The sequence below is a fragment of the Mobula hypostoma genome, chromosome 11 (genome assembly GCF_963921235.1).
Source record: "Mobula hypostoma chromosome 11, sMobHyp1.1, whole genome shotgun sequence".
NCBI lineage: Eukaryota > Metazoa > Chordata > Chondrichthyes > Myliobatiformes > Myliobatidae > Mobula > Mobula hypostoma.
Window position 1 is genome coordinate 34,986,259 of NC_086107.1, and position 282,663 is coordinate 35,268,921.

Genomic DNA, 282,663 nt, shown 5'->3' on the forward strand with positions numbered 1-282,663 from the left:
ATCATTTCATTATAACATTATCATTTCATGGCCCAGTGCATCACGGATAAAGCCCACCCCACCACTGAGCACATCTACATGGAGCGTTGCAGCAGGAAAGTGGCATCCATCATCAGGAACCCCAGTACCCAGGACATACTCTCTTCTCACTGCTGTCATCAGGAACAAGATACAGGAGCCTCAGGACTAATACTACCTGGTTCAGGAACAGTTATTACCACTCAACCATCAGGCTCTTGAACCAAAGGGAATAACTTCACTCAATTTCACTTGCTCCAGCATTGAAATGTTCCCATAACCAATGGGCTCACTTTCAATGACTCTTCAACTCATGTTCTCAATATTAATTGCTAATTTACTTATTATTATTTCTTTCTTTCTGTATTTGCAGTTTGTTGTCTTCTGCACTCTGGTTGAATAAAGCTGAGGGAGGGGCGGTGTTTCATTGACTCTGTTATAGTTATCACTATAAGTTTATTGAGTATGCCCACAAAAAATGAATTTCAGGGTTGTATATGGTGACATACATGTATTTTGATAATAAATTTACTTGAACCTTGAACATGTGTGGACAGGGTGTGAAGGTGATATATGGCAAGTTTGCATCCATAATTTAGGGCATAGAGTAGAAGAGTTGGGATTTAGGTTTCAATTTTGCAAAATGCTGCACTTGGAATTTGTTGTGCCAATCTTACCACATTCTAGCATAGCTGAGATAGCACTGAAGAGGGTGCAGAGGAGATTCACCACGTATTGTCCAGATTGGAAATTATTTTATGGAGAAAGATTAGAGAAGCTAGATTTGCTTTCCTTGAATTGAAGGAGACTGATACCCGATAGATGTACATAAGAGATGAGATACATAAATGGAATAGATGGAGGGGAGGAGAAGATGGCAGCACGACGCAGTGCGCGCTGCCGCTCCAAAATGATACTGTATTTGTTAAGTAGGGGCTGTGCACAATCCTGATTTGATGGAGACAGACGTGAGAAGCACAGAGGAACATCTGGAGAAACTTCTGAAATGCCCGCTTCACTGCCGCTGCTATTGTGCGATCAAGAATCTCTGGGGGGAAGGCCCCAAATCCTCGGCTTTGCCTATTGCTGGGGCCGGGGTCGAAGCACTTGGCAGAGATGGTGCTCGGTGTCAGTGGGTTGGTCGGAGGCTCGAAGTTTTTGGATAGACTCAACAGTCGGCTGCTTCCAGGGTACTGCATTGGCAAGTTTGTGGCGCTGGAGGTTCATGGCAGGGAGAGTTTATTTTTCTTCCTTCTACCATCTGTGTGAGATGATGGGACTTTCGAGAGACTTTGAGACTTTTTCTTATTGTGCCCATGGTCTGTCCTTTATCAAGATACGGTATTGCTTTGCACTGTTGTAACTATATGTTATAATTATGTGATTTTTGTCAGTTTTTCAGGCTTGATTTGTCTTGTGTTTCTGTGATATCATTCTGGAGGAACATTGTATCATTTCTTAATGCATGAATTACTAAATGACAATAAAAGAGGACTGTGTGTCTTCATAATCTAAAATAATCTAATAATCTAATCTAATAACCTTACGTCTGTGGCGGGAAAGCTGTTGGAAAAGATTCTTAGAGATAGGATCTATGGGCATTTAGAGAATCATGGTCTGATCAGGGACAGTCAGCATGGCTTTGTGAAGGGTAGATCGTGTCTAACAAGCCTGATAGTTCTTTGAGGAGGTGACCAGGCATATAGATGAGGGTAGTGCAGTGGATGTGATCTAAATGGATTTTAGTAAGGCATTTGACAAGGATCCACATGGTAGGCTTATTCAGAAAGTCAGAAGGCATGGGATCCAGGGAAGTTTGGCCAGGTAGATTCAGAATTGGCTTGCCTGCAGAAGGCAGAGGGTCATGGTGGAGGGAGTACATTCAGATTGGAGGATTGTGACTAGTGGTGTCCCACAAGGATCTGTTCTGGGACCTCTACTTTTCGTGATTTTTATTAACAACCTGGATGTGGGGGTAGAAGGGTGGGTTGGCAAGTCTGCAGACGACACAAAGGTTGGTGGTGTTGTAGATAGTGTAGAGGATTGTCTTTCTTTTTCAATCTTTTTATTAATTTCATAGAATGAAAACATAACATAACAATATTACAAATAGTAGGAGATACATTGTTACAGTTAAAATAAATAATTATAAGACCAAATAGTATAAATTGACAAAACTCCCAATCGTGTAGAATAGGAGTGAATAATACAAAGCAAAAAAAACTGAAAAAAAACATGAAAAAGAAAAAAAAAGAAAAAAAAACCCTATCTCCCCAAAAAAACTAAACTAAACAGAATTAGTCGGCTAAACTAAAGACTTGGGCAGTACTAACAACTTAAAAATGGGAAAGAAGAAAACCTTAGTGTCGATGACTCCGCTCCTCTCAACCAGCAGTACAGAGAGATAAAACAAGTTTGGAAATGGTCAACTTACATCAAGTGAAAATGCTGAATAAATGGCCTCCAAGTTTTTTCAAATTTATTGGAAGGGTCATAAACCACACTTCTAATTTTTTCCAAATTTAAACACACCATAGTTTGTGAAAACCAATGGAATACAGTAGGAGGGTTAATCTCTTTCCAATTCAGCAAAATAGATCTTCTAGCCATTACAGTAAGAAATGCAATCATTCTACGTGCTGAAGAGGTTAGATAACTTGAATCTATCATTGGTAATCCAAAGATAGCAGTAATTGGGTGAGGTAATAAGTCTATATTCTTATTATCTCAACGGTTTTGAATATAGACTTATTACCTCACCCAATTACTGCTATCTTTGGATAGTGTAGAGGATTGTCGAAGATTGCAGAGAGACATTGATAGGATGCAGAAGTGGGCTGAGAAGTGGCAGATGGCGTTCAACCTGGAGAAGTGTGAGGTGATTAAACTTTGGAAAGACAAACTCCAAGGCAGAGTACAAAGTAAATGGCAGGATACTTGGTAGTGTGGAGGAGCAGAGGGATCTGGGGGTACATGTCCACAGATCCCTGAAAGTTGCCTCACAGGTGGATAGGGTAGTTAAGAAAGCTTATGGGGTATCAGCTTTCATAAGTCGAGGGACAGAGTTTAAGAGTCGCGATGTAATGATGCAGCTCTGTAAAACTCTGGTTAGACCACACTTGGAGTACTGTGTCCAGTTCTGGTCGCCTCACTATAGGAAGGATGTGGAAGCATTGGAAAGGGTACAGAGGAGATTTACCAGGATGCTGCCTGGTTTAGAGAGTATGCATTATGATCAGAGATTAAGGGAGCTAGGGCTTTACTCTTTGGAGAGGAGGAGGATGAGAGGAGACATGATAGAGGTGTACAAGATAATAAGAGGAATAGATAGAGTGGATAGCCAGCGCCTCTTCCCCAGGGCACCACTGTTCAATACAAGAGGACATGGCTTTAAGGTAAGGGGTGGGAAGTTCAAGGGGGATATTAGAGGAAGGTTTTTTACTCAGAGTGGTTGGTGCGTGGAATGCACTGCCTGAGTCAGTGGTGGAGGCAGATACACTCGTGAAATTTAAGAGGCTACTAGACAGGTATATGGAGGAATTTAAGGTTGGGGGGTTATATGCGAGGCAGGGTTTGAGGGTCAGCACAACATTGTGGGCAGAAGGGCCTGTAATGTGCTGTACTGTTCTATGTTCTAATAAATAGAAGGGTAGAGTTTAAAATAGAACAGTATAGTTTTAAGGAGGTAGGAGAATTAAAGGATCTCAGGGCTAAGATTTTCACATTGAGAATGGTTGATATCGGGAACATGCTACAAGAGGGGATGAATGAATCAGATACTTTAAAAGGCATTTAGATACATACTTCAATAGGCAAAGCATATCATCCAAATGAGGGCAAATAGGATTAGTCTAGTTGTGTAAGCAGCACATCATGATTGCTGTGGCTGAATGGCCTATCTCTGTGCTGGACAATTCTCTGTCTCTAACACAGAGGAGATGACATCTTGAGTACTGAAGATGGTATGCTAAATTGGAATTATATATTCATCTGGAAAGAACATTTAGGTCACAGGAAGGGAGGCAGAGCCTGAAGAGGAGGTAAGGGGTGTGCAGTATTGGTCTATCTATCAGATCAGAGACAGATGTGTAGATATTGGTTAGATATTGCTGTTACATACAAAGATTATCTGAGAAAGAAATTGTATATCAATGCACTTTGAAGAGTGAAGCAGAATAATCTGGAGGTTTCTATTCAACTTGAATATTTTAGATCTTCCTTAATAATGTATCTGAATCACAGAGAGTTAACCAGCAGGTACAGCAAACAATGGGGAAGACAAATACTCAATTAACTGCAATGGTGAGGTAATTGAGTTCAAGAGTAATGAAACTTTATTGCAATTACACAGGACTTCAATGAGATTATACCAAAACTATCTATAATTTTCATCTCCTTACCCAATAACAAATGCAATAGTTGCCTTTGAAAAGGCTGTAACAAATGTTCAGTTGATTGATTGCCAGGATGAGAGCTATTCTATAGTATTGATATACAAGTGCCAATGTTCTCTAATGTTTCAAAAGATGAGAGGCAATCTCATTGAAATAAATTTATTAGGGAAGTTATCAGGACAGATGCCGGGAAACATATTGCCCTGGCAGGAGAATCTGTAATTTAGAGTCTGTGCATTAGGATTAGATACAGTGTATTGATCATCTGAAATTAAGATTTAAAAAACTTTCATCAGCAGGAGTTTGTACTAAAATGGACTTTGTTTATTATTAATATTTCTTGTAAAATTGTGTATAATTTATTTTAAACTTATGTTTCTTTTGTGGGTACTGTTTATATGTGCTTATATGTACTTGTGATTCTGGTATAAGTAAGTTTATTGTTGCACCTCTGCATCCACATATTTGTGCATATGACAATGAACTTGATTTTTACAAGAAACTTTGAATTCTCTTCACAAGTAATAGTCATAGTCATAGTCATACTTTATTGATCCCGGGGGAAATTGGTTTTCGTTACAGTTGCACCATAAATAATTAAATAGTAATAAAACCATAAATAGTTAAATAGTAATATGTAAATTATGCCAGGAAATAAGTCCAGGACCAGCCTATTGGCTCAGGGTGTCTGACCCTCCAAGGGAGGAGTTGTAAAGTTTGATAGCCACAGGCAGGAATGACTTCCTATGACACTCAGTGTTGCATCTCGGTGGAATGAGTCTCCGGCTGAATGTACTCCTGTGCCCAACCAGTACATTATGTAGTGGATGGGAGACATTGTCCAAGATGGCATGCAACTTGGACAGCAGCCTCTTTTCAGACACCACCGTCAGAGAGTCCAGTTCCATCCCCACAACATCACTGGCCTTACGAATGAGTTTGTTGATTCTGTTGGTGTCTGCTACCCTCAGCCTGCTGCCCCAGCACGCAACAGCAAACATGATCGCACTGGCCACCACAGACTCGTAGAACATCCTCAGCATCGTCCGGCAGATGTTAAAGGACCTCAGTCTCCTCAGGAATTAGAGACGGCTCTGACCCTTCTTGTAGACAGCCTCAGTGTTCTTTGACCAGTCCAGTTTATTGTCAATTCGTATCCCCGGGTATTTGTAATCCTCCACCATGTCCACACTGACCCCCTGGATAGAAACAGGGGTCACCGGTACCTTAGCTCTCCTCAGATCTACCACCAGCTCCTTAGACTTTTTCACGTTAAGCTGCAGATAATTCTGCTCACACCATGTGACAAAGTTTCCTACCGTAGCCCGGTACTCAGCCTCATCTCTCTTGCTGATGCATCCAACTATGGCAGAGTCATCAGAAAACTTCTGAAAATGACAAGACTCTGTGCAGTAGTTGAAGTCCGAGGTGTAAGTGGTGAAGAGAAAGGGAGACAAGACAGTCCCCTGTGGAGCCCCAGTGCTGCTGATCACTCTGTCAGACACACAGTGTTGCAAGCACATGTACTGTGGTCTGCCAGTCAGGTAATCAAGAATCCATGACACCAGGGAAGCATCCACCTGCATCGCTGTCAGCTTCTCCCCCAGCAGAGCAGGGCGGATGGTGCTGAACGTACCGGAGAAGTCAAAAAACATGACCCTCACAGTGCTCACTGGCTTGTCCAGGTGGGCGTAGACACAGTTCAGCAGGTAGACGATGGCATCCTCAACTCCTAGTTGGGGCTGGTAGGCGAACTGGAGGGGATCTAAGTGTGGCCTGACCATAGGCCGGAGCAGCTCCAGAACAAGTCTCTCCAGGGTCTTCATGATGTGGGAGGTCAATGCCACCGGTCTGTAGTCATTGAGGCCGCTGGGGCGTGGCGTCTTCGGCACAGGGACGAGGCAGGACGTCTTCCACAGTACAGGAACCCTCCGGAGCCTCAGGCTCAGGTTGAAGACATGGCAAAGTACTCCACATAGCTGCGGGGCATAGGCTTTGAAAACCCTGGTACCCACACCATCCGGTCCTGCAGCCTTGCTTGGGATATTGAGATCATGAGTTGTAAAGAGTTGTTGCAAGGTTGTGGAATTAGTTCAGTGTTGTGGTGAGTAAAGTTATTCACTCTGGTTCAGGAACCTGATAGTTGAAGGGTAGTAACTGTTCCTAAACGTGGTGGTGTGGGACCTAAGGCTCCTGTACCTTTTTCCTAATGCAACAGTGAGAAGACAGCGTGGACCGGATGGTGCAGGGTCCTTGATGATGGAGGCTCCTATATATTTATTTAGAGACACAGCACAGAATAGGCCCTTCTGACCCAACGAGCCATACTGCTCAGCAACCCACCCATTTAAAACTAGCCTAATCACAGTACAATTTACAATGACCAATTAACCTACTAACCGATATATCTTTGGATGATGGGAGGAAACTTGAGCAGCCAGAGGAAACTGATGTTGTTCACAGGGAGAACATAGGAACTCCATACAGACAGCACCGGAACTGAACTCTGAACGTCCCGATCTCTAATAGCATTGCACTGCTTGTAGATCTACTCAGTGGCGGGGAGGGCTTTGCCTGTGGTAGAATACACTCCTGTTCTTGGGCATTGATGCTTCCATACCAGGCCATGATGCAACCAGTCAGGATATTCTCCACTGTGCATCAGTAGAAGTCTGTCAAAATTTTAGATGACACCCTGAATCTGCACAAACTTCTAAGAAAGTAGAAGCACTATTGTGCTTTCTTTGTGATGGCACTTACGTGCTGGTCCCAGAACAGATCCTCTGATATGATAATACCAGAGAATTTAAAGTTATTGATCTTCTCCACCTTCGATTTCCTGACGAGGACTGGTTCATGGACCTCTAATTTCTTCCTTCTGTAGTCAATAATTTAGCTCTTCGGTTTTCCTAATGTTGAATGAGGGTTTGTTTTGTGGTGTGATTCAACTAGATGCCAATTCGTCATTGCCTTTGATATGGCCAACAACAGTGGTGTCATCAGCAAACTTAAAATATTACATTGGAGCTGTATACAGCCACACAGTCATAGTTACAACATGAGAAGATCAGGGGGCTAAACATATGGCTTTGTGGTGCACCAGTGCTGATGGTGATTGTGGAAGAGATGTTGTTGACAATCTACACTGACTAGGTCTGCAAATGAAAAAAAAATCAAGGCACCAGTTCCACGAGGAGGTAGTGAGGCTTAGGTCTTGGAGCTTAGTGATTAATTTTGAGGGAATGATATTGTTGAACACAGAGCTATCATCAACGCTGACTATCCCGATGTGTGCTTCATTGTCCAGATCTTCCAGAGCCGAATGAAGAGCCAATGAAATGCCATCTGTCATTATCCAGTGTGACAGTGACATTCCAGCATATAACTGAACAAAAAAAAATCAGGACTGAGGATCCAGTGGTCACCTGAATAAATAACTCACAGAAAAAAGGATTTCTGGATAGAATTAGTATAATTTGTTTTGCTTCACCAGTCACCTCTGTGCAGTAATGTCCCGATAATTACATGTAATATCTTACTGGCAGTGAGAAAACTGTTTGGACCGGAATAAAATCCTTTGCAGTGAGGTGGCTTAGGTGCAGTCGATGGTCAGTACTGTCTCTGAAGATTTATAAAAAGGACCATGGAGGAGAAAGTAATGATCAATAATATTGATTACAGGTATTTCTAAAACTTCAGGTTGTTATAGCCAGGAGGGATACTGGGGTCAAGCTCCCACTACCTATTAAATGGTCCCAATGGCATGCATCCCAAATAGCCTCTGACAACCAAGTCCAACTCCTGGCCTTCATGTGTGGCTTAGCTAATAAGCACAGCGGAACCACTTCCACTGACAGGAGAAGGGGCAAAGGCAGGCTATGGCCCCTTAAAATCAGTCGCTTCAGGCGGACGGGGCTCGACAGCCGTGGTTGGCAGCACATCTCGAAGGAAAACTCTGATCTCAGACCTCCACTGCATTGTGGCTATACCCACTTACGGGGAAAATGTAGGGAGTAAACCCCAAGGGGAAATTCCTGAGCTGGGTCCCTAAGGCAGTCCTATGTTCAGTACAATGCTGACTGTCAATTTCTGTGGCACTGCTGGTGCCAAACTGTACCAGTCCCTCCCATTCCTTAGAGTTCCTCAGATGTGTGGAGAAGGGGGAGCTTACTAAATGGGCAAGAGCTTGCTTTCCATATGGTACTGCCCTGGCTTGCATATCTAGACAGCTAGCATGCAACATTCATGATCGACCCTGACTGACATAGGCCTCAAAACAGCGGAGCAAGACTTTAATATTTTAATAATTTTGAGTTGGACATAATAGAGGCAGCAAAAGATTAAAAAAAAAACAGAAAACTTACTAGATTTCAATCTTCAAAAGTGTCTGAATGCAAAATTGTTACTGGCAATAAGATCATGGAAGTTAATGAGTACAAAGTTCAAAATTTACTATCATTTATTATCAGAGTACATATACATTATACAACCTTGAAATTTGTCTTCTAACACACAGCCATGAAAAAAGAAACCCTAAAAACCCATAAAAAAACAAATTATGTAAACAATAAATGCAAGCAAATAGTGTTCTGAACTTATGTCCATAGAGTCCGCCCACAGACCCTTAGCTTAGCGCAGAGCGTTGACACCTTGACCTTTTCAATCTAGCCTGGCGCCTAATTGTCATCCAAACAGCAGGTTTAGTTCAGTTGCTTCGATATGCTCTGGAGCCTGGACCCTGCTGCCTCGATTTGGCAGTACATGATCTTTCCAATTTGGCTTGGCACCGAGAATGATCGAACTCGGGTCTTCCTCGCTCTTGACGATGCACCTGCTGCCTTGCCTCGCCTTGGTTCTGCTGCACTGAATTGCCTCCAAGTCCAAAGGGAAGTTACAGGCTATCATTTGTGATTATACTTTATCAGAAAAAAAAGTGATTAATAAAGTATTTAAATATTTCCTTGCTTCATCAGCTACCAGCTAGAGTTCACTGAGGTTCACCAGACAACCTTATATCAACTGACAACCTTAACATTGGAGTAAACAGTAGGCCAAGTGCATTTAACATATTTTTCATGATAATTTCAAATTGTCAATTTCAGAATTCACAGCATGATCATAATAACTTCAGAAAATGAGTTTGCATTATCTGATACATTATCATAGTACTGATGGAAAATACTTTTGAGCACATCTATCGGTGCCAGCACCTCTGTTTTCTTAGAAGCTCAAGGAGATCTGACAAGGTCACCAATTACTCAAACTTCTGCAGATACACTGTTGCAAGTATCCTCACTGGTTGCATCGTGCGCTGGGAAGGCAATTCCAATGCAAATGAACACAAGAGGCTGCAACATACATCAAAGTTGCTGGTGAACGCAGCAGGCCAAGCAGCATCTATAGGAAGAGGCGCAGTCGACGTTTCAGGCCGAGACCCTTTGTCAGGACAAGAGGCTGCAGAGGATTGTGGACACAGCCCAGTCCATTAAGGGCACCATTGACAGCATCTACAGGAAGCCTTCACAAAGGCAACATCTATCATCAAGGATTCCAACCATTTGGGTCATGCCCTCCTCTTGCTGCTACCATAAGGCAGGATACAGAAGTCTGAAGTTCACACCAGCTACTTTCTGAATCGCTCCGCACAACCTAATCCCAATTCAGAAATTAAATATTATAAGACCATAAGATAGAGGAGCAGAAATAGGCCATTCGGCCCATTGAGTCTATTCCGCCATTCAATCATTGGCTGATCCAATTCTTCCTGTCATTCCCCCCCCCCCACCTTCTCCCCATACCCTTTGATGCCCCGGCTAATCAAGAACCTATCTATCTCTGCCTTAAATGCACCCAATGACTTGGCCTCCACCGCTCGTGGCAACAAATTCCACAGATATACCACCCTCTAACTGAAGTAATTTCTCTGCATCTCTGTTCTAAATGGACATCCTTCAATCCTGAAGTCGTGCCCTCTTGTCCTAGACTCCCCTATCATGGGAAATAACTTTGCCATATCTAATCTGTTCAGACCTTTTAACATTTGGAATGTTTCTATGAGATTCCGCCCCCCCCGCCCCATTCTCCTGAACTCCAGGGAATACAGCCCAAGAGCTGCTAGACGTTCCCCCAAAACTGCACACAATACTACAACTGTGGTCTCATGAGTGCCTTATACAGCCTCTTCAACACACGCCTGCTCTGATATTCTATACCCCTAGGAATGAATGCCAACATTGCATTCGCCTTCTGCACCACCAACTCAACCTGAAAGTTAACCTTTAGGGTATCCTGCACAAGGACTCCCAAGTGCCTTTGCATCTCTGCATTTTGAATTCTCTCCCCATCTAAATGATAGTCTGCCCGTTTATTTCTTCCACAAAAGTGCATGACCATACACTTTCCAACGTTGTATTTCATTTGCCACTTCTTTGCACATTCCCTGAAGCTATCTAAATCTGTTTCCTTAACACTACCCACTACTCCACCTATCTTTGTACCATCACACTACCCACTACTCCACCTATCTTTGTACCATCACACTACCCACTACTCCACCTATCTTTGTATCATCACACTACCCACTCCTCCACCTATCATTGTATATCACACTACCCACTCCTCCACCTACCTTTGTATCATCACACTACCCACTCCTCCACCTATCTTTGTACCATCACACTACCCACTCCTCCACCTATCTTTGTATCATCACTACCCACTCCTCCACCTATCTTTGTATCATCACACTACCCACTCCTCCACCTATATTTGTATCATCACACTACCCACTCCTCCACCTATCCTTGTATCATCACACTACCCACTCCTCCACCTATCCTTGTATCATCACACTACCCACTCCTCAACCTATCTTTGTATATCACACTACCCACTCCTCCACCTATCTTTGTATATCACACTACCCACTCCTCCACCTATCCTTGTATCATCACACTACCCACTCCTCAACCTATCTTTGTATATCACACTACCCACTCCTCCACCTATCTTTGTATCATCACTACCCACTCCTCCACCTATATTTGTATCATCACACTACCCACTCCTCCACCTATCCTTGTATCATCACACGACCCACTCCTCAACCTATCTTTGTATATCACACTACCCACTCCTCCACCTACCTTTGTATCATCACTACCCACTCCTCCACCTATATTTGTATCATCACACTACCTACTCCTCCACCTATCCTTGTATCATCACACTACCCACTCCTCCACCTATCTTTTTATATCACACTACCCACTCCTCCACCTACCTTTGTACATCACACTACCCACTACTCCACCTATCTTTGTATCATCACACTACCCACTCCTCCACCTACCTTTGTATCATCACACTACCCACTCCTCCACCTATCTTTGTATCATCACACTACCCACTCCTCCACCTATCTTTGTACATCACACTACCCACTCCTCCACCTACCTTTGTACATCACACTACCCACTCCTCCACCTATCCTTGTATCATCACACTACCCACTCCTCCACCTATCTTTGTATCATCACACTACCCACTCCTCCACCTATCTTTGTACCATCACACTACCCACTCCTCCACCTACCTTTGTATCATCACACTACCCACTCCTCCACCTACCTTTGTATCATCACACTACCCACTCCTCCACCTACCTTTGTACATCACACTACCCACTCCTCCACCTACCTCTGTACATCACACTACCCACTCCTCCACCTATCCTTGTATCATCACACTACCCACACCTCCACCTATCTTTGTACCATCACACTACCCACTCCTCCACCTACCTTTGTATCATCACACTACCCTCTCCTCCACCTATCTATTTGTTCATCACACTACCCACTCCTCCACCTACCTTTCTATCATCACACTACCCACTCCTCCACCTACCTTTGTATCATCACACTACTTACTCCCCCACCTACCTTTGTATCATCACACTACCCACTCCTCCACCTACCTTTGTATCATCACACTACCCACTCCTCCACCTACCTTTGTATCATCACTACCCACTCCTCCACCTATATTTGTATCATCACACTACCTACTCCTCCACCTATCCTTGTATCATCACACTACCCACTCCTCCACCTATCTTTTTATATCACACTACCCACTCCTCCACCTATCTTTGTACATCACACTACCCACTCCTCCACCTACCTTTGTATCATCACACTACCTCCTCCTCCACCTACCTTTGTATCATCACACTACCCTCTCCTCCACCTATCTTTGTATCACACTACCCACTCCTCCACCTACCTTTGTATCATCACACTACTCACTCCCCCACCTACCTTTGTATCATCACACTACCCACTCCTCCACCTACCTTTGTATCATCACACTACCCACTCCTCCACCTATCTTTGTATCATCACACTACCCACTCCTCCACCTATCTTTGTATCATCACTACCCACTCCTCCACCTACCTTTGTATCATCACACTACCCCCTCCTCCACCTATCTTTGTACCATCACACTACCCACTCCTCCACCTATCTTTGTACATCACACTACCCACTCCTCCACCTCTCTTTGTATCATCACACTACCCACTCCTCCACCTATCTTTGTACCATCACACTACCCACTCCTCCACCTATCTTTGTATCATCACACTACCCTCTCCTCCACCTATCTTTGTACCATCACACTACCCACTCCTCCACCTATCTTTGTATCATCACACTACCCTCTCCTCCACCTACCTTTGTATAATCACACTACCCACTCCTCCACCTCTCTTTGTATCATCACACTACCCAGTCCTCCACCTATCTTTGTATCACACTACCCACTCCTCCACCTATCTTTGTATCATCACACTACCCACTCCTCCACCTATCTTTGTATCATCACACTACCCTCTCCTCCACCTATCTTTGTATCACACTACCCACTCCTCCACCTATCTTTGTATCATCACACTACCCACTCCTCCACCTATCTTTGTATCATCACACTACCCTCTCCTCCACCTATCTTTGTATCACACTACCCACTCCTCCACCTACCTTTGTATCATCACACTACTCATTCCCCCACCTACCTTTGTATCATCACACTACCCACTCCTCCACCTACCTTTGTATCATCACACTACCCACTCCTCCACCTATCTTTGTATCATCACACTACCCCCTCCTCCACCTACCTTTGTACATCACACTACCCACTCCTCCACCTATCTTTGTACATCACACTACCCCCTCCTCCACCTCTCTTTGTATCATCACACTACCCACACCTCCACCTATCTTTGTATCATCACACTACCCTCTCCTCCACCTATCTTTGTATCATCACACTACCCACTCCTTCACCTATCATTGTACATCACACTACCCACTCCTCAACCTATCTTTGTATCACACTACCCACTCCTCCACCTATCTTTGTATCATCACTACCCACTCTTCCACCTCTCTTTGTATCATCACACTACCCACTCCTCCACCTATCTTTGTATCATCACACTACCCACTCCTCCACCTATCTTTGTATCATCACACTACCCACTCCTCCACCTATCTTTGTATCATCACACTACCCACTCCTCCACCTATCTTTGTATCATCACACTACCCACTCCTCCACCTATCTTTGTATCATCACACTACCCACTCCTCCACCTATCTTTGTATCATCACACTACCCACTCCTCCACCTATCTTTGTATCACACTACCCACTCCTCCACCTATCTTTGTATCATCACTACCCACTCCTCCACCTCTCTTTGTATCATCACACTACCCACTCCTCCACCTATCTTTGTATCATCACACTACCCACTCCTTCACCTATCTTTGTATCATCACACTACCCACTCCTCCACCTATCTTTGTATCATCACACTACCCACTCCTCCACCTACCTTTGTATCATCACACTACCCACTCCTTCACCTATCTTTGTATCATCACACTACCCTCTCCTCCACCTATCTTTGTATCACACTACCCACTCCTCCACCTATCTTTGTATCATCACACTACCCACTCCTCCACCTATCTTTGTATCATCACACTACCCAGTCCTCCACCTATCTTTGTACATCACACTACCCACTCCTCCACCTATCTTTGTATCATCACACTACCCAGTCCTCCACCTATCTTTGTATCATCACACTACCCACTCCTCCACCTATCTTTGTATCATCACACTACCCACTCCTCCACCTATCTTTGTATCATCACACTACCCACTCCTCCACCTATCTTTGTATCACACTACCCACTCCTCCACCTATCTTTGTATCATCACTACCCACTCCTCCACCTATCTTTGTATCATCACACTACCCACTCCTCCACCTATCTTTGTATCATCACACTACCCACTCCTCCACCTATCTTTGTATCATCACACTACCCACTCCTTCACCTATCTTTGTATCATCACACTACCCACTCCTCCACCTACCTTTGTATCATCACACTACCCACTCCTTCACCTATCTTTGTATCATCACACTACCCTCTCCTCCACCTATCTTTGTATCACACTACCCACTCCTCCACCTATCTTTGTATCATCACACTACCCACTCCTCCACCTATCTTTGTATCATCACACTACCCACTCCTCCACCTATCTTTGTATCATCACACTACCCACTCCTCCACCTACCTTTGTATCATCACACTACCCACTCCTCCACCTCTCTTTGTATCATCACACTACCCAGTCCTCCACCTATCTTTGTATCATCACACTACCCACTCCTCCACCTATCTTTGTATCATCACACTACCCACTCCTCCACCTATCTTTGTATCATCACACTACCCACTCCTCCACCTACCTTTGTATCATCACACTACCCACTCCTCCACCTCTCTTTGTATCATCACACTACCCAGTCCTCCACCTATCTTTGTACATCACACTACCCACTCCTCCACCTATCTTTGTATCATCACACTACCCACTCCTCCACCTATCTTTGTATCATCACACTACCCTCTCCTCCACCTACCTTTGTATCATCACACTACCCACTCCTCCACCTATCTTTGTACATCACACTACCCACTCCTCCACCTATCTTTGTATCATCACACTACCCACTCCTCCACCTATCTTTGTATCATCACTACCCACTCCTCCACCTATATTTGTATCATCACACTACCCACTCCTCCACCTATCTTTGTATCATCACACTACCCACTCCTCCACCTACCTTTGTATCATCACACTACCCACTCCTCCACCTATCTTTTTATATCACATTACCCACACCTCCACCTATCTTTTTATATCACACTACCCACTCCTCCACCTATCTTTGTATATCACACTACCCACTCCTCCACCTATCTTTGTATCATCACACTACCCACTCCTCCACCTATCTTTGTATCATCACACTACCCACTCCTCCACCTATCTTTGTATCATCACACTACCCACTCCTCCACCTATCTTTGTATCATCACACTACCCACTCCTCCACCTATCTTTGTATCATCACACTACCCACTCCTCCACCTATCTTTGTATCATCACACTACCCACTCCTCCACCTATCTTTGTATCATCACACTACCCACTCCTCCATCTATCTTTGTACATCACACTACCCACTCCTCCACCTACCTTTGTATCATCACACTACCCACTCCTCCACCTACTGGACTACTTCTTGCACTACTATGGGCTTTCCCTTGATATTTTTTCCCATTAAGTTCTTATTTTTGCATTTTTCCCCAGAATATAGTATACTTTTACATATTCTGCGTGTTGACTGTGCATGTGAAGATGCTGCATTTTAACAGTATCTGAACATACTTGTGCACATGACAGTAACCCTGACTTGAGAATCCAATGCAGCACATTGAAATCAGAATTAGCCAAAGTCTGAAATTCTAAGAGTGGTAAGGAATCTAGCATTTTTATGTTGCATCAGTGGCTGGGTTTTATTATTCTTCGTAAAAGAATAATAAAACTCCCAGGAGGGGGGAGAAGATTGCAGCACGCGTGGCCACTTCAGTGATGATATCTGTTATCTGTCAAGTAGGGGACTATGCACAATTCTGATTTGATGGAGACAGATGTGAGAGCACGGAGGAACATCTGGAAAACTTCTGAAATGCCCGCTTCGCTGCCGCTGCTACTGTGTGGTAACCAGAATCTCCGGAGCTGAAGGCTCCGAAATCCTCGGCTTTGCATGTTTCAGCGGCCGGGGAGAGGTCAAAGGCACTCGGGAGGCTGTATTGGAGAGGCTGGTCAGAAGCTCGAAGTTTTCGGACGGATGGACTCCGTGTCAGCTGTGGTCAGCTGCTTCCAAGGTATCGGCAAGTTGACAGTGCCTGGAGGTTTAGAGCAGGAAGTTTCTCCTTTTTGCCGCCTGCTATCGGGGACTTGGGAGTTGATCAACTCGGGACTTTGAGACTTTTTTTTACTGTGCCCATGGTCTGTTCTTTATCAAATTATGGTATTGCTTTGTACTGCTGTAACTATATGTTATAATTATGTGGTTCTGTCAGTGTTATTCTTTGGTCTGTCCTGTTTTCTGTGACATCACTCTGGAGAAACACTGTATCATTTCTTAATGCATGTATGCATTTCTAAATGACAATAAAAGAGGACTGAGTGTTCTCATAATCTAAAAAAAAGTGAGCTATGCAAGACATTCAAACCCAATGCAAACAGCTACCCATGGAGAATCTTTATACTGTATATATTTTTTTCAGGATTATACATATGTTTAGATGAGAAATGGTAGGCTACAATGGGGCGTAAATATAAGAATGGACTTGTATAAATAGTTTTTGTGCAGTATTTCCCATGCTTAAACTGTTGTGAAATTGTAACTAAAAAGAAAATAAAAGCAATGAGAAAACATTATGAAAAGATGCCTGTTTAACTCATTTGCATCAAATGTAAAATCGCCAACTAACTTGTATGATCAGTTATGAAATAATTTGCTTGTATTCAGTGCTTTAACATTAATTTATACACAGGGTGTGTCAAACCCTTCTTAGTACACTTCACTTAGTTTTAAGTTTAGAATCATCTGGGCCTCAGAGGAGGTACATTGCAGATTCATCACCATTGCAACAAAGATTAAAGATTTAATTATAAGGTTACATTAAAGTTGCTTTATTTCATGTTTAGGATACAGAGGAGTGATCGAATCAAGATATGGAAAATGATAATAGAATTTCATGGTTAATGAAGCTAAATCTTTTTGTAGGAACACACTAGGAAAAGAGAGGCATCATTTAAAACTCAAAGGTTAGCCCTTTTAGAACAAATTCAGGACATGTTACTTTTATCGATGGTGCAAACTGAAATTCTTGTTTTCCTAAACACATGAATAGTTGTCTGACTCAAAGCTAAAGTTAAGATTTTATTCAGTATTTGAATTCCAGAGCACCCACACAAAACACTGGAGGAACACAGCAGGTCAGGCAGCATCTCTGGGAAAGAATAAACAGTTGATATTTCGGGCCGAGGTCCTTCTTCAGGACTGAGAAGGAATTCCAGAGATACAGAACAAATGTAATTAAATAAAGTTAATGATCAGGTATGATCTAAATGAAAGACAAAACAGGGAGAGCTGTTCAATGTTTTCCTTCAGTTCGATTTCATCTCCAGAGTCCCTCCTCTTTATTTCCAGACTGTTCCTCAGAAGTTTTATAGAACATAGAACATAGAATAGTACAGCACAGTACAGGCCTTTTCCGCCCACAATGTTGTGCCAACTCTCAAACCCCGCCTCCCATATAAGCCCCCACCTTAGATTCCTCCATATACCTGTCTAGTAGTCTCTTAAACTTCATTAGTGTATCTGCTTCCACCACTGACTCAGGCAGTGCATTCCACGCACCAACCACTCTCTGAGTAAAAAACTTTCCTCTAATATCCCCCTTGAACTTCCCACCCCTTACCTTAGAGCCATGTCCTCTTGTATTGAGCAGTAGTGCCCTGGGGAAGAGGCGCTGGCTATCCACTCTATCTATTCCTCTTATTATCTTGTACACCTCTATCATGTCTCCTCTCATCCTCCTTCTCTCCAAAGAGTAAAGCCCTAGCTCCCTTAATCTCTGATCATAATGCATACTCTCTAAACCAGGCAGCATCCTAGTAAATCTCCTCTGTACTCTTTCCAATGCTTCCACATCTTTCCTATAGTGAGGTGACCAGAACTGGACACAGTACTCCAAGTGTGGCCTAACCAGAGTTTTATAGAGCTGCATCATTACATCGCGACTCTTAAACTCTATCCCTCGACTTACGAAAGCTAACACCCCATAAGCTTTCTTAACTACCCTATCTACCTGTGAGGCAATTTTAAGGAATCTGTGGCCATGTACCCCCAGATCCCTCTGCTCCTCCACACTACCAAGTATCCTGCCATTTACTTTGTACTCTGCCTTGGAGTTTGTCCTTCCAAAGTGTACCACCTCACACTTCTCCGGGTTGAACTCCATCTGCCACTTCTCAGCCCACTTCTGCATCCCATCACTGTCTCTCTGCAATCTTTGACAATCCTCTACACTATTTACAACACCACCAACCTTTGTGTCATCTGCAAACTTGCCAACCCACCCTTCTACCCCCACATCCAGGTCGTTAATAAAAATCACGAAAAGTACAGGTCCCAGAACCAATCCTTGTGGGACACCACTAGTCACAACCCTTCAATCCGAATGTACTCCCTCCACCACGACCCTCTGCCTTCTGCAGGCAAGCCAATTCTGAAACCACCTGGCCAAACTTCCCTGTATCCCATACCTTCTGACTTTCTGAATAAGCCTACCGTGTGGAACCCTGTCAAATGCCTTATTAAAATCCATACAGATCACATCCACTGCACTACCCTCATCTATATGCCTGGTCACCTCCTCAAAGAACTCTATCAGGCTTGTTAGACACGATCTGCCCTTCACAAAGCCATGCTGACTGTCCCTGATCTGACCATGATTCTCTAAATGCCCAGAGATCCTATCTCTAAGAATCTTTTCTAACAGCTTTCCCACCACAGATGTAAGGCTCACTGGTCTATAATTAGCCGGACTATCCCTACTACCTTTTTTGAACAAGGGGACAACATTCGCCTCCCTCCAATCCTCCGGTACCATTCCCGTGGACAACAAGGACATAAAGATCCCAGCCAGAGGCTCAGCAATCTCTTCCCTTGCCTCGTGGAGCAGCCTGGGGAATATTCCACCAGGCCCCAGGGACTTATCTGTCCTAATGTATTTTAACGACTCCAACACCTCCTCTCCCTTAATATCAACATGCTCCAGAACATCAACCTCACTCATATTGTCCTCACCATCATCAAGTTCCCTCTCATTGGTGAATACGGAAGAGAAGTATTCATTGAGGACCTCGCTCACTTCCACAGCCTCCAGGCACATCTTCCGATCTTCACCTCTAATCGGTCCTACCTTCACTCCTGTCATCCTTTTTTTCTTCACATAATTGAAGAATGCCTTGGGATTTTTCTTTACCCTACTCGCCAAGGTCTTCTCATGCCCCCTTCTTGCTCTTCTCAGCCCCTTCTTAAGCTCCTTTCTTGCTTTCCTATATTCCTCAATAGACCCATCTGATCCTTGCTTCCTAAACCTCATGTATGCTGCCTTCTTCCACCTGACTAGATTTTCCACCTCACTTGTCACCCATGGTTCCTTCACCCTACCATTCTTTATCTTCCTCACCGGGACAAATTTATCCCTAACATCCTGCAAGAGATCTCTAAACATCGACCACATGTCCTTATCATAAAGGTGCAGATTTCATTTATATGCTAATGAAACATTGTTTTGTTTCTTCAGTTCTGGGGATCCTGAAAGGCCCTATGATGTCAACTTGATCATTTAGTAAATTACTGCTTCCACTAACTCAAATTCTGAAAGACCAAAGCAACCACTTCATTAAACCGATCTTGATCTTCCACATTTTTAAAGACTGTGAAACTAAGCTTTCAGCCCCAATATCCTACCAGCATTCTACCATCTTCTTCTCCCTATACTTCATCAGATAATGTGAAATTGAACCTCATTCTCAGTATGTTTTTAAAGGCTTCTTGTAGTTTTAACAATCATTGTCATCCATTCAACACACACAAAATGCTGCAGGAACTCAGCATGCCAGGCAGCATCTATGGAAATAAGTACAGTCGACTGCCAGAATAAGCTGGATCTCCCAGTGGCCACCCACTTTAATTCCACTTCCCCTTCCGATATGTCCATCCATGGGCTCCTCCACTGTTGTGATGAGGCTACACTAAGGTCGGAGGAACACCTTATCTTCCGTTTGGGTAGCCTCCAACCTGATGGCATAAACGTTGATTTCACAAAATTCCGGTAATGCTCCCAAACACCCCCCTCCATTTCCCCTCCCCTTTTCCCTTTCTCACATCTCCTTGCCCACTTATTGCCTCCCTCTGGTGCTCCTTCCCCCTTTTTCTGTCTCTTTCAACTTCCCAGCTCTTTACTTCATCCCTCCCCCTGCAGGGTTCACCTATCACCTGGTGGTTCTCTCTCTCCTCCCCCACCTTTTAAATCTACTCCTCAGCTTTTTTTCTCCAGTCCTGCTGAAGGGTTTTGGTCCAAAATATCAACTGTATCTTTTTCTATAGATGTTGCCTGCCCTGCTGAGTTCCTCCACTATTTTGTGTGTGTGTAACTCAGATTTTCAGCATCTGCAGATTTTCTCTGGATTGTAATCCATTGTAGGATCTTACAACTCCTGTAATTAATATTATATTTTTAATTGTTCAAGACTCAGGAATAGTAATTAAAATAAAGATCTCTTTAGAACTGCCGAATAAACCACGTGCTTTAGCAGCAAAATTCTCTTTAAAATGCAGACTGAATATACCCCTGCAGACCAAAATTCATCTGAATGGTATGATTCAACAGAATAGGTAATTGAACAACATACATTTTGAAATAATAAGTAATACACTACATAAAATCCAAGCGCCATACACTTTTAAAATCTAACTATGAAGTGAAACTTGTCGCAGATTTAATCTTCAGACCAGCACAAATTTAAACACTTGATGCCAACTACAAAAGGAGAAATTGGCTTCTTTTTGTGCAACGTGAAAATAAAATTTGCAAGTTATTCAGCAACGTAAGACATTATACGATTCTGCCTGTCACAATCCTCTTGACTAAGCAATACTGAACAAATGAGTACTCGTGAAAATTATAAAGAATCCGCAGAGCTGGTTCTACTAATTTAAAACATATTTTAAATAACTTACTCTGTACCTTGTTCAACTAACCGAATACAACCAATCTGCGTCTAAATTTGGTGGCTTTCCTTTAGGATTTTAACAGCTTACACGCAAAACATGTTAAGATAGTTTACAAACATGTTTACTCTAAGACCCTATTCCTTTCCTTTTGCAGTTACCCTCGGCCTTGAGTCTACCAGTGAGCTGTTAGTCGAGTAGTCTCTTTCCATCGACGCTGCCCCAGACTTGTTGGGTATCGCCAACATTTTCTGCCTTCGCTTCGGAGTTACAGTATATCTGACAGTTTGCTCCCAGACCACTTTTCAAAACTCCGCGGATTTTTGAAGTCGCCTGAGGACAGGTCCGGACAGCAGATAAACTACAACTCCCAGCAGGCGTCGATATCCGGCGGAAGCGAGCCGTGACCCTCGTGGGGGTGGGCATTTGAGTGTTGAGTGTTCCGGTCTGGCCGGGAGCCGCACAGCGCCGCTGATGTCTGAGTGTGCCTGGACAGGCGAAGGGTTCCGCCAGCTGGGCTCCGTCCCTCACACAGCCAACGGCTCTTGACAGACCCTGCCTGCGCGCCCTTTAAATGCCTCCCGACCCTCGCTTGGCACTGCTTCTAGTCTGATGGTGCTTGAGTGTTTGGTGGCGGGAGAAGGGTTGGAGGAAGCTTGAGGAGGTACTGGGAGCTCTTCATCGGATCAGCGATGGATTGGCTCATGGGGTAAGTGAAGGAACTTCAGGAGGGAGAAGCCCTGCACTGAGGTACTGGCTGGTTGTAAGACCAGCACTCCATCCATCAAACCTCTTTCTACAGCTCATAGTGGGCCGAAATGAAGGGGTTGGTGCCCTATCCTCCGCTCCCAGGTGTACTTTGTTTAATGACGGAGATAGTTTGTAGAAGTTTCATTTTTTTAAAGTCATGTAAATGCACCCGGCAAGTAGGAAGAGAGGTCGGTTTTATCTGCCCTTCCGAGATGGTTATTTGTTTTTTTTTGAATTGGTTTACGATACATATGGTTGGATAAATACTAAATCGAGAAAGGTGTAAAATTACAGTTTCCACGCTGAAATGATTGATTTTTAATCTAAAGAAAGACCTGGTTGTTATTAAAATGATCATTGATAGCATTTCGCTTAAAGAAAGTAAGAAAAGCAAAGGTCAGAGATAATCTATTTATGGAGACGTATAATAAACTGCGCGCGATACTTTTACTGAACAAGCTTGGGAGGGATAAAGCAAGTCGTACTGTTTGCATGTTTAGCAATTTGCTATGTCATGCTGGAATACAGTAGGTCATCTTAGTAAATTGTTTATAACAAGGATAGAAAGGGCATTTATTTGATTTGTAAGATGTGTTTATTAGTTGGGTTAAAACTTTACGTGCAGGATTTGGACTCTTGTTAGACTTCATGGGTATTGTTCTGTCATTTCTTCTATTAATATGTAACACCTGGAACGCGTTGAGAACAACTTCAGTGTTAAAATGCATCTTCAGTAAAGTAATTGGAAAATTATATTGTCCATTTTCCTAGCAGTTTAAGGAATTAAAAGAAACTATCAGTTTTATTGATGACAAGTAGGATTAAAATGCTGCAATGTAGTTAAGATCCTGAAGTTATAAATGAACATAGTAAGACTCTGTATTAGCACACACAAATATACGTTGATGCTATCTCTTCAGTAAGGAAGTTAATGGCCTTGAAGATTAAACATTATACTGCTACCATAACTTGCATGTCCTGCAAATATTATTGGAGTGGCACATTTTCTTTTATAGTTCATAGCTTATTTCTTTTTATTGTATAAAAGTACTACATTTTCAGTGATATTTTTGTTTGTTTGATTACTTATTTTTTTTCCCTTATAAGTGGGGAAATATCTAATTATTGTTTATTTTTATAATTTTACGAATGCAAGTCAAAATAGTCCATAATCTTGAAGAAATTTTAAAGTATTTTCAAATGTCAATACTGAGACACTATTTTAGTCAGAAAGTTAAGTTTTTAACTTTTAGGAAACATATTTATAGCTGAAATATTGGTAAATAATAAATTATAATCATGCTTATGACCATTAATATGCTTTTCTATGTTTATAGATTCTGAGCACCAGACAAAGGTTGCAATTAGCTTTATATTGATTTTTTTGCCCTTTTTTTGGAAGCATGAAGTATGTCAAATTAGAGTTAAATGATAGCTTAATGGATTTGAGGATAATTTTCAGAACAAAGGCTTTTATTTTAGATACTTTTAATATTGCCAGCTGTATATCATGTTTAAACTGAACAAGTTAGTTTTAAGAATTTTAGAAATAGAAGCAGAACATAGAAATCCTGTTATTCATTAATATCACGGTTGATCCTGTTACCTTTCATGCCTGATCTTATGTGCTCTGATTTCTTAATATCCAAAATTTATTGATTTTTAACCTTTTATCCACAAAATATTGGAGTTTCCTGATGTAGAGAATAATAAATTCTTACAGACATGACTGCATCTAATATTTCTCCATAGAGAGAATAACCACTCACTGTTTATCCTGTTTGGCCCTTTCAAAATACTGTATGCATCTTTGAGGTAATTTTTCCTTCTTTTAATTGCCATACACAATCTCTCCTTGTAAGACAGCTGCCTCAACCCAGGAATCAATTATATAAATCAATGTTGTACTGAATTCCAATAACAATTAGGAAGGCTGGATTATAATGAATATTTAAATTGTAGCTGATATTTGAAGCATCCGCTCTAGAAGAAGTACTGTATATCTCAATACATAGAACATGTGAATGTAAATCAGTGGTTACTTGGGCAATAGTGAGCAAACTTGATATGGTTACAGTGAGGGGCTGTGGCTTCTCATCTCTAATGCCCACAAAAAAGAGGTCCCGTTGGAATAGAACATTTTGTTAAGTTTGTTCTCGCTCTGAATCAGAATCACGTTTATTATCACTGTCTTGTATGATATGGATTGTGTTGTTCTATGGCTGAAGTACAATGCAAAAACATTAAATTACTATAAATTACAAAATAAACAAATGGGACAAAAAAAGGTCAAATGTGGTCTGTTCATCGGCTCATGCTCCATTCAGAAATCTGATGGCAGAAGGGAAGAAGCTGTTTCTTAATTGTTGATTGTGGGTCTTCAGGTTCCTGTGCTACTTCTCTGATGGTAGCAATGAGAAGAGGACATGCTGGATTGTGAGAGTCCTTGGTGATAGGTGTCACCTTCTTGAAGCAGCACTTCTTGAAGATGTCCTTGATGGTGAAGAGACCTGGCCGTGAGGGAACTGGCTGAGTCCACAATCCTCTGTAGCTTCTTCCAATCCTGGGCATCGAAGGCTGCGTACCAGGCAGTGTTACAAGCAGTCAGAATGCACTCCACTATACAATTGTAGAAATCCGTAAGATTCTTCATTGATATGCCAGATCTACTCAAACTCCTAACAAAGTAGAGCTGCTGATGTGCCCCTTTAGTGATTGCATCAGTATGGCAGCGCTCGATAGGTCCTCTGAGATGTTAATGCCCAGGAACTTGAAGCTGCTCACACATTCCAACACTGATCCCTCAATGAGGACAGGTATAAGTTCTCCCAACTTCCCCTTCCTGAAGTCCAAAATGGGTTAATTGGTCTTACTGGTTGAAAGTTATGTTCTTGCAACGTCACTCAACCAGCCAATCTACCTCATTCCTGTATGCCTCCTTATCTACATCTGAGATGTTACCAATTACAGCAGTGTCATTTGCAAGTTTATCGATGGCTCTTGAGCTGAGCTTAGCCACACAGTCATGAGTGTCGAGAGAGTAGAAGACTGGGCTAAGCATGCACCTGTGTTGACTGTCAGCAGGGAGGAGGTGTTTTTGATCCCTGCGGACTGGTTTCCTGACAAAAGTATGAATACAGCATTGTAAGACTCCTAATTTGGATATACAAATCAATTCTTGTACTTACAATACAGTATTGTAAATGCACGAATTAGTATATCCTATCATTAGATTTTTTTTCTCCCTCGTCTAACTCTTTTGACTCTCATTGCTTATTCTTAAAGGGTGATTTGATACAGTTAGTCCATCTAGACTAATTAAATGGTGATCACACCAATATAGCATGTGTTATTATCTTTCACAATGATACACATGCAATTCCAGTTAGCAAACAGAGCAAGAAATCATAAAAAAAAATTTATCAAGCTATTTGTAATACACAAATCAAAGATGAAGCATTTTATCTTTCTATTTAGTGAAGCTCACTGCTTTTGTTAGCTGTACTTTTAGGGAATTAACCATTTGGTTTGTAAGATAATACTGGAGATTCCATAGAAATTATTTCGATTTTTTTTTGGGACATTATTTCCCAAACTGAAAGGACTTAACTGAAATGATCTGTTTCTTAATGCTTTTCATCATGGATCATTGTACAGTTTAAAACATTTCATTTATTACACCAAACAAATATTACCTTTCCACTTGAAGCTAAGGTAGAGTCAAGCAAGTAGCTATAAATATTGTTACTCTTCTTAATTAATTGTCAGCATTCTATGCATATCAGTTACTGAGTTCTTAAAAATCCCAACTATTGGTTATCGAGCAGGTGTAATATGACAGCACGTGCAACAGATATGTTTTACTGTACTTAATAGGGCGCGACAGTATCGTAGTGGTTGGAACAATGCTATTACAGCATGGGGCGTCAGAGCTCAGAGTTGAATTCTGACATCATCTGTAAGGGGTCTGTATGTCCCCACAGTGAACGGTTGGGTTTCCTCTGGGTGCTCCAGTTTCCTTCCACTGTCCAAAGGCGTACCAGATAGTAGGTTGATTGATCATTGTAGATTGTCCTGTGATTAGGCTGGGGTTAAATCAGTGGGTTACTGGTGGCGCAGCTCAAAGAGCCGGCGGGGGTGGGGGGGGGGTGGCGTATTCCACACAGTACCTTGAAATAAATAAATAAATATTAAATTGCCACTTTTATTAAAATAAAGCAACTCATCTAGTTTGCCACAAAGTATCTTCATGTCAGATCATCATTGTAGAAATATTAAAAGCATGTCCTGAGGCCTTGATGCTGGTAGAATATTTGTGAAACTTATTATAGGGGTTAATCCTGATATAATATTTTGAGTAAAGGGAAAGATTTGGGAAAGGGATAAAAAAAATGAAAAAATTAAGTAAATAAGTACATAGGGATTGGATAATTATGTCTGCGGGCAGGAACAAGCACGAACAAATTGGGATATAAACACCTACAATGGTTGGTATATAGGCTTGTATGCAACATTTTGGACCAGTGGAAATGGTCCAGAAGGGTTGTATGGAAACTATTATTACCATTTTTCTTAACAACTAATTTCATTACTTAGCCTAATAGGTTAGATTTACCACAGTACATAATTATCTATTTAAATGTTTATTTTCCTTTTATATCATCTCAATGTGTACTTAAGAATGTATAAATAATTGTAGTTTTATACATATAAAAAAATGGAAAAGGTTATATGTATGAAAAAAGTACATGATAATTGTGAATTCCTTATCCAAATAAAAATAAAATTAAAAAAAAACATTTAACATGGGTATTCATGTGCATTAAATGTGCTGCATAAAGCAAGATCTTCATGAAAGGGTTAGTAGAATTTATGTCCTGGTTCTGCCTGTCGATTATCTCCTTTGCACTCTCTCCTCTGCAGTCGGTGTGGTGCCCAGAACCACATAATTAATTCAACTGTGGCTCTAATACTTGTTTTATATTGTTGTGCTATAATGTCCATGCTCCTATAGTCTATGATGACAAGTATTCCTTTTTCCTTCTTAAGCCTTTATCTATCTGTGCAGTTGCCTTCAGAAATCTTGGGCATGTTGCAGTAAGATCATTCTATTTCCAAATTAACATTAAGAGTTTGTTTTTCTTAGCATATGGGCTATCCAACCTCCTTTAGCTGAATGAGACTGGACAGCTTCAGTACTGGCATACTGTTTATTGATTCATGCAGTTAGAATTGGAATCTCTGCAGTGACATGTCTGTAAGATGACTAAACATACTCAATGTGGATACTGGGTTTGATTAATTGCTGAAAGATTGTAAATTCTTTACAGTTGTGACTTTCTTTCTGTCTTTAGTACAGGTTTCTTCTATGGTACCAGTAAAAGGAACTAACGTGAACTGAACATGTTTTGTGAGTAAGTGCAGTGGCAGATGAGTCACTGCTGTTCACCGTTTCAGGAACCATTTCTCTACCATCAGCTTTCTCAATAAACAATGAATCCATGAGCTACCTCAGTATTCTCCTTCTCCTTTTGCTCGACTTAGTATTGTACGTACATGAACATTGGTTGCATCCCCCTTGGCAAGAGAGGGGGAAACAATCCTGCCGGGTTCTGAAAGGTAACTGCTCTTTAGTGACTCCCTCTCAAACATAGATTTTGTTTGATACAGATCCTGCTCTTCTGGTTCTCTCTTCAACAAAAGAGCTGGTGTTTTCACATGATATATGGCTAGTTAGACTAACACTTGGAGCTCTGTCAAATACTGTGAACTAAACAACTGATGTATCATTCCATTTGGAAAACAGGAGCATGCAATCTTTGATAATTTGACAGTTTAATGTCTAATATCTATATTAATTTCTTCTTACATGCCATTACAAATTTGAAATATTGATCATAAGAAAATGGACCATTTGTTATTTTTACCTTTTCTTATTTCCTACCCCTTTCTCATGGAAGTAGAGTGTGTCATTATTTTATCGGTTGAACACGGGTGAAATTACTTAGATGCAGATAATAAAGTGAAGTACAACAGTTAATGTTATAATTATTAAGCTGCTGTTCAATGCATTTAATGTGAATAAAATTAAAAAATTTTACAGAGCATTCTTGTCAAATAGAATTGCATATTCTTAGTGTACTCTCAACTAATCACATTGTAGTTAACTAAAATATTTAGAGTTCAATATAGTGAATGCTGAAGGGTTTCTGTTCAAAAGTGGGAGTGAACAAGTAGTAAGCTTCATGGTTGTGATGGAAAAGGGCTGGTAGATTGTGATTCAGATTATAAAAGCTTATTAGGTAATCATCTGGGAGGAGAACTGGGCATCCACTCAGGGAATGAAAGTAAATGCGCCTTGAGCGGATGTACTTTAATCATTAATGCAACGTTATATTCTTCTGCTAGAGATTAATGTGTAATTTGGCAGCATTATTGTTTCTTCTTTGTCTGAGTATTATAAATGATACAGGTCCTTTGTTGTAGAGCATTCGCTTAGAATAATTATTTATCAGTATTAGGTACACTTTGACAACTTTAGCAATTGCAGAGCACTTAATCCATTCAAAGTCTAAAAGAAAGTTTTAAGATTCAGGATTTCCTGCCGCACCTTTTTTATTAAACCTGTGTAGCCTCATTGGTTTCCTGCTGTTTTAAGTCTACCTTTCAAAGCATCGTTTACTTTAACAAATGCTTTCAAATGATGCTCACATGTATGCACAGAAAACTGAAAGTAATGTGCTCTTTTTTTATTATTGGCTAGTTCCTAGATCAGGGGTTCCCAACCTGGGGTCCATGGACCTCTCGGTTAATGGTCAGGCTCATTGACATTAAAAAGGCTAAGAATTCCTGTCCAAGAATGTCAGCCTCAAAGTGTTTCAACGAACTTGGGGGCTGGAAGAAGATGTAGGGGGAGAGGACATTATTTCTGGGAAATTTACCTTTCGATGTATTTGTAAAGCTGCAATTAAAGCAGGTGCTGGAAATGAGTCGGACTGCATCTGTGGACAGAAAGAATGTTTCAACCTGATGCTCTTTTATCAGAAGGTTCAATGAGTAAAATTTGGTCACGTTCGGCAACTTTTGACTTGCCAATCCGTTTTGAGGTGGTAGTTGCAGCCGTGTGGTGGCAAAATTGCTGCTAAGTTACTAGGTTGTGGATTAAGTACCACTCCAGAAAACTTAGTGTAGTCAGTATAGGACTAAGAAAGTACTGCCATTAATGGGAATGAATGTACGTAAGTATGTCAGACTTGTGAATTTAAATAAAATGGGGGGCTCATTTGTAGGAATGTTCATAAGTCAGGCCGCTGTAACCTAGGGACAGCCTGTAAGTTCAAAAGCGCAGCATTTGTACAGTACTGTGCAAAAGTCTTGGGCACATATATGTATTGCTAGGGTACCTTAAGATTTTTACACAGCAGTGTGGTAATTTTATGTATTGCACTGTACAGCTGCTGCTGCTGCAAAAATCGAATTTTATCACATTTGTGAATAATGATACACCTGATTCTGATATGGGTCTCTATTGTGGACTGAGAGTGGGAAGGGGGCAGGGAGAGGGGAATCATGGATGGGAAAAGAGGGGAGGGAGTGGGAAGCATTTTGTAATGATTAATAAACCAATTGTTTGGAATCAAATGACCTTGCCTGCTGTCTTAGGGCTGGGTGTGTCTGCACCTGCACCAGCCTCACTCTTGGCACTCCTTCTCTGCCACATGTCCCACACCCCTCCCACAGTGCTCCACACTCACCATCCCCAACATCATTTGCTCCTATCAGATTTACAAACTCGCTTTCCACTCCACGGTGACAAACACAGTACTGTGCAAAATTCTTGGGCCTAAGACTTTTGCACAGTACTGTGCAGGTGTTCGCTCCTATGAATTGCAGAACTTGTTTCCCCTTTTTTCAATAGGTGCATTTAATGTCAGAGAAATGTGTACAATATACATACTGAAATTCTTTTTCTTCGCAGACATCCACAAAAACAGAGGAGTGCCCCAAAGAATGAATAACAGTTAAGACGTTAGAACCCCAAAGCACCCCCTAACAACTCCCCCTCCCATGCATAAACAGCAACAAGGCAATGAACTCCCCACCCCCACCAGCAAAAAGCATCAGCACCCTCCACTGAGCACTCAAGTGTGCAGCAAAGCATCAATAAAGACACAGTCTTGCAGTACCCCAAAAACTTGCACTCACCCGATAATTCGACATACAACAGGCTCTCTCTCTTCCTCCCTAATAAGAGAAAAGGAGATGTCCCCATTTCACAGCAAGAGGGGAGACAAAACAAACAACTTGCTGATTTACGATGTTAAACGTCTGTTGCGTCACTTTTTCTGAGCTGTGCGCCCGGAGAATCAGCACTAAAAAGGCGCAGCTCTCTGGGTACACAACCCCCGGCAGCTAACCTGCTGCTCCTGATGTTCTGTGTTCTCCCGCAAAGCTTCAGCCAGAGGCACTGGCCTAGAGTCAGCACATCCCGAGAGCCACGAAATCCAGGAACCCTGAAGGCATACTCGTCTTCCAGGCTTCATCCTTGGGATATCAAAAAGCTGCCGGTCATGAGGCCCTGAGAGTGGGTCCCATTCCCGCAAACAACCAAAGTCAGTGTAACTCCAGGTCAGGGTCTTCGAAAGAACTCCTCACACCCTGGAAAGGGAAAAAAGAGATTCTTTCTACTTGTAGCAATTGCTCTTTTTTTATCAGTCTTATTTGCTTTTGATGCCATTCATTAAAGTACTGTGGATCTACTGTTATCAATTTAATTGATATTAATCAATTGATAACAGAAAAGGTAGCACTAATAATGGTGACTCCTTGCGTGCAGCTCTGATGGGAATCATCAAATATTCCTGTTAGGACTACTACAGCTAAAATCCGCAGGTACTTTGTTTTAAGATGTTATTTTAAAAAATCTTTCGATACTCAAAGTCAATGGATCCCAGACTGCAGATTCAGGTCGCGAGTGCAGTTTTCCTTTACAATAAAGGAAGCAAGGGAAGTGGGCTGGGCTGAAAGTAAGGTTGAAGTGCAGAGGCTTTAGAACCCCCACTCCTGATTATCCTGCTGGGGAATGTACAGACTCTGGAAAGTAAGACTGAAGACTTCAGAGTAAGATTGCTGTACCAGAGGGACATCAAGGACTGCTGTGTACTTAGCTATGTTTTCGGTCCCTGCTATTTCAGATGCAGCGCTGCAGTTCCATTTCTTCACCGTTCTCTGCAAAGACAGGAAAGGTTTTTTTTACAAAGGTAGAGAAGGTGGAGTGTGATTTATAATTAACTCATCATGGTGCACAGATGTGGTGGTTCTGTCCCAGTCCTGCTCATCTGACCTAGAACATCTAGCGGTCAAATGTCATCCTTCATCTGCTGAGTTTTCCACCATCGTCCTGGTTGTGGTGTACATACCACCTCAGGCCAGTGTCAGGCAGGCACTTAAGGAGCTGACCTCTGTAGACAACAGGCACGAATCAGCGCACCCTGATGCCTTCTCTAGCATTGTGGGGGATTTCAACTAGATCAACATGAAGTCATCTCTGAGCAGCTGCAACCAACACTTTGCATAATGCTTTACAGTACCAGTGACCCAGGTTCAATTCCTACCACTGTCTGTAAGGTTTGTATGTTCTCCCTGTGACCACCTCAAATCTATAGACATTTGTCAACATTTTAGAAGGCTTGCTGAATCTTCGTAAACTTCGAAGAAAGTAAAAGCGCTGTCTTGCTTTCTTCATGATGGCACTTACATGCTAGAGCCAGAGCAGATCCTCTGAAATGATAACACCTTGTAATTTAAAGTTGCTGACCCTCTCCACCTCTGGTCCTGTATGCCTGTTTGTCATCACCTTTGATTCAGCCAACGACAGTGGTGTCATCAGCAAAGCTAAATGTGGCACTGCAGCTGTGTTTAACCTCACAGACATAATGATAAAGTGGGTAGTTCAGGGGGCTAAACACACAGTCTTGTGCTGCACCTGTGCTGATGGAGATTGTGGAGGAGATACTGTTGCCAATCCAAACTGATTAGAGTCTGCAGTTGAGGAAATTAAGGCTCGGGTTACACAAGGAGATATTGAGGCCTAGAGCTTGAAGCTTATTGATTAGTTTTGAGGGATGATAGTATTGAATGGCAAGCTGTAATCAATGAAGCACATCCTGATATATGTATCTTGCTGTCTAGATGTTCCAGGGTTGAGTGAAGAGCCAATGAAATAGCATCTGCTGTTGACTTGTTGGAGCAGGCCCAAGTCACTCTGCGGGCAGGAGTTGACATGTCTCATCATCAACCTCAAAGCACTTCATCACAGTGGATGTAAGTGCTACTGGGCAATAGTCACTGAGGCAGGTTACCATGTTCTTCTTGGGTACCGGGATAATTGAAGCCTGCTTGAAGCAGGTGTGAACCTCAGACTGCTGAAGCAAAAAGTTAAAGATATTGGTGAACACTCTAGCCAGTTAATCAGCCCAGGTCTTTAGTACTTGGCGAGATACCCTGTCTGGGCCGAATGCAAAAGGGTCTCTGACCGGAAATATTAACTCAGTTTCTCTTCTCACAGATGTTGCTTGATCTGCTGAGTATTTCCAGCATTTCCTGTTGTTTTTTTTTTGTAACCAAAATTTAATTTGGTATTTAAGAGATTGAATCTTCATTAGGCTCCTAATTTAAGAAATGAAGTTAATGATGTAGAAGGAGTTTCTTAAAAAAATAGACTAATATTTGGGATTGGTGTATTGCCTTGGATTCATGGAGCACTACAGCACAGAAGCAGACTCTTTGACCCATCTAGTCTGTGCAAGTTTGTTATTTTGCTGAGTCCCATCAACCTACATCTGGACAATACCCTTCCCATCCGTGTACTTACCCAAACTGCCCTTAAATGTTGCAAACGAGTCTGCATTCTCCACTTCCACTGTCTGCACGTTCCACACTCGCACCACTTTCTTAGTGAAGAAGCTCCCCTTCAGGTTCCTGTTAAATGTTTCACTTGTCATCATTAACCTATGACCTCTAGTTCTAGTCTCTCCCAATCTCTGTGGAAAAAGCTTGCTTACATTGACCCTATCTAATAGCACTGTAGACTTGTTCTGTTGTTAGATTTTCATCAGTGACAATCTTGGCAAACTCATCAATGAATTGCCCTACAGCTTTGTGATCAACAAATGCTTTATTTTTAAAATGTTTAAAATCTAAAACTTTAATGCCATGCCTTTTAAATTTCTGCAACCACCTGTTGAATATTCACACTTATCTTCAATTTTCAGTTTGTCTTGATAGATCTTTGCTAGTGTCATGATTAGCGTTCCATTAAGTCGCATATGTTCACTCTGATGCTGAAAAATCCACTCTTTCATTACACGATCAAGATCTTGATTTTTTGCTTTATGCAGTGTCTTTCTTTAACTTCTGTTCATTACATATGTAAGGTCACTTCACAGAACTGTCTGTGGTGTGCAGAGACCTACACAATGCCTGGGAACCTTCCCAGTGCTTTGTAGAACTTTCCGTTTGTGAGGTTATGTCAGCACTCAAAAGATTTTGGATTTTTGGATAAGGGATACTCAACCTGTTTAAATGATTTTCTACAAACTGGCATTAGACCAGTTGTTAAAAATGCTTATCAGAAGCTGCTGTGAACTTTGGGAGGATAGTTATATTTGTGAGCTGTTGGTTTATAAAATACTAATTTACAAATATAACTTTTAAATCTGTACCGTATTTTACATTATGATTAAAACATGGAAATTTTAAAAAATAGAATAATCAGGTGCCATTGTTACAGAGAACTTGAAAACTAAACTGATTATATTCAGCAGGAATGATCATTGTGTGACATGAAACATTTTCTTACACTAGTTCACAGCTTTTGAGTTTTTGAATAAATCTGATGGGGGTAAATGGCAATAATCCAATAGAAAACTAATTTAAAAAGCAGTCAGGGTACATATTTCAAATAAAATAGATTGTTACTATGATAACTTCAGAAAATTAAGCATTGATGAAATTATTTTCATTCTTGTTTGATTGACGAGTTGTGTTCGGAGTGTACCCTCATATTATGGCAGCTTGAGGAACAGAAATTCATCCAATGGAGTCCACAATTCACTTCCAAAAGTTTGAGATGCAGAATAAAGAAAATCTTTTATAGAATTCATGTGAGGGAAAATATGCAATAAAAAAACAACATTTGTAATTTTTTTAAATCAGAGTTTGTATCATGAAAAATCTTGATATGGACAGTTTTCTAGTAATCCAACCCCTTGATTATATGGGTGTGTGATTACTTCAACGTTTTCATATTGCATGACACTTGAATAATTTTCTCTTTTAATCAATTACTTGCATTAAGTGTGAAGATTGCAGGGTCCTTATTCCATGACCTGTTTGTAGAAACTTGTGCGTAAGTCTATTGTTCCTCTTGTTACAACAATGACTACATTTTAAAACTATTTCATCAGCTGTAAAGCTTTGGCCCACCCTTTATTGAAATGGAAGATGCAAGTTTTTATTTCATGGACCCAGTACCTGTAAAGTATCTTTTGGTTCCATTTGTATGCTTATAATGCATTGTAGCAGATGTTAATTTGATTTAGTGCATTTACCACATGAATACTGCCTCCATTATCACCTTTAATTATTTTCATTTCTCAAAATAATCTCTGCAGTTAATCTTCAATTTTAAAATTATGCACTCTTCTGAAAGAAATGAAGGAAAAAGGTATTTTGGTACCTGTAACAAACAAGTTTGTCAGGGCCTTAATTGTATAGAAATTTCTTTGGCAATTAGCAAACGCAATTTGTCACAATATGAGAGGCCATTTTAAATTGTGATGATTTTTGATTAACACTGAAAACACTGGAATGATTCAGTATTTCATTCTTTTTAAGCTAAGTGAGATCTCCATGATCATGCAGGCTTGCATGATTTAATTTGGAAAAATCTAGCAGTGGAATTACAGAGTATACACTAATAGATATCATCTGTTTGTACGGTGCAGCAAATTAACTTCCATTTTGCGATTCTGATGAAGTTTGCTATAAAATCTGGGTTTTCAATGCCAGCAAATGATATACTTCGTTAACAGTAAAAATCAAGGATGTAATGTTGAGGCTTTATAAAGCACTGGTGAGGCTTCACCTGGAGTATTATAAGCAGTTTTGTGCCCATCTAAGAAAGGGTGTGCTGACATTGGAGAAGTTTCAAAGGAGGATCACAAAAATGATTCTGAGATTGAAAAGCTTGCCATATGAGGAGTGATTGACGGCTCTGGGCCTCTACTCACTGGAATTCAGAAGAATGTGGCGGTGACCGTATTGAAACTTATCAGATATTGTAAGGCCTCAATAGAGTGGATATGGAGAAGATGTTCCTTATGCTGGGAGAGCCTAAGAGTAGAGGACACAGCCTCAGATTAGAGGTGTGTCCTTTTAGATTGGAGATGAGGAATTTATTTAGCCAGAGAGCGGTAAATCTGTGGAATTTATTGCCACAGGCGGCTGTGGAGGTCAAGTCATTGGGTATATTTAAGGTGGAGGTTGATAGATTCTTGATTAGTCAGGGCATGAAAGGATACAGGGAGAAGGCAGGAGTTTTGAGCTGAGAGGGAAAATGGATCAGTCATGATGAAATAGTGGAACAGACTTGATTGGCCAACTGGCCTAAATCTGCTCCCATATCTTATGGACTAACCTAATCCTGAAATTTCCTAATGGATAAAAGTAGAGACCAATATGCATATCAAACAAAAAATCCTATGTTGTTGTTGGTACGGTTTCCAGTTTAAAATAATGTGAACTCTCACTGTACTATTACAATATATATGTTTTTCAATGTGTTTTGTTTGGTGTGGGAAATACTGGCTTTGCATATGTCCTGAGAATTCACTATTTAGCAAAAGTTTTAATGACAGTACTTCGATAGTAAGAGTGCTACAATTTATCAATGGATCAGTTTAACACTGACTGCAATAATTAGTACTAATATTAAACCAGTAGTTTTTTTTCTTATTACTGCATTTTAAAGGTAAGATCAAAGATAAATTTCAAAGTTGCTGGTGAATGCAGTAGGCCGGGCAGCATCTCTAGGAAGAGGTACAGTCGACGTTTCAGGCTGAGACCCTTCGTCAGGACTAACTGAAGGAGGAGTTAGTAAGAGATTTTCTTACCAACTCCTACTAACTCTCTTATTAACTCTTCCTTCAGTTAGTCCTGACGAAGGGTCTCAGCCTGAAATGTCGACTGTAACTCTTCCTAGTGATGCTGCCTGGCCTGCTGCGTTCACCAGCAACTTTGATGTGTGTTGCTTGAATTTCCAGCATCTGCAGAATTCCTGTTGTTTGTGTTGTTTGTTGTTCAAAAATAAATTTACTTTGTTTCATGTCTATTGATGAAGTTGGCAGAGGTGTTCAAGGAAATGTTTGTTTTCTCTCTGCTGCAGTCAGAGGACCCACCTGCTTGAAAAGGGCGACAATCACACCAATGCCCAAGAAGAGCAGGATGAGCTGCCTCAATTACTTCTGCCCAGTAGCTCTCACATCTACTGTGCTGAAGTGCTTTGAAAGCCTGGTCATGGCTAATATCAACTCCTGCCTAAGCAAGGACCTGGACTCGTGGTAATTTGCCTATCGCCACAAGAGGATCACTTGGACAATAGTAATACATAAGGCAGGCTGCTGTTTGTTAACTATAGCTCAGCATTCAACACAATCATACCTTCAGTTCTAATCAACAGACTCCAGAACCTGGGCCTCTGTACCTCCCTCTGCAACTGGGTCCTTGATTTCCTCACTGGGAGACCGTAGTCAGTGCAGATTGGATGTAACATCGCCTCCGCACTGACAACACTGGTGGATCTAAAGGATGTGTGCTTAGCCCACTGTTGTACACTCTCTGTACCCATGACAGTGTGGCTAGGCACAACTCGAGCACCATCTATAAATTTGCCGACAACACAACTATTGTTGGCGCAATTTCAGATGGTGACGAGGAGTAAGATACACCAACTAGTAGAATGGTGTCACAGCAAGCAACCTCACACCCAAAGTCAGTTGTTTTTCTTCTCCACACCTTGTGGCGTATTGGATAGAAACCTTGCCATTTCTTTAGTATTTGTCTTCTTGTTTTAAACGAGGCTGAGTTGCTAACTCGACGCTCAACCCAGCATGGATGGAGAGCGTGCCAGATTGAACCCAAGACCACTCTCCTCGAAGTCTGGTGCAGATGCCACCACACCACCAGCCAACAACTCACCATCAGTGAGACCAAGGAATTGATTGTGGACTCCTGGAAGGGGAAGTCGAGGGAGCACACACTGGTCCTCATTGAGAGATCAGCAGTGGAAAGAGTCTCTACTACACAGCTGTAGAGGTTTGCAAGAGTATTTGGTGACATATGAAATCTCCGCCGTCTCCTAAGAAAGTAGAGCCACAGGCATGCTTTTTTCATTATGGCCCGGGATAGATCCTCCAAGATGTTGACACCCAGGAACTTGAAGCTGCTCACCTTTTCCACCACTGACCCCTCAATGAGGACTGTTGTGTGTTCTCCTGACATTGCCTTCTTGAAGTCCACAATCATTTCCTTGGTCTTGTTGACACTGAGCATAAGATATTGTTGTGACACCACTCAACTAAGCTGATCTACTCACTCCTGTATGCCTCCTTGTTGCCATTTGACATTCTGCCAACAACAGTGGTGTCAACAGCAAATTTATAGATGCCATTTGACTGTTCCTAGCCACACAATCATGAATATACAGAAAATAGAGTATGGGCTAGGCATGCATCCTTGAGGTGTGTCTGTGCCGATTGTCAACGAGGAGCAGTTGTTTCATTCTCAGCATATTTGAAATGTATGTGAAGAATTTCATATTTCTGTAGGCTTGACTCACAGATGGCTTGTTAATTTGTAAGAATACATCTCTTTACTATTCATTTGGAAATTGAATACTTGTAAATTGTTACCACAATGCAATTGCAGCCAATTTATGATTTGCACATGAAAATCTTTTGTTTGTTACAATGAATTTGGCATAGGCTCAAATGACTTTTAATTATTACTATTTACATTATTTTGTGTTTTTCCATTTTTAAGCTCTAGTGTAGAAATTCACTTAGTTTTTACTTTTGCAGTTTCATGTCCTGGCACTGTTTCCAGTCAAGTCGAAGCCAGCTGCTTTTCTTGACGAAGTTACCTTGCCCTCTATATTTCTGTTCCCACTATTTGGGAATGTTAGTGTCCAAAAATTTCCTATCTGGATGGAATGATCTATGGATTGGTAAGTTGCAAGGTAGTTGATAGAAGAGGATGGCCATCTGCTCACTTTCAATTAATCCATTCAAAATATCTTACACGCAAACACGAAGAATTTTGCAGATGCTGGAAATTCAAGCAACACCCATCAAAGCTGCTGGTGAACGCAGCAGGCCAGGCAGCATCTCTAGGAAGAGGTACAGTCGATGTTTCGGGCCGAGAACCTTTGTCAGGACTAACTGAGATATCTTACAGATAGCTCTCCCAAACTTTTTATATTTTGTTTAATAATTTGAGATTTTATTTTCAATCCCTCTATCTAGAATTCTTAGTGAACATTTCCTGTTATTATTCTTAAAGCTGTCTTTCACCTATCCTGTGAAAAATGAGATGCGATCAATCAATCTCTGAAGTCTGTTCCACTAGTTATCTCATCAGTTATCTCATCGGTGGTGCAACTGGTAGAACTACTGCCTCACAGTTCCAGTGACCTGGGTTCACTCCTGATCTCTGGTGATGAGAGTGTAGATTTCATACATTTTTCCCAGAACTCTTCGGGTTTCCTTGGGTACTCTAACTTCCTCCCTCCTGCATTCTAAAAATATTCAGGCTGATTGCTAAGTAGAAATTAACCCTAATGTGTAGATAAGTGGTGGAATCTTTAAATTGAAAATTAGTGGAAATGTGGGAAGAATAAAATTGGTTAGAGTAGGATGAGTGTAAATGGAAGCTTGCTGGTTGACACAGACTACCTAGGCTGAAGGGCCTGTACTGATCAGTTCATGACAATATGTCAACTGCCTTTGATTCATGTCCTTTGTTATCATTACCTAACACATGCATAAGTTTCAGTTTTAAACTTGAATTCACTCAATATTCACAGCTTTTTAGGGGAGTAAGTTCCAACTCTTCGTCAGTATGAGCTGCTTTTGATTGGTTGCCTTTCTCGTTGAAAGGCTTCACAGTAAGTTGTCTAGAAAATGGCGAGATTTGTCTCAGCCATCCATTCATGGTGTATTGCAAGGTGAGGGAATACAAGTCTTCCAAGTTTCAATCCGATCACATGAAAGTCCAGAAGAGAAAACTAATTCGTGTTTATCAGCAATTCCTTCTGGTTAGAAGGAACCATTAGGAAGTCATACTATTCGGAAGTCCATTAGGAAGTTCAGTCACAGCATGGTAGAGCTGACTGATTATAAATGAATTCCAATTATGAACAAACCAATAAAGGAAAAAGTTGAAATGGGGCGTGCAACTCTACTCTGAGATTTGGTCAATTAACGTCCTTATTTTGAGGAAAGAAGTAATACCAAGTTGAAATGGAACCATAATTCAATAATGTTTTCATTCCGTTTCCTTTGAGTTTAATTCCGCATGATGGATAATTCTGGAAAAGTGTGAGTCATGAAATTATTGCCTATGTATACTCCAGTTATTTAGTTTAAACTGACCACTCACAGTTTTTGTATTTGCTATCTGATAGCACTGCATTAAAATTAATTGCATAATATCTGAGTCCAGCTGATTCTTTCGCAGGACGCCAAAATTTAAAAAAAGCTTAATTGTAGACTTTGGGGTTATGAAATCCAACTTATTGCAGTTTAGCAGTTTGTCTTTATGAAGGCAGTGATTTGCTCATATTGGTTCTTATCTGTTCTTCCTTGTGCATGTTGCTCTTGTTCAAATTTCAATTTTTACATCTTACAGATTATTTGATGGCATTCTATTTGAAATTGTCTGGGCACAGAGTTATAACTGCTAGTGATTCATGCACCAAGTAAGATCACTATTAACACTCGTTTCCAGTATTTTCTAAATACACTTTGAGTCTATAGTTTCACGCTCTGTGTAATAAATCTTTGTCTGGGGAAGTCAGCTTTGACTTGGTAGGTGGCCCTGAGTGAAAAGTGAATGGCAGGACCTTGGGGTGTGTTATTGAACAGTGAGAATTGGGGTTGCATGTACAGCATTCCTTGAAAGTGGCAACACAGGTAGACAGAGTAGTGAAGCAGGCAGAGACATGAGAGACTGTAAATGATGAAATCCGGTCCGTAAAACAAGCTGCTGGAAGAACTCAGCGTGACAAGTAGTATCTTTGCTGAGGGGTGGGAGGGAAGAAGTTATTGGTGTTTTGGATCAATATGGCATTCTTACCACATTGAGCTGTGGAATTGATTACGGGAGTTAAGTCGTCATGTTGTAAAATGTGATGGTTCTGGCGAGGAAGTATGTGCGTAAGCTAAGGAAAGTGCAGAAAATATTCACAAGAATGCTGCCTGGATTGGAGGACTTGACTTCAAGGACTGACTGAATAGGCTGGGGCACTTTTTCCTGGAGAAAAGTATTCAGAGGGGGTAACATGACAGATGTGTAAAATTATAAGGTGCATAGGTAGGGAGGATCTATCTACTGCCCGTCACACCACTGGCGTTTAGGACAGCAATCAAGGTCCTCCATCTCTGGCATTCGTTCATCCTGTCAGTAGCTCAGATTTTCACTACTGTCAGTCATGCAATTTCAAAGTGGGGACTCGGGAATTCCATCCCACTCAGATATGGAAGGTTTCTTCATTGCTGTTTGTGTAACAATTTTATCTTGCCAGTCAGGGTTGCTAACCTTGAGCTGTACTCCCCAGCCTCAGGGACTCGTGGACCACTCTTAGTCTGGCCTCTGTCCCTTGACCTGTTTAGCATGGGTGACCCTACCAAGAGCGAAATCATAAAAAAAACCCTGACTTAGCTTGTGTAGATCTCCAGTCATTGAGGCACGCAAACCTTCAAACCACAACAAGGTTGTAGTCCTCTTGAAGGAGATAGGGAAGATGGTCATGGTTTTTGCCCTGGATTGGGGAGACTGGAGGGCTAAAGTGAGAGGGCGAATACTTAAGGTAGATCTGAAGGGCAAGTGTTTTTTTTTAGAATATGGCGTATATATGAAATAAGATGCCAAAGGAAGCGGTAAAGGTAGGTATAGTTCCAAAATTCAGTAAACCACTTGGACAGATATGGGGATAGGAAAGGTTTAAAGGGTTATGTTCCACTGCAGGCAAATAGGAATAGCTTAGATAGGCATCCTGTTCAGCAAGAACAAATTGGGTTGAAGGGCCTGTTTCTGTGTTGTATAAATTGATGAATCTTTACAAAAAGATTCAATCCATAAGACCACTGGAGCAGAATTAGACTATTTGGCCCGTCGAGTCTGCTCCACCACTTGATCATGACTGATCCATTTCCTTCTCAACACTATTCTCCTGCCTTTTTTCCATAACCTTTTGGCCCCTGAATTATCAAGAATCTTATCAACCTCCATCTGAAATACACTCAATGACCTGATCTCCACAGACACCTGTGGTAACGAATTCCACAGATTCATCACAAATTCCTCCTCATCTCTGTTCGAAATGAATATCCCTCCATTCCAAGGTTGTGCCATCTGGTCTTAGACTCCCCCCACTATAGGAAACATCCTCTTCACGTCCGCTCTATCTAGGCCTTTCAACATTTGATAGGTTTCAATGAGATCCCCCTTTATTCTAAATTCCAGCGAGTACAGGCCCAGGACCATCAAACGCTCCTCACATGATAAGCCTTTCAATCCCGGAATCATTTTTGTAAACAACAGGAATTCTGCAGATGCTGGAAATTCAAGCAACACACATCAAAGTTGCTGGTGAACGCAGCAGGCCAGGCAGCATCCTGACGAAGGGTCTCGGCCTGAAACGTCGACGGTACCTCTTCCTAGAGATGCTGCATTCACCAGCAACTCTGATGCGTGTTGCTCATTTTTGTAAACCTCCTTTGAACCATCTCCAACGTCCGTTTTAGAGAAGGGGCCCAAAACTGCTCACGATACTCCGTGAGGCCTCACCAGTCCCTTATAAAGCTTTAACATCACATTGTTGTTTTTTATATTCTAGTCTTCTTGAAACGAATGCTGACATCGCATTTGCCTTCCTTATCACTAACTCAACCTGTAAATTAACCTGTAGGGAATCCTGTATGCGGACTCCCAAGTCCCTTTTGCACCTCAGATTTTTGAATTTTCTCCCTGTTTTGAAAATAGTTTACGTTTTTATTCCTTCTACCAAAGTGCATGACAATACACTTCCTGACATTATATTCCATCTGCCATTTCTTTGCCCATTCTCCTAAACTGTCTGTCTCCTTCAGTTTCCCTACTTCCTCAACACTACCTGCCCCTTCACCTATCTTGGTATCATCTGCAAATCTGCTCCAAAGTCATCCAAATCATTGGCATACAACATAAAAAGAAGCCGTCCCAATACAGACTCCTGTAGAACTCCACTTGTCGCCAGCAGCCAATCAGAAAGGACCCCTTTATTCCTACTCTTTGCCTCTGCCAATCAACCACTGCTCTATTCATGCTAGTATCTTTCCTGTAATATCATGAGCTCTTATCTTTCTAAGCGGCCTCATGTATGGCCCTTTGTCAAAGACCTTTTGAAAATCCAAATTCACAACATCCGCTGATCTCCTTATTCTATCCTACTTGTTATTTCCTCAATTCTAACAGATTGATCAGACGAGATTTTCCCTTAAGGAAGCCATGCTGACTTTGGCCCATTTTATCATGTGCCTCCAAGTACCCCGAGACCTCTCCTTGATAATCAACTGCAACATTTTCCCAACCACTGAGGTCAGGCTTAGTAAACTATAATTTCCTTTCTTTTACCTCTTTCCCGTCTTGAAGAGTGGAGTGACATTTACAACAGCGGTCCCCAACCACCATGTGTTGCAAAGCATGTGTTACAGGGCCGTGAGGAAACGATATGAGTCAGCTGCACCTTTCCTCATTCCCTGTCACACACTGCTGAACTTGAACATAGGGTTGCCAACTGTCCCATATTAGCCGGGACATCCCATATATTGGGCTAAATTGGTTTGTCCCATATGGGATCGCCCTTGTCCCGTATTTCCCCCACTAAGGTAGAGTGTTCCTATGAAACCTTTCGTGTCGAAATGGCGTAAAGCGAAGAAACAATTACCATTAATTTATTTGGGAAAAAATTTTGAGTGTTCCCAGACCCAAAAAATAACCTACCAAGTCATACCAAATAACATATAACACCTAAAATAACACTAACATATAGTAAAAGCAGGAATGATATGATAAATACACAGCCTATATAAAGTAGAAATAATGTATGTACAGTGTAGTCGGGAAGATTAAGCCAAAACCGACATGTGGGGAAAAAAATCAGCACGTACGCGCATGCGCACTTCATGCATGCACACACAGGTGCCCGCGCAAGGCTTGATGGTCATGGTAGTCTTTCTCAGGGTAAACACAAGCGTCACGGTCAACACACACCAAAAAATGCTGGTGTATGCAGCAGGCCAGGCAGCATCTATAGGAAGAGGTACAGTCGACGTTTTGGGCCAGCACCCTTTGTCAGGATTTGACTGCTACTTCTGTCCCTTATTTGGGAGTAAGAAAGTTGGCAACCCGAACTGTAAAAGACATCATGTTGAGGTGAGTTTAACCCGACTTGAAATTCCAGCATCTGCAGATTCCCTTGTGTTTGCAAGATACTTACTCAGTTTGTCAACTTTTTCTCCCATTACTACCTTTCCAGCATCATTTTCCAGGGGTCCGATATCTGCTCTCACTTCTCTTTTCCTTTTTATATATCTTCAAAAAAAATTAGGTATCCTCTTTGCTATTATTACCTTCATCTTTCATCTTTTTGCTCCTTATGGCTTTTTTAGTAGCCTTCTGTTGGTTTTAAAAAGCTTCGCTATCCTCTAACTTCCCACTGATTTTTGCTCTATTATATTTACTCTCTTTTGCTTTTATGCTGTCTTTGATTTTCCTTGTCAGCTACGGTTGTGTCATCCTGCCTTTAGAATACTACTACTTCTTTGGGATTATTTATACTATGCTTTCCAAATTGCTCCCAGAAATTCCAGCCATTGCTGCTCTGCCATTATTCCTGCCAGTGTCCCCTTCTAATCAAATTGGGCCTGCTCCTCTCCTGTGCATCTTTAAATCCCTTTACTCCACTGTAATTCTGATACATCTGACTTTAGCTTCTCCCTCTCAAATTGCAGAGTGAATTCTATCATATTATGATCACTGCCTTCTAAGGGTTCCTTTACCTTAAGTTTCCTAATCAAACCTGGTTCATTACGCAACCCCCAATCCAGAATAGCTAACCCCCTAGTGGGCTCAATCACAACTGCTTTAAAAAAACATCTAGTAGGCATTCTACAAATTCTCTCTTGTGATCCAAAATCAGCACCAACTCGATTTTTTTTCCCCCCAGTCTATCTGCATATTGAAATCCCCCCTGACTATTATTACATTGCCCTTTTTATGTGCATTTTCTATCTCCAGTTTTAATTTGTAGCCCACACCCTGGCTGCTGTTCGGAGGCTTGTATATAACTCCCATCAGGGTCTTTTCACCATTGCAGTTCCTTAATTCTACCCACAACAATTCAATATCTTCCAATCCAATGTCATCTCTTTCTAAGGATTTGATTTCATTTTTTTTACCAACAGAACCATGCCTCTCCCTCTGCCTACGTGCCTTTCCTTTCAACAATGTATATCCTTGGATATTAAGCCCTGAAAAATAATCTTTCAGCCACTACTCAGTGATACCCACAATATCATACCTGCCAATCTCCAACTGTTCTACCAGATCCTCTACCTTATTTCGTATGCTGCATGCCTTCAAATATAACACCTTCAGTTCTGTATTCGTCACCCATTTTGATTTTGCCCCCATTACACTGCAACTCATCCCATTGACTGCAGTTTTGCCCTATCATCTGCCTGTCATTCCTGACAGTCTCACTACACAACGCCTCTACTTGTTTACCAACTGCCCCTTTCTCTGCCAATTTTACTCATTTTCCTGTCCCCCTGCCAAATTAGTTGAAACTTTCCCCATTAGGTCTGGTAAACCTGCCCACAGGATATTGGTCTCCCTTGGGTTCTTGTGTAACCCATCCATTTTGTACAGGTCATAACAGAAATATAAAGACAAAATCTTTGCTGACTATCTAGTGCTGCACTGTTGGATGTTCTGACTTTTGGATGAGACTTTATAAAGGTAAAAGATCTCTTGGCACACTGTTGAAGTAAAAGAAAGTTTTCTTTTTCTGTTGTTGTAAAAAGGATATTATCATGTGTAAGTATGTGGGAGTATGCTGTGCAGAAACTTATAATTGTGTTTGCAACATTGCAAAAATAACTACATTTCAAACTGACTTAAGTGGCTACAAAGTGTTATGGTACAAACAAAAAGGAACATGAAAGGGATTACATATCCAAGTTTTATGCAGATACTTTCATGTTAGTTTCTGTTCTGCTTCATTACAATTTGTAATCTAATCAGGTACTGTAATTGTGGAATTAATCTCTCGGCTTGCTGAAGGAGGGAAAAGTGCAATATTGTTTATGACACTTGTTTTCTTTGCTCATCCTTTGATCTTTCATCTTCCATTTTTGTGTTTGTTCAGTGGCAGACAAAAATCCAACTGTGACTTGCTTAAGAACAGTGGAGAAATTTAATTGCCAAGTTGGTAGTTGACTAAGCCTTAAAGAATGTAGTGTTATTTGTAAGTCATGGAACTCAATTAATTAAGAATCAGGAGCTGAATTTTCTCACTTTTTTTTGTTTTAAAACCTAAAACCTTCATAGTAAACAAAAGAATACTACCTTCAGCATTTGAAATGAAATAAATCTGTTCTCAATTGAATTATTTCTTCTTAATTTGGTTCTGCAGTGTTTCCTGCTTTAATGTTGTCTTTTTCAGTTTGACTTTTATTTTTATCAATATTTCATAAGTCTTTAAGGACCACTTAAATTTTTGAATGATCTTTAATCAAAATAAATGTACGGTCCAGGGATTAAGATAGTTGTAATTTATGTTCTGGTCAGTGTAGTTAGTGACCCCCCCCCCCAAATGTTTGGTTGGTTACGTTGCAAAAACCTGCTGAATGATGGAGCATATCTTCTAAAATAGCTATTCTTGTTGGCATGAGGTTAAATTATTAACATAATGAAACTTTGGTTTTGAAATCATATTGAGTTCATCCAGTGAATGTCTGAGACCTAAAGATCTTAAATGTTCTGCATTCTGACTTTGGCTTGTGCTGAATCTGCTATTTTCAGCTGGGAGGCCTGGAGGGAAACTGGACACGTACTTGACTTCCCTGAATCAGGAAGGGTGAAAATTGCCAGGAATTCTTCTGATAACTTGTGATTCCTGAGGTACAATTTTCAAGGTTGTCTCCGTGTCATTCATAGTCTTCAATATGAAGGCTGATATGAATAGTGGGTAGCAAGTAAGAACCTGGAGGATGGAAGCCAGTAGGACTAAGAGAGAAGTTACAGACTTTTGGGCATGGTTGATAAAATATGGGAGTGAATATTAACTATAATTAAAAGAACATGATAGATCAGCTAGAAGTATGCCTATCGTGCCTGGTGAAGAGTAAATTCAGTTAATCTGTGCCTTTTCTATAAAAAATGTAGTCTTTTTTATTATTTCCAGACTGATAGAATTTATCCAAATTAAGAGATGACTTTCATGTGAAAAGAACCTTCATGAGACAAGTCTGAGAGTAGTGGCTTTTAAGATATTTTATAATATAAATCTATAGAATTTGCAATCCTTTTAAAATCTATGCTACCTATAATAAGGAAACTTTAAGCATGTAGGAAGTTGGTCTGAGAAGTTTAGTCTGTGTTTCGTCTAGCATTTCTGTAAACCACAACTGGAACAGTGTGTTTTTGCATTAATGTACATGGCAGGTAGAGACTCAATGCTATTTCTGCTTTAATTGGGGGGAAGTGGTTTCATCTATGAATTTGTCCTCAACATTGAGACTTGTGTAAAAGACAGATGTTACAGTTGCTATCACCTAGGATTCTGCTGGAGTGCTATTGGCTTTGTGAGATTTTCCTTTATTTTTTTAATCCGTCATGTTGATCTACATTTTAAAAGTATTGTATGAAGTTAAAAAGTAAAACCTGCAAAAGTCTGTATTAAGTTTTAAACGTGAACATGTATTGATACGTTATTCTGCTTTCAGGCAGATGTGACTTGGAAAATAATTTTCACCATATTTTAATATTAGGGCAAGTGTACCATATGCTAAGCAAGACAAAGAGGAAGTAGCCTTATCGGCATAAGAGTACGTTGAGAAATTTGAGGATCTTGTATATTATACCACACTGAACAAAGTATTATCCTATTAGGATATCTATCAATATTCTGTTAATGTATTCCACCCTTGGAAACTGAACAAATAGAACCTTTGCAGTACGAGTCTGTGGAAGTAGATTATAGTTTAAACTATAGATGTCATCAGCTATAACTTCCGAGCTAAGGCCGGAAACGGGTCTCATGGCTCACTGGTTGATATGGATTGACTGTATAATTTATTATAAGACTAAGAAGGCCATCAGTTCCAGAAATAAATTTCAATACCAAAATGGTGGTTTCACCAATGGTTATTTGAAGAATATAGTGTGTCTTTTTCATTTTTGGGTTTTGACATATTTCCAGGATTTTTGTTTTCATTTGTGTAGCATTTATATTTTGTTAGTTCATCAATTAGCATTCCTTAGCCAAAATGATAGTTGAAGCACGGCAGTAAGTCTTGTTCACCCAATGCCAGTGCATCTCTGTAATAGGTATATATATTAAATGACAAAGATCTTTGATTTCCATTTCAGTTCAATCTTTTCTGTTTGATAATATTTGATGGCATTGTGGGAAAGCTATTATGGTGCTTGGGTACAATAATGGACAGGGAATATAACATCATTTAATGTTATCCTGTGGTTCTCTGCCCTCTGCCTTGGTCTTGGCTTAGTTTGTTTTTGGATAGAAACAAACCAGTAGTCCATATTTTTAGTGTACAAATGCCTTTTAGAGTTTAATATGTTTTGATCCAACCATCACACATAATTTTACCCTAATTGTTAGAAAATAAACCAGTTTAGGAATATTCAATAGGCTCGTAGAACACTAGAGCACAGAAACAGGCCTTTCAGCACTTCTAGTCCATGCCGATTATTAATCTGCCTAGTCCATTGACCTCCATCTGGACCATAGCCCTCTTTGTACCTATCCAAACTTCTCATAAATTTTGAAATCAACTCTACCCATAACTTCTGACAGATCATTCATTCTCACCGCCCTCTGAGTGAAGAAGTTCCCCTTCATCTTCCCCTTAAGCATTTCACATTTCATGTTTCACCCTTATCCCATGACCTCTAGATCTGATTTCACCCAACTTCAATGGAACATACCTGCTTACGTTTACCCTTCAGTAGACCTCATAATTTTGTGTACCTCTATCAAATCTACCTTTATTCTGCTACGCTTTACAGAATAAAGTGCTAACCTATTCAACCTTTCCTTATAACTCAGGTCATCAAGTTTTGACAACATCCTTGTAAATTTCTCTGCACTCCTTCAATCTTTGCTGACTGTCTAGTGCTGCACTGTTGGATGTTCTGACTTTTGGATGAGACTTTTAATTGAACTCTGTTCCCTCAGGTTGAGGTAAAAGATCTCTTGGCACATTGTTGAAGTAAAAGGAAGTTATTATTTTCTGTTGTTGTAAAAAGGATATTATCATATGTAAGTATGTGGGAGTATGCTGTGCAGAAACTTATTATTGTGTTAGCAACATTGTAAAATAACTACATTTCAAACTGACTTAAGTGGCTGCAAAGTGCTGTGGTACAAACAGAAAGGAACTTGAAAGGGATTACATATCCAAGTTTTACATTAGTTATTTTCACATTAGTTTCTGTTGTCTGCTTCATTACAATTTGTAATCTAATCAGGTACTGTAATGGTGGAATTAATCTAACTTTCAGTTTGCTGAAGGAGGAAAAAGTGCAATAATGTTTATGACACTTGCTTACTTTGCTCATCCTTTGATCTGTCATCTTTCCATTGTTCTGTTTTTTCAGTGGCAGACAAAAATCCAGTTGTGACTTGCTTAAGGACAGTGGAGAAATTTAATTGCCAAATTGGTAGTTGACTAAGCCTTAAAGAATGTAGTGTTATTTGTAAGACATGGAACTCAATTAATTGAGAATCAGGAGCTGAATTTTCTTTCTTTTTTTTTGTTTTAAAACCTTCATAGTAAACAAAAGAATACTACCTTCAGCATTTGAAATGAAATAAATCTGTTCTCAATTGAATTATTTTGTCTCAATTTGGTTCTGCAGTATTTCCTGCTTTAATGTTGTCTTTTTCAGTTTGACTTTTATTTTTAACAATGTTTCATAAGTCTTTAATGACCATGTTGACTATCCTTAATCAGTCCCTGTCTATCCAAATACCGGTACTGAGATATCTGATCCCTTAGAATACCTTCCAATTACTTGCCCATTATTGAAATCAGGCTCACCGGCCTATAATTTCCTGGCTTAATGTTAAGAGTTTTTCTGAAGCAATGGACAACATTAGCTATCTTCCAATCCTCTGGGACCTCACCTGTTGCTCTGGTGTGGCACTTAGAATTCTTGCATTAGCCTCACATGGGGCCTGAGGGAACACCTTGTCAGGCTCTGGGGATTTATCTCAAGACAGCAAACACCTCCTCTATAGTCTTGGTACGGCCCATGATCTCACTGCTGCTTTGTTTCATTTCTATAGACTGTGTCCATTTCCTGAGTAAATACTGATACAAAAAATGCATTTAAGGTCTTCCTCATCTCTTTTGGCTCCATGCATAGATGACCACTCTGATCTTCCAGAGGACCAATTTTGTCCCTTGCTATCCTTTTTCTCGAAATATATATCTGTAGAAGCCCTTGGGATTCTCCTTCACCTTGTCTGCTAGAAGAATATCATGCCTTCTTTTAGCTCTACTAATTTGCTTCTTAAGTGTTCTCTTGCATTTCTTGTACACTCCTTAAGTACCTCATTTGCTACTTGCTATATTTACCCTGCTACACACTTTCTCCTTTTTCTTAACCAGTGCATGACACCTCGCAAAAACCAAGGTTCCCTAAACCTGTTATCCTCAACTTTTTATTCTGACAGGAACATGCAAACTCTGTCCCCTCAAAATGTCACTCTTGAAGGCCCCTCACTTAGATAGAAACATAGAAAACCTACAGCACAATACAGGCCCTTCGGTCTACAAAGCTGTGCCGAACATGTCCTTATCTTAGAACTACCTAGGCTTTACCCATAGCCCTCTATTTTTCTAAGCTCCACGTAGCCATCCAGGAGTCTCTTATAAAGACCGTATCGTTGTACACTAAGTACACCTTTTGACAGAAAATAACCTGTCCCAATCCATTCTGCCAGATCCTTTTGGATACCATCAAAATTGGCCTTTTACCGGTTTACAATCTCAACTCAAGGACGAGACCTATCCTTCTCCTTAATTATCTTGTAGCTAATAGCATTATGATCACTAGATGCAAAATATTTGGAGTCCCTTACCTGCCCTATTTCATTCCTTAATAGGAGATCTAGTATCACACTCTCTGGTTGGGACCTTTATGTACTGATTAAGGAAACTTTCCTGAACACATTTGTCAAACTCTCACAACCAGCTCTTTTACAATATGGAAGCACCAGTCAATTTGCGGAAAGTTAAAATCACCTACTATCATAGCACTATGCTTCTTGGGACAGTCTGTGCGATTTCTCTCTACAAATTTGCCCCTCTAAATCCTGTGGACTTTTGAGTGGTCTATAATATAATCCCATTAATTTTGTCATCCCTTTGTTATTCCTCAGTAGATGAGCTGCCCTGTCTGAGCACTGTCATGACATTTTCCCTGACTGGTGATGCCACCCCTCCCCCTTCAATCTCTCACACTCTATCACATTTAAAACAATGAAACCATGGATCATTTAGCTGCTAGTCCTGCCACCCCCTCTCCCCTGCAAACAAGTCTCACTCGTGGTTACAATGTTATAATTCCACATGCTGATCCATGCTCTAAGCTCATCTGCCTTTCCGACAATACTCCTTTCATTGAAATATACACAACTCAAAACATTAGTCCCAACATGCTCAACCTTTTAATTCCTGGCTTGGTATGTAGGCTTAACAATGTTTTTCTCCTCAACAATTCCACTGTCTGCTGTGGCGCACTGATTCCTCTCCCCCTGAAATTCCAGTTTAAACCACCTTGTGCAGCACCAGCAAATCTTCCCACAAGGATATTAGTTCCCTTCCAGTTCCTTTTGTACGGGTCCTGCCTTCCCTGGAAGAGAGCCCAGTGATCCAAAAATCTGAAACTGTCCCTCCTTCCCAGTCTCCTCAGCCACATGTTAAACTCTATGATCTTCCCATTTCCGGCCTTGCTAGATATGGCACGGGTAGCAGTGCTGTTAAGATCACAATTCTGGAGGTCCTGCCATTTAACTTAGCACCTAACTTCCTGAACTCACTTTGCAGGACCTTGTCACCCTTCCTAGCCGAGTCATTGGTGCTGATGTGGACCATGACCTTCAGCTGCTCAGCCGCCCGTGTAAGAATGGTGTTGACTTGATTCGAGATGTCCCTGATCTTAGCATCTGGGAGGCAACGTACCATCTGGGAATCTTGTTCTCGTCCACAGAACCTTCTGTCTGTTCTGCTAACCAATGATTCCCTTATTACTTTTCTTCCCCCCATCCCACCTTCCCTTCTGAGCCACAGGCAGACAGTGCCGGAGACCTGTGGTCTGGCCTTTCTTGGCTAGGTCATTTCCACCCCCCCCCCCCACAACGGTATCCAAAGTGGTATACTTGTTACTGAAGGGAGTGGGTACAATGGTACTCTTCTCTGGCTGCTTATCTCTCCCCCTCCTGACAGATACCCAGTTACCCATGTCCTGCACCTTGGGTGCAACCACCTCCCTGTATGTCCTTTCTATCAACCCCTCAGCCTCCTGAGTGATCTGGAGTTGATCCAGCTCCAGCTCCAGTTCCTTCACACTAACTGAAAGAAGGTACAGCTGGATGCTCTTCCTGCAGATGTAGTTGTCAGAGACACTTTGGGTCTCCCTACTTCCCACATCCTGCAAAAGGAGCATTACACCATCCTGCCTGGAATCCCCATTGCTCTAACTGTGCAATAAAAAAGAAAAATTAAACCAAATAAATCTACCTACAGCCTTCACCTCCCTTAGCTGAAGCCTCTATGAGCCAACGCCTGAGCTCCCCACCTTAACACTGGCCCACTCACACAATGACTGCTCTGCTTCAACTTAATTTCTTGTTATGTATTGCCATATGCCTAATTATGCACAATCCAACATCTCCATAGGAATAATGGCATGCAGAATGTCTCTACTGCCTCCACTTGCTTCTTTTGAAATCTTTCTCCCGCTACGCAACCCAACATGTGTAAGGGAACTGTGTGCGCAGAATGTGTAGCAGATTAGTAATCTACTATCTAAAACAGTAAATTAATTGCTGTCTTTAGCAGTTTATGAAATAAGATGCAAAGCTTGCACAAACGCTGGGGATTTCCCCAACCATTTTGCTAACTGGGCTATACTTGTAGCACATCCTAATTAGAACAGCTGATCATCTCAGTCACATGATTCTTAGAAACCTTGTGAGAATGCTTTTGCTGTCCTATTGCTGTTTGCAAACTCTTAAAAGGTGTTTCATCCCTATTTCTCAAGACATGGTTGTTACTTTGTATTTCAGTTTTTCTTTCATGCAGAGTTCTTCATTATCTTTTTGCACCCAATGCATTGTTTAGAAGTCAACAAATAGTAATGAAAAATCAGCTTCCAAGAATGTACCTACCTATTTCTATTATTAATATACATAACAAACAATGATCAATAGCAATTTAATAGTTTCGGTTTACCTATTCAGGATATTATGGTTAGTCGTTTTTCTTTCATGTTTTTCATTTATTCTTCATTCCCATTGAAAACAATACTGTACTATGTATTGCAAGAAAGAAGTTTTATTGAAAGTCCAAGTGTTCATAATATATATGGTTAGGTGTGTTTCCAAAGGAAGTTTCAAATTAAAAGCTTGTGGGAGTTCAGTTTCTTCCACTAGAAGGTAAAGACATTGGCAGTATCTCTGTTCTGCCAGGTTTTCTGTAAAAGAACTGATCTTCAAGGACCACTGCGTGTACGCGATTCTACAATGTTTTCATTTAGATGGATGTGATGATATGGAATTACATAATAGAGGCAGAGTTGGTTCACATTTATCCGTGCTTTAATTTTTAGTAAAAATAAGTTTTCAAGACTATTTTTGCTTGTTGGTTCATGTTTCGTTGTCTAGAGAGACAGTGAATCCTTAAGTTTAATGTGCTGATTGATCTAATGTTATATTGCGAAATATTCATGCGCCAAAGTGGGTGCATAAAGAGGAAAAAGCAGATATGTACCAGGTGCCATTTATACTCCCAAAGGTACTCTTCACGCTTTTTCAATCTATTATCCCTTTTGTTGATTACATTGAATCTAGCAAAAGAACAAAGTTCTGTCAGTTGGTGTAGTAATTCCTAGTTGGTTAAAAATTAAGTTGCTTCTCAGATAGGACTTAAATATTTATTGCTGTAGTTGACACTAAAAGTCATAGAAGTATAAGAATATTGTTTTGATTGTTTTGTTGATGACCATTCCATCTGAATTAAAGAAAAATATCCCAAGATGAAACTTGTTTTCATATTTTATGTTACATGTTCTTGGAGTAGTAATTGGAAACTGAACTTGAGCTTGATTTCTTTACCTACCTATTTTCTCTGTCCCGTTCGCGTATCAAAATATTGTGAGTGTGCGTGCATCCAAGATATAAAGTTTCTAAGGAACTGACTAAGCAAAAACAATGACAAAAACATTATTTAGGAAGAAAGATTTTTTTTAGATTATGAAGACACGCATGCCTCTTTTATTGTCATTTAGCATGCAGTAAGAAATGATACAATATTTTGTGATATCACAAAACACAGGACAGACCAAGACTGAAAAACTGACAAAACCACATAGTTATAACATATAGTTACAATAGTGCAACAATACCATAACTTGATGAAGAAGTCCATGAGCACAGTAAAAGTTCAAAGTCTCTCAAATGTCCCACATCTCACGCAGACGGGAGAAGGAAGGAAAACTCTCCCTGCCATGCCCGACCACAATCCATCTCTGAGTCATCCGAAAACTTCAAGCCTCCGAATCAGATCTCCAACACCAGGTACTGAGCGCCATCTCTGTCCGAACGATTCGACCTCAATCTCGGTTGCCAACAGCAGGCAAAGCCGGGGATTTTGAGGCCTACCCTCCGGAAGATTTCGGACCATGCAGTAACGACAGCAGCAAATGAGCGTTTCAGAAATTTCTCCAGATGTTCCTCTGTGCTTTCACGTCCATCTCCATCAGATCAGAATTGTCCATGGCCCCTATTTAATGGATACGATATCATTTTCACCGGAGGGCTGCGCATGCACGGTGCGCTGCTCTCTCTCCTCCCGCCAAGATTTTCTAAATGACATAATAATAAGACAAACCTTAAGGCAATGAAGAAAATGTTTGGTGAGATGAAGACGACAGTTAAGAAGAGCCATGTGAGAAGAGCAGCAGTGAAAGAGGCTTTTGCTGGTGTAATTGCAATGCATCTAGTTGAGGTGTCAAGGGATTAGCTTCCAAATGCTGAGTTAAAATAGAAAGGTAAGGATGACATCTATACCATACCCTGTCTTTGACAAAATGTCCATGTAAGCACAAATTAATAGGTATTGCCTGATAATCCAACTGTAACATCAACTAAGTTGGCACGCCATGGAAGTCCGTCTATGGATGAATCCAGTCTGTGTGCTTTAACTGCTAAATGGACCAACTTGCTGGAAATCTAGTGGAAACACTTGAAAATTAGCAACATTCTTAGCCCACTAATATTTTTCCATTTAAATATGGAAATTGGAAGTATCTATTTTAGTCCAGTGACAATAACAAATGAGAACTGAAGTACTGGAGTGACATTGATGTGGCTTGGCTACTTGGAAGATACAAATTTGTATTCCATCTACTGCAGTACAGTGCAGGGGAGTCATCATTATCCCATGCTCTGGTTATTACATACTGCCCCTTGGCCATCTAGTTTAGAAACACCAGCACGGCTTCTTCATTATTCTGATCAGCAACAGAAAAGTTGTATGTTAAAGGTGCATATTGAGATTTGATACTAAGTTATTTACAATTGAGACCCTTAAGTGGATTATTTCAGTCCTTCAGTGATAGGCACGTTCAAGGCAGAAGTTGTGTGACTTATCAAAAATACCTCATCACATATGCATTTTTACAGAGTCCTTGATGCCCATTGGCTAAGTAGCTGGACTTTCTTTCCATGATCCTCATGAATGTGATTGAGCTGGGTCTAATATTCAAATTGCAGCAGGATTGTCTCTGTGTCCTGCTTAGTGGTGGATTGGCAGTGTGTTCATAAAGAAATTGTGGGAAACATGGTTTGTTTATACTAATCAAACATTTGATAATGAAACCCATTATAATGAAGTTTCATTTTCCTTAAAGCCTCTGCCACAATCACAGACCATATAATTGTTAGCAATGGTTGGATGAAACTAGACAAGCTCTAATTAAATTCCAGTGTAAGGTCAAGTTTGACAACTTTTCTCAGTTAGCCCTTGCTCTGGACTACAGTATTATATTTTCTACTTCCCATTTCAAGTTGCATGAGGAAATGCTAACTTTTATGTTGTGTATTACTTTGAGCTCATTTCCTTCCCTTTCCATAGCTGTTTGGTTACCAGAAATTAGTTTACTTCCATTTTCTGTCCACTCAGCTGCTGAAACCCAAAGCTAATGTTGTTTTCATCAGAATGGTGTTCAAGATTTCCAGCATCTACAGAATCTTGTAGTGCGATTTACTGCTTTCATGGTTTGCTAGCTGGCTTCCGTGTCTCAGTCCCGGCCAGGTGTTCCCAACTTTTTAACGCTGTGGACCCCTACCATTAACTGAGGAGTCCGTGGACCCCAGGTTGGGGATCCCTGGTCCAGGCAGGCTCTCATTCATTTAAAAAGTTGTAGCCTGCCTTCTTACCCAAAGCAAATCTTCTGTCCCATTCAAACCTTTCTAAGTCGATTTCCATTGATAATGTTATTCTAGTGCACCTATGTCAAAAATTTCATTCCTTATTGGTCTTTGTGGTCCATGCCTTGCTTTCCTTAAAATTATTCTCCCGAATATCTCTACATGTGCCACTGTTCCTTCTCTGAGGCACTTAGAAGCACAGGAATATGAGTAGGCCAGTCAGTCTCTTGAACCTATTTTCTGTTCAATTTTAATTCCCAAGGTAATCCACAGACCATCTCCTAGGTTGGTGTCTTTCTACTGTGAATAAATTATTCATATTGTAGCAACATTATTTTAAAGCTGCGACCATTTACTACCCTTAAAATTTAATCTTATTAAAAGTGCTGTTAGCCTGCTTCATGTTCTGTATAATCATCTGCATATGGGCCCAGTGAAATATAAAGAAATATAAAATAGTATTGTGTAACAAATTCTTTGCAATATCCAATTGAACAACTTGATTTTTTTCTCAATATTTTTACAAATACATCCTTTAAGACTGAATATCCCAGAAGACAATAACCAATAAAGCTTTACCTTTTTAAAGTTCAATGAATTTTTACCTGATTTCAATTTTAACTGGAATGTTATGTTTCCAGTAGGTTAGAAATTGTATTTTTGGTTAGTTTTAAAGAAGGCAGGAAGACAGTTTCTTTTTGAGAAATGTTTGCATTTGTAACAGTAGATAGCTATTAAAAATCTTACATATTCTTCAATCAGGTTCAGAAATAACTGACTTTATGGATTTTTTGAGGCTCGAACAGAAATGTCATATTATTTCATAACATTAGTCTATGCTCTCTTCTTGCTGCTGCCATCAGGAAGGAGATGTAGGTACCTCAGGACCCACACCACCAGTTTCAGGAACCCTCAACCATCAGCCTCTTGAACCAGAGGGGATAACTTCACTCGGTGTCACTCACCACATCTCTGAACTGTTCCCACAACCTATGTACTCACTTTCAAGGCTCTTCATCTCATGTTCTCAATGTCTATTGTTTATTTGTTTATTTTTCTATCTTTTTGTAACTGCAGTTTGTTGTCTTGTACCCATTGTTTGTTTGTCCACCCTGTTGGTTATAGCTTTTATTAATTCTATTGTGTTTCTTACATTTACCATGAATAACCTCAAGAAAATGAATCTCAGGGTTGTATATGGTGGCACATGTACTTTTGTAATAAATTTACTTTGAACTTTTTGAACTTGGCTGCTCAGATAAGGACGGTAATTGATTTGTTAGTCTTCACTTATGCATAGTTCAAAGTAAATTTATTATCAAAGTACATATGTCACCATACTTCCCGGAGATTTATTTTCTGCAGGCAAGTTATGATAAGATATTACTGATCTGAAATATTAGCTGTGTTTCCCTTTTCATAAATGCTGCCAGATATCCTGTTTTTGTACTAGTTTACATCCTTGACAAATAATGGCTTTAACAATGGCATGTTTAGTGTTTACTAAACTTCAAATTTGGGTTCTGTGGTGTTTAATTATTTTAATAAGGGCATCATTAATCATGGATCAAGTTTGTTTGGAAGTATTTTTATTGTTGCATGTTTTCTCTTTTAAAAGTATAATTTCTCATTCTATAACATTGTTCTTCATCCTTCAGAAAAATGCAGAAATGGCTATTAGATAGTTTTGTGCATTTGAGTTAAATAATTTTGATTTAAAATTGTTACTTAAATTGTATGGGGCAGCTTTTTGTAGGATTACCAATGAGTGTACCAAGTGTCTTGCTTTTAAAATGTCCCTATATTAATTCTAACAAACTTGACTTGGACTCAATTTATGGAATAGCATGTTCACATAATAAAGCTGAGCATTAGCACATCTAGTACATAGATTGTAGCTCCAAGTGGAATTTACCTTGTTTGTTTTTTGAAAGGCCAGATGTCTTCTTGCTATGAGAATATAAAATTAAAATTTTCCTGAGGAAAAGCAGAAAAGTGGATCTTAATTAATAATGACTCAAACATTAAATTATAACAACATGACGAAGGTCCAGCACCTGGCTGCGTGGTGTGCTGACATTAACCTGGCCCTTCACACGCAGAAGAGCAAGGAGATCATTGTGGACTTCAGGCATGCTTGGAGCCACACTCGCGTTCCCGTCTACATCAACAGAGCTATAGTGGAGTGTGTATCAAGCTCCTAATTCCTTGGTGTCTACATTTCCGAGGATCTCACCTGGTCCCCGAACTCTTCCATTCTGATCAAAAAGGTGCAACAGCGCCTTTATTTCCTGTAGACCATCAAGGAAGCTGACCTCTGTCCCAGGATACTGATGAACTTTTACCGCTGTACCATTGAGGGCATACTCACCAACTGCATCTCAGTGTGGTATAGCAATTGTCTCATTTTGGACCACAAAGCACTCCAGCGTGTGGTGAAAACTGCCCAGCGGATTATCGGCACCCAATTGCCCATCATTGAGAACATCTACTGTAAATGCTGCCTGGGCAGGGCGAAAAGCATTGTGAAGGGTGCATCTCACCCTAACCATGGACTTTTTTACTCTCCTCCCAACCGGTAGGCGCTACAGGAGCCTCTGCTCCTGCACTAGCAGGCACAGGAAGAGCTTCTTCCTTGAGGCTGTGACCCTGCTGAACCTCACATCACAGTGCTAAGCAGTATTGCACCCATATTGTACTGTCTCAGTACTTTTATATTTGTCTGCTGTAGCACTTACTTTTTATTCACAGTTATTTTGTAAATAACACTATTCTTTGCATTTTTGGTTAGATGTTAACTGCATTTCATTGGCTTTGTATCTGTACTCGTCATAATGACAATAAAGTTGAATCTAATCTAATCTAATAACTGGTGCAGAAGAAAAATTTGTTCAGATTCTGGTTCATCAGTTCCAATCATGTCTCAAATTGTTAACCCAAATATTGTTCCCAAAGTCATGTTTTATTTTATACTCTTCATCTTAAGCAACTTTTCAGCTTTGAGCTCTTTCCTTGTATTTCCAAAAATCAACAATGTTAAACTGATTTTTGTTTAAATGACTTGCACTCACTCACCAGTTATTCTAAAGTCTTGAATGCTTCCCTCTTAGCTGAAGTAAGACCTTAAGTCTATAGTTAATCTTTTTGTACCTATGGCCATCTCCAGATTTGACTCCTGTAAACGTTGACTGTTTTCTCTTTTCGACGAATGCTGCCTGGGCTGCTGTGTTCCTTCAGAATTTAGTGTGTATTACTTTGATTTCCAGCATCTGCTGATTTTCTCTGGTTAAACTTTGACTACCTGTGAGTACATTTTTTTCTGTACTATTGCATTCAAAGAATGACCTTCATTTTCTTTTCTACCTAATGAATGGTGACTTGCATTGGACCATTCTTGATCTCCTATTCCTAATCTTTGTGACTACTAAGCATCATCCAAAAATACAGTATACATCAGTTTTTGAATGTATATTAGAGACACTTATTTCTATCTTATCCTCAGTTTTGTTTTAATTAATTTCTTGGGACATGGGCTTTGTTGCAAAATCAATAATTCTCGCTATCCTTGCATTTCCTTGTCAGGATAATAGTGAGCTAGGTATTTAACCTGCTGTAGTTATTCTGATGAAGGTACTTCTGCAATTCTGGTGGGTCAGAAGTTCCAGAAGAAAAAAATGGTGATATATTTCCAGGCCAGGACAGTGTGTTTCTTGGCAAAAAACTTAAGTGAATAATGTTCTGGTACTTTGGCTCTGGTGGCAGAGATCATAGTTTGGGAAGTTCTGTCAGAGTAGCCTTGGTAGATAATTGCAGTGCATTTTCTGGATGGCACTCCTGAAGCCACAATATGCTGGAGGAGGAAGTGAGAGTTTAGTGTGGTGGACAGGTGATAACCGAGCCAGTTGTTTTCAACTAGATGCTCTTAAGCTATTGGAGTGCTGTTGAAATTGTATTTTTAATGTAGTTCATAGATACTCGGGGCATCACGAGGGGTTTGCATGCTGCAGAGTATGTATCAGCCTCTGATCTTGATTTTGCACTTGCATTGTTTACGTCAGCTGTCCCTAACCACCTAGCTGCGGACCGGTACCGGGCCGCAAAGCATGTGCTACCGGGCCGCGAGGAAACGATATGATTTGGCGATATGAGTCAGCTGCACCTTTCCTCATTCCCTGTCATGCCCACTGTTGAACTTGAACACACACGAGGTCATTACCCACGCGTCATCCATGTCAGGGCGGGAAGGAGATCAACTCCTTGAGCTTGCAAATGACGGCGGGCTGAAAAGCACGTTTGACATAATATCTCTGCCGGCATTCTGGATCAAAGTCAAGGCTAAATATCTTGAGATAGCCACGAAAGCACTGAAAATGTTGCTTCCATTTCCAACATATCTCTGCAATGAATGCAATGAAAACTAAATTGCGGAATAGACTGGACATAAGGAACCCCCTTCGAGTATCGCTGTCTCCCATCACCCCTCGACGGGACCGTTTTGTTGCAGGAAAACAAGCCCAGGGCTCCCACTGATTCAGCAATATTGGTGTGTTGCAATTATTTTATATGTTCATACGGGGAAAATATATGCTGTGTGTTTAATATCCAAACGTTACTTAAAATGTTATGATGCTATTGACTTATATAACCATATAACAATTACGGCACGGAAACAGGCGATCTCTGCCCTTCTAGTCCATGCTGAACGCTACTCTCACCAAGTCCCACCGACCTGCACTCGGCCCATAACCCTCCATTCCTCTCCTGTCCATATACCTATCCAGTATTTCTTTAAATGATAATACCGAACCTGCCTCTACCACTTCTACTGGAAGTTCGTTCAACACTTACTTCAAGCTCCGCTGATAATTGACATCGCTATATTCATGCGAGGAAAATATGTGCTGTGTGTTTAATATTAAATTCATTAGATAAACCGTTTTAGAAACAAAATTAAATGTAATAGCCACTTATCACCTATATTACGTTGGTGACTAACACCCCCCCCAAACAGAATTGCCAAAAACGATTTGTAGAAAAAAATTGGCACGTACATGCATGCGCACTGGTGCCCGTGCAAGGCTTCATGGTCATTGTAGTCTCCCCCCGCCGGGTCGGCCAGTCCGCAAGAATACAAGAATATTGTCAATATGAAACCGCTCCGCAGTGCGAAGAAGTTTGGGGACCCCTGGTTTACGTAGTTGGTTCACTTGACTGTCTGGTTAGTGTTGATCCCTTGGATATTGATAGTGGAGGACTGAGCAGTATAATGTCATGGAATCTCAAGTATATGTGGTTAGAAACTTGTTGGAGTTGGTTATTTCCTCAGAGTTTTGTGGCACAGAAGTTACTTGCCATTGATCAGTCCAGTGCTGAATGTAATCTCAGTCTTCTTGCATGCAAGGATGGACTGCCTAATTTGATCAGGTGTTTGTCCCTCTGCTCTATGATGTCCAGTGCTACATGACCAAGAAATTTCCTTTAACTAAGTATTGGGATGATCAAACCCCATCATCATTCCTCATCACACATTCCTTTTTCTAATCACTAATTTATCCTATCACCGCAACTGAGTTTGTATTTGACAAAGGCTGTTAAAGACCATAAGCCCATACCATATTGTAACAATTACCCTTTTTGCTAGTCCTTGGATCTATTTATTGCTTAAACTATCTTTTTTCTTTTGTCTCTAGACTTTACTATGTCAAGACTGCCCTGGCTGGGCTAGCATTTTACACTACCTAAATCTGAAGTCATGCGAAACTGCTGCTGACGCCTTGAATCCTCCACCAGATTTATTCATTCATTCATTCCCTAATTCTTGCCAGCCTACGCAGGTTTGCCGTTAAGCCATGTATTGATCTTAAAGTGTCTCTTATCACATGATTCTGGTTCCTAACCACATCCATCCAGAAAGCAACTTGTTATGATTTTGGTTGGATGAAATCTAGCAGACCTTGTTTGGGCTTTCTATGACCTCTTTTTCATCCAGTTTAGCTCTTATGCTCTTGACATTCATATTAACTTGTTTTTGTTCACACCCTGAATTCCTTGCAGTATTCAGATGTCAATTAGATTGATCTATATCATTCTGTCTGCTACCCGTTCAAACCTTTCTGTCCACTTTATCATTTGTGTTCTGTCTTCAGAATCTTAGATTTTTGAGATCAAAAAGTACAAGCTTTTGGGAAAATTCTTGCCTAAAAATTGGTTATAAGTTTTCTGTTACAGAATGTCCACCTTGTCTCTAATGTAAAAGCATCCTTTTACCGTTGAAGTTAAACAATGGCACAAAGTCAGGTGTTGGAACTTTTGCCAGGTGATTGTTATCACTGCAATTCTAAATAATGTTTTTGAAACAGTGAATAAATGGAATTGACAGCAGCAGGTGCAGCCGAACATCAGAAAGCAAGGTCACATTTAGTGTATGTTTTCTCCTAAATTGGTCAGAGTTGAGTACAAGAGTTGTGACCTCCTATTACAGCTCTACGTGATGTTGGTGAGACTACATGTGGACTACTGTGTGTAGCTCTGATAGTCAGGCTATTGAAAGAGTATTATTAAACTGGAAGGGTACAGAAAGGATTTACAAACATGTTACGAGGAATGGAGGGACCAGCACAAGTAGGCAACTTGGTCGGCATAAATGAGTTGAGCCAAAAGGCCTTTATCCATGCTGTTTAACTCTATGACTCTAAATTTGGGATCTTCAAGCAGACTATTTGTTAATTATTAGGGTGGACCTGCCCCTATCATTTGTGAGAGGTGGTTGGGTACAAAGAGAGAACACTTGAAGCATTCCAAATATGTAACTGTCACCTTTGGAATGTGTCATTTTAAAGTGACTAACTTGCATAGCTACATTTGGAGACAGGCTAATTTTAGAGTTTTGTTTCAGCTTTGAAATGCCGTATAACGTATTCCACTTGATGCAGAAATAGCAGTACTTCCACTGTGATACAGATTTAATGAATGCCCAAGGTATGCAAAATGTGAATCAGTGTCAATAAGGCCTGCATCTTTGCAAAATGAAAATGTCCTACAATTCACTCTTTTTCCTTTGACTTCTTCAAAAGATTAATAGGTCAGTTTTCCTGTGAAATATTTTCAGCAAATTGTGGTCTCCTTTAGGCAAGTGTTCAGCTAGTTAGTAGAACTAATGTCAGTTTTTCAAAGAAAGTGCCTCAATTTATGTCCAATCTGAATTCCTGAATTTGTGTAACCAGTCAACTGTGGTTTAGCACTTGCTAAAAAGGAAAATGCACCTCACATATTTCAAATGAACCTGTTTCTACCACTTTGAAAGACAGCTCATTCCCCACCTACCTCACGATCCGAGTGAACAATTTCCCTCGCAGGTCTCCCTTAAACACTTTGCCTTTCACACTTAACTTGTGACCTGTAGTTCTAGTATCACTTAACCTTAGTGGAAAAAGCCTGCTTGCATATATACCATATATGCTTTTCATAATTTTGTATACTTCTATCAAATCTCCCCTCATTCTCCTACACTCCAGGAAATAAAGTCCTATCCTTGTCAATGTTTCCCAAAAACTCAGATCCTTAAACCCTGACAATGTCTTGTAAATGTTCTCTGCACTTTTTTTAATTCATAGGACATAGGAGCAGAACTAGGCTATTCAGCCCATGGAGTTTGTTCCACTATTTCATCATGGCTGATCTGGGATCCCATTGAACCCTACACACATGCCTCCTCACCATATCCTTTGATGCTCTGACTGATCAGGAAACAATCAACTTCTGCTTTAAATATACACACGGACTTCGCATCTGCCACAGTCTGTTGCAGAGCATTCCACAGATTCACTACTCTGGCTAAAAAAAACTTCCTCCTTACTTCTGTTCTAAAAGGTTGCTCCTGAATTTTGAGGCTGTGCTCTCTAGTTCTGGATACCCACACCACAGGAAACATCCTCTCCACATCCACCCTATCTAGTCCTTTCAACATTTGGTACGTTTCAATGAGATTCTGTCTGTGCCCTCTTCTCCCCCCCCCCCACCCCACCTCCCGTAGTCTTCTAAATTCCAGTAAGTATAGGCCCAAAACTGCCAAACGCTCCTCACTGGTTAACCCCTTCATTCCCAGAATCATCCTCGTGACCCTCCTCTGGACTCTCTCCAATGACAACATATCCTTTCTGAGATATGGGGCCCAAAACTGTCGACAGTACTCAAAGTGTGGCCTGACTAGTGTCTTATAGGCCAGTGTGCCAAAAGCTCTGTTTACGACCCTATCTACCTATGATGCCACTTTCAAGGAATTATGGATCTGGATGATGGATAAGTATATGGATGAAAGGTGTATGAAGGGCTATAGACCAGGTGCAGGTCGATGGGACTCAGTAGATTAATAGTTCAGCAGAGACAAAATGGGCCAAGTGGCCTTTTTCTGTGCTGTCATGCTCTATAACTCTATGAACTATTTTCCGGGATGTTGCTGAGAATTGAAGGCTGTAGTTATAAGGAGAGATTGGATAGGCTGGAACATAGGAAGCCAAAAGGCATCCTTATAATTGTTACTGAATTCTGAGATGCATAGAGTGGATAGATCAGGGATGGGCAACCTATGGCGCGTGCGCCAAAAGTGGCACATTGGATGATTAGAAGTGGCGCATTGCACCCCAGTGATAATAATAAAAAAGTAAGCCTACTCATGCAAAAAGTATCAACCAAAAACCGATTTGTAGAAAAAAAAATCTATGACAGGAATTCAAGTAGCTTAGAGCTAGAAATGGGTTTTACTGAGAATAAATCTAAAACTTAGCAATTATTTTTAGTGATTTTATTATTTCATGCACACCTTTTGGCGAATGTTACCTTCTTTCACATTGAACATTTTTTTAAATTGAAAACAGATTAATGAGTCACACTAGGAAAGAAGGGCTTTTGTTCTGCAGTTGTTCCATAACTGTTCAATACACGTTTGTTACTTGTTTGATCCTGAGGTGCCAGGCGTCTGCACCAGTGGTGTGTCACAGGTTTTTGCCAGTCAGTGTACAATTGACACTCGTGCGCTATGCAGTTGTACTTTGTTCGTCCTTTGTGAACATTTGCAGTTTTGTACTTTTTTGAAAATTAAGCCTTGTTTTTACATTCAGTTACCCATCACAGTACAAAAGAAAATGAGCAAAAGCAAAGCAGAAAGTGATGGTAAGCGTGAATTCAATGAACAGTGGGAAAAGGAGCTCTTATTTATAGCCGGTCCATCAGGAAAACCATTGTGCATTGTTTGTGAAAACACTTTCTCACATAATAGAAGACATGATCTTAATAGACACTATAAAACACAACGTCAGACTGAAATAGAAGGAAAACTGAAGTTGGTGCTTGGGTCTGAGTTACGGAAAAATATGTGATTAAGAAAAAGGAAGAAATCAAAAAAAGACAAAATATATTTGTTAAAAGAAGTCTCATGAAGGTAAGTAATGTTTATCTTGTTTTATATTAAATCAATATATCATGTAAAAATGCTAAATATGTCTATATTAACATTTTTACAAGAATTGAATGGGGGTACAATCGTATGGCGTATCTGAACTCGTGCGTTAAAAAATTGACGCATGGAACGTAAGAGGTTGGTCACCCCTGGGATAGAGGGTTAGAATAACTTCATTCCCCAGGGCAAGGGAGTACAGAACTAAGGAGCACGTTTAAGGTGAGAAGTGAGACATTTAAAAGAGATATGAGGGTGGTGAATATTTAGAACAAGCCTCCAGAGGAGGTAGTGGAGGCAAATACTGTGACAACATTTAAAAGGCATTTATGCAAGTATTTGGTAGGAAAGGAGTGGAATGATATGGGCCTAACACAGGCAAATTGCTCTAAAAAACTATCCCTTGGGCATTCTACAAATTTCCTCCCTTGGGATCCAGCATCAACCTGATTTTCCCAATCTACCTGCATATTGAAATTCCCCATGACTTTCAATCTGATGTCACCTCTTTCTAAGGACTTGGATATCATTTTTTACCAACAGAGTTGCCCCATCCCCTCTGCCAATGTTGCAAGGTGTATCCTCGGATATTAAGCTCTCAACTATAACTTTCTTTCAGCATGACTCAATGATGCCCACAGCATCATACCTGCTAATCTATAACTGTGCCACAAGATAATCCATCTTATTCTATATATTGTATGCATTCAAATATAATACCTTTAGTCCTGTATTTGTCACCTTTTTCACTTTCGCCGTCATGTTACACATCAACTCATCCCACTGACTGCAAATTTGCCCTGTCATCTGCTTGTCCATCTTGACAGGCTCACGGACGAACACTGCAATCACTTGTATATCAATTGTTTCATACTCAGCCCTATCACTCCGGTTCCCATTCCCTCCCCAACTTAGTCTAAACCCTCCCCAACAGCTCTAGCAAACCTACCTATAAGGATGTTGATCACCCCCGGGTTCAGGTATAACCCATTCTGTTTTGTACAGGTCATCCTTCCCCAGAAGATCCAGAAATGATCTAAAACTCTGCCCTTTCCACTACTTCCTCAATTACTCATTCATCTGTATTACCATTGTATTCCTACCCTGACTAGCCCTTGCTACTGGGAGCATTCCAGAGATTACTACCTTGGTGATCCTTCTCTTCAGCTTCTTCCCTAACTCGGTATACCCATTGCAGAGGAATTCTTCCCCCTTTCTACCCATGTCATTGGTGCCAATGTACAGCACAACCTCTGGCTGCTCACCTTTCCTCTTGAGAATCTTCTGCAGCTGCTCTGAGATATCATACGCCCTAGCACCTGGGAGGCAACACACCATCCTGGTTTCTCTTTTGCAGCCACAGTATCTGCTGTTAGTTCCCCCACTTCCCCCAGCTATCGCCCTTCCGGAATTTTCCCTTTTTTGCTGAGCTTCAGAGCTGGACACAGTGCCACTGGCCTGGCTGCTGCTGAAAGGTCATACCACCACCAGTATGAGGAGAATAGCCACAGGGGACACCTGCACTGGCTGCCCATTCCCCTAATTCTGAATACTATCTGAAGCTTCTCAGATGGTCCCGAATGCATACATCATCAGCTCTAGTTCCCTGACTTTGTCAGTCAGGAGCTGAAGTTGGGTGCACTTCCTGCAGGTGTAGTCATCAGGGAGACTGTTGGGTATCATGAAATCCCACATCTCACAGGAAGAGCATTCCAGTGCCTTAACTACCAGCCTGGCTACACTTGCTGTGCCTCTAACTTCTTAAACTTAAGAAGCAACTTCTTGCAATTTGCAAATAAACCTACATCATCTCATTACTAAATAGTTGTTGGAGGAGTTTATGTTTGCATGCAGGAAATGCTTCTTGGAGGGGGGAAGTTCATTTCGAGGTCATTGAAACCAGACTCTGCCTTTAATCTATTTAATCTTTAATCAACACCTTTAATCTATTTTTGTAATTTTTCAGAAAGTAACAAACTATTTAAGTGGCTTATTGGTAAAAATATTTGATTTTACTTGTTGGCTTTAAGGGAAGGACAAATGACATATGTTATCACTAAGTACAGGAATAGGAAGAAGAAAGAAAGGAAGGTTTATTTCGACTTAAAAATTTAATGCTTGAAGAAATTTCTTAATGCATGAACTTTTAATCATTAGACAATTCCATAATATATTCAGATGAACTGAAACAAATTGTATCCATAAGATTCATTATTACAGTTAGTTATACTTGTAAATTTACTATTTCTTTCCCCAGCCCTTCGACTATATTTTGTGGTAATGGGACAAAGGTTTCCCATTCACTTCACTGGTCACTACCTACGTGGTTTTTGCAGACTATAGGAAGGAAACATGCTCTCATCATATTTTTTTTCAGCACAGTGTTGTCTATGACATGGGTTGTTAGCATTGGAAGAATTTGCAAAGCTCTTCATTCAAAAGTGCAGAAGAAAAAATACTAATAACTGTATTGTGCTTTTGTGCTCTGTTCAGGATGTATCAAAGTTTTTTTTTAAATTTTGAAGTGCAACTGATTTGCACTCTGCAAGTTCTACCCAATCAGCAAGTTGCCCATGACCAAATAATCCTGACTATTCAAAAAAAAAGTAATAGCAAATGAAAGATAAATATGGTCCAGAATTGTTGCAGTAATTCCTCTGCCCTTCAAAAAAGGAAGAGTGTTGGGTCTTTTACATGAGGAAGGAACTGAACGCCTTGATTTATTGTTTCATCTAAATGCCAGTACCTCTGACTGTGCAGCAACCCCTTGTTATTGTATTGGAGTACCACTTTACACTTCTATGTCTTTTAGTGTATACCTGCATGATGTTCCATTAGCAGCACATCTACTGGGCAGGTTGGATAACTGACGGTAGTTTCTGGATTCTGGCATTTTGTTGTGTACTCTAGAAGCTGTCAGGTTTTACGCATTATAAGACAGATGGTTTGTAATAAAGTTTCATCCAATAACTCGCCTTTAGGTGGAATGCATGAAGCCAGAAGTAATTGTCTTAACACTTGTAATCCTGGCTTAATTCCATAACTGCCTTTGATTACCTATATGGTATCAGAAATGGGTTATAAAAGAGATTGTAGTGGTGTTACACATCCTTTATCTGCAATATAATCTCTGCAATATGAACATTTATTTTAATGGTTGCTAGAAATGTTCATAGCAGTTTGTTATTTACATCAATTACCACAGAAAGGTAAAAATCTGCTCAAGATAAATAATTATCCAATGCCTCCTTAGTGAATGTCAGATATAAACACATCATTTCCAACAGGCCTGTTCTGCTTTCATCTTGCATAGCTTTTTCTAACCCTTTTGGCTCTTGATTGCTAATGGAATGAGAACATCGTTCTGGTACATAATGTGACTCATTTAACAGTGTAAAGTTTATCATAAGCAAAGGAAGAAAAACTTCTTGAGTTATGCTCAACAATTTTATTATTTTCTTATTTGGTCTAAGAATAAAAGTTCCTTTTATTCATTTTTAAGATTGTTTTATAATATTGGATTTATTTTTTTTATGACACATTAATGATAGGGTTGATTAATGATAGGCATTAATAGACACATCTATTCTGACTCTTCAGCCCATTAACTGCAATAGGACTGCCTCCTTGATACAGTCATTGATTTAGATCAGGGATGATCTGATCCATCACCTTTCACAGATGCTGGCTGCTTTGAGGGTTTCCAGCATTTTTTGTTTTTATTTCAGATTTCCAACATGTGTAGCTTTTTAAATTTTTCAACAATACTCTCCTGAGCATCATTCCACTGATCTACACCACATCTTGTAGCCTGATTCTCACTGCTGCATTTCAGAGTCAGAATCCGGTTTATCATCACTGGCGTGTTGTGAAGTTTGCAGCACAGTGAAGACATAAAAATTACCATAAGTTAATAAGGTAGTGTTCATGGGTCAATGACTTTTCAGAAATCTGATGGCAGAGGAGGAAGAATCTGTTATTAAAAATGTTGAATGTTACCCTTGCTCAATGGTAGGAATGCAAAAAGGGCATGTCCCAGATGATGAGCATGTTGAATGAGGGGTGAATCCTTCCTGAGGCAATGCCCCTTGAAGATCTCCTTGATAGCATGGAGAGTTCTTCCCATGATGGAAATGGCTAAGTCTACAACTCTACAATACTGTATATTATGGGCTCCATACAACCAGTCAAAATCTGCTCAAGGTAAATATTTGTCCAATGCCTGCTGAGTGACAGTCAGATATAAAAACATAATTTCCAACAGGCCTCTTCTGCTTTCATCTTGCATAGCTCCACTGGTGATTCAACCAGTCAGAATGTCCTCCACTGTACTCCTGTAGAAATTTAAAAGAATCTTTGGTGACAAACAAAATCTCCTCAAATTCCAAATGAAGTGAAACTACTGATTTGTCTTCTTCATGACTGCATTATTGTGTTGGGTCCAGGATGCTGATGCCCAGGAACTTGAAGCTCTCATCCTTTCCACTACCAAACTACCGATAAGAATTGGTGTGTATTCTCTCGACTTTCCCCTTCTGAAGTCCAGAGTTAATTTGCATGGAAGAGAAAATTTGCATAATGCTGGAAATCCAAGCAACAAACACAGCAGGCCAGGCAGCATCTATGGAAAAGAGTACAGTTGACATTTCGGGCTGAGACCCTTCACTGGGACTGGGAAAAAAGATGAGGAGCCAGACATTCATGAGAGAGAATAGAGCAATAGGCTAAGCACATATCCTTGAGGAGTACCTGTGTTGATTGAGGAGATATTATTACCAATCCACACAAACTGTTGTATCCCAGTAAGAAAGTTTAGGATTCAGTTGCAGTGTGAGGTACAGAGACACAAGGCTTTAAAGCTTGTTGATTAGTAGTGAGGGGATGATGATGTTGAACACCAAGTTGTAATTGATACACAGCAGCGTGGTGCCTAGGTGCTCCAAAGCCAAGTGGAGAGCTGGTCGTCCAACTTCAAGGAGTGAAGACTTGTGTACCTTTCGTTTTGCCTGAAGAATAAGATAGATTGGGTGATGGAGTTGTGAGCATTACAGGCAACTATAGACTATGCAGTTTTTTAACAGTTTTACTTTTAGCAGAGATATCCAGAGAAATCTTCAGTCAGTAATGCCTGGCTATAGCTTTGGAGGGTTTCCATTGTCCCATTTGCACACAATACATATTGTTAGCAGGTTATCTGTTCCAGCAGCCTATGTGACTGAATATTCAATTTTCATTGAATTTTGGAGCGTGCTGTCTCTACTTCAAGCACTTTACAATCATTCTCCACACAGCACTATTCTGTACAAATTGTGTGCCTGCTTAAGGGCTGGATCCCAAGGCCACAGCTTCATATTAAGTGTTTATAGCTATGTGGATTTGCAATTTGCCAATTCATTAGTTGGCGCTGAAGCAAGGAAATTGCATTTATACTGTTACTCACTAAACATGACAAAATTGCAATCGTTCGTTCTGCCTACTTTGGAAATGGCTGTTAGTGCACACCTTAAAAATAGAAAAACATTTCCTAGATCTCTGTAACATACATCAAAATTGCTGGTGAACGCAGCAGGCCAGGCAGCATCTCTAGGAAGAGGTACAGTCGACGTTTCAGGCCGAGACCCTTCGTCAGGACTAACTGAAGGAAGAGTTAGTAAGAGATTTGAAAGTGGGAGGGGGAGGGGGAGATCCAAAATGATAGGAGAAGACAGGAGAGGGAGGGATGGAGCCAAGAGCTGGACAGGTGATTGGCAAAGGGGATACGAGAGGATCATGGGACAGGAGGCCCGGGGAGAAAGACAAGCGGGGGGGACCCAGAGGATGGGCAAGGGGTATAGTCAGAGGGACAGAGGGAGAAAAGGAAGAGTGAGAGAAAGAATGTGTGTGTAAAAATAAATAACGGATGGGTACAAGGGGGAGGTGGGGCATTAGTGAAAGTTAGAGAAGTCGATGTTCATGCCATCAGGTTGGAGGCTACCCAGACGGAATATAAGGTGTTGTTCCTCCAACCTGAGTGTGGCTTCATTTTTACAGTAGAGGAGGCCATGGATAGACATGTCAGAATGGGAATGGGATGTGGAATTAAAATGTGTGGCCACTGGGAGATCCTGCTTTCTCTGGCGGACAGAGCGTAGGTGTTCAGCAAAGCGGTCTCCCAGTCTGCATCGGGTCTCGCCAATATATAGAAGGCCACATCGGGAGCACTGGACGCAGTATATCACCCCAGCTGACTCACAGGTGAAGTGTCGCCTCACCTGGAAGGACTGTCTGGGGCCCTGAATGGTGGTAAGGGAGGAAATGTAAGGGCATGTGTAGCACTTGTTCCGCTTACAAGGATAAGTGCCAGGAGGGAGATCAGTGGGGAGGGATGGGGTGGGATGAATGGACAAGGGAGTCGCGTAGGGAGCGATCCCTGCGGAAAGCAGAGGGGGCGGGGGAGGGAAAGATGTGCTTAGTGGTTGGATCCTGTTGGAGGTGGCGGAAGTTACGGAGAATAATATATTGGACCCGGAGGCTGGTGGGGTGGTAGGTGAAGACCAGGGGAACCCTATTCCTAGTGGGTTGGCGGGAAGATGGAGTGACAGCAGATGTGCATGAAATGGGGGAGATGCGTTTGAGAGCAGAGTTGATGGTGGAGGAAGGGAAGCCCCTTTCTTTAAAAATAGGAGGACATCTCCCTCGTCCTGGAATGAAAAGCCTCATCCTGAGAGCAGATGCGGTGGAGATGGAGGAATTGCGAGAAGGGGATGGCATTTTTGCAAGAGACAGGGTGAGAAGAGGAATAGTCCAGATAGCTGTGAGAGTCAGTAGACTTATAGTAGACATCAGTGGATAAGCTGTCTCCAGAGATAGAGACAGGAAGCTCTAGAAGGGGGAGGGAGGTGTGGGAAATGGACCAGGTAAATTTGAGGGCTGGGTGAAAGTTGAAGGCAAAGTTAATAAAGTCAACGAGCTCAGCATGTATGCAGGAAGCAGCGCCAATGCAGTCGTCGATGTAGCGAAGGAAAAGTGGGGGACAGATACCAGAAAAGGTACGGAACATAGATTGTTCCACAAAGCCAACAAAATGCCAGCAACTTTGATGTGTGTTGCTTGAATTTCCAACTTCTGCAGAATTCCTGTTGTTTCCTAGATTTCTGTGTTCTTCTCACAACTTGCTTTCCCAGCTTTTTTTTATTTTGTCGGCAAACTTCATTGAGCATGGTAAATAAGCATAGAACACTTATTTTATATGGTCTTTTTCCCCCCAGTGATAAGGAACCAAAAACTGAAAGGCATAGGTTTAAAGGAAGGGGGAAAAATTTAAATGAGACACTAGGAGTAACTTCTTCATGCAGAAGCTGGTGTGTGTAGAGAACAAGCTGCCAAGAGGAAATAATTTAGGCAGGTACAATAACAACATTTATCAGGGATGTGTGCTTAGCCTACTGCTCTGCTCTCACTAAACCCACAACTATGTGGCTCAGCACAGCTCAAATGGTATCTATAAATTTGCTGATGATGCAACCATTGTTGGCAGAATTTCAGGTGGTGGTGAAAGGGTGTACAGGACCGAGATATACCAGTGAATTGAGTGGTGTCACAGCAACAACCTTTTACTCAATGTCAGCAAGACCAAAGAGCTGATTGTGGACTTCAGAAAGGGGAAGGTGAGAGAACAAGAACCCATCTTCGTAGAGGGATCAGGAGCGAGCAATTTCAAGCTCCTAGGTGTCAGTATCTTTGAGGATCTACCTTGATCCCAACATGTCGATGCAGCTGTAAAGAAGGCAAGACGGCAGCGATACTTCACTTGAAGTTTGAGGAGGTTTGGTTTGTCACCTAAAACACTCAGACTTCTACAAGTATACCGAGAAGAGCATTCTGACTGGCTGCATCACCATCTGGTATTGGGGGCGGGGGAGGCACTGCACAAGATCGAAGTAAGTTGCAGAAAGTTGTAAAATTAGTCAGCTCTTTCATGGGTACCAGTCTTTGTAGTATCCAAGACATCTTCAAGGAGTGGTGCCTTAGGAAGGCGGCGTCTATCATTAAGGACTCCTACAACCCAGGACCTGCCCTCCTCTTGTTACCATTGGGAAGGAGGTACAGAAGCCTGAAGGCACATACTCAGTGATTCAGGAGCAACTTCTTCTCCTCTGCCATCCAACTTCTGAATGGACATTAAACCCATGAATACTACCTCACTACTTTTTTTTCCCCCTTTTTTTTATCCTCACTGCTAATTTTAACTTAACAATTTAATAGACATACATTTATTTACCATGTATTTCATTGTACAGCTGCCATAAAGTTAACACGTTTCACAACATAATGCCGGTGATATTAAATCTAATTCTGAATCTGATTTTTTAAAAAAAACATTTTAAACAAGTGCACGGATAGAGTGATACTAGCCAAGCACAGGCAAATGGGACTAACAGGTGGCACCTTGGTCTGCATGGATGAGTTGGGCCGAAGGGCCTGTTTCTGTGCTATATTGGTCCATGACTCAGTAGGCAACTGTGAAGTTTGGAATATCATGAATATAACAAGAATAGCTAAATAACTGAACATAAAGTAGAACATTACAATTTTCTAGCAAATTATATTTTATTTCTGTGGTCACGGTCAATCTTCAAACATTCTAACGATCAAATAAATGGCGGATTTAGATTTTTTTCTGATGTTCTTGCGCATTAGTGAAACCACAATTTCTCCTCAATATACAAAGTATATATTAATATTTGAATCCTAAATTCCGTCTGGGTAGCCTCCAACCTGATGGCATGAACATCGACTTCTCTAACTTTCGCTAATGCCCCACCTCCCCCTCGTACCCCATCTGTTACTTATTTTTATACACACATTCTTTCTCTCACTCTCCTTTTTCTCCCTCTGTCCCTCTGGATATACCCCTTGCCCATCCTCTGGGTCCCCCCTGCACCTCCTTGTCTTTCTTCCCGGACCTCCTGTCCCACTATCCTCTCGTATCCCTTTTGCCTATCACCTGTCCAGCTCTTGGCTCCATCCCTCCCCCTCCTGTCTTCTCCTATCATTTTGGCTCTCCCCCTCCCCCTCCAACTTTCAAATCCCTTACTCACTCTTCCTTCAGTTAGTCCTGACGAAGGGTCTCGGCCTGAAACGTCGACTGTAACTCTTCCTAGAGATGCTGCCTGGCCTGCTGTGTTCACCAGCAACTTTTATGTGTGTTTATTAATATTTGAGTGTGTTTATTAGGTCCGCGGCAAAAGTTCACTGAGTTTTTGACTTGTAGATGGTTTCAGTCAGATCTAATGATTAAAAAAAACTGCTGACTCAGATTGATAATGCAAGCAATAATCCTTAAGCATGTAATTTTTAGCTAATTTGAATAGGTGGCAAAAAGTATTAAGTCATGAGTGGGTCAGACAGTGCTGACAAATCTGGCACTTTATGGTTGTTGGCTGACTGCTGGATGTCCTGTGCTATTTGCACCCAGCTTTATGTCATATCTTTCATTGGATCTCGTCCTTCAGATCTCTGTCTAGCTGTTCTTTTTTTTCCCACCATTTTGAAATGTGGGTTTCTCCAGTCCAAGAATACCTTATGTTTGTAATTAATTACTCTCTGGATTTCCTGTATGTTCTCAACAAACAACTATCATTGTTTTCTGGTGAAGAAGCCAAGAATTTCTTCATTGGTGCATATTGAGCTTAATTCAGGGCATATTGAGTGCTATAATTCTCTATGGCTCATAGTGGTTGTCAGGTTCAATGTGGAGCTAACCAAGAAGAATCTTCTTTGTGGGTGGGGAGGGGTGTTGAGGGTTCTTTAAGTCTGTTAATGATAATACTGTATTTCTAAGGCAGCATCTCTTTTGCAATGAACATTTTCATGCCAGGTTACTGGTTAGCCCAGTCATTGTTGGCACCATGAGCTAAGCAGATATCCTTATTCTAGCAGTAGTCTTGCAGTTCCAGTGCTCAGATCAAGGATGTTGTACTTGTTTCTCCAATGAAATAGATTTTGGTTAAGACAAGATAATATTCTATGCATTTGGTGAAAAATAGGACTCCACTAGAGAGAGTCTTTCTTTCTCCTTCCTTGCCTTAGGGCCTTTTTGAATGATTATGATCTTTTTGACTGATGTTAAAATCACCAAGGAGGCATAGTTTGTCTCCTGTTGGTATTTGGACAGATTGCTTAAGGGTAGAGTAAAGATTCCCCCCCCCCTTTTTGTTTCATCTAAGGAAGGATGATGTGCTAGTTTCAGCATTAGGGTGAATGGAGGGTATTGAGGTATTCACTTACCTGAACCGAGTAATCTATTCTTGATGACAAAAACAATCCCATGAATCTAGGATTTTCCTTGCAGATTGAACTTCCAGAAGATGTGCTCACCACCTTGTTCCTTGACCTGGTCTTCCCATGTCTATTATGTCCAGCTCATTGTTGAGGTGCCTAAGGTTCCGGATTGTTATAGCAGAATAATATTCAGTTTCATTCACTGTTATGGTAAACTCCAACAGCATTTCAGGTTCCAGGTTTAATTCTGAAGGATCGAAGATGCATTTGCCTGATTTGCAGCAATTGCACCCCAGCTGCCACGCTGGTGAGACAGAGTAACTTGGTGAGCAAGGTGATGCTGAAGTGCAGGACGATTGGTGAAATAAGAACAGAAAAAGCTGATAAAGCAGGATGCAGTTGTGGAGAGGGAAGCATAGTCAAGGTTTCTGGCAATGATCTTTCATCAAATGTAGAAAAAAATTGGAAATTAGATATGCACTTTAAGTTGCTGGGGAGAGTTATCGGGGTGTGATGGAGGGAAGACTCAAAGGACTGACTGCCGCAACTGTTGGGGCTTCTGCCTGCGAGAGGATGCTGAAGGTTTGTTTGTTGTAGCTGACATCATCACCACTTTTATCAGTCAGTTTTTTGGTTCCCACCATGTCATTCCGTTCCTGCCCTGTAACTGCAGCCTTGAAGCTTCAACTATCTTATTCTTAATTTTTCCCTATTCTGGTAGAAGCTCATTGATATGAAACATTAACTCTATCTCGCTCTCCATAAATACTGTCTGGTCTTCAAGTCTTTCCAGGATTTTCTCTGGGTGTGTGCTTTTTACAGATTTTCAGCAGTTTGCTAGGATTAGGCAGAATAATTGTTTGGCACAGGCTAGATGGGCTGAAGGGCCTGCTTCTGTGCCGCAGTGTTTAATGACCCCATCTACAGTTATTACTTCTGCTTTTCAGTTGGATACCAGGTTGTATACTGACTTAATACTTGCACATCTCTGGTTATATGTACAGATGCCTATTCACAATCAAGCTACATGCTGGTGCACTTAACAGTGAACATATCATTCACAGATACATGGCACGCACTTGCACTCTTTCCCAGCATAACCTCTTCAATATCACTGTTCCACCTCCATCTTCTCACACAATTCTGCAGTCCCAGTTTCCTCCTCTTTCCCCCTCCACTCTCAACACCACTGCCCCTGTGCTTAAGCTTGACCTCTCCCTGCTCTAACTTCTGTCCATTGTATCCCCTCCTACTGCTTGGTCTCCCATTCCACTATGTCCCACCCCCCTCAACCCCGATGCTTCATCCACTGACCACACAGATGAAACTGTATCTCTTCCATCTTACCCCCTTCCTCTTCCTCCTTACTGACACCAGAACTGTGCCCTTCTTCCCATCTCAAGGTACAAATAGACATCCCATCCCATGCTTATGGCTTATTGGAGCACTCCAGAAAACGCTTGCAGGTTCTCTAACTGCCTATCGAATATTATCCGGTGCTGAGGGAAAACTGCAAGTGACAGGTGGACTCTGCAACAGAAGTGGATTTATCTTGTGGGATTGTATTGCTCAGCTGTTGTCTTGCCTAGCACACTTAATGCTGTGAGAAAACAGGTTAATGGCACACACTTCAGGCAATTCATTACAGAGCTCTGATGCAATAAATAGGTTAACAAAAACATTAGAGTGATTTGCAATGTTTTGGAAATGTACCCTTATAAAAAGGTAATTACTTCATAAATTACATTAAGTTGCACCTGTAACATCCACAGGGACAGTGTGATTATATGCAAATAGTCCTTGGAGATGTCAATAGCCTGAAGGTTTCCTCTGTTTAAATGGCCATTACTTTAAAAGCCATGAAAATAGAAATCAGCTTGTAAAAAATTACAATTGCTATTGCATGTCATATTTAAAAAAGAATAAATTATAATAATATTGCCTCAGATTTCTTATCTAGACCGATTGGTAGCCAAATGGAACAATTTGCAGCATGGGAGCTGTTCCGTCTCTGGAGGACGGAAAAATAAGAGACCTGTATGGTGATCACTCCTAACTACAAGGTGAAATGTTAAAACAGATTTTCAGATGATACCACTGTAGTGGGCTGCATCTCAGATAGTGATGAGTGGAGTATGGGAAGGAGATAGAGAGCCCAGTGACACCATGTCATGCCAACCTTTCCCTCATTGTCAACAAAACAAAAGAGTGGTTCATTGACTCCAGGAAGGGGAGGCAGTGCATATTCTCCTGTCTGTATCATCGGTGTTGAGGTTGAGAGCTTCAAGTTCCTAGGTGTGAACATCACCAATCATCTGGCCTGCTAAGTTCCATCAACATTTTGTATGTGTTGCTCATAGCCAAGTAAACTTGCCAAAACCTCTACTTCCTCAGGAGACTAAAGAAATTGGGCTTGTCCCTGTCAGCTCTTACCAATTTTTATTGATGCACCTTAGAAAGGATTCTGTCTGGATGCATAGCAGCTTGGTATGGCAACTGCTCTACACATGACTGTAAGAAACTGCCCATGTGGACAAGGCTCAGCATGTGACAGGAACCAGCCTCACCTCTATGGACTCGATTTATACTTGCTGTCTCAGTGAGGCCACCAGCACAATCAAACCCCACCACCCCCCACCCACCTCAGACATTCTCTCTTCCCTCTCCCATCGGGCAGAAGATACAGAAGCCTGAAAGCACGTACTGTACCACCAGGCTCAGGGACAATTTCTTATCCCACTGTTGAACGGACCTTGTGCTGTAAGATTGATTTCTGGCCTCATTCTACCCCGTTATGACAGCTTTTACACTTCATTCCACATTGTTACTGTTTTGCCTTATTCCAGCTCAATGCGCTGTGGAATGATTTGATCTGAATAGACAGTGTACAAGACAAGCTTTTCACTGTACCTTGGAACACGTGTCAACAATAAGCCGACAGCAATGCCAAATCCATTGAGATATGAACTATTTATTTCAAGTATTGAAATGATAAGTTTGTTTGCCTTACTGCTGACACTATTCAGCAATAATATTGCTTTTTGTAATTGCGTCTGTGAATTCTTAGCTCGAGCAATAAAATGTTGTTCTTCAATATAGACGCGGCTTCAGATTCTTAATGAATTTCATAGCCATTGTCTGTAATGCAATTGTAGCTTTCAAGAGGTCTTGTTTTGTTTTAAATAGACAAAAAACCCTTGTTTATGCCAAATACAAAAAACAATAGGAAGGCATTGAAGTGCTCATCTTATACATTGAGGTAAAATTTCAGCAATATACTGCAAACTTCTAGCATCTTTGATCTGTTTTTTTAAATTTTTGCTCAATTTATAAATATCAATAAATAACCAGAAAATGATCAATATCCCAAAGGAGAAATCCATTTTTCAACTTATGCTCTTCAGTTGTACGTTCACAAGTAGTCCAGCAGAGGGCGATGGTTGTCTGAAAATCTAACACAACAGGTACTCATTGTTATAAAAGCAAATGAATCTTCATAATTTATGACAACTTGTTTTTTTTTGTCTTTGTAGTTTCACCTTTTAAATTGTGTTGATTTTATGGGGGTTTAAGCAAGCAGCCTTTTTGTTCATGGTTACTGAGGACCATGAAAAATCTGAGTTATTTTTAATGCATATGTTTTGCTGATGAGCTTTTGCTTGTTTGTACTGAATTGTTCTAACTTCCTGTCAATGGGAAACTCTTTTGCACTTGTTAGATTATTTATGTATATTACAATAAATGATGAGATATTTTATTGTTTTCAATTTTAACTTCTCAGTGTTACTGAAGTAGTAAGATTGATTTCAGTCTTCAAGAGACAAAAAGGAAATTTAAGTTTTGCAAAGAATAATAATCAAAGGGTTTCTGACATTTTAATGAACCTAACCACAGACATAGTTTTTTTTAAAAAGGTAGGATTTTTGCACAGTTCTGGAAGTCGTAGAGGAAACTGCTTTGTCTTTGTTCATAGGTAGAGAAATTATATCCAATTGGCATGCTTATCAAGTCAAATTATGGTAACTTGTTTCAATGTTTAGAGTGGTATTTACTGGAAATTCACATGAACAGGAAACATACATATGGTTGGTTTATGTTTGAAGTTAACCTTCATGCAATTGTTATGCTCAATTGTTTCAACCACTCCCATTCTTCAAGCCAAGCAGATGTAGAGTTAAACTAGAATTAGTTTTCATCTACTCAACTAGAGGTCATTGTCCAGCCAGCAGAGTGGAACTGCCTCATGTACAGCTATCTGCCCATACATGGGCAACCAGCTTTCACAGGACTCTTGCATTCCTGACTCTGAAACGAAGCAGCAGTGCTGTCTGGGAAACAACTGGAATGCTTAGCTATAACCTCTTACTTGATTGTGGGTTATTTTTAAAGGAAATGTGATAATCAGCTCAGTCCCACAGGAAACTTGCTTGATTTTAATCACAGATAACTATAAAGAAGCAATTCATTTTGTAATTGGTAATGTGGTTACATTGTAAACCTTTGACAGACAAACAGCCTGTGCAGTTGTTAGTTTCTATATCATTTTATCACATTATAGGTAACATCTATGACCTACTTTAATTCTTATGGAGAATCTTATTTGCTGATTACTTTTAGTCCATGAATTGTTTTCTTTGCTATACAAACTGGGGACAGTATTTCAGCCAAGTGCAATTGGAATAATTTTATTCCTGCTTATTATATTCCCCTGCTCAAATATATGAACTTGGACCATATTTGATCAGAGTGCGCATCTGTAATTTACCATTTGTTAGAATTTATGATGCAGTTTTTTTCATTGTAACTTGCTGAAAGTGCAATCTGAAATATTGAGAAAGGAGCAAAGCATGTGTGGGAACGTAAGTGACTGTGGGAACGAATGAATATCCAATGAAAAGTAGGAATGTGAAAAAAAATAAAGTAAAAATAGCAAAAGAGCTTGGGTGTGAAATCAGATAATTTAAGGGATAAATGTAAGCCTAAAAGGAAAGATTAGAAAATAGTTTTTAAAATTAAAAGACTTGTGTTCAACCATATAGATGGTTATATTTTTTAGCCAGATTTTTAAAATTTAGTATTAAATTTGCAATCTTCACATCATTGAATAGACACTTAAGAAGGCAAGGTCAAGCTTGGATTTTTTTTCAAGTTTAAATTTAAGATCAAGCTCTTGAAGACGAGAGGTGAAGGTGAGTTGCCATTTGTGCAAGAAGAATGGAGAAAAAGAACAAATGTTCTGCAAGATCCAGAAATTTGCAACTTACTCATGAACCCATTGGTCAATTTGCAAGATGGATAACATCCTTTGCTGTGAACTTGCCTTTACTTTTCCAAGAAGAACCACACCTGTCCACCCCACTCCGGTCTAGCAGCTGATTTGATTTAAGTTGTGCAAGGTCAGCAACTTGTTGTCCCAATCAGTCATACTGAACAATTGTCAATTATCTAGTTTTATTTATCCAATCACGTTGATCTATAAACTAACAAAATTGCACTGTGTAATGAGGTATCCAAATAGAACTCCTAAATCTTTATTTGATCAAAACCTCATTGTTGCAAGCCGTTAGTTAAAAAGATTCAGGTTCACATTTAAGCACATCAAAAAATTCAGGGAAATGTGTTGTTCAAATACCTTGTGCTAAGTTTGTAAAACACTGAAGTAAAGAAGTTTCCAACTGGACCGCACTTGGCCTCAGTCCTGAAAGCTTACTACGGACAATCCCAGATGTTCCAAAGCATACTCTCCTCCGCCCCCAACCCCAACCCCAACCCATCGGGAGAACTCTGGCCTGATGTCTGATGTTGAATTTTGCCATGCACTTTCATCCTGCCATATCATCAACCATTTTAAAGTGGGGAGAAAAGGTATATCTGCGTAATACCCTCAGCTGTTGAGCTCAGGGTCTGATTCCATTCACAAGAAATCACATTGAATCATTGGCAGCAATTCACGTGAGAGCTCAATTTCCAGCCCCACTTTCAAAAGATGTATTGCTTGACATTGACAATAGCACTTTCTTGTTTGAATGGTCTTCATTACAGAAAGTTTATCTGTATTACCTATTTGTAATTTCAGTATCATTTGCATATAATTGATACACAAGGCTGATACTAACATCCTGCAAAGGGAATAGTTTGTGCATCCTTCCTAACCTTGTTCTCAAGCTCGGTTGGGTGGGGCATATTGTCTGCACAAAACTGGGTGCAGAAGAAGAAAGAATTGTTTGGACAGCCCATTTGTTTACTCTTGATAACTTTCTGATGGTGTCAAGGAATCCTCATTTCATTAGGGAAAAAGTTGTTGCTGTGGAATGATCTGGAGGATTTTAATAATGAAAGAGAAAATCACTAAAATTCAAAAATAAACAAGTTTTGTCCATCTTGTTTTTAACGCAGTGCATTACCACAAGGTGGTGCTTGAATCAATTTTTTTAATGTTCAAAATTCACCATCATATCATCAACTATATTAAAGTGGAAGAAAGGTATATCTGCATAATATGCTCAGTTGTTGAGCTCAGGGTCTGATTCTATTTGCAAGGATCATTTCTTTGAATCATTGGCACCAGGTCATTTGAGAGTTCAATTTACAACCATACTTTAAGAAGATGTTTTGCATGACATCAACAATAAATACATAACACTTCCTTGTTTGAATGACCTTGATGAAGAGTGTCGGCCCAAAACGTCAACTGTTTACTCTTTTCCATAGCTGCTGCCTGGCCTGCTGAGTTCCTCCAACATTTTGTGTTTGATTCAAGATTGTTTAGTGTAATTTCCAGCACACAAGTGTAAAGGAGAACAAAACAATTGACAGGAAATGATAAAGTAGTGGTGGGGTGGGGGTGTGTGCTGGGCTGGTACAGCAAGTTTACTTCTGTATCCATTTGCTAGCCTGGGTTTAAAAAGTCTGGAGAAGATGTTTGAGCATTATTTTATAAGTCATAGTTAATAATAAAATGGGCCACCACTTTTCTATACATTTTATATTTTTTTAATAAAACTCAAATCTTGTGTGCAACAGGAGGGTGATTTTTCCCACATGATTCTCATGAAGTGCTTCTATCTTTGGTTACAGTATCTGTTGCCAAGAATTTAGACCATAAGATATAGGAGCAGAAATAGGCTTGTTAGCTTGTTAATGGCTGATTATTATTCCTTCTCCACCCCATTCTTCTCCCTTCACTCTGTAACATTTGACACCCTCACTAATCAGGAGCCTATCTACCCCCTAATCATATGTTCCCAATGACTTGGCCTCCACAGCCGTCTGTCACAACGAATTCCACGACCATCCGGCTAAAGAAGTTGTTATTCTTCTCTGTTCAAAAGGGATGTCCTTTTATTTTGAAGCTGTGCCCTCTGGTACCACTACTGGAAACATTCTCTGTGCATCCACTCTATACATGCCTTTCAATCGGAAGGTATCAATGTGATTTCCCCACCCCACCCCCGGAAAAATTTGAAATACTTATCTTTTAATGCTGAATTCTGGTTTATTCGATATTATGTTTTGATACCACAAGTGCTAACAATTTTGAATATGACAGAATTGGGATTGCCAGGTTTGTGCATGCTTGTAGGTGTGGTTTTAGGATGTTTTAATGCTTTACATATAATTTATAAATACAATCTGTTTGTTGCAATTGAGGTGTGTTGTTCATGCAAATATCAAAATTTGTATTGCCGTCAGATTGTTGACTGTGGATGTTGCCTTATACTAAATTTGCTTATTTCTTGATGATCTGTATCCAGTCTCCTTGAATAATAAAAACTGTAACTTGAAACCAAAAGTCAGATGTAGATTCACAAGAGTTCTTAGTAAAGAGCAGGCATCCCACCTCTCCCGGCAGTTCCAGGAGTCTCCCACATATCGATATTGGCTCCTTGACACCCGGAAATTATATACAATATTCCAGAAATAAATTTTTTTGGGAGGGAGAGGGAGAGCGAGCATCCTGATTGGTCTCTCTTCATGCTAAGAGTGTTCCCCAACCACCGGGCCGTGAGGAAACAATATGATTCGGCAATATGAGTCAGCTGCACCTTTCCTCATTCCCTGTCACGCACTGTTGAATTTTAATGCACGTGAGGTCATCAGTGACCCAAGATGTGCAAAGGAATGGGTCCATGACCCATTTGCGGATAACCCCGGTGAATCATCCATGTCAGTGCGGGAAAAAGATCAACTCCGCGAGCTTGGAAATGATGGTGGGCTGAAAAGTATTTTTGACATAACATCTCTGTCGGCATTCTGGATCAAAGACAAGGTTGAATATCCTGAGATTGCCACGAAAGTACTGAAAACGTTGCTTCCATTTCCAACATATCTCTGTGAAGTGGAGTTTTCTGCAATGAATGCAACGAAAACTAAATTGCGGAATAGACTGAACATAAGGAACCCCCTTCGAGTATCGCTGTCTCCCGTCACCCCTCGATAGGACCGTGTTGTTGCAGGAAAACAAGCCCAGGGCTCCCACTGATTTAGCGATATTGGTGTGTTGCAATGATTTTATATGTTCATATGAGGAAAATATGCGCTGTATGTTTAATATCCAAACGTTACTTAAAATGTTATATAGGTTTCCCCCGCCATCCGAAGGTAGAGCGTTCCTATGAAATGGTTCGTAAGCCGAAATGTCGTAAACCGAAGAAGCAATTACCATTCATTTATATGGGAAAATTTTGTGAGTGTTCGCAGACCCAAAAATAACCTACCAAATCATGCCAAATAACACATAAAACCTAAAATAACAGTAACATATAGTAAAAGCAGGAATGATATGATAAATACACGGTCTATATAAAGCAGAAATACTTCTCTACAATGATTGCCTGCACAGATCTCTGTAGCGAAAATCTCACGCAAGCGCTGTTGGCATAAACGCGCTCTCCAGTAACCTTTAAACTATGAAGCTGCCAAATCTACCAAATAACATGTAAAAATACACAGCCTGTATAAAATAGAATGTATGTACAGTGTAGTATCACTTACTGGAATTGGGAAAACAGCACCGAGCACACTGATAGTGGTGTGTTAGACTGAGTTGTCGCAGGCTGGGTGGTGCAGTGGCCCCCACCCTCCAGGCCACCGACCTGGTACATTGCCGCGAAGAACGCAGAGGTAGCCAGGAGGCACACAGCACATCTTTAAGAAAAAGCCGGCTTTTTTCTTAAAGATGTGCTGTGTGCCTCCCAGCTACCGCTGCGTTCTTCCTGAATCGGTACAGTATCTGTCCGGGGCCTGGGTGTTGGGGTGGTGGGACACGAGGGTGTTATCTCAACGTCAATCAGAGCAGGCAGCTCATCTTCTCCTATGACTGCCCGCCTCGATGTTGAAGGTCAAGGTTCGTCGTCTGCTGTGGCTGATGTGGAAGGCTTGCTTGACTGCTGAGCCTCGCGCATTTTTCTATCATACAGTTGTTTGTAAGCACTCAAACCATCCTGCAAATATCCCCTAAACCTACGTACCCTTTCAAAATTAAAGTCGTACTTTATCATTGCAGCGAAAATCTCACGCAGTTGCTTCATTTTCTGCATTCGGTTTTGATTGTTATCCTTTCCTCTTCCGATTGCATCAGCTCTTCATCTATCAGTTCTTGGTCATGGGATGCGAAAACTTCTCCAACATCATCTTCATCAACTTCCACAAGCCAAACTCACTTTGTCCTTGCTTCGTTCACCACAATCAAAACGCTTAATTATGTCTAGTTTTACGCTAAGTGTAACACCCTTACGCTTTTCCGACACCTTAGAACTCATCTTGCTAACGGCTGCTCAATGCAACGTGTTTAAGCAATGCTGTTCCGAATCCGGGGGAGAGCGGCTGCTCGGGGCGCGCGCTGATTTTTTATCGCGCGCTGCCTTTCTTTGTACCAGTGAAAACACCTTCTGAAAGTGAAAACAGGGTACTAATGTAGGTCTTTCGTAACAGTGAGGTTTCGTAAAGCGAACGTTCGAAAAGTGGGGGACACCTGTAATGCTATTGACTTATAAGTAATTTATAATTCAGTGGTCCCCACCCTCCGGGCCGCGAAGAATACAGCGGTGGCTGGAATGCACCCAGCACATCTTTAAGAAAAAAGCCAAAATAAACAAGCTAATTGATTAGGTGCCGTCCGGCACGTAAACGTCAGCCCAGATCAGAGGCGATTACCGATTGCGTCTTCTCTGATCTGGGCCAACATTTACGTGCCAGGTGGCACCTAATCAATTAGCTTGTTTATTTTGGCTTTTTTCTTAAAGATGTGCTCGGTGCGTTCTGGCTACCACTGCTGCATTCTTCGCGGCCCGGAGATTTGGTACCACTGTTACAATTGACTTATCACTACATTCATGCGAGGAAAATATGCGCTGTGTGTTTAATATTAAATTCATTAGATAAACCCCTTTAGAAACAAAATTGAGTGTATTAGCCACTTACAAGTGGCTTATAGTTGACTTATCACCTATATTCCAGTCATGTTTAACACCCTCCCCCACCCCGGGTCGGACGGTCTGCAGTGCAAAAAAGGTTGGAGACCCCTGATTTAAACTAGCTGGCTAGCTGCTAAGGAGCTATGCTATTGATGTCCTACGTGATGAGACCAAACTCCCTGTACACTTAAAGTTGTAATAGAATAAACATGATAATATAATATAAGTACATATTTTAATGTCACATTTGCTGCATATACCCAACTTGGTTTACAGATTGGACAAAGCCACTAAACAAAGTATTACATACACCCTTGGAGGTTGACGGTGGGGGGGATATGGGGCTGCAGGGGTGGGGGTGCTACCTCTCTGAAATGAATTTTTGCAGGGTGGGATGTCTGAAAGAGCAACCAAACTATAGTGGTAACAAATTACTTGTGGCTTAGAAATAGGCTCCGCATTGTCCTTGGAGATGTCAATAGCCTATAAGTAAAGGTTTTATTCAGCTGTTTCTACAGAGTGATTTTTCAGGAAAAAAGGTAAACTGAAGCCGTTTAAGGTACAGGAGGTAACAGGCCTAACTTATTTTTTTTTTGAGGATGGAAGAAGTTTTGAAAATGATTCATTCAAAAAGCTATGAGACTTTAGTGATCTAACTGAATGGAGGAACAGGCTGTGAGGCTGAGGTTCCTGGGTGTATGCTAATAGATGAACACATTCTTTATACCAATGAGGTAACGTTTTAGTCTCAAGATTTATTTGAAAAGGAAGCATAGCATCCTATAATAGGCCTACTTCCAGTCATTGTTCAGGATGCGCTGTGGGGCAGCAATTTTTTCAAAAAAAAAGTCTCTGTTGGACAGAATTAGTAAACAGTCCAAGCATAAAATATCAGTGGTGGTTGTTGTGTAGCGTTTGCTGCAATATACGTGTGGAGTGACTTTGATTGATCTATTTAAAGAGAACATAATAAGTTATAACTCTATATTAAAACAGCATCAATTTGTCAAATATTGTTTATTGGTTTATTGTTGTCAAATGTACAGAAATGCATTGTGTATGCCATGCAGACAAATCATGTCATACTCAATTCCACTGAGGTAGTAAAAGGAAAATGGAATACAGAATGTAGTGTTGCAGTGAGTGAAAGTGCTGTGCAGGTAGACAAAGTGTAAGGGCCATGCTGAGGTAAATGGGAAGCTCTTGGATCACCAGGAATACCCCTTTCAGCGTCTGATAACAGTGGCATTAAAGCTTTCCTTTAAGTCTGGTGGTTTATGCTCTCAGACTTTTCCATCTTCGGCCCAGCAGGAGAGGGGAGAAGAAAAAATGCCTGGGTTAAAGAGCTGCTTCATTAGTTTAGCCGTTTTCCCAAGGGAGCAGGAAGTGAAGACACTAGCTGGATGGTGATGTTAAGATTGTAGAAAACTTACCATTTTCTGTCTCCATTTTTTTTGTTGGGAGCTCAGCTTTCTCTTAATCGAAATGTTTTGTAATTTGAATGCTGGTGACAAGTTTCTATGGATTATATCACAATTTAAAAGAAAATATACATTTTTTAAGCATTTGCTTGTGCCCTTTTATAATCTTAAGTAAAATGCTTGAAGCATCTCTTTGAAATAAAATATAAATAATTACTCATTCTAAATAATGTCCTGTGGTGACCCACTTTCTGGCACACACGAACCGGCTCACAACAGCGCGCGCAGGCAGAGGGCCGGCCCCAAAAAGGGCGCCAGGCCATCTTCACCAGCAGGGGGAAAATCCCGCGCGCAGAAAGGGTCTGGGAATATGCATTCCCCACAGCAATCCTGCCCAGGGAGGGCGGGAACGGGAAGGCTTTAAAGCGGGCCGCGAAGTTTGAATAAATCTCTTTCATCGCAACTCTAACTCACCGACTCCATGTGGTTATTCTAGCACTGTGTGTAGCACATCGCTACAATTGGTGACCCCAACGGCCCAAACGATATTTGGACCATAGATGACCGACGCTGCATCTGTTCACGCAGTTTCGTTAAAACTGCCAAGCTTCTGGACGCTGTGACTCCAATTATGGTTCGAACAAGCAGAAGCACAATTCCACATTCGGCAGATAACCTCGGAGTCCACTCGCTACTACTATGTGCTGAGCTCACTCGACCAGGAGACAGCTGCACAAGTTGAGGAGTTTATACAGTCGCCCCCGGAGGATGGCAAATACACAGCATTCAAAGCCCTGCTCATAAGGACTTTCGGACTCTCACGGCGCGAACGAGCACGCCGCTTAATGCACCTGGATGGTTTGGGAGACAGGCCGCCGTCAGCATTAACGAACGAGATGCTGGCCCTGGCTGAAGGACACAAACCCTGCCTCATGTTTGAGCAGGCGTTCCTAGAGCAACTGCCCGAGGACATATGCCTGCTGCTGTCCGACGCAGATTTCAGCAACCCCCGGGAGGTGGCGGCCCGAGCAGATGTGCTGTGGAATGCCAGGAAAGAGAGAGGGGCATCTGTCGCACAGATCACCAAGCCGCGTGCCCAACGACAGACCAGACCAGGCCAGGCAGCAGAGCCTACAAAACCCGGCGACGGGAGTGAGGAGCCCAACGAACAATGGTGTTTCTACCACCAGCGGTGGGGCACGGAGGCCCGCCGCTGCAGACCACCCTGCAAATTCCCGGGAAACGCCAGGTCCAGCTGCCGCTGATGGCTACGGCGACTGGCCATCAGGACAGCCTCCTGTATGTCTGGGACAAGCAGTCGGGACGCCGATTTTTGGTCGACACCGGAGCAGAGATCAGCGTCTTACCTCCAACGAGCTACGACACCCGCAACAGAGAACCGGGACCCACCCTGAGGGCTGCTAATGGCAGCACAATACGAACCTACGGCACCCGCACGGTGCGGCTACAGTTCAGCTCCAGCCGGTTCACGTGGGACTTCACACTGGCCGCCGTGGCCCAACCACTGCTGGGGGCAGATTTTCTACGAGCCCACAGCCTACTGGTCGACCGGCAAGGGAAGTGATTAGTCCACGCCAAGACTTTTCAAACGTTCTCCCTGGGTGAAGCACAGTTGCCAGCCCCACACCTGGACTCCATCACGCTGTCCGACGATGAATTCACCAGGGTCCTGGCGGATTTCCCATCAGTACTGACACCGCAGTTCACGGCAGCCATGCCCAGACACGGAGTACAGCACCACATCCCGACCCAGGGACCACCCCTCCACGCCCGTGCTCGAAGGCTTCCCCCGGACAAGCTCCGACTGGCGAAGGAGGAGTTCAAGAAGATGGAGGAATTAGGGATTATACGACGGTCCGACAGCCCATGGGCCTCCCCCCTTCACATGGTGCCCAAGGCAATGGGGGGCTGGAGACCATGCGGTGACTACCGCAGACTGAACGAGGCTACAACGCCAGACCGCTACCCTGTGCCGCACATTCAAGACTTCGCAGCAAACCTACACGGCGCAAGGATCTTTTCCGAGGTAGACCTCGTCCGGGGATACCATTAAATCCCTGTACATCTGGACGACATCCCTGAAACAGCACTTATCACCCCGTTCGGACTTTTCGAATTCCTCCGAATGCCGTTTGGTCTAAAGAATGCCGCACAGACTTTCCAGCGGCTAATGGACGCGGTGGGACGCGACCTGGACTTTGCATTCCTCTATTTGGACGACATCCTCATAGCCAGCAGTAGTCGGCAGGAGCATCTGTCCCACCTCTGCCAGCTCTACTCCCGCCTGAGCGAATTCGGCCTTACAATCAATCCAGCTAAATGCCAGTTTGGACTCGACACCATCGACTTCCTGGGCCACAGGATTACTAAAGATGGGGCAACCCCACTGCCTGCCAAGGTAGATGCGGTCTGCCACTTCCCCCGACCCAACACAATCAAAGGCTTGCAGGAATTCGTGGGTGTGGTGAATTTTTACCACTCACAGTCGAACGGACTAGTGGAGCGCTTCCACCGTCACCTGAAATCGGCTCTCATGGCCCGCCTGGAGGGGCCTAACTAGGTGGACGAACTTCCCTGGGTCCTGCTCGGAATCCACACGGCGCCCAAGGAGGATCTACACACCTCGTCGGCCGAGTTGGTGTACGGCGCGCCCCTGGTCGTCCCAGGAGAGTTCATACCAGCCCCAAGGGGGCAAGAGGAAGAACCCACAGCAGTCCTGGACAGACTGCGGGAGAGGCTCGGTAACCTGGCCCCCATCCCCACTTCACAGCACGGACAGAGCCCGACCTGCGTACCCAAAGACCTGCAAAACTGTAAGTTTCTTTTTGTACGACGGGGCGGACACCGGGCACCGCTACAGCGGCCCTACAAGGGACCATTTAAGGTGATCAGGAACAACGGGTCCATGTTTGTGCTGGACATTGGGGGGAGAGAGGAGGTTTTCACGGTGGACCGACTCAAACCGGCCCATGTGGACTTGGCGCAACCGGTCCAGGCTCGGGCACCGCGGTGCAGGGGCAGACCTCCCAAACAGAGGCCGATCCAGACTGTGGACATTGGGGGAGGTATCGCCGGTTCTGGGGGGGTTTATGTGGCGACCTACTTTCTGGCACACACGAATCGGCTTACAACAGCGCGCGCAGGCAGAGGGCCGGCAGCAAAAAGAGTGCCAGGCCATCTTCACCAGCAGGGGGAAAATCCCACGCGCAGAAAGGGTCTGGGAATATGCATTCCCCACAGCAATCCCACCCAGGGAGGGCGGGAACAGCAAGGCTTTAAAGCGGGCCACGAAGTTTGAATAAATCTCTTTCATCGCAACTCTAACTCACCGACTCCGTGTGGTTATTCTAGCGCTGTGTGTAGCACATCGCTACAGTCCCATTAATGAAATAAAAGCTATTGAATAGAAGCCTTGTTTTACCAAGAGGGTAAATCTGCATCAAATAATTGGAGTGCTTTCCATAATAGTGTCAAATGATTTATTAAATGGACAAGTGTATAACAGGCTGTATGTAAATAAATAAAACTGACTTCCAGAACTCATACAATTTATTCAGAGAAATGGTGCAATAGTCCAGAAACCAAGTACTTCACTTGCAATTGAAATGTTATTATACGTTTGTACATTTATTTGGCAATTGCTTAAAAAATCATGTTAAATAGATTGCAGTAGAGCCATACAATACAGAAATAAGCCCTTCAGCCCAACTGGTCAATGCCAACCAAGATGACAAACTGGTGAATTCCAACCAAGATGACCAATCCATAACTTATTCAACTGTCTTTGAAGTTACTATTGTACCTGCCTCATCCACCTGATTCCACATAGGTACCATCCTTTGTCTGTAAAATAAAAAATTCAAAGTACATTTATTTTCAAAGTATGTATACATTATGCAACCTTGAGATTTGTCTCCTTACAGACAGCCACAAAACAAAGAAACCCAAAAGAACCCATTTTTTTAAAAAGTTCCTCTTAAATCTTTCCCTTCTCACCTTAAACCTATGTCTTCTAGTTCTTATTAATCCAACTCTGGGGGTGTTGGGGGGGGGGAAGAGACTGAGAAAATTCACCCTATTTTTGCCTCTCATTATTTTATCCACCTCTGTAAAATCACCTCTCATTCTCCTAACCTCTAAGGAATGAAGTGTTCAACATCTCCCTATAACTCAGTCCCTCAGGTCCTGGCAGTTGGTCAGACCACACTTGGAATATTGTGTTCAGTTCAGGTCACCTTATTGTAAGAAGGATGTGGAACCTTTAAAGAGGGTGCAGAGGAGATTTACCAGGATGCTGCCTAGATTAGAGAGCGTGTTTATGAGGATAGGTGAGGGAATTAGGGCTTTTCTCTTTGGAGTAAAAGTGGATGAGAGGTGAATCGATAGAAGTGTACAAGATGGTAAAAGGCATGGACTGAGTGGATAACTAGTGACTTTTTCCCAGGGTGGAAATAGTTAGTTCAAGGGGACATAATTTTAAAGTGATTGGAGGAACGTATGGGGGGAGGGGGATTGTCAAGGTAAGTTTTTTTTGGGAAGTGGTAAGCATGTGGAACACCTTGTCGTGGTGGTGGAGGCAGATACATTAGGGGCATTTAAGAAACACTTAGGTACATGGATGATAGAAAAATCGAGTAATATGTAGGAGGGAAGGGTTAGATTGTTCTTCGAGTAGGTTAGTTTGGCAAAACATCATGGGCTCAAGAGCCTGTACAGTGCTGTAGTGTTGTATGTCCTAACATCCTTATAAATCTTTTCTGCACTCTTTCCAGTTTAATAACATCTTTCCTATAGCAGGGCGACCAAAACTGAACGCAATACTCAGTGCAGTTTCACCAGTGTCCTGGACAACAGCACCATGACCTCATAATTTTAATACTCAATGCCCTGACTCATGAAGGCCAGCATACCAAAATCCTCTTTCACCACCCTGTGTACTGGTGACTCCCCTTGCAGTGAACTCTGTACTTGTACTCCAAGGTTCCTCTGTTCCACAACACCCCCTAGGGCCCTGCCATTCACTATGAAAGTCCTTTCTGCATTTAACGTTTCAAAATGCAACTCCTCATATTTATCTGAATTAAATTCCATTTGCAATTACTTGGTCCACTTATTCAGTTGATCAAGATCCCACTGTGATTTTGGATAATCACCTTCATTGTCCCCTATACCACATAGTTAAATGCCATCTGCAAACATGCTAACCATGCCTTGTACATTCTTATCCAATTCGTGAATATAGATGACAAACAACAATAGCCCTAGCAGTGAACCCTGGGGCCAGCAGACTAATTAACCATCATTGTGCTCAGCTTTCTACTATCAAGTTGATTGTGTATCCAATTAGCCAGCTCTCCCTGGAGCCTTGCAATCTAACCCTGCAGAGCAGCCTACCATGTGGAACCTTATCAAAGTCCTTACTGAAGTTCATATAGACCACATCTACAGCCTTTCCCTCATCAGATTTCTTGGTCACCTCATCAAAAACTTGATCAAATTCTTAAGACATGATATCCCACTCACAAAACAACAGTGACCTCCTATAATCAACCCCTGCCTTTCCAGTTGTACACACATCTCTCAGAATCCTCTTCAGTAACTTACCGACCAGACTTACTGGCCTATTGTTCCCGGGTTTTTCTTTGCCACCCTTCTTAAACAAAGGCACAATATTCTCTACCCTCCAGTCTACTAGCTTCTCATTTATGATGCAAAGATCTCAACCATGATTCCTGAAATTTCTTTTCTGGCCTCCCACAGTGTTCTTGGATATACCTGGAGATTCTTTATTTGTTGTCTCCTAATTGTGTGCCCAATAGATCCCTTTGAAATTACAGTAGTTGGGTTTTAGAACTCTGTCCCTCTTCACACACTATACTGGATCTGTTAGCACAAGACCTTTAGTTTGATTAGCTGAATGCTGGAAATTGCATTTGGAGACGCTGTCCACAACCAAATGGATCTTTTTAGAAATGTGTGTCATTGGAATTTTGCATTTCAAATGACAGCGATCGTTATCGTACAGTGCTGTAAGTATCTGTTGACTTGCGACGAGAGATGTATGTGAACATAAACATCTGACTGTTAACTTATGCAAATAAATCTTTGCTCGAACATTTAACAGTATAAAATCTAGAAATGGTTTGCATTAATTTTTTAACAAAATATGTCAGCAACCCTACCCATCATATGAAACAGCTGTCATTAAGTCATAGTCATACTTTATTGATCCCGAGGGAAATTGGGTTTCGTTACAGTTGCACCAACCAAGAATAGAGTATTAAAGTAACTTTAAAAAATAATTAATTAGATTAGCTTGGAGATAAATAGGGTTAATTTTTTTAACAGGCATCGTTGATGCTGCCTGACTTGCTGACTTCTTCCAGCATTTTGTAGGTGTTATTCTAGATTTTCAGCATCTTCAGAATCTCTTGTGTTCATTCTTTTAAACACAGGTAACTTTTATTTTTTACCATTCTTCTTTCCCCAAAAGACATATTGTTAATGTAATTTTTTTTAATGTACTTTGCAAGGATGCCATTGTAATAGTCCTGTGATATACTCCTATGAGACTGATCAGAATTATGGATGTTCTAGTATGGAAAGATATTGAGAAGCATACTGGTATTTAAAATGTTATTCTCTGTGGTTGCAGTTATTTCCTACTTACATTATTGTTTATGAAAATCAGTTGAATTCCAGCACCTTTCAATCTTGTTCAATACTGTCAACTGTATAAGTAAAGAAAATGTTAAGTGTTTGTGTATGTTGGAAACGTAACTGACTTGCAAAGGTTCTTTGTCAGATGAAGACAGTAATATTAGACTCTAGTGAAACTAGTCTCACAATTTAGGGGTTTGTTGTGAAAACTCCAACTTGGATTGCCCTTGGTCATATTTTGACTGATCTCCCATGTTAAATAGCTTGGACTTTGAGGGAAGCAACAATTAGCAAGTCTTTTCTGTCTCAATATTTTTCCTATTAGCTAACATGTCGAGTGATGTTGAAATGATTGGATTTTTTTCTTCCTTGTATTGAAAACAGCTTTGTGCAGAATTAAAGATCATAAAGGCTGATATAATTAATGCTTGTGAAGAGAAGAAATTCCTAACACTGCCAACTAAAATTTATTGTTTGTTCACTTGGTCTGAAAGGGAATACTGTCCAAATTTATGCTCAATTGTTACATGGTCTAAGTGGACAGGAGTAAACTTGTATTATTAGAGCATTATGAACTTACATTGGTGATAAATTGGTTATGTGTGATCCATTTATAAACCAGGAACAATTTTGACTAACTGATCATAACTTCAGCATCAATACAAATTTATGCCATTCAATAACTGATAGTGATGATCTACTTTATTGGCTTTCTCTTAAAGGCTGGCTTGGTCAACATAATTTTGTCTTGTGCTTAAAACCTATTTACCTCAAAAATTTAAATTATTCACATCCAGCAGATTCAAGCTACTAAGAATCAAATTTAATATCTCTGGCATATGTCAAGAAATTTGTTGGCTTTCAGCAAAACGATGCAATGAAAAATTTTTTAAAAAGCTAAAGTTATACTATAACTATTTAAATATACTATAACTATATATATTGATTTAGTATTAAATTAATATTAAGCATGACCATGTCATTCTACGGATGCATGATAAGGAGCATCCTGACAAATAGTAACATCGTGAAGAATCCCACCCACCCTGCTCATGCACTGTTTGTCCCGCTCTCATCAGGGAGGAGGCTACGTAGCACCCACTCCAGGACCACCAGAATCAAAAACAGTTACCTTCCCCAAGCAGTAAGGCTGATCAACACCTCCACCCGCCAACTACACCACTTTATTATTTCCTGTCAGTCATCTTATGTACAGTCTAGTGTCAACTTAGGGACATATGTCAATCTATATACTGTATATAAGCTATCTTATGTACTTGTATTTATCATGTTTTTTTCGTTATTCTGTTCTTTATCTGTAGTGGGGTTTTTTTTGTGCTGCATTTGATCCGGATTAACAATGATTTTGTTCTAATTTACACTTGAATGATAATAAATAATCTTGAATTTGTCCTCAAAGTTCTCTATTGAACGGATTTTAATGCAAGAAAAAAAAATGAAAAAAGATACTTGCAAACTATTTTCATTTTAAATGCTTTATACATGACCTCTTATGAGTAAAATACATTTTTTAGGAAATGCATAAAATCATTTAAAACCTAATTGGCAAACTTAAGAAATTAAGCTCAATTCCACCAATAGCAAAAATTCCTCGAACAATAGAAAATCTGCATCACCATTATTTTTGATCTAGGGATTTGGAAAGTGCTGTCAGCTAAAATTATTTTTAAACTAGTGTTAAAGATTATCCAAACTCTCAACATGTTTGACATATAATTTAAAGCAATAATTTGAATTGGTTTGGGTAACATCACCCCTATTACTCGTATCAATCTGTGAAACTTCTATTTCATAATCTGTAATTATAATAGTTTATTTTGACTCTCTCAATCCTAATAACCTGACTTTTTATGTTAGAATAGATGGTTTTGGTGTGTTTATTCAAAGTTGGTTGGTGCAACTGTAACCAAACCCAATTTCCCTTGGGATCAATAAAGTATGACTATGACTATTATCCGAAAAACTATTAATAACATAATATATAATGTCTGTTAAATGCAGCAGTTATGAACTTGGGTAATTAATGTTTAATTTATTTGAAATTCCATTCTTCAATTTTTTTTCAACACTATAATACAGTTAATACTTTCAACTGTTTTATCTTTTTTAGAAATTAGCTAATCAGCAAAAAGGGAAATCTGCAATTATCCTTGTGCTTTGTTTAAATAATGGTTATTTTGTTTTCAAGCAATTATTTTGCCAAGTTAGTTTCAATGGATGTAGTGATACACTTTAAAATGCTTTTGCTTCAAAAGTAAAATGAAAACCACTCAGTTTTAACAATATTCTTTATACAAATGAGAGATGTGCTGTAGCCCAAATGTTACTGTTTGCTCAAATTATAAATTATAGCTAAAATTGTAGACATTGTATACTTTTTAAAGTTTAAAAATGCCCATGGTAGAAAAATAATAGCTGTGGTTTAAAAACGCCATTCTACAATTCTCTTGTGGCAAAGAATTATATGATTTACGCAATAATAGAGGGCAATTTTAGATTGTTGAAGTCTGATATACATTTAAGGGCCTTTATGGACTACCATAGGGGTTTAAGGTATTTTGGTGCAAGAAAATGTTTCTCCAACAAACACTCGGAGCTCAGAAGGACTGAGCTAGGGAGCAATAGTTATAAAGTCAGAAGTTTCAGCAAATTGTATGTTGGGGCTTAAATTTGACAGCTGGCAACCAGTAATTGAATTAACATGAGTTGATCACTCTAATTTGACTGAATATCCCAGGGAGATTTGCTTTAACTTGGGCTTTTGTTGACTTTTCATTTGCTATCTCAGTTGATGAATTAATGGAAAGACAGATATAGAACTTAAACAGGTTTCTGAATTTTGCGAGCTTTGGAAAATAAACAGGCAGAAAACTGAAATAATTCACAACTTTATAATGTTTTTGTTAATGTTGTTCTATCCAAAGTGGGGAAATAAAATTAGCTAGTTCCTGTGAATTAGCAAGGAGGCATTGAAAGTAACATTTATCATCAAATTAAAAACTTAATTGTCATTTCTCTTATGATGTTGAAGTGTTTTCATTTTAGAATAATTTTATGTCATCTATTTGATTTTAAAAAAAAATTACTACCAGACCACTAGATGGAGAACCACACAAAAATGCAGAATTCTGTATTGTCAAAGGGTGGGGAAGCCTGAAGTGAATTCAATTGGCTGAAATCTGCTGTTAGTGAGTAGTGTTCAGCTCCATGTGCCTGGAGGCACGTTTTACAATAATGGCAAATTCTTATTTTCCAGAATGTTGTGACTGAATACTTAATAAATTCATTCTCCTTTTGATTGCATTTATCAGAGCTGCCTGCTGCTTACCAAGAGGACAATTAAGTGACGGTTTAGAATTTATTTGAAGTTTTGATGCCAATTAATGGAATTCTGATTTTAAAAAAAAATCTGTCCTTATGATACTTTCAAGTTATTTTAGTTCTTCGTGGTGCTATAATGTCTTTCTATTTAATTGAACCTGCCTTTCTGCTCGGCCGATTCTGGTTGTTGTCCTTCAATGGCAATGTAGACCAGTGGAAAGTGTAATGTTGACATTATTGGAGTTGGAAAATATTTGCAGGCAATCCACAGTTCACTTAGGAGATTGGATATTTTTAGATACTGAAAATTTCCAGACTTCCAGTATAAAAAGATTTTTCTAGTGATCAATGGATTATTTTGCACAATTCTGTTCTGGACAGAGAAGTGGAAAAAAATCACATTGTTTCCTTAAATACTGTATAGCATTTTCATTACTAAACCAGCAGCAAAGAAGTCAGAATTTATGTTCACCTTCACTGACCTTTGCAGATTGCAGTTATGTAAATAGAACAAATTCCAGCTTCTGGGCTGACACATGAATGTTCTGTTCTGTTCAGTGGACGTTATAGATTTAAGAATAGTTTTGATGAGTGTTATGTGGATGTTTCTTTTTATTTTTTATACCATCTCTGTACTACCGGTGAATGAGGTTTGAAATTGATGCAATTAAATTCAATAAACCCATTGTCAACCTAGCTAGGCAGCATAGTAAAAGTTCTGGAAGGAAAGGAAGGCCTTATTTCTCATTGCTTTAGGTCAATTTGGAGATTACTTTCATTTTAGTATCATTGTAAAATTATTTGAGCTACTTGCTCACACATCAAAGTTGCTGGTGAACGCAGCAGCCCAGGCAGCATCTCTAGGAAGAGGTGCAGTCGACGTTTCAGGCCGAGACCCTTCGTCAGGACTAACTGAAGGAAGAGTGAGTAAGGGATTTGAAAGTTGGAGGGGGAGGGGGAGATCCAAAATGATAGGAGAAGACAGGAGGGGAGGGATAGAGCCAAGAGCTGGACAGGTGATAGGCAAAAGGGATACGAGAGGATCATGGGACAGGAGGTTCGGGAAGAAAGACAAGGGGGAGGACCCAGAGGATGGGCAAGGGGTATATTCAGAGGGACAGAGGGAGAAAAAGGAGAGTGAGAGAAAGAATGTGTGTATAAAAATAAGTAACAGATGGGGTATGAGGGGGAGGTGGGGCATTAGCAGAAGTTAGAGAAGTCGATGTTCATGCCATCAGGTTGGAGGCTACCCAGACGGAATATAAGGTGTTGTTCCTCCAACCTGAGTGTGGCTTCATCTTTACAGTAGAGGAGGCCGTGGATAGACATGTCAGAATGGGAATGGGATGTGGAATTAAAATGTGTGGCCACTGGGAGATCCTGCTTTCTCTGGTGGACAGAGCATAGATGTTCAGCAAAGCGGTCTCCCAGTCTGCGTCGGGTCTCGCCAATATATAAAAGGCCACATCGGGAGCACCGGACGCAGTATATCACCCCAGCCGACTCACAGGTGAAGTGTTGCCTCACCTGGAAGGACTGTTTGGGGCCCTGAATACATTTTAATTCCACATCCCATTCCCATTCTGACATGTCTATCCACGGCCTCCTCTACTGTAAAGATGAAGCCACACTCAGGTTGGAGGAACAACACCTTATAGTCCGTCTGGGTAGCCTCCAACCTGATGGCATGAACATCGACTTCTCTAACTTCCGCTAATGCCCCACCTCCCCCCTCGTACCCCATCTGTTACCTATTTTTATACACACATTCTTTCTCTCACTCTCCTTTTTCTCCCTCTGTCCCTCTGAATATGTGTGTTGCTTGAATTTCCAGCATCTGCAGTATTTCTGTTGTTTGAGCTACTCGCTATTTGAATTGCTTATGCTTGGTTCAGTAGTCTTTCAAAACCCCTACTGCTAAAAGTGCAAACACGAGGAAATCTGCAGATGCTGGAATTTCAAGCAACACACATCAAAGTTGCTGGTGAACGCAGCAGGCCAGGCAGCATCTATTGCAAGAGGTACAGTCGATGTTTCAGGTCGAGACCCTTCATCAGGACTAACTGAAAGAAAAGATAGTAAGAGATTTGAGAGGGGGAGGGGGATATCTGAAATGATAGGAGAAGACAGGAGGGGGAGAGATGGAGCCAAGAACTGGAAAGTTGATTGGCAAAAGGGATATGAGAGGATCATGGGATGGGAGGCCTAGGGAGATAGAAAAGGTGGAGGGGGGGACCTAGAGGATGGGCAAGGGGTATAGTGAGGGGGAGAGGGAGAAAAAGTGTGTGTGTGTATGTGTGTGTATGTATGTATGTATGTATATATGTATGTGTGTGTGTGTATGTATGTGTGTGTATATATATATATAACGGATGGGGTACGAGGGGGAGATGGGACATTAACGGAAGTTAGAGAAGTCAATGTTCATGCCATCAGGTTGGAGGCTACCCAGACGGAATATAAGGTGTTGTTCCTCCAACTTGAGTGTGGCTTCATCTTTACAGTAGAGGACGTCGTGGATAGACATATCAGAAAGTGTTCTCCTTGCAGATGGGTTTTTGAACAGCAAGTTAAAATTGTGTGTAGAACAGCATGATATGCCAGCATAGACAGAGTTGTTGTTCCTCTCCGCACCTTGTAACACATCGGCCGGCAACCTTGCACAAAGACACAGTCCAGTTCACCACACCTATTTCTTGTTTAGACTCTCATTATCTTTTCCACGTCTTTCCGCATTTGATTTTATGGAGCATCTACCAATATTGCTAACAAGAATGATATAGAGTGATTTGTGAACGTTGTGCAGTTACAGTTGTCTCCTTGTGACCGATAATATGTAATGGCCTCTTTTGTAATGATTTTCTTGCAAAAGTACTTACTAACAGCATGCTGCCTCTTGATATCGTCAGTTTTCAGTCAATTCAGTTTCCTCAAAGTGAAATTGAATGTCAAAGATTTGGTTTTGGTATACTCCAGAATGAGATGTACTATTCCACTACAGCATGCCATTGCAAGATAGTTGTGGTTACTAGATTTTGAAAATATGAAAATCACAGCAGGAGATCCTTGTATCGTATTCTATTCCCGTACAACTCTGGATACTTCACAACTAATCTTTGCTCTGCTTTAGGTCTTAAGTGAAGCTGTTTGTTACATGCCTTTCTGCTCCATTGGCAATTGATCATGTAAAGAGCAAGTCTGCCTGTATTTACATGACTTGCAAAAGATCCAAGTTTGGGCTTTTAAGTGGTAAGTAACATCTGGAGCATGTGCAATAACTATATCTTTAAAAAAAGTAACCTAGCCCACTCGCATCACCTTCATAGTGACCCCTTTCCATTTATATTTCTTGATGACAGACAAGAAAAAGAAGTAAGTTGCTGCCGTCATTGATCAGAGATTTATTTACTTAGTGTTGCTCATCAGTAACATTTCCCCATAAACGTTATGGTGAATGTTACTGGCAAGACTAACATACATTCCTCTCCGCTTGTCTATATAAGCATAACTCTAATAATACCCTAAATTCAATATAACCCAAGACCAAAGGAATCTACTTGATTGGACTTCTTACACCACCCTATACATTTTTGGAATCAGATTTATTATCACCAGCATGTGATGTGAAATTTGTTAACTTAGCAGCAGCAGTTCAATGCAGTACATAATCTAGCAGAGAAAAAAAACATAATAAATAAACAAGTAAATCAATTATGTATATTGAATAGATTTAAAAGAATGTGCAAAAACAGAAATACTGTATATTTAAAAAAAAGTGAGCTAGTGTCCAAAGCTTCAATGTCCATCTTGGAATCGATATGCAGGTTCCACCAAGGCAAATAGCCAAGGTTTGTTGAACAGCACTTTCAAAGCCCATAATCGCCACCATCACTTGGGCCACTCACAAAAGGTCATCACTTTGAAGTTCACGTAAAAAAAATCTTTCAACATTCTGATCTGGAGATATTTCCTGGTACACTTTTCTACAAAGGGACATTCCAGTTGAACAGAAGGACTTGCTGTCCATAAACAGACCATCCTTTGTAACACTGTAGACAGATAAAACTTTATGCACATAATGATATTTGCTGTTTATATATCCAGAGTCTTTACACATCTTGATGTAACCACAGAGAAAGAAAGCCATCAGGATGGTCAGGTTGGGCACATTTTCCCCACCCCATTCTCTGAGGATTTGTTCATTGTGTTTGTGTAGACCTGATCCATTTCAATCTCCAGATGAAACAGATGAGTGACCTTTGCAGAGCAGCAGTGGAGCAAAGGCCATACCTGCATGGAGTGTGAACGCGGCCAGTTTCCTTCCTGTAATCAAAATGTAGAGTCAGTGACACAATGCCAGTTTCTGCAGCACCTTGACTGTATGCTCCACCCAGTTCTTGGTGCATGCTCCACACCTCAGAATCATACCTGATAGTGAAGGGAGCAAGCAGTTGATTGGACCTAGTGCCAAAAAATCTGGCCTGCCTTTTGCTGTGATTCCCTCTGGCTTGCGAGAGTAGTTGGAGGCTGAAGCTGGGTAAGAGGAAGGAGCACGTACCAATCCTCATAGAGGGATCAGAAGTGGAGAGAGTGAGCAGCTTCAGGTTCCTCAGTGTCAATTGGAATGTCCCTTTGTAGAAAAGTGTACCAGGAAATATCTCCAGATCAGAATGTTAAAGGATTTTTTTTAGGTGAACTTCAAAGTGATGACCTTTTGTGAGTGGCCCAAGTGATGGTGGCGATTATGGGCTTTGAAAGTGCTGTTCAACAAACCTTGGCTATTTGCCTTGGTGGAACCTGCGTATCGATTCCCAGATGGACATTGAAGCTTTGGACACTACCTCACTTTTTTTAAATATACAGTATTTCTGTTTTTGCACATTCTTTTAAATCTATTCAATATACGTAATTGACTTACTTATTTATTATCATTATTATTTTATTTATTATTTTTTTCTCCGCTAGATTATGTATTGCATTGAACTGCTAAGTTATCAAATTTCATGTCGCATGCCGGTGATAATAAACCTAATTCTGAATCTGATTCTGAATTATTTGGCTAAGTACCAGAATGTTCTGGATTCAACACCTAATGTGTACTGGATTAATTGATCTCAGAAATGCAAAATAGCCATGAATTTTACTATTCCTTGAGTATTGAATTACTCACAACCTTTTCCCAATAAGTATAAACCATATTGCTGCTTTGCGTAATGCGCAGGGATGTGCCTATACTTTTTCTGCATTCATTGTACCATCAATTGAATATATTCTCTTACAATGATGCAATGTTTTTTTCTCAAACAACGTGTATATGAGGCATTTGAGAAGCAGTTAAACAGGGCCCAGTTCCTCTGTCCAGTGGCCCCAGGCTCCTCAAATGTTGCCCTTCCGCACAAAGCCTGTATGGTGCGGTGTCGCATTCCTCAGTACAGATACTACCAATGGAATGTGCCCAGTGGTAATATTTGCCTGATGCTGGCTCCTTACACCAGATAACCAAGGTTCAGCAAACCAAAGTGCATCTTTCACTGAGTTGAGGATTTTTCCAGCAGCAGTTGGTATTTGTCCAAGTATATGCCTCTGGGAACAGCTTACAGATCAGAGTCCTTTGTTACACAGCAGTTTGATAAGGACTCTTGCATCTTCAGCTGGACCTCCTTAGCAAATGTAGCCAATGGCACTGAGAGTAGTATGCAGTGGGAATGTGACTTGAGCTATCGAGGAAATATTTAATGGAAGTACTCCTCCCTCTGCCAAACAGGCTCTGTTGGTGCTTGTTTGAGACATTTGCTAACAGGCAATTCAAAGTTTCAAAGTAAATTTATTATCAAAGTACATGAATGTCACCATATACTAGGAGATACAGTTTCTTGTGGGCATGCAGAGTACATACAAGAAACACGAGAGAATCGATGAAAACTACACACAAAGACAAATGACCAATGTGCAAAAAAAGGCAAACTCTGCAAATACAAAAATAAGTAGATAAAATTGAGAGCATGAGTTGTAGAATCAGTTAAGTGAGGTGAGTGAAGTTATCCACGCTAGTTCAGGAGCCTGATGGTTGAAAGGTAATAACTTACTGAATCTAGTGGTGTGAGACATAGGGCTCCTGTGAGAAGAGAGCATGGCTTGGATGGTGGGGTTCCTTGATGATGGATGCTGCATTCTTGTGGCAGCACTCCTTTTAGATGTGTTTTCTAGTTGAGAGGGCTTTTCCTGTGATGGACTGGGCTGTATCCACTATATTTTGTAGGATTTTCCACTTGTGGAAAACCAATTTCCCCCGGGATCAATAAAGTATGACTATGACTATTGTGGGCATTGGTCTTTTGACACCAGGCCATGATGCAACCAGTCAGGATATTTTCCATTTTTCCCAATGATGTTGATAGCTTACAAGGAAAACCATTCCATAGTATTCACTATCTCCTTGTACCACAGACTCCACAGCATATTTTGTGCTTTCACTTGTATTCAAGTAATGGAGAATCTGGGCTGTGCAAGGTTGTCAGATTTTCTTGCCAGGTACAGTGCTAATATGGTCACAGTGGATAATCAGCCTTAGTGCTTAACTGAGTTGACAGTGACCTTGGACAAATATTGTATTCCACATTTAACAATAAGATGGGGCAGCAGTTTCTGATGTTTTGTCTCTCCCCCTTTGGCTTGTAGAAGAGAGTAAAGATGCCCTTTGAGTTCTGGCATAAGACATAGGAGCAGAATTAGGCCATTTGGCCCATTGAGTCTGCTCTGCCATTTCATCATAGTGATCCATTTCCCTCTTGCCCCAATCTCCTGCCTTCTCCCTGTAACCTTTCACGCCCTGACTAATCAAGAACATATCAGCCTCCGCCTTAAATGCACCCAGTGACCTGGCCTCCCTCCACAGCCGCCTGTGGTAACAAACTCCACAGATTCACCACCCTCTAACAAAAGAAATTTCTCCTCACCTCCGTTCTAAAGGGACATCCTTCTATTCTGAGGTTATGTCCTCTGGTCCTAGACTCTCCCACAATAGGAAACATCCTCTCCACAGGAAACATCCTCTCCACATCCACTCTGTTCACTTTATCTAGGTCTTTCAATATTCTATAGGTCTCAATGAGATTCCTCCTCTCCCCCCATTCTACTAAATTCCAGTGAGTAAAGGCCCAGAGGCATCAATTGCTCCTCCGCTCCACATACGATAAACCTTTCATTCCTGGAATATTCTCTTGAACCTCCTCTGAACCCTCAGCACATCTTTTCTTAAATAAGGGGCCGAAAACTGTTCATAATACTCCAAGTGAGGACTCAGTAGTGCCTTAGAAAGCCTCACCATTACGTCCTTGTTTTTATAATCTAGTCCTCTTGTTACATAACCGGCAACAATGAATATCAATCAAGACTGGTTATATAAAAACAACCAAACGTTTATTAAACACGGATAAACAATGAAAAATCAAACGAAAACCTTAACCAGAAGTTAACCACTATGCAGCCGTTCAACGAATTGTCACTTGGCACTGGTTCTTGAAGCGTTAAATGCGAAAACAGTTCTTAAAGCGGTAAAGTCAGATGTAGTTCTTAAAATGGTAAATTCGAAAATCCAACAGATTTATACGTTCAATTGGGAGAGACTTCTCTGGAGAAGGATTTCTTCATAGACTCGACTTTCCTGTTGGTTCTGTCCAAAGGATTCACGATGCAGGAAATAAATGGCTTAAAACAACTGACCTTAGTTTCTAGAGAGCAAACCTTTGCATGAACTTCCTTGCTCTTTTGGCAAGAGTTATCCTCGATGCAGGTCGCTACTTCTTCAACGAAGACTCAATAAGGTTGATTCTTTGTTAAACTGCCGAACGATACCAACTTCTCTTAATCCTTCGGGTCCCGTACTTTGATAAAGCCTTCACTCTCCCATACTACTGGAAAAAGGTACATCAACACATCTAGCAAAAATTGCCAGTCCAGCACTATGTACCTTGCAACAGAACGTAACACTCCGTTTTAAAAATGAAACTGCGTCATAAAAACGAATACGCAACAGAAACGGAGACACAGACACAGGTTCTAGCTGGAAAACTAAAAACTAACTGCGTCATCTGAAGTCTTCCCTTATGTACCCGTTGTGCACATGTTATCACGTGACCTCACATCGGCGGGAAAATTACATCAGGTGACCTCCAAAAGACCATTACATCATTCTCATTAAAAAAAATCACAGATCTCCTTGAGGTATGTAACACTCTCAAAATGAATGCTAACATGTCATTTGCCTTCCTCACCATTGACTAATCCTGCAAATTAACCTTTAGGGAATCCTGCATGAGTTCCCCCAAGTCCCTTTGCACCTCAGATTTTTAGAACTTTCCCTGTTTAGAAAATGGTCTATGCTTTTTTTCCTTCTACCGGAGTATATAACCATACACTTCCTGACATTATTCCATTTGCCACTTTGTCTATTCTCCTAACCTGTCCAAGTCCTTCTGCAGCCTTCCTTTTTCTTCATCACTATCTGCGCTTCTGCCTATCTTCATATCATTTGCAAATTTAGCTACAAAGCCATCAATTCCGGCATCCAAATCATTAACGTATAATGTAAAAAGATGTGATCTCAACACCGACTTCAGCAGAACGTCACTAGTCATTTGGCAGCCAATCAGACAAGGCTCCTTTTATTCCCACTCTTTGCCTCCTGCCAATCAGCCAATGATCTATCCATGCTAGTATTTTCCCATTAATATCATGGATTGTATCTTGTTAAGCAGCATCATGTGGAAGACCTTGTTAAAGGCCTTCTGAAAATCCAAGTACACAACATCCACCAGTTCTTCTTTCTCTATCCTGCTTGTTATTTCAAATAATTTTAAAACATTTGTCAGTTAGGATTTTCCCTTAATGCAGGGTTTCCCAACCTCTTTTATGCCATGGACCAATACCATTAAGCAAAGTGCCCGTGTACCCCAGGTTGGGAACCCTGCCTTAAGGAAATCATGCTGACTTAGGCCTATTTAGCCATGTATCTCCAAGTATCCTGAAACTACATCCTTAACAATTGACTGCAACATCATCCCAGCATCAGACTAACTGGCCTAAATTTCCTTTCTTCTACCTTCTTCCCTCCTTGAAGAGTGGAGAGACATTTGCAATTTTCCATTCCTCTGAGATCATGTCAGAATCTAGTGATTCTTGAAAGATTATACTATTGCCTCCACAATCTCTTCAGCTACCTCTTTCAGAAACCTCGGGTGTAGTCTATCTGGTCCAAATGACTTATCTACCTTCAGACCTTTCAACTTCCCAAGCACCATTTCCAAAGTAACAGCAACTGCACTCACTTCTGCCCTCCTGACACTCTCAACCTTCTGCCATACTGCTAGTGTCTTCCACAGTGAAGACTTATGCGAAATACTTAGTTGGTCCACCATTTCTTTGATCCCATTTCCACCTCTCCAGCGTCATTTTCCAGCAGTCTGATATCCACTCTCACCTCTCTTTTGCTCGTTATGTAGCTGAAAAAAAACTTTTGGTATCCCCTTTGTTATTGGTGGCTAGCTTACTGTCATATTTCATATCTCATCTTTTCCCCCCTCCCCCCCATGGCTTTTTAGATACCTTCTGTTCATTTTTAAAAGTCTCTCAATCCTCTAACTTCCCAGTAATTTTTGCTATATCACATATTCTCTCTTTTATTTATGTTGTTTATGGCTTCCCTTGTCAGCCACAGTTGCATCATCCTGCTCTTAGAATACTATTTCTTCTTTGGGATATATCTATCCTGCACCTTCTGAATTGCTTCCAGAATCTCCAGTCATTGCTGTTCTACTATCATTCCTGCTTGTGGCCCCTTCCAGTCAACTTTGGCTAGCTTTCCTCTCATGCCTCTGTAATTTCCTGTACTCCACTGTAATATTGATACATCTGACTTTAGCTTCTCTCTCTCAAATTGCAGGGTGAAGTCTTATCATATTATGATCACTGCATCTGAAGGGTTCCATTACCTTAAGCTCCTTAATCAACTCCAGTTCATTACACCCAGTCCAGCATAGCTGATCCCCTCGTGGGCTCAACCATCAGTTGCTCTAAAAAGCTATCTTGTAGGCATTCTACAAATTCTCTCTTGGAATCCAGCACCAACCTGATTTTCCCAACCTACCTGCATATTGAAATCTCCCGTAACTATTAAAACATTGCGCTTTTGACAGACCTTTTCTATCTCCTGTTGTAATTTGTAGCCCACATTCTGGCTACTGTTTGACTGTTTGGAGGCCAGTATGTAGCTCCCATTGGGGTATTTTTTTTTTTCCCCTGTGGTTTCTTAACCCTAGCCAGAAGGATTCTACATCTTCCAATCCTATGTCACCTCTTTCTTAGGATTGATTTCATCCATGTTGCCAGCTAGATGTATAATGTCTATATCCAGATATCTGTATAATAATATATAGATTTACTTAGTTTTTTTAATAAAGAATCTGTTCCAGCCTGAAATATGTGACTTGATCCAAACAATAATGTGATTGCCTTTTAACTGTTCTGTAAAATAACCAAATGGGCCATTCAATTCAAGGGCAATTAGGGATGTGTCTGCATTGCAGATGAGATGATCTCTCATCTCCTTCTGCAGTGTGTACATTTAAGGTCTAGAGTGAGATGTAATAACCTTTGTTAAAGCTCATACAAAGCAGTGGCAGGAGGTATGACTATTATCTATGGCCTATTTCAGGGTCCCACAGAAGGATAAACATCAATTACTGCTTGAGAATCATCAAAAACGTAAAACAGCTGCATAGTATTTGCTGTATTTGTTTCAGTTTGAGAATCTTGCCCCAGTGAAGAGTCTCAGCCCGAAATGTTAACTGTTTATTTCTCTCCATAGATGTTGTCTGACCTGCTGGGTGCCTCCAGCATTTGCTCTGTGTTGCTCTGGTTTTTCTAGCAGCCGCAGAATCTCTTGTGTTTATGTAATTTGCCTGTCTTCCAGTGCAGGGAGGTGTCCAAAATGTCACAGACTGGCATGTTTCCAGGTGTAGAATCACTTGCCTAGGGCCATCTTGCAGCTTTGTGCAGCAGTGGCAAAATGTTTGTGGAGAAATGCCACATTTGAGGGCATTCCTCTCAATGACCCAGCTGGAGGCAGGGCTTTATGCTTTGGCTCTTGGTAAGGTTGCCCATGTCGAACAGGTCAAAGGGTAGGGGCCAGACTTGAGTGGTGCACGGTCTTCTATATTTGGAGGTTCAGCTCAGGACTAACAACCCTGACTGGTAAATCAAAACTGTTACAGAAATAGCAATGAAGAATCCTTCTACATCTGAGAGTAATGGTATTCCTGAGTCTCCACCTGGGACTTGCTTGACTGACAGTGGTGAAAACCAAGGGGAAGGTACTGACATGATGAAGGAAACCCTGAATACCCCCAGAGACAGAGGACCTTCATTACTGTCCTAAACACCAGCGGTGTAACAGGCAGTAAGTGAGGGCACTCCTGGCACTGAACACTGAGGCATGAGTCTTCAGTAAAAACCTCTCAAACCTATTACCTATAAAGGATTTTGAATGAAAAATTGATATTACATAGACATGCTGTAAGTATTGTAGGTGAATACGATTATCTTCTTGGGATTATGATTATCAACAAATGTATAATCACAAACATATTATTCTTGGAAATAAAAATGAACTGTGAATTAAAACCTTTCCCTTTAATATGTATAGACATGTAAAAACTCCTTTGTCTTTTTGTAAGGAATGAATGTGAAAGAAAAGTTCATGTCTTCCTTATATAATGTAAAGTTTTTCTTGTTTTAAGGAGATGAAATGATGTGTCTTGTTCGTTGATTATATGCAGGCTTGCAAAGTGTATTAGTGAGGGAAAAATGTAGGGATGGATTTTAAACGCTGGCCTTGTCTGAATAAACAAAAGCCTTTGGCCTATGAGCTAATTAGATTAGTTGAAGTTTGTGTTTTAAAGGAAAGTCTAATTGCTCTTTCTCAGGAAATCATTGTTACTTGAGCAAAACAACATAAGCAAGTGAAGGACAATAGGTGCACCTTTATTGTGTCTTGAAGTCATAAATGGTGAAATTTGTTGCCACTATATTAATATAGGACATAAAAATGACTTGCAGCAGCAACAATCATTTTTCAACTTGTGGGAATTGGAAGTATTTGTTTCTGTAATATTCCAGTGAAGTTTGGCAAAAAAAACTTAAAATCTTGTGATGTGTGTTGCAAGTGCTGTTGGCAGTCAGACAAGTTGGAAAGTTTACAGTCAGAGGAAAGGGAAATAATTTGTCCATGATAGCTTAAAGATATCATTTTGTTTGGTTAAGAACAGAGGAAAAATGCATATAGAACTAGAAAGTCCCAAATTTGTGCTAGTGTCTACAGATTTAACTGATTCCAAGAATAGAAAATATTGTGAGATAGATTTTTAGATTGTACTTTTAGTCTTATATTAAAAACAGTAGACAAACTTGACTTTGCCTCTAAACTTTCGGAGGCAGTTGCTATTATTTCAGTTCTGACAGTTGTTCAGTGACTGTGCATATGCATGAAGTCATTGATAAGGGTAAAAAGTTTTACTTACCACCAGGAGATACATATTTTGCAGTAATCTAATCGAGGGATAGTGTTCATAGAACATTAGAAGTACTAATAGTTGCTGATTTTAGGGAAAATGCTCAGTGTAAAAACATACATTCTTGGATTGGCTAGTAATTTGATTTAGTTGATTGGTAACGTAGAAAGAATAACTATGTCTGCTCTGTGAGAGGACAAACGGTGAATGGTACAAGAGTAAATTGAAAGTTTTAGCCAGTAGCAGGTGGTAAGGCATCAGTCTAGTGTAACCTGACTTGGTTCTGTTGGAGGTGCTTCCAGTTTTTAAGCTAGATTCAGTTTTCATATATCATACTAAGGGTTCATAAGTTTATTATAATGCAAATTAACTTACTTTCCATTTCAAACATTGTACACTTCAGGTTCTTTTATTGTCTGTGAGCTTCATTTTTGGGTAGCTCACTCTTTGATGCTGCCACGTAACTGAAAGGTTGTTGAATTTATAATGTATCAGTTTAGACTTTGGGGCAAACTGGATTTTGTATAAAATTTTCTCTTTTGCTATTTTTCTTGTGTGCTGAGGTATGGTTCCATGTGTATTCATTTTCTGCACTGACTATCTTTAAGTGAGTGGGGCCAGTGCCATACATAGTAGAGACACAATCCTTCCCTTCTCCATGATCCACTAACAAACTTTCCAGCAGGTGCCAGATAGAAATCAGGAGCTACGATTCTGGCAATTTGTTTGTGTATGATCATTTTGAAATTGATGCACATTGACTCATGTAATTCCTGTTAGAAATAATGATACTTCATTCAAAGTTAGGTAGATTTGGAAAATGTATCCAAGGACAATGGTCTAATCTAATATACGGTAAAATCTATTAATAAAAGTAACTGGACTTGCAGTAGAACTGTAATAGTGGTTTTACATGTTATTTGGTAATTGGGGCATAGTTACACAGTGGTTATGCTATTGGACCCTAGGCGTGGACTGAAAGTACAGAGATCTGTTGAAATCCAACTTCAAAGCAGGAGTTTGTGGGGGATGGGGGTTGGTGGAAAGGGTAATTTAATTTCAGTAAAAAAAACTTCTTGGATTAAAATATAGTGTTGGTGGATTGCTGGATCTGTTAGGTTAATATGTCTCCAAGAGGATCAGTAACGTAGTCAACTCCTCACAATCCTCTGTAATGTCCCTACAGGGGTTGACATTATATTCTCTTGTCAGTACAGCATTGTTTCATGAATGATTTATGAAAAAAATGTGGCTACTTTGCCTCAGTGCTAAAGTTAGAATGTAATGCCACAGCAGCTGTAAATTGCATTTACATTTTGGCTTCAATGTGAAAAAAAGTTTTAAGATACTATACAGAGGCAAAATTTGAAAAGAATGTGCTCAATGCAAGATAATATTTGGACTAATTTTGTTATACATCTGGATTAGCCCCCTGCTTTACTCACTTTATACTTATATGTGTGGCTAAGTATAGCTGTAATGCTGTATTTAAGTTTGCTAATGACACCGCTGTTGCTGGCTGAGTTTAGGGCAGTGACGTATCGGCATATAGGAGGAAGATTGAAAATCTGATGGAGTGGTGCCACAGCATCAACCTCTCACTTAACATCAACAAAACCAAAATGTTGATTATCCACTACAGGAAGAAGCAGCTTGAGGTCCAATGAGACATTCCTCATAAGGGGAATAGAGGTGGAGAGGGTCAGAAACTTTAAATTCCTTGGCGGCATCAACGTATCAGAGGATCTATTATGGGACCGGCATTTAAATGTCATCACAGAGAAGGTATGATGGTGCATTTACTCTCTTAGAAGCATTGGCATATCGCCAAAACAGTTTGCCAAACTTAGGTGCACAGTAGAGAATACAGTATCCTAATTGGTTGCAAAATTGGCCTGGTATAGGAACACCAATGCTGCAGAACAGAAAAGGCTACAGAAGGTGGTAGATGCAGCCCAGTCCATCACAGGCAAAACCTCCCCACCATGAGTACATTTACATGGAGTGCTGCCACGGAAGGCAGCATCCATCATCAAAGCTCCCCATCATCGAGGCTATGCCCTCTTCTCATTATCATTGGGCAGGAGGTACAGAAGTCTTGGGTCGAAAAACACCAGGTTCTGGAATAGTTATTACCCTACAAACATCAGGCTTCTGAACCAAAATGGATATCTTCATTCATCACTACACTGAACTGATTCTACGATCTACAAACTTACTTTCAAGAACTCTTTACAGCTCATGTGCTCAGTGTTATTTTTATTTGCACAGTTTGTCTTTTTTTTTTGCACATTGGCATTTGTCTTTGTTTTACTTATTGTATTTTGTTTTCCCCTGCAAGAAAATGAATCTCAAGGTGGTATACTTCAAACTTCAGATTTTGATGAGAGTTTAAGGGAAGATGAATGTATGAAATTGGATATTAAGTATCTCCCAGAGGACCAATGGCACAGGTGACATGAATAGAGTGAGTTTCCAATAGGAAGCTCTAAAGTCAGAAGAAAGAAATCTGTGACAAGACTATATGGGGTTGGTGATTATGAGATTAGAAGATGGACAAAAAGCAAGAATTGTATTAGAAGCCGATATTTTATCGTGGTAAGCTGTCTGGGTTGTGTTTGATTCAGCTTGCTCCTTGCAGTAGTATGATCCCCATGGCTGTACATTTAACCAACCTTGCAGGACTAAAGTCTTCTCCATGCCTCACTTCTATAGCAAACCTTCGAGAAAAGGAGTTGTAGAGTGGCAGCTTGGCTTTGGACCATGCTGTAGTTTCAGCATTTACTCAGATCAATTAGGAACTGATTTTAAACACCTCTGATTATTGAAGAAATTTTAAGTTGGGGCATGTTTTAATATTTTTAAAAATTACAAATTGCTAGATGTGTACTGTTCACTGTTCAGCTCAGCACATCTGCGCTGTGCTGCTGTACTTGGTGATGAGTCAGCAATGGAGCAGGTCGATTACAATGAAAAGACATAAAAGTCAGGAAGAAACTAACTCATGCACTGCAGCTAGCTGATGTCTCTATGTTACTGCTTGCCAGCAAATAGCATGATTTATCTTACTGAATTTTGACTGAGTTTATGGAGCAGCCTCAGATAAGTATCATAACTTGATATTTGAATGAAATAGAGTGAGGTTTTCTCAAAGTGGGTCAAATTTGCTTTAGAGTGCTTTGTGCAACACCCAATTTAACTAAAAATTAGAACTGTTTTGCATAAACAGCTAACTTTTCTGAATGTGGGATGAGTTGTACTCAATAAGTAAAATACTGGTTGAGCATCCCTTATCCAAAATGCTTGGGGCCGCAAGCATTTTAGATTTTGGATTTTTTGGGATTTTGGAATATTTGTATCTATGTAATGAGATACCTTGGGGGTGGGGCCAAAGTCTAAACATGAAATCCTTATACATTACTTACACAGATTATGTACAGCTAGTGTGAAACTCACAGAATGAGCAGAGTGCAGTTGGAGCACAGTCTGACGTGATGGAGCTCTGTCCTCCACAAACTGTTAGAGTTGAATGACTATCCCCAGCCACATCTACTAACCAGTTCCAGTGCTGTGATTGACTTCATATCTGCCATCAATTTCAAACATCCGTTTGTTCCACAGCAGCTACAATGGAGGGGGTAGTTTTATATCATATTTTTAATAATTTTGTGCATGAAAAAATTACCTTCAATTATTCTTAATGATATCTTTATTTTATGATCATCATACCGTTATGAGACATATGTTCACTCCGCTGATGAATCCACTCTTTCAATTCATAATCGAGATCTTCATTTTTCACTTTCTGCAATGTTTTTCTATTTTTCATTAACTACTGTTCATTACACGTGTGAGGTTACTTCTCAGAGCTATCTGTGGTGCACAGGGACTTGTGCATCACCTCGGAACCTTCCCAGCTCCTTGTTGAATTTTCCATTTGTGCTGTCATGTCAGTGTTCAAAAAAATTTCTGATTTCGGACGTTCTGGGATCTTGATATTTTGGATAAGGGGTACTCAACCTGTACTAATATTTCTGCAGGTTTTTCTTTGTTGAATTTTCATGCTTTGGAGCTTTTTTGTTGTGTCTGAGACTGTGATCCAAGGAATGTATTCTGTTTGAAGGAGTCATGACACATAGTATACTGTGCTTGCTTGCATTGATCTCTTTAGAATTCATTGCATGTTCATTAATAGTACAACTTTGGCACACCCTTGACATTGGACAGCTAGCACAAATATTATACAGGGATACTTCACGAGGTTAGGCAAATTTCATCTTTCAGTGCTATCAGTTTTGACTAATTAACACTGATATATTGGGTAATGTTAGTGGTTACATCAAATGCACAGGAAAATTCCAGCTCCATGTTCCAGAAGCTTTCACAAACTGAGTTATAAATAGAGGTTTAAGCTCTGGTATGTCATAATTTCCTGTTTTTTTAATATAAACCTGCTAGATAACAATGATTAAACACGTTCACAAACAGAACATTTTAAAGTGGAACTTCAGTAAATCATGAAGTATGTTAAAATACAACTTCTATAAATCATGTGCTGTATAACAAATGAAAGTAATTCATACTGATGCTTTTGTATTTTGCATCTTGGAAGTTCACATATTAAAGTTTAATATCAGAATTTGCTGGGAGTTTATTTTTACTGAAAGTTCATTATTTTGACTGGCAAATGCACAGAGTTGAATTGAATAACCAATCATCAGTACAATGAAAATGACTTGGAACAGCTAAAATTCATGTATACCTGCCAGAAGATGAATCTCAGGGTGGTATATGGTGATGTATATGATCTTTGATCATGAATTTACTTTCAACTTTGTTTAAATTTGTGTGGCATTTTTACTTCAGAAAATGTCCTTAAGGCACTATACAGAAGCAAACATAGCAAAAAGTAGGCGCTAAGCCTATTCAGATGCTTACAGTCAAGTTTAAGTTGTACTTTAAATGGAATTCTTCCATTTGTGAAAGGAGGTAATGGTCTACAGGGATGTGTGTGTGTGTTAATTTTTGCTTGAACATACAAATTTGTATTTATCAAATGAATATTTTCAAAAAATGATTAATGGTGCAGGCTTACAGATTAAACATTTAAGAATGTAACATCTACCCATTATCTTTATTTGATTTCTTCTAAAGTACAAGAATCTTTTAAAGCATTGAATTTTCTCTGTAACTCGGCATCCGCAGCTGTTCCAAACATTCATGATTATCAGAAAAAATCTTTCTTACTTCAGTCTTACCTTGAGATATTGTTCCCCTATTCTGGTTTTCACAGGAGAACATTCTCCAAGTATCTAACCAGCCTAAGCTCACTTACAGTTGGATAAAAAGCAGTTGAGATTACCTTTCATATTACTACATGATAAAAAGATTAGAGACAATTTGCTCGACTTTACCTCCTCAGATAATCAGCCTACACTCTATCCCCATCCTAGTTATCAATCTAATGCGAATTATCTCAGGATTAACGAAGAGACCAAAACGGCTTAACTAATAAAACTGCCAATTAGAGACTGGAATCAATTTCTGCAGGAATGGGATAGAATACATGGACTATATGAAATACCCAGAGATAAGGCTGGATTTTACTTCTGTTTCAAACAATGTATTTTTTGAAGATCAGTTTAAATATGCAAACAAACCTTCTGCAGAAACTTAGAGAAGCTACATGGAGTGAAGAGGAAAAGATTTAAGTGTTGGCCTTGATCTACTTCACCACTGAATTTATTCTCCTGTTTCCAAAATGTTGGTTGTATTGCTAGATCTGATCCTGTCTGCTGTTACCAGTGCACTGACATCAGTAGCCATTGAATGTCTGCTGGCAGAGTTTAACATTGCTCAAACCAGACATAAGAAACAAATTCAATTATATCTTTACAGATCTCTCTCAGCCATTCAATTGTGGCTTAAATCAAGGAAATAACCATGGGAGTACTCTTCTTCTTTTCCCTATTCTCTCATCCTTTTTACATTTTTGTCAACACTCTTACTGTATAATTTTATATTTTATGTAATTTATACTCCCCTATTTTATCCTTCGATTCCTCAAATTCTTCAGTTGTCACATCCAATAGCATTCTTTATAATATATTCCCCCTGTGTCCCCTTCTTCCCTTTCTCCAGTGGTCACTCTCCCTGCCTATCAGATTCCTTCTTTAGCCCTTGACCTTTCCCACCCACCTGGCCTCACCTATCAACTTCCAGCTAGCCTCCTTCCCCTTCCCCCATTCTTTTTATTCTGGTGTCTTCCCCCTTCCTTCTCACTCTTGAAGAAGGGTTTTCCACAGATGCTGCCTGACCTGAGTTGCTCCAGCATTTTGCGTGTGTTGCTTAGCATTCTTTATAATTTCAAGGCTTTTACTTTCAATCTATTACAAATTTTAACCTTTTCAGTTATCCATAGAAGGATTTCTGCATAATTTATTATCATGTATTTCAATTTGGAGCTAACCAAAGTGCAACCTGACTATAACATTCCTAAATAGAAGCATTGACATCTTAGTCTGTATGTAGATGACATCTCAGTAGTTATGAGTTTTAAGTACAGGGATGTTAAAAATACAGATTATGACACAATGTTGAATTTGTAGATGATGTGGGTCTGCTAATATGAATCATTGCATGCAGTGCTGGGAACCCTATTATGTCGAATAATGGACTAGAAATTGTCTGTAAGGCTTGTGGAGACCAACTCCTGAAATGGAATGATCCATGTTCCAATGCACACATGCCAGATTTCATGCAGTTTAATGAGATATGGGTCACTCATAATGCTGATTATAGAATTTCACAGCAAGTCAGTAAAAAAAATCTTTTAGAAATTAACTTTTCAATTGTATTTAGAACATACTTAATCGATTAAGATGAAATCGTATAAGTTTGTAACTTTTTTATTTATGAATCTGAAGGCTTATAGAAAAGGTGAGGACTCATACTGAAGGCATTCTGAGATTTTAACTCAATGATTCCTGTGTGTATTACTATGCAGGATTAATACGTGACTTGTTGGGGACTTGATGAAGTGATGCTCTCAGTCATCTATTATCCTTGGTTAGAGGTTGTAGTATTGGGAGATGCTGTTAAATACTTGACAAGTAGCTGAACTTGCACTCTGCAAATAGTATGCTGTTGTTTCATTGTGGTGGTGGTGGTGGTGGTGGTGTTGGAGGAAGAGAATACTCAAGATGGTGAAAAGATTGGCAATCATGCAGACAACTTTGCCCTGAATGTAGTTGAGGTTTTAGAGGGCCAGTCAGAGCTGCACTCATGCAGGCAGGTGGAAAGTGTAATCAAATTTGTGCCTTGCTGGAAGTTCATAGGCATTGTGAGGTCAGGAGTGGCTTACTTGGTGCAGAAAGCACAATCTCTGATCTGCTCTCATCACCATACTATTTAAGAGGTTGGTTTAGAACATTGTTGACAATATTTTTTTTTGCAAATCTGACTCCTCAGGTAATGAAGCAGTCCAAACAGTTGGTCTTGACAATGCTGACCATTTGTGTCTTCTGTGTTTCTGCCCTCCTCCCCTCTCCTCTGCCCTATTCCCAAGAATGTTTAGTGTGGGGAATTTTCCAGTGATAATATAATGAAATGCCAAGGGAACTGTTAGATGTTTCATTTGGTGATCCAAGCATTTCTTGACATTTATTAATTAATCCATGCCTGAATGTTAATAAGAATCAGGCATATTATCACTGTCGTATACAACATTTTATTTGTTGCTTAGCTGCAGTAGTACAGTGCTAAAAAAGAAAGGAATAATAAGGTATCCAAGTTCGACTGCATGGTCACGGACTGCTTCATCATCTGAGGAGACAGATTTGCACATAAACACCATGCAATCATCAACAAATATCCCCAACTTATTGAGTGATGGAGGGGTTGACATTGAGGCATTTAAAAATAATAGGAGCAACTCAAAAATTACCCTGACAAACACCTGTATTTATAATCCAAAGTTAAAATGATGATCTTCAGCAACTATAAACCATCTTCTGGGTGTGACCTGAGGCTGTATAGATTCCTTGTAACCCCTTTTTCTGATTTGACTAGAGCCCAGTGACGCTTCACTTGAGAATATACTTTGGTGTTATTCTCACCTGCTCCAGCAGTTATTTTTTGCCATGTTTGGACAAGACTAATGAGGTCTGGAATTAAGTAGTCTTGGTGGAAATGGCATAGAATTTATTGATAACCAGGTGTTACTTGTACTAAAATTGATCATTGTATTGCTAATATAATTATGGCACATGTTTTCTGTTAGCCACTTATAAAGCAGTCCCTGTCACCATTACTGTTTATATAACTGCTCAGGAAAATTGACTCAAATATTCTTCTTGAGTTCAAATGTGGTTTGAATGTTGCTTTTTGATTATATGTTACTCAAATTATGTCAGAGTTTAATTTTCAAATCTGCATGGAAAGGGTTGGTTCAAAATAGAACAAAACCTGCCCCTACACTTCCTCCCTCACTACCATTCAGGGCCCCAAACAGTCTTTCCAGGTGAGGTGACACTTCACCTGTGAGTCTGTTGGGGTCATTTACTGTGTTCAGTGCTCCCGGTGCAGCCTCTTGTATATCGCTGAGACCCGACGTAGATTGGGAGTGTGCTTCGTTGAGCATCTGGCTCCATCTGCCAGAACAAGCAGGATCTTCTAGTGGCCACCCACTTTAATTCTGTGCTCCATTCCTATTCTGGTATGCCCAGTCATGGCCTCCTCCACTGTAGTGATAAGGCCACACTGGGGTTGGAGGAACAACACGTTGTATTCCGCTTGGGTAGCCTCCAACCTGATGGCATGAACATCAATTTCTCAAACTTCCAGTAATGCTTCCACTCACCCTCCCCCATCATTTCCCGTCCCTTTGTCCCTCTCTCATGTTATCTCCTTGCCCGCCCATCACCTCCCTCTAGTGCTCCTCCCCCCCCCTTTGTTTCATCCATGGTCTTCTGTGTCTCTCACCAATCAACTTCGTCCCTCCCCCTCCAGGTTTCACCTACAGCCTGGCATTTCTCTCTTCCCTCCCCCCACTTTTCAAATCTACCCCTCAGCTTTGTTTTTCTCTAGTCCTGCTGAAGGGTTTCGGCCCGAAACGTCGACTGTACTTTTTTCCATAGATGCTGCCTGGCCTGCTGAGTTCCTCCACCATTTTGTGGTGTGTTACTCAGATTTCCAGCACCTACAGATTTTCTCTTGTTTCAAAATAGAACATTTGGTCATGCTAAAGAAAATTGGGTCAATATTGAAACTTATTTTAGTGGATTGCAATGGAATCCTGCAGCTCTTGGAGAAGCTGAAGGATCCAATTGAAATTCGTATAATTGTTGAGACTCGCATTGTAAAATGGTTTTCCGTTTTCCATTTTCCATTTACTTTCTTCCTTTGCTCAGTGTGCCTAACCTTTTAATCTGAGCAGGGACATGCCCAATCTGTAGAAAAAGGATCAGTATGCATTTGATCCAAGGGTCTTTCAGAAATCCAGAAAGAGGCACAAACGTTGTTCCTTCGCTGTCATGTTATTACAAATTAATAGAACAAAGGAATATAGTGATAGAGGTCTACTAAGCAGAGAGACAAAGGAACTGTAAGAACTAGGTTAAGGTGCTGCTTCTTTGTGTTTAGATATCATATAACCATAGATGAGGAAAATTCCATTCAAATTTATAGATAAGCATTAACGAGTGAGAAAATCATTATTCAAATAATGCAGTATAAAGAAGCTTCCAGAACTTTCCAGAATTATACTTTGCATAATGATGAGAGCAGAGGTTCCCATCCTGGGGTCCAAAGACCCTTGCTTAATGCTGTTGGTCAACGGCATAAAAAAGTTGGGAAACCCCTGCACTAGAGGCATATTAAACCTGGATGTGGATATTATAGCTGCAAGGAAGCATACCAAGCAGCTACTTGTGTATAAGTAATTATATAAAATACAAGCACCTAATTAATTGTTAAACTGCAAAGAAAATGTCTATTAAATAGTTTAACCTAAGAATTAAATAGTTGGATAACACTAAGTGTTTGCGTTAAGACCTAATATCTTAGTAATAGGACAAGCTCCTAACTCAAAGCCGGAAACCATAGTTACTGAAAATATGGCTAACCCAACAAGTCATTTGTCAAAGTTATTCTGAAAGATGTATGCTGACAAAACAACTGACAACTAGCTTAAAACTATGTTAGCATTAAGATGCTAAGATTAGCATACACTGTGACTGAATGTAAATGGAAAGCCAGTACTTGCTTAGAATCTAGCTTTCATTGTGCATTTTATGTAAAGCAATCAACATTTATGGGAACTCTAGATTTGATATGAATGTGTAGGTAATGTATGGAAAATTACTGAGTTCCAGATGTTCACTATGATGGATCAAAGAATCAGTGACTATCAAAATTACATCCTAAGACAACAGAACATAATTAGGTCATTCAACCCATGGGGTCTGCTCTGCAATTCCATCATGGCTGAGTTATTTTCCCTCTCATTAGCTCAGTTAGCTGATTGCGGAGTATAGGCTAGTGGCAACTTTTTTTAAAAAATCTTATTTCTTGACTATGAAGTTTCCAAAATTCCAAGAGGATTTACTCTTTGAGGATGTGAAGATCAGCAAATATTGTGGAGAGCTGTGAAATTGCTACTTGCTTTAAAAAAAGTTCTCCTTGTTTGAAGAATGTAATTGGTTTTCCCCATGACATGACAGATACAGTATTGTAAATGATTCTATTAATTCTACTGTCTAGCCTAGCAATTTTGAAGTGTACAATTTTAAGATAGTTGTTAACACCAGTCAATATATGCGCGTAACAACTACAGTTTTCACAATAGTGAATTGCAAGTATTTCTCTTATTTTTCAGATACATTTGTTGAAGTATCTACTTAACAAGAATACCAGAAAGTAATGGGTATAATTTTTTTGTAATTTTGGGCATCAATTAAGTCCAAAAGTTTGCGAGTATAGCATGTTGATCCCACACAGGGACATATGCATGAAAATATTTAAAAGATGTGAAGGGTATCTGGAGGTGGTGGGGAAATTTTGTGGTTTATTTAATTATGTAATGTCTGCTTTTCAGTCAAGTTATTTCTTATCCTGCAATTTGTAGCTGTGCTGCATTCATAGCACCATTGCTTTGTAGAGCTGTAGAAATTACAGTGAACATAAGTTCAAATTGGTTTGACAAATTGGCGTCAGCTTTAGAAAAGATGGAAATAAAAACCAGCGTCAATAAAAGTGACCGTGAAACTGTCAGATTGTTGTGAAATCCCAACTGCGTCATATGTTCAATCATCAAACTGCAAATAAAACCATTAATCTATAGATTCAGATGTTACAGTGACATTTTTGGCACAGGAAATCCCCAAGGTACTTTTTGCAAACACCTGCACAGTCTAGTTAAACAACAGCCTGACATAAGCGTACTTATAGAATCATACCTGCAAACTAGAGGCTCTGGCTACTACATCACAATCCTTGGGCCTGTCCTACAGCATCAGGAAAATAAATTCACCAGATATCATTGGGACATGTACGTGGATAGGAATGGTTAAAAGAAATACGATTAGGGCTAAGATGAGCATCTTTGTCAGCATGGATGAGTGGGCTGAAAGCTGGAAAGCTGGCTGTATGACAGGTCCAAGGGGTACAGGAGGAAGGAACTGATCCTGGGAGCTTTCAAAGGATTTTATAGGATTAGATTAACTATTGACAAGGAAATTTCAGCCGATTTCTTTTGAAAAGAAGCACTGGGAATAGCAAAGGTTGTGGGAATCTTTAAATCCCATTATCAAAAAAGGCTCAGTACCAACTCTTCTGATTGAGCTGAAGAGCTTTTTGTTGTCCTTCGTCTGTGACCATTAGTTTGGGAAGCGTTGCAAGAACTTTGCCAGACATCTGTACATGACAATGCAGGTAGGAGTGACTACAACACAATGTCTTGTGGAACTAAGGCCTATTTTCTTCTAAATTAATGAATACAAGCCTAGCTGACGCAATCTCTCATTGTATATCAGTCACACAAACCCAAGGATCAGTCAGGTGAACCTTTGTTGCATTTTCTCTTTGGAAAGTGTATTATTTCGTAGATAAGATCAGACTTAATATCTCAAAACAGGGCATTCATGAGTTGTGGATCATTGGTTGCAATGGAATTGTAATCCATCATTTTCTGCAAAAAAGCAGATGAGAGATAGAGATGCTTGTGGTGTTCTGCGTCGTATGGTACACATGACCCTGCATTCTGCTCAGCTGCAATGATAAGATATACAGTAGGATCATGGAGACTTTTCCAAGCTTTGTGACTCTTCAGCCCATAAGTCAATGTTGCCCACCTACAATAGCCCCATCTATTAGCACCTATTCTGCAGTGATCTGTGCCTTGGATATTTGTTACATGTTATGAGAATCTCTTCCTCCGCTAGACCTTCAGACATTGCATTCCAGATTCTAGACACTATCAAGGAGGAGAAAAGAAGTTTATCCTCGAGTTCACTTCAAACTGTTCTCTCTTTATCTTAAACTTGTGCTCTCTTGACTAAGATACTTCTGTAATGGGGAAGCAATTCCAGCTGATCCCAGTGGTACATCACTGGTCACTACCTTTGAGGAATGAACAGTATATTTGAGAAGCAATAGTGAAAGTGATATACTGGCAGTCAGGACCCCTTGACCTGTGTGCTGTAGTTGAGGGTGACAAGTTTTGTTATGCATTAGAAGGTAGTCTTGAACTACTTTTTCAATCCTTCAAACATAATTTCAGCATTCCAGTAGAGTCATAGAACACTACAGGACAGAAACTGGCCCTTTGGCCCATCTAGCTTGTGTCAAACTATTCATATGTCTCTATCTAGAGAGTTCTAGGATTTTGTGTGATGATGCAGGAATAGTATCCAAAGTGAGATTCTGTATGACTTGGAGGGTAATTTGCTGGTTATGTGTTTCTTCTGTTGACTTTCAATTTCAAGATGGTAGTAACTATGTGTGTACAAGAATTTGAAGAGAAAGAGCTGCACTGTGGTCAACATTGGGCTTTCTGGGTATTGAGCTCCTTGTTCTGTGAGGGATTATCTGTGAGCATGTTGTTGGTTTATTATTGTCACATGTACCGTGGTATACTGAAAAATCTTTTTTGGATACCTTTCATACAGATCAGTTCATTACAACAATTAGTAGAAGGTAAAACAATATCAGTGCATTAAAGACAGTAACAAGAAAACTGCAAAGTATTTTGTTGTCTGAAGTCACAAAGGTCCTATGTAAATTAAAGTTCTTTCCTTTGAATCCTTTCCTATGGAGAAGGTTCTGCCTTCAGCTTACTGCCTCCTCTTTGGATGGCAAAAGTGATTAACTCACCAAAAAAAAGGCTCGTGGGAGATCCACAGCAATTCATTTTCTTTGTATGGATACTTTATTTCAGAGATTTAATTAAACTGAAAAGGGGTTAGATCAGGGGTTCCCAACCTTTTTATGCCATTAACCGCTTGGTTAGGCTGATTTTAGACTGCTAAAAGGTAAGCACAGCATCACGGACTGAAGGGCCTGCACTGCTGTTGTGTTCTATTTTCAATAATCTGCTTTTACAGGGAAATAGGTTTTATTCTTTTCTGAAGGGCTTGGTGTTTGCTGTACACATATGGCATACGTACTGTATGCTAGGTTGGATATTTTGGTGTTGATTCACTAGTATGTAATCTGTAAATGGACAGCTGAACTCCAGGAACTATAATTGGCCTCTTAAAAAGGCACAGTGCATGTTGTCATTTCCCCAAAGGGTTTGACAAGTCAATTGAAGGAAAGATTCTGAGTTAACTCAAACCAGTCAAATATTTGTTCTCTGGGAAATGCAGCTACTTATGAATTGATGATTCAATACTTGGGTGTGCTGGATAGTCTGGAAGATTGTTTTGTCTGGCCGAGGAATTATATTTATAAGGGACATGGCAGCTTAAGTATGGGTGGGTAAGGGCAGAACCTGTTTATCTGTGGGATTGCTAAAGTTCTTGCCTGCACAATTTATTTGTTCTAGAGGGTCGAGCAAAAACTTGAAATGGCTGTCTGTGTTTTGCTTCATTAAATTATACTTTCATTCTTCATACTTGATTTACTATGAAAAACTGTTTTTCCCCATTTAGTGGGACCATGCAGAGTCTCTCAGTTTGAATACTCACAGGTGCATATCCCTCTGTACTTTTTTTTTTAAAAAAGAGGTATTCTCAGTCTGCATATTGCTGTGCCAGGAACCTGATGCAATTCCCAGTTCTTCCCACTGCTGTACACAGCTCTTACAAAAACCTGTTCTCTGTCCTCCATTACTGCTTGCAGTTATGTGGGAACCTGCCACAAACTCTTCTCATGCTCTGTGTGGAGAGGCTCCCTGAAAGAACTAGTATTCATCTAGCCAATGCTGAGGTATGGGATTTAGGGCAGGGTCTTCTGGTCAATATAGTCCGTGAGGGCTGTGGATGGGAGCTGACAAAGGTTGCGGCATGTATTGACAGGCTGGATCCTATAACTTTGATCACCTTGTGCTGAAAGCAGTTGCCCCTTTCTCTTTGGACAACATTTTATTACTGTTCATGGGTTCAATGTCCGTTCAGAAATCTGCTGACAGGGGAAGAAACTGTTCCTGAATCACTGAATGTGTGTCTTTAAGCTCTTGTACCTCCTCCCTGATAGTAGCATTGAGAAGAGGGATGCCCTGGATGATGGGGGTCCTTAATGAAGGGTGTTGCCTTTTTGAGGCATCACTCCTTGAAGGTGTGGAGGCTAGTGCTCAATATAGAGCTGACTAAGTTGACTACTTTTGGCAGCTTATTTCGATCTTGTGCAGTAGCAGCCCCCACCCCACCCCTCCACCAGACCATGATGCAGCCATTTAGAATACTCTCCGCGGTACATCTGTAGAAATTTGCAAGTGTCTTCGGTGACATACCAAATCCCCTGAAACTTCCAGTGAAATGTAGGCACTCTGTCTGTTACTGGGGATTTATCCACCATAATGCACTGGAAGACTGCAAGTACCCTCCTCCCTGGTAATATGAATACCCTCCAAAACATCATTTGTCAATAAATCTAAGGGGAAAAATAATTAAGAATCCACCCATTTCCAGCAGCTTGAGACATAGGCAGCCCTGCTGATCTCTAAGGGGAACTACTCTCTCACTATGTCCACCCTTTTACTCTTATGATGGCTATAGAACCTCTTGGGATTTCCTTAACCATACTTGCCTGATTCTTCTTATTCCTTCTTGCCCTCCTAATTTTCCTTTTAAATGTATTATTAATATTTTCGTAGTCATTGAGGGATTCACTCATCCGAACAAGATCAAGTGTAAAGGGGCAGTGCATAGTTATGACAGGGTCCTTAATAGTGTTGATATACAGAGATCCCTGTGGCCCAAATGCATAGCTGTCTGAAAGTAGTTATACTAGCTGCTAGGATGGCATGCTTGTCTTCATTACCAAGGCATTGAGTTCAAGAGTTGGGAAGTTATGTTGCAACTTTATAAAACTATAGTCAGGTTGTACCTCAAATACTCCATACAGCCCAAGAGTGTCTAACCTGCCCTCAGTAAACTTGAGGGGACCAATATCCTTGTGGCCAAGGTCGCTAGAGCTGTTGGGGAGTATTCAAGCTAATTTGACAGGGAAATGGGAACCAGAGTGATAGGCAGAGGATGGTATACATGTAGTTTCATCATGTACTGACTGTGAGGAAGGACAGGCAGCTGATAGGGCAAAATTGCAGTTAGTGGGATGGGTTGAAGTGCATCTTTAAACTAAATAGTAGGGGGTGAGTTCAACATTTGGGAAAAGTGATTATAAAGTAAAAGGGAAGGAGAGTGCAGAAGAGGTTACAAAAGTCTCCAGATTAAATACAATGAGGAAAAAGTTCAGAAAGTGAATTTAACTTTCTCTAACATGGGGGCAAAATTGAAAATTGTACTGAATACAGGACTGAAGGTGTTATATTTGAATGCATGCAGCATACAGAATAAGGTAGATGGTCTTAGTGCAGTTAGAGATTTGTAGGTGTCATCTTATGAGCATCACTGAGTCATTACTGCAAGAAGATCATACAGTAGGTGAGAGCTTAACATCCAAGGATGCACATTGTATTGAAAGGACAGGCAGGTAGACAGAGGGGGTGGGATGGCTCTGTTGATTTAAAAAAAATAAATCAAATCCTTAGAGATAGCACAGGATCAGAAGATGTTTTTGTAGAATCCTTGTGGGTAGAGTTAAGGAACTGCAAATGTAAAAGGGCCTAATGGAGTTATGTAGAGGCTTCTGAACAATAGCCAGCATGTGGAGTACAATCTACGATGGGAGATAGAAAAGGCATGTAAAAAAGGCAGTGTTATGAAAGTTAAAGGGAATTCCAATATGCATAGTTTGCATATTGTTGTTTGTTTGCGGTTTTTGTATTGCTATAGTTATGCTCTATTCTTGGTTGGTACGGCTGTAATGAAACCCAATTTCCCTCGGGATCAATAAAGTATGTCTATCTATCTATCTAATATGTTGGTAGATTGGGAAAATTAGGTTGGTACTGGATCCCAAGAGAGGGAGTTTGTAGAATGCCTACAAGATAGCTTTTTAGAGCAGGTTGTGGTTGAGTCTACTGGAGAATGGTCAACTCTGCATTGGTTTTTGTACAGTGAATCAGATTTGATTAGGAAGCTTAAGGTATAGAAACTCATAAGAGACCATAATCATAATATGATAGAATTTGCCCTGTGTGGTTTGAGAAGGAGAAGCTAAAGTCAAATGTATCAGTAGGACAGTGGAATAAGGGAATACAGAGGCATGACTGGCTCATGGACCTCCAGTTTCCTCCTCCTGAAGTAAATAATCAGGTTCTTGCTCTTAAGTATAAACTGTGTAGAGCAGGGAGCTAAGCATGCAGTCTTGTGGTGCACCTGTGCTGATGGAGATTGTGGAGGAGATGTTGGCAATCTGAACTAATCTTAGTATATCAGTGGTCGAGTATGTTGGGACCTCTGGTGCTGCAAGGTATATGTTGATGATATTGGGCAGAGATTTCTTCATACGAGCCTTATTGAAGTCCCCAATAATGATTTGAAATGTGTCGGGGTAGGCTATTTCTTGTTTGCTGATGGTGCCAGTCAGTACCTCGAGTGCTGCCTTAACATCAGCCTTTAGCTGTATGTAAACTGTGGTCTGGATCACAGAGGAGAACTCTGCTGGTAAGTCCGATGGTTGGCACTTAATCATTAGATGTTCCAGGTCGTGATTTTTAAAAAAGCGGCAAGACCACTGCGCCTGCACACTAGAAAGAGTTTATCATGAAACACAGACCTTTTGATTTCTCTGAATCAGCAGTCTGGTCCATACTGCATATTGAGAAGCCCTCAGGTCTTATCCAAGTAGCCAATGAACCTGGAGTGAGCCATGTCTCCATGAAACTGAGAATGCAGCAATTCCTTCTTTCCCTCCAATACAGCAATTGTGCCTTTAGGTCCTTAATTTTATTCTCCAGTGACTGTATGTTTGCTTACAAAGATACTGGGTAGAGCAAGTTTCATATCCCTTCATTTTAGTCTGGCTTGGAGTCTTCCCCTCCTCCCTCTCTTTCAGCCATGGTGATGTACCGCTTAAAGGTGCCGTTCCTGCATAGTTGAGAGTCAAGTCTGCTGAGTCCTTCAGGAGATCATAAAATCACTGGCACATTACTTAAAGAGGAATTACAGGTTGTAGATTGCAGTGAAAATAGTTCAGAAGTGTATTTAGAAGTTTTGTAAGCTGCACACAACACATGGCCATGTTTCTCCAGTGCCATCTTGTTTGTGTGTTTGCCCTTCTGCCACCCGCTCCCCCTCCATTGCTCTGTGCTCAAATCAGGAAACACTTCAGAGATGGTCAATTCCACTTTATTTTTAAGTCAAAATGAACTAATGAAATAAAACTGCGGGTGCTGCAGTCTGTGACCACTCTCTCCAGATGAGCTCAGAGCCTGGTCTCAATGGTCCAGCTTTGTCTAACAGCCAGCAGCCAGATAGAACCCATTGATGGCCTGGTACCCTCCCCAGTCCTGTCCCACAGTGCTAACTGTGACAGCTGATGCCTTTCCTTTAGGGAGGGATGTGTTGATTGGACTGGAACTCCTGAGCCAGAAGCGACTGGATGAAACATCAGCTCCCAGTGATTGGTGGGTGGGATGGTAGGGGAAGGGAAGCATCAGTACCGTTTGGGGAAAATGTCTTCGGGTGTGACTTCCATGAAGATGTATTTTGGACACTCTTCCTTTGTAGGCCACACCTTGGTGCTTTTCCCCTCCCTCCCCAGCTCCTGTGCTAGAAGATCTGTGAGCATTTTCTAGAACTCAGCTTGTTGACAAACCCAGCATTCCCCACAATACCAGGTGAGTGGAAAAGACTGTCGCATGAAGAATGAAGAGGAGCTTACAAAGAAACAGCAAGCTTACAACAAGGCCTATCTTCACCTTAAGCATTCTCCACATATTGCAGATCAGAGGATGAGGAGGGAGGAAAGGCCTGCAGAGGAAGAGAGGTTTAAAGTGTACTGCACAGATATCATCAAAGTGAACAGTCAGAAATTGAAAGGCCGAAGTGCATATCCTGATTGTTCAGCTCTTGTTAGAGTCTGGCAATAGTGTTCTGGAACAAGTTCAAGATTGATTTTATCTGTCATTCAAACATACATGTGAATATAGCCAAACAAAACAGTATTCTCCGGAGCCGAGGTGCAAAACACAGTACATCCAGTCACACACAGCACACGTAGCCTGGTAGTTACGTTAGCAGAAAAATATAGTCACAAAAAAAAATTATATACCTCAGGTTCAAAGTGTCCTGGCTTGTAGATTGATGATTGAGCAGTCCACATCGTGCACTCTGGGGCAGCTGCAACATGTGATCCTGCGGCACGAGGGCCTGGTTTCCGCACCAACTAAAACCACACAGCTCTCTCACCATCAGTCTTTCCAATAAACCAGTGAATCAGTCTTGCAGTATTCTATACTACCAATGTCCAACGGGGTCTTGCAATCACAAGAAAATGTCCAAGACAATCATTTGCACGGTTTATTGGACTGACTTCTTCCTCCTTGTGTGGCTATAGCTATCAGCAACATGGCGCACAGCATGTTCAACTCCACCATTGTTAAGTAGTTCACTAGAGGGGCAGAACTGCAGCAATTAATGTTTTCAGTATCCAGCAGTGTCTTGCAATTGCATAAAAAACACAAAAGACAAACAATTATACCATTGTTTGGACTCGGAGAGGCTGCTGCAATCAGGCACGTCGCCATCTTGCCAGAATGTCTTCACTGTAATGAATTTGACCTGGGAGTCAAATTTACTTTTTCCCTCACAGTGTCCGCCCTTCTCATCTTGAGGTCCAGTTGGACAATATCTCGCAGTGTATGGAGGATGTTGAAATGAAGAGATTCCCTGCAGAAGGGAGGTTTGCCTTTAAAAATCAAGCGAATCGGAATTTCCCTGTGGGCAGTGGTGAAACACAAGGGTGTATGAGGATGGTTTGTTTTAGGCCAGGAAAGGGTTAACCACAAACACAATCTGCTGCAACTTTCAGTAGCATCCCGGAGATTAGGCAATCCAGAGCAACAGGAACTGGAGAGGAAAAAAAACAGACCGTGGGGCCTATGTCTGAGGTCTAAGCAGAATTGTACTTGTCCAGGGATATGAGCTGCTCGATTGGTCTGGTCACCCCTTTCAAGTCCAGAAAAGACTCTCCGTTGTCTCCATGTGGATCAACCACACATGGGGGTGGAGCTCAGAGCAGTGAGTATCCAGTTATTGGATTGTCCAACCTCAGCAGATGTGGCCAAGAGTGTCCCCCAGTCACTGAGAAAGAGAAGGGGGTTTTAGAAGGATGAAGGTGATCACATTGAAACATTTCTAATGTTGAAAAGCCTGGACAGAGTAGATGTGGAAAGGTTGTTTCCCATGATGGGGGAATCAAGGACAAGAGGGCACAGCCTCCGGATAGAGAGGCATCCATTGAAAACAGAGGTGTGGAGGATTTCTTTAGCCAGAAGGTGGTGAATTTGTGGAATTCGCGAGGTCATTGGGTGTATTTAAGGCAGAGCTTGATAGGTCATGGCATCAAAGGTTATGGGGAGAAGGCTGGGGAGTGGGGCTGAGGAGCAGGGGAAAGAAAAGAATCAGGCATGATTGAATGGCAGAACACGTGGTGATTGAGAGTTGTTGTGCCATCCAAGCTGGGAGCTAAAGTGTTGGAGAACCTACATGCCGATCATCAAAGTGTAGACAAAATGAAAACATTGGCTCAAACCTTTGTCTGGTGCCTGGGATAGATCAGCAGATCGACCAGGTTGCCATGCGCTGTGTGGGATGCCAACACACCCAGAGCAAAGGTGTCCAGAGCTATCAGAACCACTGTGCAGTCCCAGAGTCGACTCCTACAACCACCACGGAGGAGACCCCAGAACCTGAGATTAACAGTGACATGTCTCTCCTGCCAAGCAGAGTGGACCCCGACCACACACCCCCAGCCCCCCCCCAGTCAGGAAAGATGTTATCCTTCAAGAATCTGTGTACATACATCTACTGATGCTTCCGGACACATCTTCAGTGATGTTCCTGGAATCATCGGGTGTTTCAGGTCTTTCAACATCATACAACCTCCTCCAGGTGACCCAGCCGGGGCTGATCAGACCCCAGCTTGTGTCCAGATGGCTAGCTACTTATGACTCTATGACTCCCCTCTTTTGAGCCACAGCCATCTTGAGGCCCTCTCTGCCGCATCGGTGGTACTGTGGATGGCTCTCCTCTTCCTCTCTCCCTCGATGCCCAAAATGCTGAAGGCTCTAACTAAGGAACGGACTGCGAATCCCCTACAACCAACCTCCACTGGGAGAACCGTTCAGCTGCGATACTGACAATAATTGTTGTCATCGCTTGCAGCTTCCTATCAACCCCTCCCTTTGCCGTTGCCTCCGGAATTTGGTTAACATCTTCATCAAACTGCTTCCACAGTGAAGTCATGTCAGCTGTGGGCCATTTGATCCGCCTCCTGTTAGACTTCATGTTAGAGGAATTAGTTTGCAACACTTGGAGGTTCCAGGCACGACAGGGTGACTCCGGGCCTGGCCCCTCCTTCATCTCACCAGGTTGGACACCTGCGCGTTGTGCTGCTCCTGCTCCCGCCAGACACTTCATCCTCGCTTGGTGGATCTTCAAGCCGTGATCTTTCTTGCAGATTTTGCCATATGCACACTTCTTAGAAGTCCTCCACAGAGATTAAATCTTTAGGCCTCAACGGAACAATTTAAAGCTTACTATGCTGTGGATGTCTATATAGTAGTATTATATAGCATGTTGTCTATTTATAATGTGTGTGTTGTGTATTTAATATTTGAGTAATATGGTAAATATATTTTAGCATTCTTTGTTGTTTGTGTAATGTAAAAGTATGTGAATGGTATACGTCATCATGCCACCACGTCATTTGTGTGCAACTCGCATAAAGCGAAAAAGGAACTAAGACACGCATTCCCAGCTCCGTGTTTCCTTTCAATTAGTTTTGTTTTGGAGTTACAAGAGGTAAGTTTCCTTAAGAGGAAATCTTGCTTGACAAATCTTTTGGAATTTTTTGAGAAAATAACAGGCAGGATAGATGAAGGAGAGTCAGTAGAGGTTGCTTACTTGTATTTTCAGAAGGTCTTCGACAAGTTGCCACACATGAGGCAGCATAACAAGTTAAGAGCCCGTAATATTACAGGAAAGGTAGATGATTGGCTCACTGGCAGGAGGCAAAGTATGGGAATAAATGGGTTCTTTTCTGATTGGCTGCCGGTGATTAGTGCTGTTCGGCAGAGCTTGGTGTTGGGGTGGCTTCTTTTCATGTTAAGTGTCAATGATTTGGATGATAGAGTTGATGGCTTTGTGGCCAAATTTGTGGATGCTACAAAGATGGGTAGAGGGGCAGGTAGTGTTGAAGCAGGGGCAGGGAGTCCAAGAAGTACTTGGACAAATTAGGAGAATGGGCAGGTAAGTGGTTGATGAAAATTCTATAGATAAGTGTATGGGAAGACACTTTGGTAGAATTAATAAAGGCATAGACTATTTTCTAAACAGGAAGAAAATTCAAAAATCAGAGGTAGGTGCAAAGATACTTGCGAGTCCTCGTGCAGAATTCCATAAGCGTTACTTTACAGGTTGAGTCGGTGGTGAGGAAGGCATATGCAATGTTAGCATTCATTTCGAGAGGACTGGAATTTAAAAGCAAGGATGTAATGCTGAGGTTTTAGAAGTCATTTGTCACTTTTGGACCCCTTAATCTAAGATGTGCTGGCATAGGAGAGTTCAGAGGAAGTTCATGAGAATGATTCCAGAAACAAAAGGGTAAACATATGAGCTCTGAGCCTGTACTCTCTTGGGTTTAGAAGAATAAGGGGGAATCTTGTTAAATTTGTCAAATATTGAAAGGCCTAGCTAGAGTGGATGTGGTGAGGATGTTTCTTATAGTGAGGGAGTCTCGAACCAGAGGGCGAAGCCTCAGAATAGAGGGACAACCATTTAGAACAGAGATGAGGAGGAATCTCTTTAGCCAGAGGGTAGTGAATTTGTGAAATTCATTGCCATAGATGGCTGTGGAGACCAAAGCATTGGATATATTTAAAGTGGATGTTGATAGGTTCTTGATTATTAAGGCATCAAAGGTTACGGAGAGAAGGCAAGAGAATGGGGTTGAGAGCGATAATAAATCAGCCATGATGAAATGGCAGAGCAGACTCGATGGGTCGAATGGTCATGTTCTGCTCCTGTGTCTTATGGTCTTCAGGCAACTCAAGTATTGCACCTGACATCACTGAAGAGCTTTTGTTGACATTAGCCTAGCTGGATGAGCTGGGAGCAGTTCCTTAGCAATGACCCAGGATCAACAAAGCCAGTGGGCCCCAAACAGTAATTGCCCACATTTACCCAGAACTGATCTCCAAATCCCAGCAACTAATTTAGCATCCCTTCCAAAGACAATCCTTCTAGTTATTGACTCCTGAAGGAATGGAAGGAATCTGTACGTTGTCTCACTTTTGCTGGAGTCCTCTTTCCTGTGTGTCTCATCATCTTGTGCAAGTTTCTTCCTTGCCCTTCACATGGCTCCCTCCATATCTGTGTCTTCAGAGTTTCAATGGGGAAGAGTTAGTTCAGGAAAGTCAGTGAAGTCTGGGATGAAGTCCCACCAAAGACCAGGATTCTGAATCTCAGCAGGAGGCCTTTCATCCCATCTTAGTGCTGCTACAATGAATGCTCTACAGATCCTCCATGTCCTTCTCTGGCCTCTTTCTCTCCACTTCCAGCTCTTCCTTTCTCACCCCTGGACAGAGTGTGTTTTCTTCTACAGTGTGCTGGGGCCTGCATCCGTTCCACTATTAGACTTCCGATACAGAAGATATAGTTTGGGAAATGTACTCAAGGCCGCAATGAAATCCCACTGAGAGAAAGAATTCCAGAGTCCAAGATGAGAACTTTTGGCTCATTGTGGTGCTGCGAGGTTATAGGTTCAATCCGTGCTGCTCCACTGGGAACACCTTGAGCAGAAAGATTTGTTACTTGGGACATCGTGCCTACACCAGGTTCCAGATCAGCAAACCATCCTCCAGCTGCCCTGAAGGTGGTTGCTGTTTCTCTGGTCTCCAGGTGACCAGGGTTTAAATCTTGTCATGATGCTGCTCCCCTTGTGATGTATCATAATTGGCTTTGTGATGTCAGGCTTTGACCTCTCCCTGAGTGGTCACACCTCAACATCTCTATATTAGTAATCATCATCAGGTGCTGTGCCCGGTTGGAGCTTTGAGTGCCATGGCCCACACACGCCTGTTTCGGATCAAATGGTATTGTGGTATCAATTCATTAGAACCAATGCCTGCCTTTATTGTTGATAATTTTATTGTTAATAAGTCTTAACTCTTGACCAAGGGTTGAGAGTAAATGAATGGTTTATTGTAAACATCTTTCATTTGTAAATGAACAGAATCAATGCATAATATTATTGTAAATAACTTTATTGAATAAGGACTCAGAGTCAACGAATGTTTTTTTATATGTAAATAACTTTATTTTGTAATACTTCTGAATAAAGTATTTTTGGAGAAAAAAAATCTGTGCAGACAGGGAGACTTGGAAGCTGAAAAAAAATCAATTCATTGGTATTCATTTCCAGTTCTCTGTTGCTGTCTCCATCATCATTTGTCTTTGTCTTCCTCTTGCTTTCTTCCCTTCAATCTTTCCCATAATTACCGTGCATTCTTTTCATGATCTCATACATTATTTCTCTTTTTGTGTTTGCTCTGTTCATGACATCCTCGTTAGATATTCATTTTATCCATGATATTCTTTGCATCCTCCTCAAAAACCACATCTCTGCTGCTTCAATTCATTTCCTCATGTTACTAGATATTGTCCAACATTCTGAGCCGTATAACTGGATAAACGTAACATTTCAGTACTCTGAGGCGGGTTGTCATGCCTAGTTTAGTGTGGGTAGGTATACTCTTCATTCTTGTAAAGGTGTCTTTTGCCATCCCTATTCTTCTTTCGATGCCCATGTCGCACCTGCCATCTGATGTCACCCAGCTTCCTAAGTAGCAAAAGTAGCTTCCCTATTTATTCTCAGCCTGCAGACAGGATTCTCCTTCTTTTTGGATATCACCATACGTTCTGTCTTTTTCAATTGATAGACCCATTTTTGCACTTTCTTCAACAATTATATCAGTTAAATTTTGTAGTTCTTCCTCCATACTTGCAATTAACACAGTATCATCTGCATATCTGAAATTATTGATGTTTTCACTGCCAACTTTGATTCCCAAGATGTCTCTTATTTTTTGTACTATTGTTTCACTGTACACATTAAATATTAGTAAAATTAGGATTAACTGGTTTTCGTGGGTCTGTGACCTTGGGAATGGTAGAGGTGGGATTGCTCATTTTCCCTGCCTCCCTAGTCTGGTTTAATGGTGCTTGGAAACAAGGAAAAGGCTGAGACATTGCACAAAATATTTTGAATTATTCTCCCTAGTTTTGTTTTATTTATTTATTTGTTTGTTGCTTGTGTATTTATTTATATAGTGAACAGACCCTTCTGGCCACACGGTCCTGCTGTCCAACAAGCCCCTGATTTAACTCCAGCCTAATCACAAGACAATTTACAATGACCAAATAACCTATCAACGGTTACATCTTTGAACTGTGGGAGGAAACTGGAGCACCCAGGGGAAACGTGCGCACAAGGGAAGAATGTACCAACTTTCTTACATAAAATGGTGGAATTGAACTGATGTTCCAGACTGTAATAGTGTCATGTTAACCACAACATTACTGTGATGCCCTAACCTTAACATTAACCTTAAAGAATTGGGAAATGATATGGAATATTGAAGGGAGAAACATAAGTAAGTCAACATATTTTACTTAAGGAAAAATCTTGACTGACAAACCTGTTGGAATTCTTTGAGGAAATCAAAGGCCAAGTAAACATTCTTCATTGATTTTTTTTTGTCTATCCTGCCTGTTATTTCCTCAGAGAATTCAACAGATTTGTCATGGCAAGATTTCCACTTAAGGAAACCATGCTGACTATGGCCTGTGTTATCATGTGCCTCCAAGTATCCCAAAATCTCATCCTTAATAATGGACTCCAAATTGGTGTTAACTGGCTAGACAATATTGTTGACATGGACTGGTGGAGTTGAAGGGCCTGCATCCCTACTGTATTATTCTTTTACTCTGTGAACTAAATGCCCTTTGTTCTGTAGCAAGGAAAAATAAATTGAAACAAATTACAAATAGATATTTCCTGATCTTCAAATTACATCTCATGGTCCAGCGAAACAGGTTCATTCTGAAGATGGCCAAAGAAACATGACGCAATAATTTTCAAAGGAGAAATTAAAAATATATGAATGTAAAACGTGCTTTTCCATCCAAGTTGCATTGGAACCAATGAAGTATCTTCCTGAAGTGCTTTCATTAACATAGTCAGAGAAAGACAGCATCTGATTTGTTTATGGAAACAGCACTAAGATCGAATGAAGGTTGTCAGTTCTCTAGGCACTGACTTTCATTTCTGGCATTTATCCTGAGGGCCCAGATTTGCTGAGTATGCCTGCAGGAAATAGAATCTCAGGGTTGTATGTGGTGATGTGTGTGTACCCTGATATAAAAAATTACTTCAAACTTTGAAGTGATGTACCAGTGTACTGTACATTATCCATTACCTGCTAACACATGAACTTATAATATAGGGCAGTGCTATGTGGGCAAATAAAGCTAATTGATTAAAATTGTAATTGTTGAGAACCCTGGACATGTTCACTTTCCATAAAATATCTTCGGGCAAATGCATTTTTTTTAAGAGTGTAAATTTCATGCATAAGGAAGATAGCAGTTCAGTAAATTTTACTACTCTGTGTATGATTCTCTTTGCAGAGTCATTTGCCTTAACTCATTTTATACCTCTTTTGTGTGTGTCTCTATCAACCTTAAGCACTTAACATGTCAGGTATGGAAGGCAATGGAGAAGCCAAAACAAGTTCTGCAGCATAATCATGTATGTGAATTAAACTGATGAATGTTTGTTAGTAAATAAAGTTTATTCCAGTGTGAACACTTTTAATGAGGGATTGATTTTTTTTCTCTAGCTTGCAGGTCAAAATCTTGTACTGTAAGTTTGTCTCACAAAATGACTTTCCTTCTAAAATAGTCTATTGTTTTGGGTTAACATGAAAAGTTGCTTAACGTCTGTGTTTCTTCCTGAATCCCTTTCCTCAGGAAATTCATTTTCAGTCTAGGTTCTGAGGCAGCCATGATTTTTTTGGGCGGGGGGAGGGGGGGAATAAAAGTTGATCATTTTAAGACTCCCATTGAATGTAGACCCAAATAGATAAACTACCTTATATTATTTATAATGATTCAAAGCATGTTTAACATCTAGCAACAGATGCATGCATCTGATAAGTTCAAAGTCTAAACTAGTTTAAAAGTAAAGTTAAAAAAATTAACAATAATTCATATTTAAACTCAAATGTTTCTGTGAACTGAGTTTGCTTTGTTTTCTGATTTATTATATACAAAACATAATGCACATTTCATAACCACTATGTAGCCTCAATAAACTGATTAAACGATCTGGTCAATTTCCTACTGTGCTCTGAAAGTGTTATAATAAATGAGCTAAAATGATATCTAATTGGAAATACCAACTTAGCAGTTACGCAGTTTTAAAATTAATATTCACATAATGCATTACCAATCTTCTGAAAACTGAGGAAGGAGCTATTAATGGTCAATATTCCCAGAATGTACTTTGTTTAAAAGTCTGAGTAGATGGCCATGATGTTCTCCTTTTGAGGAAAATAAGATGAGCTTTAGTCCTTCATGGGATTACATATGGAGAACCAAAAGCAAATGTGGCCATCAGATGATTGAAGTTTCAAGATAAGGGACAATAGAGTCAGAAATTTAATTCTGTTGTAAGTATAAAGTTAAAAGGTATATAGAGGTAATATCTGTTGTAAATATAGGTAGTACAATTTAATAAAAGTAAATGGTAATATTAAGCTTACACAGGTGAAATTTTAATATTATAAAAATGTATTACATTTAATAATAGATTTTTATCTTCTGTAGAGTCCACTTCAGAGCGCAACAAAATCTAACAAAGAAAAGCAGCAAGCAATTAAAATTTCATGCCTTCAGACCACAAAATAAGTTTAATTTCTCCTTGTGGGTTTCTAAATTTCACCATTTAATATTTCCCACCATTTCCATTGCCCCATCAACCAATGATAATGCAGTTTTTAGCATGTTAGGCTTGGTTATAATGTCTGTGCTGTAAAAGCCATGACCTTGCGTGGCAACCCAGTAAACTCTGTCTAAATTTATGTGCCTCTGTAACCTTTTTAGAGTTTCATATTTGACTATGACATGAGACCAATGCATTAAGTGTATTGAGAGGAATTTAAACTGAATTGCAAGATATGATTGGAAAACATTAAGAACAATTTTGGATTCTGTCCCCTTCCTTTCCAGTCCTGATGAAGGGTGTCAGTCCAAAACTTTGAATGTTTCTTCCCCTCCATAGAATTGCCTGACTTGCTGAATTCCTCCAGCATTTTCTGTGTGTTGTTCAAGATTTCCAGCATCCGCAGAATCTCTTGTGTTTAAGAAAAATCCTGACTCTGAGATAGTAAAATTGTGTTTTGAGATGTTTAAAAAATTTATTAATGTTTAAGAACTCCAAGTTCCATTGGCTGACATTTATACACACACTTAATAGTGTGCCATATTGGGAAATGTGAAAGAATAAAAAAAAAAGCAACATAGTAGGATTTGTGTTATGGTTACGTGATGTCATGTATGAGTTCGATGGGCCGAAGGGCCGGTTTCCATGCTGTTTGACTACACGGCTCAATGTCCAGTTCTCAAGCGTTAAACTTGAGCGTGCTTATATCTATAGTTTTCAACACTAGCAGGGAAAATTAGAATTCAGACCAATGGAACATTAAGTTTCCATGATGTAAATTTCCTAAATAAATTCTCTGCCTAATTTCTGAAACTTAAGTCAAGATTTACAATTTGCTTCTGCACATGCCAAAACATTGAGTTCATGATTTGACATTTTGTTTTATTTTGTAAAAGTGCTTGACTTGAGTTAAGCTTAATATCAATATGTTTTTTTCAGCCACTTAATTTAGCAGTGCACCAAGTTCTTTTGTGATCAATACCTATATACAATCTTCACCTCTCTTCAGGATCCCAGCACTAGATTTTATTTGTATATTTTGGCAGCTCCATTAGCTACTGGACCTGATTCTGTTTCAGCTGGGTCATGAATAACTGCCACAAATGATTTAGTGTTTTACATAAAGTGTATGCTGTCATGACTCACACAAAAATAATCAAAATTAGTTTTAAAAATACCTATTCAGCAAATATTTAGCCAAGTCCTGATGTGATATTTAGAACCATCCTTTAATAGTCTAACATGCCCAACTTATGTTTATCATGCAACTTTTTTGTGATATTTGACCCAATCATTTCTTTCATCTTTCAGTCAGTGGTAAAAGGGACAACTGGACTGGAGTCACACATTTGGAGCAAACAAAAACTGCAGATGTGGGAAATCCAAAATTAAAAAAAAACAGAAATGTTGGAAGCACTCAACAAATCAAACAGCATCTGTGGGGAGAGAAAGATGGGAGACATGCCAAGTTTTAGACTTTTCATTCGAACTGAAAACAAATAAAAGAAGTGTTTTATAATCCAAAGAGGGGGAGTTATGGAGTGAGAAGATGAAATGTGTGCAGACCAAAGCTGTGAAGGTAAAAATTCTATAGCAATATGCTAGTGATGGAAGAGGGAAAATAGAACCAATTTGAAACAAAGTTTTTCCTCACTTCTCCAGTTTGAAGTGAAGTGGATAAATACATGTCCATTGGAGGCGCGGGGGGTAACTAAAAGAGTTAAAGAAAGGAAAGCTGTAAAGCATTTTTTATTCGTTATAAAGAGAATAAGTATGTGTTGTGTATGGAGTTTATTGTTTCACGCATACATAGGTGTACTGAAGACGAGCACATAACATCAAATACACAAGATATGCAAGAAAAATATAAATGAACAACACAAGTTATATAAGAAAGAATGCAATTGAAACAAAGCCCATCGTGCAAGGTGGTCATCATTCTGCCTTACTAAGATGGTGATTAGTGTTGTGCTGGTCGGTTAAAGAACCGAAAAACTTGTTCTTGAATCCTGTGGTGTGAAACTCTAGGTTTTTGTAACTCATGCTGCAAGAAGATGGCAAGGCATAGATGGTGGGGATCTTGGATGTTAGATGTTACCGTCTTGACACTGCCTCATGTAGATGCTACTGATGGGGGGAGGGATGTGCCAGAGGTGGATGTATGTGCTGAGTGCACTGTTCTCTGCACTTTGAATTGCTGCATCAGACCATGATGCAGGAAGTGGAAAATCAGAATAACTGGTTTGAAGAGGTATTTCCAGTGAGTGGCATCAAGTTGAGAGCAATATCTTCATCACCAGTGATCTGGGGAATGTAAAGGAGGACATCATATTGTGAGGCAACTTGTATGGTGCATAATTATCAGTGTAATCAATTGGGCTGATTGTCCAGTCATGATTATTTTACAGCACTTAGCATATCAATATAGAAAGTACATTTTAATGCTGGTGTCTGCTCATTCAAGTAAGAAGAGCTCTTTTGCAACTCTAGAACAATGCATAACTGATTATATAAAGTGTTCATCAAATCTTTGGGCACTTTATGTAATTAAAACTTTTTTAAATCTATTAAATATATTGGATTTTCCTGGCTGCACATTCAAACATTTAAAATATGCTGGCTGCAGTGCGCTGTCCTAGCCCAGAGCTCCTGCACAGCCAGGCACAATAAATTAAATGTCAGATTGGAGACAATTCTACAATGAATGGTTTTGAATCAGTTTGCTGCATCATGGATGCATACATATCTGTTTATTTGACGTTGCTGGTATATAACATGCTCATACTTTTCATAAAGCAGAGGCCATCAGTCACATTGATTGCTCTTCAAAGTTGATGTGATATTTATGTTGGGTTTGTAATGTTGAGGGTGGTTTCAAGTCTTACGCAATCTCTTTGGGTCAGCCAGTCTATACATTCTTGTACCTCCCTGAATCTTTTAAGCTTGCATATTTCAAAGGGAAAATCCTATAACAATCTGAGTTGATCTCAGTTTTCTCATAATTTTATTTTAATTAGAATTATGCAGGAGTACTTGTCTGAAAAACCTTTTCTCTAATGTGGTTCATAATGTTAATTATGAAAGAAACATGAAAAGCATCTTTCAGCCTGACCATGTTGTTCATTATGTATGTTCAGTTTCTGGAGGGAAATATAATTCAAATTGATGATGCTCAGGGTAAACAAAAGCATTCTGTGAAGTGATATACAGGAAAGAATGTGTTATTATTAACAGATGAAAAATAGCAGAAGATAATCTGGCCTGTCCAATCTGTCCACTTACTATGATCCATTGTACACAGCATACATTATCTATTCCCACCCAGAAGAAAGAAATTGTATGGACAATTTCATAACTTTTAGCACAAAGAACTTTTAGATTTCTCAATAAAATGGGAAATGTTGGAACCAATTTGGCATAGCAAATTGCTTAAACAGCTGAATCCGTGTTTTAGTTTATTAAGGTATGAATGCTGGCCAGGTTACCACAGTCTTAAACATAGTGCTGAGTTGAAGCTGTGTGATTTCATTTCTGATGTAATAAAGATAAAATCTTAAACCAATTTTGGGATAAATTGCAAATTCTTCCTTGATTCACTGTGGTGATTTAAACCATTTCATGGAATTACAATGGCTTGAATGTCAAATAACATGGAAATTCTAATTTCTTGTTGTTTAAAAGAATGTCTATTTTAAATTGTGAAACACACTTGTCCCCATTTTTAAAATCCTAATTCTTATTTCACCTTACTTGAATATAGAAACTGGATGTTCTCAAGAATAGAGGTATTCTATGACATCATCACTACAACAATGTTTGGCTATTCTGCACTTACTGTGAATGACATTTATATAATATCTTTTATATGACATGGAGGAGGTTGAGCACACATTATTTCACTCTGCTCTGAGCATTACACCTAGATGGAAAATGAATGTGTGTAATGCTATTAATTTTGTTCAGCAGTTTTTCTATACTGTACTCCTGGGTGGGGCTGTCTGGCTCATAAATTTCATCTTTCAACTTCACATTCTGCCCTCTTAATTTAACAGTATTACCAAATGCTGATAACAAATTATATCCCTCTAAATAGGATTTAGTCACTAATACAAACATGCAATATTGAACTGGTCACTTAAATATAATCTTTATTTGAAGGGAATGTGAAGAAACTTGATGAGGATATAGGAATCTGGTGTGATTTGATAGGAATATGGAGAGAATAAAAGGGACACTAGTGTAATTGGTATTTGATAGTTGGCAGATATTTTATGGGCTGAAGGGTTTGCTACCATTCCGTAGGATGAATCCATGAGTCAATGACTTACCTGTCCAATTTCTAAATGTGTAGCTGCCTCTACCAATCAGGAAGGTTTGAATATTTATATCTAATCTTTGCTGAGTTTGTTGCTTGTGGATATTGCGGTTTGCCTCTGTACCATTAACTGAGAGAGTAAGGATCACTGATCCGCATCACTTACCAATTACGTGGACCAGAGATGTGCAACGTGAGCAGATAGGTGAGAGATTTATAGGACTACACAAATGATTTTGATACCTCATTAAGTGTTTTATTAAACCATACAAGCTATGAAGATTCCCAGCCTTCAGTAGAAAGACCCAATCAAAGCTGCAGCACAATTGGCTCCATATTACTAGACTTAAGTAAAGAAGGAGCTATTCAGTTATGATTAACTCTTTGGAACAATGAAAAGCTATGTATATTAAGCAGGCAAAGAGAGCAAAAGGAATCCTCAGGAAAGTTTACATAAATCAATTTTTATTGGTTTCTGTAGCTGCTGAATATAAAGATGGTAGCAGAAATAATTAAAATATTGAAATAGCCTAAACAATTGAAATGACAACACCAGTAATTAGTCATTGTCATAGTTCTGATGATTTTGTACTTTTCTCATAGTCAGTTTCACTGTTCACTATTGACACTGCATGTTTCATTGTGTGTAAATCCATAAAACCCCAAGACATAAGAGCAGAGTTAGGTCATTTGGTCCATTGAGTTTGCTCTGCCATTCCATCATGATGAATTTATTATCACTCTCAACCACATTCTCCTGCCTTCTCAATGTAACCTTTGTTACCCTGACTAAACAAAAAAAAAACCTCTGCATTAAATATACCCAATGACTTGACTTCCACAGCTATCTGAAGCAATGAATTCCACAGGTTCACCATCCTCAGGCTAAAAAAGTTCACCCTCATTTCCATTATAAATGGACATCCCTCTATTCTGTGTCTGCTCTCTAGTCTTAGATTCCCCACTGTGGGAAACATCCTCTCCACATCCACTCTATCTAGGCCTTTCAATATTCAGTAGGTTTCAATGTGATTACCTCCCCCTGCTCTTCTAAACTCCAGCTAGTACAGGCCCAGGGTCATCAAACACTGCTCGTACATTAACCCTATCATTCCCAGTGCAATTGTTTGTGCGTTATTAGTTTAGGCAGATTGTATTTGTCTATTATTGTGACTTTGAAGATCAGACCACTTCCAATCAACTTTGACCAGCCCCTTTCTTATGCCTCATTAATTCCTTTTAGTCAATTGTAGCTTTCATACATCTGACTTTATCTCAAACTGCAGGATGATTTCTATCATAACCACTGTTTCCTAAGGACTCCTTTACCTTAAGCTTCTGAATCTACGTATATGTAACTACATAATGAATAATTGTAATACAGGATCCTTATTGCTTGTAATAAAAGTACTGTTTTGAGGTGTGATCAAAGCCCAAATGAGTACACATTTTACGTGAAATCCATAAACAGATCTTATTAGATGTGACAAAGTGAAATTAAATTAAATTTAAATGGAAATTAATTTCTTAACTCCCCTTACCCACCTGCAAGGTTCAAGGCTTAAATGTATCGAGTACTCTTCACTTCTTGGATGAATGCAACTCCAATAACATTCAAAGCTTAATGCCACTTTAGTTGAAGTGTCATGTTAAAGACCCATTCTTTCCATCCTTTACTGGTGTAATGTGGAAAACCTTCAATATGCATTTCAGCATGTTTACTTTTGATAATAAGAGTGCAAGCTGTTTTACCAAGTGATTACTTGTTATATATTGTCCCAGGTGCTGGAAACTTCCAGACATGAAGGTTGGTGGTGCTGTGAATAGCATGTAAGGCTGTTGTGGGTTATAACAGGGATGCAGAACCGGGCAGAGAAAATGGATGGAGTTCAATCTGAAAACGTGAAGTCATACACTTTGGATGATGAACTTGAAGGGCAGAGTACAAGGTGAATGGCAGGATTCTTAGCAGTGTAGATGAACTGAGGAATCTTAGGGTATATGTGCATATATCCCTCAACGTTGCTACACACAGCGATAAGGTGGTTAAGAAGGCATATGGTGTGTGGCCTACATTATTTGAAGGTTTGAATTCCAGAGCCACAAGGTAATGTTGCAGCTCTGTAAACTCTGGTCAGACCACCTTTAGAGTAAAGTGAACAGCCTGCAGCAGTGGTTGGTCAATATAAAATAACATACATTTACAGTTGAGTGGAGGAAAATTTAGGGAAAATGTCTAGTAGCTTTTTTTTTACAGAGAGTGGTGGGTGCCTGGAATGCACTGCTGGGATAGTGATAGAGGATGATACACATGGGACGTTTAAGAGACTCTTAGATAGGTATGTGGATATAAGGAAAATGGGCTGTGTAGGAGGGAGGGGTTTGATTGATCATGGAGTAGGTTTCTGTGGGTCAACATAACATTGTGGATCTAAGGGCCCATAATGTGCTATGCATTACACTCAATGTTCTACAGTCACGTTTGGAATAATTTGATACATGTTTGTTCTAGATAGAACTGCTTTATTAAGATTTGATACAAAGAATGATTACTTTCAATGTGAAATATTTTAACAATTTGTGATTAACATATTGAAACTGAAATGTACATTTTCTGAAGAACATCTTGGAAATATTCCATTGTGTTTCATGTAGGAATCCTAATGTTTGCTTTCCTTGAATTTAGTTATACTTTACATATGTGATTCATCAAGTGACAAGGTAGCCAAAGAGCCTGAAATGATCTTAAGGAACAGGTGATAAATTGACAAGCCATCAAGCTCCTCTACTAACCCCCATCTGACACTGTTTTATGCAAAGATAAATTCAGGGAATTTTTTTTCTCTCTTCCTTCCCCTTTGTTTGCATAGTTCTTAAGAATATATGGGAGAAAAGTAATGTTGAAAAAGCTAAGCTACATAATAGATTTAAACATATTTCTACTATTGGCTTGAATTTACTTTTTTATTATTTTTACAACATAAGTTACACTTTGTTTCAATTTTTCAGCAGTACAAGAGAAAACTGCTATTACAACCTAATTGTCAATTGCCAACTCTGAGAGCCTCGATATGACAGTTAAAATTATTTCACAATATAAGAGCATATTTAAGAACTACTGGCTCTAAATTCTATTGGTTTCTTTTATTCTATATAATTTGACCGTTAAAAGAAGAATGAAATTTGAGATGACCATGAGCGGGAGGCTTTATTTATAGGCCCTGGGGACTTGGGCCTTTGTATTTCATAAGGGAGGGACTTAAGATTTCGCCTGGTTTAAGATAAAATGGCTTTTCAAAGTTACATTTTTTCTTTCTGCTGTCGTTTAAAATTCCGTAACAATATACGTACGGAGTGCCTTCTTTTCATCGTATGTATTTATTCCTGCACCCCTCGTCTTAAAATGGGTTCTCATTTGGACCGTGACAAAAATTAAATCAGGAACTCTGTGGGCAGCTCTTGTAGGGATATTAAGTGGACAGGAAGGAAAACTGAGTAGCCTAATCAGACGCTGCATCTGTGATTTATACAAGGCAGCGTGCCCAGAGAGAGAGACACACACACACATTTATGTATATGCGTGGTTGCAACCGTTTTGTGTTTTTCTTCCATCACAAATCCGTTTTTTGTTTGCTTGAGGAACGCTGTCGAAAAAATGTTCGTTTAACATCGAAGAAAAGCTGAAGATTCATTTGTTTGTTTCCCCCGGGATGAAGTGAAGTCGTTAGCATTTTTAGTTTATGGCCAAAAAAAAGAGAACCAGAGGCGAGGAGGAGGAGTTAGATTTAAGTAAGCAGAGTTAATAGCTGAAGTGAACTATCGTGACAAGCTATCACTACAGTTAGGCCGGCAGTTTTTATTTACATGTGTATTAAAGGAAACCTTAGTCCATCACCTCTGAGACATTTCTGGATTGGATTTGCTGTTTGTCTCCTCCAGTAATTGATTCCCACTAGTGTTTAATTAACGCAGTCGAGCCTGACTCATTTTCACTGCTTTAACAAGGAGTTTGCAGAAGCTTGCTAAAATAACATTAAACAGCGAAATAATTCGGACATTAAAATCAGTCTGGATTTCCTCATAAGATTCCTGTCAGCGAACATGAGGCTGAAGAGGAATGGATCGTACACATTGCACAGGTAATGTTAATGTTCATGACCTTTGTATCGGTGCCTTTTTAAGAGTAAACAGAGGGAGAGCTGGGCAGAAAAAAATACGTTGGCGAGTAGTGATTTGCAGTTTGTTCCGATCGTCCTTGGATTCAAGCTTGAGTAAACACGCAGATATTGTGTGTTTGAACTCTGCGTTCACTCCCCCTTCACGGTTGGGTTAAAGATACGTCGGTTTCAGAAAGTTTACTATTTGTGTATATTGTGAAAAATGTTTCTGTCTTTTCCTTCCCCGCTGCATTCGCCGGGGGTTGTACGATCCTCTGGGCAGAGCAGTTGAGGAGGAAGTTAGAGCTGATCTTGGGAGCAGCATGTGAAGAGCAAAAGGAGGTAAACAGACCAGCAGCTCTCGATGGACATCCTGTTCTGCTTCGATTGCGTCTTGTTTAGGTACTATCTGACGCGACGTCTTTTTTCCCTCCTCCGTTTTATGGCTATCCGCCGTCATTGTCAATGACTTGTAATTTCTGTGACATTGTACGCTTAGACTATTATGGTAACAATGCGTTTATTTTTAGTGGTGGTCCGTCCCATACACTACGCCATTCTAGGGCATTGGCTTCGCATTCATTTCATATCGTTTTGTTTCCCATTAAGTCTTATTGAAATTATCGAAAGTCATTGCTCGGTTGTTGATAGGAGTGATAGGTTCTAACTTAGAAATTTCACTGAAGATGCACTGGAAACATGAGTCGAGTTAGTTAACATCTTTATATCTTGTATGCATTCCTATCAGTCACATATTGAATCAGTTTATACAGGTTGAGCACTCCTTATCCAAAATGTTTGGGAACCGAAGTGTTTCAGATTTTTGATTTTGGGATATTTGCATCTACGTAACGAGATACCCTAGGGATGGGACTCAAGTCTAAACACAAAATTTATTTACTTATTCAGCTTGTACATAAACTCTGAAGGTAGTTTTATATAATAATTTTGTGCATGGAACCTCAGAAATACCTCAGAAAAATAAACTATCGCTACCTCAGCCATTGAGGTGGGCAGTCAGTGGCTGTTTACCTTCATCATTCATGCTCTCGGTAAGCAGTCTTTGTCTGGCACCTATTCATCGCACAGAATTACTGATGCAGTTGTTCCGTGTGTTCAATTTTTATCAGTGAAAATCTTGGCAAACTTATCAATGAATTTCTCTGCTGCTTCATGTTCAGACACTTTAGCACGACAGTTTTTAAAAAATTTAATGCCATGCCTTAAACTTCTGCAAACAGCCTGCAATTTTCAGTTCAAGATAGATCGTTGCTTGTTTCATGATCAGCATACCGTTAAGTGCCATATTTTCACTTGGCTGATGAATCCACTCTTTCAATACATGCTCTAAATCTTAATTTTTCACTATATGCAGTGTTCTTCTATTTTTCATTAACTTCTGTTCATTATGTATGTGAGGTCACTTCTCAGAACTGTCTGGTGTGCAGAGACCTATGCTTTGCCTGGGAACCTTCCCAATACCTTGTTGAATTTTCCATTTGTGACATCTTGTTAGCACTCAAAAAAATTTCGGATATTGGAGGTTTTTGGATTTTGGAATTTTGGATAAGGTGAGCTCAACCTTTGCTGATTGATTCAATTTGATTAAGATATCACAGTCATTTAGAGTAATGAATGGCCGGCTGGTGGCGCAATGGCATCAGCGCCGGACTCTGGAGCGAAGGCTTCCGAGTTTGAATCCAAGTTGGGCCACCCCCCCCCCCCCGAGTACGCTTTCCATCTGTGCTGGGTTGAGCGTCGAGCGAGCCACTCAGACTCGTAAAAAAAAAAGGGTTGAGTCAGGAACGTTCATATCATGACCCGGTTAATCCGAAAGGAGACCAGTCCTGACACCACGTGCCAGACAAGAATGGCTGACTGTCTGGTGCGACACGCTAAAAAAAGAGTAATGAATAAGGATTTTCTGCCTGGTGAGGTGATTTACATTACATGGTCTTTTTTTTGGTCTATCCAGCACCTTGGCAGGGCTAAGACAGCATGCTATGGAAATGATTCTGTCCAAGCTGAATTAAGAGCCTGTCCACTCATTGACAATAATACATATTCTATTGGGTAATTAAACCATGCTGATGCAGTCAAAGCAATTATCACAGGTCAGGGGAACGAAACTTTTTAAAAATAGTGAAAGTCAGAGAAGTGTAATTAAAATTATTCTAACATGTTTGGTGACAATTTTCAGAATATGCTCCTTGTTTGAATTCTTCCCTTCACCTCAAAATTTAATGTGATATGTTGATTAAAAGCTGGTCTATGGGTTAGTGGTACTACATATTGGTTTCCCAAATTGACAAGAAGTTCAATGCATGATCATGATAATTTGAAGAATATGTAGAATCATATTACTTCAAGGATTGTAATACTGGAGAACTATATCTAGCTTTTCTTTAAACTTAGATTACTAAAACTTTAAGAGTTGCATGGCTAAAACAGTGAACTGCTGTAACAGCAGATAGTGAGGTCAGCTGAGAAGATCATCGGGGTCTCTCTTCCTGCTATTACAGGCATTTACACCACAAACTGCACCCGCAAAGCTAACAGCATTGTGAAGGACCCCACGCACCCCTCACACAAACTCTTCTCCCTCCTGCCATCTGGCAAAAGGTACTGAAGCATTCAGGCTCTCACGACCAGACTGTGCAACAGTTTCTTTCTCCCCAGCCATCAGACTCCTCAATACTCAGTCTAGACTGACATCTGTATCATTTGTTATTGTAATTTGTCCTCTATTGTGCCTATTGTCTTGTTTATTAATTATTGTACTGCGCTGCACTGTTTTGTGCACTTTATGTAGTCCTGTGCAGGTCTGTAGTCTAGTGCAGTTTTTATGTTGTTTTACGTAGTCTAGTGTAGTCTTGTGCTGTCTCACATAGTCTAGTGTAGTTTTGTGTTGTTTCATGTAGCACCATGGTCCTGGAGGAAGGTTGTTTCGTTTTTACTGTGTACTGTACCAGCAGTTTATGGTCGAAATGACAATAAACTTGACTTGCTGTAGTGAAAATTCAACTACTTTGAGATCTATGAAGACCTTAATCTTCATTGTTGCACATATTCTGGAATTGTCTTTTATTTCTGTATAACATAGATTCTATACATGTATACCATCATCTTCCTTCCTTCACAGGGGAAGTTTTTTAAAGAACCTGATTAAATTAATTGCAAGTATCTAGGTAAAAGGCGTAGAAATGAATGTTGTTGACACTGAGCATCAACAGTTCTTGTATAATAGAAGGGGACTGGAGACTTGATTTCTCTTTGCATCTAAAGGTAATAGCCAGATTGACTCCCATTTATAACTTTTGAAATCCTAGGTATCTGACCGCCAATAGTTCTCAGTTGTTTGTTCGGCAACATGCAAAATTTGAATGCCTTGTTTACCCCAGAATGCATTTTTGAAAATGTATTTAGTTTAAACAAATGACCAGTAACATACTATTGTACTGTTCATATTTGGTCGCCTATAATGCAAACGTTTAATTCTGTAGGGACATTGAATTAATATACTTTCTTGATCGCAACTCCAATAATAGTGGACAATAATGTAGCAAAAACTGCATACCCATTGTTTAATATAACTAAAATGTTGCATGCAATTTTCAAATTAGGTTGCAGGATGTTAGAATGATGCTATGCATCATTTGAGTAGATATTTTTCCAGTAAAAATGTGTCCTAATTTGTCGAATTGTTATGGAAGGAGGACTTTGTACACTGGAGTTACATAGAGCTGTTATAATCCTAAACATAAGGATAATGTAAACAACAGGAATTCTGCATGAGGAATTAAATTCTTCAACTGAGGAATACAGATCAAAGTTTCTGAATAGAGCAAGTATGCAGTTTTTAATTACTGCAGAATAGACTGAGAGAATTTACTTCATTGCCAAAAGTCTGAGTGAGGGAAAGCTATCTCCTATACAGCACTTTGCTATGCTCACCAGTGATTGATGGGGTGGATTTCTACCTCCCAGAGCAGGGGTAAGAAAATTGCAGAAGGAAATCTATTGGTGTTGGAAATTCAAAAAACTTGCAATAACTTGTGTAATTGTTAGCTGAGCATTCTTTCATTAAAATGTGATTATTTATTGTAAATCTTCAATTATGATTTATGGGTTATTGGGCGTAGGAACTTTTAATACTAGATAGCTGGTAGCTCAGGTGTATAAATATCTGTTTGCATGTGACTCATTGATGCCACTTTGCTTGTCTTCAGGCAGTGGAGAGTTTCTTCCATTATCTATATATCAACAAAGGAAATACCTACCATGATGTTGGATTCATTTTGGCCTCAACCTTTTATTTACATGCTTTCTCATGTTGATAAGAATCCAGACGCTGGGTCAAATTTCATTTGACTGATTAGTGGCATCTAGTTCTACTTCTCCAGCACTTCTGTCAATCTCATGTCCATCTTCATGCTATCAGATTGCCTAACAATTTGTTGATGGCATTCTTTAATTCCCTTATCAGGTCTTAAACCTTTTCAAGTACATTTAACATTTTTGTATACTAGTGATGTTTATAAATTTTTTGTTGCACCCTTGCAACACCCTACAATGGTTTTGTAACTTCAAAGGATAACTCTCATTTCAAGGTGCTTTCATGTTATCAGACAAATTTTGTTTTGAAATAATTGCACAGAACGCATTTTTACCAGATTTGAATTAGATATATTTTTGTTATGTTCTTGTACTTGAATCGGACAAGCCCTTTCAGTACGTCATTTTCCACTATCAAGGGACCTAAACGTTTTCAAGGTGAAGCAGCAATTCAGTTGTACTTCTCCCAGAGTACTGCATTCAGTGTTCACAATGCGGTTTCCTGTGTTCAGTTCTCAGAGATAACACTGAGATTTCTTGTCTACCATTTGAATTTTCCATCCCACTCTCACTCTGAGCAGTTGGTGCTTAGCCTTCTGTACTGTCATAGTGAGGCTTAGGACAAGCTTGAAGAACAGCACTTCTTCTGGTGGGGGCAAGTTGCAGTCTCTGGATACAATATTGAGTTCTGTAACTTGATTTCTTGTCTGTATCAGTCATTCATCTGTGATACTGAAACTGACTCAGTGATCAGAACTGGAGGATGTGCCCAGTCACACCTACTGAACGATTTAGCTTAAATAGAACATTTATGTCAACTTTCAAATCAGTTTTAGTCTACTCTAAAGTGCAAGAAAACTATTTTTCCCCAAATTCTAGGTTTAATTAAAAAAGTACAGTGAATTCTGGTTAATTGGGATACATTGGGACCAGTACATTTTGGCCCAATTAATTGGCTGTCCAATTAGCTGAAATTTCATGGCAATAGTTAAAATGGTATAAAAAAAAGACTAACTACCATTTAACTGAGTAACAAATTATGTACTTAAATGAAATACAGAACAAACTAGAAAACTATCAATGCTACTACAGTACTATAAAACTGTGTTCATTCCTATTATTTATCAACATAGCATGCCACAATTTTAATTGACTGTAAGTGAACAAAATCAGCACAGACACCTAGTGCAGATAACAAACTGCCTTCGTACAATGCTATTGACGATTGCATCCTCCAAATCTTCATTTTCATTGTAACATTCAAGACAATTGTTGATACCTTCAAATTCTTTGTAGTTGCTAACTTGTTGAAATAAGTTTATATAGTTATGAAATAAGTTTATATAAGTTGAAATAACTTGTTGAAATAAGTTTTTCATTTTCGCTCTTGGCTGTTTCTAGCATCTCAAAGCGTGAATACTTGTAACTGCAGTGACAAAACAGTTCTGAATTGTCTTACTGCTCATTTCTCACCAACTGTCTGTGACAAAAATCACTTTTTTTCAACACAAACGCACACAGTTCATGCTATTTAAAACTTTGATCTAGTGTCTAACAGCCATACAACGTGCACGTGACTGATGCTAGTTAGCAATTTCGATAAGTCTCCTGTCCCAATTAAGCGGCATAGTGTCCCAAATAAATGAAAGGAATCCTGGGTATTTTATTGATTAGTTTTTGCTCTTTGAGAAATAAGCTACTGCTCTGATTAATTGATGACACAATTAATGGATCCACTGTAAATTCATTTCAAACACAATAAGAGGCAAATGGTAAAAATAACGAAAACTATGAAATGCCACATGTTGCATGCTGCTGAATGTTTTATATTTAGAAGTTTCTGATGTATTTCCCTGCAGCCATGAATGAAGGGAGGTGCTTCTAGAAGTCTGCCTTCCCCTGGAGCTTTGTGGTTCTATGGAATGCGTGGCTGTCTGCATAAGTTTTACAAGATTTAGCACAGGCAATGTAAGCTTCCCTATTAAGACTAAAGATGTATTTTGTCTGCTTCCCAGATAAAGCCATTTAAAAAAACTTGCATACAAGGAGGATTTAAAGTGGTTGCTTAAAAATCAATTGGTCTGTTTTTGAAGGCAAATACCATTTATTCTTCTAAACGTGCACTTCTGTAATTTTATTAAGGGGTTGGAATATGAGACATCATTAAGCTGCCATATAGTACAAGTTCTGAATAGTGAATTCAATAGCACAATGTTATCTTGATATACCAGAATGTTCCTGTAAATAGGCTAAGAGGAAGGAGACTTTACGGCACAGCAAAATACAGTGCAGTCCATTTCATCTTTGACATCAGGAATGGAAGTGTCATGTATCTGAATGAAAGTTGATTGATGCTGCCAGTTATGAATATGTTTGCCTCTGCCAACTGTAAGAGAAAAGATGGCTCAGTTTACCTACTTCCATAAAATTTTTGATAATTGCAAACTGTACCAAAATGAAAAGTTGCTTGCAATACTTTGTGTGTTCTGCAAGCAATTTCAATTGGCTGTTGCCGTCTGGGATTCAATTCCATTCCCTTTGATTTAACTGGGTCCAAAACACTTAGTATATGTCCTGATTCAGGACCTCAGTGGAAAACAGTTTCTTTCCCCCAATAGATCTGTTCGACCTTCTGAGTCCTTCCAGCAAAATGTTTGTTGCTCCAAATTCCAGCATTTACAATCTGTGTGTGTGTGTGTGTGTGTGCATGTGTATGTTTGGTCTCTACTGAGAATGAGGAAAGATGAGTAATATTTTTGTTTCACGTAGGCCTTTAGTCTAGTTACAGTTTTTTTGGGGGGGGGCGGTGGTATAGAGCTGCAATTTTGAGAATCGTGACATGTAGTTGGCTTCCACAGTGGAGTGAGTGTAATGGTGCAGAGCATAGTCTCTAACTGTGGGTCCACAAATGAATTCTCCATAGTCTTGTATAAATGCTGAATGTATTTTGAATAACCACTGCTATTAGCTGTGAAAACATAGTGAAATTTTGCTTCTCTTTGGAAAGAACCACATGTTTTGTAGTATAGGTGGTATTTTGTGTAGTTTTGGCTTCTCAGAGGTTGGAGTTGCACATTTGTTACAACAAGGCAGACATAACTTTTTCATGATGGTGCTCAAGAAGTCTAATTTCTTGGATCAAGATTTCCAGCCTTTTTTCGTAGGAATGAGTGGAAAAAAAGATTTGATGGAGATCATAAAAGTGTTCAATGTGTTGTTTCTTATTTGTCACTTTTTTTTAAAGGCAATCATTCATATACATCACATTATTTATGGATGATATGTAGAATGTTGATTTTAATATGCTTAGAAATATGTGTATGAGTCTAGAAAGTGTCTGGAGAGCAGAAGAATATATGTGTTCAGAAAGGGCATGAGATAACTTGTGCTAATACTGCAGCATCTTCAAAATGTTCATCTATCTTGCGAATAGTACTTTAAATAATGCAGACTACCTTTTTTTAATGAGAGCTTATTACCTTGACTCTTCCAGGAAATTCAAACAGATGTATGCTGGAATGGAAGAAAAGAGAAAGGCAGATCTGATTTGCACCCTTTGCATGGGAGTGTCTCCTAAGATGCCCGTCCAGTACTAATGGACTAGATTTCCTCACTTATTTCCTCATTGAGGTGGCCTGCAATGATACCGTGACCTTCAACCTCTACGGAAATGTTGAGCCTAAATAGATACCTCTTTTTTTTTTAAATTTTATTTTTATTTGGATAAGGAATTCACAATTATCATGTACTTTTTTCACACATATAACCTTTTCCATTTTTTTATATGTATAAATCTACAATTATTTATACATTCTTAAGTACACATTGACCTTTTAAAAATTGGGCATTTCCAAGTGAATCCCAGATTTTCCAAATGGGATGTGTAGCATTCAATAAAAGACTGTCACATTTTTAACACTGGCTAAAAGTAGTATGATCAGTAGGTTCCTGATGGATTTATGTTATGTTTTGTCCAGTGCAGGTCTTTGCTGCTTGCAAATTTAGTACGAGGAAGTAAGCCAGAAATATGAGGCAGGTACATTAATGATGTCAATATTTATGATTGTGTTGTTCGTATCAAATGTTTGATTTAGTGTTGTACTATGAATTGTACGTAATACTTTCATAACTCTGTACATGATGGGTGAACAGGCTCATCTGTCGTGAATGTATACTCTGATTGAAAGGATATTATGTTAGTGAGTGCAGATTTTGTGGTTGCATTATTTGTTTGTATGAAAAAGACGAGTTGATTTGAATATATTGCCAATTCAGCGGTGTTCTTTTTAAATTAATTTAACAATACAGTGTGGCGTAGGCCTTTCTGGCCCTTCGAGCCACGTCACCCCAGCAGCCCGCGCCAAACCCAAGTAATCTGAGCCAATTAATCACAGGACAATTTACAATGACCAGTTAACCTACCCAGTACATCTCTGGACTTTGGGAGGAAACCAGAAGACCTGAAGGAAACTCACGCATTCCACGGGGAGGATGTACAAAGACTCCTTACAGAATAGCACTGGAATTGAACTCTGGAACATCCCAAGCTGTAATAGGATCCTGCTACTGTGGTTTTACAACCAGGGAGCCCTAAATTGAGAACTAAAAGGAAAAAACCTTCCTTTTATATGAGGGGAAAGTACATATCGTGGAGTAATTTACTGGCAATTGTGATCATTTTTGGGCCCTGTATCTCAGGAAAGATGTGCTGGTCCTGAGGTAGTTCATGAGTATGACCTTGGGAATAAAAAGTTTAACCAAAGCTTTGGGCTGTACTTGATGTAGTTCAGAAGAATGGGGCAGGGTCTTATTGAAACTTAATGTTATTTATTTATTTTATTTAAAAATTCAGCCCCAAATAGGCCCTTCCAGCCCTTCAAGCCACACTGCCAGCAACCCACTGATTTAACTAAGCACAAGACAACTTGTAATGACCAATTAATCTACTAAATGGGACATCTTTTGACTGCGGGAGGAAAGTGGAGCATTCACAGGAAACCTATGCATTCCACAGGGAGGACGTACAAACTCCTTACAGAGGACGCTGGGAAAGAACTCTCCAACTCCGCCCCAATTGTAATATTGTGCGCTAACTGCTACACTATCATGGTGCCCAACCTACTGAATGGCCTGTATAGTGTGGTTGTGGAGAGGATGCTTTCAGCCAGAGGGTGGTGAATCTGGGATATTGCAACAGAGGGCTGTGGAGATGAACTCATTAGGATGTGTAAGCTGATAGGTTGATTGGTAAGAGGGATTAGTGATTGAATGGCGGAGCAGACTTGATGGGCCATAAAGCTTAATGCTGCTCCAGTATTAAGGTCTTATCAGGAAAAGGTGTTGAAACATCTCTTTTCTCCTGCTTCCACTCATTTCTTCAACTTCGGGAACCTTAACTACGTGCCAGTGATATACTGCAATAAAATCCATTTTCACAGTAAATTATATAACATAAAGGTACTTTTGTTTCTGTGCAGAGACTTTCATCATCTCAGTATATCACAAATTGCCTATATGGAAGTGGCTATTGAAATAGAAAAAAGTACTGGAAGTAGGAAAAAAAAAACCAGAATGAGAACCAGAGCTGTTGTCTCCGGTGAAAAGACTGGAAAAGAGAAAACCACTTCTTGTCAGGCTTTACCCCTAGTTGGTCCTCCTGGCCTCCGCCATTCCATTGCTGACCCAGCAGCCCTTCCCCCTCCACACTTTATATTGGATGGCTAGCCCCTTCACTCTTAGTCCTGATGCACAATCCAAACCTGTTCCTCCCCTCACCCAGCCCATGATCCACTCAGTTACTTCGGTAGTTTGTTTATTGCTCACAAAACCATCAAATGTGTTGTTCTCGCTCCTTAAAAGTTAAAGTTGCAATGGCTCATTGCAGAACACCTGCCCAAACTTTACGCAGCAAAGGGGTTGTTGGCACCTCCGGGGGTGAATAACATCTTTATGCAAACTGGTGCCTTGTAATCCAGAACATCTTTGTAAATAAAAAATATCTGATATTTAACTTGTGCTTGCCTGAATTAAAAATGCTTTTATAACACTGTTCAAAATAACTAGAAGCTGAATTTGAGCATCAAGAAATTAATTCCTTGTGAATCTTTAAGTTGTGTGGCAGTTACCTATTTAAGCTCCAGTAATTAAAAATACCTAATAAAAAAAATGAGAGCTGCATAACATTTTGTTTACAACTAAGTACGTGTTTATATAGTAGAATTTTCCTACTCCAACTTATGTAAGTATTTTCTTAAAATTCTTCTGAGAAAACTTGGTGTGATTAAAAATTAAATTTTTTTTTCCCATATCACTCACTGTCCATTTTTCTGAGTAGTCTGGCACTGATACAACCTATTACTATTCTGTAAATATTCAAAAGAAGAGAATGCAGAATAGCAAAAGGAAGCAAAGGTAGGGATAATTTTTGAAATGACAAATGGAAAATATTTTTGAACCAAAAACAGAAAATGCAGGAAATGTTTATCAGGCAGGGCAGCTTCTATAGAGGATGTGGACAAAACAGTGCCCTGAGTCTTCTTTTCCCTCGGGGTATTTTCTTGGACTCTGGGCACTGCCAGCAGTTTTTGTGTCTGATTTCTAGCATCTGCAGTTCCTTTCATTTTCTTTTCAAAATGATGGAATTTTTTTTTTAAGGAAACTAACGTCAGAATCACGGCTTGGAGCATTGAATCAAGCGATTGCAATTGTGGATCTGGTAAATTGCTCCTGAAGGAATTTTGGGCAAATGAGTTGTGATTGAAGTACCTTTGGATTCAGCAGATTGGCAATGTTCCCCAAGTGGTTTGGGGATATATAGCCCAGAATGGTTATAGGTCTGAGTCCTGTTTCTTTAATCAGGTGCCTCTGAGGTGGCCACAGTGCGTTTGCTTTTCGCTGAAAGGTAAACTATACAGGTTTTCAGATGATTTCTTAGAGAATCCTGTTGGACTCGATGTCAGCTAGACCAAGGAAATAATTTTAGGCTTCAGGAAGGGGAATTGGGAGATTCATTGAGAGGTCAGCAGTGAAAAGGGTGAGCAGCTTTAACTTCCTGGATGTCCATGTCTTGGAAAATCAGTCCTGGGCCCAACATATTGACACAGTCATAAAGAACGCACACCTTTCCTCCACTCCAAAGGAAACAAAACCAGCTTATCCAGTCTCCCTTGTAATGGAACATTGCAGATTGGTCAGCGTCCTATTGAATCTCTTCTTTACCCTTTCCATTTGAATCATGGCCTCTATATAGTGTGCCATTTTGCAAAGTTGGATCATAACTTCCGTGCTTTTGTATGAAGGCAAGTATCCCTCATCAACTGTATCTGCCTGCACCTTCAGGGCTCCTTCAGTTTGGGCACCATGGTCCTTCTGTTCCTCAACATTGCTTATGGCATTGCCATTCATTGTGTGTCCCCCACCCTTATCCATTTGCTGTTGTTCTGCTCATCTTAACCATCTGATCAGCATCGTCCTGTACCCTACAAATAAACCTCACTATCAACGATGCTATCAATTTTTGTGACACTTCTAAACTTAAATAGATTGCAAATGCATTTAACAAGCAACAAAGATCCCAGAGTCTGTGTCTATGGTTTACTAGTGGTCACAATACATTTTAATATTCAACTCTTCACCATCACCCTCACCCTCTACCTCACTATTACCTAGTCAACTTTGCGAACTTGGCCTGGAGCCCCGGGTTGGGACTGTTCAATTTTTTTTTTGGTCAACCAAAGCTGCGAATGAAGCTCAGAAGTATAAACAGATAACCCTGGCATAGTTGTCACATTGTCATTGATATCAAAACGTTGCAGGTTTATGTCTTGTACTCAAGGTGTAGTACTGAAACTGTGGCATTGTTAAAGATGCTGTCATTCAGATCAGACAAACAGATTCTGCTTTTATAGGTAAAGCATTCCATAACTCTAACAAAAGAAGAGAAGAGTCGTTTTGTGTTCTGAGCAATGGGAGGATCAAATATTCTGGTAAAAATGTTGGCTGTACTGGAAATGAATTGTGTGCAATTAATGTATGACTTCTGAAGTTATCAGATGAATACTGGAAAGCAGCTTCAAATTATTTGTTTAAACACCCTTTTATGGCATTTTATGCTATTTTGAAGCAATTGACATCTTTTTTGTCCCAATTTTATATAAAGGAATTTATTAACAATATTTTGAGGGCCATCTTAAATTGAGTTGAATGTAATGTGCTAAGCTATTTGTACAAGAATTTTTGAGGAGTATTTGACATTTACAGATATTTGGAATTGTTGCCATTGTATGGCTCTGGTTGCCTTTCAGATTGATTGCTAATGTATTCCAGGATAATCTCCATTTATCGGACCATATTTTTTATTTACTTTTCCATGATCTGCACCTTCAGAGATCTTGAAGAGCTAATTTCCAGTGTACCTTGTTTACATGTTTTCCTGAAATGTTGCAGTGGTAACCTCTTTTTCTACATGTAATTCTAGTCCTAGTTACAAGATGCAGCAACACAATCTTAATTGGTGTTAACTTTATCAGGACGTCAGTAAATATTTTTGAGTATTGTCCTTGATTTTGTCTTGATTTCAGTCACTGGTTAACCATCTGTTTGGATTCTTCTTCCCATTGACTTCCCTGTCACATGTTCTGTGTCCTTAGAGCATTGTTTTGAGTTTTAAAAGAAATTTAGAAATGGTATCAGTAATGTTAATCTATGAAACTAGGCTTGAGAGTTATTTTTGTGCCAATATTTTCAATGTATTTTTAAATACAGTTGTCTGGATAATATTGAAGGTTTGAGTTGGAATCTGGTTCCTTTTGAGATCTTTGCAGTTTGAGAACAGAGGGGCTTTGTGAATAGTGGGCTGTTGGCTTAGGTTTGTGGACAAGGTCCCTCCTAGTTTTCAGAGTCGAAGCCAGGCTGGCTGCACAGAGCACATATGATCAGCTCAAGCATGCAACAATTGGTGTAAGGCTTGAGTCACTAAATTGGTAAGTTAAGCTGCACAATGGGAACCACTGTTAGTCTGTGATAGGTTAAACTTCAAGAATTGAACTCATTTCCTGTTAAAGACTACCTTCTGCCAACTTTACAGCCAACAATAGCTCTTTCAAAATATAACATTTAACTGGTATTCTCAGTTTTTGTAGTAGCTTTCATTTCTGGCCATTTTAGCTTTGAGTGCATTGGAAATGCTTGATTTTTTTTTGTTTACAAGAGCCTTGTGTTGAAGTATTCCAGGGATTTCTGACACGCAAAGATAATTTGCCAAAGCAAGCAGAATACCAGTGGGCGTATTTATTTTTACTGGTATTGAGGTCACAAGGATTCTGTAAGTTTGGTGAAAAGATTATTTTGTTCTAACTTAATGAAATCTCCAAATCCTGATGTAATGCTCTTTTTAACTTCTGGATTTTTTTTTATATCAGACTTGACACATGATTTTTATCCTTCCCCAGTCAAAAATGGGAGTGTTCACCATTACTAACAAAGCACATATCAAAATATCAATATTGAAGGTACACAATCATGTCACAGTAGTTTAGGTACCTAAACATTTTTAAATGCAGTTCTTTTGAGAATTTTGTTCTTTGTACAAGTGACTTGTAACATCATATTTTTGATGCTCTAAATATCGTAAGTAGGTTCGATTGTTGTCCTTGGCAAAGATATAACCTCTCAGGCATATACGCATCCCAACTAGTATCAGATAAATATATTAACCAATGTCTGGAATGTCAGTTTGCTTTCTCTGCATAATGTCTTCACCCACTCTTTGTTCTTGATGAAGGTGGGGGAGTATCAGGTGCACATAGATTGCAGTATTATCACTTAACCTCAAAACCAATTTACAGTATTGTACATTACGTGCAAGCTATCTTTTCTCTTCCTAAAAGGCTGTTTCCATATGTCCCAACTGGAGATTTGGGTTCACTAGGAAAATCCATCGTTTTCCAGCTCCGAATAATTCTTCATTGTATCTCTCATTTGTATTTGTAGAGTCCACTTTAGACTGATCATCCGATACCTTGGAGCACCATCCATATCAACTGCTCCAAGTAGTCATGTTAAGGCCTTTTATAACAGATTCAGATTTATTATCACTGATATGCCATGAAACTTGTTTATTTGCAGCAGCAGTACATTGCAAGACATAAAATTACAAAAATATAGTGCATAAGAGGAATAGTGGGTTAGTGTTCATGTACCATTCAAAAATCTGGTGAAGAGGAAGAAGCTGTTCCAAAACCATTGAATGTAGGTCTTCAGGGTGCTTTACTTCTGCTGTAGTGTTAATAATAAGAAAAGGGCATGTTGCAGATGATGTGGGTCCTTAATGAAAGAATGCCCTCGATAGTGAGGAAGGTTGTGCCCATGATGGAGCTGGCTTCTTTCACTCCTGCCTATTGAACTCTCGTATCAGGCAGTGATGAAGCCAGTCAAAATGCTCCCCATAGTCATAGTCATATTTTATTGATCCCAGGGGAAATTGGTTTTCGTTACAGTTGCACCAGTAATAGAACCATAAATAGTTAAATAGTAATATGTAATATGTAAATTATGCCAGTAAGTTATGAAATAAGTCCAGGACCAGCCTATCGGCTCCGGGTGTCTGACCCTCCAAGGGAGGAGTTGTAAAGCTTGATGGCCACAGGCAGGAATGACTTCCCATGACGCTCAGTGCTGCATCTCGGTGGGATGAGTCTCTGGCTGAATGTACTCCTGTGCCCACCCAGTACATTATGTAGTGGATGGGAGACATTGACCAAGATAGCATGCAACTTAGACAGCATCCTCTTTTCAGACACCACCATGAGAGAATCCAGTTCCATTCCTACAACATCACTGGCTTTACGAATGAGTTTGTTGATGCTGTTGGTGTCTGCTACCCTCAGCCTGCTGCCCCAGCACACAACAGCAAACATGATAGCACTGGCCACCACAGACTCGTAGAACATCCTCAGCATCGTCCGGCAGATGTTAAAGGACCTCAATCTCCTCAGGAAATAGGGGCGGCTCTGACCCTTCTTATAGACAGCCTCAGTATTCTTAGACCAGTCCAGTTTATTGTCACTTCGTATCCCCAGGTATTTGTAATCCTCCACCATGTCCACACTGTCCCCCTGGATGGAAACAGGGGTCACTGGTACCTTAGCTCTCCTCAGGTCTACCACCAGCTCCTTAGTCATGGTACAGCTGTAGAAATTTGCTGGAGTCTTAGTGAACTAGTAAATCTCCCGAAACACCCAATGAAATGTAGCCACTGGTGTGCTGCCTTCATGACTGCATGGATATGTTGAGCCCATTATAGATCCTCTGATGTTGATGCCCAGAAACCTGAAACTGCTCACCCTTTCCACCGCTGACCCCTTAATAAGGACTGGTGTGTGGTCTCCCAGCTTCCCCTTCCTGAAGCTCACAATCAGTTCCTTGGTCTTTTTGTTGCAACACCACTCAACCAGCCAATCTTTCTCACTTCTGTCTACCAGTTCATTGCTGTTAGAGATCCTGCCAAACAGTGGTGTTATTGGCAAATTTAAAGATGGGATTTTGAGCTGTTACTAGCCACACAGACGTGCATGTAGGTAGTAGAGTAGTGGGCTAAGCACATCCTTGAGTGTGCCTGTGTTGATTGTCACCAAGGAGGGAATGTTATTACCAGTCTGCACTGATTTTGGTCTCATGATGAGGAAGTCAAGGATCCATTTGCAGGGGAAGTACAGAGATGCTGGTTTTGAAGCTTGTTGATGAATAGCGAGGGGGTGATGGTGTTGAATGCTGAACTGTAATTGATAAACAGCAGCCTTACATGTGTATTGCTGTTGTCCAGGTGGTCCGAGGTCCAGTGAAGAGCCAGGCTGTAGACTTGCAGTGGTAGGCAAGTTGCAGTGCATCCTGGTCATTGCTTAGGGAGGGGTTAATTCTAACCATGACCGATCTCTTAAAGCACTTCACAGCAGATGAGTGCGACTGGGCAATAGTCATTGAGGAAGTTCACCCTGCTCTTTTTGGGAACTGGTACGATCGATGCCTTTTTGAAGCAGGTGGGGACCTCTGATTGCAGCAGTGGAGGTTGAAGATGTCCTTGAACACTCTAGCCAGTTGTGCACATGGGTTTTCAGTACCCTACTAGATACAGTTTCAAGGCCTGTTGCTTTGCAAGTGTTTACCCTCTTGAAGAATGTTCTGATGTCAGACTCCCAAGACAGAGGTCACAGGGTCGCCAGATACTTTGGGTATTCACACAGATGTAGGTTTATTCTTCCTATCATCAAAGTGTGCATCAAGTGTGTTGATCTCATTGAAGTGCAAAGTATCATTGCCATTTATGCTGTTAGTTTTTGCCTTATTAATTGTGATGACATGCAAAGCCTGCCACAGCTGTCATTCATCCAGTTGTGTGTCTGAATTCATGTGGAATTGCATTTTCATACTCATAATAGCCTCCCAAAGCTCATTTCTGATCCTCTTTAAGCATTCAGGATTGCCAGTCTTGAACATCACAGATATAGTCCTCAGCAAACTACGAGTCTCCTGGTTCAGTCAGGGCTTCTGCTTTGGATATGTTCTCAGAGGCACATGTTCATACACACAGGTCCTGATGAAGTCTCTCTAGACTGTAGCATATTCATTTGGATCTGAAGATGAATTCCTGAGTGGGGTGCAGTCCACCAGTTCAAAACAGTCCTGAAAGCGATCATTTATCTACCTTAACCTTACCTTGTGTAGTCCTCACCACTGGTGTTACCCTTGTCATAGTTTTCCGTCCTTTTGTGAGATGCTGTCACTGCTAGTTTTTAATGCAAAGCAATTAATAAAGGCTGGAAACAAGGTGGATAGCATCTGCAGGAAGTTCAACGGAATTAACATTTCAGGTCCAAGTCTATTTTTTCTCTAACTTTCAATTTTGACAGCAGGGTCAAATATGCCATCGATTCTTAAACTCTGCTTCCATATGTCACAACCGGTAATGGTTTTGTCGTCTACAATTTATTAGCCATTGGCCACTCAAACCTGGCAATTATCCTTTGTCACATGGCCTGAATCTTGCTAAAGAAACAAGAGGTGCTGCCTTGCTCAGAAAGGTGAGTAGCTAGCAGTTCAAAGCTCCTATGCTATAGAAAAAGATAAATTAAAAATTTGCACTGGGGAATTGGAATAGAATATAAATATTTTCCTCAAAATTTAAGTTAAAAGTTAACTGAAAAGCACTAAGATATGCACATTGTCATGATTATAAATGAGCATCCAGTTTATTCAGAAATAATTTGGGAGCTTTGCGTGACTGCATTCAGCTTCCTTCCTCTCGAGAAACAAGTTTGTCTCTTTTGCAGATCATAGTCATATCAAATTCTAATATGTTTGCCAGATACATAGAACCTTAACACAGTGGTTCTCATTAATTATACTTTCAAAATTAATACCAGTAATTTGAAAGTTCATCATTGCTTTCTGAATCTTTTTTTTAATCAGCTCTCTACCCTTTTTGAAAGTGTACTTGTTTGGAGTATACTGTGCTATCACTTAATCCAAAATGTTAAAAAAGATATGCCCTCACATGTTGTATGCCCATTTGTTATGCTTTTAAATTGTGAGGTAGACAGCTAAGAACGGGCATCATGTATCAGTGGAGACTGAATGCAATGAGGAGAGAATAGGGGGAAAAGCAAAATAAAAATCTGTCTAGCTACATGGGACATTCCTTTATTATTTCCATGGGGAGGTTGATTAGGACACTAATTTTGCATATTTTTAATGAAGCCTTAATATAAATGCATGCGATGTTACAAATACAGTGGATTTCTCTATTTGAAACTAGGAAGAAAATAGGCTGACAATTATGATAAAATCTTACTATACAATAGTTTCAAACTTCAAAATATTTAATTATGTACTTGGAGCAAGCTGACTTTAACATTACCAGGCTAACAAATGGAACACTAAAGGTTCTCGGAGAGCTGAGATTGAATGTGGTAGAACCTAGAGCGAGAAACAGTCTGCATCTGCGAGAGGAAAGGAATTGGCAACTTTCAGGTCATGCACTCTCAGGACTTGATTGGTTCAGGGTTTAGAACCAAAATGTCCGAGACTTCTGCACCTCCTGCCTGATGGTAGTAGCGAAAAGAGATGGGTCAAAAGCAGGCAAATGGGATGGGTTCAGGTTGGGGATCTTGGCTGACATGGAGAAGTGGGCTGAACACCAATCTGTTTTCCACTCTCAAGCCTCAACTCTTTTAATCAGCACAGCGTAGTGAGGCTGAACATCAGTTTGTTTTCTGCTCTTTGGCCTTGGCAGTTTAATCTGGCCTGAAGTCCGCTCCAGCGATGGCTGTACCTTTATTCTCGAGAGTCAGATGCACTGAATCCTTCAGGAGATTATAAAATTGCTAGTTCACACTACTAGTCACAGACCTCCAGCCAGATACAAAGTTCAAGAGTCTTCAGAAGACTATAGCAAGTGACATGATTTTCCTTTTAACAAATCCATGGCAACTTCCTCTAATCAGTTCTCTCATTTGTGTGAATTCTGTCCCTGACTCGGAAGAGTTCCCTGAAAGAGCAAGAAATGTACCAGATCCTTGTATTCTAATGTAAATACACCTGGCATTGCTGTTTCATGGGTTTTGTGATCCCATTTGTTCAAACTACTTTTGGCATTTTGTACTCCAGTTTGTAATGTAGCATCTACTAGCAGGATTTCAGATGTGTAATTGATTGTCATCAACTGTTGGTCTAGAACTGTCTTCTGTGAAAGTCCCAATCCTGCTTCTTCCACCTCCAGCCTCTCGTCCCAGCCTCGCTCCTTGTATGTATGTTAAAACTGATATATTTTAATCATTTCCATTTGGTGACTTTACATGTTTTGTTAGTTTCTATCTTGCGATGCAGACTTCCTGAACATGCCTTGATTTTTTTCTCCTTGTTACTGAAGATGAAAAGATGAAAGGCCAAAGATTTTTTTAAAATATCCAAAGCTGATCATCTTGATAACATGGCTATCAAAGAGCCACATGTTTGCATGAGTGCTTTGAGAAACAGCTAGCCAAAGGCTAACAAGTCCAGGCATATACATGTGTTAGTGGCATTGCAGCAAATGTTTAGACCTGAGGATCTGACACTTTTTATTTCCAATGAAGGATTTCTTAAGCAACAAATTAAATGTTTCATTGTACAGCATATGTCCTTTTGACCATCTATGAATTATTGTTTCTTGTTGTGATATAATTTGCATTTGGTTTGGTCACCCACACCTTTTTGTGTTCAGTGGATTCCAGTTAATCAGGGCAACCTCTTATATGGGACAATTCTTAAAGAACAAAAGCTAATCAAGAAAGTAGCTGGGATTTCCTTCATTCATTTGGGATGCTGTGCTGCTTAATTAGCACAGGAGACTGGTGCCAAACAGTTTCTAACTAGTGTCAGTCATGTGCACATCACCATGCTTACAGTTTTTCAATAGTGTCAGTTTGTGTGTTCAAAAAGCAGTGATTTTTGTCACTGATGGTGAGAAATAAGCAGCAGGACAATTCAGATCTGTTTTACCCACTGTGGTTTCAAGCATTCAGGCTTGGAGAAATAGTGAGTGAAAACGAAACTATTTCACTACTTCAGGAAGTAAGCAACTAAGAAGAATTTGAAGGTATCAACAGTCATCTTGAATGTTGCATTGAAATGAAGATCGAGGATGCAACACTTTCGAACTAGTGTCACTTGTGTGGCCGTTAGAAACTACGCAGCACTTAAAGCGAATATATTTTCAATAGTGCCAGCTACATAATCTTGTTTTATGTTTTTCATTTGGGCTGACTGACAGTGAATTAAAAAGCAGTGTTTTTGACACAACTTCATGCAGAAAGGCAATGAAGGCAGACCATTACTCTATGTATATGCTGATTTTGTTCATTTACAATCAATCAAAAGAACATAGCACCATACACTGTATGAATTCCTCTGTGAATAACAATTAGGAAATAATAGTTTTATAGTATTAAAAATAGTGGTAGTGTTCTAGTTCTCTATTTCATTTAAATACATAATTTTTTACTCCGTTAAATGATAGATTTTTTAAAAAAACTATTTCTATGAAACTTCGACTAATTGTGGCAGCTGCTTAATTGGGCCAAAGTGTACCAGTACTGATGTGTCCCAATTAACTGGAACTCATCGTAGTCATGAAACTTTCCCTAGGTAGCTCTTACTCCACCACATGATTAATCACTCCTATGTCTAGTCCTTTTCCTGACACATTGATGAACCGAGCATGCATGTTTCCCACCAAGGATAAATATTTGCTGGTTACTTTATTCTTTTTCTGCTTTCCCCAGTAACTGTATGTAGACTCTTGTAAAACAAAACACACCTCCAAGTTTTACATTTGGTGTCACTGATGAGAAATCATTGGTTTAGATCAATTTCAGTTGGTCAGCACATTTTCTGCAGCATGTTCATTTAACCTGATGCCTTTTTACATTCATGCAACTTAAGAAATCAAATCAGTACAGTTCTTGGGCTTCACTGGAAGCCAGTAACTTTCAGTAATAGTAAGTCAGATCTGATTATTCTTCAGATAGTTTTGATAATTTGAGTACCATTTTTATACTTAGTAGAAAATCCTTCCCACTCTGTGGTGCACTGTTGAATATTTTAGTACTTGCTCCACAACATTTTGTGCTGGTTATATAGAAGGATTGCCCTATCATAGTGCCTTCATATGGAGATGGGAATTGCAGTGCTTAGTGAGGGTAAAATATTTTGGAAGTTGCCTTCTGGGTTAAATGTTTTCTGGTCAAAACTACACATTACTGATGTTGATTTTAATGAAGGTGATAATGTGTGGTGTCTTCCCAAATTTAAGCCACACACTATGACGTGGGTAACTACTGTACTCTTCTAGCATATGTAATAGGGAGATGGCGAAAACATTAGGCCATTATTTTGCTTCGTATTTAATGGGTGGATGTGATGTATTTGAAATAGAAGGAGCTATTAACTACCTAACCAAATTCAGTAGATGAAATAACTAGTTTAGATGAATTGCATCCATGCATTTGAAAAGAATCCGAGGAAGATATAACAGAGGCATTACCACAAAGTTGATGAATACGGTCTAGCGAATGCAGAAATGGGGAGACTGAAAGGATCACTTGTGAGCTTCAGGACAAAGCTAAAAGTGCAAGGAAAGAGTTACCAGTGGAAGGAGGTGAGAAGTGGTATTGAAAAGTACTAAGGCTATAAAAGCAAAAAAAATCTTGAGTATTAGGATTTATTTCTTGAAAGAAAGAACTGAAAAATAATTTTATTGCTAAAAATGTTTGCAACTTGCATAGTACTGCACACATTTTTGAGTCATTGAAAAAAGAGCAGAGAAAGTATACGAGGCTGATGCTAGAAATAAGAGCATACAGTATTAAGAAAGGATAAAGAAAGTGAGAAAAGATGGCTGAGGAATGATCAAAGGTTTTGATAGATAGAATACAGTGATGGTTTCCACATGTGGGAAAGAACATAAATGTGCAAATAGAGGCTGTCATTATAAGATAGTGACCAAAAAATCCAGAAGGAAATACATTAACAAATCCTCTACGGCTCATTGAAGTAAGAAGATGGAATTTACCACAGGAAAAATAATAAAGATGCACTTAAGGGGAGGCTAGACTATGGAGAATACAAGGGATAAGGGAATAAGAGTGTTGTGCTGAAAGATTTCGCTAGGGAATGGAGGTTTTCTGGAAAACTTAGCCAAATTATGCAGTTTTCTGCTGTTCGCTGATGTAGCTTTGGTGTGATCTATTATAGGCTAATAAATAGACCATAGAGCAGGAACAATCCCTTCAGCCCACAGTGTTGTGCCAAACCAGCTAAATTACTAGTCAAATAACCAACTAAACAAATCCCTTCTGCCTACACAATGTCCATTTCTGTCTATTTCCCTCACATTCATGTGCTAATCTAAATATTTTGTAAAATCGCCAATGTTTCTGTCTCTACTAAGATCCCAGGCAGTGCATTCCAAGCACCTGCCACTCTGTTTAAAATAAACTCTTCTGCTCTCTCCCCCACTTCTTTGAACTTGCCCCCTTTCACCTTAAAAGTGTGCCCCCTGGTATTAGATATCTCTTGGGGGAAAAGATTCTGCTTGTCTACTCTATGCTTCTCAAAATCTTTTAAACCTCTGTCAGATCTCTCTTCAACCTCTGCTGCTCCACGTAAAACCCCAAGTTTGTCCAACCTTTTGTTATAGCTTATATCCTCTAATCCAGGCACTATCCTGGTAAACCTCATCTGCACCTCTCTAAAACTTCAACATCTTTCCTGTAATCAGGCAACCAGAACTGTATGCAATACTCCAGATGTGACCAAACTAAAATTCTATAAAGCTGCAACATAACTTCCTGACAATTGAACTGAATGCTTCGACTAATAAAGACAAGCATGCTATATGCCTTCCTAAATACCCCATCAACCTGTGTAGTCACATTCAAGGAGCTACCACTTCCCTGTCCCACTACTATCCCAAAATTTCTGCCATTTTCCAATCCCAGCCAACCTAACACAAGATTTGACTTCATACTTTCCCATATTGACTGTAATATCTACCTCCAACTTAGTAAGTGCTTGTGTTGCTATATCATATTCCCTTTCTTTACCTGAAACACCTACATATACAGCTACCTAACAAAACTATACTACTATTCCACACTCTCCAGAACATATAAATTATAATACACTTCTATCAACAGATCAGGTCTTCTTGAATGCTTAAATTCCAAACTCTGCAGTACCGAGGCAAAATCTGAGCAGATCACGACTCTATTTGGCATAACTTGTTCACCCCATTGCATGCTAATGATAATGGCCATAAATTCTGCTGTATAGACAGACAACCCATCTGTCAGCCTTTTCCCCATCTCAACATTAAACCAGGGGGTAAATATTCCTGAGCCTATCTGCTTTCTAACTGGTTTCTTAGAACTGTCTGTAAAAATAGGCTAAAAGGAAAAATACTGCTGCTGTAAATGACCAGAAACCCTCTCACCACCCACAAGACCCTGCCTATCCCCCAGTAACATCAAATCTAAACCCACATCTGGAGATTTCCAGGATGGAATCCCTGGCCCAGCCACAGTTTGACTAATCTGCAAATCCCCAAGATCACACTCCTGCACGTATTCCCTAATTATCTGCCCAAAACGTTTAGCAACTCTGCTAGTATATTCCCAACAATCCATTAAGACTGAATTCATCAAATGGGATATCCCCCACCCTACTACAGAATGCAAGGCTCAATTTTTCTTTCAGCAAGTCGAGAGGTATTTCGCCTAGTTCAAGTCCCAGTGCATCTCTTGGTGTGGTCCAGAATGCTCCATTACAGATTCTAAGTTCACTGGCCTGTAGAACACCTAACCTATATAAAATTGAACAAACTTATTAAAGCATGACTAATTGTCAGTAAATACCCCTTAGAGCTCCCCAGTCATACCCAGCCACACAGCACATAAAGTTAATGACCTGCTTACATTTATTCTCCAAAAACTGTGTGTTCTCCAAGTAAGTCTCACATCCGGCTATAGCCCCAATTATGTAAACATGGGAACCCTAGATAGCAAACAACCATACAGAGTAAAGTGAATACCAACCTATGTTTCTGAGTAAAAACCATATATCTTGACTTAGAAACAGAAAAGTTAAAAAAACCAGTCCAAAGACCATTCTTCCATTGTTGATAACACTGTTTGCATAGACCTTACCACATACACAGTATTACAACCCCTTTTCCCATTATCAGCATATAGAACCAAACCGCCTGACCTGTGCGCTGTGCAGTTGGTCTTTAAAAATCCCTCCACGTGTCAAATGAAGACTTGCTCAAAAACAGCTGTTCCCAATTAATCTTTCTAGTTCCTTATGCTCTCATAATTTGCCTTGCTCCAATTAAATACTGTCTCGCGAGGTTTATGTTTATCGTTATCTGTAGCTATCTTAAAACTTCAGGAGTTCTGGTCACTGTTCCCTAATTGCTCCCTCGCTGAAAGGTCAGTCACCCAACAAGGCTGCTTACCCAACACCAGGGTAATGAAAAAAAAAATGATATTATTACCAGATTAAAAAGAAATTAGATTTCTCAAATTGAGTTTTGGCGTAATGTTCATGTGAGTCATATGCTTCACACTGAATTTCCAAATGGTAAGCAAATTTTTAAAAACTTGATCTTCACTGATGTGGGTGCACAATTGGTTCATTTATGCAAAAAATTAAAATGTACAGGCCTGAGGTTCTGAAATGTAATAAGTATTGAGGATAGTGACAGAAATGAACAAATATGTAGTAGAGGAAATGTAATGCAGAGGAATATGAATTAATAAATTTGGAAGGATGAAAGGAGAAAGATTATGCCTGTTCAGAATCAGATTTATTATCACGGTGTGAAATTTGTTGTTTTACCGCAGCAGTAGAGTGCAAAATCTTAAATGTACTATAAATTACAAAATTAAACAATACAAAAAAATGACAATATTATGAGTTTTAACTGCAAGAAAGGAGAGAGTTGGGAGGATTTGAGAAGGGTATATACAATCAAAAGGCTGTATAATTGATGGCACTGAGTGCAAAAGCAATGGAATTATACTCAACAGTTTAAAAAATACTGAGGAATAATAGGCACAGAGTTGGCTCTTTAGATTTGAGTAACTCAATTGAGGCAAACATCAGAAATGATGCCACAGCTCTTGCACATGTAGAAGAGATTAGTGACAATAATATAAAGCTGAGGACCTCAAATTTTCTTCTTGGGATCTTGGAGATAATGTTGTCTGCCTTGGAACAGAGAAGTTAGATGATGCTGCCAGCTTGTACTCCTTCCCCTTGCCTACCTTCTAATTCTGGCTTTCAAATTCTGATGAAGGGTCTTGGCCTGAAACGTCGACTGTATTCCTGATCATAAATGCTGCCTGACCTATTGCGTTCCTCCAGCATTGTGTGTGTTTTGCTCAAGATTTTCAGCATGGGCAGAATCTCCTGTGTTTCAGATGAAGTTGCCCTAAATCATAAATGATGTTTTGAATATTTTCATTAGAGAATACAGATTTCAAGTAACCAACTTAACAAGAAGATTCAATGGTAACTTTGTAAATAATTGGTAAATTGTTTTGTAATTGTCACAGGTACCGAAGTACAGTGGAAAGACTTGTTTTACGGACTGTTCATACAAAGCAGTACATTTAATGTAGTCCAAGGTAAAATAACAAGAGAATTGTGGAATATAGGATTGCAGTCATAGAAAAAGTGCAGTACAAGTAGACAATAGGTGCAAGGTCACAATGAGGTCGATTGTGAGGTCAAGAACCTATCTTATTGTACTGGGGAACCAGTACAGTACCATTTATAAAACTAGATAATTGCTGTCCTTGTGTTTGGTGGTATGTGCTTTCAGGCTTTTGTATTCAAATGCCTAATGGGAAGCATGAGAAGAGAGAATGTGCAGAGGGGAGGATTGTTGATTATACTGGCTGTTTTAAGGAGGCGTCAAGAACTGAAGACAGAGTTCACGGAAGGGAGGCTGGTTTCTGTGATGTACTGAGCAGTGTTCACAACTGTCTGCAGTTTTGTGTGGATATGGGTGGAGCAGTTTTCATGCTAAGGCCTGATGCATTCTGATAAGATGCTTTCCATGGTGCATCTGGTAAGATTCAAAGGTGACATACCATATTTCTTTAGACTGCTCAGGAAGTAGAAGCACTGGCGAGTTTTTCTTTTGGCAGTGGTGTCTATGTGGTTGGACCAGGACAGACTTTTGGTGATAATGTCCAAACAACTTGAAGCTCTCAAACCCTCTTGATCTCAGAACTGTTGATGTAAACAGGAAAATGTGCACTGCCTCTCCCTTTGAAATCATTGATCAGGTCTTTTGTTTTGCTGACATTTGAGGAAAAGATTGATGTCACTTTTGGAAGAACTTGGATAAATTTGGGGAGTGGAAGATAATTCCACAGTGTAGAGCCAGATCCAAGGAATGTAGTGAGAATAATAAGACTTTTCCAAGAGCCAGTACAGACATGATGGGTAGAATGTGCTGTATCACCCAGATCCTATATTCACTTGGATCACATACAGGGGCATCTTGTTCTAAAGTTGGTTGTAGAGGAGTTCAGTCTGATTTGTATTTATTGGTGGTTTTGGAGTTGGAGGGCGTTTTACTAACCAGTCATACTGGGTGGACTGCCTGCAAGTCTCTAAAGAATTCCAATAACTAGAAAGTAGCACACTTAAGGGTATTGTGCCAATCGTGATGTTTATTTCATTTTTACTCTTTCATGGTTTGTATCAATTTGCCTTAACTTTAGACCACTGTACTGCTTAGAGCAAGTTTCTGTTGGCTTGTTTACACTGACGGGAAAGGGACTGAAAGAAGCCAGTTCATGCGTGGTTCTGTAGGAACTACATTTTTCAAAAAAAATTCTGTTGCCGTTTCAACCTGTCTAGTCAAATAGCCTAGACAGATGTGAGCTTGAGCATGTCCTGGCATGATTATACTATGCATACTCTGTTCTTCACAAAAATGGCACTGACAGTGACTCAAAGTAGAATTTCTTTTAAATGAAGTTATCCTTTTTCTTACAATCTTAATAATATAATACATGTACACTTTCACATGATGCACACTGTAAATGTGATAACTGGAGAATTCACATTTGAAATATTGATCGCAAGCTCATGAGCAACTGATTAAATTATCAAAATTGCCTGTTGTGTAAGCTGAACTTGACTCCAGATGCTATAAACCTGTGACTATTATGTTCCACTTCACTTCTTGTGTTATATCACTTATTGCTGCATGCATGATTGAAATTTGAATTTGGTCTTAAATCTGTATTGTAAGGTTGTTAGGTATTTGGAATTTAGCCCAATACGTGGTAGAAAAGTGTTCATACCTTCATTTCTATTTTCTTGTTATCTATTATTTTGATATTTTAATGTTGGTTAGTGGACTGTTCGTTCTTCAGTATAATATTAATTTTCACTTCCTGCAACTGGATATCAGGAGTGCAAATTTGAGAGCATGACCTTCTGGGTTCCAACTGTGAATTGCTGTTCATTGAACCCTGCTGAAAAAGACAATTTGTGACCAACTTGTACGAATGTGATTTGGTATCAGTAATCTTCCATTATGGAATAGTTTTAAAGCTTTCCGTACTTTCATCAAAAACTGCCAGTTTAAGCACTTTCACTCATGAATTTCCTTTCTGAAGGTGGCTCACAACTATCTTTTTGAGGGAAATTAGGAAGGAGCAATGATTACCGGTCTTGCATGTGACACAGCTTGAAAAAAGAATAAAAATAAAACCAAACTGCATTTACTGTAAACACAGTGTTACGTTTATCTGCTTGCAAGTTTAAAAACTGCTAGTCAGACTTGTTATAACAAAAAGTCACTGAGTTTTGTTTAAAGCATCTCCTTGGCTCTGAATGGGTTCAGAAATTGATCAAATAAATATAGTAGTTTTCAGCTGCAGTTACACTTTGTACCATGGAATGGAAGTATTTTACTAATTACTTCCGTAGCAGAATGACTGGTAACAATTCTGAAGATTTTGCCTGTTGTATTAGGCTCTTCAATTTTAAACATGCTTAAGGTATTTGGCATAGAAGATATGTCTGTAAATCATGGTCTAGCCACTTTATTCCTTTATCATGTATGGGTTGCAATTTCACTGAAGACAACAACCCATAGTGTGCTTACATTCAAACCAAGAAATTTCAGGTGAAAAGATTTTGGGATAGTTAGATGTCATACCCTGTATGTGTACTGGTGCATGGTGTCACTTTTCTGAATCACTCTTTGTTTTCAGAATAAAGCTAATTTTCAACAAATTGAATTTAGTTTAAGTGGATAAAATGTTTGATGTAAAATGAAACCTTTCTTCAGTGTATGAGAGGTTTGCTCCTGATTTCAAAATGTGAAAGTGGCTGGATGAGTAAGTGATCCATTTTAAACTTGTGGCTTTTTGTGCAAGGTTCCCAATGTGCAATAGAGAGAAGATGGTGAAAACGGCTGATAAATACAATCTCTCTGTATGCAGCCAGTTTTGTACTGTTATTATATCACCTTGTACTACTGTAACGCACTGATCAATGTATGAATGTTATGCAAGACGTTTTTCACTGACCTCAGTATAGGTGATAACAATAAACCATTTTACCAATTTAGATGCTTCAGGCTATGCTTGTACATCTCATAACAGATTGACATTAATAAAGAAAATTGTTCACCTTTTTTTGATTCAAAGCTAGGAAATGAAAGTAAAAGAGAGTTACAAGGCTGGAAAAGGGCCCTTCAACCCAACTCATCTATGTCGACTAAGGTCCATATCCTTACAGACTGGTCATCTCGTGCTCCACATTGCTAGCTCTTTTAATTCTCTCATTTCTACACTGGCATCTGACCTTGGCTCCTCCACTACCAGGGTGAGGCTAAACACAAACTGGAGGAATAGCACTTCATTCTGACTGGGTCATCTGCAACTCAGTAGCATGAACGTTGGATTCCCCATTTTTGGGTAGGCTTTTCTCTCTCTGTCTCGCTGTGTGTGTCTCTCTCTGTCTCTGTCTCTTTGTCCCATTTCACTCTCTTCCTGATCCATCCTGTTCTTCCAGTACTCATTCTATTTCTTCCCCTCCTTTACTCATTCCATATTCACTCATCCCCCCCTTAGATTCTCTCCCCTACATGATTCCCATCTGCCATCCCCAGTTCCCGTCTTGATTACATGCTCCACATTCCTCTCATCATCTGCAGCCCTTTGTTGCATCCAACTGACACCAACCAGCTTTGTCTTGATGTCCACCCTCCTCTTCTCTAGTTGCCTATCACCAACCTCCCCCCCCCCACCACCACTTCACCTGGATTCAATGATCCTTTGCTAGCTCTTGTTCCACCCCTTCTCCGCATCCTTTTGTATTATATCCATCTTTCAGTGCAGATGTATTTCTGCCCAATTTATGGACTGTTTCCCTCTACAGATGCTACCTGACCTGTTGAGTTCCTCCAGTATCTTACTTGTTGCTCCAGATTCCTGCATCAGCAGATGCTTGTCTCCCTGTATACCAAGGGCTCCTAACCTCTTTTATGCCATGGAGCCTTGCCATTAACTGAGGGGTCTGTGGACCCCAGGATAGTAACCCCTGCTGTGTACCTTTCCTATCCACTAATGTCTTTTGAACATTTTAACTACACCCACTTCTACAGTTCTCCAGCAACTCATTCTTAATATCCACCATCCTCTGTTTGGGAAAAATTGCCTCTTGTTTCCCCTTTAAATCTTTACCCTCTCACCTTAAACCTGTACCTTCTAGTTTTAGACATGCTTGTGCTGAGAAAAGACTGAAAATGACTGGTCAGGAGGGAGTGAGAAATTCTAGTAATGGAAGTCTAATCACACTATCAGTAGAGATGAGAGGAACATGCTGATGCAGAAGCTGGTTGCTGCCTCTTTTATCTTTTAAATTCTGTGCAGCTGTTTTGAGCATTACGCCTGAAGTTTTCCTTCTCTTCGTAGACACTCCCTAGATTTATGGCCTGAGCTGTTGATGAAATCAATGCACTGCTTGTCCTTTCATGCCAAATCCAGGCACCTCCTGTCTGATTGGCTGAAAATGAAGGTTGTTTAAAGCGCATTGCTGATGTGAATGTGGTCTAACTAGTTTTGAGTTGTAAAGAGACAAAGGAGGTTTGAAGACTGAGAAATTACTATGGTGGGAGATCATTTAGACCATAGTGAAGACAGGTCATTGCTTGGACAGCAGAAAACAGGATTGAATTACAAGATGGTGCTACAAGCTATGGGAAAAGTCCTAAGGTAGAGGGCCACTTGTCTTTTGCAAAGTAATTTGTGGAAAATGTGAGGGAAGATATGGCAAAAATTGTTATGGTTTGTGTGTTAGTTCATCTATGTCAGCTATGGACATTAGAGCTGAATTGAGCAAGTGTTTGGATACCATGCTGTGACTTTTATTTTTACATTTGCGCTGTCTCAAAAGCAGTTACTTTTTGCATAGTAAATAATTTCCGAGCAATGTAAATCCTCCAGGTTTCCTCCGTGGCTCGGTTTCCTCCCACATGCCAAAAAGATGTATAGGCTAGGGCTAGTAAGTTGTGGGCATGTTATATTGGTGCCAAAGGTATGGCGATACTTGTAGGCTGACCCAGCACGTTGCAAATGATGACACAATTGCCATATTTCACTATATGTTTAAAATTTTCAAATCTTTTGATTAGTATATTATCCAAGTTTGTAGTAAAACTGTTTTCAAGTTTGAGGTTTTTTGTTTTAACAAGTTAAAGAAATATTGAAGGAATTATCCCAGAGAACAATTTAGGAGAGAAATAACACCAGTTGTGACGTATAGGAGAAAAATTTAAATGATAGAGTATATGCTTAATTTCCCAATTTAAGTATCGCATTCTCAAAAGTCATTTGATGAAATCTGTACTTCTAGAGTTTCAACGTTCTCTTGTACTCTGAAAGTTAATGCTTAATCTTGTGACGTTACCTGCATTTGTGAGATTTAATGCCTGACCGGGCTGTGTTAACAACCTACACTCTACCAAGGCTAACATTTAGTTAGCAATGCTCTGGAGAGTAACGAATAGACTGAAATTTACAGTTCGTTTATGGCATCTATATGTTACAACTAAAGAGAAACACACGCTTTTACAGAGCCTTTGGATTCCATTCAGTTGAAACATTCAAAGTGTTTTTGAAGTGTTGGCACAGTGAGCTCAAGTGCCTGGCCTTGGGCTGACATGTTACTGGAACATACTGATTGATAGTCAAGAATGCTACAACGGAACATAATTAACAATTAAAATCTTGTTGTAGGCTTTGAAGTTGAGCTTTATCTTGAGTGTTTGAAATGAAAATTAACAGTAGTGGCTGACTTTGCTGTAGTCTTATTATGTCTCACCAGCTTGGAATTTGTTGCATTTCTGTATAGACTGTAGCATAACCAGCAGCACTCGCTTCTGAACCTAAATGTTCTTGGCTCAAAATGCCCCTTAAAGAGAGATGTGTACAGAATCTAGTAAAATGTAATATTGCAAGACTGCTGCATTGTCAGACATGATGCCTTTCAAAAGAAATGTTAAATCAGGACCCTCTCTACTGCTGAGATTAGATTTGAACATTGTGAAGAGGAACACAGGAGTAACCTATAGTCTCCTGGTCAGTATTTATCCCTCAAGACAGCAACACAGACGCAAATAATCTGATCGTGATTGTGTTGCTTTTTGTGGCCACCATTACGTTCCTATTTTACAGCTGGTGAAGCACTTGAAGATTTGTCACTATAGTAAAGAGCATAAAAGAGCCTATATAAATGCAAGCCTTTCTTCTATATAACATGAAGGGAACTATCATGGCATTGGTTGAATCCGTAGTTGGGCTTTTGCTTTACGCTATTTTAGCTAGTGTTAAGTTATTGATTGATGTTACTCAAAAGTATCAATCACAGACCTGCAGTGCAGTACTCATGAGACCAAGGTAGTCAAACTTGCTTGCTAAAAGGCTGCAAATGTTTCCCTCGGTATCTTCCTTGTACCTGGGAACAATTCAAAGGGTTGTGCTTCATATAATGAAGTACATGCTGGATGACAATGGTTGTATTGTATTCACTAAAACTTCAATCTTATCTCCATGAGTTAAGCATTATATTTTACATTTTGTGTAAACTTCTGCAGAACATTGGAAAAATTGCTCAGAGCAGCTTTGACTTGGTTTGTGATACATTTATGTAGCATTAATTTGGACATGTATTATATTTCTCAGGAGTTTTTGGTATAAAATATATTTAATGCAAAAAAAAAGGTGCTGGAGAACATAGTTCCCTCCAAGCTGTGCGCGTGTGTGCACACGTTTTTCAACCAGTGCACAAAGGAAATTAATGTGCGCACAAAAGGTTAGTTACCTAAAATAATGTAGTAGTTAATAATTACACTTATTGAAAATAATCTTAGCTAACTGTTTCTGTTAACTAGTTAGTCAGTTTTTCAAATACCACAATGCACATCACTAATTTACGTCACCTCACCTATTTGTACAGCTGCATCACAGCAGCAGCCATGTTTGGCGGACAGTGTTCATATCGTAAAGTTTACAATGATCTGTTTCAAATCCTGTAGATAGCTTACTGAGTTTTTATTGGAAAAAATATTGATTCACTATGTGGAATTCAAAAGAAGTGAAGGGCGTGAAGCGAAAAGAACTGCAAATTTGTTTAAAGTTGAATGGCTTAACAAAATAGTAGACACTGTTAACACCAAAAGCTCATGAGGTCGTGAACGTTCAGCTATGAGAAATATTTATGTATGATTCGGAAACTGGATTTATCTGTTTGTATTGTCGTGATGCGAAAGTTGCTAGAAAATTTGCTAGTAGAAAGAAGTGGGATGATATTTGGAAACTTGACTTTTTGAAGCGTTATTTGGCAAGTAAATCGCATTTGGATGGTGTACGAAAGCTCAGGCAACAGAACCCGTCATTACCCATTACAGGAGTGCTACGCATGTTACGGTTGAGTGCAGATGAGCGAGAGCGAAAACGATCAAACTCAGAGAAAATCAAAGTTGAGGTGCAAGAATGGTCAGCTTTTGATTTCTCCGCAATTGCAGATTGTTACTTCACATTCGGCGATGAACAAGTTAAATGCCTCATGTCTAAAATATCATGATTTTCTAGCTGAAGATATTGTAATAGTTAGACAGTTTAATGATTTCAAATTTTCCATGCAAGAAAAAATTAAATCCAAACTGATTTCAAACTTTTCTCAAGTGGTGGCATTTGTACTTCAAAATGAACAGTTTTGCGACCTTGCACAGTTGATGGACACTGGGGGAACTTTTCTTGCGTCTAGTGCGGACTGTGAGCGAGGTTTTAGCCTAATGAATCAACTCAAAAACAAGCTGAGAAACCGTTTAGATGAATGTCATTTGGATATGTTAATGAGAATCAAAAGCTATCAATTGGATGGAAGTTCTATTAGTCGAGATAGAGTTTACAAAGAATGGGTAAATGCCAAAGACAGGAGAGAGAAAAAATAACTGTGTGACTTAAATATGATAAAAAATTAAATATCTCCAACCTGATGGCATGAACATTGACTTCTCTAACTTCCGTTAATGCCCCTCCTCCCCTTCGTACCCCATCCCTTATTTATTTATTATTATCATTATTATGATTTTTTTCCCCCTTTTCTCCCTCATTTTTTCTCCCTCTGTCCCTCTCACTATAACTTCTTGCCCATCCTCTGGGGTCCCCCCCCTTTCTTTCTCCCTAGGCCTCCCGTCCCATGATCCTCTACCTTCAGGCTCGTATCCCTTTTGCCAATCAACTTTCCAGCTCTTAGCGCCATCCCTCCCCCTCCTGTCTTCTCCTATCATTTCGGATCTCCCCCTCCCCCTCTCCCTCTCACTTTCAAATCTCTTACTAGCTCTTCTTTCAGTTAGTCCTGACGAAGGGTCTCGGCCTGAAACATCGACTGTACCTCTTCCTATAGATGCTGCCTGGCCTGATGTGTTCACCGGCATTTTTTGTGTGTGTGACTTAAATATGTATGTTATTTTGTTGTTATTCTGTGCAGTTTTATGTCAAGTATTTTGTAAACCTACATAAACTGTCCCATGTGTGCATTCAGTGCACACATACTTTTGTCACAGGAAAAAAATTTGCACAACATAAGATTTTTGCGCACACTGACTACTAAACATTAGAGGGAACCTTGCTAGAGAATTTGTCAGGTTGAGCGGCATCTGTGGGGAGGAAGGAAATGCCCATGCTTTGGATTGAGACTGATTGGGACAATTCAATGTTGTCTCCAACATCTGCAGTCTTCTGACTCCTATTTTATTTAAATTTTCTTTTTGGGCATTGTTAATGCTAACAGTTACTGTGATTAGATTAGTAACACAATTTAACAGCTTGTGAAGGGATACATTCTTTTAAGCAGCTTTTAAAAGGTGTTCATTCAAAAGATTCTTTTTCATATATTTTAAGACTTGCTAATAGCATTGCTAGATGTGCCCATTGTCTAGTACTGCATTTAATTGTCCAAACTGCAACACCTGATCTAAATACCTTACACATGATTAAGTTAAACTTTCTGACTTTGCTCAGCTTTTATTCTGATCAGCTTTCCTCTGTATTGAGGAAAAATGTTGCAGATAAAATCAAGACACAATTCCCAGCAGATGTCTTTCCATCTGCAGCAGAACTGGGGTACTTATCTTTGGTGGGCAGTTCACGAACTGATTCCATTACTTTGATGCTGGGTTTCCTGCATTACTTCAGAACCTGTTAATTTTATCATTTTTACTACTAATTTTCACCCTGCCCTCAAATAAACTATTTCTGGAGATTCTCTCCCTTTTGTGGATCTCACTGTCTCCACCGCAGGGGACAAACTATCCACTGACATTTACTATGAACCCACAGCTACCTTGCTAACACCTCTTCCTCGCCCTGTCTTTTCTAAGAAGCCATCCCTTTCTTCCAGCTTCTCTTCACTGCCACATCTGCTTGGAAGGATGGAGCATTGCATTTCAGGGCATCTGAAATATCCTCCTTTTTCAGGAAACATGGCTTCCCTTCTGTGCTTAATGGAGCCCTCTCTCGCATTTCCTGGACCTCCATCTGCACCTACCTCTTTTGTCCCACTGGACTATATCTTTCACCCAAATAACATTTGCATCCAGCATATCAACCTTGTTTCCACCAGCTATTGCAGAATGCCTCCCATCGTTACATCTTCCCCTGCCCACCCCTTTCTACTTATGTGGGGACCACTCTTTGTTCAACCATTTCTACTCACCATTCCCTGATTCCTGGTTCTTTCCAATACCTATTCCTGCACCACCTCCCTCAACAATATCCAGAGACCAAAACAGGGTCTCTGAAGAGGGAAAGGTCCGCATCCACCTCTTCCAACTTTGTTTACTGCATTTAATGCTCCTGATGTAGCTCAGCATTGGTAAGACCAAGCACAGACTTGGCAACTGGTTTGCAGAGCACCTGCGGTGTGTCTGCAGTAAATATCCTGAGCTGTCCCATGCCTTCCCTCTCTTCCACCACTCCCTTTTCGCTTTTCCATCCTGGTTCCATTCACTGACCACCGACTGAGTTCATTCACTGGATCCCCTCCCTCCTATTGCTTCATCTGCTCAACTCTTCTTTGACTAGTTTTTGTTACTACCTTATTAGATTCCAACACTTAAAGCCTTTTGTGTATCTACTCATCACACTCCAGTCTTTGTCTCCACATTCACCCTTCCCTCCCTATTTGGCTCCACCTCCCTTCCCCATCCCACCCCACTTTATTTTGCTTGTCTTCAGCAGATTTGGGTTTTTTTGCATTTGATTGCAGCATTTGGACAAGATGTCTTGGGAACATCTTGAGTTATTTCAAAAATTGAGTCAATAATACCAACATAGTATAATTTTAAGAAGTTTTATGTTTTTCCTTTTACAATGGCATAATTTATATTTAGACATACAGTATATTGTTTCTATGTTTAAGTTCACTGACTAGTTATATTACAAATACCTGTGCTGTTGTATTTGTAGTAGTATGAACTTCAAAGCAATATTCTAGTTTTTCATTATCCTAAGATTATTGAAGTCAAGGAAGAAGTTAATACGTAATTCCAATGTGTGAAGTTTTTCGATAGGCAGACTTTTCGAAAGTAACTTATCATTTACAACATACACAAAATGCTGGAGTAACTCAGCAGGTCAGGCATTGTCTGTGGAAATGAATAAATAGTTGATGTTTCAGGCCAAGACCCTTCTTCAGGACTGGAAAGGAAGGAAGAAGATGCCAGAATAAAAAGCTGGGGGGAGGAGAAGTAGGAGGAGAGTAGCTGAAAGGTGATGGGTGAAATAGGAAAGATAAAAGGCTGGAGAGAAAGGAATCTGATAGGAGAGCAGAGTGGGCCATAGGAGAAAAGGAAGGAGAAGCAGACCTGTCGGGGGTGGGGGTGGGGTGGGGATGATGGGCAGGTGAGAAGTGGTATGAGACCAGAGTTGGGAATAGAAGAAAGAGGGAGGACAGAAGGAGAAATCAATATTCACGTCATCAGGTTGGAAGCTACCCAGACAGAATATAAGTTTCTGCTCCTCTGCCTTGAGAGTGGCCTCATCTTGGTACTAGAGAAAGCCATGGACTGGCATGTCAGAATGGGAATGTGAATTGGAGTTAAAATGTTTGACCACTGGGAAGTTTCACTTTTGGCAGATGGATGGAGCGGACGTGCTTGACAGAGCAATCCCCCAATTTATGATAGGTCTCACCAATGTAGAGGAGGCCGCATCGGGAGCAGTGGACACAATAGATGATTCCAGCAGATTCAGAAGTGAAGTATTACCTCATCTGGACAAGGAATCAGTGAGGGAGCAATCCCTGCAAAAAACAAGGAGGGGGGAGGTAAAGATGTATTTGGTGGTAGGATCCCTTTGGAGTGGTGGAAGTTGTGGAGGATGATGTGTTGTATGTGGAGGCTCATGGGATGGTAGGTAAGGGCGAGGAAATCTATCATGTTAAAGCAGCAAGATGATAGGGTGAGGGCAGTATCAGTGAAGGGGGAAGGAAAACACGTTCTTTGAAGATGTAGGACATCTCTGTCCTGTAAAGAAAAGCTGCATTCTGGGAACAGGTACAGTGGAAACGAAGAAATGGAAGAAAGGGAAAAGCACTTTTACAAGAGACTGGGTGGGAAAGGCTATAGTCAAGATAACTAAGAATCGGTAGCTTTATAAAAAATGGCAATCAATAGTTTGTCTCCAGAGATGGAGACAGATTGAAAAAGGGAAGAGAGGTGTCAGAAATGGACCAAGTAAATTTAAGGACAGAGTGGAACTTATCACCTGATTGAGGTCCATTCAAATTCCAGTTTAGTACTGATACAGTCTCTAGGCTGCTTTGCAAGTTGCTGTAGAGGCCTGGCCTGATTCCATAGAACTGTGGTGAATTAAGCAGGGCTGCTGCATTGCAGCTCCAGCAACCCAGCTTTAATCCAGATCAGCAGTGGGTTTCCACATTCTCTTCTGGCCACTTGGGTTCCTTTTGGGCGCTTGAGTTTTCTCCCATATTCCAAAGACGTGGGTCGGTAGGTTAATTCGTGATGGTAAACTGTTAGCATGGAATTAATGGGTCGAAAAGCCTCCAACTGTTGAAGATGCAGTGTGAATGCACTTGTAAACAAAGTATTCACTTCATGAATTTCCTCTCTCACAGGTCAGTAAAACATTAATTATTGAAATTGAGTAATATGGAGAGTTTAATAATATGGAATCTGGTGTAAGAGGGTTGTACTCTTACTGAACTTTCAAATGACCACATTTCAGAAGGTTCATACTGTACATATATGCAAATTTTATCCAAAATTCAGTTTGCTTTTATCTGCTAATACAATAAAACTCTTAACTCTGGAATGCTTGGGACTATGATGCTGGGCTATCAGATTTTCTGGACTATAGCTTTGAAAAACCTAATGTACTATTAATTTGGTGGTTCTTTCACGTTACACAGGAGTATAAACAATTTTCCAGTGTGCTCGAAGTTTAAAATTGAGCGTAGGGTCGAGTTTAAGTAGAGCATGGGAAATGGGGCCTGATGAACAAGATGGCAAACCATTGGGAATTTAAATAGTTTAATAGCTGGTCAATCTATATTCCAAAAATCATTCATTGACTGGTGTTGGAGCTCTTAACTGCAGAGTTGCTTCATTTATAGCAGGAACATTGTAAGTGTTCAAGGATAGTTTCATGAAAAGTATTGTAAAGTATGTCAAAATATCATGCATGTTTACACTGAATTTTCATGACACCAGGGAGAATATGTAAAATGAAACTGCTGCACGTGATTACTCCACTGCTAGAGAATTTCATTCACCCCAGAAGTAGAAAGCTAATTGAATGATCCTAACAGAAATTATATAAAATGGTTTCCACAGTATTTGATAGTTTAGAAATGGAGGGGTTAGGCCTTTGCTGACTCTGGAAGCTGTGCGCCTGGCTTCTGATTATTCTTTAGTATTCTTCTCCCATGCATCGTTTTACTCCATCAGATTTTGACCCCCACTCCTCTCCACATTTGGATAGTATCACAGCTGCAGAAAGGGAGTACGGCATGGAGGGATTGTCTAGTCAGTCATCGTGGGTGGAAGTCGGAAACAGGAAGGGAGCAATCATTCAGTTAGTATTCTGTAGACTCTGCCACCCATCCCAATAGCAACAGAGGCCCTGAGGAGCAGATTGGAAGGCAACATTTGGAATATGTTGTCGTCATGGGGCACTTCAATTTGCCTAATATTGATTGGCACCTCCTTAGTACAAAAGGTTTATATTGGTCAGTTGTTTATATGTGTTATTTGTGTCCAGGAATGATTCCTGACATAATATATGGACAAGCTGACTAGAGCGAGGCCATACTGGATCTGGTGTTCAGCAATAAACCAGGTCAAGTGTCAGAACTCTTGGTGGGTGAGCATTTTGGAGACAGTGACCCTAACTCCCTGACCTTCACTATTGCCTTGTAGAGAGATCCAGACAGACTGTATGGCAGGTATTTTATTAGGGCAGGGCAAATTATGATACAATTAGGCAGGAACTTGGGAACACTAATTGGTAACAGGGAAATGCACAACAGAAATGTGGAGGCTGTTTATGGAGCACTTGCATGGGGTTCTGGATAGATTTATCCTATAAACACAGGAAAAGGATGGTAGGGTGGAAGAAACATGGTTGCCAAGCAATGTGGAACATCTAATCAAGAGGAAGAAAGAAGCTTACTTAAGGTTAGGGTTAGGGCTAATCCTAACCGTAAGGATCAGCCGGGGCTCCAGAGATTTACAACTTAATAGGGAGGAGCTGAAGAATTTAGGAGAGCCAGAAGAGGTCATGAGAAGGCCTTGGCAAGTAGGATTAAGGAAAACCTCAAGATGTTCTGCATGTATGAGAACAGGAGGATGGCCAGAGTGAGGATAGGACCGATCAGGGATAGTAAAGGAATTGTGCCTGGAGTCAGAGGAAGTAGGGGATGTCCTTAATGAATACTTTGCTTCAGTATTCACCAGTGAGAGGGGCCCTAGTGAATGTGAGGACAGCGTAAAACAGGCTGATATACTTGAATATATCGATGTTAAGAAAGAGGATGTGCAGAGGATTAAATTAGGATAGATAATTCCCCGGGGCTGAATGGGATAGATCCCAGGTACTTAGGAGAAGCAAGGGAAGAGATCACTGCACTTTTGATAATCATTGTGACCTCACTGGCCACAGGAGTAGTACCAGATGATTGGCAAATGTTAATCTTTTATTCAAGGAGGTGAGTAGAATTAACCTTGGGAATTATAGACTAGTGAATCTTGAGTGGTGGGAAAATTACTGGAGAAGATTCTCAGTGACAGGAATAATGAACATTTGGAGAAGCATAGTCTGATTAGGGTGGTCAGCATACTTTCCATCAGGGGAAATCTTGTCTAACAAATCTGTTGGAATTCTTAAGGAAATGACAAGCAGCATAGACAAAGGAGAATTGGTGGTTATCATGTCCCCCGCTTTTCGAACGTTCGCTTTACGAAACCTTACTGTTATGAAAGACCTACATTAGTACCCTGTTTTCGCTTTCAGAAGGTGTTTTCACTGTTACGAGAAAAAAAGCAGCACACGATAAAAAATCAGCACGCGATAAAAGGCAGTGCGTGCCCTGAGCAGCCACTCTCCCCCGGATTCGGAACGGCATTGCTTAAACACGAGCCTGTGAGCATCTGTTTGCAAGATGAGTTCTAAGGTATCGGAAAAGCCTGAAAGAGCTCGTAAGGGTGTTACACTTAGTGTAAAACTAGACATAATTAAGTGTCTTGATCGTGGGGAACGAAGTAAGGAAAACTTGAGTTTGGCTTGTGGAAGCTGACACACATGATGTTGAAGAGGTTTTGGCATCCCATGACCAAGATCTGACAGATGAAGAGCTGATGCAATTGGAAGAAAAAAGGATAACAATCGAAACTGAATGAGTAATGATAAAGTACGACTTTAATTTTGAAAGGGTACGTCGGTTTAGGAGATATTTGCAGGATGGTTTCAGTCCTTACAAAGAACTGTGTCATAGAAAAATGCGCGAGGCTCAGCAGTCAAGCAAGCCTTCCACATCAGCCACAGCAGACGACGAACCTCGACCTTCGACATTGAGGCGGGCAGAGATAGGAGAAGATGAATGGAAACAGACAATGAGATGACACCCCAGTGTCCCACTACCACAACCCCCAGGCCACAGACAGATACCGATTTGCGAAGAATGCAACGGTAGCCGGGAGGCACACAGCACACCTTTAAGAAAAAAGCTGAAATAAACATGCTAATTAATTATGTGCTGGGCGGCACCTAATTAATTAGCATGTTTGTTTTGGCTTTTTTCTTAAAGATGTGCTGTGTGCCTCTCGGCTACCGCTGCATTCCTGCATGCTTCGTGGCAATGTATCGCTCGGTGGCCTGGAGGGTGGGGGCCACTGCACCACCCCAACCTGCGACGACTCAGTCTAACACACCATCATCAGTGTGCTCGGCAAACTATCTTCCCGATTCCCGTAAGTGATACTACACTGTACATACATTATTTCTACTTTATATTGGTACGTGTTATTTGGTATGATTTGGCAGCTTCATAGCTTAAAGGTTACTGGAGAGAGTGTTCTTGCCAACAGCGCTTGTCTGAGATTTTCTGCCAATGGCGCTTGCGTGAGATTTTCGCTACGGAGAACAGTTCAGTAACGATTGTGGAAAAGTATTTCTACTTTATATAGGCTGTGTATTTATCATATCATTCCTGCTTTTACTATATGTTACTGTAATTTTAGGTTTTATGTGTTATTTGGCATGATTTGGTAGGTTATTTTTGGGTCTGCGAACGCTCACAAAATTTTCCCATATAAATAGATGGTAATTGCTTCTTCGCTTTACGACATTTCGGTTTACAAACCATTTCATAGGAACGCCCTACCTTCGGATGGCAGGGGAAACCTGTACTTGAATTTTCAGAAGGCCTTTGACAAGGTGCCACACATGAAGCTGTTTAACAAGATAAGAGCCCATGTATTACAGGAAAGATGCTAGTCTGGTTTGAACATTGGCTGATTGATAGGAGGCAAGAGTGGGAATAAAGGGAGCTTTTCTGATTGACTGCCAGTGACTAGTGGTGTTCCAAAGGAGCTTTGTGGCCGTGTTTGCAGACAATAGAAAGGTATGTTAAGATGCATATAGTATTGGAGTAGGGCGGCTGCAGAAAGATTTAGACAGATTAGGAGAATGGGCAAAGAAGTGGCAGATGGAATACAGTGTTGGGAAGTATATGGTTAAGAATTTTCATTGAAGGAATAAAAGAATTTTCTTTTTCCCTGTTTTCTAAACAGGGAGAAAATTCAAAAATCAGAGGTGCAGAAGGAGTCCTCATGCAGGATTCCCTGAATATTGACTTGAAGGTTGAGTTGGTGGTGAGGAAAGCAAATGCAATGCTAGCATTCATTTCAAGAGGGCAAGAATTTAAGAACAAGGATGTAACGCTGACGCTTTATAAGGCACTGGTGAGACAACACTGGATTAGTGAGAGCAAGTTTGAGCCCCTTATCTAAGAAAGGATGTGCTGACAGAGGATTCAAAAGAGGTTCACAAAAATGATTCTGGGAATAAAAGGTTTATTATATGAGAAGCGTTTGAAGGCTCTGGGCCTGTACTTGCTGGAATTTAGAAGAATGAGGGAGGGGGGATCTCATTGAAACCGATTGAATGTTGAAAGGCCGAGATGGAGTAGGTGTTGAGGGGTTGCCTCCTGTAGTGGGGGAGTCTAGGACAAGAGAGCACAACCTCTAGATAGAGGGATGTCCATTTAGAACGGAAATGAGGAATTTCTTTAGCCAGAGCCTGGTGAAACTATGGAATTCGTTGCCACGGGCGGCTGTGGAAGCCAGGTCATTGGATATTTAAGGCATTCTTGATTAGTGAGGTCATGAAAGGTTACAGGGAGAAGGCAGGAGAGTGGAGTTGAGAGGGAAATGGATCAACCATGGTCAAATGGCAGAGCAGACTCAGTGGACCAAATGGCCTAATTCTGCTCCTATGTCTTACGGTTTTCTGGTCATGCTTCACGAGCTTGATTGAATTCTTTGAGAATGTGACAGTGCATATTGAAGAAGGTAGAACTGTGGATGTGTATGTGGATTTTAGTAAGGATCTTTATGTTGGTCTCATTCAGAAAATCAGGAGACATGGGATCAAGGGAAATTTGGCTGTGTGAATACAGAATTGGCTTACACACAGAAAGCATAGGGTGGCTGTAGATAGAATGTATAATGCCTGCTGTTTCGTGACCAGTGGTGTTCTGCAGGGATCTGTTCTGGGACCCCTGCTGTTTGTAATTTTTATAATTAACTAGGATGAAGAAGTGGAAGAATGGTGTTAGTAAGTTTGCAGATGGCACTGATTGGTGGGGTTGTAGGTAGTGTGGAGGGTTGTTGTAGGTTGCAGCGGACATTGACAGAATGCAGAGCTGGGCTAAGAAGTGGCAGATGGAGTTCAACCCTGAAAAATGTGAAGTGATTCAGTTTGAAAAGTTGAATTTGAAGGCAGAGTACAGGGGTTAATGGCAAGGTTCTTAGACGTGTGTTGGAACACAGGGATCTTGGGATCCACATCCATAGATCCCTCAAAGTTGCCGCGCAAGCTGATAGGTTTGTTAAGATTGTGTATGGTATGGTGGTCTCCATTAATCGTGGGACTGAGTTCAAGATCACGAGGTAATTTTGAACTCTGAACCCTGATTAGACCACACTTGGAATATTGTGTTCAGTTCTGGTCATCTCATTAAAGGAAGGAAGTGGAAACTTTAGAGAGTGTGCAGAAGAGATATTAATAGAATGCTGCTTGGAGTAGAGAGTATGTCTTCTGAGAAAAGGCTGAGCTAGCGCTTTTCTCTTTAGAGTGAAGGAGCATGAGAGGTGACTTGGTAGGAGTCATAGATTGAGTGGATAGCATGACTTTTTATCCAGTGCAGAGATGGCTAATACCTCAAGGGCTTAATTTTACAGTCTTTGGTGGAATGTATAGGGGGGGATGTCAGAGACAAGTTTTTTTTAAACAGAGTTCTGCCTCTCAGAACACCCTGTAGAGGCAGATACATTAGGAGCATTTAAGAAATCCATAGGCATAAATAATAGAAAAACGGAGGTCTATATATTAGGGAAGGGTTTGGTTGATCTTTGAGTAAGTTAAAGGATTGGCACAACCTTGTGGACTGAAGGGCCTGTACTGTCCTGAGGATCTACCAATAGACAACCCTGGAGAACATCATACTCAATTGGAGTGATCACACTATTGTGCTGTAATGTTCTTTGTTCTAATAGGTGGTATGGTTGCATTTTAAAGATTTGATATAAAGCCAAAATAATTGTTTTGTGTTTGTCATAGAATAGCAAGATTGTATTACCCACCATTGGGAATTGCACAGTATAAGATGCAGCTGGCTGCTTTGCAAAGCAATTTGAGGGCATCAAAAATGACCGTGTGTACTAAAATTTATTATTTTAGATTGGTCTTGTTAAAGTATATATGTACTTTGTTCCACTTTTTATTTTTTAAAGAAGAAAAATGGCTTCATATAAAGGGATTAAATGAAAATCTTACGTAGAGTGCGCCATGAGCTACCAAGTTTGTTTGTGAAGAAAGACTTCTGAGCAGTTGTCTTGAATGTACAGAATTCCATTTCTTTAGAAATGTAAAATTGTTCATATCTTCTAATTGTTGGAGTATCTTCTGATTTAATGGAGCTCCAAATAAATAGAAATTTTTGGGGTTCCTTAGATAAGGTAACTTAAGTGGATGGAGAAATGGAAAAGTTTTATTCACCTTTCCAGACCTGATGAAGGGTCCTGACCTAAACGTTAATCTTGTTTCTCTTTCATCCGATGTTCCCTAACCTGAATATTACCAATGTGTTCAGTTTTTATTTTGATTTTACAGCTTCTCAATTTCAGATAGCTATGTTTCAAAGTATTTATTTCTATGTTCTCGGCTAATGTATGCTTCTGTATCAACAACATTTAATGTTGCAACATCAATGGCAAGCCTTGGAAATATCAAACTGAGTTTACCTATTAAGGAAAAGATATTTGTGAGAATATGGAGAAAAGGGCTTCTGGCAGTGCTGCAGTTATTTTTCCTTGCATAAACTGAATAGGAAAAGCAATGCATTGCCAGATGTTATTCCCAGAAGTTCTGAAACTTGGTATGAACATCTGGACAATGTCCAGGATATCATTGAATGGCAAGCAGAAAGCGATGGAAATGAGCTGTGCATAATCAGTTAAGGTTAATTACTGTTTCATTTTATGATTGATAAATGAAATACATAATCACCTAACATTGAGTTGAGGAGGTTCTGTTACTATGCTGATCCAACCACATAGAAAGTGCACCAGTGCTAATAGTTCCTCAGAAGGCTAAGGAAATTTGGCATCTCTTCTTTGACTTTTACCAATGCACTGTAGAAAGCATTCCTATCCAGATGCATTACGGCTTGGTATATGTGACAAATAAATATACTTGGATGTTAAATGTACTCTTAACAGTATATTTCTTGCATTTTAACTGCCATTATTTCCAAAATTAGCCTGCTGCTTTTCAACTTGCTCACTATTCATTTCAGAATTGAATTTATATGAAGCTTTTGAAACATATGGTGAATTATAAGTGTTGTTAGTCTTGGTTTGTTGACAAAAGATGGAAAAGGTTTCCTTTTCAACCATTGTAAACTAAATTAGTTGGTATCTGCTAAGCATGTCAAGATTCTAAAATTTGAATTATCTTGGAACTTGTGTAAAAAGATACTTCTGGTATTTTAGCTGGTTAATTATACTTTAAAATGTATTTAGTAATTTACTTTCAAGTGGGATAGTTTAAAAAAAAGTGACAATGTGGTACTGAATTATTGAACTCAGTAACTATGTTTCCTTGTGCACTCAGTAGTCACTTTATTGGGTACATCTGGCCATTGATCTAATCAGACAATCTTGTGGCAGCAATTCATTGCATAAAAGCATGCAGACATGGTCAAGAAGTTCAGTTGTTGTTTAGACCAAACATCAGAATGGGGAAGAAATGTGATCTAAGTTGCTTTAACCGTGGAATGATTGGTTCTGTCAGACAAGGTGGCTTGAGTATCTCAGAAACTGCTGATCTCCTGGGATTTTCATGTACAGGTCCACAATCCCTTATCCGAAATCCTTGGGGCCAGTTACATTTCGTAATTCAGAATTTTTCGGATTTCAGACCCCCCACCCCCCCAAACCAAAAAACACGTATGCTCAAGTCCCTTATTTAACTTGTTCGGTGTGGTGGACTTTAGGACCCAGTGGCGCACCAAACCTACGCACATCCTCCCGTATACTTTAAATCATCTCTAGATTACTTATAATACCTAATACAATGTAAATGATATGTAAATAGTTGTTATACTCTATTGTTTAGGGAATAATGACAAGAAAAAGTTTTATTTTCAACAAAAACATTCAATAAAACATAAAAATATACACCTTCAAACAAACCAAATCAAACACATGGTAAATGACTTATTGGAATAAATGTAGAACGTCACTGTCACTATAAAACTTCAGTAACTTGTCTTTCTGTTTATTTAAATCATATACAGTGGTAGTTCCAACACTATTTTCTTCAGTAAGACGCCGCACAGACACACCACGATCAAGCTTCTGCAATAACTCCACTTTCTGCGTTATTGATAATGATAAATATTTCCTTCTCTTTTTCTCATTGTTACCCATAGGGGTATCTGCAGCTCATTTTGACATTTTCACATTGAAATTAAACACAAAGTCAACAGTGAACACAAAATATCAGCAAACAGTAAATGCATGTGTAACCAGTACGAGCGCTGAGCCAAAACTGGACATCTGGCGGCCTCTACTAGTGCTGCCATATCACACCTGAGTGACAGCAACTGTTTTTTTTGGAGCTTTTTGGATTGTAGAATTTCGGATAAAGGAAGGTGCACCTGTACAACAGTCTCTAGTGCTTATAGACAATGGTGCAAAAGTTAGAAACATCCAGTGAACAGAAGCTCTGTGGGCAAAAATATCTTGTTAATGAGAGAGGTCAGTGGAGAATGACCAGACTGGCTCAGGCTAACAGGAAATTGACAGCAACTCATATAACCATGCATTACAACAGCGGAATACCGCACTGGGTTCCACTGCTGTACCTAATAAAGTGGCCACTAAATGTACGTAGAAGTTTTTTGTTGTCTCATATGTGTTTCTAAAAATGATAAATTTGTGATTTTTTTTGGAAGGATACAGTAATCCACTTGAAAACAGCATGGTTCCACTTCTAATGCTTCAGAAAGTAAATATATGATATTTATTCAGGTTTTGCCAAATAGGAAACAATTTCAGTATTCTTTTCCAATTTCTTCTTTATTTTTGTACTGTACCATTAAACACTGCAAACGATTCTATCTGAATTCCTTACCAGCTGATCAATTTCATTAGGATCAATTCTAAAGTTCTTTTTTTGCAACCACTTTGAATTAACTTGAGGCAAATTGTGAGGGAAATAATTAGGATAATGTGCATATATTTTTTTCAGAATCACTCAGCAGCATTTATGCTTTATTGATTCCGATTAGATTACAGTAAAGAGTGTTTTACTGCCTATAGGTTCTGTATTGTACTGTTCAAATGCAAATTCAAAATTCTCATGTTCTCTCAAAACACCATACCATTTGGGAATATTAAATAGTTGCATTTAAAGTTTAACAATGCAAGTTTTCAATATGAACATGTGATCATTTTTATTATGAAGGAATCTATGTAGAAAGACACTTAGATCATTAAATGTTTGGAGATAATGTCCAATATGTCAACAAAGATTTTGCTTTCTGAATACTTTAGGATGTATCTTGTGGATTTTTGGCTGCTTATCATGAAAATCACCATGAACTTTCCCTATCACACACCATGTTTTTAAAAATAACCTACATTTGTTATTTCAATTCAGTCTTCTTCCCTGCAAATCTTGGCATTGTCTGATGAGCATGATGAAAGGTTTCAGTAGGACATTGCAGTTATGGAGAAACGGTATCAGGGCAACTGGAAGCCATTGATGCTGGCTGATTATTGTTGGACACAAGCTAGAAACCTCAGAGACTGAGTGCTAATGAAAATCAACAAAACATGTTTAGTTGAACTATTGCAAAGCATCAGCACCATTATACAATTAAACACATTATATTAATAAAAGTTAATTTCTTGTTTCTCCAATTCCTAACGTGATACAAGTAGTCTGAAATTAAATTTGTGTTTAGCTTCAAGCAGTCTATCATAAACAAAAAAAAAATTCGGTTAGGAAAAAAATTGCTGTCCGGTGTAGCTAGTTAAATGATCATCAGCTTTAATTTTTCATTGTTGTAACAAAAAAGAATCTGCTCTGAAGTAATTTAGCTTGATGTATATTCAGCTGCCTTCTGTTCTCCATAGATTTAGTAACTGCACTTTCCTTCATAAAAGGGTGTCTACTGTAGGCAAGGCTACATAACAAAAACAGTTGAAAATGCCATTTGACGATTAGATACTATTCCAAAATTCAGCATTAAGGAAGGAAATAGTCTCATACAAGTGTTGTGATCCATTTGGCTGCTGATAGGTTTGTTGTGTTGGAAGACATTTCTTCTTGGACTTGGCTTAAACAGGAAATAAGGAGGGAGGGGAGAGCAGGTGTTAACGTACAGTAATTATGTTAGTATATTCTGGGAATTGAATAGATTTTTGGCATTGCTTCTCATTCCCATGCTCATTTTATTTGTATTTTCATTGTCCTGCACAGAACTACATGCTGAAATCCCTACGTGACAGTTATGAGATTGTGTACCATTTTCTTATTATTCTTCAACAATGTTGTATTGAACTGTATCCAAAAATGTCCCATTCAATTAATCTGATGTTTTTTTTTTCTCTTTTAGGAAGTCCAAGACCAAGCCAAATGGTAAAAAAACAGCAACAGAGGAGAAGAAGTTGTATCTGGAGCCTGAGTATACCAAAGCCAGAATAACAGATTTCAACTTTAAAGAACTGGTGGCTCTGCCACGTGAAATTGACCTCAATGAATGGCTAGCCAGCAATAGTAAGTTTCTCCTGTACACCTAGATATAACCAACAGTTCATTATCAAATCTCACTCCATAATAACTTTTGAAGAGTGCGTTGTGGAAGCTGGTGTGGAGCTAGAATTTCAACATGATCACATTGAGCCAGAAAGCTTATTTTTATGCTGTTCATTCGAATGTGACAAGTTGAATGCATTGTTTTCAAAATAAATAACCAGAATGTAAATGCAATTAGTGCTTTTCTGTTTTTCCTGGTGGTTTGTTGAATACAATGTTGCCCACAGGTCACTGGTAAAGGAAACCAGCTGATTTTTATATGTTGTAGCTGTGTAGAAGGAAAATCACAAACTCTTCCACATTTGAATATGCCCCTGGAGGTCCAACTTATCACTGTAATTGGCAGTTATATTGTCTGGTGATGATTTGCATTATAGTTAAATAATTATGGCATTAAAGTTTCATTTATGCGGCAGCTAAGGATTATACTTTCTGGAAAAAGAGGAAAATCAGTAAGAAAAAATTGTGCATGTGAACAAATTATGAGCTACAATCTTTTTAATTATCTCCAGTTTCATTGCAGGTGCCTTTTCCAGACAGTGCCAACTTGCCTAAAATTGTTTTTCTTGACGACCTCTTTTGCCTGGCTGGGTTTATATCTTGTTTTGCCTTATAATTAAATTTAGAATATCCTGGTTAGAATTTTAGATGTAGAATTTTTCTAAATATATATTACTAAATGATTATATAATCTTAACTGTTAGAATTTTTGTTTACTGTTTACAATGCCATCTATTCATTGAAAACTGATTACTTAACATCAATATATTGAAATTATAAGAACAAAATTTAACTTTTCATCAATCCTGTTTTTTGTGTTTGATGGAATGATCTGCCAAACAAATATTTGGTAGCATGTAACATTTTCTTTCCTTCCCAAATTTTTAGCAACAACATTCTTCAATCACATAAACCTTCAGTACAGCACCATCTCCGAGTTCTGCACTGGAGATATGTGTCAGACGATGACTGTGTGCAATACGTAAGTATAATTTGAGATTGCAGAAGTTATAATCGTACATTTTTAAATGTTGATAGTGAAATTTTAGTATGAATATGTATTGACATCAATACATATACAAGTACTTACCTTCAGATTCTCTTTATTCCACATTTGTACACTATGCTGATGCATTGAAGAAGTAGTGTAAATCCCAATATTGTTCTGTGACTAATCAAAAAAATGTATTTTCAAAGATTCGAAATTGCTTATTGACATCCTTTATTGTACAAGTGTAAAGGAGAACAAATGATTTTTACTCCAGATCCAATGCAGCATAAAGTAGCCTACAGTACATAGTTTTTTTTTAAAAAAACACAATAAATATGAAAACAATCTTATAAAATACCATATTCTTGTAATTGTTAAATACATAGACCCATTGTACATAAATTAATGTGAGGTGATATGTATGTATTGGTGGTGGGGTGGGTTATTGTTTTCCTTCAGTTTACTAACTTTATTAATTATCACCATATGAAAAGCATAGCAAAAGATGCATTTAAATGATAGCATTGGCATGGGGCAGGAGGAGTCCATTTGATCTGTCAATTCTAACCCGGGTTCTAGAGGAGCATTCTTATCAGGCCCCATTTCTGCTACTCTTTCATCATAGTCATGCAAATTATTCATTCTCAGGTCCCTTTCCAATTCCCTTTAAAAGGCACTGATTATTTCTGTTTCCCCCCTTCCTACAGGCAATGAATTCACCATCTGCTAATGAGAACAGCTTCCCTCTATCTACCTTCCTAAACCAGTCATGATCTTGTAGACTTCTATCAAATCTCCTCTCAACCTTCTTTGCTCCAAGGAAAATAATTCCTGCTTCTTCAGTCTAGCCTTATAGCTGAAATATCTCATCTGTGGAACGTGAATATATGGATGACATTAATCCTTGGTAAATTGCGTCCACATTTATAATTTCTTAAAAATTTATTTACATCTTAACGGTTGAAATTGAGATGCAAAATAATAAAACATTGAAGATCCTGGATATCTAAAATAAAGATAGAATGTTGAAAATGGCTGGAAGGCCAGGTAGCATCTATGGACAATGAAACAGTTCATGTTTCAGTTCAAAGACTCTCAATCTGAATGGGAAAATAAAAAAACAAGGTTAGCTTAAAATTGCAGAGAGCATGGGAGGAATAAAGGGGATATCACTGATTGCTGAGGCCAATCCACATTATCTCAATATTTTATTGAGCTATCTTGTTAATAGATGGAGTGTAGTTAGCAAGAGGGTAAAAACAAAGAAAAGGACATTGTAAAGCTCTGAAATGCAGTCAAGTGTTTTCACTGAATCCAAAGCTCAATGGCAGAGTGATGGAAATGCCGAATACATCACAAATTTGAGTAATTCGCCTTTTCTGCTTATCAGAACTGGTCAGTTACATTTCAGTAATACAGGCTCAGATTTTTTCCTACATAAAAACTGCCTTTTAGCTTTTGGTTTAGCAACAGATCTACCATGCATTTGTTAGCTTAAATATGTTCGTTTCTTTTTTTTCCTCTCATTCTAACTGATCTCATTCATCTACTAAGCAAGATTGGCGCAATAACATTGGGATCATGGCCTTAGCCTCTCAGAGGTACATCCATACATCTCCTCCACCCTCTTTGCAACTGTAATTTCTTTTGTCACTTTCCTAGTGTTATTGAAGGGTCTTTGGTCCTTTCTTCTTCCATAGATGCTGCTTGACCTGCTGAATGCTTCCATTATTTTCCAAAATTGACAAGGAACTGTGCCATTTTGCTAACTTGACAAAGATGAGGCCTCTAAAAGTTTTTTCATGATTGCACATAGGAAGATACTTTCAGATGTTCCATACGCAGCGGCCACCCAATGTCAAAATCAGTTCCCCTTTTATTTAGTGTAAATATTACTTAACTCTAGATAATGCTACTCTTGTAATTGAAGGAATGTGAAGGTTTAGTCATAGTTGTTCCTCAGCTGGCTGTTGCATGAAAGAGTACATACATTTGAAGAAAGTTGTGGCTTTTTGAATTTTAAGGAAATGAACAGAATCACGAAGAAGCAGTTCTTATTCCATTACTTACTAATGCCACCGTTCATGCAGCTTCGCTTGTGGATAGCGATATTTTGTTGCACCAGTTCCACTCCGTTATAGCCACAAAGCCAATTGACCAGAAGTATATCTAGGTTTTAAAATTCATGAAACTTTTCCCCCTTCATATTAAAGTTGTTTGATGCAAAGCATCAACACCATATTTCCGGATAGCTATTTTCTCCCTTGTTATTTTGTTATATTCTGCAAAATCCTCTTTTGAACATAGTTTGGCAATAGTTTCCCAGCTCAAAAGCCAAAAATTCAAACGTGTGTATTCATGATGGACTGTGGGTGATAACTTAATACCTTGTGTTGAGTCATATTACTGAGCTTTTCCCTCTTTTGAAGCACATTAATTCTGCATTAGCTATAGGTGGAGATGTGCATAAAGATGTTGTAAAGCAAGAATTTAAAAAAGCATCACCTAGGGTTATAATGCAAGCTCTTGTATCTGCTGTGGGGGGAACAATAATTTGATTTGTTGATTCTTCACGTCTATAATTTAGAGTTGAGATGTGTAAGGCAGTCATTGTCTGATATTATAAACAAAAACAGCAATAATGCATGTGCCTTATTTGCTACAGTTGATAGTGTCTCACATCCTCCAATGTCAGTAACACCTGAACTGTTATGTAATAACCTTGCGTTCTGTTTTACTGACAAAATTCAGAAGATTGGACGTGCAGTTAGTGTCCCTGCATCAGGTCAGAAGTCAGTGTCATTCTTCCACTCATTCAGAACTAATTCAGTTAAAATGACACAATTCAAACCTATTGACAATAAAACTTGTGCTACACCTGAAATCCTCCTCCTGTTCCCTTGACATTTTGCCAACAACCTCTGTTAAGAATGTTTTTAATTGTGTGGCGCCAGACATTCTGCAAGTAGTAGTTCTTCTCTTCTATTGGGTTGCTTCCCAAAAACCCTGCAGGGGTTCTATAGAGGTAGTTATTAAGCCTCTTTTAAAAAAGAACAACTTAGATTCCTCAGTAATTAATAACTACAGGCCTATATCAAACTTACTATGTTTAAGTAAAATAACTGAAAAGGTTGCTTATCAGCAACTTAATAGCTTTTTGGCACTAAGCAACGGTATGGATGTTTTCCATTCTGGATTTCGACAACGCTATAGCGCTGAGACTGTTCTGCTTAGAGTTTTAAATAACATCCACTTAAACCATGATGATGGTAAAATTACAGTTTTGGTTTTACTGGATCTCAGTGCTGCTTTTGACACAGTTGTCCGTGACATATTGCTGGACAGACTGGAAACTGTGTGGGACTTTCCAGTACAGTCCTAAGGTGGGTTAAATCATATTTACAAGACATGGACTGTTTTGTATTATTGATTGCTGCATATCTGACCAAACAAAAAGTGATATGCAGTGTGCCTCAAAGGGTCTGTACTAGGGTCTCTTCTGTTTAACATGTACATGCTCCCTCAGAATCAGGTTTATTATCACCGACATGTGACGTGAAATTTGTTAGATCATGCTATGTAACAAAATATCTTACCTTAATTATGTGGATGATGCTCCGATTTACATAAGTGTCATCAAATGTCTATAGTCCCATATAATCACTAAAAAACTGTATTGAACAAATCACTGATTGGATGAGCCAAAATTTCCTTGTTAGGCAAAGGGAAAACTGAAATAATTGGTTTTGGTGTCAAAAAAGGGCAATTAAAAGTCAGTGCTCAGTTGGACTACTTGTCGTCACAGACCACAAACCAACCTAGGCCTCTGACTTAAATTGTAGCTGCCACATTAGGACAATTACAAAGTCGGCCTAGTACCACCTTACAAATATAGTGAGAGTTAAAGGGCGTATGTTTCAGCAAGATCCAGAAAAACTCAACCATGCATTTATTTTTAGGAGGCTTGACTACTATAACGGCGTTTTCACAGGTCTCTGTAAAAAAAAATCCCTCAGACAATTGCAGCTCATTCAGAACATTGCTGCCAGAGTCCTCACTGAGACGAAGAAAGTAGAACACATCACTCCAGTTCTCAGATCGCCACACTGGCTTCCTGTCCATCAGAGGATTGACTTTAAAATATTACTCCTGGTTATAAAGTATTGAGTGGTCTGGGGCCAAAATACATCTCTGATCTCTTGCTGCATTATGAACCTTCCTGAGCTCTCAGGTCACTTGTGGTGGGTCTGCTTACCGTCCCCAGGGTCAAAACTAAACACGGTGAAGCAGCTTTTAGTGACTATGCTCCACGTATCTGGAATAACCTTCCAGAGGATCTGAAGTCTGCCCCAACTTTAAACTGTTTTAAATCAAGGCTTAAAACTTTTCTTTTTACTGTAGCTTTTAATTAGAATCTCCTGCACTGTAACTTCTACAAACCCGTTTTATTTTTCATATCTATTTTTTGTGTGTTTTTTTTTCTCTTGTATATTGTCTGAAATTTGATATTTGATTCTTATATCTTGTTCTATGTAAAGCACTTTATATTGCCTTGCATTTGAAAAGTGCTATACAAATTTACTTGCTTGCTTTTAAACCTGTTGACTTCTAGGAAATTAATTGCCACATCTCACAACTCGGATCTAAATTTTAGATCAAGTTTTTTTGTTAATATCTTCTTGCTAGTCAAGGGTCGCAGGGATCACTTGATCAGGGATTCTTGGGCTTGTTTTATCCATCATACTTCATCTGATATTTCCAGACACTTCTGGCTACTTGCTAGCTCCAATTCATAGTCATGATTCTGCCTTCATTAGCTGGATTAAAAATTAAAATATCGATTGCTCTTTCAAACTATTACTCCAAGCTCCAGTTTTTTCTCACACAATTCCTTCAACGTGTCAGAATTTAAAATAGTGCATTTCTAACTCCATGTTGAATTTCTATAAGAGCTTCAATGGCCATTATGGTATTGAATTGAAGACAGTGACAGTCTTGGTTTAATGTGGTCTTCTGGTTCATGTGTTCAATTCCATCACCCTCTGTCCTGTATGCCTAATCGCATTTTCAGTATTTTGTTGGCTTGCCATCGGAAATTGTGTGCTACAATTGAATTTCCTGTCTGAACACCTCTTGTTCTGTGAGCTTTTCTTTTTCTACCTCCTCAAAACATTCTTCCCCCTGGCTTAAAATCTTTTCACATGTCTTGTTAAGATAGTTAGGTGCTTTTAGTTAAGCTTGGAATAATCTCAAAAGATGTAAATTGTTGATTTGATCTCTATGAAAGAGCTGCTATAATTTAGATTTTGATTTGTATCACTATAATAACTTATTTTAACTGGGGATCTGAAGTGTGTGTTTTGCCACCAGTACAATATTGATAAACTACAGGTCCACAATCCCTTATCCAAAATCTTGGGGCCAGTTGCATTTCGGAATTCAGAATTTTTCGGATTTCAGACCCCCGCCCGATACCAAAAACACATATGCTGAAGTCCCTTATTTAACCTGTCTCAGTACGGTGGACTTTAGGACCTGGCAGCGCACCAAACCTACGCACATCCTCCCGTATACTTCAAATCACCTCTAGATTACTTATAATGCCTAATACAATGTAAATGCTATGTAAATAGTTATACTGTATTGTTTAAGGAATAATGACAAGAAAAAAATTTATTTCCAACAAAAACATTTAATAAAACGTAAAAATATACAGCTTAAATGAACCGAATCAAACATATGTTAAGTAACTTATTGGAATAAATGTAGAACGACACTGTCACTGTCACTATAAAACTTCAGTAACTTGTCTTTCTGTTTATTTAAATTGTATACAGTGGTAGTTCCAACATTATTTTCTTCAGTAAGATGCTTCACAGACACACCACGATCAAGCTTCTGCAATAACATAACTTTCTGTGTTATTGATAATGATAGATGTTTCCTTCTCTTTTTCTCATTGTTACCCAGAGGGGTATCTGCAGCTCTTTTTGACATTTTCACGGTGAAATTAAACACAAAGTCAACAGTGAACACAAAATATTAGCGAACAGTAAATGCACGTGTAACCAGTACGAGCGCTGAGCCACAACTGACATCTGGCGGCCTCTACTAGTGCTGCCACGTCACACCTGAGTGACGTCAGCTGTTGGCGAAAAAAGCTTTGTTTTCAGAGCTTTATGGATTTCAGAATTTCGGATAAAGGAATGTGCACCTGTCGTTCTTATTTGCAATGTTTTCACAACCCAGGTGTGGAAACAGTGGAATATTTAGGGCCTCATTTGCTTCTACTCAACTTTAAATTTGAACCATTGGTGAAATGAAGCTGAGGGAGAAATTCTGTAGTAAGTCAAACATTGATTTATTGATTTTAGAAGTACCTAAAGACTTGAGCACTAAACTGAAGGGACTTCAGAAATTAAATGGAGTTTGTAAGCTGCTGTTTCTCATGATTTGGCTAAAAATTAATGTAACTGTAATTTATGTGAGTTGAAATGGTGGTTAATTAGGGGATCCTTCTGGAAGCTCACTGCCTGCTGTTAAAACAGAGCCCTCAACATTTTGCAGATTCTGATTTAACCAAAGTGTTCTTTTTTCCCCAGCCTTGTCTCTGTTCCAGATCTCACTAAAGTCTGTAGGCCTTAATTTTGATGATTCTAAAGTCTTGGATAAAGAGCTCCTGTTAAAGTTATACTGCTGACATTCATAATTGCATTGTTTTTTATTTGGCTACTGTTCAATTTGATTGGTCTGCAGACATCAGGAGAACTATGATATGAGCAGGCTGGTCAAACCTGTTTGAAAAACCTATTTAATTGCTTGTTAACAGACTATGTCACAGTGATGGATGAAGGGTTTTAAAAAGTGAATGTAGTTTCGCCCAAGTTAAAGTTTAATTTTGTTAGTAATTTATGAAGAAGCTTTTACACTGTGCTGTGTCAAGTTGAATCACGTAATTAATTATAAATGAATTGTAGGCTTTCATTTGATTTCTGAAGTTTTTCTAAAGAAGAAAAAACTTGAAAGCTCATGTTAGCTTGTTTAAAATTTAACCGTGTGTCCTTTGCTCTTCTCCTCCCACTGTTAGCTGTTTCCTGTTCTGAAATGAGGGACAGTTAATCGGCAAATACAGCTATTGTCTAGCTTAATATGTTTGGGATTTTCGCCTCAGAAAAGGTACTTGTATTGTTGCACATCCTTACAGTCGATTTGGGGAAGATTTTACAGAACCATCATTGTTATTATCACTCTAGTGTCATGAGAATCCTTGTTGTAAATGGATCGGCCATGATGAAATGAAGGAGTAGACTCGATGGGCCATATGGCCTAATTTTTGTTCCTATATCTGGTGGTCTCAAATAGTCCAAGTCTTGGGAAATATGCAAAAAGCAGTTCTAGCACTGCTTTCTAGTAGACTACGAGTTTTTGTGCCAAGTTTGGGATAGTAATCTTCAAACGCCCTTTTTCCTCAGTTGTCCCGTTGAAGTAATAGAGTTTATTGAAGGCATTGGTGAATTTAATCACCAATGCCTCCCTTTTCTGGGATGTGACAGCATGGTATGGTAAATGGTCCACATTTTCCAGCATTACTGCCAAAATGATACTGTAGAGTAGGGACATTAGTGGAAGTTTCACAGATCTTGAGTGCGAGGCCTGTCCTCTCATGCTTCAGTGACGATGAGAATCATACAGTGTGGCGAGAGGTCCTTCTGACTTGCTGAGCCTATGCTAACCACCAATGACCTATTTGCACTAATCCTATACATATCTGAATTTATTTTCCCCTCTATGATGGTGACAATTTACACCAGCCAATTAATTTAACAACCTGTGAATCCTTAAACCATTACACTTATGGTGACAGAATGAAGAAGCTGTTACAATGCTCCAGGACATACCAGGACAATTTTCCCTTGTGCCATTGGCTTCTCACTTTCAGTTTGAAAATAACAAATGTACTTAATTTCTGTCAGAACCTTTAAAGTTTCCGTAAATACATACTTCAATTTTCCAAACACTAAGTTAAGAAAGGATATTTATCAATCATTTCAAGAGCTGCAGACATAACACAATGTCTAATGCCCCTTAAGATTTCACTTTTTTTAACCTCCTTTCTAAATAATATGGTCATTGTGTCCCTGCTTTGCAGCTTTTGTGTAGATTTTGGTCTGCAGGAAGTGCTTTTTCTGATCTTCCATACACTTGTGCAGCAGGCAGTTTGTGCACAGCAAGGTATAGAAACATAGAAAACCTACAGCACAATGCAGGCCCTTCGGCCCACAAAGCTGTGCTGAATATGCCCTTACCTTAGAAATTACCTAGGGTTACCCATAGCCCTCTATTTTTCTGGGCTCCATATACCTGCCCAGGAGTGCCTTAAAAGACGCTGTCGTATCCACCTCAATCACCATTGCCGGCAGCCCATTCCATATACTCACCATTCTCTGAGTTAAAAAAAAAAGTACACCTGATATCTCCTCCGTACCTACTTCCAAGCACCTTAAAACTGCCCTCTCGTGCTAGCCATTTCAGCCCTGGGAAAAAGCCTCTGACTATCCACATGATCAAAGCCTCTCATCATCTTATACATCTCTATCAGGTCACCTCTCATCCTCCGTTGCTCCAAGGAAAAAAGGCCAAGTTCACTCAATCTATTCTCATAAGGCATGCTCCTCAATCCAGGCAACATCCTTGTAAATCTCCTCTGCACCCTTTCTATGGTTTCCACATCCTTCCTAAAGTGAGGCGACCAGATCTGAGCACAGTACTCCAAGTGGGGTCTGACCCAGGGTCCTATCTAGCTGCAACATTACCTTTCGGCTCCTAAACTTAATCCCACGATTGATGAAGGCCAGGTATGCTTTCTTAACTGCAGAGTCAGGTCTCACACAGTGTTCAGAAACATGACTGATGTGCTATCTTAATATCAAGATACTGGGAGAACATCCCCATCATGCACTTAATTAAAATGTGTTTGGGATTATTTTTTAATTCCCCCAAGAAGTCAGAGATGGTTTTTGATCCAGATCTTGCCCAAAGAGCAACACCGGACAATGTGACACATATTAACAGTGAGTTCTAGTTTCAAACGATTGTATTGATCCCTGAATTGGTTAGACACCACAATGTTTCAAATGTACACAGAGACAATGCTGATACTATTCTATTTAAGAGAGATTGATCTGCGAATTTAAAAAAACATACTGTAGGCTATGTATTTTGGAATTTTACAGTAGCAAAGTTCTGAAGCTCATGGAAGGATCTTGTTATTAATATTTGGCAGAGTAATACTGGTTATATATCCATGATACTGTTTTCTGCTCTCTGAAGCTGTTACTGAGGTTTTACCAGTGCTTTGCCAAATAAGGGCCATTTTTATATTGCCAACTTTCACGAGAGATTCTTGTGTTCTAGGATCCTTCTATGGTTAAAGTATGTTTTCTTAAGTGCATGATCTCTACAACTGTATTTTGAAGCCTTTTTAGGTCTTGCAGAGTATTAGAAACTTGTTGCTATTTGGAAATACAAAGTTCCTTCCATTCATCCTTTGCTTTTACTTTCGCTAAGCAGTGCCAAACATTCTAGTTCTTCCCGGGCATAACTTGAAAATATAGTAGGGCAAGAATTCAGTACTTTGGAAGTGTTGGAAACGATTTGTTTTATGTAATTGTAAAGATAAAAAGTTTTGAGTAGTCAGTTTATCTAAATCTAGGGAAGTTTTATTTCCTTCAATCTGTATTTCCAATATTATTCAACATGACTCTGAATGAAGGCCCATTATTTACTGAAAATAGGGTTTACATCCCTGCATATTATTTATGTCTAGCAAACATTGCTGTTGGAGTATTGTTACCAGAAATATTAATACTGAGGTCAAAGGTCATCTGAAAGGAAAAACCTGTACCTTCCACTTAAAACAAAATCTGATTGAAATGTGAAGGTACTTCTTGAAAGTTATCTCCTTCTGCAACACAGCAGGTGGCCATCAAGTATATAAAGTAATTCTTGCTTTGTGCAATCACTGAAACCTCTGCATACAACATATTCAAAACAATTAAATCCAATAGTTAATGTGTATGTTCAGGTTGATGCATACAATGTAATCCGTCATCATTTTGCATTTATTTTTGAATAAAACTCAAAACTAATGAATTGTTAAATTCTGAGAGGCAATTGTATCTATGCTTAATTTTTAGTTAAAAGCTGTCAGATTATGGATGCTAACAGCACACACAAAATGCTGGAGGAACTCAGCAGGCCAAGCAGCATCTATGGGGGGAGAAAAGTACAGTCGACATTTTGGGCCAAGACTCTTCATCGTCGACTGTATTCTTTCCATAGATGCTGACTGGCCTGCTGAGTTCTACCAATATTTTCTGTGTTGCTTGGAGTTCCAGCATCTACAGATTTTCTCTTGTTTGAGATTATAGATTTTTTTTCTTGCCTGTTGAAGGAAATCTTAAGATGAAGTTTACTTAAGACCTAGCCTGAAATTTAGAAATGCCTGTGCTGTCTTCCATTGGTGTAGCACACATGAATGCTCTGATGAAAAGCAAACATAGAGTGAAAGGGCACAGCTAACATCATTGTGAGAAATGGAGTAGCTGGGTGAAGATCAAAGGGCAAATTTGAGAGAGAAGCTCAGAGATATATTAACAACCATAAAGGCTGGTAAGAAGAGGAAACTGGATGAAGGAAGTATTGTGAGCTGTAGTTTCAAGAAAGAAAATTATGAAATCTATATCTGGAGAGGATGTGCTGAATTTCAGTTTAACAGGAGAGTTAGGTTGCATTTGATGACTGACTGCATACCAGCTGCATATAAGATTGAAACCAGAGATGACCTGTCTCCCTCTCGCTTTGCCATTCCCCTGTGCTCTCCTTTGCTTTCATTTGTTCCCCAAATGCCAAACTGTCTCCATGGACCCCTGTTCTTTTTTACTCTCTTCATTATCCAGGGTATCTGCGTTTTGATATGATATTCGGGTCTGAACTTGTTGTTAGCCTGTGGCTAAATATTTTCCTGCTACAATTGCAAGCTACTGCATGCAAAGGTGCCATTGAATGGGGAAGGGCTGGCAAAGGAATGCGGAGGGGAATCAGCACAATTATTTTTCATGTGAAATTTGAGATTCTTGTTATCTGTAATAAGTTCTGACTGAAATGATTCAACGTGACTGATATTACTTGGTAATTTGTTGCCTTAGGTGTTTATAAAGGTATTTAAGTAAATTTTTTTGAATGTGTTAAATTTCTGGTTTTCTCTATCTTAGAACCACCCCTACCTTTCCCTGCTAAAACAAATCAAAACTTGTGAAAGGAGAAATTCTCATTTCAACTGAACACAACCTCAGCATTCTCACAATTTAGCTGATGGTGTTAGTGTCATAAGTTTTGGTTCGAAATTGAAATGTATAGATTTATTCCTGAAGAATCTGCTTTATTGTCACAATGACATTGCAAAAATGTTACCAACATTACTGTATCCTTGGGGTACTTAACCCCAGATGTTTGCAACCATCCAAAGAGGAAACTAACATCTAACTTCTGTTTACTGAATTTACATAGTATTTGAGCAATTATACTGTGAAGGAAACAAGCTGTTCATTTTCTCTTGATAGTCTTTTTATTCAATGCCAATAAAAGGAAGCTCCAGATGCTAGAAATCTGAAATAACTTGACTATGTTCTTTTCAGAACTGTCAAGCATCAACTGATGAAAGAGAGAGAACTATTGAGAAAGATCTTTTGTCAGAACTGGGAAAAACAAGTCAGTTTTAACTTGCTGAGAGAGTGGGGTAAGAACTCAATAGGAGCAGGGATGACCCATGGGACCCATCATGGCTGATGTAATCATTAGCTGGGCCCTACCTATCTGCCCTTTCCTCCCCATAAACTCTTAATTCCCTTACTGAACAAAAATCTATCTACGTGTTTATATATTTATATGTCCTTGGGCAGAGAAATCACAGATCCACTACTCTCTTGGGGGGAGAAAAACAGATTGTGAGGTGATGTCCCCTTGTTCTAGTCTCATCTGTCAGTGAAGCCAACATTTCTGTCTCTATCTTATCAATCCCTCTTACAGCTTTATATTTTTCTACAAGATCCACTCTCATTCTTCTGATTTCCAGTGAGTTGTTTCAGGCAGCTCAGCACTCCTCATGACAAACTCCCTCATAGAATCATATAGCACTACAGTACAGAAACAGCCCTTCAGCCCATCTAGTTTGAGAGGGTGGGGTCTTTGATTATGCTGGCTGCTTTACTGAGGCAGCAAGGGGTACTTACAGAGTCCATGGAAGCTAGCATTTTTAGCTGTGATGTCTGCATAGTCGGACCCAGGACAACTTCTAGAATTTGAAGCGCTCTACTTCAGCACTGTTGATGTAAACAGGCACATGTGCACCAGCCCCTGCCCACCGCTCCCCTTCCTGAAGTTGATGACCTGCTCTTTTGTTTAGGTGACATAGAGGGAAAGGTTGTTGTCACGGCACTCTCTCTACCTTCCTCCTGTACTCCAACCCACTATCGTGGTAACATTTGAAAACACGTGTAGATGGAGTTGGAGTAGAATTTGGCTATGCAGTCACGAGTGTACGGGGGGAGGAGAATAACGGTACTGAGGACATAACTCTGAAAAGCACCAGCACCAGTATTATCACAGCGGACAAGGTTCTACTTGTCCTGACTGGTTGCCATCTTTTTGTTAGAAAGTTGAGGCTCTAGTTGTAGAGGAGGTGTTGACTGCCAGGTTCGGTGTTGAGTTTGCTTGTTTCACACAAGTTTTAGCTGGAACTATTGCACCCTCCGTTTGTATGTGAAATTCAATTAACCTAACCTGGTTCCAGTGTTATATCCTTCAATATTCTTGTTCACTGCATTTGTTTTGCTTTCCCATATGATATGGGTGTACTTAAGACAAGAGATAGACAGGTTCTTGATTAGCCAGGGCATTAAAGGGTATGGGGTGAAAGCAGGGGAGTGGGGATGACTGGAAGAATTGGATCAGCCCATGATTGAATGGTGGAGCAGGGTCGATGGGCCAAATGGCCTACTTCTGCTCCTATATCTTATGGTCTTATGATTAATGTTTTAAAACTATTTGCCACTTGTAATACATTATAATTGTAAGCTTAGATTGGTCTTGGGGCTCTAAGATTGTTTATGTGTACTATGCATTCTCCTGATGGAACTGAATTATATTTTCAGTCCACCTTGTTTTCCAGCATTATCTTCACGTGGCTTCAGATTTTTGGGCTTGATGTTGATTTACCATTAAATTGAGAATATCTTTGTGTTCGGTGGCAATAATCCATGTCTAGAGTTAAATGCTACTCTTAACCCTTTTTAAGTTTTTTCTGGCTTAGCAAGAATAATTGTATGCTTTTTAGCACTTTAGACTTCTGTTTGGGATGAACAGAAGTGGCCAAGCCTTGGATGGTTAGCCTCCCTTTTTGTCACAGGTTATAGATGGCAGGAGTGTTGCAGAGCTACTGCATTCATAAATATTATTGTCCTTTTTTCATAGAATATAACAGACATAAATCCAGTTTGATTCCCCTCATGTCAAAGTTACATAGTTTGTTCACACTGCCTTAAACTTTGAACTTTACTGAGCAGTCTCCCATCTTATCATGAGGAAAATAGATGCTTTTCAATTGTGGACTATAAATGTAACAAAGTAAATTTACAAGGTAGACTTTAATTTAGCCTACGGGAAGTAATTGTGTTTCAGAACCTATTGACTGAGGAACAAGTTTTAAGATTTATTAACAATGTAAACTATGTTCAAGATCAAAAATAATTATGACCGGAACAAACCTGTTATATAACAGGAAAAAGTTATTGCCTTAATGTTGCTGGTAGTGTTTTGTAGATTTAGCAATGCTGATCTTTCTCAATTTCTGTTATTTTTTAATGAAATCTGAATGATTCACATGTCAGTCATCAATGAGTTGCTTTGAGACGCAGTAATGTTTAAAGGTAGTCACAGCAGCTAATTCTTGCACAGCAAGACTCAATAACAGCAAATGTAGAAATGGCAAGTTAAGCTGTTACCAGTGTTAGCAGAATCCAAATATAGTGCATAATACCAGAGGTTCCCAAACAAATATTCCAGGGCCTTGATTCCTATCACTAATGTTTCAGTACTTCCATGAATGCTGGTTTGTACAGTTTTTTTTACCTTGGAACTTGAATACATAATCTAACATTAAGGTCAATGTTTCTGAACAAGGTAAAAATAAAGGAGATTGGTTGCTGATCACAATTTTTAAATATTTTTAGAGTCTTCAAAATTAACTCTGTACATAGTAAATATAATCTTCCCTTAACTTCATTAAGTTAGTTTTCATTGATGCTTGGAGCAGTGAAGCAAAGAAAGTGGAGAGCAAATTCCTGTTGTATGAAGCTTGTGACTAGAAAGTTCAGGGTCACTGTGCCTGCATAGAATTAATGGATAACCTTTCTCTTCATAACAGGCAATATTATTGGTATGATGAAAGGGGAAAGAAAATCAAATGCACAGCCCCACAATATGTGGACTTTGTAATGACTTCTGTACAAAAGTTTGTGACAGATGAAGATATCTTCCCAACAAAATATGGTACGTTATGTAGTTTGTTTTTCCCTACATGTTTTTGTTGGTATTTTGATTTAAAAGCAAATGGTCCTGATGAAAAGTCATCTATCTGAAATGTCAGCTCAATTTCACTCTCCACAGACGTTGACCAAGTAATGCTGCTTGTATTATTTATACCTGCTGAATAGATATGTCTCAACATCTATTTTGTATGTCAAGAAAGATGGTTATGTCTTAATTCAGACATTGATCTGCGTGTAAAGAGTGGTCTTGATTGGCGTGGCATTGTTGAAACTCAGAATAAAAGTCAGCTTTATTAATCACCGACGTATGTCTTGAAATTAGTTGTTTTAGTCACATTCATAGTCAAACTTTATTGATCCCGGGGGAAATTGGTTTTCGTTACAGTTGTACCATAAATAATTAAATAGTAATAAAATCATAAATAGTTAAATAGTAATATGTAAATTATGCCAGTAAATTATGAAATAAGTCCAGGACCAGCCTATTGGCTCAGTGTGTCTGACCCTCCAAGGGAGGAGTTGTGGCATCTGTACAATAAAAGAACAACAAAGTATCATTTCATCGACCATTCAGAATCAGAATTACTTGCTTTGCCCGAACACTTGTTTAAGCACACTCTTGGAAGACTGAGCTATGCAATTCTGGGTTTAAAAACAACCTATTTAGCTCCAAGTTACTAACCTCAGAATTAGCTTCCTCGTAGAATGAGAAGATTGGATGAGAATGCAGCTGCCATGGTAAGTAAGTTTGCAGACAGCACCAAAACTGGTGGTATAGTTGAAAGTGAGGTAGGTTATCTAAGGGTCATAAACACAAAATAATCTGCAGATGCTGGGGTCAAAGCAACACGCTGGAGGAACTCAGCAGGTCGGGCAGCATCAGTGGAAGAGATCGGTCGATGTTTCGGGCTGGAACCCTTCGTCAGGACTGTAGAGGGAAGGGGCAGAGGCCTCATAAAGAAGGTGGGGGGAGGGTGGGAAGGAGAAGGCTGGTAGGTTCCAGGTGAAAAACCAGTAAGGGGAAAGATCAAGGGGTGGGGGGGGGGGAGTAGGGAGGTGATAGGCAGGAAAGGTGAAGAAGGAATAGGGGAAAGCACAATGGGTAGTAGAAGGAGGCGGGACCATGAGGGAGGTGATAGGTAGCTGGGGGAGGGGCAGAGTGAAACTGGGATGGGGGAAGGGAGGGGGAGGGAATTACTGGAAGTTGGAGAATTCAATGTTCATGCCACGGGGCTGGAGACTACCCAGACAGTATATGAGGTGTTGCTCCTCCTTCATCATGGCAGTAGAGGAGGCCATGTATGGACATATCCGAATGAGAATGTGAAGCAGAGTTGAAGTGGGTGGCAACAGGGAGATCCTGTCTGTTGTGGCGGACGGAGTGGAGGTGCTCGACGAAGCAGTCCCCCAATCTGCGTCGGGTTTCACTGATATAGAGGAGGCCGCACCGGGAGCACTGGATGTGATAGATGACCCCCAGCAGACTCACAAGTGAAGTGTTGCCTCACCTGGAAGGACTGTTTGGGGCCCTGAATGGTGGTGAGAGAGGAGGTGTAGGGACAGGTGTAGCACTTACGCTTGCAGGGAAAAGTGCCGGGTGGGAGATCCGTGGGGAGGGACATGTGGACCAGGGAGTTGCGGAGGGAACGATCCCTGCGGAAAGCGGAGAGGGGTAAAGAGGGAAAGATGTGCTCTGTGGTGGGGTCCTGTTGAAAGTGGCGGAAGTTGCGGAGGATAATGTGCTGGATCCAGAGGCTAGTTGGGTGGTAGGTGAGGACAAGGGGAACTCTGTCCCTGTTGTGGTGGCGGGAGGATGGGGTGAGGGCCGAAGTGCGGGAAATGGAGGAGATGTGGGTGAGGGCATCATTGATGATGGCAGAAGGGAAACCACAATCCTTAAAGAAAGAGGACATTTGAGATATCCTGGAACGGAAAGCCTCATCCTGGGAGCAGATGCGGTGGAGACAGAGGAACTGGGAATAGGGAATAACATTTTTGCATGTGGCAGGGTGGGAAGAGGTATAGTCAGGGTAGTTATGATAGTCAGTGGACAGTCTGTCTCCAGAGATGGAGACCGAGAGATCGAGAAAGGGGAGAGAAGTGTCCGAGATGGACCAAGTGAATTTGAGGGCTGGGTGGTCCTGTTCCAGGGGTAAGTAAGAGGAGGTGTCAGAGAGCTGCCGTTTGGCCTCGGTGAGGTAGCAGTCCATCCGCTAGACTACTACGGCACCACCTTTGTGCATTTGATGGTGAGGTTGGAATTAGTGCGGAGAGAGTGGAGGGTAGTTGTAGTAGTCTGGTGGATGGATCTCTACCTCACTGAGGCCAAACGGCAGCTCTCTGACACCTCCTCTTACTTACCCCTGGAACAGGACCCCACCAAAAAACATCAAACCATTGTCTCCCGTACCATCACTGCCCCTACCAACTCCGGAGCCCTTCCATCCTCAGCCACAAAACTCAATTAATTCCCACACCCCACACTGCTTGGTTTTACCTCCTCCCAAAGATCCGCAAGCCTGACTGTCCTGGTAGACCCACAATTTCTGCCTGCTCCTGCCCCACCGAACTTGTATCTGCCTACCTGGACTTCATTTTGTCACCCATAGTTCAGTCCCTCCCCACCTACATCTGGGATACATCTCATGCCCTCCTCCTCTTCAATAACTTCCAGTTCCCCAGTCCTGACCGTTTCATTTTCACTATGGATGTCCAACACTTATACACTTCCATTCCCCATCAAGAAGGCCTCAAAGCCCTCCGCTACCTTCTGGACAATAGACCTCACCAGTTTCCCACCACCACCACCCTCCTCCGGTTGGCGGAACTGGTACTCACCCTTAATAACTTCTCTTCTGGCTCTTCCCACTTTCTTCAAACCAAGGGTGTAGCTATGGGCACTCGCATGGGCCCCAGTTATGCCTGCCTCTTCGTTAGTTATGTGGAACAGTCTATGCTCCAAACCTATACTGGTACTGCTCCCCAACTTTTCCTTCGCTACATTGATGACTACATTGGTGCTGCTTCCTGCACCCATGCTGAGCTCGTCAATTTCATTGACTTTGCTTCTAACTTCTACCCAGCCCTCAAATTCACTTGGTCCATCTCGGACACTTCTCCCCCCTTTCTCGACCTCTCAGTCTCTATCTCTGGAGACAGACTATCTACTGACATCTTCTACAAGCCCACTGACTCTCATAACTACCCCAACTATACCTCTTCCCACCCTGCCATATGCAAAAATGCTATTCCCTTTTCCCAGTTCTTCCATCTCCACTGCATCTGCACCCAGGATGAGTCTTTCCGTTCCAGGACATCTCAAATGTCCTCTTTCTTTAAGGATTGTGCTTTCCCTTCTGTCGTCATCAGTGATGCCCTCACCCACATCTCCTCCATTTCCCGCACTTCGGTCCTCACCTACCACCCCATCAGCTTCCGGATCCAGTACATTATCATCCGCAACTTCTGCCACCTTCAACAGGACCCCACCACTAAGCACATCTTTCCCTCTCTACCCCTCTCCACTTTGCGAAGGGATCGTTCCCTGCAAGCGTAAGTGCTACACCTGTCCCAACACCTCCTCTGTCACCACCATTCAGGGCCCCAAACAGTCCTTCCAGGTGAGGCAACACTTCACTTGTGAGTCTGTTGGGGTCATCTATCGCATCCGGTGCTCCCGGTGCGGCCTCCTCTACATCGGTGAGACACGACGCAGATTGGGGACTGCTTTGTCGAGCACCTCCGCTCCGTCCGCCACAACAGACAAGATCTCCCGGTTGCCACCCACTTCAACTCTGCTTCACATTCCCATTCGGATATGTCCATACATGGCCTCCTCTAACTGCCATGATGAAGGAGGAGCAACACCTCATATACCGTCTGGGTAGTCTCCAGCCCCTTGGCACGAACATTGAATTCTCCAACTTCCGGTAATTCCGTCCCCCTCCCTTCCCCCATCCCAGTTTCACTCTGCCCCCTCCTCCAGCTGCCTATCACCTCCCTTATGGTTCCACCTCCTTCTACTACCCATTGTGCTTTCCCCTATTCCTTCTTCACCTTTCCTGCCTATCACCTCCCTGCTTCCCCTCCCTCACCCCTTGATCTTTCCCCTTACTGGTTTTTCACCTGGAACCTACCAGCCTTCTCCTTCCCACCCTCCCCCCACCTTCTTTATAGGGCCCCTGCCCCCTCCCTCCCTCTTCAGTCCTGATGAAGGGTCTCAGCCCAAAATGTTGACTGTTCGTTTCCACGGATGCTGCCCGACCTGCTGAGTTCATCCAGAGTGTTGTGCGTGTTGCTTTATCTAAATGTCAACTGGAAAAATGGAATTTAACTTCTACAAGTGCAAAGAACTTTTGGTTAATTAAAACAGGGCAGGATTTACACAGTAAATCACAGGGCCCTGGAGCGTACTGTAGAAAAGAGCAGAGCTAGGTTTATAAGTAAATAGTGCCCTGAAACTGGTGACGCAGGTAGATGGGGTGGTGAAGATTGATGCATAACCTCATCAGATAGGGCAATGAATACAAGAGTTACAATATTATGTTACAGCTGTACATGATACTGATAAGACCACACTTGGAGTATTGCATGCAGTTTGGGTCACGTAGTTAATAAGGAAGGGTGTTATTTGAAGACATTCAGACAAGTATATGGATAGGAAAGGTTTACAAGGCTATGGGCCAGATGCAGGCAAATGAGAGTAGCTGAGGTACACGACTTGCATGAGGAACTGAAGTGCAATTGCAAAGCAGGCACCGCAGCAGCTATATATTTTTAAAGAGTTTGACGAGTATTAGTATGTCGCCAAAGACACTCGCAGATTTCTACAGATACACTGTGGAGATCTAATGGTCTTGGTGAATTTCTTTCTCCAAGGCATTTGCTGCCAGCTAATGGAGGGGTTGGGGGTCAGGAGAGGAGGGGGACGATGAAACCTTGATAACATGATCACAGAGTGTGGAGAGCAAGGATCTGAATAAGAGAACCAAAAAGTCAAGGAGGAGCTAGTAAAGTTAAGAAGGGGCAGTATTGTAATTGAATTAGAATTGTTTTTGTTTGATTTGGAGTTGACTAAAGCGGGAAGGAATGTTCTGGGAAATTTTTGATTACTGAATGAAATTGGCATGAGGAAAATTTTTAATGTAGCAATAAGTTGACATTGGAGGAACATTTAGTTGTGGCTTTCAGAAGGAAGTTGAATCAATATTTTCAAGTTGTAAAAAAAAATTGTAGTTTTAGAGAAAGAGATGAGATGATTTGCTCTGGCAGACAGCTAGTTTATGTGCAGAGGTTGAAGCTAAATTCGAGTCTCCAGTATTGTATGATTTTTATGAATCAAACCTTTGAAGTGAGAAAGCTTGGAAGGTTGGGGACTTGACCGAGCACCTCAGGCAATGTTCATCTCTGGGAATGTACAGGTCAAGTTTGATTTGCATCTGGGGATTAAACTGGTAAATCAAGATTTGTTGTCAAGCATTTGGTCAGATTGTGGCTGACTAACCAGTATGGTTTTGATCTTGATAAATCTGGATAATTTTTACTGACCCATAAATGCAATTAATAAAACAGCAGTAATGTGAGATGGAAGTGGTGTGGAAGAGATGGTGTTAAATGATAAAATTAAGCCTAGCAATGTATGTGTAGAGAAAGATAAAACTGAGTGATAGAGAGAAATTTGAGGGATTAGAATCAGGCAAGGATTAGAGTTTAATTATACTACAGGTGTCTGTGGTGGCTTGAGATCAAGTATTGTGAGTACTTGTTATAACTTGGAATAGAATTGGGAGAAGGCAGTGTTACAGGGAGTGTGGGCTAGTTGATTTCATTGAAAGGTAAGGCAATATAGAACACTATGGTTATTGTTATATTTATAGTCTCGATAATGCATTAGGCAAGAAATCAGTTTTAAGTTCCTGGGTGTCAACATCTTTGAAGATCTATCCTGGGCCCAACACATTGATGTGATTACAAAGAAGACATGGCACTTCATTAGGACTTTGAGGAGTATTGGTATGTCACCATATACACCCGCAAATTTCTACAGATGTACCATGGAGAGAGTTCTAACTGGTTGCATCACTGTCTGGTGTAGAGGGGCCATTGCACAGGATTAGAAAAAGTTTCAGAAAGTTACAAACACAGCTAGCTCCATCATGAGCACTAGCCACCCCAGCATCCAGGACACCTTCAAAAGGAGATTCCTCAAAAAGATGGCATCCATCATTAAGGACCCCCATCACCCAAGACATGCCCTTTTCTCACTTTTTCCCATCAAGGAGGATGTACATGGGTCTGAAGGTATACTCAATGTTTCAGGAATGGTTTCTTCCCCTTTATCGTCAAGTTTCCAAATGGACAACGAGCCCATGGACAATACCCCATTTTGTTTTCCTCTCTTTGCACTACTTATTTAATTTATAGTGTTTATGATTGTTTTGCAATATATTGTTGCCGCAAAACAACAAATTTCATGACCTATGCCAGTATTAAACCTGATTCAGATGTTGAAGAGGAGTGGAAAGAGGGTTAAATACCTTGTATAAAGAATCTTCTTAAACTGTTTCCTTGATCCAAAATAAGTGAAAGGTGCACAATCCATAATTAATGTCACTGCTGTTTCTTGAAGTTCTATTGTGCCAGGTTTATCAAACGTGATTGGATTGCCTTATCACTCCTTTTATTTTATTTTCCTTCCTCACTACCATATGGCAAGACTTAATTTTGTGTGGCATATTTTAGAAGCTAATCCCAAAAATATTTGGTCAGCCTTGTGATTTTCAGCGACACGAGTAATTAGGGCATGAGATATTTTTTTTAACGCCAGTTGCAATCATTCCTTTCAACAAAGAATGCATTATAAAAAGGTTTTGTTTCATTAATTTTCATGACACTATTGCAGAACAAGGAAAACAGGTTGATTGATACTTGGTCGAATTAATTGGCAGATCACTGAAGACTAAATGATACAAATATTTTTGGCAACTTCATGTGAGTTTTGTTGATCCAATATGGCAGTGGTCCCCAACATCTGCGAGGAAACGATATGAGTCAGCTGCACCTTTCCTCATTCCCTGTCGCACACTGTTGAACTTGAAAATAACGTACCAAATCATACCAAATAACACATAAAACCTAAAATAACACTAACATATAGTAAAAGCAGGAATGATATGATAAATACACATCCTATATAAAGTAGAAATAATGTATCTACAGTGTAGTTTTACTTAACAGAATTGGGTAGATTAAGCCAAAACCGATTTGTAGAAAAACAATCGGCACATACACGCATGCACACGTCATGCATGCGCACACAGGTGCCCAAGCAAGGCTTCATGGTCATGGTAGTCTTTCTTGGGGTAAACACAAGTGTCCTGTATTTAACTGCTACTTTTGTCCCTTATCTGGGAGTGAGAAAGTTGGCAACCCTACTTGAACACACCGCCCCCCCCCCCCCCCCCACATCAGCCGGTCCACAAGAATATTGTCAGTATTAAACCGGTCCGTGGTGCAAAAAAGGTTGGGGACCCCTGCAATATGAGCATAAGGAGAGAGATTGGGGTGCTGAACATCAATTGAAGTTGAAAAGGTAGGTATAAGTTTGGTACTGTGTACTGGTGTTTCTCCCTCTATTGGCAGGTAATCTTAATCAGTAAAAATGAAGTGTGAGAAACAGGTCAATTATCTTTATCTTTTTTTAAACCTAAAAGAATCACATTTTCAATTAGATTTTGAACCAAATATATGTTTACATTTTGTGTTCAATTTAGTTCTTGTATTTCAGAAGCAACAGCATACACATTTTGTGTAAGTGGCAATACAACCATTGGTTGTAGAATATATTTCTGCACTGTAAGGAGAAAATAAATATCCTATCTAATGTATTTTTAATTCTGGAATTTGATAATTTGATTGGTGCCATATTTGACTCCCAAAAGAGCTTTGGGAATGCACAATCCTGTACCGAAATGACTATTTCTAACTATTTAAATTATTCTTGGTGAAGTGCATAGCAGGTTATTTATGAATACAACTTAAATTTTGTGCATAAAAATTTACATTAGATTAAACCTATACTATAGGTTAATAAATTCACCTTTGCTAATTTTATTAATTGTTATATCTTGGATTTTGGTCAGTGAGCATCTGCAGTATTTGTCATATGATTCAGCAAAAATATGTTTCCTGTGCTTGAAAGTGATGGAATGTAAAGTTTAGGATCTCTAAAGGTTTTTGAATTTGTTTGTTGTGCTTATCAGGAAGATCGAATTCCAAGAAAAGGACTGGGATTTGTTAGAGTAATTAGTGAGCTTCCTCTCCTATCTGCTCTGACTGCTTTCTTTTGATTAACAAGTCACAGACAGGAAAACAAAACACTTGGTGAAAGCACGAAAGAGAGTTAGAGCAACAACAAATTGGCTTTGCCAAACATCTGTCCCTATCCATCATATATCATTAAAAGCCACTTCACCACTGGAAGAATGGTGACAACTGTGGTTGATTTTCTTCATTCTTGTACCACCATGGGCAGTTATAGTACTTGCACTTTCATGCAGGGATTGGCTCATTTAGTACAGTACTTAATAAGTATTTATTGGTTAAATTAAGGAAGTTTAGATATGTTCTTTGTGTTTGCTTCACTTTTTTTTCTGTTTCTGAGGAAGTCTAGTTTAAATATACTATTTTTAAACTTGTGTTGTTCTTTCTAATTGCAGGCAAAGAATTTCCAAATTCCTTTGAGTCTTTAGTAAAAAAGATCTGCAGATATCTTTTTCATGTACTGACTCACATCTACTGGGCTCATTTCAAGGAAACTGTTGCATTGGACCTGCATGGACATTTAAACGCACTGTATATGCATTTCATGTTATTTATAAGGGAGTTCAATTTGGTAGATCCCAAGGAAACTGTTGTCATGGATGACCTGACTGAAATCCTTTACAGCCACGCAGCATCACAGAACCACGTCAAGGAAAGATGAGCCACGACAAAGGAAAGACATTCAATCATGAAGACTGTGGGACCTAACTGTGCAGGATTAAGTGTGGAATTTAATTTCACACTCTAAATGCGGTGTTTACTTCTAGGAAAGAACCACGTTTGACATGGGAAGATGTTGTGCAGAATGGTGGTACTGCCATTTTTAATATATTATGATATGTTATTAAAAAAAATGACTTTTAACTTTGAAGTGGCATGCTGGCAAACATGCTGTTTACTGCTTCTCCCCTACCGAGTAGGAATGAAATGGAATAGATGAGTCTTGGTTTTAACCCAGGAATACAGAGGTTTAAATTTGTATGGTCATAATCTTGGAATACTGGAGCTATCATGCTGCTCTGGCAACCAGTCAAGTACCTCTTCATTATTCGACTTGGACCAGTTATACACAACAGGATTTTTTTTTATTTATCACATTCTATCTGCAAGCTCCATAATTGTATTTTTAAAAAAAAACAAACTGCAGCTTATAACAATATTTTTGGCTTGCATTCAAATCTGTGGGAAGATTCTTTATCTCCCTTGTTAAGCAGTTCTATAATCAGTTAATCGCGCAGACTAGCCTCAGTTTTAGAGAAGTAGTCAAAGCCAGTGCTGCTGGGAAGCAAAATAGCATGCAAGTTATGTACTGCAGTCAGGCCTGATTCAGTAGCATATGGGGGCCTTTCTCTGGCACATTTTAATGTTCAGCTCTTGTTGCTTCTCATCCTTGTACATCTGAGAAATGTTCCTGATCAGGTAGCAAGAAGAAAGTCAAGCTGATGTTCCATTTAAAGATGGTCACTTCAGAGTGTGTACACACTTTTTGTAAATATTGTTTAAGGTTGGTGTGTTGTACATGAATGCAAGTAGCAACTTTGGTTTGTCCATCTGTTCAATACTGATTTATGGTTATGTTCAGTTTCTGTTTTGCATCTTCTAAGTTTAGCCAAGTAGCTCCCCCTCATGTTTGATAGGAATACAGATAGGGGAAATTGGGGATCAATAGACAGATTTCCAAGCTCAGTTGCCTCATTTTTAGTTTTAAACTGAAGGGCAATACACAATATTTCACTTTAGTTATCATTTTATTATAAATGTAGGGTTTCGGTTTGCTGTTTTTTTTGTGTTCGAACTGTTGCACTTGAACCTTGTAGTTAACCATGGTTTCCAGGTGTTTACAAGTTTATTTTGTTTTTGGCTTCATTAATATAAAATTATAAATAAAAAAGAGATTCAAAACAAAAGCTTGCCTGCTTCATGGTGAATGTTATGGAAATTAATTTATTTGGGAAGTTATTCACTGAATTCTAAGTCCTGGGTTGCTGAGCGATGACTTGCCTCATGTACCAAAATGTAAATCCTGAAGTGATTTTGTGAAGTAAGCATTATTGTGAAAGTAATCCTTCTGTATAACTTATCTTTAAGTTGGATAGGATGTTGCTTCTACAACAATGATTAAGATTTTACTGTTTAGTTTATCTTTGGGTATATCAAGGCATGTGTTATGCAGGCCCATTTCTTCCACCAGCACTGAACATAAAACCATTTATGGAGAGATATTTATTTTATTTTTTTTTTTACTTGGCCAAAGAAGTGTTTGTGAATTGGTGTAGGAGTGAAATGTAGCTTTGGTAAGTTTATGTAAGAATCTGGCCTAGTTTGGTTTGGAACACTTGTTTACCAATGGAATTTAATTATAATTTGTACAATTATGCCACCTTAAATTCTAAAGTCAAACTAATTAATTCCATAGTCGAGCTACATGGTAGCATGGCAGTTAGCACAATGCTTTACCGAACCAGCTGTAAGATCGGGGTTCAATTCCAGCTGGTGTCTGTAAGGAGTTAGTACATTCTCCCTGTGACCACATGGTTTTTCTCCAGGTGCTCCAGTTTCCTCCTGTGTTCCAAAAATGGATTTGTTATTATTGGTGAGTTGTGAGCTTGCTATATCGGCGTCGGCAATGGGCTAATATTTGTGGGTTGCCAGCATAATCCTCACGGATATGATGTAATGCAAATAACACATTTCACTGTATATGTTTTAATTATACATGTGACAAATAAAGCTGTATTTTTTTCTGAATTGAATTCCTGAAGTTAAACAACCTCATGTACCACAATTTTAATAATAACGAGCTTGAGCTTCATAACTTGAGTGTCAGCTGAGCTGCTTAATAGTTCATTGTGAAAAGACTGAGAAACAGTGACCAAGGGAGAAGATGGAAATTAAATGTAATGGCTGCAGAGACCTGTCTTACTTTACACAGAATCACACTCTCCTCTTTAATGGTTTTTAGCATAGCAGGACAGCATGACACATCGATCTCTACTTTTTATACAGCAAGTTTCCTAAGCTTGTGTACTTTAAAGATTTGCAGGTAATTTGTTCTTCAGGTAAGTTAATTACTATTCTTACACTCAAAAAAAATTGCTGACTGTTGACAATCGTCCTTGCTGGCACTTCATCCAGAGATGTTTTGGAGATTGATGTTGTCTACTAAATGAGTTTGCTCTATTTAGCAGACCAAAAAGTGACGCAGTGAATCACTGAGTGAACCTTATCATGAGCGATAAGGTCTGCAGACTTCGTTCCCTGAAGGAAGTTGGTGACCTAAATAGTGAGTCGTAAAGACCTGTTCCAAGCAAACACCAAGAAATATTGTACTAAATTGGAAAGAGTCTAGAAAGGATTTACCAGGACGTTGCCAGAATTAGAAGTTATAGCCGAGTTATAGTGAGAGGTTTAGGTCTTTATTCCTTGGAAAAGAGGTGAATGATGGGCAACTTTTTCTCCAGTGAGTTAGTATTCTGTATTCTCTTTGTATGTGGAGCAAACTGGCAGAAGAAGTGGTTGAGGCACGTACAGTAATATCATTCAAGAAACACTTGGATAGGAAATTGTGGGAGTAAAGTTTGGAGGCATATGGGCCAGATGCAGGAAATTGGGACCAGTTGAGTGGCCAGCATGGATAGGCTTTTAGGGCCTGTAACTGTGTTGCATTGCTCATGGCTCATTCCTGCTTTCAATCTGGAACTACACTCAGAAATTAGATTCACTTTATTGGATGATATATTGTTTCTGTCTATTTGCTTTCAAGCTGTGCAGTAGCTGGGATAAATGAAGGGGAAGACGACCATCTATATTATGCAATAGTATAAAATGTGCACCAAACCTGGCCTCAACAGCCCCCTGTGGCAGTGAATTCCACAGATTCACCACCCTCTGGCTAAAGAAATTCCTTTTCATCTCCATTCTCAGTGGCCATCTGTTCTGAGGCTGTGCCCTCTGGTCCTAGACTCCCCAATGTAGGAAACATCCTCTCCATGTCACTATATCTAGGCCTTGCAACGTTTGATAGGTTTCAGTTCGATCCCCCCTCATTTTTATAAATTCCAGCAAGTACACGACCAGAGCCATCATACACTTTTCATGCAATAACCTGTTAATTCCCAGAATCATTCTCATGAATCTCCTCTGAGCCACCTCCAATGGCAGTATATCCTTTCTTAGATAAGGGGCCCAAAACTACTCAATACTCCAAGTGAGGCCCCAGCAGTGCCTTTCAAGCCTCAGCATTACACCCTTGCTTTTATATTCTAGTCCTCTCAAAAATAATGCATTTACCTTCCTCACCACTAATTCAACCTGTAACTTAACCTTTAGGGAATCCTGCAAGAGGTCTTCCAAGTCTCTCCGCATCTTGGATGTTTGAATTTTCTCTCCATTTAGAAAATAGTCTGAGCCTTTATTTCTTCTTCTGAAGTGCATGACCATACATTTCTTGACACTATATTCCAACTGCCACTTCTTTTCCCATTCTCCTAGTTTGACTAAGTCCTTCTGCAGACTCCCTGCTTCCTCAGTACTACCTGCCCCTCCACCTATCTTTGTATCATTGCCAGATTTGGCCACGAAGCCATCAATTCTGTCATCCAAATCATTAACATGTAATGTAAAAAGATGCAGTCCCAACACTGACCCTTATGGAAATTCAAACCGGAAAAGGGTCCTTTTATTTCCACTTTTTGCCTCCAACCAATTAGCCACTGCTGTGTCCGTGCTAGCATCCTTCCTGTAATACCATAGGCTATTTTTCTTGTTAAGCACCTTCATGTATGGCACCTTGTCAAAGGCCTTCTGAAAATCCAAGTACATAACATGCACCGATTCTCCTTTGTCTATTCTGCTTGTTATTTTCTCATAGAATTGCAACAGATCTGTCAGGCAAGATTTCGGCTTAAGGAAATCATGCTGACTTTGGCCTATTTTATCACGTGCCTCCAAGTACCCCGATACCTTTTCCTTAACAATCGACTCCAACATCTTCCCAACCCCTGAAGTCAGGCTAACTGGCCTATAATTTCATTTCTTCTGCCCACCCATGTTGTTTCTGACTTGCCTTGTTAGCCATAATTCCATCTTCCTGTCTTCATTAGACTTCTATATCCTGCACTTTCTGAATTGCTCCCAGAAGTTGCAGCCATTGCTGTTCTACCATCATCTCTGCAAATGCTGCCTTCCAATCAACATTGGCTCGTTCCCCTCTCATGCTTCTGTAATTTCCTTTACTCCACTGTAATACTGATGCATCTGACTTTTTAACTTCTCCCTCTCAAGTTGCAGGATGAAGTCTTAACATATTATGATCACTGCCTCCTAAGGATTCCTTTACCTTAAGCTCCCTAATCAAATCCAGTTCATTACACAACACCCAATCCAGAATAGCCTTTCCCCTCACAGGCTCAATCACAAGCTGCTCTAAAAGCCATCTCATAGGTATTCTACAAATTCTCTTTCTTGGGATCCAATACCAATGTGACTTTCCCAATCTACCTGCAGATTGTAATCCCCCATAACTATTGTAACGTTGCTGTTTTGACATGGGTTTTCTATCTCCTGTCGTAATTTGTAGCCCAAATCCTGGCTACTGTTCGTGGTCCTGTATACAACTCTCATCAGGATCTTTGCAGTTTTTTTAAAACTCCACCCACAAGGATTCTACATCTTCTCATCTTATGTTACCTCTTTTTATGATTTGATTTCATTTTGTACCAACAGAACCACACCACACCCTCTGGCTACCTGCCTATCCTTCTGAAACAATGTTTATCCTTGGATGTTAAGCTCCCAGCTATAATATTCTTTCAGTCATGACTCAGTGATGCCCACAATCTCTCACTGCACCTCAAGGTCATCTACCTTAATCCGTATACTGCATGCAGTGGAATATAACACCTTCAGTCCTGTATCTGTCACCCTTTGACTTTGTCCCCAGATTACACTGCAACTCATCCTATTGAGTGGAATTTTTGCCCATTATCTGCCTGTCCTTCCTGACAGTCTTACTGCAAACTGCCCATTCTCAGCACAATCACTCCGGTTCTCAACCCCCTGCCAATTTAATTTAAACCCTTCCAACAGCTCTAGCAAACCTGCCTGCAAGGATATTGATCCAATTCGGATTCAAGTGTAATCCATCCCTTTTGAACTGGTCGTACCTTCCCCAGAAGAGATCTCAATGATCTAGAAATATGAAGCCTGCCTCCTCAGCCTCTCATTCATCTGCTAAATCATCCTATCCTTACCCTCACTATGTGTGACACAGACAGCAATCCCAAGGTTACTAGGTCTTGCTTTTCAGCTTTCTACCTAACTCCCTGAATATTCTCTTCACTTTTCCTACCCATGTCATAGGTGCGAAATGTACCAAGAATTCTGGCTGCTCACGCTCTCCCTTTCAGATGCCACGGACCTGATCTGAGATGTCCTTGACCCTGGCACCTGGGAGGCACATACCTTCTGTGTGTCTTTTACATGTCCACAATAACTATGGAATCCCCTGTCTCTGCTGTAATCCTCTTCTTCCCTCTCCCCCCTTCCTTACTGAGCCACAGCGCTAGACTCAGTGCCAAAGATCCGGTTGCTCGGGCTGCACCCGCTGGGTCGTTCAAACCACACACACTCCAAAGTGGTGTACTTACTCTTGAGGAGAATGGCCACGGGGTACTCTGCATTTCTTTTCCCTCTCCTGACCTTGCTTCTGATGCTCACTGGTCGAAAAATTTAAAAAAAGTTAAAAAGAGCTTACAGCAGAAGAATATTTCAAATATAAAGAATGTAGGGAAACATGACTTTTCCTCCCTACTAATATAGATTATTAGATCTTGCACAAAATTTTATTGGCCAGTACTCCCAGTTAGTGATTGCTTTTGGACACAATTGGAAAGTACTACTCAAGAAAGTGATTACATTTGGGTACACTGCCTTAAAATATGAAATCTGAGAAATTCACTTACCAGTGTGTAGGTCCTAGCCATCTACCTACAGGAAAGACATCAGTAAGATTTTTTAAAGAGTACAAAGAACATTTTCCTCGGATTTTGTTGGGAGTTGAGGACCTGGGTTATAGGGAAAGGATGAATAGGTTAGGACCTTACTCCCTGGAACATGGAAGATACTTGATAGAGGTAGATAAAATTGAGGGTTATAGATAGAATAAATATGAGCAGGTTTTTTCCGTTGAAGATGGGTGAGACTAGAACTAGAGGTCTAGGTTAAGGGTGAAAGGTGAAAGAGGTAAGGGAAATCTGAGGAAGAACGTATTCACTCAGGGTGGTGCGAGTGTGAAACAAACTACCGGGAAAGACATAAATGTGGGTTTGATTGCAATGTTCAAGAGAAGTTCAGATAAATGCATGGCAGGGAGGAGGAGGGAGGGCGATGGTCCGGGTGCAGGGCAATGGGACTATGCAGAATAACAGTTCAGCATAGACTAGATGGGCCAAAACGTCTGTTTCAGTGCTATAGCACTTTCTGATCTATGTTTATTGTTCACCCTCATTACTAGATTAGCTGAGCCTACCCATGTTGATAAATACAGTTATCCCAATACAAAGTAACAACCAAGTCCAGATTTTGGTGGGTTTCTCTACTATTAATACTTCACCCTAACCCCAGCTTGTTGGGATGCTGCTTTGGTCTGTGAACAATGGAAGCATGACTGGTAGGTCAAGCTGATTAGCTGAGAGGATATCATGCCGACAATTCCTTGACGGCTCTATAATTTAGAAAATGCAGCAATACTTCATGATGGACAACTTGTACGGAAAAATTATAAACTGAAATAATATGATTACCTCTACCATTTTCCCTACCTGACATTTTCAAGTATCAATAAATTAAGACAAACTACACCATTTTAAATTTTGTCAGTTAAATTTTTTTCACATTGCAAAGGAATCCAGTCCCATCTTCCTCACAGCTGTAAAATCTACAGTGGAATGAACTGTAATTCCTGGGCCAAACTGAAGAGTTAAAGGATTACACAGCACAGCAAAAGGCCTCAGAGTCGATATTTTCTACTTCTGGACTCTGAGGCCAGCCACACCACATATAAAACATAGACATTAGAAAACTACAGCACAATACAGGCCCTTTGGCAAACATGTACTTACTTTAGAAATTACCTAGGGTTACCCATAGCTCTCTATTTTCTAAGCTCCATGTACCTATCCAGGAGTCTCTTAAAAGACCCTATCATATCTGCCTCCACCACCATCATCCACAGCCCATTCCACGCACTCCCCACTCTCTGTGTAAAAAAACTAAATAAATAAATTAGCCCTGACATCTCCTCTGTACTTACTTCCAAGCATCTCAAAACTGTGCCCTGTCATGAAAGCCATTTCAGTCCAGGGAAAAAGTCTCTGACTATCCACACAATCAATGCCTCTCATCATCTTATACACCTCTATCAGGTCACTTCTCATCCTCCATCACTCCAAGGAGAAAAGGCCAAGTTCACTCAACCTATTCTCATAAGGCATGCTCCCCAATCCAGGCAATACTCTTGTAAATCTCCTCTGCACCCTTTCTATAGTTTCCACATCCTTCCTGTAGTGAGGTGACCAGAACTGAGCACAGTACTCCAAGTGGGGTCTGACCAGGGTCCTATATAGCTGCAACATTACCTCTCAACTCTTAAACTCAATCCCTTGGTTGATGAAGGCCAATGCACCGCATGCCTTCTTAACCACAGTCAACCTGCACAGCAGCTTTGAGTGTCCTATGGACTCAGACCCCAAGATTCCTCTGATCCTCCACACTGCCAAGAGTCTTACTATATTCTGCCATCATACTTGACCTACCAAAATGAACCACCTCACACTTATCTGGGTTGAACTCCATCTGCCACTTGTCAGCCCAGTTTTATTCCTATCAATGTCCCATAGTATCCTCTGACAGCCCTCCACAATACCTCCAACCTTTGTGTCATCAGCAAAGTTTACTAACCCATCCCTCCACTTCCTCATCCAGGTCATTTATTAAAAAAATCACAGAAAGAAAGGGTCCCAGAACAGATCCCTGAGGCACACCACTGGTCACTGACCTCCATACAGAATATGACCCATCTACAATCATGCTTTGCCTTCTGTGGGTAAGCCAATTCTGTATCCACAAAGCAAGGTCCCCTTGGATCCCATGCCTCTTTACTTTCTCAACAAGCCTTGCATGGGGTATCTTATCAAATGCTTGCTGAACTCCATATACACTACATCTACTGCTCTACCTTCATCAACATGTTTAGTCACACCCTCAAAAAATTCAATCCGGCTCATAAGACACAAACTGTATTTGACAAAGCCATGCTGACTATTCCTAACCATATTATGCCCCTCCAAATGTTCATAAATCCTGCCTCTCAGGATCTTCTCCATCAACTTACCAACCACTGAAATAAGACTCACTGGTGTATAATTTCCTGGGCTATCTCTACTCCCTTTCTTGAATAAGGGAACAAACTCTGCAGCCCTCCAATCCTCTGGCACCTCGCCTGTCCACATTGATGATGCAAAGATCATTGCCAGAGGCTCAGCAATCTCTTCCCTCACCTCTCACAGTAGCCTGGGGTACATCTCGTCCGGTCCTGGAGACTTATCCAACTTGATGCTTTCCAAAAGCTCCAGCACATCCTCTCTCTTAATGTCTATATGCTTAAGCTTTTCAATCTGCTCTAACTCATCCCTACAATCGCCAAGATCCTTTTCCATAGTGAATACTAAAGCAAAGTATTCATTAAGTTCCACAGCTATCTCCTCCAGTTCCATACACATTTTTCTACTGTCACACTTGATTGGTCCTATTCTTTCACGTCTTATCATCTTGCTCTTCACATACTTATAGAATGCCTTGGGGTTTTCTTTAATCCTGCTCGCCAAGGCCTTCTGGCTCTCCTAATTTCATTCTTAAACTCCTTCCTGCTAGCCTTATAATCTTCTAGATCTCTATCATTAGATAGATAGATAGATAGATATACTTTATTAATCCCGAGGGAAATTTGTTTTCGTTACAGCCACACCAACCAAAAATAGAGCGTAAATATAGCAATACAAAAACCACCAACAATCAAACAACAAGATGCAAACTATGCCAGATGGAAAATAAGTCCAGGACCAGTCTATTGGCTCAGGGTGTCTGACCCTCCACGGGAGGAGCTGCACGTTCGATGGCCACAGGCAGGAACGACCTCCTGTGCCACCAAGTGTTGTATCATGGTGGAATGTGGCTGGTCCAACAGTAAAAAGTTCAATATCCAATTACCTAGTCTTTTGAACCTCTCGTAAGCTCTTCTCTTCTTCTTGATTAGATTTACGACAGCCATTGTACACCACAGTTCCTGTACCCTACCATCCTTTCCCTGTCTTATTGGAACATACCTATGCAGGACTCCACTCAAATATCCCTTGAATATTTGCCACATTTCTGCCATATTAGTTCCCTGAGAACATGTGTTCCCAATTTATGCTTCCAAGTTCCTGCCTGATAGCTTCATATTTCCCCTTACTCGAATTAAATGATCTCCTAACTTGTCTGTTCCTAGCCCTCTCCAATGCTATGGTAAAGGAGATAGAATTGTGATCATTATCTCCAAAATGGTCTCCCACTGAGAGATCTGACACCTGACCAGGTTCATTTTCCAATACCAGATCAAGTACAGCCTCTCCTATTGTAGGCTTATCTACATATTGTGTCAGGAAACCTCCTCCCCATCTATACCTCTTGCTCTAGTGAGATGCCAATGAATATTTGGGAAATTAAAATCTCCCATCATGACAACCCTGTTACTATTACTCCTTTCCAGAATCTGTCTCTCTGTCTGCTCCTCGATGACCCTGTTACTATTGGGTGGTCTATATAAAAAAAAACACCCAGTAGAGTTATTGACCCCTTCCTGTTTCTAACTTCCACCCACAGAGAGTCAGTAGAAAATCCCTCCATGACTTCCTCCTTTTCTGCAGCCGTGACACTATGTCTGATCAACAGTGTCACACCCCCACCTCTTTTGCCTACCTCCCTGTCCTTTCTGAAACATCTAAAACCTGGCACTCTAAGGAACTATTCCTGCCCCTGAGCCATCCGAGTCCAAGTTCTAATGGCCACAACATCATTGCTCCGAGTATTGATCCATGCTCTAAGCTCATCTGCTTTGTTCATGATGCTTCTTGCATTAAAATATACACATCTCAAACCATCGGTCTGAACGTATCCCTTCTCTATCACCTGCCTATCCTCCCTCTCGCACTGTCTCCAAGCTTCCTCTGTATGTGAACCAACCGCCCCTTCCTCTGTCTCTTCAGATCAATTCTCACCCCCACCCCAGCAATTCTAGTTTAAACTCTCCACAATAGCCCTAGCAAATCTCTCTGCTAGGATATTGGTCCCCCTCAGATTCAAGTGCAACCTGTCCTTTTTGTACAGGTCACTCCTGCTCCAAAAGAGGTCCCAATGATCCAGAAATCCAAATCCCTGCCCCCTGCTTCAATCCCTCAGCCACACATTTATCCTCCACCTTACTTTATTCCTATACTTACTGTGGCATGGCACAGGCAGTAATCCTGAGATTACAGTACCACCTTTGAGGTCCTGCTTCTCAACTTCCTTCCTAACTCCCTGTAGTCTGTTTTCAGGACCTCCTCCCTTTTCCTACCTATGTTATTGGTAACAATATGTACAACGACCTCTGGCCGTTCACTTTCCCACTTCAGGATATCGTGGACGTGATCAGAAACATCCCGGACCCTGGCACCTGGGAGACAAACTACCATCCGCATTTCTTTCTTGCATTGCCTGTCTGACCCCCTAACTATAGAGTCCCCTATCACTGCTGCCTTCTTTCTTTCCCTACCCTCCTGAGCCACAGCGCCAGAGTCTGTGCAAGAGGCGCGGCCACTGTTGCTTCCCCCAGGTAGGCCGTTCACCCCAACAGTACTCAAACAGGAGTACTTATTGTTCAGGGGGACAGCCACAGGGGTGCTCTCTGGTATCTGACTCCTGCCCTTCACTCTCCCGACTGTTAACCACTTATCTATCTCCTGAGGCCTCGGTGTGACTACCTGCCTATAGCTCCTCTCTATCACCTCCTCACTTTCCCTGACCAGACGAAGGTCATCGAGCTGCATCTCTATTTCCCTAACCTGGTCCCCAAGGAGCTGCAGTTTGACACACCTGGTGCAGATGTGGTCGTCCAGGAGGCTGGGAGTCTCCTGGACTTCCCACATCTGACACCCGGTACAATTCACCTGCTATTCTGCAAATACATTCAGGACTTGTGCAATTTGTTCACTCTTAATGTAGGTAAATGCCAATTTACTGTCGAACTGTTCTATCTTACTAGCATGGTTTTGCTTATCCACTCCCATTTTCTGCACAGTGACCCCATGCCATATCTCAGCAGGGATATTATTGTCTGAGATGTGCTTATTCTCGTTAATGGCCTTGGTACAACAATACCCCAGTTTGCTGTATGAAATGATCACTGCTAAGTAATTTATGTTTGGAACTGATTGTGACAGAAATTTTGGGAGCAACTTCAACATATTTATAACTGAAATGCCAATATGATGAAAGCGTGCAGTCACATACTGTGGTGAAAAATTAAACAGTAACCTGGAGGAGACATATTCCTGTGCTCAGCAATGGCTGAGCGAGCACAAATCAACCAAAGCACATGCAGCCAACTTAAGTCCAAAGGATCAAGATAATCATCCAGCTGCTGATCCTCAACTCCAACTCCTCACCACTGAAGTCAGTCTTCAATCAATTCATTTCACCCTACATGACAACCTGTTGTGACAGCACAGGATAAAGCCTTGACAGTATCTTGGCTGTGAGACTCAAAACTGTCCTCCAGAATGACCCCGTCTTTAGTTCTGCAACATCAATGCAGTTGCATCATTAGCAGCCAGCCAATGTGGAAACAGTCCAATTGTGCAAGAAGCTGGAATAATCCAATCTGTCTAGTCCTTTCCCCTTCACTTTGCTCTTAATCAGCAAAACAAAAACTTACAAGCATTGATATCATGTTGTATATATTCACTAGAAATTGCAACATGGCTTTTTATTTTGCATACTATATATTTCGTACACTCACTAAAACCTTTGCTCGAGCAATCAGGAAGGAAATGTGGAACACCTCTGCAAATTTGGCTACCAACAGAAATTAATTAACAAAATTTGTGCCATGATAAAATGCAAGCCATCATACTAATCAGAGGCTAGAGGCTGTACTGAAACAATCTCTGCAAAGACTGGTGGCAAGTATGGCACTATCACTTCCCCAACCATTCCCTCAATCTTTCTCATGGCAATGGTGCATTTCACCCCTAACAAAATTCTGCCTTAATCTTCTAAATGTTTGAGAATATATTCAACTCATATTGACTGCATCCCCAGAACTAAGGTCACCAGGTTCCAAAGTTGGTTTGGAGACAGGAGGCAGAGTGCACAGTGGCAGCTATTTTTCTGAGTGGAGTTCCGTAAGAAATGGTGCACTGTAAGGGGTTGGTGCTGGGAGCTTGTTGTGGTGGTATCAATAGTAATGAAGATGGTTGTTTGAAACTACAGAGGGACATGGAAAGTTGCATGGAGGTGATGCACTTCGGATGGTCAAGTTCTGTTAGCTCATGCAGAGTAAATGGCAGGGACCTTGAGAGTGTTGATGAACGGAGAGAAACCACGGTGCAAGTTCACAGCTTGACAGGAGTGTCAACACAGTTGGATAGGAAATGAAAAAGACAATTGATGTTCATACTTCATTGCTGAGGCATTCAGTACAAGAGTTGAGACTTGTTACAGTTCTACAAAACATTGTACTTAGGTACAGATTTGGTTGCCATGCAACAGGACAGATTGCAGGAAAATTTCACTGGGATGCTGCCCAGCTGTAGCAATAAGGAGAGATTGAATAGGCTGAGATTGGAGGATGAGGGGCAACTCAATAGGTTTACAAAATAATGAGGAATCATTGTGGGTAGAGCTAAAATTGCAAGGGTAAAATGATCCTGAAGGGAGATATATAGACCTCACAACAGTAATAAAGGTGTGTACAATTTACAACAGGAAATAGAAAATGCATACCAAAGGGGCAATCGTCACCATCGTCATGGGAGATTTCAATATGCAGGTAGATTGCCTCAAAACTACATGCCCCTCCACATATCTTCATATCACCTGCAACCTTCGCAAAAAAAGCCATCAATTCCATCATCCAAAGTATTGACATACAACATTAAAAGAATCAATCCCAACATAGACCCATGTGGAACACCACTAGCACCAGCAGCCAGCCAGAAAAAGCTCCCTTTATTCCCACTCTTTGCCTCCTGCCAATCAGCCATTTCTTTATCCATGCTAGATACTTCCCTATAATACCATGGGCTCGTGGCTTGTTAAGCAGCTTCATGTGTGGCATATTGTCAAAAGCCTTCTGAAAACCCATGTACACAGCATCAGCTAATTCTCCTTTGTCTATCCTGCTTATTTCCTGAAAGAATGTAATGCAAGATTTTTCCTTGAGGAAATCATGCTGACTACGGCTTATTTTATCATGTGCCTCCAAGTAACCTAAAATCACTTCCTTAGCAATCGACTCCAACATCTTCCCAACTACTGTAGTCAGACTAACTGGCCTATAGTTTCCTTTCTTCTACCTCTCTACCTTCTTCAAGAGTGAAGTGACATTTGTAATTTTCCATTCTGGAACCAGAGTTTAGTGATTCTTGAAAGATCATCACTAATGCCTCCACGATCTCTTCAGCCGTCTCTTTCAGAACCCTGGGGTGCACACCTCAGGTTCAGGTGACTTATCCATCTTCAGACCTTTCAGTTTCCCAAGAACCACCTTTCTAGTTATGGTAACTTCACACACTTCATTCCCCCTGACACCTGGAACTTCCACCATACTGCTCATACCTACCACATGAAGACTGATGCCAAATACTTATTCAGTTTGTCCACCATTTCATTGTCCCCTATTACTGCCTCTCCAGCATGGTTTTCCAGCAGTCCAGTATCCACTCTGACCTCTATTTTGCACTCTATGTATCTGAAGTAACTTTTGGTTTAATATTCAAATTATTGGCTAGCTTACTTCCATCTTTTTCTCCTTAATTATTTTTTAGTTGCCTTCTGTTGGTTTTTTAAAGCTTCCTAATCCTCTAACTTCCTATTATTTTTTGTTCTATTATATGCCCTCTTTTGGCTTTTACAGTATATTGGCTTTGATTTCTTGATAGACACAGTTCATTTTCCTTTAGAATACTTCTTCCTCATTGGGATATATACTGTATTCCCTATGCCTTCTCAATTGCCACCAAAATTCCAGCCCGTGCTGCTCTGCCTTCATCCCTACCAGTGTTCTTTTCCAGTCAATTCTGGCCAACTCCTCTCTCCTGCCTTTGTAGTTCCAGTCAGGCACTTTTTACCCTTGCAGTTCCTTAGCTCTATCCACAATGATTCAACACCTTCCGACCCCATTTCACCTCTTTTTGAATTATTTGATTTCATTTCCTACCAACAAAGCAGCGCCACCCCATCTGCCTTCCTGCCTGTCCTTTCAATGCGATGTGCATCCTTGAACAGTAAGCTCCCAGCTATAATCTTCTTTTAGCGACGATTAAGTGATACCTACAACATCATACTTGCCAAACTGCCTATCTTATTCCATATACTGCGCGTATTCAGATGCAACACCCCTAGTCCTGTATTCACCCTTTTTGACTTTGTCTGCCTTTTACATTGCAACTCATCTTGTTGACTGCAATTTTTCCCTATCAACAGCCTCTCCTCACTACACATTGCCTCTGTAAACCAGCGACCACAACTTCAGCTCTATTATCCACCTTTCCTACGATGCTTCTTGCGTTTAAGTATATGCAGCTCAGGACGCTAGTTACACTATGCTCAAACTTTCGATTCTTAACTTTGACTGAGGTCTTACCAACATCTGCTTCCACAACCTCCCCACTAACTGTCTGGCACTCTGGTTCCCATCCCCCTGCAACTCCAGTTTAAACCCCACCATGCAGCATTAACAAATCTTCCTGCTAGGATATTAGTCTGCCTCCTGTTCAGGTGCAAACTGTCCCTTCTATACAGGTCCCACCTTTCCTGGAAGAGAGCCCAATGATCCAAAATCCTTATGCCCTCCCTCCTTCACCACCTCCTTAAACTGTATAATCTTCCCAGTACTGGTCTCACCAGCACATAGACCCTGGAGGTCCTGCCCTTTAAATTAGCACCTCATCACTCGCCCCACCCAAGTCACTGGTATCTACATGGACCACGACGTCTGGCTGTTCACCCTCCCACTTAAGAATGCTGAGGACCCAATCCGAGATATCCCAGATCCTGGCACCCAGGAGGCAACATACCATCAGTGATTCCTGTTCTCACTCACAGAACCTGTCTGTTCCTTTAACTAACAAATCCCCTTTAAGCATAGCGAGCCTCTTTTTCCCCCTTCCCTTCTCAGGGACAGTGGCAGAATCAGTGCCAGAGGCCGACCCCACTGTGACTGTCCGCACCCCGCCCCCCCCCCGACAGTATCCAAAGTGCAGTACCTGTCGTTGAGGGGGATGATCAAAGGGTCCTTAACCCCTTTCACATTCTTGTCTGTCACCTAGCTTCCTGTGTCCTACACCTTTGGTGTAACTGCTTTTTATATGTCCTATGTATCACTCCTCAGCCTCCCGAATGATCCGGAATTCACCCAGTCCCAGCTCCAACCCCTTAACGCAGATTGTTAGAAGCTGCAGCTGGATGCACTTCTCACAGTTGTCATCGTCAGGGACACTGGAGGACTCCCTGCCTTCCCGTATCCCACAAGAAGAGCATTCAACTATCCTGCCCGGCATCTCTACTCTCCCAGCTGAGCAGATATAAAGGGAAGGAATGAAAAACTTAACCGTGAGCTTTTCTTGACGTTTGCTTTCTCTGACTGAAGCTTCTCTTCATGGAAGACTCAGAGAAAAAGCCTCACCACTCTGACAACAGCTACTGTGCTTGTCACCGCCTTCCTTTAATTTGGTCTTGCTAACCAATCCCAAATGCTGATTGGTTGCTGGCCAAAGCTCATTTTTGCTCTAGTGGCCTTTTGTACTTGGTCATTGGACCTAATTGAAGCTCCCCCCACCCCCAAACCTCCGATGTCCAGGTTGACCACTGGTCAAAGTTATTTTTTGCTGCAGCGACTTACTGCTGCGTTTTATACTCTGAAAAGAATTTCTGGGAGCGATTTGTAAGGTGCAGGATAGATACAACCTAAAGAAGAAGAATTATTCTACAGGCAGGATGATGCAACAGTGGCTAACAAGAGAATCGAAAGCAACATAAAAACCAAAGAGAGGGCACATAATAGAGCAAAAATTAGCGGGAAGTTAGACTGGGAAGCTTTTAAACAACAACAGAAGGCAACTGGGAAAAAAAATCAGAAATAAGTAAGAGATAGAATATAAAGGGGTAAGCTAACCAATAACATCAAAAAGGACCACAAAGTGCCTTCAGATATATAAAATGTAAAAGGTGATAGTAGATTTCAGACCGCTGGAAAATGATGCTTTGGAGGTAGTAATGGGTGACAAGGAAATGACAGACAAACTGAGTGAGTACTGTGGAAGACACTAGTAGTATGCCAGAAATCCGAGAGTGTAAAGGGGCAGAAGTGAGTGCAATTACCATCAATAGGGAGATAGTCCTTAGGAAACTAAAAGGTCTGAAGATAGTTAAGTTACCTGGATCAGATGGTCTCCACCCAATGGTTCCAAAAGAGGTGGCAGAAGAGATCGTGGAGGCATTAGTAATGATCTCTCAAGAATCACTGGATTCTGGCACAGTTCTGGTGGAATGGAAAATTGCAAATGTCACTCCACTCTTTAAGAAGGGAGAGAGGCAGAGAAAAGGAAATTATAGGCCATTTAGTCTGACCTCGGTGGTTGAGAATATGTTGGAGTCAATTATTAAGGAGGGAACTGATTTTAAAAAAAGACCATAGTCTGCATGGTTTCCTTAAGGGAATTTTTTTTCTAACAAATCTGTTGGAATTCTTTGAGGAAATAACAAGCAGGGTAAACAAAGAAGAATCAGTTGATGTGTACTCGGATTTTCAGAAGGCCTTTGATAAGGTGCCACACATGAGGCTGCTTAATAGGTTAAGAGCCTATGGTATAACAGGAAGGATACTAGCATGGATAGAGCATTGGCTGATTGGCAGGAGGCAAAGAGTGGAAATAAAGGGGGTCTTTTCTGTTTGGCTGCTGGTGACTAGTAGTGTTCTACAAGGGTCTTTGTTGGGACCACTTTTTACATTAAATGTTAATGATTTGGATGATGGAATTGATGGCTTTGTGGTAGCTTTGAGGAAGCAGAGAGGCTACAGAAGGAATTAGACACATTAGAAGAATGGGCAAAGAAGTGGCAGATAGAATAGAGTCAGGAAATGTATTGAATTGAATTGACTTTATTTCTTATATCCTTCACATACATGAGGAGTAAGAATCTTTATGTTACATCTCTGTCTAAATGTGCAATGCACAATTTATAGTAATTTGTAATAAATAGTTTGTACAACAGGAATGTCAATACAGCAAAGAAATACAATTGTATCAGCATGAATTAATCAGTCTGACGGCCTGGTGGAAGAAGCTGTCCCAGAGCCTGTTGGTCCTGGTTTTTATGCTGCAGTACTGGTTCCCAGATGGTAGCAGCTGGAACAGTTTGTGGTTGGGGTGACTCCAATGATCCTTTGGGCCCTTTTTACACACCTGTCTCTGTAAATAGAAACATAGAAAACCTACAGCACAATACAGGCCCTTCGGCCCACAATGTTGTGCCGAATATGTACCTCTACCACCGTCGCTGAGAAAAAGCCCCTATTGTATCCACCTCTACCACCATCGCTGGCAGCCCACTCCATGCACTCACCACTCTCTGCATTAAAAAAAACCTCTCGTGTTAGCCATTTCAGCCTTGGGAAAAAAGCCTCTGACTATCCACATGATCAATGCTTCTCATCATCTTATACACCTCTATCAGGTCACCTCTCATCTTCTGTCGCTCCAAGGAGAAAAGGCCGAGTTCACTCAACCTATTCTCATAAGGCATGCTTCCCAATCCAGGCAACATCCTTGTAAATCTCCTCTGCACTCTTTCTATAGTTTCCACATCCTTCCTGTAGTGAAGTGACCAGAACTGAGCACAGTACTCCAAGTGGGGTCTGACCAGGGTCCTATATAGCTGTAACATTACCTCTCAACTCGTAAACTCAATCCCACGGTTGATGAAGGCCAATGCACCATATGCCTTCTTAACCACAAAGTCAACCTGGCAAGCAGCTTTGAGAGTCCTATGGACTCGGACCCCAAGATCCATCTGATCCTTCACACTGCCAAGAGTCTTACCATTAATACTATATTCTGCCATCATATTTGACCTACCAAAATGAACCACCTCATACTTATCTGGGTTGAACTCCACCTGCCACTTCTCAGCCCAGTTTTCGATGTCCCGCTGTAACCTCTGACCACCCTCCACACTAATCACAACACCCCCAACCTTTGTGTCATCAGCAAACTTACTGACCCATCCCTCCACTTCCTCATCCAGGTCATTTATAAAAATCACGAAGAGAAGGGGTCCCAGAACAGATCCCTGAGGCACACCCCTGGTCACTGACCTCCATGCAGAATATGACCTATCTACAACCACCCTTTGTCCTCTGTTGGCAAATATCCTGAATAGTGGGAAGTTCACAGCTACCAATGCGCTGGGTTGTCCGCCATGGAGGAAGGCCACAGAAGGCTATGGAAGAAAGAAAAAAGGGGGGTGGGGGGGAGAAGAGCACCAGAGGGAGGCGATGGGCGGGCAAGGAGATAACATCGAAGTGGGAAAAGGGGATGGGAAATAGTGGAGGTCAGAGGGAGGTCTTCTGTCTCTTTCACCGATCAACTTCCTAGATCTTTGCTTCATCCCTTCCCCTTCAAGTTTCACCTAATGCCTGGCGTTTCTCTCTCCCCTCCCCCCATCTTTCAAATTTACTCCTCAGATTTTTCTCTCCAGTCCTGCCAAAGGGTTTTGGCCCAAGATGTTGATTGTGTTTTTTCCATAGATGCAGCCTGGCCTGCTGAGTTCCTCCGGCATTTTGTGTGTGTTGCTCGGATTTCCAGCATCAGCAGATTTTCTCGTTTGTAACATAACATGAGCATTTTAACTCTGGAACTTGTATAATAAATGGAAATCATGACGCATGAGCAGTGATGTGAGAGAAGATAACATGCATTGAGACTAATGTCATTATGTCTCGCATATTCCTAACTTGCACTACCATAGAAAAATTACAAGAAGCTGCCTGCAAGCATTACCATCTCAAAACACCAATACTATCTCATTTGAATGTGAGCACCAGGTAATGAACTCAGACAGTCAGTTGTCACTTTCTCATCTATCCTTATCTGAATCAATGCCTTCAGCAGTGAGCAGAGGGAAGGAAAATGAATCCATTTCACTATGTCAAGGCACGCACAGGCTGGCAAATTATTTCCAATTGCTCTGCTTACAAAAGAAACAAAGAGCCTGAGGATAGGAAGTGACTTACCAGGTTTGTGGTATGTGTTGTTAAGCAATTTTAAGTGAAGCACAACTATTAATAGCTGCGGATATTCACACACATTCTGAAATTAAGCACATTTTTATGAGAAAAGGAGAAACTCAAGGAATTCTAAGGTAGTTTAAACCGAGGTTACACACTGCTGAACTACTGAGGTGAAAACTGATTATATCCACTCCAAAAACACAAGCTATGCTTTGAAGGTTCCAAGCAAACTTTTTTTTAATCTAAGAAAGATATGGGAGAAAGTTTTAGCTTTAGTAGTTTCCTCTCCTTTTGAGATCATTAAAACAATAGATCTCAAGGGGTAAATTCAAATGTATCAATGATGCTTGAAAATACATGAATTTTTGCAAAAAGGGTAAAGCAAAACTACAAAACAGAATTTTGCCTCCATGCTGTGAAAGCAGCCTAACTGATGACTGAAATAAGCCCATCTGCTCTGAAGAAATGATTGTTGAGCCTATACATAGACTCCGATATGGCCTCAGCACACACTTTGGACTGATGTGCCTGCACAGAGTCCAAGATGTATCGTGAAAGTTTGGCTTTTAGGAGTTTGAAGAGACTTGGTGTGTCAGCATAGACTCCGGCAGGCTTCTACAGAGAGAGCGTTCTGACTGCCTCACTGCCTCGTAAGGAGGGGCCACTGCACAGGGTCAGAAACGGCTGCGAAAAGTTTTAAACTCAACTAGTCTCCTCAGCATCGAGGGCATCTTCAAAAGCTGTTGCCTCAAAAAGAGGCATCCATCATTAAGGAGGCCCAGCACCCAGGGCATTCCTCTTCTCATTGCTACCATGAAGGTGGTGGTATCGAAGCCTGAAGACACACACACAACATTTCAACAGCACCTCTGCCACCAGATTTCGGAATGGACAATGAACCCATGAGCACTTATCAGTATTCCTCTTTGTGTTCATTTATTCATCTGTGCCAGTATAATGTATTCTCTCTGATGCTGTGGTTATGATACAAACAAATGGATTGAAAGGACATTTGAGACCATTTAGTGTGTATGTGGTCACACTCGGGCCAGACTGGGTAAGGATGCCAGCTTTTCTCTCAAGTAGCATGATATTGAACCAGATGTTTTAAATGGCAATTCACTTTATTTTCCAAACTTAACCTCCACATGGTGGGATTTGAAGTTGGTTTTCAGTTGTTAGTTCAGGCTCCAGTCAATAGGGGTGGAAATCAGGAATAGGAGGGGAGCAGTTACTCTACTGGGGGTATTCTATAGGCCCCCTGGTAGCAGCAGAGATACAGAGGAGCAGATTGGGAGGCAGATTTTGGAAAGGTGCAAAAGTAACAGGGTTGTTATCGTGGGTGACTTTAACTTCCCCAATATTGATTGGCACCTGATTAGTTCCAAGGGGTTAGATGGGGCAGAATTTGTTAAGTGTGTCCAGGATGGATTCCTGTCACAGTATGTGGACAGGCCGACCAGGGGGAATTCCATACTAGATCTAGTACTAGGTAATGAACTGGGTCAGGTCAGAGATCTCTCAGTGGGTGAGCATCTGGGGGACAGTGACCACCGCTCCCTGGCCTTTATAATTATCATGGAAAAGGATAGAGTCAAAGAGGACAGGAAAATTTTTAATTGGGGAAAGGCAAATTATGAGGCTATAAGGATAGAACTTGCGGGTGTGAATTGGGATGATGTTTTTGCAGGGAAATGTACTATGGACACGTGGTCAATGTTTAGAGATCTCTTGTGGGATGTAAGGGATAAATTTGTCCCAGTGAGGAAGATAAAGAATGGTAGGGTGAAGGAACCATGGGTGACAAGTGAGGTGGAAAATCTAGTCAGGTGGAAGAAGGCAGCATACATGAGGTTTAGGAAGCAAGGATCAGATGGGTCTATTGAGGAATATAGGGTAGCAAGAAAGTAGCTTAAGAAGGGGCTGAGAAGAGCAAGAAGGGGGCATGAGAAGGCCTTGGCAAGTAGGGTAAAGGAAAACCCCAAGGCATTCTTCAATTAAGTGAAGAAAAAAAGGATGACAGGAGTGAAGGTAGGACCGATTAGAGATAAAGGTGGGAAGATGTGCCTGGAGGTTGTGGAAGTGAGCGAGGTCCTCAATGAATACTTCTCTTCGGTATTCACCAATGAGAGGGAACTTGATGATGGTGAGGACAATATGAGTGAGGTTGATGTTCTGGAGCATGTTGATATTAAGGGAGAGGAGATGTTGGAGTTGTTACATTAGGACGGGTAAGTCCCCATGGCCTGACGGAATATTCCCCAGGCTGCTCCACGAGGCAAGAGAAGAGATTGCTGAGCCTCTGGCTAGGATCTTTATGTCCTTGTTGTCCACGGAATGGTACCGGAGGATTGGAGGGAGGCGAATGTTGTTCCCTTGTTCAAAAAAGGTAGTAAGGATAGTCCGGGTAATTATAGACCAGTGAGCCTTACGTCTGTGGTGGGAAAGCTATTGGAAAAGATTCTTAGAGATAGGATCTATAGGCATTTAGAGAATCATGGTCTGATCAGGGACAGTCAGCATAGCTTTGTGAAGGGCAGATCGTGTCTAACAAGCCTGATAGAGTTCTTTGAGGAGGTGACCAGGCATATAGATGATGGTAGTGCAGTGGATGTGATCTATATGGATTTTAGTAAGGCATTTGACAAGGTTCCACATGGTAGGCTTATTCAGAAAGTTAGAAGGCATGGGATCCAGGGAAGTTTGGCCTGGTGGATTCAGAATTGGCTTGCCTGCAGAAGGCAGAGGGTGGTGGTGGAGGGAGTACATTCAGATTGGAGGATCATGACTAGTGGTGTCCCACAAGGATCGGTTCTGAGACCTCTACTTTTCGTGATTTTTATTAACGACCTGGATGTTGGGGTAGAAGGGTGGGTTGGCAAGTTTGCAGATGACACATAGGTTGGTGGTGTTGTAGATAGTGTAGAGGATTGTCAAAGATTGCAGAGAGACATTGATATGATGCAGAAGTGGGCTGAGAAGTGGCAGATGGAGTTCAACCCGGAGAAGTGTGAGGTGGTACACTTTGGAAGGACAAACTCCAAGGCAGAATACAAAGTAAATGGCAGGATACTTGGTAGTGTGGAGGAGCAGAGGGATCTCGGGGTACATGTCCACAGATCCCTGAAAGTTGCCTCACAGGTGGATAGGGTAGTTAAGAAGGCTTATGGGGTGTTAGCTTTCATAAGTCGAGGGATAGAGTTTAAGAGTTGCGATGTAATGATGCAGCTCTATAAAACTCTGGTTAGGCCACACTTGGAGTACTGTGTCCAGTTCTGGTCGCCTCACTATAGGAAGGATGTGGAAGCATTGGAAAGGGTACAGAGGAGATTTACCAGGATGCTGCCTGGTTTAGAGATTATGCATTATGATCAGAGATTAAGGGAGCTAGGGCTTTACTCTTTGGAGAGAAGGAGGATGAGAGGAGACATGATAGAGGTGTACAAGATAATGAAAGGAATAGATAGAGTGGATAGCCAGCACCTCTTCCCCAGGGCACCACTGCTCAATACAAGAGGACATGGCTTTAAGGTAAGGGGTGGGAAGTTCAAGGGGGAATTTAGAGGAAGGTTTTTTACTCAGAGAGTGGTTGGTGCATGGAATGCACTGCCTGAGTCAGTGGTGGAGGCAGATACACTAGTGAACTTTAAGAGATTACTAGACAGGTATATGGAGGAATCTAAGGTGGGGGCTTATATGGGAGGCAGGGTTTGAGGGTCGGCACAACATTGTGGGCCGAAGGGCCTGTACTGTGCTGTACTATTCTATGTTCTATGTTCTATGTTCTATGACAAACTGAGTAACACAACTGCCTGGTGCCATGTTCATAACAGTCAGTAGAAGCCAGTGGATCATGTATTTCCCCTGAGGAAATAATAATCCAAACTCTGAAACAGAAGTAATCTATAGATATTAAACTGCAGATTGCATGTAAGAGTAAGGAAACATGCAATATAGAGCTTGAAGAAACTATCAGTCATCAACCAGAGGGACAAATTGGTAGGAAATGACCAAAGCTACTGTCTACACTCAAAGTGAAGTGATTACTAGCTCAGGGGCTCCCACGGTTACGATGATTCGACTTACAGAAATCCATTGAACACACATTCTCCCATACAATATTCAATACAATGTTTCGCAATATTTATTAATGACTGGACATAATATACAATCCATTAGTTTAATTCTGGGTGTTGTCACGGTGAATATTCAATGAAATGAAGAAATTACACCAATACACTATGGGTTACTATAGCAAATGGATGTTTTTGATTAACAGAGTAATCAGCTTAAAGGCCAGGTTTCAGGAATAGCAGCCTTGCCTAACCCACATACTGCCTTAGACCAGCAGAAAAGAAAACTTGAAGGAAAAAAAAATGATCCCAAATCATCGTTTGCTCTAGGTGTCAAATTTCAATGATTTTGGTACATGCTGTATAAACTAATAATCATTGTTATGCCAAGGCTTTAGTGACTACGCAAAAATAAATTCAGTTCCACTGCAGTGCCAAGAATTTCCTAACTATTCACACTATATAGATATGGGCTGGGTTACACTGGATTGAAAGTCCTTGCCTTGGGCCTGTATAAGGTTACATTCAATCTTTTTGTATCGAGGATATCACAGAATGAAAGGAATTTGCTTAAGGGGAGCCTAGATCATTATAAACATTCATTCCAAAGGAACAAAGAGCTGTACAGCACAAGCCCTTCAGCCCACGATAACCCAGAGGTTTATATAGCTGGAAGTGTGTTGTCATTCTAAACCTTCCCATCCACATAGCGCTCCATTTTATTTCACCTATGTGTCTATCAAATGTCTCTTAAATGTCTGTTATGTATCTGCCTCTACCACCAACCCTGGCAGTGTGTTCCACACATTTACACATTCTGTGTGGAAAAAACCCTTCTCTGACATACATTCTTCTAATCACCTTAAAATCATGCCTTCTCGTATTAGCCATTTCTTCCCTGGGAAATAGGTCTCTGGCTGTCTACTCTATGACTCTTATGCACCTCTATCAAGTCACTTCCCGTCCTCCTAGGAGAAACCCTACTGCACTCATGCTCTCTAATTCAGAGAGCATCTCTTCCATACCCTCTGTAAAGCTTCCACATCCTTCCAAACAAAGGCAACCAGAAACAACAGTCCAAGTGCGGTCTAACCAGAGCTTCATATAGCTGGGGCTGTGCCATTGCTAATCACAGCTGCAGAAAGGGAGACGTAATGGAGGGATTGTCTACTAAATTAGTGTGGGTGGAAGTTGCCACACCATAGCCTTGGACAAGGATAGGAGCAGATAGTATTGGAACCCTATCCTGAATCCTGTGCAAATTCCACATTTCTGTGGTGTATTTTCCAAAACACACCACAGAAATGTGGAACTTGCACAGGATTCAGGATAGTTTATCCTATTGAGGCCAGGAAAGGATGGTTGGGTGAAGAAGAAGTAGAGCATCTGGTCCAGAGGGAGAAGGAGCCAAAGATTAAACGGGGCTCTTGAAAGTTATAAGGAAGCCAGGAAGGAATTAAAAAGGGACTTAGGAAAGCCAGAATGTAGAACAGTACAGTACAGGCCCTTTGACTCATGGTGCTCTGCCAGCCTTTTCAAGTTCAAGTTCTGTTTATTGTCATTCAACTGTACACATGTACTGTATATCCCCAAATGAAACAACATTCTTCTGGACCAAAGCACAACACAGTATATATAACTCTCTCTCTCTCTCTCTCTCTCTCTCTCTCTCTCTCTCTCTCTCTCTCTCTCTCACACACACACACACACACACACACGCACACACATAAAGTAATATTACCACAAATAAATTAACAAATAAGGTACATTTACAGCACAAGTTAAAAAGTAAATAGTATAACGCTACTGAAAAACACAAAATGTTGGAGGAGCTCAGCAGGTAAGGTAGCATCTATAGAAATGAAAATAACAGTCGACATTTCAGAACAAGGCCCTTCATCAGAACTGAAAAGGAAGAGGGAAAACTCCAGAATTAAAAGGTGGTGGGGGGAAGGAGGTGATAGGTGAAGCCAGGTGGGTGGGAAAGGTTAGGGCTGGAAGAGAAAGAAACTGATAGGAGAGGAGAGTGGACCATGGGAGAAGAGGAAGAAGGAGGGGCACCAGGGAGAGGTGGTAGGGAGGTGAGGGCAAGGAGTAAGAAGCCAGTGGGAAATAGACGAAGAGGGAAGGGGAGGGAAAAAATTACTGGAAGGAGAAATCGATGCTCCTGCCATCAAATTGGTCCTCCACCTTGAGAGTGGCCTCATCGTGGCAAAAGAGGAGGCCTTGAACTGACATGTTGGAACAGGAATGGGGTTAGGAATTAAAATGGTGGCCACTGAGAAATTCCTCTTTTGGCAGATAGAGTGGATAAAGCGGAACCGCAATTTACGTTGGGTCTCACCAATGTAGAGGCGGCTGCATCAGGAGCACCGGATAAAATAGATGACCCAACAGAGTCACAGGTGAAGTGTTGCCTCATCTGGAAGGACTGTTTAGGAGGTAAGGGAGGAGGTGAAAGGACAGGTGTACCATTTCTGTCATTTGCAGGGGTTTGTGTCAGGATGAGGATTAGTGTAGAAGGTTGAATGAATAAGGGAATTATGGAGGGAACGATCCCTGCAGAAAGTGAAGAGTGGGCTGGTGGTGAGGTGGGGTAGGTAAAGACATGTTTGGTGGTAGGATCCCATTGAAGGTTGTGGATGTTGCAGAGAATGAGTATGTAACACTACTGGCAATTTCATACACGATGAGATCTGGGTAGTGGCAGGGAATTCAGTAGTCCTGCAGCCTGGAGGAAGAAGCTGTTTTCCATTCTATCACTTCTTGTCCTAACGCAATGGTATCTTCTACTTGATGGTAGGGGATGAAAGAGATTGTTGGACAGATGGGAGGGACCTTTGCTAATGGTAAGGGCCCTGCGTAGCAGCACTCCAGATAAATATCTCTGAAAGGTGGAAGGCAGACCCAATGATTCTCTCAGCAGTCCTCACAATCCTTTGTAGGAGATGCCTTGCGATTCATGTACCAGATGGTACAGCTGATGCAGCTGGTCAGGACACCACTGGTCACTTGCCTCCAGGCAAAATAAGCTCCCTCTGCAATCTGTGGGCAAGTCAATTCTGAATCCATGCACTCAAGTTTACCTGGATCCCATACTTCCTAACTTTATAAGTCAAGCATACAGAAACTTGTCAAATGCCTTACTAAAATCCATATACACCACATCCATTGCTCTATCTTCATTAATTTATTTTGTCACTTCCTCAGAGAATTCAATCAGGCTCATGAGGCACAGCCTGCCTCTTATAAAGCCATGGTAACTATTCCTAATCAGACCATGCTTCACCAAATGCTCATAAATCCTGTCTCTAAGAAACTTCTCCAATAGTTTGCTCACCACTGACGTAAGATTTACAATTCTATAATTCTCAGGATTATCCCTACAACCTTTCCTGAACAAAGGAATATTTGCAGCCACTAATCTTTTGATCCTGTGATCAGTGAAGACACAGAGATCATTGCTAAAGCTTACTTTACTTCCAGTAGTAACCTGGGGTTACGACTCTAATAAATCTCAACATGTTCCAGCATATTAGTCTGTTCTATACTGCCCTCACATTCATTAACTTCCCTCTTACTGGTAAATACTGAAGCAAAGTATTCATTAAAGACCTCCTCTATCTCCTGGCTAATTACTTTTAAGTTCTTTCCCAGCTACCTTATAACTCTCAAAGATCCTGTCTGATCCTTGCTTCCTAAACCATAAGTATGCTTTATTCTTCTTGACTAGCTGTTCCACTTCCCTTGTCCACCATGCCATCCTCTCCCTGCCTTAATGGGATAAACTATCCAGAAACCCATGCAATACACCCTAAACAAACTCCATCTTCCTGTTGAGCATTTCCCAAGTACATCTATTGCCAATTTAAACTCCCAAGTTTCTGCCTGAAAGTTTGCCCTTCCTCACGTTCCCTTACTGTCTGCTCCATCAATATGTACCACAACTGGCTGCCCTGAAGAATGCTGTGGACCAAATCTGAGACATCCTTTAGGGAGACAACATAGCATCCAAGAGTATCTTTCATGTCCACAGCACCTCCTGTCTGTCCCCTAGCTGTTGAATCCTCTATCATCAGTGATTTCCTCTTCTCTCCCCCTCCATTCTGAGCCACAGACTCAGAGCCGGAGACCTGGCTACTGCAGCTTTCCCCAGTAGGTCATTTCTACACCCCCCCCCACCCACCCCACCCAACAGTATCCAAAGCAGTATACCTGTTATTGAGGGGAGCGGACAAAGGGGGTACTCTGAACTTTCTGCCTATTCCCTTCCCTTTCTCTTAACAGTTACCCTTTCTCCTGCAACATAGATGCGGCTGCCTCTCTGTAGCTCCTACCTATTAACGCTGCATTTTCCAAAATGAGCTGAAGGTCATCTGACTGCAGCTCCACTTCCCTTACACAGTCTAAAAGGAACTGCACCCACACGCACCTCGCAAATATGATGATCAGATAGACTGTAGGTTTCCTAGATCTTCAACATGGAGCAAGAGGAGCACACCACTGCTCTGGGATCCATTCTCACTAATCTACCTAATCAATAATAAAGAAAGAAAGAGAAACATGACAGAAACCTCAAGCTAACCATCACCTCTTCTCACCAAAGCTTCCTGAGCAAAGCCTCAATGCCCCACTCTAACCCTGACCACTCACACTATGGCCGCTCCCACAATGTTGCCCTTGCTAAGTCCATTAGAACCCAAACAATCTCATGCCCTGCAGAAGACACCTACTGACATTAGAGATGGCAAGAGCAAAGGCCGGGAATGAATCCGACATTTCATCCTCTCTTTCGTCTCAACTTTCTATTTTTTAAATAGCCTGAAAATGACAGCTTGCTGTGAATTGGACCATGGCCCACAATTCAAATCTAACTTGTGTTCTCCTCCCCCTTCTGCTGGTCATTTAAATAACAGAGTCAGGTGGAGGTCCATCTGAAATTCGTTATTACTCAACACACACAAAATGCTGGAGGAACTCAGCAAGTCAGGAAGTGTCTATAGAGGGGAATAAGCAGTTAATGATTCAGGCTGAGACCCTTCATCATGACTGGAAAGGAAGTGGGCAGAAGCCAGAGGGGTTTCTGCATGAAACGTCAGCCATTTATTGCCCTTCATAGATGCTGTCTGACTTGCTTAATTCCTCCAACATTTTTTGTGTGTTACTCAAGATTTCCAGCATTTTTTGCGTGTTACTCAAGATTTCCAGTATCTTATGCTCATTAATACTCATACCCTTGCCAATCTGTCTAGCCCAAATGGTGCTCTACAGGAAAAGTTAAGAGGAGATAGCTCACATGCTAAACTCTGTTGACGAGATGATAAATGCAAGCTTTGTGATCTGACGTTTAATTGCTTCTCAGCACCATTGATCAATGACACTGCCTGACATAAGCACAACTTCTTGAATAGCTTCCTTGAATCCATTTCCAGATTGTGGGACCATTTTCGTATCTCACAGTCAAAATGGAACATATGGTTGCCTAGGCAATGATTACAGTCAATTCTCCTCATGTGCACACGCTATCCATCCCTGCAAGCTATTAGCAGTAGTGTATATTCCAAATCAGAAAGTACTAACAGGAGAAGAACAACACATTGTATCAGGTCTCCTGCCAGCTTCTAATGTAAATTGATCAAAATATCATTCCACTTTTCTCTCCAATGCTTAGCTAGTTTTCCTTTGAATGCATCCATGATATTTGCCATAACCAATCTCTGTGATAGCAAACATTATTTTTTAACCAATTTTTGAGTTTCAGGAATTTGAGGAGAGTTGGTATGTCACAAAAGACACTCATAAATTTCTGCAGATGTACCATGGAGAGCATTCTAACTGGTTGTAGCTTCGTCTGGTATGGAGGGGACAGTGCACAGGGTCAGACAACGCTGTGGAAAGTTGGAAACTCAGCCAGCTCCACCATGAGCACTAGCCTCGCCAGCACTGAGGACACCTTCAAAAGGTGATGCCTCAGAAAGGCATCGTTAAGGACCCCCATCACTCAGGACATGCCCTCTTCTCAGTGCCACCATCAAGGAGGAGATACAGGAGCCTGAAGACACACATTCAACATTTCAGGAACAGCTTCTTTCCCTCCACTATCAGATTTCTGAATGAACAATGAACCCATGAACACTTCCTCAGTACTTTTCCATCTCTTTTTGCACTACATTTTTAATTTTTATATATTTCTTGTAATTTATAGTTTTTATTATTATGTATTACAATACACTGCTGCCACAAATCAACAAATTTCACGTAATTGAATAGGTTAGTATTTTGTTCCTTTCAACATTGAAGATTGAGGGGAGATTTGATAGAGGTATACACAATTATGAGGGGTGTAGATAGGGTAAATGCAAGCAGGCTTTTTCCACTGAGGTTGGGTGGGATTACAACTAGAGGTCATGGGTTAAGGGTGGAAGTGAAAAGTTCAAGGGTAACATGAGAGAAACTTCTTCACTCAGAGGGTGCATGCGAGTTTGATTTCAACATTTAAGAGAAGTTTGGATAGGTACATGGATGGTAGGAGTTTAGAAGGCTATAGTCTGGGTGAAAGCCAATGGGAGTAGGCAGCTTAAATGGTTTGGCATGAACTAGATGGGCCGAAAGGCCTGTTTCTGTGCTGTACTTGTCCATGACTCTATCTGCCAGTGATATTAAACCTGCTTCTAATCCTAAGTTAAGATCATTCTTCATAACTCCCTTTTGGTGTTATTAGCAATTAACAGACGACACCATCACAGGATTTCTCTACTACCGGTTTTCTATCTCATATTGAAGCTATATAATCTCAAAGACTATCAATCCACTCCTCAATTTCCTCTTTTCTAGAGAAGAGCCTGGCGTAGTCAATCTTTTCTTGATGTGTGCTTGCAATTCCAGCAGCAGAATATTGAATCAATATTATATTTCCTCAAGAGCATCCTTTAAAATAATTAGAGACCAGAATTATTTGTCATAATGCTACTGCAGCAAAGAAAAGTTCTGTACTTGTGGAGACCTATAAGTTTCTGGACAGCCACTGCCTCCCCATTGGAATAGACCAATACTGTAAGAAAAACTTGCATATAAAAAGTCTTTGAACTCACATTATGCTTTACCAATTAAAAATTGGCTTTAAATCACATAATGAGGTATTAGGATAAGTGACAAAATGTCTCAATGAAGAATATTTTAAGGAGCTTCATAAAAGAGGTGGAAAGATAGGGGATTTTAAGCAGGTAGTTCCATTAAGGACATAGTTGTCGGTAAATGCAGCAATTAAATTCAGAAGAGACCAAGGAAGTGGAACATAATGTCCCTGCGTATGATGATGACTCTTGCATCAGTAATTGTAAGTGAGTAACTCACCATTTAAAAAGTAGCCTTTTCTGTCTACTCCAGGATTATCCTGGAAAATAAGGGAACTCTCACCTGACATGCTCAAGCTAACTACTGCACTCTCCACACCAAACCCATCAACATGCTCTCATGTCCCAGCTTCACCAGATTTGAACCTCCTCAGATTTCTATCCACAAGAACACAAAACTAACTGGATACTTATGCAAAATTAGTGCACTGTTCTTCCTCAATTATTCCTACTTCTCTAGATTCAATGACAGGCTTTGAGAGCAAGACAGTTTTGTCACCACTGGACACTGAGAGGCTGAGGCCTGTGGAACATGTTCTCGAACATTTCGTGAGTATACTGTTCAGAGAGGAAACAGGAATGTATTGATGCTCTGCAAGAGTATATATTGGCTTCATAGGACAATCAATGTAAAGGAAATCCTATACAGATTGTACTATATTTCCTATAATTTTTGAAATAAAAAATGGACATAATTTAACAATGGACCATGATTTCTTCCAATAGATTATTGGGTGGACTGAAGACAATACGTTTCACAGAAACCCTCTGTTCATCTGATCAATCCCAACTCAGTGATTCTGGCTTGAATCAAGTAACTCGCAATCTCAGCAAAGTTTTATAAAATCCCAGAACCTCAGCATTATAATGGTCAACCAATTTTGCCTGTACAGTATTGATTGCCTTGAAGTTAATTTTCGTCCTTGTCTTGCTGTTACTGACATCAGTGTCTTTGCTGACTCCAGGCTCTGCTGTTGCCCTGTTCTCCTGGCCACTCCAAAAAATTCAGCTCATTCCCGTCACTGCCAACCATTCCCTAATCTAGCTCCCTCATTCAGTTCAGGTTACTGGCTCCATGGATTAAAACCAGCAAGCTCATGGTGAAATCTTGTCACAGCTTCCAGTTCTGTAACAGTTTTCGTCCCAACAACAGCCTTCCTGTACTTTGTTGTACAGTATCTCATTCCTGAAAAATCCTTCATCTCCCTTCTTGCCTTTAAAATACACACCCAGTAAGTATCTCATGTCCATCACAAGATTTTAATTCTTGGTTCAGCTCCAATTTCCAATTAAACCTTGGCAGTACTCTCTACATTAAATTGTGCCACTGCTCAAATCTGCCACAACATTACATTCATATTTGCCTTAATGCTGGAATGATGCTCCCATGTTAACTCCAAAAGAATCAACTCAAAAGGACGTCAAAATTCTGAACTGGAGTTGGCCGCTTGCAAATCAGAATTTGGTGTCTTATACATGTCAGACTTTCCACTTCAAATTTCATAACTTTGCATGTTTTCTATGTATGCATATTGAATCAAAGTAGTTGACTGCCTGTCCCAACAAATAGAGCGTAGGAATACTTAAACATGTTTAAGGAGCAGGCTTCTACCTCCCTCTGCTGGCTATTAGTTGCATAGTCAGCCACAATAATCCATATAGCACTGGGTTAAAAAATGTAAATATCTTGTTGCATCACATCTCTAAAGAAGCTTAATAAACAAGTGAAAAGACTGATTGAGTTCTGGTGCAGGTAGTAACCCTGAAAGCTGTAGTTCAATAGTCAGGAAAGTTTTTGCATCAGTCACATTCTCACACTCTCACACTGTATTTCAAGTCAATGTCTTATCATGACTTTATTTATGGATTATTACGGAGAATAGATTCTTCTCTCCTCCCTTATAAGGGAATTTCACTTTGCAATCTGGCAACATACGCAGCAAACAACTCTTAGTTGTGTGATTTAAAAAAAAGTTTATTCCCTTGGGTAAATTATTAAGAATCTGAATTATAGGGCGAGGTCGTGCTGGCTCTGCTTTTGTGCAGGAAGGTATTGTGGGACTGACAGGAAATGATAACATAATGAAGTCCACACAGCTGCCCTTTCTTCAATCTTTAACTGGATTAATTAAAGGCAAATCTTTCTGACTACCATACTCTGATTCTCCCGACCCCTCGGTTGACAGTTGCCATCTCCCTCAATTTTCAAACACTTATACATACTCACCAACTTTATCATGCAGTCCCAGAACTTTCAAAATTTCTACTTCAAGTGGATTTTTATTTTAGGAACAATCAAAATATCTGAAGGCTGTAGAAACTTGTTTCAGAGGAGCAGAGATCATGAAACTGTATTCCATTCAAAGTGCACAAGTGCACTGCATTTCACAGCAAAGAAAATTAATCAGCAAAGAGAAATGTTCTGTAAATGGCAACCTCCTTATACCATGTTTGCTTCATCACTAAAGAGCGGGAACAAAGGAGGCCTTTTATGGTTGGCTGTTGGTAATGGGTGGCATTGTGCAGGGGTCTGAGTTGGGACTGCTTTTTTGCATGTTATTTGTCAATGATTAGGATGATGGAATTGATCGCCTTGTGGCCAAGTTTCTCGACAATATGAAGAAAGGTGGAGGGGCAGGCAGTGCTGAAAAAGCAAAGGGTCTGCAGAAGGACTTAGACACATTGGGACAATGGGCAAAGAAGTTAGATGGAATATAGTACAGGGAAGTGTACGGTCATGAACTTTGGTAGAAGGAATAAAGACATAAAAGACTATTTTCTAAGTGTGGAGCAAATTCAGAAAACAGAGGTGCAAAGGGACTTGGGAGTCCTCGTGTAGAATTCCCTGATGGTTAACTTGCAGTTTGAGTCAGTGGTAGGGAAGGCAAATGCAATGTTAGCATTCATTTCAAGAGGACTAGAATATAAATGTATGGATGTAATACTGAGGTCTTATAAGGCACTGGTCAGACTGCACTTGGAGTATTGTGAGCAGTTTTAGAAACACAGAAACATAGAAAACATACAGCACAATACAGGCCCTTCGGCCCACAAAGCTGTGCCGAACATGTCCCTACCTTAGAACTACCTAGGTTTTACCCATAGCCCTCTAATTTTCTAAGCTCCATGAGCCATCCAGGAGTCTCTTAAAAGACCCTTCGTTTCCACCTCCACCGCCGCCGTCGGCAGCCCATTCCACGCACTCACCACTCTCTGCATAAAAAACTTACCCCTGACATCTCCTCTGTACCTACATCCAAGCAGCTTAAAACTGTGCCTTCTCGTGCTAGCCATTTCAGCCCTGGGAAAAAGCCTTTGAACTATCCACATGATCAATGCCTCTCATTATCTTGTACACCTCTATCAGGTCGCCTCTCATCGTCTGTCACTCCAAGGAGAAAAGACCGAGTTCACTCAACCTATTCTCATAAGGCATGCTCCCCAATCCAGGCAACATCCTTGTAAATCTCCTCTGCACCCTTTCTATAGTTTTCACGTCCTTCCTATAGTGAGGCGACCAGAATTGAGCACAGTACTCCAAGTGGGGTCTGTCCAGGGTCCTATATAGCTGCAACATTACCTCTCGGCTCTTAAACTCTATTCCACGATTGATGAAGGATTGATTTGGTCCCCTTATCTAAGAAAGGATGTCCTGGTATTGGTAAGGGTCTAGAGGAGATTTATGAAAATAATCCCGGGAATGAAAGGGTTAACATTTGAAGGACCAATACAGAGTTCTCTGTCATCAACATCCTGGGAGGTTCCAGACCGGGAACTCAACAAGACTAGCCCTAAAGCTGCAAAAGCACATCAAAGGCTGGGTTTCCTGCAAGGATTGGCTCACTTCCTGATCTCATCCATGATTCACATATCAGCAATATAATGGAGTAGCCACCACCCACTTGGATGAATCCAGCTCCAACAATATTCAGGAAGCTTGATATCATCCAGGACAAAACAGCCAGCTTGACTGCCTATCATCTTCCTCCTGAGACTGTGTCATCTATAAAACGCACAGCAGTAGTTACTTGAATCTCTAAACCTGCAGCTTCTACCACCAAGGACAAGGGTAGCAAACACAGGGAAATGCCACCATTTCATGCCTCCCACCAATTTACTGTCATTACTTGGAAAAACATCACTGTATCTGCATTGTCAGGTGGTCTAAATTCTCGACGTCTCTTTCTGTTGGAGATCATTCACCCAAAGGAGGACAGCAGTTCGAGAAGGTAGAAAGTGCCATGGACACCCAAGAAAAACTAAGGCTAGGCAACAAATGCTGGCTGATCCAAAATGAAAGATTCCCTTGAAAATCTTAGTTATCATAATGAAAGCCATTTATATGGACCTGTAGTAAGGGTGCGCCCATAATTTGGGTGTTACTTCCCGTCTGTTCCTCTGCTGACACATTGGATTTGACCTCAGCACGCCCAGTGGTTCATCAACACATCCAAAGGGCACACTTACTTGACTCCTTTAAATGTGGCACTGAAGCCTTCAGTGGAAAAGTAGGGTGAAGCATCACCTATAAATCTGCATACTGGATATTGTATTTTAGAAGATGAATGAACCTTAGAATTTAAAGTTAGTTGTTAATGTTCTTTGTTAGATATGTGCATGAAATTTGGATTACATTTCACTTTCTGGTGTCATAGGTTTCCTTTCACAGAGTAGGTCCAAATGTACCACAGGCCTCTAAAGGGTCCTCAGCATGTTTCCCATCTTAGTCTAAACAACATATATTCAGCAACTTAAGAACACAGGGAACTCTGCAGATGCTGGAAATCCAAAGCAACACATACAAAATGCTGGAGGAATTCAGCAGGTCAGGCAGCATCCATGGAAACGAACAAACAGTTGACGTTTCAGGTCGAGACCCTTCTTCAGGATCCTTCTTGAAAACTTCTACAGCTGTACCGTGGAGAGCTTTCTGACAGACTGCATCACCATCTGGTGTTGGGGGCATCAGGGGGGTGGGGGGTCTGCTTCTGCATAGGATTGAAAGAAGCTGCAGAAAGTTGTAAAATTAGTCTGGTCCATTGTGGGTACTAGCCTGTGGTATCCAAGGAGCGGTGCCTCAGAAAGTCGGTCGGCATCCATTATTAAGGACACCCATCACCTGGACATACACTCTTCTTATTATTACCATCAGGAAGGAGGTACAGTAGCCCAAAGGCACACACTCAGCAATTCAGGAACAGATTCCTCCCCATTGCCATTCGGTTTCTAACTCAGTTAGTCCTGACGAAGGGTCTCGGCCTGAAACGTCGACTGTGCTTCTTCCTATGGATGCTGTCTGGCCTGCTGCGTTCCACCAGCATTTTGTGTGTGTTGCTTGAATTTCCAGCATCTGCAGATTTCCTCGTGTATGCCCAGTTGGTGATAGTTTTCTAGTGGCTTGATTCCTGCTTTCCCACCATGCTCATGATCTCTTTAACTCTTCCATTACCACTAATTCCCATTACTGAGGGATGCCAGAGAAATGTAATACAGGTGCTTTAAAAATCATAGTTCCATGAACTTGATGTCACTATTGTGATGTTTCTAATTCTACTCCAAACACCAAGGCCCTGATGAAGGGTCTCGGCCTGAAACGCCGACTGTTCTCTTTTCCATAGATACTGCCTGGCTTGCTGAGTTCCTCCAGCATTTTGTGTGTGTTGCTTGGGTTTCCAGCATCTTCAGATTTTCTTTTGCTTGTGACCAAGGGTGATTTGAGTTGAATCCATCACTGCCTAGTTCCACTCCTACTTTTCAAACCTACATCTGGTCATTGGCTCCCAGTTGGTAAAAGATGCTCATTTCCAGCTTGTTCAGACTCTCAACCCCAGGTCTTGTACGTCTTGCTTCGACTCTTTCTTCTATCCTCACTCCTCCCAGCTACTTGTGGCCCTGAATGGATAAGTGGAGATAAGAGAATGCGAGGGAAAAACCACAGCGAAAGGGAAAACAAATATGATGAGAGTCACTTAGAGAGAAGGGGGGATGGGAGAGGAACACACAAATGGGCTTCAGGGGTAAAGCGTTTAGAAGTGGAAAGTGATGATGAGAGGAGAAATAGTTCAGGGGAATGCAACTCTGAGTTTATTATCATGCAAGGACAATGATGTGAAAAGAATATTTCATAATTCCTAAGAGAAATGAAAGGTCAAAGTTGCAAAAGGAACAAAGGACCCATAATTATATTGATCATAGCTACAGGTAAGGGAAGCAGGTACCTAGGACTATAGAGTGAGGCACCAAACCACATATATCCATGACAGACCTACTACTATAAAATGTAAGAGAGTGCCCATCGCTTTCAAAACCAGATCAAATTGCAATGTCACTTTTTTTTTACCTTACAGCAACTGCTATCCGACTGATTTGCAGCCCTGGAACACCTGGACAACAAAAATGTTCTTCATTGACTGCAGCTCAGCATTCAATACCATCATCCCTTCAAACAACAAGCTTCAAGACTTGGTCTCAATATCTCCTTGTGCAACTGGATCCTCAGTTTCTTCACTTGCAGATTCCAGTAAGTTTGGACTGGTGACAACATCTCCTCCACAATCACATGTGCACCACAAGGCTGTGTGCTTAGGCCCCTGCTCTACTCACTTTATACGTATGACTGTGAGGCTAAGTACAGCTTCAATGCCATTTTTAAGCTGTTGGCCAAATCAAAGGTATGATGAATCAGCATATCGGAGGGATATTGAAAATCTGGCTGAGTGGTACCATAACAGCCACCTCTTACTGAATGTCAGCAAGACCGAGGAGGAGATTATTGACTACAGGAGGAGGAAACCAGAGGTCCATGAGCCATTTGTCATCAGGGGATCAAAGTTGAAGAGGATTAGTAACTTCAAACTCAACATTATCATTTCAAAGGATCTATCCTGATTCCAGCACGTAAGTGCCATTACAAAGAAGGCACGTAGCTCCTCTACTTCCATAGAAATTTGTGAAGATTCAGCATGACACCTAAAATATTGACAAACTTCTATAGATGCATAGTGGAGTATACTGACTGGTTGCATCATAGCCTGGTATGGAAATGCTAATGCCCTTGAATGGAAGGGAGGGAACATCGACTAGAATGGAAAAGCCTCCAAAAAGTAGTGGATTTAGTGCAGTCCATCACAGGTAAAGCCATCCCACGACTGAGCACATCTACAAGGAGCACTATTGTAAGGAAACAGTGTCCATGATCAGCAGCCCCACCATCCAGACCATGATCTCTTCTCATTCTCATTATCGGCACCCAATTGCCCACCATTGAGAACATCTACTGTAAATGCTGCCTGGGCAGGGCGAAAAGCATTATCAAGGATTCATCTCACCCTAACTATGGACTTTTTACTCTCCTCCCATCCAGTAAGCGCTACAGGAGCCTCTGCTCCCACACCAGCAGGCACAGGAAGAGCTTCTTCCCTGAGGCTGTGATCCTGCTGAACCTCACATCACAGCGCTAAGCAGTATTGCATCTGTACTATACTGTCCCAGTACTTTTATATTTGTGTGCACTTACTTTTAATTCACAGTTATTTTGTAAATAACACTATTCTTTGCATTTCTGGTCGGGTGCTAACTACATTTCATTGGCTTTGTATCTGTACTCGGCACAATGACAATAAAGTTGAATCTATTCTAATCCAGAAAGGAGGTACAGGAACCTTCGGCCTCATACCACTAGGCTCACAAACAGTTATTACCTCTCAATTATCAAACTCCTGAACCAGAGTGGATAACTTCACCCATGCCAACACTGAACTGATGTCACAACCAATGGACTCACTTTCAAGGACTTTACAACTCATGTCCTCAATATTATTTATTGCTTATTACTATTATGTTTTCTTTTTTGTATTTGCTCAATTTGTTGTCTTTTGCACTTTGGTTGTTTGTCTTTTCTTGTGTATAGTTTTTTTATTGATTATATTGTGTTTTTTTGTATTTACTGTGTATGCCCAAAAGAAAATAAATCTCCGGGCTGTACAATGTGACATTTAAGTACTTTGAGAGTTAATTTACTTTGAGTTTTGATATTAGATATGCATTTTTACTGTGAAACCATATTTGGACTACAGATAAGGAGGTGTTTGGTGTCTTCAGGTACAATAGGATAGATAAGTCCCCAGGGACTGAAAATTTGTTCCTACAGACCTTGTGGGAGGCTAATGCAGAAATTGCAGGGGCCCAGGGAGAGGTATTTAAAATATCCTTAGCCACAGGTGAGCTGCCGGAGGACTGGAGATTAGTTAATGCTGTTCCATTGTTCAAGACTCTAAAGTAAACTGAAAATTATAGGCTAGTGAGCATGATGTCAGTAGTGGGTAAATTATTCAAAGGTATTCTAAGACTATCCTCAAAATGGATAGTCCACATGGCTTTGTGCATGGTAGGTTGTGTCTTATAGAGATTTCTGGAAAGGTTACCACGAGTGTTGATGAAGGAAAGTAAGTGGATGTTGTCTGCTTGGACTTCAGCAAGGCCTTTGCACGGGAGGTTGGTCAAGAAGGTTCAGTCACTTGGCATTCAGGATGAGGTAGTAAATTAGATTTGACATTGGCTTTGCAGGAGAAGCTAGAGGGTGGTAGTAGATGGTGGCCTCTCTGACTGGAGGCTTGTGAGTAGTGGAGTGCCGCAGGGATCAGTGCTGGGACTATTGTTGTTTGTCATCTATAACAATGATATGGATGATAATGTAGTAAACTGGATCAGCAAATTTGCCGATGACACCGAGATTGGGAGTGTAGTAGACAGTGAGGAAGACTATCAAAGCTTGCAGTGGGATCTGGGTCAACTGGAAAAATGGGCTGAAAAATGGCAGATGAAATTTAATGTAGACAATGTTGCATTTTGGAGGATAAATCAGGGTAGGACTTACACAGTGAATGGTAAGGCACCGAGGAATGCAGTACAACAGAGGGATGTTGAATACAGATCCATGATTCCTTGAAGGTAACATCACAGGTTGGTAGGGTCATAAAGAGAGCTTCTGGCACATTGGCCTTTGAAAATCAGAGTACTGCATACAGAATTTGGGATGTTATGTTGAAGTTGTATAAGATACTGGTGAGAGCTAATGTGGAGTATTGTGTGCAGTTCTGGTCATTGAAAGAGTACAGAGAAAATTTACAAGGACGTTGCCAGGATTTGAGGATCTGAGTTACAGGGAAAGATGGAATAGGTTAGGATTTTATTCCCTGGACTGAGGGTGATTTGATAGAGGTATACAAAATTATGAGGGTATAGATAGGGTTAATGCAAACTGTTTTTTTTTCCAGTGAGGCTGGGCAAGACTAGAACTAGAGGTCATGGGTTATGGGTGAAAGGGGAAACATTTAAGAGGAACCTGAGGGGGAACTTTTTCACTTAGATGGAGGTGCCAGTGTGGAATGAGCTGCTAGCGAAAGAGGTTGATGCAGCTTCAACTGCAACATTTAAGAGAAGTTTGGATATGTACACGGATGGGAGGTGAATGGTAGACTATGGCCCAGGAACAGATCAATGGGACTAGGCAGAATAATAGTTCAGCACAGACTAAATGGGCTGAAGGGCCTGTTCTGGTACTGTAGTGTTCTATAACTGTCTTGGCCCAGAGCTCGCACATTTTTCTAATGTCCATTCTGTTCCTGAGTCTTGGTTACAAATAGTTGCAGTTGCACACTTAAGTAGGTTCTGGGATCTGATATGATAACCTCCAAGTTTACATCAGCAAGGAACCCGGAGTGGGCTACAATCTTTGTGTAACAGCCTGGAAGTCTAGTCCTTGCTGATTGGACCCCTAAGAAACTCGTCCATACATCTGGTGTAGCGTAATCCCTGGACGAACACTCGCTGAACACCGCCAGATCCTGCTGCACCTCTGTTTCTGCCCACGGGCTTTGGGTATCTATTGATAATCTCCTGAATGTGGAGTGTTGCAAACATTTTGAAGACTTGAGTATGGCAGGAAGGACACCAGCATGAAATTCACTCCTGTCCCCAGTGCAATGGCTGGAGAGCTGGTTTTTCACAACACAGTTTGGTGAAGGTAAGGCACTAACTCCTCAGCATTTGTCTAACATTCAGGAATTTATCACACTTCTTTATTACATTCTGTAATGGACCCATAACTGAGGACTTGATGACTTTTAAAAACTTACAGAAGGAAACTAAGAAAGTCATTAGGAAAGAAAAGATGAATTATGAAAGGAAGTTGGCAATTAACATAAAAAAGGATACTAAGAGTTTTTAAAAAATATATGAAGAGTAAAAGAGTGAAACAGGTAGATATAGGACCGATTGAAAATGATGCTGGAGAAATTATAATGGGTAACAAAGAGATGGCAGAGGAACTAAATGAGTATTTTTCATCAGTCCTCACAGTGGAAGACATTAGCAACATACCTGATAGCCAGAGGTCTCAGGGAACAGAATCAGGTACAGTCAAGATTACTAGAGAGAAAGTGCTTGGGAAGCTAAATGGACTAAGAATAGATAAGTCTCCCAGACCGGATGAGGTGCACCCACAGGTTCTGAAGGAGGTGGCTTTGGAGATTGTGTAGGCATTGGAAATGATCTTCCAGGAATCAATAGACTCTGGCATGATTCCGGAGGACTGGAAGGTCACAAATGTAGTTCTGCTGTTTAAGAAAGGAGGGAGGCAGCAAAAAGAAAATTACAGACCTATTCGTCTGACATCAGTAGTTGGAAAGTTATTGGAGTTGATCCTCAAGGATGAAGTTATGAAATACCTCGAGGTGCATAACAAGATAAGCCCAAGCCAGCATGGTTTCATGAAGGGAAGATCCTGCCTCACCAACCTATTGGAATTTTTTGAGGTAATCTCAAATAGGATTGACAAGGGAGAGGCTATGGATGTTGTGTATTTGGAGTTTCAAAAGGCCTTCGATAAGGTGCCGCATAAGAGGCTGCTTAATAAGATGAGAGCCCATGGAATTATAGGAAAGATATTGAAATGGGTGGAGCATTGGCTGATAGGCAGAAAGCAAAGGGTGGGAATAAAGGGATTCTATTCTGATTGGTTGCCGGTTACTAGTGGTGTTCCGCAGGGGTCGGTGTTGGGGCCGCTCCTTTTTACAATGTATATCAATGATTTAGATTATGGATTAAATGGTTTTGTGGCTAAGTTTGCGGATGACACCAAGACAGGTGGAGGAGCAGGAAGTGTTGAAGAAATGGAAAGGTTGCAGAGAGACTTGGTCAGTTTAGGAGAGTGGGCAAAGAAATGGCAGATGAGATACAATGTTGAGAAATGTATGGTTGTACATTTTGGAAGAAGAAATAATCGGACAGGAAATTCAAAAATTGGAAGTGCAAAGGGACTTGGGGGTCCTCGTGCAGGATACCCTAAAGGTTAACCACCAGGTTGGATCGGCAGTAATGAAAGCAAATACTATGTTGGCATTCATTTCAAGAGGAATAGTATATAAGAGTAAGGAGGTGTTGATGAGGCTCTATGGGGCACTGGTGAGACCTCATTTGGGATACTGAGTGCAGTTTTGGGCCCCTATCTTAGAAGGGATGTACTGATGCTGGAGAGAGTTCAGAGAAGATTTACAAGAATGATTCCCGGAACGCAGGGGCTAACATATGAGGAGCGTTTGTCAGCTCTTGGACTGTATTCATTATAGAAGAATGAGAGGGGATCTCATAGAAACATTTCGAATGTTGAAAGGATTGGACAGGGTAGATGTGGAAAGGCTGTTTCCCTTGGTGTGTGAGTCCAGGACAAGAGGCCACAGTCTTAGAATTAGAGAGTGCCCTTTTAAAACAGAAAAAAAGGACAAATTTTTTTAGCCAGAGGGTCATGGATTTATGGAATTCGTTGCCACATACAGCTGTGGAGGCCCGATCACTGAGGGTGTTTAAGGAGGAGACTGATAGGTATCTAATTAGCCAGGGTATCAAGGGATATGAGGGAAAAGCCGGAAACTGGAACTAGATGGGAGAATAGTTTAGCTCATGGTGGAGTGGCGGAGCAGACTCGATGGGCCAAATGGCCTGCTTCTGCTCCTTTGTCTTGTGATCTTGTGATAAGCTTAATATCACAGACAATCAAGGTAGAGGAAGACCTGAACTCAAGACAGATTATATTAAGTACAAATGCTCAAGAATATTAACTACTTGTAGCTAAATGCAAGCAAAATTTGAAATAAAAATCAGGATAACTAGTGTGTAAGGGTAGAGTTATACAATAAAAACATTTTCCATTTTTCCAGCAGCAATTCCTTCCACTTTATTTCCCAATATAATTGTCCTGCCGGAGGGTCAGTGATATTTTTGATGGTTCAGCAGATAATCAGCAGCTTCATCTGGTAAAGCAACAGCTTCAGGAATAATTCAATTAGTAGAAAAGTGTGAAAGAGAATTGATCAATAAATACATATTTTTCCCATAAAAAATTAAGCTGGGTGATGCAAGGTATTTGCATGGCTGAAACTTCCTCTACAGAGAAATTTTAATTACAATAAACCCACACCTGGTATCGATGGATCTGGCAAAAGTTTGTAAGAATAGTAAGCAAATTCGTATAGAATATCAGTGTGATGCAATGCTATCTAAAAGATAAGGAGATAGCACATACAGATGACCCCGTATTATGACAGTTCAGGAAATGTAAATTTGCCCTTACAAAATCCACAAAACACCAAAAATCTGGGGTTATGGATATATATTCTTGTAATTTTAAGCATGTTTCTTTATGTTGATCTTTTTTCTACATCTGCAAGAATAATATCTGAATATACAACAAACCAATCACAAGAAATCACACTGTATCCACCTTTCACCCCACAGGCACTTTATTGCATCAGCAGCCTTAGCAACTGTACAAGTTCTAACTACTTCTTAAAGGCACCAAGCAAGTTATTGCTCAGTAATCCTGGTATCTCCCCCAGCATTATTCTTGAAATGTCAATGCTGCCGAGATTTGGGGTCAGTTGAAGTGTTCTGAAATTAGAAAGGATGTTAGGTTCACTATTGTACTAACAGCATCTTCTTCAAACTAAAGAATAATCTGGACACATAATCTGCTAACAGTAATTCTTCCCCTCCTCACAAAATAGAACTACCCTAACTGCTCTCAGGTTTACTAATTGTGACCATTGGTTCCTATTTCTATTATTAGGTTCCAAATTCTGCCAGAGGATCTGACTCTAGAATCATCAAATTACACAAGATCAGTGAAATTTTAGGACCAAATACCAAGTCATCGGGTGCCACAGTGTCACAGGGTCAATAATAAAAAGCAAGTATAGCACACAAAGTCTACAGAGGAAAAGAAAGCCTACTGCCAACAGCAGCAATCACTTCACTGTTGCTATGTATTGTCATGTGTGACGCCAAGCAGAGTTACCGGACGGATGATGCTAATGAGAGAGATAACAGAAGATAATGGAGAAACATTCAAAATGCTAATGAGAGAGAAGGGAGAGATTAACGAGAAAGAAACACAATTCAGATATTGACAGACCGGTTGCTTTGAACCTGAACTGTTTGAAGTTTGATGGACAGGCGATACCCCAGCAGGGGGATAAAAAGGAGCAGGTTTGCTAAGGCACGGGACACACCACGAGACCCTGGAAAGAGCGGTGTGCCCCCACAAGTTGGTGGACCGGTTCGCGGGAACCGACCAGAGGCTCACAGGGTGTAAAGGTACAATCGGTGGGAACCTGGGGTGTGTGTCCACCCTTGCCTGGGTGCCGAGTTCACCGCGGAAGAATGATCGTATCCGGAATGGAGGGGTCACAGTCGGTGACCACAGCGGGGTTAGAAGGCATCAAAAGGTCTGCCCGAAACCAACTGCAAAGACATCAAAAGGTTTGCCTGAAACCAAATTGCATCTCTCTCTCTCTCTCCCCAACGGTACGACAACAGCGATTACTGCAAACTGCACTAAACTGAACTGAACTCTGCTTCACTTAAGACTGATCATTTTACCCCTAAACTGCGATAGAGCTTGGTTGATTCCTATTACCTTATTTCTGTGTATATGTGTGTATTATCATTGCTAACCTGCTACATTTATATCCTTACGATTAGTGTACTGTATTACTTATTTCTTTAATAAAGCTTTATTAGTTCCTAGTAATCACCGACTCCCAACGAGCGTTTCATTTCTGCTGGTTTGGCAACGCAGTTACGGAGTACGTAACAGTATAGAGAACAAGACGGACAAAAGCAGTTCAAAACACACATAAACTGTTGGAGGTGAGGGAGGAGTGGTAGAGATTTTAAAAATTCAACATAGCTGAGACATACTGATATTGAGTAAAGGAGCAATCAGAAATCCTCCAGTCGTTACACATGAACGGTGGCTTGTTGTTTGTATTGATAACCCAACTCCCATCTGTACTCAAAATGTCATTTACCTTTGCCACTTCACCTTTGGGCATATGTAGTAGCACATCCAGGCAACTCATTTAATTCATTGCTTCAATTAATTTGACAGCATCGAAGACCATTCTGTCCTTTGCCTGTGCTAACATTCAAACAGCTGCTCACTTTGTCTCATTGCCTGACCTATTCCAATACTCTTCCACAATTTTCTTTTTCAATTGCTGTTTTATTTAATAGTAACAATGAATGTACCTTGCAACATTTTTTCCCTCGAAAGGGCACATTGTCTTCTAAGAAATGCTTAAACTTTCATTTGTTTATTTATTGAGAGACACAGAGCAGAACAGGCCCTTGCTGCACTGTCCGCCAACCCCGATTTAATCCTAACCTGTTCACGGGACAATTTACTGTTGGAGGAAACCAGAGGACCTGGAGAAAACTCATGCGTTCCATGGGGAGGAGATACAGAGACTCCTTACAGAGGACGGCAGGACTGAACTCCAAATTTCGCTGTCCCAAGCTGCAGTAACGTTGCGCTAATCAATACACTACCGTTCTTATAACTTCTTCATTACTGTGACTTTCAGCTTATATTGACTTGGAACATACAGCCCAGAAACAGGCCATTTGGCCCCAGTGAACAACACTGATATTAGTGCTTCACATGAGCCTGCTCCTTCAGCTGAGTTTATCAGCATATGTAACACACACAAAATGCTGGAGGAACTCAGCAGGCCAGGCAGCATCTATGGAAAAGAGTAAATAGTTGACGTTTCAGGTTTGGACCCTTCATCAGGACTGGAAAAAAAGAGATGAGAAGTCAGTGTAAATAGGTGGGTGGACAAGAGGAACAAGTATAAGATAGTAGGTGATAGGTGAGGGGGAGGGGTGAAGTAAAAAGCTGGGAAGTCGGTCGGTGACAAAAACATATCAGCATATGTTTTTGGCTTGTTATGTAGCTTCCATTTAAATTTACAGTTTAATACCCTGGAGCATTATATTTTTTATTGCAATCATTCTCCCATTTATATGAAGCATTAGCAAGTGAGAGAAGGCCAGGGTAATATCATCACTGACCAAGAAAGGTTAAACTGGGGACTTCAGGCTCAGGACCTTCACTTACCCGAAAGTTCAGCAGTAGGATGGCACTCCACGACACTATGACGTTCAAAAAGAAAGTCATTAAAAAATTAAAGTGACATTACAGAAATGTTTGCACCCGGTTGGCTGGAGTGTAGCATCTGATTACTTAGTTTCTTCTTCTTGAAAGGTTTAATGGTGGTTGTCAGAACAACATAAGGTACATTACCGCCACCTGCTGAGTTGGAGTGAGGAGCAAAGACACAGAAAGTACACCCCTGAAATTCCCACCCCCACAAAAAAACTCAAATACTATGATAAAGTCCAATGTTTCTCAGAAAGTCAGACATGCACATATACTTTAGTTGGCAGTGATACCGTAAAAATTTTCCATGGTAAACTGCGTCTCAATTTAGCATTTAGATGTTTCCTTTGCACCTCAAACAGCATTCAAACAATCTATGGCGCGACGTTGCTTGACAAGTGTTCTCCCTACAAATGCCCATATCATGCATAAAAATTCATCTCAGAGAGGAAGAAGAGTGTTCTATAGCGGGGAGGGAGTGAATCAGAAGTCTTGGTAGACATTGGTACCAGTAACGTAGGTAGGGCAGGGATTGAGGTCCCATAGTGAGATTTTCAAGAGTTATGGATACATGTATGAAAGCAGCTGAGATACAGATTGGAATCCCATTGGCGGCTGGGAAATGTAAACTAAGGAATTCTATAATGTTCAGAAAATAGTAGTCTTAGTACAGTGATCCTAAAACTACCAGACTGTTGGTAAACTCTACCTGCTCCACTAATCACCTTCAGAAAGGAAATCAGGTTAATTTCAGCTGAAACTGGGGCAGGTGATTGAAGGGAGAAGTTTACAAACATGGTTTAGGGAGTGTTTGAATAGGCATGTAATAGGGAGAAAGAACAGGGTAGTGGACTAAGGAGTGAGGGCAGCAGATAGCACAAGAGTAGGACATTGCGGTTGGGAGAAAATTAAATAAAGGTCTGAGAAGAACAAAGCCAGATTTAGAACCCAGATGCGTAAATGGACAAAGTGTGATGAACATGATGGGTGGTGCTCATCATAACGTACTCACAAGAACTGAAATACGGCTTCATAAAAGTCAGTATTGGGCACGATGGCGCACCTTGTGGATCTGTTGCCTCATAGCTCCAGTGACTCAAACTTAATCCTGAACTCCAGTTCTCCAAGTGACTCCATGAATTAGAGATCGAAAGAGAAAGATAGAGAGAGGGAGAGGGATATAGAGAGAGATAGAGAGAACGAAAGAGAGAGAGAGAGAAAAGGAGAGAGAGAGAGAGAGGGAGAGGGATATGTTGAGAGAAAGAGAGAGATAGAGAGGGAGATAGAGAAAGAGTGAGAGAATAAATTTCCTTTGAGGGGATCAAAGACAGAATTGATATAGTTCTGGTTAATAGGTGGGAAAGGCAACATCACAGTAGCAGGGGTATTTTGCAGGACACTGAATATTGAGAGGAAGAAGGAGAAACACACTTTCAGTGGAAATTACAGGGACATGAAAGAACTTTGCTGAGCTTTGTTGGCTTCGACTTTGACCAGTGACCAGTCCGGACACTGGAAGTTTTGAGAGGAGGGGATTTCACTCAGGTCCATTGCCCAAATGAAAAAGGGAGCAGCAGGTCGCAGCAGCGTGATAGAGCTTTGACCAGTGACCAATCCATGTTTGGGATTGATTAGCAAGAGCAAATTAAAGGAAGACGGGGCAAGCGCGGCGGCCATTGTCTCAGTGGACAGAGTCAGAGTGGTGATCTTGAGGCTTTAGCTCTTCAAGGGTTCAGTCAGAGAAAGCAAAAAAAAAGAAAAGCTCAAGGTTAAGTTTTTTTTCTCTTTCCCTTCTTTACAACTGCTCAGCTAGCATAGTAGAGATGCCAGGCAGGATGGTTGAATGCTCCTCTTGTGGGATGTGGGAAGGCAAGGAGACTTCCAGTGTCCCTGACGACTACAACTGCAAGAAGTGCATCTGGCTGAAGCTTCTAACAATCCGCGTTAAGGAGTTGGAACTGGAACTGGATGAACTTGGGAATGATTTAGGAGGCTGAGTGGGTGACAGACAGAACATATAGAGAGGTAGGTACACCCAAGGTGCAGGACACAGAAAACTGGGTGACAGTCAGGGAAGGGGAAGGGGTTAAGCAGTCGGTGTAGAGTGCCCCTGTAACCAACCCCCTCAACAAGAGGCATATCACTTTTTTGGGGGAGGGGTGGGGTTTGACCGAACAGGGGAAAGTCACAGTGGTTGGGTCTCCGGCACTAAGTCTGGCTATGTCTGGCAAAAGGAAGGAGGGAAGAAGAGGCACATTGTGCTAATAGGAGAATTGTTAGTTAGGGGAACAGCCAGGAGGTTCTGTTTGCGAGAACGAGACTCCTGGATGGTATGATGCCTTCTGGGTGCCAGAGTCTGGAATATCTCAGATCGAGTCCTCAGTATTCTTAAGTGGGAGGATGAACAGCCAGAAGTGGTGGTCCATGTAGATACCAACGACATGGGGAGGACGAGTGACGAGGTTCTGCATAGGGAGTTCGGTGTAAGTTAAAGGGCAGGACCCCCAGGGTTGTGATATCAGGATTACTCCCCAGGCCACGTGTTAGTGAGGCCAGAACTAGGAAGATCACACAGTGAACATGTGGCTAAGGAGTTGGTGTAGGAGGGAGGGCATAAGATTTGGATCATTGGGCTCTCTTCCAAGGAAGGTGGGACCTGTACAGAAGGGATGGCTTTCACCTGAACTGGAGGGGGACTAACATCCCAGCAGGAAGATTTGCTAATGCTGCACGGTGGCGTTTAAACTAGAGTTACGGGGGGATGGGACCCAGTGTACCAGAACAATTAGGGGAAAGGTTGTAGAGGCAGATGTTGGTAAGACCTCAGACAAAGTTGTTAACCAAATGATTGAGCACGGTGTGTCTAGCGTCCTGAGCTGCATATATTTCAATACAAAAAGTATCGTAGGAAAGGTGGATAATAATGCTGCAGATGAGGGAGCTGGTTTACAGACAGAGGCAATGTGTAGTGAGGAGAGGCTGTTGGTAGGGCAAAATTGCAGTCAACAGGATGAGTTGCAATGTAAAAGGCAGACAAAATCGAAAAGGACTGAAGGTGTTATACAAACGAATTTCAATGTACGCAGTATATGGAATAAGGTCGATGAACTTGTGGCACAGTTGCAGATTAGCATGTCAGATGTTGTAGGCATCACTGGCTCATGGCTGAAAGAAGACTATAGCTGGGAGCTTAATGTCCAAGGATACATACTGTTTCTTAAGGACATGCAGGAGGCAGAGGGGGTGGTGTTGCTCTGTTGGTAAAAAATGAAATCAAATTATTAGAAAGCGGTGACATAGGGTTGGAAGTTGTTGAATCAGTCAAAGGTAAAAAGACCTTGATGGGAGTTGTATACAGACTCCCAAACAGTAGTAAGGGTGTGGTCTACAAATTACAATTGGAGATAGAAAATGCATACCAAAAGGGCAATGTTCCAATAGTGATGGCGGAATGTCAATATGCAAGTAGATTAGGAAAATCAGGTTGGTGCTGGATTCCAGGAGGGGCAATTTCTAGAGTGCCTACAAGATGGCTTTCTAGAGCAGCTCATGGTTGAGCCCACTAGGGGATCAGTAATTCTGAATTTGGTGTTGTGCAATCAACCAGAATTGATTAGAAAGCTTGAGGTAAAAGAACCCTTAGTGTTCATAACATAATTGAATTCACCTTGAAATTTTAGAAGAAGTTAAACTCAGGTGTATCAGTATTACAGTGGAGTAAAAGCAATTACAGAGGCATGAGCGAGAAGTTGGCCAGAATTGATTGGAAAAGAAGACTGGCAGGGATGACGGCAGAGCAGCAATGGGTGGAATTTCTGCAAGCAATTTGGAAGCTATAGGATATATACATCCTAAAGAGGAAGAAGTATTCTAAAGGCAAGATGACACAAATGTGACTAAAAGCCAGCATAGCTTCAGATAAATAAAGTGTAAAAGAGAAGCGAGAGTGGATGTCGGACCGCTGGAAAATGATGCTGGAGAGTTAGCAATGGAGGACAAGGAAATGGTGGATGAACTAAATAAGTCACTGGGACCGGATGAGATGTACCCCAGGCTACTGTGGGGAGGCGAGGGAGGAGATTGCTGAGCCTCTGGCGATGATCTTTGCATCATCAATGGAGATGGGGAGGTTCCGGAGGATTGGAGGGTTGTGGATGTTGTTCCATTATTCAAGAAAGGGAGTAGAGATAGCCCAGGAAATTATAAACCAGTGGAATCTGAAGTGTTGTCGGTATGGAAGGCATGGAATCAGTGGTGTTGTAGGCATGGAATCAGCTGTGTTGCAGGCAACTTACGTTCAGTGGTTGGTAAGTTGATGGAGAAGATCCTGAAAGGCAGGATTTATGAATATTTGGAGAGGCATAATATGATTAGGAATAGTCAGCATGGCTTTGTGAAAGACAGGTCATGCCTTACAAGCCTTATTGAATTTTTTGAGGATGTGACTAAACATATTGATGAAGGAAGAGCAGTAGATATAGTGTATATGGATTTTAGCAAGGCATTTGAAAAGATACCACATGCACAGCTTACTGAGAAAGTAAGGAGGCATGGGATCCAAAGGTATATTGCTTTGTGGATCCAGAACTGGCTTGCCCACAGAAGGCAAAGCATGGTTGTAGATGGGTCATATTCTGCATGGAGGTTGGTCACCAGTGGTGTGCCTCAGGGATCTGTTCTGGGACCCCTACTGTTCGTGATTTTTATAAATGATCTGCATGAGGAAGTGGAGGGATGGGTTAGTAAATTTGCTGATGACACCAAGGTTGAGGGCGCTGTGGATAGTGTGGAGGGCTGTTAGAGGTTACAGAGGGACATTGATAGGATGCAAAACTGGGCTGAGAAGTAGCAGATGGAGTTCAACTCAGATAAGTGTGAAGTGGTTCATTTTGGTAGGTCAAATATGGCAGAATATAGTATTAATGGTAAGACTCTTGGCAGTGTGAAGGATCAGAGGGATCTTGGGGGCCTTGCCTATAGTCCATAGGACACTCAAAGCTGCTGCGCAGGTTTGACTCTGTGGTTAAGAAAGCATACAGTGCATTGGCCTTCATCAACTGTGGGATTGAGTTTAGGAGCCGAGAGGTAATATTGCAGCTATATAGGACCCTTGTCAGACCCCATTTGGAGTACTGTGCTCAGTTTTGGTTGCCTCACTACAGGAAGGATGTGGAAACCATAGAAAGGGTGCAGAGGAGATTTACAAGGATGTTGCCTTTATTGGGGAGCATGCCTTATGAGAATAGGTTGAGTGAACTTGGCCTTTTCTCCTTGGGGCAACAGAGGATGAGAGGTGTCCTGATAGAGGTGTATAAGATGGTGAGAGGCCTTGATTGTATGGATAGTCAGAGGCTTTTTCCCAGAGCTGAAATGGCTAGCACGAGAGGGCACAGTTTTAAAGTGCTTGGAAGTAGGTACAGAGGAGATGTCAGGAGTAAGTTCTTTATGCAGAGAGTGGTGAGTGCGTGGAATGGGCTGCCAGCGACGGTGGTGGAGGCGGATACGATAGAGTCTTTTAAGAGACTCCTGAACAGGTACATGGAGCTCAGAAAAATAGAGGGTAACCCTAGGTAATTTCTAAGGTAAGGACATGTTCAGCACAGCTTTGTGGGCCAAAGGGCCTGTATTGTGCTGTAGTTTTTCTATGTTTCTATTTTGCATCAGTCTTCACGGTGGAAGACACTAGCAGTATGGTGGAAGCAGCAGATGTCATGGGTCATGAAGTGTATGAAGTTACTATTATTAGAGAGAAGGTTCCAGGGAAACTGGAAGGTCTGAAGGTAGATAAGTCACCTGGACACACGAGGGCTCCGAAAGCGGTGGCTGAAGAGATTGTGGCGGCATTAGTAATGATCTTTCAAGAATCACTAGATTCTGGAATGGTTCTGGAAGACTAGAAAATTGCAAATGTTACTCCATTCTTCAACAAGGGAGAGAGGCAGAAGAAAGGAAACTATAGGCCTAAGTCTGACCTCAGTGGTTGAGAAGATGTTGGAGTCGATTATTGATGATGTAGTCTCAGGATATTTGGCGGCACATGATTAGTTAGGCCATAGTCAGCATGGTTTCCTCGAGGGAAAATCTTGCCTGACAAATCTGTTGGAATTCTTTGAAGAAATAATAAGCAGGATAGACAATGGAGAATCGGTTGATATTGTGTACTTGGATTTTCAGAGGCCTTCGATAACGTCCTACAAGTGAGGCTGCTTACCAAGCTATGAGCCCATGGTATTACAGGAAAGATTCCAGCATGGATAAAACAGTGGCTGATTTGCAGGAGGCATAGAGTGGGAATAAAAGGAGCCTTTTCTGACTGGTGCTGGTGACTAGTGGTGTTCCACAGTGCTCTGTGTTGAGACCGGTTCTTTTTACATTATACGTCAGATGGAATTGATGGCTTTGTTGCAAAGCTTGCTGATGATATGAAGATAGGTGGAGGAGCAGGTAGTTTTGAGGAAGTAGGGAGGCTATAGTACTTAGACAGATTAGGAGAATGAGCACAGAAGTGGCAGATGGAATACAGTGTCAGGAAGTGTATAGTCATGTACTTCGGCAGAAAAAAATGAAAGGGTTGACTATTTTCCAAATGGAAAGAAAATACAAAAAACAGAAGCACAAAGGGACCTGTGAGTCCTTGCACAGGATTCCCTAAAAGTTAACTTGTAGGTTGAGTCTGTGGTGAAGAAGGCAAATGTAATGTTGGCATTCATTTCAAGAGGACTAGAATATAAAAGCAAGATGTAATGTTGAAACTTTATAAAGCACTGGTTAGGCTTCACTTGGAATATTGTGAGCAGTTTTGGGCCCTTTATCTTTGAAAGGATGTTCTAGAACTGGAGAGGGTTCAAAGGAGGTTCACGAAAATGACCCCAGGATTGAATGGCTTGTCATATGAGGAGCATTTGATGGCTCCGGGCCTGTATTCACTAGAATTCAGAAGATTTAGGGGTGACCTCATTTGAAACCTATTGAATGGTGCAAGGCCTTGGTAGAATGGATTTGGAGACGATGTTTCCTATGGTGGGAGAGTCTAAGACCAGAGGACACAGCCTCAGAATAGAGGGGCATCCTTTTAGAATGAAGATGAGGAGGAATTTCTTCAGCTAGAGAGTGGTGAATCTGTGGTGGTTTTTGCCACTGGCAGCTGTGGAGGCCAAGTCTTCATGGTAGAGGTTGATATATTCCTGATTCATCAGGGCAAGAAGGGATATGGGGAGAAGGCAGGTGACTGGGCCTGAGAGACAAATTGGATCAGCTGTGATGAAATGGCAGAGCAAACTCTAATGGCCTATTTCTGCTCCTGTATCTTAAGGCTAAACTATAGATAGATAATAATGGAACTTGCAATTAAGTTGAACATTCAAAGTAAATTAATTATCAGAGTGCATATATTTCACCATCAACAACCCTAAGATTTATTTTCTTGTGGTCATATTCAGAAAATCCAAGAACCATCTTCTGGGTTAAGATGCTGCTGAGGAAGCCTAGCAACCACTTATCAGCAGCAAACAAAACAAAGAATACAACTAAACACTTTAATACTACACTTTTTCTGGTAAAGAATCATTGCAAACAATGGAAAGGCAAGTAGAGACGAGGCAGAGTTGGGCGAGGCCTGTCCACCAAAACTGAGAGCAAGAAAGTCTCCAGGTTTGATCGATCTGAGGGCCAGGATGATTTGGAAAGGTTGAGTATGGGCTGAAATGGTGGGATCCTGGCCCAGAACCTATCAGAGTGACAAAGCCCTGGTCCTACAGTGAGGAACTACCTGATATTTGGTTGATTTAAACGCTGGGCCAGATTGAAAAGGCAGGGTGTCAGGACCAAAGGCAAGGGTTAGGCTGGTCCTATTTGCTGGTCAGCTCTGCGCTGAACTGAGGCAGACTCTGTGGCCTGCTCCAGGCTTCGTGTTTCTGGACTCACTTTTGTTCTGAATGCTATTTGCTTTCTTTTATTGTTTGCATGAATTGCTTTCTTCCCTCTCTGCACATTGGGTGTTCGACTGTCTACTTTTTTAATGGGTTCTTTTGAGTTCCTTTATTTTGTGGCTGTCTGTAAGGAGATGAATCTCTAGGTTGTATAATGTATACATGCTTTGATAATAAATGAATTTTGAACTTTGAACTTCGAACCATAATAGAATCAATGAAAGACCGTACCTAACAGGGTGGACAAACGGCCAATGAGGAAAAGACTGCGTAAATACAAAAGAAAAAAAAATGTTAATAATAGTAATAATAAACAATAAATATTGAGAACATGAGATGAAGATTCCTTGAAAGTGAGTCCATAAGTTGTGAGAACATTTCTGTGATGGGGTAGGTGAAGTTATCCTCACTGGTTCAAGAGTCTGATGGCTGAGGGGTAGTAACTCAGAGCTGATTGTGGATTTCAGGAAGGGTAAGATGAAGGAACACACACCAATCCTCATAGAGGGATCAGAAGTGGAGAGAGTTGAGCAGTTTGAAGTTCCTGGGTGACAAGATCTCTGAGAACCTAACCTGGTCCCAACATATCAGTGCAGCTATAAAGAAGGCAAGACAGCGACTATACTTCATTAGGAGTTTGAAGAGATTTGGTATGTCAACAAAAACACTCAAAAACTTCTATAGTTGTACCATGGGGAGAATTCTGACAGGCTGCATCACTGTCCGGTATGGGGGGTGGGGGTGGTGGGCTACTGCACAGGACTGAAAGAAGCTGCAGAGGGTCGTGAATTTAGTCAGCTCCATCTTGGGTACTAGCCTACAAAGTACCCAGGACATCTTCAAGGAGCGGTGTCTCAGAAAATCAGTGTCCATTATTAAGGACCTCCAGCATCCGGGACATGCCCTTTTCTCACTGTTACCGTCAGGTAGGAGGTACAGAAGACTGAAGGCACACACTCAGTGATTCAGGAACAGCTTCTTCCCCTCTGCATTCTGATTCCTAAATGGACATTGAACCCATGAACACTACCTCACTTTTTAAAATATATATTATTTCACTTTTTGCATGATTTTTAATCTATTCAATATACGTATACTGTAATTGACATATTTATTTATTTACTTGCTCATTATTTTTTTCTTTTCTTCTATATTATGTATTGCATTGAACTGCTGCTGCCAAGTTAACAAATTTTATGGCACATGCCGGTGATAATAAACCTGATTCTGATTCTAAGTGTTTCTGAACCTGAGGCTTCTATACCTTCTTCCTGATGGCAGCAGAAGAGAGCATGACCTGGGTGGTGGAGGTCCCTGATGATGGATGCTGCTTTCCTGTGAAAGAGTTCCATGTAGATTTGCTCAGTGGTGTGGGGACAGCTTCACCAGTGATGAACTGGGCCGTGTCCACTCCTTTTTGTAGGATTTTCCTTTCAAGGGCACTGGGATGCAACCACTTATATACAGTATATCAGCCAAAATTGACTGGGATAATTTTAGAGCAGGGGTTCCCAACCATTTTTTTATGCCATGGACCCCTGCTATTAACTGAAGGGTTTGTGGACCCCAGGGTGGGAACCCATGCATTAGAGTAAAGGGCAAAGGAAGAGAGGAAATGAGGCATTCAAGAGAAATTTGATTGATTTTATGTTTTCAGCTCAAAATAAATGAGATATTGCTGGAACTTGTTCTGCATGTAAGTTGGGGCAAAAGTGAGGAATACTTGGGGATCACTGGTTATCGGATCGTAAGGATTAGACTGGCAATTAGGTGCATTTCCATCTAAGGAGAAGTTATTGCCTGAAGGTTAAATTCAACAGAATAAGGGATGATTTGATCAGGCTAAAGTGGAAACAACAGTTGGTCAGGAAAACTGTAACAGATCTTTAAAGAGGCATTTTGAATATAGGTTCAGTACATTCCCACAAGGAACAAAGCAGAGTCAGATGAGAAAGGAGATGGAGAATATTAATAAATATAAAAGCAGATGCAATGCATGCCAGGTCAATAATTTAAATGAGAACCAGGCTGAAAGGGGAGATGATTAGAAAAATAATACAAGTAAAAAGAGAGCACAAGTGTCAGAAAACAATTAAAACATAACAAGGAGACCCAAGTTTTCCTTTACATGGGAATAGTAGGTGGATGATAAGAGGAGGTATGGGGCGAGTTGGAGGTCAAAGTAATCAATGCATAGAGGCAGAGGGCTAGGTTGGAATATGTAAATACTGTACATAGGTTTTGGCCAAAGTCAAGTTTATCGACACATGCACAATTACGTACTGTACATGCACAGGTGCAATGAAAAGCTTATTTGCAGCACATCACAGACACACATCACGTCAGAGGAGTATGCTGCCACACCACAATCAAAACAGAGGCCGTCGAGGTGACAATCATCGATAAGGTGGTACTGGATAGACTGCCTTTGATCAAGGTAAATACCAGCCTGAATGGAATGCATCTGAGGTTGCTGAGGAAAACTGTGGTAGATATTGCATCATTTTCCAATCCACCCTAAATAAATGGACAATGTCAGAGAACTGGAAAATGGTAAACGTGACACCTTTTTAAAAAGCAGATCACAAGATAGACCCACAAGTTAGAGGCTCATCAACTTAAACATTAGTAGTGGGGAAGTATTTAGGAACAATCATCGGGGGAAAATAGACACTTGAAGAAGTTCAAGCTGTTAAAGAAACAGCAAATCATCTTGACTGACTGAATTTATTGGTAAGGTGTAGAAAACACTGATAAAGTTAATCATTGGTTAACGAAGTGAAGATTGCAGATGTCATCCATATGAATTTTCGGAATACATTTGACTGAGACTCAAACAAGCTGCTAGTTAGCAAAATAGATACAACATCAAGACATGAATAAAATGATTGGTTCAAGAGAGAGAAAAAAAATCTTGTGGCAAATGGCATTTTCCTGGATTAGAGAATGGTAAAGAGTGGTATTCCACAGGGGTCAGTGATTGGACTAATCCTTCCTTTGATGTACGTTAATCACATGGATCGAGCTGCATATCGTTCAAAAGCAAGCGAGGTGGTGCCTTCAACAGAAGGATAGTAACAAAGAATAACACAGTAACAGTAACACAAGGAGTGTGAATTGTTCTACTTTGGTAGAAGTAACCAAGACACAATCCTAGTTTAATGCGGCTGAGATCTGCTAAAGAGACAAGAGCTGTTATGTGGTTAGTAAAGCATTTGAGATCCTAGGCTCACAAACAGAGGAAGAGAATACAAAAGCAGGGAGACTCTTGACCTTCAGATCATACCTTTTATTTTGTTTGTTCATGGGTTTCAGGCATGGCTGGCAAGGCCAGTTTTGCTGTCCATTTCCGCATGTTATCTCAGAAGGTTTTGCAGTGGCCTGGAGTCATATCTTGGGAAGAGGAGACAGATTTCCTCTGCTAAAATACATCAGAGAAGCAGCTGTTCTTTCACAACAGTCCGGTGATTTCATGGTCACCCCCTGCTGACAATAATTTCCAGAATTTTATTAAATACAATTTAAATCCTCCAGGAATTTGAAATTGTACCTCTGGATTGCTGTTCTGGTAATTGTGCTATCATACCACTTGGCGTCTGTGCTCTTTTCTATGATAATCATAATCTATCCAAGATAAAACAGCTGAAGCTGGGCATGGAGGAAGCAATGTTGTCATAACAAATGCCTGCAATATCAACTGCCCATTTTCCTCCAAGGTTAGTTCCTCTAGTGCTCTATGTGTTGCACAGGGAGATTCATGCTGACTTTGAGTGTAAAAGGTTTGGGCTCACTGTGAAGTTCACCTCCCAATCTTTATTCCAGCTGAAGTCCAGAGAAATTGTTGAGTAATGGGGCAGTTGCATTTAAATCATCCAGTTTACACTACTGGTAAATTTATTACCCTGTTATTCTGAAAGGCAATATTTTCCATCCATACCTGACATTTACTTGTGACTATTTAAAATTACCACCACATGTGAGCTGGCATAAAAGACAGCCACTGCATGGATCAAAGGACCTGGTGGGAGGAGTGGAATGGCTGTGTGATTTAAAAGGCCACCAACAAATCACATTGGAAGCCACTGCTTCGGAACACTAGGCAAAGTTGTAGTTGACTCAAAAACCTGATAGTGTCAGAGTGAACTGCTAGCAAGTCAGACATCCCACCCTGCAAAAACTCATTTCAGGGTGGTAGCACCATCAATTTGCGGGAGACTTCTGGAACTTCCGGGAGAGGTGGGATGTCTGCAATAGAGTAGCTCCTTAGAAGCTAGCCAGCTCCCTTAAATAACGTTAGCTATGCTAATGAACGAATGACACCTGTTAAACTCACCTCAACATGTCTTTTACAGTCTTACCCCACCATGGGTGATAGAAAAGTCACTGTTGCAAACAGTGCAGCGAGCAACACTGTCATCATTTTTGACCCCTGTAGGCAGGGGCATATGTTTTATATTTTCTTTTTTTGGAACACTCTGCCATGGCGCTCTCTCTCTCTCTCTCTCTCACTCGTTCTCAAAAAAATCCATTTCCAGGATATTGTATACAATTTGCAGGCATCAGGGAGCCATTATCAATATGCGGGAGACTCCCGGAACTTCCGGGAGAGGTGGGATGTCTGGCAAGTCAGGGAGAAATGAAAATTTCTCCTGACTGAGGGCCTTTAACATCTGCCGGACGATGCTGAGGATGTTCTATGAGTCCGTGGCGGCCAGTGCGATCATGTTTGCTGTTGTATGCTGGGGCAGCAGGCTGAGGGTAGCAGACACCAACAGAATCAACAAACTCGTTCGTAAGGCCAGTGATGTGGTGGGGATGGAACTGGACTCTCTGACGGTGGTGTCTGAAAAGAAGATGCTGTCCAAGTTGCATGCCATCTTGGACAATGTCTCCAATCCACTACATAATGTACTAGGTGGGCACAGGAGTACATTCAGCCAGAGACTCGTTCCACCGAGATGCAACACAGAGCATCATAGGAAGTCATTCCTGCCTGCGGCCATCAAACTTTACAACTCCTCCCTTGGAGGGTCAGACACTCTGAGCCGATAGGCTGGTCCTGGACTTATTTCCTGGCATAATTTACATATTACTATTTAATTATTTATGACTTTATTGCTATCTAATTATTTATGGTGCAACTGTGACGAAAACCAATTTCCTCCGGGATCAATAAAGTATGACTATGACTAAAATGGAAGATCTATGAAATTAAAATGTGCAGGCTGACATGCAGATGAGATATTGGTAACCTAGAAGGAAATAACCATGATCCCTCTCACCTTCTATTCAACATTTTTTAAAGTCAGGTGGATGGCCTGACCGTGAAAGAATTCACAACATCTAAAGAAAGGACACAGGCACTGAGCAGTTGTGTCCTCAGGCTGGCGAACCTAGAATGAAGGAATAGTTCAGGATATATCTTTCTTCGTTGTAGTTTGAGTCAACTACAGCTTTGCTTCGTGTCTATCATTGTTTCAAAGGAGTAGCTTCCAATATGATTCGTTGGTGGCCTTTTAAATCACCCAGCCATTCTACTCCTCCCAGCAAGTCCTCTGATTCATGCCCAGAGATATAAGTGCTCAGTCACCAAATACGTAAAAAGGTGAGATCGACAGACTTTGATAACCACGGACAATCGAGATATGCTAGGATTTGACGGTAAAAGTCAGTGTGAAGTGCAACTTCAGGTACCACCATTCTACATAGTGGACTATATTTAAGGGGAGCTGTGGCCTGCTGCCGTTTCTTTGCCTTATGCTCCTTTCACTAGGGAGAAGGAAACTTGTGATGTGTCTACATGGTGATGATAAGTATTCCACCATGGTAAGCAGTAAAATTTCTTGCATATGGTAAACCATAAATATATCTATTTTACTCAACTTCCCAATCATTTAAATCTTCACAAAGAAAACTCACAAGGATGGAAAAATATAGGCCTGCCAAGAAACTTTTTCACTTTTGCCACAGAGGAGTTACATTTTCACTTTGGTGCCCTTAGGGGTCAAACTAAAGGCTCCTAGAGATGAACTCATGCTGATTGCCAAAGCTAATCTCAAATTTCAGTTTGTATGTGATGTAATTCCGAAATTAGTTCTTACTGTGTAGCTTTACAGCTCATATGGCCAAAGATATGATCGCACCAGAACTTGGAAGAGGCATTAGTTAGTGAGATAAACAAAAATTCAAATAAACACATATTTTAAATATATTATATTTTCAGATATCCAGAAAAAAAGTGATAAATCAGCATTAAATTCATTTATCTATCATACAACCCTTGAGACACAATCCTAGGCCTAGTGCCAGGCCTTATACTTGCCTGAGAGCATTAATACAATGTTTTCAGATTTACAAAGTAATTGATTTAATCTTCAATCCATCTTGAGTCACTACAGTAATTATTCTTTCAGCTAATATCACACAGATGTTCAGATTTAGTACGTTGTGCCACATGGTTTGCTACAATTTGATCTGTAGACTGTAAATGCTCCTGCTTTGATCTGTAGAAAGCTGGTGTCTTAATTTACCTGGACTTGAAAGTACGAATAAGGTAAATCTGCCATCTGGTGGCCATCAGCAAAATATCAGCAGACAGAGATCATGGAATTGAACGAATTTATTGAACTTGCACTGAAGTTGCTCACAGTTATATTACAAGGGGATGGGGGATGGGTGGGTACATTTGATAGTTGGTCTGTTAAATAAGTATTTTTTTTCTCCAAAGTACAAAATAGGAAGGATATCAATATAAGTATTGCTTTATTTCTTCCCCTTCCTGCTTGTACCGTCCATGTTGTAGTCCAGCCGTTTTCCAGAGGTACAGTGTAAGGAAGCATTAGTGTGTGCACAGAGGAGAGCAAGAAAGAGGACAGAGCATTATGGGAACAATTACAGCAACATCATGCAAAGAAAAAACCATGTCTGACATGCACACAGTTATACAAGATAAATTCAATAACAGTAACTTCCAGTGGTCCAAAGTCCATTGTTATTTTGCATATGTACAAGAACTGGTCCAATAATTTTACCTGTGGAACACACACACTGATATGAAACTAACAAATAGCAATATAAGGTAATCATTTCAGACACTACTGCTATTCTACATTCTTAAATTACTGTTTGCTTTTTAAACATATACTACAAGTTCTTTGAATTGGGACAGAATAAGTTAATATTGTTCACAGAGCTCTGATAAATTGGACAAAATATTTTTTTTTCCTTTAATACAGTAAGTGTTGCCTCTATAAGTCATTCACAATGAAAGACAACATTCATACACCTAAACGTTCTGTTGAATTACCGGGGTTCAATAAATAAGATCAGAAAGGGGGAAAATATATATAAAATGTCCACAATAAATGTAGCCTTTTACATTGGTGGGCGGTCAAACCCCCATGATAGTAAACCAGCAACATGGTTCAGTCGAACATGGTGCCCTTGTGAAATGAAGAAAATATATATATATTATATACACATATATATTACCCTGAAAATAAATAATACTGACAAACTTATAACTGGCAACACAGTGTTTGAATCTGTTTTTTTTTCTCTACAGCTAAACAAGGTGTCACAACTAGACAAACAAAATCTATACAGAGAGAAGGGGTGGAACACTTGTTCGTGCTTTACTTGTTGCTGCTATGTCGTCTGACCCTCGGATCTCTTAACCAATCAGCAGCAGTTTCACCAAAGTCCTGCTTCAACAAAGGAAGAGTCCACTGTAGCTGCCGGAGCTCCTGTTCATGTGCAGTGCAGTTTAGTTCATCCCCTCCCCACCCACCCCCATTTTCCCCTCTCTGCTGGACATTCT

The 282,663-nt window shown here is 40.5% G+C and overlaps 1 protein-coding gene across 6 annotated transcripts; it reads left to right on the forward strand.

Moving 5' to 3' along the window:
* The first annotated feature begins 22,116 nt into the window (after positions 1-22,116).
* Positions 22,117-221,619, forward strand: LOC134353648 (MOB kinase activator 2-like). Of its 6 annotated transcripts, XM_063061814.1 has the most exons (6): positions 147,071-147,088; positions 147,395-147,508; positions 195,503-195,663; positions 196,591-196,684; positions 211,176-211,300; positions 220,017-221,617. In XM_063061814.1, the coding sequence occupies exons 2-6, from the start codon at positions 147,471-147,473 to the stop codon at positions 220,280-220,282; spliced, it is 684 nt and encodes a 227-aa protein (XP_062917884.1). In that variant the 5' UTR covers positions 147,071-147,088; positions 147,395-147,470; the 3' UTR covers positions 220,283-221,617. The 6 variants fall into 6 exon arrangements, with proteins under 6 accessions (XP_062917885.1, XP_062917882.1, XP_062917884.1 ...); XM_063061815.1 differs by lacking the exons at positions 147,071-147,088; positions 147,395-147,508 and adding an exon at positions 22,117-22,377 and having other exon boundaries at positions 220,017-221,616; XM_063061812.1 differs by lacking the exon at positions 147,395-147,508 and having other exon boundaries at positions 146,448-147,088; positions 220,017-221,616.
* The last annotated feature ends 61,044 nt before the right edge of the window (positions 221,620-282,663 follow it).

Bases quoted from the DNA above. Each gene is read 5' to 3' on its own strand.
- LOC134353648 (XM_063061811.1), top strand. From the start codon at position 177,179: ATGGTGGGAGATCATTTAGACCATAGTGAAGACAGGTCATTGCTTGGA. The intron at 177,286-195,502 runs GTAGAGGGCCAC...TTTCTCTTTTAG, and splicing joins GCTATGGGAAAAGTCCTAAG to GAAGTCCAAGACCAAGCCAA. The intron at 195,664-196,590 runs GTAAGTTTCTCC...CCAAATTTTTAG, and splicing joins TGAATGGCTAGCCAGCAATA to CAACAACATTCTTCAATCAC.